General features: G+C 37.0%; 3 protein-coding genes, 3 long non-coding RNA genes and 1 pseudogene across 25 annotated transcripts; 4 read left to right on the top strand and 3 right to left on the bottom strand.

Annotated features, from left to right (window-relative positions):
- Positions 1-818: 818 nt before the first annotated feature.
- On the bottom strand, positions 819-4145 carry LOC139076620 (uncharacterized). The gene is made up of 2 exons (XR_011528383.1): positions 3931-4145; positions 819-1172 (listed from the first exon to the last, which is right to left on the bottom strand). It is a non-coding gene; the product is annotated as an uncharacterized lncRNA (long non-coding RNA).
- On the top strand, positions 4015-134172 carry LY75 (lymphocyte antigen 75). 3 transcript variants are annotated; one of them, XM_008513704.2, is made up of 39 exons: positions 4017-4635; positions 10493-10864; positions 15499-15669; positions 18738-18902; positions 24482-24592; positions 26020-26160; positions 28630-28821; positions 29764-29921; positions 31428-31538; positions 32099-32187; positions 32335-32504; positions 34563-34762; positions 36355-36497; positions 45513-45594; positions 46526-46594; positions 48937-49051; positions 52951-52986; positions 53394-53569; positions 54210-54274; positions 54541-54620; positions 55214-55353; positions 63236-63341; positions 63572-63732; positions 69773-69902; positions 71314-71540; positions 75791-75956; positions 77392-77559; positions 78766-78882; positions 82315-82509; positions 84760-84986; positions 86267-86435; positions 90506-90655; positions 93274-93396; positions 94867-95034; positions 116934-117044; positions 122450-122566; positions 123248-123421; positions 124709-124735; positions 131430-134172. In XM_008513704.2, the coding sequence occupies exons 1-39, from the start codon at positions 4542-4544 to the stop codon at positions 131630-131632; spliced, it is 5619 nt and encodes a 1872-aa protein (XP_008511926.1). In that variant the 5' UTR covers positions 4017-4541; the 3' UTR covers positions 131633-134172. The 3 variants fall into 3 exon arrangements, with proteins under 3 accessions (XP_008511925.1, XP_008511926.1, XP_070436122.1); XM_008513703.2 differs by lacking the exons at positions 116934-117044; positions 122450-122566; positions 123248-123421; positions 124709-124735; positions 131430-134172 and adding an exon at positions 96839-99256 and having other exon boundaries at positions 4015-4635; XM_070580021.1 differs by lacking the exons at positions 116934-117044; positions 122450-122566; positions 123248-123421; positions 124709-124735; positions 131430-134172 and adding an exon at positions 96839-99256 and having other exon boundaries at positions 4417-4688.
- LOC139076617 (centrosomal protein of 57 kDa pseudogene) lies at positions 88762-89957 on the top strand (annotated as a pseudogene).
- On the bottom strand, positions 108157-109254 carry LOC139076619 (uncharacterized). Its single transcript, XR_011528382.1, has 2 exons — positions 109095-109254; positions 108157-108367 (listed from the first exon to the last, which is right to left on the bottom strand). It is a non-coding gene; the product is annotated as an uncharacterized lncRNA (long non-coding RNA).
- A 318-nt stretch (positions 134173-134490) lies between the features above and the next one.
- Positions 134491-186491, bottom strand: MARCHF7 (membrane associated ring-CH-type finger 7). 18 transcript variants are annotated; one of them, XM_070580032.1, is made up of 12 exons: positions 186176-186312; positions 185059-185136; positions 168543-168707; positions 153888-154083; positions 152122-152274; positions 149454-150555; positions 148474-148643; positions 143204-143313; positions 140059-140172; positions 138427-138475; positions 136182-136206; positions 134491-135827 (listed from the first exon to the last, which is right to left on the bottom strand). In XM_070580032.1, the coding sequence occupies exons 3-12, from the start codon at positions 168693-168695 to the stop codon at positions 135815-135817; spliced, it is 2085 nt and encodes a 694-aa protein (XP_070436133.1). In that variant the 5' UTR covers positions 168696-168707; positions 185059-185136; positions 186176-186312; the 3' UTR covers positions 134491-135814. The 18 variants fall into 18 exon arrangements, 12 of the variants coding, with proteins under 12 accessions (XP_070436133.1, XP_070436131.1, XP_070436132.1 ...); XR_011528378.1 differs by lacking the exon at positions 136182-136206 and having other exon boundaries at positions 143181-143313; XM_070580030.1 differs by lacking the exon at positions 136182-136206 and having other exon boundaries at positions 186176-186405.
- LOC139076618 (uncharacterized) lies at positions 143277-150189 on the top strand. Its single transcript, XR_011528381.1, has 2 exons — positions 143277-143330; positions 143793-150189. It is a non-coding gene; the product is annotated as an uncharacterized lncRNA (long non-coding RNA).
- On the top strand, positions 176551-219004 carry LOC103546832 (uncharacterized). Its single transcript, XM_070579461.1, has 6 exons — positions 176551-176749; positions 177938-177990; positions 185831-186781; positions 187929-188113; positions 210451-210513; positions 216650-219004. Exons 1-4 carry the CDS (start codon positions 176551-176553, stop codon positions 187935-187937), a joined length of 1212 nt encoding a protein of 403 aa, XP_070435562.1. The 3' UTR covers positions 187938-188113; positions 210451-210513; positions 216650-219004.
- The last annotated feature ends 24789 nt before the right edge of the window (positions 219005-243793 follow it).

Raw genomic sequence — 243793 nt, 5'->3', positions numbered from 1 at the left:
AACATGAGAATGGATAAAGTGTGCGTTATTCTTCCAATGGAACACCACATAAAAATGAACGAACTATAGCTACACACACCAACAAAGATGAATGTCACAGGCGTAATTTTGAGCAAAAAAGATAGGTAGCCAAAAAACCTCTAAATGATTCCACTTACATAAAATTAAAAAACATGCAAAGTATATAGACTGTTCAAGGAATGAATCATATATGAGAAAACTGTAAAGAAAAGAATGATAAATAAACAATTCAGAGTAGTGGTTACCTCTGGGTAGGAATAAGATGGATATGATCAGGAGGAGGCCCACAAGCATAGCTACTCTTTTTTGGGTATAATATATTTTATAATTAAAAACATGACTTTAGAGGTCCAAAAAGCTCATGTTCCCTCTCCCTAATTGTAATTGGGAATAGAGCAATACTAACACTCTCACACTCATGAAAGTTCTATGTTTATCTTCACTTATGGCTATTGACCTTGGCCGAGTTACCTGTCTTGCCTATGTTGTCTCAGTTTCGACATTTGTAAAATGAGGATAATAGTAGTAACTTCATAGGATGATTATTAGATAAGACAGCACATGGGAAATGCTCAGCACAATGGCCTGGCACCCACCGGGTGCCAGATGTCTGTTATTTTGCTCACATCAATGTCTCAACTTGGAGTGTCCTCCCCACTGCCTCTATCTACTGAATATTACTCATCCAAGGACATTCAGCCCAGTGCCTGAAGACTCTCCTTCTCCCTGTAGCTTTCTCCCTCTTTTTTATTATTATTTTTTTTACTGAGGTTATGATAGTTTATGACACTGTGAAATTTCAGTTGTACGTTATTATTTGTCAGCCACCATATAGGTGCACTCCTTCACTCTTTGTGCCCACTGACCACCACCCTTCCCCCTGGTAACCACTAAACAGTTCTCTCCATCCATGTTTTTGTTTATCTTCCACATATGAGTGAAATCATATGGTGTTTGTCTTTGTCTGGCTTATTTTGCTTAACATGATATTCTCAAGGTCCACTCATGTTGTTGCGAATGGGACAATTTTGTCTTCTTTATGGCTGAGTAGTATTCCATTGTATATATATATATATACCACATCTTCTTTATCCAACCATCAGTTGCTGGGCACTTGGGTTGCTTCCATGTCTTGGCTATTGTGAATAATCCTGCAATGAACAGAGGGGTGCATAAGTCTCTTTGAATTGTTGATTTCATGTTCTTTGGAGAAATACCCAGTAGTGGTATAGCTGGTCATACGGTATTTCTATTTTTAAATTTTTGAGATTTCTCCCTCTTTTATTTTATTTATTTATTTATTTATTTTTGAGGAAGATTAGCCCTGAGCTAACTGCTGCCAATCCTTTTTTTGCTGAGGAAGGCTGGCCCTGAGCTAACATCCATGCCCACCTTCCTCTACTTTATACGTGGGATGCCTACCACAGCATGGCGTGCCAAGCGGTGCCACGTTCACACCCGGGATCCGAACCAGCGAACCCCGGGCTGCCGAAGTGGAACGTGGGCACTTAACCGTTGTGCCACCAGGCCAGCCCCTCTCCCTCTTTTAAATGCCTAGACCTCCTGTTGCCTGCACCAGGCATTTGCCATGTATTTATTTATTCATTCATCCTACATGAGGCATTTACTACAAATTTATTCATTCACTCATCCAGCAAATCATGGGCCAGGTACTGGGAACACAGAAGTGACTAAAGCAGACATAGTCACCGCCTTCCTGGGTTCTGCTGCCTGGGGAGGGAGACGGACATTCAACAAATGAGAAAGTGCATAATTATTTAATTCAGCTGTGCTAAGTGCTATCAGGACAAAGTGGGGGATGCATTGCGACGCCACCACAGAGGAAGCTCACCTAGACTGCAGAGTCAAGAAAGATTTGCTTGAGAAAGTGACATTTAAGGTGAGACTTGAAGGATACACTGCTTTCTGTTGTCACTATAGATAATAAATATTTATTGAGGTTCTATAACCTAGGTGGAGTATCAGTGCTCATGTACCTACAGAAAAAATAGCAGCAGGAGGTAGCCCGTGTTAAATGCCAAGTAAACAGAATGTACAACATTATCTAGATGTTTGGAATCCCCAACAGTCAGAGCTCTTCTTAGAAACATTTTATACAAAATGTGGGATTTGAGCAGAGCATTAACTGGAAGGCTGGAACTAAGACAAGGGAGGGGGAAAGAGGCATTCTGGATAGGGGGAAATATGCTATACGGGCAGAGACAGGAAAAGGCAAGACAGATTCAGACAGGTTGCCTGAACCAAGGAATGACAGAAGAAGGCAGTTAAAGATAAAGGTCAGATCATAGAGGGGATTGCTTATCATAGATGGAGTTTTCTTTTTGTATCATGGGCTTCTTTGAGACTCTCAGGAAAGCCTTGGGCCCGTCCTCCTACTCCAAAACAAGTGCATTCATAAAGCTGCATACAATTTCAGGGGTTCACAATCTTCCCAAACTCCCGTTAGGAACCCCTGCTATAAGCGAGTAGCGCTGAAAGGATTTGAGTAGAAGAAAGGTGGCATGTTCCAAACAGCGTTAGCACAATTCGTTTGCCTAAGAGGATAAGACTGTTGGCAGTAAGGTCAATTGAGAAACTATTGTAATATAACGCAAGCAGGAACTCATATAGCCCTAGGCTAAGGCCTAGGAGTTCTAGGAGTTCTAGGAGTTCTGAGGTTCTAGGAGTTCGTTAATTAAGTAAACTAATATTTATCGGGAGCATACTCTGGGATAGGCCTGGTGTTCAGTGTTAGGGATGCGTTAATGAAGAAGATAATGAAGGAGATAAGAGCACTGCCCTCAAGGAGCTCCAAGCTGGGCAGGATCAGAAAGGCAGGCAGCCACAGATGGCGGAGGGCTGAAGAGCAGCAGCAGATTGTCTTACTCAGAACTTTCCACTGCCCATTCCCTAGAGAATTAAGTCAAAGTCTTTAATATCATATTCAAGGCACTTCACAAAATAGCTACAACCCATCTTTCTGCTATCACTTCCTCTCAGGCCTCTTACCACAACTACTTTGAACACCCACCCACACACACACCCACACACACACACACACACACACACACACACGACCTACCCCGCAGGGTGGCCACACAGGACTCTTGACTGTCTTCTGACCCTGCTTTGCATTTTCCTGCCTCCATTTTGTCAGTATTTTCCTCCCCCCCCCCCCCCCCAGGGCTGTCAAATCCCAGCCTGGTCAAACTCCTACCCATGACCCATTCTTCAAGGCCCAGTTGAGGTTTTGCCTTCCTTGAAGCTTTGTCTGAGTCTCCATGCATTCTGCCCTGAGTTACTGTGTGTGCCTCAGTCTACCCCAGTACTCAGTAAGTTTGAGAGCATGAGGATGTTGCCTTTTATCTTATCCTGAGAGGTGCCCAGGCCTTCTGATGGCAAGTGCTCAACATATCTACTGAAGTGAAAGGCTAGAGCCCAGGGAGAGCACGGAGTCAAGGTAGACTTGTGAGTCAGTGAAGCCTTTGTGGTTGGAATCAGGAAAGGCAACCTAAATGTTCACCTCCTGGTGGAAGAATTCACTCTTACAGGACAGGGATGCAGGCCATCCCAGGTATACACCAAGTGCATAGTAAATATGGGGTTTAAAAATACAGGACATTCATATCTAGGCAACTTAGGTCACCCTATCTATAATGATAGCAGTTTCCATAGGAAGAGGATCAAGTCTACTCTCACAATTGGCAGTTTGGGGAGCAGACTTCCGCATTTCTACTGGATTATAATTATTATCGTTGTTATTATTTATCAGGAAAAGAGTTTACTTGCAAAGGTCAAATGGGTATAAAGCCTAAATCATCCTTGGAAGTATTATAGTGTCACTCGAACAGCTCTTGCTTTTAATTCTTTAACAATTGCGGGTGGGACTGCACCGTGTCGTTACCTCACCTTTGTTTGCGTTATCAAAATACGCAAGACGTTGCCCAGGACGACTGAATTCTTTGGCTCGACCGCAGCTGCAACACCACAGGTGCACACTTCCCCCTTTGGGATACGAGAGGATGTGGGTGCCTCTTCAGCCTAGCCGTGCATTGAAAAAGTCACGCCTGACTGCGGGGCGTTAGGCAGAGAACAGGGTCCCCAACTGACTGAACCCACCCACTAAGACGCTGCCAGGTCCCAGCCAGTGCTGCGCCTCCTCAACTCTACTGATGAAGAAGGGGGGCCAGGGCCCCCAAGCCGGGTAGTCTGGCGGCGCTCGGCTCTCTCGCTCCCCACGCACTTCCCGCCTCCTCGCGGGTCCCGCGCGTCGCAGGTGTGCAGAGCATCTCCCGTGTCGTCTTCCCGCCTCCTGTCCCCTCCTCCCCGCCCCGCCCTCTCCCCGGCCGGGGGAGGGGGGGAAGGATATGAAGATCTGAGTGGCCGAGGGCGGCCGGGGCGGGGCCGGGGCGGCCCTGGAGGCCCAAGGCAAAGTCGCCGGCAGGGCAGGCTGGGCGCACCAGGAGGGTTGGGTGCTGCGTGCGCCCGAGGACCCGGTGGGACCACTTGGCCGGTTCAGGATGAGGACGCGCTGGACGACCCCTTGCCGCGCGGCAGAGCTCCTCGTGCTGTTCCTCCGGTGCTTCGGACTGGCGGAGCCCTTTGGCCGGGCAGGTAACCGCGGGCGCGTCCGCCAGCCGGCCGGCTAGGGGCCTCGAGGCTGCCAGGTCTGCCGACTCTCCTCGCTTCGGGTTAGGGCTGCGCTCCGAGGTCACGTCACCTCTGCTTTCCTCAGGGGTCTGGAGCCGGGCAGGAGAGCCGAAGGGGAGGTCTGGGGACAGGGCGTTCTATTGCCCTTGGGGGCCGGGAGGAGGGCGGGGTGGGGCGTGGAGGGCAAAGTGTTTCTGGTGTTGAGGGCAAGGAGTCCACGGTAGGAGCGGCACAGAGTCTTTTCTGGAAAGGTTCCCCGCCCCCTCCTGGTCCTCTCCTCTAAAATCTTGCTTCCCTGAAGTATGGGGCCTCTCAACACCCTCTATGCCCCATCATACCCGTCTCGCCCCTCCTTCATCCCTTGGTCTCCTTGGCCACTCAGTGTCAAGTGCAGCTTTCCACCCACGTCGCCAAGGATAAGCAATGACTCTCCGACTTTAGTGCGCCCACAGTGTACGTCAAAAAAGAAGTCAAGTTAAGCCCTGTCTCCTAACGTGACCGAGATCTTGACTTTGTTATGATGCCCTCCCCCCGTGCCTCAAGCAGCGACCCTTACTTCTAATTGGCTTATCAGCTCCAAACGACCCCTGCGAGGCTGACAGTCACACGCTGGAGCGCAGTTCGCTTGCCGGGCGACCTCCTGAAGCAGAAGCACGACCAGGAACAGACGCCCTTTGCTGATGCCCTGGGTGGTGTGAGCCCCACCATCTCCCTTGGCAGGAAGCGGAGTTTGCTTTTACTTTCTCTTTTTGCCTTGGTAAAAGGTGTGCTCAGGACTTTGTTTCTTAGTCTGGCTGTGTAATGAGCAATCAGTGGGCTGTCCCCACCTACACTTCTGTCATCTTGTCTCTATGAGGAAGTAAAAGATGGTCAAGGTAGTTTTTTAAAAACTTCAGGTTGCTTGTAGCTATTTTCTTTGCAGCTAAACTAAGTGACTATCTGATTTAGACTTTCTTCAGAGACTGATAGGAAGAGGTTCCCCAGAGTATTGAGTGGCATCGCCCTATCTACATGAAGGACCTTTTGATGGACCCTGCTCAGATTCACGCTTCTCGGTTCTTCTTTGACCCTACGTGTTGGAAACTACCAAAAGCCCTTTATTGCTGTGACAATTTTATTCTGCCTGCCCCCCATCCAGGGAGAAAACTTTCACTGCAGCAACTAACTACAGTCAAAACACACTAACCTTTCAGTCACTAAACTCCTGGTTTCCGTCTACATCTGTTTTAGTCTTGTCTGTTTTGTCTCCCCCACAGAAATCAAAATTTCCTTAATTTTTGCAATCTCTACAATTCCTGGCCTTTCTCATCAACCCAAAGCAAAGAGCAACAGCTTAATTCCATTCTCCCTGCACCAGGTCCTCGCGGGTATTTGTTTTCCTACAACTTTCCTCATCCTTAGCAGCTGCTGTGGTTGGCTTACACGCACCCTCAGACCAGACTTGTGGCCCTATTTCAGGGAAGCACTGGAGTTTTGAAACCCCACTCATTTGGGTAGCTTGTTTGGCAGTGTGTCAGCTTGACGATGCTGGTAATGGTGTGCGCTTTGTCACATGTACGCAGCTGGGTTTCTGCAGGTGGTCTCAGTTGCTCAGATGCTGGAGAAGTACCTCTGTGTCCTTGGGGAAATGCCAATTGCTTAGTTTATTTATTTATTTATTTTTTGCCTCCTTGGAGAGCTAACAGATTGAAGTAAACAAAATCTTCAGGGACTCCTGAGGTTTTCACCAGCCCACACCACCCAATCTGAACAACATGGCTTTCTGACTCCTCATAGACCGCCACGGTCCCAACTGTCACTTCAGGACCTGTTTTTGAACTAGCAAGCCCAGACTTCTGATTCTTTCCTGTTGCACCTGTGCACTCCGCACACATGGCGTGGCTTCACAAAGTGCTTAACAGTAAGGGCTGTGGAAGTTCTCCTGAAACTAAAAATGCTGCCGTCTTCATCCTTCCTGCCTTCCCAAGCCATCTGCCTCTCCATTTGTCTGTGGTCATGAAATGTTGATGTCCAGCTTCTCTTTGGAATGTGCAAGGCTCTCTGGTTTAGGACAAGACAGGAGTTAGTTAATGATCAGACAATAAGAGAGAGTTTTCCTTTGATTGATGTGGAAATACTAAAAATTCATTTTCAATTTATGATTATGCTACTTAGCCATTTCCTCTCAAACACCACGAGAATGTTTATGTAAAATGAAGCACATAACAAGTGGTACTGGGGCTGATGAGGCTTCTTTTCATCAACGTCTGCTTTTCAGACTTGTCCCAATATTGTATGTGGAGGTAAACATTAAAATTCCATTTAGGACCAGTCTAAGGTTATAAAGTGAACAAGATGCAATATAAGGAATAAGTAAAGAATCTGTTTTACAAATTGCTCTGTAATTACCTTTTCAAAGTGTAATACATTTCTGAAATATTTTATGTACACTTATTTAACAGATTTTCTAAATAAGCAATTATTTTAGCACTTCCTCAGTCTTTCTTCCCACTCTTTTTTTATTTAAAGATTGGCACCTGAGCTAACATCTGTTGCCAATCTTTATTTCTTATCCCCCGAAACCCCAGTACATAGTTGCATATTCTAGTTGTAGGTCCTTCTGGTTGTGCTATGTGGGACGCTGCCTCAGCATGGCCTGATGAGCAGTGCGATGTCTGAGCCCAGGATCCAAACTGGCGAAACTCTGGGTTGCCAAAGTGGAGTGTGAGAACTTAACCACTCGGCCAAGGGCTGGCCCCCTTCTTCCCACTCTTCAACCTACTATCCCAATAGGGTTGTAAGACTGAGGCACACTGAACAGCTCCTGCTAAGGGTAAGGAAAGATATGGGGAAATATCATGAGAAGGCAAAACTTTCCCTAGCTTATGCATTATGTATGAGCGCTTTACACATACATTACGTATGAAGACCAATAACAAGTTTCCTTAAGTCATATCAATAATTAATGTCTGTGGTAAGTGACCACTATAGGTGCCAAATGTTGACATTACATACTTGGTTAAAATACAGATTTAGAATGAGGCAAGTATCTACAGTAAAAGATGCTGCTATTGGGTGAGAAGTTTGGCAACTCCCCTTTAACATAGCTACTCCATGCTGCTCCATGCCTCTCCTGTAGTCTTTCAGAGTTGCTACAACCTTGTTAAGTCCAGAGTGTCCCAGAAGTAAAACACATAGTAAATGGAAAAGGGTAAAATATTTTTCTCTTCCAAATAATATTTATAAAGCAGCACTGTCACCTAAGTGCACATGCCCAGTACAAATGGGATTAGAATAACCTAAAATGCTACTAGCATTTGCATGACATAATAAAGTTGCGGACATCTGTTCAAGAACAGTATGCGAGAACTTAGCAAAGACTAGTAAAACCTGCAAGGGTAGGAAAGTTGTTGGCCTTGTGTAAGCACAAGATGTTAGTACCGGAAGTGGCTTAAATATCTTATACTCCACTGCTTTCATCTTACATTGAAGATATGAAGACCCTGGGGAGACTAGATGACTTCCCCAACATCTCCCAGCTATCTGGTAGCAGACATAGGTCTTCAGTCTAGGACCCCTAATTCTATGTTCCACTGCTCTTTCCACTATGCTGAGAGCTGTAGCTACTCCATTGGATTCTGCAAAGGCAATTTGAAAAATCTAGAACTCCAAACTGCAGGGGTAGGCACAGCTGCTGCTTGTCCAGTTCACCTGTATGGGGTCAAGGGGCACACAGCAGAGTGCTCAGGAAAGAGAGCAATGAGACTACAGGGTGGGAAAGGCAAAGGTTCCAGCAAGGGTGGCGGCCACCCATTCTCCTGCAGGAGCAGGCTGCTTTTTTTTTCTGCAGTAATTCCTGATACTTTGGAACACAAGATTTATTTTGGAGAGGTGAGAGAGAATAGTTTGGAAAAGAGGTAAGTCACGGGCCTGAGTCACTATTGGATATGTGGGAGAAGGACATTAGAGAAAGTATAAGGAATAATCTTCTAAGATAGTGCATTTTCCATTTTTCTTAACTATCCTCCCAAACTGTGTCCATAAAGTAGAGAATAGCAGAATGATGTCAAAGAAGAAAGAGTGAGGGATGGAAACTGCTATAGCAGACATACCTAGTTGCAACCCTATGCAATATTTTAAAGTACAGATTTGAAAACAGAAATAACTTAAAGTTTTAAAGGATTTTGTTGTTCTTATTGTTTCTCTTGTTGCTGCTGCTTTACTTTCTTTTTTTTTTTTTTTTTTTTTGGGAGGAACATTGGCCCTGAGCTAACATCTTTGCCAATCTTCCTCAATTTTGTGTGGGATGCCACCCCAGGGTGGCTTGATAAGCAGTGCTATGTCCACGCCTGGGATCTGAACCCGCAAACGCTGCCAAAGCAGAGCACGTGAACTTAACCACTATGCCACTGGGCTGGCCCTGCTGCTGCTATTTAAATAAAAAAATTCTGTCCAAAGTTCAAACTAGAATTAGACTTTATTTTATGGTTATTATTTACATGGTGAAATTTCCCCTCAAGTCCTTGGTACGCGAAATTTTAACCCTGAAAGCCTGTGAATTATTATTAGAAAAGCTGTTTACTGTTGGTAAAAAGCAGTGATTGTGAAACTGGCATCAAAAAGAAAGTGCCTTTTGGGAACTAAAATTTAACAGGTCCTTCTGCTGAACCCTTGGTTCATTGACAATGATTATTTAAGTTTGTCTAAAATATTTCAGCTGTACTCTCATCAACGTAAAGTTCTGTGCTATAACTTCAAAAGATTTTGTTTGGAAAAGTACTGACCAAATTGTTCAATTGTAGTTTGCTGTAATAGATGTGAATCTTGCTCCGGAAACTCAGGTGCACAAGAAACAATGCGTTACTTTATTTTCATAAAACCAAATTAAATTTTATTCTGAGGTCCCATTCCACCAGGTTAACAGAACTTCCGTGCCTGTCATTCCTGAGATCTTCCCCAGCTCATGCAAAACTGCCAGGGGAACAGTCAGGGAGGGCGTTCCCTTTGGCCTTTAGCTCACCCTGGTTACTTCTGAGTTTCCCTTGTCCAAACCCACTGGGTCTTGAATCCTGTGGCTCAGGGGATTCCCGGGGCTCAGGTTTGGCCTCCCTAGGTGATCCCCACAGTCAGTCCCTCCAGTCCCTCCCAGGGGCTTCCCATCACCTTCCTGGAGGTGCTGCGACTGTTGGCAACAGGTCCCCTCTACCTTCAAAACCCAGACCTCCATTTCCTCTCCTCCCTTTACCCCACTCTTCTCCTTCTGCCCCCTCAGAAGTCTCCCCATCTCCTCTGAGACACATCAACGTCATGTAATAATTTCTCCTGCCACAGTAGCTGAAATGTAAGCAAGACAGAATTGCGGTCCTGAATAGGTTCAGGATATTTTCTGTTGACCGTAGACCACCTGTCCAAGGAAAAGGAAAACTAAAGATCATCTTCATCTCATTAAATAAGGGGTAAAAATATTTCATGGAATAACAATAACAAATATGCATACTATTCTAAGTGCTTTACATGTGTGAGCTCATTTTATCCTCACATCTACCATGGGAAGTACTATTTTACAAAGGAGGAAACTGAGGCACAGCGTTAAATAACTTGCACTGATCAGCTGGCTAACAAGTAGCAGAGGCAGACTATGAATCCAGGCAGATTGGCTCCAGAGCTCATCCCCTTATCCCACACTGTATTGCCTCTCTGGCTACCTCTGTCCTCCAACCTTGTGTGGTACATTAGAGTTTATACAGCTTGGTACCCAGACTCTGCTCAGCAGACAGGTCCAAGGCACATTGACCACATAATCCAGAATCCTGAAATGTCTTCTTTGACTGTCTTGCCTCAGGTAATGATCCCTTCACCATCGTCAATGAAAACACGGGCAAGTGCCTCAAGCCACTGAATGACTGGATAGTAGCAAAGGACTGTGATGAAAGCAGGGATCTGTTATGGAAGTGGGTATCCCAACATCGGCTCTTTCATTTGGAATCCCAGAAGTGTCTTGGCCTAAATATTACCAAATCCACTGATTCCTTGAGAATGTTCAGCTGTGACTCGAATGCCATGCTGTGGTGGAAATGTGAGCACCACTCTGTGTATGGAGCTGCCCAGTACAGGTTGACTCTGAAGAGTGGACATGCCATAGCAAGTACAAATTCATCTGATGTCTGGAAGAAAGGAGGCTCAGAGGAAAGCCTCTGTGAGCAGCCTTACCATGGTGAGTATTGGAGAGGAACTTTGACTCATCTGCTGCTGTGTTTGGTAGATGCGACATTGAACATGCACAACTGACCACAAATAAAGTCATACACTGGTAAGGGCAGTGGGCTTAGCATTCAGTTCCAGGCACTATGGAGTAACTTAGCTACCTTTGTTAAGTTGGTGCTATTTGCCCCCTTTTACACGTAAGGCTAGGAGAGGTTAGGTGTCTTGACAGAGGTCACACGGTCATTCTGTGGCGCCCTGGGATTTGAAATCTCTCTGATGCCTAAGTGTATGTACTTCCTACTATAACATTCTTAGCTCAATAGGAAAGGAAACTTGAGAGTAACAGGAAATCCTTCTGACAGGATAAAAGTCAAATGCCCTAGTAAAGTCAAACCTATTCTAAGTGAAAATAGAAGAAGGAAAGAAAAAGAAAAAAGGAAACGTACTTTTCCTTATCTTCAGATTTTTATTTAAAGGAAAAATTTGAAAAGCCTCATCTGAGGTTATTTCTTTTATTTTGGGTGTGGTACCAAACTTTGATGTTTGTGTTTATGAGTCAGCATTTTAAGAGTGGACTTTTTCTAGTTTGCTTCCAAAAATAAGTAGATGAATATTGCCTTTAGGAGAGCTGATCATAAACTTTGTTCTGAGTCTAGAAACTAGATTACAATGAATTTCCAAGTTTAAAAAGAATGAGTAGATTTTTTAAGCCACTAAATGTAATTAGCTATCACCCAAGCAAATCTTTTTTCATTATCTTGCTCTAAATTACATCAAATGTTGATATAGAGATATATATGATTATGTTGTCTAAGTCTTAACTGTTATCTCACCTTTGCTCTTCTTTGCAAATTTGCATAACTTTACAGAGATTTTCCTCTTCTCTTAAAGCTCGTTTAAGCTTAATTTGGCTTCCCATGCTTCCCGTTATCTGCACACATTTTTCTCCTGGGGGAAACTTTTTTGTTTCCTACTGAAGATGCAGCTGCTTCTGTGACGTCAGGTTCTACCGTTATGGGGAAATACCAGACAATTAGAGAAAGGGTTTTCCTTTTCTTCAATCCTCTACCCTTGAGTAGTTGAACAAGTCTGTTTCTGCTAGCCAGCTTCCTCCTGACCTTAAAAAGCAATTGCTTTCTGGATACCACTTAATGGCAAGTGTAAATTTTGTGCTATAAAAGCCTTTCTCTAACCTGGCAGCTAAGAAAAAACATCGAACCAAACAAAATGCCTTTTAAACTGGATTTGACTTGTTTCATTGTATTTGTTCAAGGATCAGAAAGGATAATTTTCTTGGCATGGCTTTTTCTGTCTCCTGCCTCTAATTTATTTTTTAAAGATTGGCACCTGAGCTAACATCTGTTGCCAATCTTCCCTTTTTTTTTCTCCCCAGAGTCCCCCAGCACACAGTCGTATACTCTAGTTGTAGGTCCTTCTGGCTCTGCTATGTGGGACGCCACCTCAGCATGGCTTGATGAGCGGTGCTAGGTCTGTGCCCAGGATCCAAACTGGCGAAACCCTGGGCCGCTGAAGCGGAGTGCAGAAACTTAACCACTCGGCCATGGGGCTGGCCCACCTATGTGTTTTATTTTATACGTTTATAATATTCTCCTGAGGAGGGAGCCCATGAGCTTCACACAGCTGCCGAAGTGATCAATGGCACAGAAAAGGTTAAGAACCCACCTAGGGTACCACCCCAGAGAGAGCAAAACAGTGCCACCAGCAAGAGCCTACCAGGATAAAGTGTGTCTTAGCCTTACCAAATACTGTATTTGCAACACTAAATTTACAAAAAAGAAATTTAGAAATTTCTAAGAAAAGGTACGTGTAGTTCTGACTCCTCAACACATACCTCAAGTCTTAATTTGCATAGAGGCCAGGGCCAAACCTGCCTCTTCTTCTCCATTCCTCTCCAGGGGACTGGTACCACCCAAGTTATATATGTCAGAAATCTACAAGTCACCCTAGAGTTGTCTTGCTTTCCTCTCCCACTGTTCAAATTTAATCAAATATTAAGTCCCAGCAATTTTACTCTTTTAAACTTATGTAGACCCTTCCCATTCTTAGGTTGAAGACTGCTGTCTTAAGTTAGGGACTTTCTCTAGGACTGCTCTCTCAGACTCCATCTATTGGCCCCTGCCACCCCTTCCTGTCCAGCTGCATAGAGATAAGAAAGATAAGATGCCTGAGTCCCAACAAAGTCAAGTCCAGGGTTGCCCAGCTTGTTATAGCAAAGCTACAGCTCAAAACGAGGATTGCATTCCCTCATACAGCTTCTTTATTTATCCCTTGGTTTTTGCTATATAATTTTTTTTGCTTCTAATACAAGAACATTTATTTGTCATTGTGTCCTGGGTTTGCCTGTCTTTCCAACTCCCATCCTGTGTGAGTCATGTTCATCTCAGAGAAAATTTTCGTTGTATAAATTTTATGAATAAACTGCTTTTGACTAGCATCCAGATATGCATTTATATCATTAAGGTATCTTGACCTCACTAGCACTCTTCAAATTTGAATGTTTGGTGAATCATGCAGAGGAAATAGACTTTTAGTGAAGGGATGGCTATAGAACTATCTTAGAAGCCTGCCAACCTCTTTAACCATTGAAGCTATTTTGTCTTCTGTTACCGAAGAAATTAATGTTAGTTTTTCATGTAAGCACCTCATCTCACAAATCTTTGCTTATTACAGAATAAGCTGTTGTTTTAAGGTTGCCGTCATCATAAATTCGAACATTCAAAGAAGATTCTTCTCAGCAAAGCATATTCTGGTCCACCAGAGGTCCAGCAGCAGAGAAGAATGTGTGAGAATAACACTCTTAGTGAATAGTTAGCATAATTTAGCTGTTATGGTGGTTTTTATACACTTATTCTTCAAAGCATATTGTGAACAGGAGAGCTTTTTAATTGAAGCCCAACTTTGAGCTATGAAACATAACTTGAAACCTGAGAAGGCAGCCAATGATGTCACAAGTTGTCCTTATGTCAAGGGCTCTAATCAGAGAGCCAGTTCTCATTGCTGTCACAATGGAGTGACTGAATGTTTCAGCTAACTACTCTGTGAAAATGAGGATTTCACAAAGAAGGATAATATTTGCCCTACTGATCTCAGGGGCTTATGGAAAAGAGAAAGTGAAAGAAATGTATGTGAAAGCACTTTGTATTATAGAAACACGAGGTTTTAGGGGGAAAAAATGATGATTCTACAAGTAATAGCCTTTGTGCTTAGGGACTTTCCTTTTACGTGTTGTAATATGGGAAGAAAAATTGGTGATGAGCTATTGGGAATTTTGGTATGGTTAAAAAAAGCATAGATGATAAGCATGATTCTTATAAAATATAATGTCAAATTGCTCTTTAACAGAAGTACCCTGTTCAAAACCATTTCTGTCAGTGGAAAACAAAACCAGCGTTCCTTAAAAGATTGTTTGCAAATAAAAGCATCTAGATTATTCTCACCTTTTGCTTACTGCTGCTTAATACATTATAAACTATTAAATTAAGTCTCACACTTCACTTAAGTGAACATTTGAGAATAATAAGGGATATGGAATCAAATACTCTCTTAAGCACACTTTTAGGCAAATCTATGAGACATTTTGAGGGACCCTAATAGCCTGGTAAAGGGTGATAAGATCTGATTACTGTGCATTACCTAATAGCCCTTATTCGATCTGGTAATGACCATTGTTTTAAACAAATTAAGGATATGGAAAAAGGTGACCGAAATAACTGCAGAGTTAGCTGTTCTATAAAAACGCTTTTCCAAGAGAACCGTTATCAACGTAAGTTTTGAGCACTTCCTCTAGCCTTTCCAGGCATGTTTGAGGTTAGAATGATTTTTCAGTTTTTCTTCGTGTACCAGGGAAAATTATTAAAATGAAAAGCTAGTTCTGCTATCTCGCTGGCCGCCAGCTGGTCCCATGACTGCCCAGTTGAGGCTGGTTCTTCTTTCATAACCTGAATTACCATGTCCTGCCCCTCTCTAAGAATCCACTCAAAGAGCCAGCAGCTCTTCCCCCCATGTCCTCAAAACCCACAGCCACAATCCTACCATCAGCTTATGAACAATAGGGCTATTTGTCCACCTCTCTAACTCCACAGTTGGTTCCAAAGTCCACTGCTGCTCTCAGTGATTCCAAGGTTTTTTTCTGGCCTCACTCTTACAAAAGAAAAGAAAATAGAGTGTAAATTTAATCTCAGGGAGGGCACCCCTTCTGCTGAAGTACTCTGCCAACCACTGTAGTCAGTTGATCCTTACTTGATCAAGCCAATATTACCTAGCTCTTCCTCATACCTCAATAAGTGAAGCTTTACATGGATTATCTCATTGAATCCTCATGAACAAACCCATGAGCTAGATACTATTTTCCTAATTTGCAAATGCAGAAACTAAGGCTAGTAGAGGTTGGAGAGCTTTCTCATAGCCACAGAGTTCATGATTAGGGGAGCTAGCATTCAACTCCAGACGTGAGCAGTCAGCATCCATGCTCTGAATTTCCACACTGTGTAGCCTGTCCAGATGCTATATTCTCATAATTGAAAACAACGATCTTTCTTTCAAAGCAGTTTTAGAAATTAGTTAACTGAAACCTAATATCTAGTTTTTAATTTTTCTTTTCTTTACTTCCTCCCCAACCCATAGAGATATACACCAGAGATGGGAACTCTTATGGAAAACCATGCGAATTTCCATTCTTTGTCAATGGGACCTGGCATCATGAGTGCATTGTTGATGAAAATCACGGTGGGCCATGGTGTGCAACCACCTTAAACTATGAGTATGAGCAAAAATGGGGCATCTGCTTAGAACCAGGTATGTATGGGTTAGTAAACTTTATGTATATGGAAAGAAAAGGATACCATTTCTGTGAGGCAAAAGGGAGGAGGAAGAGTCCAAGATGACTCAAAAGTGACTGCAACAAATATTATCCTAGATAATGGGTATATATTTGAAGAAAGAGGGAGAAGTAGTATGTAGCCATAAACTTGCTTTCAGAAATAGGCCAGGAAGAGAACCAAGACAGGATGGTGTCATGGAAGATTAAGGATGAAGGAGTGTTCTGTAGCACACATACCTCAGGGAGAGGGAATGGAAAAGGCATGAGCAGTTAGGAAATTGCTGCTCACCTCTAATAGAGCCACTTCAAAAGACTAGTAGTCGTAGAAGCTGGTTTATAGTGGACTGAAGCGTGGAAAAGAAAAAGAGAGCTAAGGTGGTGGTTTGAGGGTGAGATAGGTTGAAGAAAGACTATTAGGATAGTGGAGACTTAAGTATGTTTATGGCCTGAAGCAAAGAGTAGGGGACAAAAGAGACAAAGGCCCTCTCAAAATTGATGACATTGGTCCCTCTGTTTTTCCTGTATGTTGGTCAGAGCATTTTTCTAATTGCTTCTTACTTGAAGCGCCAAAGGATTCACTGTTCTTTAGAAGGAGAGAAACCAAACTAGCAGTTGCATCATTATCTGGTATATGACTGAGACATATTTTCTCACCGATCAGATGAGAGTTACAGGGGATCACAGTATCTGACCAGTGATAGGTGCTCAAAAAATATTTTTTAATGGGCAATTGGTTGGAAGCATCTATAGTAAAGAGAAAGGGAAAAGCTCCAGACTTAAGTAATAAGAGTTAATACCTATAGGGCCCTGCCAGGTGTCAGGTACTATTGTAAGCACTCAACATATATTAACTCATTCAATCCTCACACAACCCTGTAAGGTAGGGACCATTATTTATCCCATTATACAGATGAGCAAAGTGAGGCACAGGGGAGTTAAATTACTTGCCTAACGTCACACAGCTAGTAAATGTCAGAGCTACCCCAGGAAATCTGGCTCTAAAGTCCTTGCCCCAAACAATTACATTATCCTGCCTCATTCAGTAGCCAACCCCTGGCATTAGTAATGCTGCTCCCTCCTTAAGGGAGGCTGAGCTTCAAAATGCAGAATTCTAAGCAACTTGAAGAGGTTATACTAAGCCAGTGGTTCTCAAACTTCAGGGTGCAACAGACTCACTTGGAGAGTTTGTTAGAACACAGATTTCTGGAGCCTGCCTCCAGAAATGATGATTCGGCAGATTTGGGGTGGGGCCCAAGGATTCGAAGTTTACTGAGTTTCCAGGTGCTGCTGATGATGCTGATCTGAGGACCACACTTTGAGAATTATCTAGGTAGAGGCCCAGGCTTTCCAACATCTAGAAAGATAAAAAGCCAATATTTGCTTCAGCTATAATTGATAACAAGCAGAGTTTGGCCAACCAGGCACCAATTTCATTTAAATCTTACTGTGGTCTGGACCAGAAATTTTAGATGTGAAAGGGAACTTAGAGGTTATTGAGTGCAAACCCTCATTCCTCAGGTGAGGGACGGCAGGCCCGGATTGATGAAGTGGCCTGTCAGGGTCACCACGTTCATGTGGAGCCTCATGGAGATCCCAGGATTCCTGACCCTCATTCCCCAGCGTATTTATCCCACTCTACCTTGCTTCCTTGACTGGCATGTGTCTCAGTGTCTTTAGCCTCCTTTGGGTGGTCGGGGTGGGGGTGAGGGGGGGGGGCGGGCGGTGTGGATTACTAATGCATTCATATGCCTCCCAGAGCTATTTTTATGGAAGAAGTGAAACTGAGTTTCTCAAACATGAGGACTGCTAAACCATGGAGGTTGTATTTTATAGCAAACACACTGCCATCCCACTGGAAGCTTCTGGATTTACAAGCATGGGGCCTCAGTGGTAATAAGGAACCTTTAGGCAACTTTAGGTGCGAATCCATCTTATTTTGTTTTCACCAAATGTCACAACAACTTCTGTTACTATTTAGGCCATTTGAAAGTGGCTGAAGCAGGAGTGTATGCCATTCAGAATATCAACAAAACCAGACTTAGAGACCAGTGCTCTGATTATAGCTCTGCCACAAACACCCCTAGATCTTTGTTCCCATCTGTGAAATGAGGATGTTAAATATGATCTCTAAGAACCCTTCCAGCTTAAAGGTCCATGAGTCTAATGTGTGATATGTGACTGGTTATGGGAGATCCTTTGCAGAACCACCCATCCGGAGCTTGGGACACACTCAACAAAGCTCACATTGTGGTTTTCCTCTTGTAGGGAGTACATGGCTCTGAGTATATTTTTGAACCAGTTGTATCAAGACCTATATATCTTGTCCAGGAAACAGCTTGAAGTTTCTTTGTCTGGAATTATACGTGCTTTTTAGATATTTGTTAAAGAAAATAATATGCACATTATACAATGTACATATATGTTTATATACATATGCACACATATATCTATGTATACATGTATAATGTTAATTATATAAATTATATGTCATCTATTAAATCATCTATTAAAATATTAAGGAGAAATTTGGACTTAGTTTCTCAAATAAGGTAGTCACTTGGGCTCTAAATCTTGGGCATGCAGCATGTCTGCACACACACACACACACACACACACACACACACACACACAATGGTTTTACTTCAGGCCGTGGGCAAACCCCTTTGCAGTCTGCCACCATTTTCAGGTGAGCTTGTTTTCCATCAGTTCAGGGGTGTGACAGTGTGAGCACAGTTGAAGGCTCCTACCTTTAGGCAGAGGGAAGAAATGGGCTAAAACATGGCATTGTATTTGATAGGGGATAAAGGGAGAGTGGAAGATGGAGAGTGGAAGCTTTAACCAGACTGGGTCATTTGATGTCCTATAACTTCAGTATCTTTGTGTAACCAAAGAATCAATATATGGTCTAGTTGAGCAAATGGCAGCCTCAATTTTAGCACATCCTAAGAGTATGCAAATTGAATTGCAGTATTTGTAAGCATTCTAAGTAAAAGAAAACATTATGCCCTACTTTATGATCACTAATGTATCTTTTTATCAACAGAAATTGGCTGTGAAGGTAATTGGGAAAAGAACGAGCAGATTGGAAGTTGCTACCAGTTTAATACTCAAGCAGCTCTTTCTTGGAAAGAAGCTTATGTTTCATGTCACAATCAGGGAGCTGACTTACTGAGCATCAACAACGCTTCTGAATTAACTTATCTTAAAGGTAGGTTTAATTTGCATGTGGTAGAGCAAATTGCTGAAATTGTGATGCTGTCTGTCTTCTATTTTCGTATCCAGGTATGTTGTTTTGTGTATATATTTTTCTATCTACTCTTGGGATTTAAACTTCAACAGTGAAGCCCACAAGCAAGAAAACAGTGACTATAATCCTATTCCATCCATTGAAAATGCATCTCATGATGGAGACTAAAGAGAGGTTAATGTTCAGAAAATGGGTGGAGTAGCAAGATTAAACTGCTACCCTAAACTTAAGTGAAGGGATTTGAAAAAAGGTGAACATTTGCTCTTTGAACTTTGCTAAGTAGAGAACTCAGGAAGGTAAAGAAGATGGCTGAGTCATACTGGATGGCCTCAGTAAAACATCCTCACGTGAGTAAATGAGTCCAGTCCTCAGAAATCCTCAAGTGGATTTAAAGACGTGGACAGATGGAGTGGATAGCATTTTGTTTTGTTTGTGAAGTGGTGATGGTAATTTTTTAATTTTTAATTATGAAAACTTAAATCATGTAGGAAGGAATAGAAAATAACCTAAAAGAGACCTGTGTAACCACTACCTTGATTAAGTATATACTAACGTTTTGTCATATTGCCTTACATGGATTGATTCCCTCCCTTCCTCCTCTGCCCCAACTCCTTTCCTGCTTCCCTCCCTTTAAAGAAATGCAGTGTTAACAGAGTCAAAATAACCACCCCTTGAGTATTTTACAACATATATGTGTATAAATACTATATATGTTTTCATTATACTATTGTTCCATGTTTTAACATGACACAAATACTATCTTATTTACCCACGTGTAAGTTTATCCATTGTTAACTACTGCTGTACAGTATTACATTGTATGAATAAACCAGGTTATCCATTCCCCTATTGAGAAACAGGATGTTTTCAGCTTTTGCTATTACAAACACCTCTGTGAGGAGTATCCTTGTATGTGCCTCATCTGGCAGATGTGTATAATTGCAGAGTGATAGGGTGCATATCTCTTCACCTCTAACCAAAAATTCTAAATTGCTTTCCAAAATGGTTGTATTAGTTTGCTCCTCCACTAGCACTTGGCATTATCAGACTTATTAACTGACTAATATGTTGATGTGAAATGATACTTCATTTTTGTTTTACATTTCCCTGATAATAAATGTGGTTTTGCATCTGTGTTTATCAGGCATTCAGGTTTTCCCCTTGTAGTTTGCCAATTTGTATCCTTTGACCATTTCCTATTGATTTTTTTGCTTTCTTCATATTGATTTGTTATAGTTCTTTATATATTCTGGATACTAATCTTTTGTTGTGGGATTATAAATGTCTTTTCCTAGTCTTTGTTTTTTTCACTTTATTTTTGTTGCTTCTTATCATAAAAAATACGTTAATTTTAATTTGGTCAAACTTATCAATCTTTTCCTTAATGTTTTATGCTTGTTTATATTATTTAACAAATCCTTCCTTAGCCCTAATATGATAAAGATATCTTCTCATATTTTCTTCTGTTTATAGTTTTGCTTTTCATATGTACATCTTTAATCCAACTGTAATGTAATTTATAGAGGTGGGTATCTATCTTTTTCCACATGGATAGTCAGTTGACCAAGCACTATTTGTTTCATGTTTTCCTCTCTGATTTGTTATGCTGCCTCTAATAAATATAAACTCACCTATTATATGTGGGTTGTTTCTAGGCTCTGCATCCCATTCATGTCATCTATTTGCCTGTCTCTGAGTCTGTTCCACAGTTTTAATTACTCCAGCCTTACATAGTAAATCTTGTTTTCTGAGTGAGCAAATCCTCCTTCATTCTTTTTTTTTCTTGAATTGTCTCCGCCATTTTTTTTAACTATTTATGTTTTCATATGAATTTGAGAATTCACCTTGTTAATCTCCGTGAAAAACCCTGTTGGGACTTTGGAATTGCATTGAATTATAGTTAATTAGGGAAGCACTGCTGTCACTATATTATTAGGTCTTCTTATCCAGGAAAATGGTATGCTTTTCTACTTATCTAGGAATTTTTTTTTTGGTGAGGAAGATTGTCCCTGAGCTAACATCTGTTGCCAGTCTTCCTCTTTTGCTTGAGGAAGACTGTCCCTGAACTAACATCTGTGCCAGTCTTCCTCTATTTTAGATATGGGACACCATCACAGCATGGCTTGATGAGAGGTTTGTAGGTCCAAACCCGGGATACATATATTTCTATTCCTCTCCCTACAGTGAGAGACTACAGGGCCTCCACATGAACCTCCATTCACCTTTTATAAGACTATTAAGTTCTTTGCCTACAGAGATGAGTATCAAGGGTTGTTTTTTCCTTTTTCACAAAACTCTAGGCATTATTGCTGTATATTAAACAAACACTTATTCATTGATTCAGATAAATCCTGTCACACTGTTTCATAATTGTGAGTATTTGATAAATGCTAACTATGAGCAAAACCCTAATATCTCCAGATAAATTAAATAATTTAATCATCATTTCAACCTCATAAAAGAAGTATTTTTATCCCCCTTTACAGATGAGGAAATTGATGTTTAGAAATAATAGACCTGGGGCCAGCCTGGTAGCGCAGTGGTTAAGTGCGCACATTCCACTTTGGCAGCTAAGGGTTTGCTGGTTTGGAGCCCGGGTGCAGACATGGCACTGCTTGGCACACCATGCTGTGGTAGGCATCCCACATATAAAGTAGAGGAAGATGGGCACAGATGTTAGCTCAGGGCCAGTCTTCCTCAGCAAAAAGAGGAGGATTGGCAGCAGATGTTAGCTCAGGGCTAATCTTCCTCAAAAAAAAAAAAAAAAGAAAAGAAAAAGAAATAATAGACCCAACATTACACAGCTAAGAAGATCCAGAATTGAGATTTGAAATATCAACATGTATAACTCCAGAGCCCTTGCTTTTTACTATACTACCTACTCTTCTTACATATCTTTATTTCTTTTCATAGTTAAAAGCCTACTGGTCTTTTGTCATGGTTTTTGGCTAAAGCTTTATTCAGACCTTCTTTTTTACTTATAGCTTTAACCTTTTCCTGTGTTGTTTGGTGCTTGAATTGATTGACCTCCAGAATGCAAATCTGTCAAATAAACCTAATGGGCTAGTGTTTGGCAATGGAATTCTATTTCAGACCTTACTGTAACCTTACAAAAAATGCCATGGAGAGCAGAAAGTGCCAATAAATTTAAATCTCCCAGAATATAGACATTTTGGAATTGATGACTTCAGTGAAGGAGAAAAGTAGCAAAATGTGACTGTCAACACCCTACCCAACAATCTAATGATGCATTTGGAGGAATGAATGTTGCAGGATTTCTTTTTGCCTCAATTTCTTTAATAAGTCATAAAAGTGAGGTAATATATTAAAGGACCCAGTTGTCCTCTACCCCTAACCAGACACTCCATATTTTATGTTAATCAATGATTTTAGAGGTATATCCCTTTCTAATATTTCAAGCTCCTCTTTCACTGCGAATGCTGTTTAGGCATATCAGTATGCCTAATTGTGATTGCTGGTTTCCCAAGACCCAAAAAAAGCTATGCTTTAAATCTGAAACTCAGAGTATCCAAATCTTGAAAATTTCTTGAAGTTTCTATTCTGTGCTTGCACTGAAACTACTGTGTATAAACGTTGGACTTGGAGTAATGAGGCTAACAAAAGTGAATCAGAGATTTTGTGATCAAAGTGCTTGATTTAGTTGGGGAAATGAGAGTCGTACATGTGCAGAACATAACGGAGAATGTTATTGCCAAACGACCTCTGGTTTGGTAGCTAGAGGTTGGATGGGACCAGGGAATCTGCTGTCAATAGAAAAGCAGAAGCAGCCCCTTTGAAGATAAGTCCCATGCAGTCTGAAAGAGCATCCTTTTTCTCTTCTGCCTGCCCCATACCTCATTAGTTTCGTTTTGACTTTGTTTTGCTAACACAGGGCCACAGGGGTGAGGGATTTGGTTTCCTCATACTCACGGGATTTTGTTTAGGTGTCAAATGTCCCATGGCTCTGGACTTCCCAGGGCGCCTCTAACCGCAGATTCACCCCAGAGCTACAAAAGAGGACCTGACAGTCCCCAGAGCAGGAACACATTTCCATTCTTTCTAATTTGCCTCCACCCTGAGAGGCTGTTCACTATGAGCTACTTTGACAGGTGCCTGATGGCTAGGACACTTCTAAATCAGGGCCTCTGCTGGCTGTGGCCTTTCTTATGCCTTAGAAGAAGCTGTTCTCCGTCTCATCCCAAATGCATGACCATTATCAGGCCCTGTAGTCTCTCATTGTGGGGAGAGAAAGAGAAATATATATATCTAATATATAAGATAAGTATCTGTGTGATTTGCATATCCATACTTTAAGAACCATTCATATGTATATAACATAATGTACATATAAATTATATAAAATATAATTATATTTTATATGTATATAAAGAGATATATAGATTATATGTAATACAATAACACATAATTCCCTGGGAGGAATTAAGAAACTATTATCAAGAGTTTTACTGCTGAGAATATTTCAACAAATTTATAAAGATTCCAACCCATTAGCTCTTCCTGTTTGTCAACATCATCCTTGTCTCGTGTAGACCATTTTGTCAGTTGCTTTGTCTCTTGCACCTGGCCCTTGATATCTTCAAATTCTTCCTTCATGATGTTAATGAAGTCTTACCAGATTCTTCAGTAATTCTGTTGACTTCCTTGACAGTGGGATGAAAATCCTTAGAATCGTTCACACATTCTTTTCATTCTCTTTCCAATACATGTGGGTCCTATACAAGCATGATTGCTCCCATTGCTTGTGACCATATGCATACTGAGTGGCATATCTGCAATTGGCCTCACTATTTAAATTATTTCTGCTTCTCTATCTTTCTCTGTCTTTTTTGCTGATCTCATCTGGTTGTCAAATAATAAATTTGAATGATACATCTCCACCGTAGCATGTATATGTGTGTATCTGTGTCTCCCATTCTGTATCTCCAGCCTAAATCTCTCCTTTGGACTCTAGAACTGTATATTCCATTGCCTACCAAACAGCTCTTGTACATATTTCTGAAACAGTCCTGGTAACACTTTACCATTTTGGAGATCCGTATCTGTTTCTGTCTACTAGACTGAAATCTTCATGGTGGCCGCGACTTTATCGTTTTGGTTTTATATCCTTAGTACCTGCAAATAATATGGCCTTAATGAATTTAAGTCAGTCTGGTATGCAATCAGATCTTCAAAATCTAGATACAATGGAAACTTCCTTTTCTATATCAGTAGAAGAGAGTTAAAAATAGTGAAACAGTTATTCTGAGAAGATTCTGTTCTTACCTTAGAAGAAAAGGGATTGGACAAGCTAATGGGAAAGCAGAATTGAATTAACTTATCAGCCTTTGGGTTTCTCAATAGTCTGAAGTTTTGTTGTCTGTCAGGAGCGCCTGCCTTTTGTGGATAGACAGCCTCCTACAGGAATTCCTGCCTTACAATCAAGGCCTTCAGATATTTTTGCTATTAGTAGAAACTTAAGTCTAGCTTAGATAATAACTTAGCTAATTTTGTGGTTTGTTAAAATTATGTAATTTTTACAGAAAAAGAAGGCATTGCAAGAATTTTCTGGATTGGCTTAAATCAACTGTACTCTGCTAGAGGCTGGGAATGGTCAGACCACAAGCCCTTAAACTTTCTCAACTGGAACCCAGGTAACTGCTCCCTCCTCTACTTACTCTGCACAGAGCAGAAACTTCAAAAAAAATAAGAGCTTCCTACTCCCTGAGAGCTTATAAAATTTTCAAATCTTGACAACTCTTACTATGATTACCTCTCAGAAGAATTTTTTTTCCTAAGCTCTTCTTTATTATGATACCATTATAGCCAAGTTGAACCACACCATGGACAACTAAGCATTTATCTCTAACCTTTAGAGGAACCCTACATTTTTAGGTAAGAGCAGAATGAGCCCTATCTCATGGCCCAGGAGCCATTCTGCATCCCTTAGGGGACTTGATATATATGACTGACCTATGTTGTGTTTTATCTGCAGCTTAATTTTAATAGAGAAATATTCCCTTACTTTAAAGTTCTTGGAGTGAAATAAGTCAGAGGGAGAAAGTCAAATACCATGTGGTCTCACTCATAAGTAGAAGATAAAAACGACAAACACACACATAGCAACAGAGATTGGATTGGTGGTTACCATAGGGGAAGGGGGTACAGGGGAGGTCAAAAGGGGAGATTAGGCTCACATGTGAGGTGACAGACTATTATTAGTTTTTGGGTGGTGAACATGATGTAATCTGCACAGAATTTGAAATATATTATGATGTACATCTGAAAGCTATATAATGTTATAATCCAATGTTACTGCAATAAAACAAATAAACATTTAAAAAATTATTGGGATCTCCCACTGTGGCACCCCCATACTGACAACATAATGATTATATTTTATTACACAAATAAATACCTTAAAGAAAAATTTGTAGTGAATAAAACAAACAAAACCCTAGTTATCCAGGATTTTTCCCCCCAAAAAAAGTTCAAATACCTTTTTTAAAAAATGAAATCTTAGACTTCTGACCAAAGTAGAACCTAAAAGTTAACACCGACTTCAGTACAAAAGTATTCTGCACACATATCTAAAAAATGAGTTAAACACAATAAAATACCAATGAGTCATTTTAGTTTAATGAAATTTCATTATTAGGAAATCTCTATTATCTCAGTAAATAGAATCTTTAAAGATAATTTATTCTTTAATTCAATGCCTTAAAGGCATTATGGAATCATAAATTAGTATATTTATTGTACAGAGTATCAGATTACGAGCTACTGAGCACAGGATGTGACACGGAAGTTGTTTGGGGGCAGAGGTTTGGTTTTTGGTTTTTGATTTAAAATTAACTACAGTATGTCAGAGTGTTTCCCCCTGTGTCCTACATTTTAGAAGAAAAGCATATTTAAGCACATGATTGTCCATTAAGGCTTATACGTTTCAATTTAGTAGAAGGTTTTAACTATTTTATGAGTTCCCATAAAAGCAGAAAATTATGAATACAATTATTTTTTCTAACCACTACTCTGGCCCTAACCTTCTCCTTCTAACTCTTTGAAAATCCTTTCCTTTGAGATGTGCCGAGTGCACCTACAATAGGTGGGTCAAGCTGTGCAACAATGGATGCCGCGTCTGGTCTGTGGCAGAGTTTTTCCTGTGAAGCTCAACTGCCCTACGTCTGCAAGAAACCGTTAAATAACACAGTGGAGCTAACAGGTATCTTTCTCACCTCCTTGTACAAATAGATCTTAAAATTACAGTTTCATGAAGTCAAGTAATCCATTTCAAATACCTGTTTCCACCTTTCCTTCACCTAATCTTGCCAATGCCAAAAAGTGTTTGATTTTGACCCTGTGGTTAGATATTATCAACTATGTAGGAATAAAGCTTTGGTTTGATACATGCCCATAAGAAGGCAGAGATATTCTCAATAGGAAATATATTTCTGTTCACAAGTGGCTCTTATTTCTCTAGAGCAAAGCTTCTCAAAGTATGGTCCCAGGCCAAGAGCATCAGCATCATCTTTACCTGTTAGAAATGCAAATTCTCAGAACCTACTCCAGATTTGTTGAATCAGAAACTCTGAGGGTGGGACTCAGCAATCAGTGTTTTAAGAAGCCTTCCAGGTGATTCTGGTGTACATTCAAGTTTGAGAAGCACTGCTCTATGGCCAGGTCTTATGTGTTACCTGCGCCTGTGAGAGGTCAAAAATGATGGACACAGGAACGTTCCCAGGCTTTCCCACCTCCTGCCCCACCATGCCCACCCCTCCTCTCTCCTTCTTTGCCAGGCTGGTTCTTTAGATCTTTGTGTTGGTAAATCAGCTGGCAAAGGAGACAGAGGTGCAGAAGGACAAAATGTCTACAAGGAGGGACTTTTTTCTGGGGAGTTTGGGGATAAGTGAGACAGAACCGCTGAAGTTTGGGGAGCAGAGAAGTCTGAGGAGTCTTTGAAAGGATGGGGAAGAGGAGTGCCTTACTGTCTTGCACAGGGCCCACCATATAGCTGGTATTTGATTAAATCCTCACTGAACAAGAAAAACTAATACTCAGAACTAAGAGGAGGGCCCGCCTGGTGGCGCAGCGGTTAAGTTTGCATGTTCCGCTTTGGTGGCCTGGGGTTCGCTGGTTCAGATCCCGGGTGCAGACATGGCACTGCTTGGAAAGCCATGCTGTGGCAGGTGTCCCACATATAAAGTAGAGAAGATGGACATGGATGTTAGCTTAGGGCCAGTCTTCCTCACACACACACAAAAAAAACTGGGAGGAAAAAAGGAGGTTTTAAAATGTCTTGCTTTAAGGAATGTTGGTGGAAGAGAAGACAGCATAAAACTTTTTATCCACATAGGAGCATAAAGCTATTTTTTAAGATTAAAAAATAAGTATAGAGAGTAAAGAAAGTAGGGGGATGTTTTAAAATAATAGGAGAAAATGAGCGTTCATCTTCCAAGTTGATTCAAACTAAATTTAGCCCATACAACAGAAGGCATAAGAGAAAAGACAGTACAAATGAAAATAAATCAGAGTGGCTGAGATAGATCAAGTAAATATCCTGTAGAGCGATTATTAAGTAAATCATGATGTTTCCACATGATTAAATAGTATGAATTTATTAAAATAACTTTGCCAGCAGAAAAATACAAAGAGCAGAATAATATGCCTACTTATTTTAATCTTGTAAAAATATGTATTCATAGAAAGAGTAGAATAGGAAAATGATTGTTTTCAGTTCAATTATGGTTGATTTTGTTCCTCTCTTCCTTTATCGTAATTGTAAAATATAATAATAATAACAAGTGCTGTTTCAGAACCTTAAAGTTGATTGAGTTATCTTGCAAGGGTGAGAAGCTAGTTGAACCTGAATTTTATCCTTTAATAGAAAACAGACTGTCTACGTTTTTAAGATGCTGTGTTTTCATACAACAAATATTCCAAACAGTTCCAAATCCATGAAGTCTGAGTAACCAAACAGCTTTCTAGTTCTATTAATAGGGGTACAAGTATTTTGTGTGGTTTTGTATCTCACTCTTTGTCTCTAGTCATTCTTGACCATCATTTGAGTGAATTTTATCATGGTCAAAACAAAGCATCACTAATTCCATGAGGATTACAGGTCTAGCAGAGAGGAGGAAAGAAGAGATCCAGAGATGCCCTTTGCCCTTTCCCTCTGTTGCTGCCATGTCTTGGGTGTGGAGTGTACAAATGTCTTATTCTGTTCCTTAAATCTCTGCCTGTCCTTTGTTCAACAGCGAGCATTAATGAACATCCGCTTGCTAAGCTGACTGTACGTGAATAAGAGGCTCGAACTCATAATCTCTTAGAGGCAGAGACTGGAGGGGAACCTAACAAGTCCCATAACAAGGAAGAGATTTGTCAGCACCTGGCTTACCCCACCCCTTTCTTCTGTCTACTAGGACTAAGGGCAATCCCTCCTTAAATAATTTGAGCCCAGCCACGTAGCGTGTTTGTATCACATTAAAGTTATATCGTTATCTGAATCCCTGCAGTCACTCTTATGATGCTATGTATACATTAGGCACCACATAAATTCATGTCACTGTACTATCTGACATCACATTCTCCAGTTTTCCAGAAGCCTTATGATTCAAGAAAGAAGAATTTGCAATGTTATTGATTCTAAATAGATGTATCTTTACTGGAATACAAATAGCTGCTTTCTCCCCAGATGTCTGGACATATTCAGATACCCGCTGTGATGCAGACTGGCTGCCAAATAACGGATTTTGCTATCTACTGGTAAATGAAAGTAATTCCTGGGATAAGGCAAATATGCACTGCAAAGCCTTGAGCAGTGACCTCATCAGCATTCATTCTTTAGCGGATGTGGAGGTGGTTGTCACAAAACTCCATAATGGGGGTAAGTTTTTAAAATATCCTATTTTGGAAGTTTAAAACATTTTAAAGTATCTCTATTTTCAGACTCTTAGCAGGAATGAAAACTTACAGTTTGATCCTTTAGATCGGCGCTGCCCAACAGAATTTTCTGCAATGATACAACTATTCTATAATCTGTGCTGTCCAGTACAGTAGCCATCAACCGCTTGTGGCTTTTGAGCACTTGAAGTATATAGTGAGGGCAACTGAGGAACTGAATTTTTACTTTCATTTAATTTTAATTCATTTACAAATTTAAATAGCCACATGTAGCTAGTGGCTACCAATTTGACAGTACCACCCTTGTGAATAGTTTTCCTCTTCTCATAAGCTAAATGCTATTTAAGTTGCTCCGAACACTTAAGTGATGATTGTTTCACTTTTGAAATTCTTTGAAAGCTAAAGACTGAAGAACAAAAATACACTAAACTGCCAGTGTTCAAACCTACTCCTAGGATTCACCAATAATAATAGCTAATAGTAGAGTTCTATCGTGTGTGAGCATGATGCTAATTTTTTTACCTAGGAAGGCAGCATAATCATTCCAGGGCAGTGATGGACAATATTCTTATTCTAATTGGAAATCTATGATTGTATTTGTAGAATTTCATTATTTCCCAAAAACAAGGTTTATCTAACACGTATCAGAAACACAGCCTATAGGTCATAGTACAGCTGTTCCCCCTGTGTACTCTACCTGCATAAGTGACCTCAAACCCCTCATCACCCTGCCTGCCTGACTTGCCCACATTTTAACAGATTAATTAAGAATACAATCTTCTGCATTAAAATTTTAAAAGAAATAAAAAGAGAGAATACCATCAAGGCTCTTAAAACCCCGTATCAGAATGTAAAATCAGTAACATGTACATATTGAAGTATACAATTGAGTAAAACCAAGCCAACTAAAACATTTTTCTTTTAGGTGCCAAAGAAGAAACATGGACAGGCCTTAAGAACATAAATACGCCAACTTTATTTCAGTGGTCAGATGGTACTGAAGTTACTCTAACATATTGGGATGAGAATGAGCCAAATGTTTCCTTCAATCAGACTCCCAACTGTGTTTCCTATTTAGGAAAGGTACAAAACCTGTGGTTTATTTATATTCTTATTGTTATTCCTAATAATAATATTAAGATTACTTTGGTTGGGATATTTGTGTTTAAACTGGGAAAGAAAAGAAAAGGTACAAGCTCTGTAGATTGTCTTTCCAGTAGCTACTGAAAAATAAATAAAGCAATGACTAAATAATCCACTTCCTGTCTGAAAGTATCTGCTGGTCTGAAACAGATCAAGAGAATCCCTTTAGAACTCAGATGTTTGTGCCAGATTGGTTCTAAAAACCTGCTTTTTCTCAGGACCATCAGTGTGATATTTAGCATGCAGCCATAATTTAACCTGAAAAATCCCATCTTCTGAATTCATCTTCAGATTAAGTTTTATATTAATCCTACTTTGAGAAGTGAAAAAATATTTTTATTAAAAAATTAAGTCTAACTTTGCTCAGAGAACATCCTACTCCCATAGAATGCTTAAAAATGTATTGAATATGCTTTACTTAAGAGTACAAAGTGAGCTGTGTCTTGAGCAGGAAGGATATATGTACCTCTGCATTTTTGTTTGTATCCCTTTCCTGTGGACTTCTAATTGTTTAGGAGGCTGATTCTGTCACCCAAACTTCTGGAGACTTAAGTGGAAGCAATAAATGGGATGTGTATTTAGAAGTGTTTCAGGAGTAAAGATGTATTTAGAAAGGTGTCAAAGATGACTTTAGAAGGTTGTCACATTTGGTGCTCTATTTAAAAGGATATCCAAGATGTCTTTCAAAGAGTGTCAAAGATAGAGATGAGGTCCCATAGGCAAGAGTGAACTGATGGCTTACCTGGACAGCATTCCAGTGTTCAAAACTGACCCTTAACACAATTGACTTAGTAAAATTTAATTCAAAGAAAGCAGAGTGACTTAGTCAGTTAAGCAAAAGAAATGTTAAGTAGCCTATTTGAAAGAGAGAACTTTCAAGTCTAGGCTGAAGTAGAGTGGGAAGAGACTTTTGGTTCTAGAATTCTTGGAGAGTAGCTATTCTCACCACCATCATCATTTTACATATGAGGAAACTGAGACAGGGAGGTTAGCTGACATACCTCAAAGTTTTTAACCTGTGGATGAACTTTGGCCACGTCATGTGGAAGAAGACTGGAACATTGGCAACTGTTTGTGAGCTGAGTTCTTCTCTCTCCAACTTCTATACTGAGTGTCCTTTGATGGTTTTATTGTTACTTTTATAAGAAAACGAAATTCATCCCCACTGTGACCTTGAGGTGATGTTGAAATAACAGGCTGTGAGCCACAACCTTGCAGCCTTGTTGGGTAGCGTTTTACAGGAGTATGTTCTCAGATTTAATCATTCATTTATATTCGTTCCCTACCTCTCCTTTCTTCTTCCTCTTCCTCATCCACCTCCCCCTCTCCCTCCCTCATAGTTTTGTGAGAAGAAACTATCTTGGTTTAAAATAAGTTAGAGTTCAAGTCTAAATATATGATAATTAACTTCTCTTGTGGGAAAAATTTTTTTCTATTTTTTAAAAGCTAGGTCATTGGAAGGTCCAATCATGTGAAGAGAAACTTAAATATGTATGCAAGAAAAAGGGAGAAAACATGAATGATTCAAGATCTGATAAGATGTGTCCTCCAGATGAGGTATGTAAAACCCCCGTGTAAATTTTTCTAAGCAGTATTACACCTTCTTGGTTAGGGATGGTAGCTGAGACTTAAACAGTTGAGACTTGGAAAAATAGAAGAAATTACTAGCTTCCGTTCATTTGCGTTAGAGCAATCAAGAGGGCAGTGAATCATAATATGTTGGCATTCTTACAGAAAAAAAAAGAGTTATAGGAGAAAGAGTTACCTATTCGTGAATTTCTATAAACATGTATATGATTACTGTCCTCAATGCTGGTATCTTTACTTTCCCCACTTATATTATTCCTGTTCAAAAGTAATTCAACCAACAACTTTGATGAGCTAGGTGCCAGGGGTAAAGAGAATTAAGACACACCTTCTGTCTGACACAGGCTTACAGTCTTGTGGAGGTTATCCATGAAATTGTGTCCCACCCTCATCACGTGTATGAATTCACTGACCATGTCCTTAATTTCCATAAGTTGTGAGATGTTATCAATGTAACAGAACCTTGCTTGTCAGAGGGGGACATCATCAAATCTGGAAAACACTGTGATGATATTTCTCCTCTGATTTAGGGCTGGAAGAGACATGGAGAAACCTGTTACAAGATTTACCAGGATGAGGTCCCTTTTGGAACCAACTGCAATCTGACTATAACTAGCAGGTGTGACCATCAGTAAACATGTACTAGTGAGCTTTTAACTCTGGGTTCCTTTGCTAAATAATCTTCCTGAGAAAAAGATGCATCTTCAGTTTATACAGTAAGTCAGTCATTGTAAAAACTCTTGCTAATTTGACTCTTGTTTTGTAGATTTGAACAAGAATACCTGAATGATATGATTAAAAAGTATAGTAAATCTCCGGGAAAATACTTCTGGACTGGCCTGAGAGATACAGATTCACGTGGAGAGTATGGTTGGGCAAGTGTTAGCGGAGTAAAGCGGACTGTAACCTTTTCCAACTGGAACTTTCTTGAGCCTGGTGAGTGCATTAGCCGTTAAAATAGTAGAAAACAGTGACTTATGAAATGCAGCATTGCTCCCAAATGTATTCTTCTGACCTTTGAAATGGGAGGGAAGTGATGATCTTCAGGATTAGAGTCTATCTATGGAACCATAAAGAGAAGCAGTGACTATATCTTCCCTATTTAATCCTTGGGAATGACTCAATAAAAGAAGCTAGAAAACTCAGTTCTCAGAAACCACCACCTAATGGCACAAACCTAGAACCACAGTGTATTTTTTATCTTTTCCATGTAAGTCTCAAATAGAATCTAGAAAGCTTCATTGTGAAGCACTTTTCATTTTCATCTCTCTGCTTCTTAACTTCTTTCTCCAAAATTGAATGTGTTTATCTCTATGGTTGAGAATTAAGGAGGCAATATGTTGTAGGTATTATTTATTCTGAAAGTTAATTCATCCTTCTTTAACCAACTTGAAGCATTGACCATAATTAGCCATAGAATCAGAAGATTTGACTCACAAAGGACCTCAGAAGTCCCTTTTGATTTTAGAGTTGAGAAAACAGAGGCTTAGAAAGGTGATTTACTTGACAAAAGATACCTGGTTATTAAATTGCTAAAATCCAGATCTCCTTATGTCTAATGCAATACTTTTTAGATGATTTTGGCTTTGTATAGGACAGCAGTTATAAAGCATTTGACTTTTCTCCCTTTGAATTATTTATATTTTCTTGTGTTTGCATGATGTGATCATGAAGACCTTTTTTTATAACACGGAAATTAGAACATGTGTGTAATTAAACACAACATTTGAAATAGAGAATTCCCACAAAATTTGTAACACATGGTCGTCATCATAAATGTGAGTGGTATTGATAATAACAAAGTCATCTTTTTACTTGTAGAAGATGAAGGATATAGATGCTAATCCTGGTTAAATCTTGTCTTAAATTAGAATATTCTAACATATAAAACATGCGATTTCTTTTATAGACGCTCAGACATCTTAGAGTCAATGTCATGTTCTTCATGGATAAGCCTCAGTGGTTGGAGAGGTGCTCGGGAAGGAGTTACAATGGCTATTCTCTCAGTCCTATAGCCAGAAAGACTGCCATTAAGCTCTCTTTGCCATTATTACTCTCAGCCACAGCCAGTGTGGTCTATCATGGACAAGCCATGAGCAGCGGGCAGAACAGGGGAAAATAGCTCACCCATCCAGGGTAACACAGCGCTGTTTTTCCCAGTTCCTTGTTCCTCTTGCTGGCCATGTTTAAGTATGAGACATGAGACCACATGGCTTCCTGTCTGGTGGAATGAAAGTTGCCTTCATTACTTTCCAGTGTTTGCCCTTCTTGTCCTCTACCCAGTTCAGGCAGTGTGCTGTAATGGAAAAGGAGCATGGCATTTTGCCAGACAAATCTGGGTTCAAGTCCTGACTGTGCCACTCACTAAATATGTGGGCACGTCACTTATTCTTCATTTGGAAAATGGATCCAACAGTACAAACTATCCTTTAATGTTGCTATAAATAAATAAAATTCTGGCTACCATAAAATAAATAGTATGTTACCACATACCTCTTTCTATTTTTATTATACTGGCCCTTCCTTTGGATCTAATCTGGGGGAGTTTTGTTTTGAGGTTTACTAAATTGCTTAAAAATTGTTCAAAGTTGCTAAGCTAATACTAACCACTTGGGCTATCCTGAGCAGTGTAGTGTCTTAGGGTACGGCTCTGCACACAGACCACCTGGATTCCAATCCTCAATCAACCACTTACTAACATGTGACCTTGGACAAGTCACTAATCCTCACTGTACCTCCGTATGACAATAGAATCCACTCTCTAGGTTTGTTATGAGTATTATTTAATCCTTTTAGAATGGTACCTAGCAAATAGTAAGCCCCTCTGTATATTATCATCATCGTCATCATCATCATCATCATCATCATTATGAACAACATGGTTTTTTCCTATTGTCTCTTCCCATTTTGGCTCAAAGGGTAGAGACACTCAAAAACATTTGGACTTTACTTTTAAAAGGAGATTTTTAATTTAACTTTCCAATCCAACCCCAGCTTCTCCAGGTGGGTGTGTAGCTATGTCTACTGGAAAGTCTCTTGGAAAGTGGGAGGTAAAAGACTGCAAAAGCTTCAGAGCACTTTCGATTTGCAAGAAGATAAGTGGGCCCGCTGAGCCTGAAGAAGCAGCCCCCAAGCCTGGCGACTCCTGTCCTGAAGGCTGGCTTAGTTTGCCCTCAGGTCTTTCTTGTTATAAGGTAAAGTAACATTCTCATTCCATCCCTCAATGAAGTTATCTTTCTACTCTCCTAGTCCATGTCCTTGTACAAATTATGTTCCTCCCCAGACACATATGTTACCTACCAAAATGTGTGGAAGCACAGAGTCCTCATCAGGGCGTTGTTGAACCTCTGGTGTCAGACAGCTCATCCCCACATAAACTAATGTCCCACCTGAAAGAGTAGGACCAGAGCCAGAATTGGCTCTTCCTTAGGGTTCTTTTGTTGTGGGAAGAGGGTGAGTTGCATGCCGTGCTGACACTTTGCTGGTGATTCTCACATCCTTCTAATTTTTATTGTCAAATAAAGAGTTTTATCACTTCTTTCAATGTAAAAAAAGTTATTTTAGGGTTCTTTATACGTCTTACCACTCCAAAATTCAGTGGCTGTGACAACAAACATTTAGTCTCACGTTCACAAATCTCTGGGTTGGCTAAGGTTTGACTGATCAAGTGTGGGCTTGTATGGCCAGCTCTGCTTTCAACTGCTGGTCAGCTGTGCTGGGCTCCAGGGTATGAGTTGGGGTCTACTGCCCTTCCCTCTAGGGCTCAGGCTGAAGGGGCTTTTTCTTCTCCTAGTCAATCACTGGAGCCCGAGAAGCACATTTCAGGCCTCTGCTCACTTTACCCCACTAATGTCTCAGTGACCACAGCAAGTCACATGCCAGGCTCCAAGTCAAGGTATAGGGAAGTATGGTCCGCCCAGCAGGAGGCCATGGCAAGAGTGTATATCATGGGAAACTGAAGAATCGGGACCAGCAGTTCAATCTACCATTGTGTCATCTGCTCCTCCTCTTTTTATTTTGAAATGATTATGGTTCCTTTGGCATAAAATTAGTCATCACAAACTAAAGCAACAGTCCAAAGTGGCAAGTTTGGTTTTGCCACCTTTTGTCAATGTTCAGACACCAGTGCAGTCACCCCTCTGATTCTTCTTCATCAGAAAATAGTCCTGTACTGGGGCCAGCCCAGTGGCGCAGTGGTTAAGTTCACACATTCCACTTCGGCGGCCTGGGGTTCACCAGTTCAGATCCCAGGTGTGGACCTATGCACTGCTTGTCAAGCCATGCTGTAGCAGGTGTCCCACATATAAAGTAGAGGAAGATGGGCACGGATGTTAGCTCAGGGCCAATCTTCCACTAAAAAGAAAAGAAAAGAAAATAGTTCTGTACTTGCGCAGGTCTCAGTGTATTATGTTCAAAATTATGTTGCCAGCACATTTCTTTGCAGAAGTCCACTCCTAAACCATTCGTATGTATGCTTTACAGCTTTACCTGCTGGTTCAGTTTGTCTCTCAAGGTCCTAGGAATGCAGGAGGACATGGTATCTTGTTCTCCAGCCTGGCTGAGGAAGGTCATCCATTTGACAACAGTGGCTGGCACCTGTGGTGCTCTTTAGTTGACACTTTCAGCAGGACCTGACTGTGTCACAGTATATGTTCATTTACCTATGTCTTCATTCCACCTATAAGAATCCACTGCAGGGGTCCACACATTTGACTGTAATTGACTTTAAAATTAGGACTATTTTATGATTATACCAGAAGACAAAATAACATTATATTTTGTTAAGGTGTTTCATGTAGAAAGAATAGTAAGAAAGAGGAACTGGGAAGAAGCTGAGAGATTCTGCCAAGCGCTTGGGGGACACCTTCCTAGCTTCAGTCATGTGGATGAAATAAAGGAATTTCTTCACGTTTTAATGGACCAGTTCAGGTAATACGTTTAGAGTGAGATCTTCTATGATAAATTTGATGTCATTTAGTTATTCAGCATTGATATGTTTTATAAGCCATTGCAATTTTGGTGTGATGGTGGAAAGCGGATTCCTGGACAATTTCCTGATGTCCTTAAGGACAATGTGGAGAAATATGGGCCAAGTGATGCTATCATAGGGGGAAGATTTCTCTGAAGCTTTGGGGACAGTCGTTAGTATGAGGGCCTTCAACTCCACAAATTCATTTTCTTCTTCCATCACTTTTCTGAACCAAAAAGAAGACCCGAATCTGTAAATCAAGGATTCAGGGTATTCCAGACAAAATTATAGAAGAGAAATCAGCATTTGGATATATCCTAGTGAATTCTTTCCTGATCATTTTGACTCAGGCAAACAAAAACCTCAAAAAGAAACAGCAAGAAAATAAACAAAACACAAAGAAAATTCAACTAGGCTTCTTCTCTAGGACATTAAATGTAAGAAGAGATTTTTTAACTGGACATCTAAAGAGTTTTGAGGTGGAAAACGTTTGCAGTGTATTACTTTTAGTTCCCAATTACATTGCTTTTCATTTGTGAGGATAGTAATTGGTTTATATACCACCTGTGCTCCCTGCTTGAAAAGGAAATTTCAAAGACATATTCCAGCAGAGAGATGAATAAAAAATCAAGAACACATGAATAAGTAGTTTGTTTTAAAAGAATTGGAAGGAAGAATAACATAAAAACAAAGCCTCAAGTCTAGATAATGCAATATGTGTAAATTATAAAAATAGAATGAAATTATCCTAAATCCCAAAAGAGAAATATAAGAATATTTTCATAAAACTTGGTGTTTAACTCTGTTTACAAATGAATAGTGGGAGGTAAAATGAGAAAACAGTTGTGAAAAATCAAAGTACAAATTCCTCATTTTACCTGGGAATCATATTTAGAAACACAGAGTATGTACATTTTTAAAACCTTAAGATAATGTGTAGTAAAATGCAAAAGAGTGTGTTCATCTAGTAAATGGGTGAAAAAAAAGGCTCGCATGAAAAATTAAAGAAATGAAATGACGAAACATGAAGTCCAGCATAAAGCAAGATGGCGGAAGACCAAATTTTTTCATTATCAGTTATGTTTAGTCCAGGTCTGCAAATTTCTTCAATAATGGAATCCAACTATATGCTGTTGAAAGAGACCTAAAACAATCCAGCCCAAAGAGTATGATGTTGTTTTCCTGGAAGGAAGGGGCCACAAAGTGTTTCAAGATTGAGAACTTTTGGTAAAAATCCATATTTTTCACATCTCTTTAAAAATTAAAACAACTGGCAACATTTTCATATTGTGGCAATAATTAGTGAATCCTGAGTAGCCAGTGGTCCTCTGAGATGGGGCATCACTCTCCAATTTGCTCTGGTTCCTAATTTATTACTCCTTGACCCACTTCACTTTCTTATGTTAGGTGCTTGTCCCACATTAACCAAAATAGCAATTGAGTTCGTAATCACAGACTTCATGCAGCAGCTAAAATGGTAAAAGTAAAACAATGGGCAAAATATATTGTGCAAATGTGAACAAAAAAGCTAGAGTCACAGTTTTAATGTTAGATAAAATACAATTGAAGTAAAAATGCACTAAACAGGAAAATGAGATCTATTTCTTACTGACTAAAGATACAATCTAAAAGGAAGTTGTAATATTCAAGAACATTTATGTACTTAAATAAAATAGCATCAAAATATATAAGGCAAAAATATTTATTACATTAGTGAAATTTTCCAATAAATAACAGTAATGGGAAACTTTAACACTCGTCTCATTCATTGATAAATGAAACAGGCAAAAAAACAATATAGAGCATGTGAATAGTATAATTAAGGTTGATTTAATAGTATTCTCTGTAGTTTACAACGTCTGAACATACTTTCTCTTTAAGCTCTTTTCCTATATTACTTACAATAATTGATCTAGTAGGCTAAAAAGAAAATCTCAAATACCAAAGTGGTATAATTATACAGGTTATATAAGAAGTGAAATCACACCCTATCAACTTATAAATTCAGTGTTTTTAAGTAACACTTTTGGCAAATAAATCAAAACTGTACAGATGATGATAACAGCACTCACTCTGAAATTGATGAGCTATAGCCAAAGCTATAGTTGGAGGTACATTAATATCTTTAAGGGCTTTAATTATTTAACAAAAATAATGAAAATAAGCATTCAACCAAAACTGAAAATAAATATCAACATAAACATAAGGAAACCATAAGAAAGAACCTGATAAAGAGAAAAGTGAATGACTGAATTAGAAAAGCAGTAGAATTGACAAATCCTAGAGCTGTATCTCTGGAAATAAAACAACAAAACAGAAAAAAAAATTTACTGATGATTAAATTATGAAAATGAAAAAGAAAACACAGTTAAAATGAAACCTGAGTATGGGATTATAAAACCCATTTAATGGAGAAATTTTTTAATTGGTGAGAAAACTATGTATAATTATATGCTATTATACATGAAATTATTAAAATGAACAATTTGTAGGGAAATACAAATTAGTGTACAATTGATTTGATAAGTAGAAACCCAATAATTCAATAGCCATGGAAGAAATTGAAAACATTGACAAAGAATTTCTTCCAAGAAAGAGATGGGAACTATATGGTTCTGTATGTGAATTCTTTGACATTTTATAAAAAAAGATCATTACCACATATTTCAGTAGTGCAAGCAAGAGCTTGTATTCCATTACATAGAAACTGTTGCAAGCGTCTGGTTTATTTCTCAATTCTGATGTCAAAGCTTGTCAATAATAGCGCAGAGAACACTTACAGACCCACCTTGTGAGTAGACTTTAAAAAGTAAATACTAACAAGTGATATAATAACAAACACCTATATAGTAGTTATGTGCCAGATAATGTCCTAAATATTTTCTATCTATTAGCTCATTTAATCCTTACAACAGCCTATGACATAGATACTATTACTATGCTCATTTTATCTAAATGAAGAAACACAGACACAGAGAAGTAAAACAACTTGCCCAAGTTGTTTTTACAGCTAGTAAGTAAAAGATCCAGTAGTTGAACCCATTAGAGCCCACTTTCTTTTTTTTTTAATTAAGATTATGATAGTTAACAACCTTGTGAAATTACAGTTGTACATCATTATTAGTCATGTTGTGGGTACACCACTTCACCCCTAGTGCCCTCCCCCCACCCCCCTTTCCCCTGGTAACCACCGATCAGTTCTCTTTGTCTATGTGTTAACTACCACCTACGAGTGGAGTCATACAGAGTTCGTCTCTCTCTGTCTGAGAGCCCACTTTCTTAATCCACTACATTATAGTACCTCAAAATAACACACTTTGGCCATGTAGGATTTCTTCTAAGAATACAAATTTGGGTCAATACCAGGACTCTATGTATCAAGTCTAATATCATGCAATCATCTATTAATAGGTGCTGAAAATGCGTCTGGTACACTTCACCATTCCTGGGTTAATATACAAATATAAACTTAACATATTTAATTAATATTATTAACATGTAGATTCTTATTAAATTAAGAGTAGAACATAGCTCAACCAATAGCCATGTACTACTTAATGATTAAACATTAAATCCATTTCCATGAAAGTCAGAAAAAGGTCAAGATCCCTATTGTCATTATTGTCATTGATCTTTAGAATTTATCCCCTGTGCATTAAGATTTTTTTAAAAAGAATATTATAACATGTAAATATAATATATTAAGTGAGGGGAAGGCAAGTTATAAGAGAGTAAAAAATATACTATTTAAATTAAAAAGTAGACTGCAAAAATACATAAAAAATAATCATTGTTACCTCTGGGAGATAAAATTTTGAGTGACTTTTTTAAAAGTTTGAACATTCTTCCACATTTTCCTGATTTGCATTAACATACCCACTATTATATTTTTCTCATTAAAGAAAGTAACATCTCACTACAGTATACTGGGAACCTGATGTAAAATACAATACCTGTGTTCCATACGTATTCGTTTATTAGGCATCTATTGTAGAATTTAGGGTATTCTAGACTTCATTTTCTAGCATTAGAAATTAATGTACAAAATTTAATTGCACACTAGCCTAAGTTAATTTGGATATACTAACTGTTAGGTTCTTAGCTACTCCCCACAGCCTTGAGATTAGATTATAATGAATGCAAAACTGAGACCAAATCCTTCCACACTTACAGACATTTATTAAACGTTCATTGAAGCAGACACAAAACATTTCATACAACCTGTTTTGTAAGCTTGACAACATCCCAGCAGTCTGTCCTTTTAGTGTTCCAGCCACCATCTTGCATGGAAGGTTCATTTGAGGCAAACGTGACAATACTCCAGGGTCAGGATTCTGTTCCCGTTGTAGTCCGTGTCAGGCAGTCCCAATCACCTGACCCATTGACTGGACATGGGACCCTTTAGAGGTCAAGCGCCAGACTCGTTTCTAGTGGTACAGGCTACCAGCCTCACCAGATTCTAATACCCTTTCATGAAGGGTGAGAGTGTCTCTAAAAACTTTAGCTTTTCCCCATATCTTGAATAACTTCAGTTTCGCCAGAGAGAGCCCATTTCTACATCACATGATTAACAAGCTTCTAATTTCACTGATATAAACTCATTTCTGACATTCACTCTGCTAATGACCAAAGCCTCAGGTGGCCTTGGATCACAAACGTCCCTGTGGTAGCCCCCTCTGGAGCAAGGCCTTTCCCTTACCCTACTGGTTCTCCCTGAGGTGAAAATTTCAAGCAGGGCATCATCTTACTGTCCCCTAGATCTTAAATTTGACACACACAATATCATACTGTCTAGGCTAAAGTATTTTTAAGTAAAATACTGACGTAAACAATTGAATTTTTGAATGGCAGCAAACAAGAGGTTGGGAACCTCTAAGTAGACAGGGGACCATGGATTAGTACTGAGCAATGAGGTTGCAGATGTTTGTGGAAATCAATTGATGGAAAGTGGGCTATCATATATGATACCAATGATCATTAAGAACTGCTATGTACTGGGGCCGGCCCGGTGGCACAGCAGTTAAGTTCACTCGTTCTGCTTCTCGGCCGCCTGGGGTTCACTGGTTCGGGTCCTGGGTGCAGACATGGCACTGCTTGGCAAAAGCCGTGCTGTGGTAGGCGTCCCACATATGAAATAGAGGAAGATGGGTATGGATGTTAGCTCAGGGCCATTCTTCCTCAGCGAAAAGAGGAGGATTGGCAGTAGTTAGCTCAGGGCTAATCTTCCTCCAAAAAAAAAAAAAAAACTCCTATATAGCGTAGATTACACTAGGAAACAAAACTAAAGCCTGAGAGGTAATTAAGGAATTTTTCTTCATTTGTGTCTTTGGTTCTGTTCACATTTGCCAAGTTCCCCCCCCCCCAAGTAAAAAATAATGCAAGTTCATTATGTAAAATTTGGGAAATATAAAAAAGGATAATGAAGAAAATAAAAATCACCTCAAATCCTAGCTCCCAGTTGTAAACTTAGTTAACATTTAGTGTAAATCCTTTCCATTTTCTTCCATTCCTATACATGTTTATTTTCCATAGACTGTACAATGTTAAACTCTTTTCTAATCGTGAAAGTAATGCATATTGAATTTAGAAAACAGAAAACACAAAGAAAAAGAAATCACCATAATCCTTTCAGTCATCGGGACCGTATTTTATTTGTACTCTCATCCCAGCAGCTAACACAATGCCCTATTAAGCAGACTGTGTTGTCTGCTTGATACCTGCTCCGTGAATAAAGAGATCATTTGCCGACACTGTATTTAGAAAGACAACATATTCTAAAACCAATCTTGTGACCATGGCTTGAAGGGAAGAAAGGAAACAAACCCATTTCTATCAGAAAATGATTCTAAAGCCTACTCCTTGAACACCTTAGCTTTTTATCTCGCGAATTGACCTTTCTCAGCAAGATGTCCATGGCCCAAATTGTGTATTGCGTGCCAAAGAGTTAAGTCAGATTACTGCTACACTTCTCACAATCCAAGTTCCACATCTCTATTTGTATTTCAATGAAAAGGATTCATGGTGCACTGAGTCATTAAGGCTCTAAGATCTTTGCAATTCTTAATGGCAGCCCACCAGGGAAAGCCATTGTAGAACAGAAATAGCCATAGGATTAGAGAAGAAAGCCTTGTTTGCAATGCCATTGCTGCTGTGTGCACTACCTCCTGTGCTGTGGCATGAATGGATTTAGATATAAATCTGAGGCTTTGCAGACTAAGCACCCTCATCAAATAGTATTTATTGAGGGTTATGGCTGAGATACTGTTTTCCTTAGAAACAAGAGGCAACAGGAAATTTGACTGAGAGTAAGAATTTTAACACAAATACACATGGCAACCTTTCATGCAATGTCTTCTTAACCTAATAGCCTTAAAACCGTATACTTAGTTCTTGGAGTAGAAAAAATTTATAAAGAGAGAAAATTTCAGTTTGATTTGATTTCCCAGTTATGATCCATATTTTTCCCTCAAATTTTCTAAAATCCATGTTAGAAGCATGCAGTGATTAATGTGACTTTCAATTTCTTCTCCTCTTTATCTGCCTACAGATAAACCAGGTCAAACCAGGAATAAGTTACAATTGAAGAAATATTTTCCACATCTTACCACACACATACAAAAACACCAATTAGCTATTATTTTCTGTATTTATAACCCACTAATGAATCTCTTGAAATGGAGGCTGAAATCTGTAAATGTCTGGGCTGAAATGAAGTTCAATCTCAGAACGTAGTGAAGAAATTTTGGACAATTAGGCAAACTCTGCTCTCTAGAAAACTGTTCTCTGAGACACAGCAGAGGAGGAGGCAGAAATGGGATTGAAAGCAGGTTTCTTAGGGGGAAGAAGTGAAGCTGAGAGCACTGGGCAGACAGGTTGGGGACGTCTCTGGAGAGGCTTTCAGTAGAAGCTGACTTGAGATGAAATGCAGGTGACGAAAGATCTTTGATCATCTTCCTGGTTGTACTGAAGATTGTGTAAAAAAGATAAAATATCTAATGCTTACTTTAGAGAAACGCAAAATTCTAACCAAATTCCCCAGGTCCAAATATATAATGTGCAAAGATTTGAAAGAAATGAAGTTATATCCCCAAGTAAGTGTTAGGAAGCAAACTTAACCTCCTCTTTATTTTAGCCATCTGACTTTAATTGTACTGTGTGTGGCAATTATCTAGACTCTGTGGTTTAGAAATCCAGCAATTGGTAAGAGTGATAAATTTGGAAGCCCATAAGAAAGCTCTGATTAGATGAAAATGCAAACTGCAAATTTCTCTTACAGCCACTAAATTCAAAGTGGATTTAATTGTCTCCACTAGATTTATCTTAGGTCTACAAATTGATGATCTTTCTCTATGAAAGAAAACAGTATAACAGTAAAAACTGAAAGGGGACAGTCCTCATATTCCATTGCCATAAGTTGAAAAGCTTCAAGTTGAAAAGATGAAATAGTGTTTATTGGTATTAAAATAATGAAGGAATGTTGAACAAAGAGATAAAGAAAAGCAATTATTTTATTAAAAGGTGAGAAATTAATTTAAAATTAAGTTTGCTGTAGCCCTTGATTTACTAGCAAATTTTTTAAATGCAGACATTATATTTCCCAGTAGTCTTGTAGCTGCACATTCCTGTAGTCCATGTATTCTACTGAGCTTGAGAATGGGGATTAATTTTAGATGTGGATCCTGCCCATTCTCTAATATGTGTTATATTTCTATGCTATAACATTTATATATGTATTGTGTATGCATATATAATGTACACTCATATGTACTGATCAATACATACCACATGCCATCAGAAGGTTAAATTATACGGGAAGTGGTCTACCCATTAAGGCCTAAAAAGGAAAATACATTTTAGAGAATATTTTCAAGTGGGGTTAGAGGTGAAGAAATCTTTTTAATGGTTCTATCACTTTTGTTTAGACTAGCAATATCTCCCTAGCTAGAGCATAAGTTTAATTGAGGAGAAAAAATCAGTTCCAATGAATGTCCCTGCTTCTATATGTTGTTGGACATATTCTTCCTTGAAATGCCTGACGTTTCTCCTCTCAGCCAATCTGAACACTGGCACATGGTAAACTCTCAGATTATGGCTCAAAAGAACTTAGCCATCCTTTGAAGGCTGTCTTTTATCCTACTAACCTCACAGAATGTTTCCTGACTCCCTGCAGTCCACAGGGAACTCTCCTTTTTCTGAACTTTTGTAGCACTTAAAATGTAAACAATTTGAATATCATTTGTTGTCTTTCAAAAATGGTCTTATATTTTCTTTGCTCATGTATGCCCTGTCTTCCTGACTAGATTATATGCCATTTGAGGGTGGATATCAGTCTTGTACTTTGTGTCACCATTGCACCTAGCTCAATGCCTTGTACATAGAAGTAGAATAGTTATGAGTGTTAAATACATTCACTTAAGTGATTGCTTAATTATATTGGTCTAGTATAAGCCATGGAGTTTGGCATTTAGAAAATACTTGAATACCTGTTTACTTGAAACTAAATGAGCAGTGGGAATTAAATTATTTTTTTAAATCTTGTTTGATAAAAATTTAGCCAAATGGTTTGTTGTGCGTTTTAAAGAAAAGATATTTGATAGTGTTACAGACAAACGCTTTAAGGAAATGCCGTTGTTGCATCTGGCTGTATCTGAAAACTTTGTCTAATATTGAAGCTCTGCAGTAAGTTTGGGTTAATCGCACACGTTTTTTTCCTCAAGTTCAGTGCAGAATAGTTTTTGCCTTTTATATGAATAAAATAACTTAAAATTTAGTTTCAACAAGTATGATACTTTTTCAACAGCTACCCCATATTTAGCGTTTAGTTTCATTTCAGAAGACTTTTTTATAGAGCTTGAAACTGTGCTTTTCAGTTAGTGACAAGGTCTTCTGAATAAACTTAAGTATTTTAGACATGTGAATGCTAAATATTTTTGCCAAATTTTTTTTTTTTTTTTTTTGGCCTCCTTTCTACCTAGTGGCCAACGTTGGCTGTGGATAGGTTTGAATAAAAGGAGCCCTGATTTAGAAGGATCCTGGCAATGGAGTGATCGTACACCAGTAAGTTTGAACTTTCTTGTTTGGGGTAGTATGGAAAGAATATTTGTTTCAAGAACCAGAAGCTGATTGTTAAATAATACATCCACATTCCATAGAACCATTAAAATTATGTAGATATATCTTTATTGAAATGGAGATAGATTCACCTATATGAAGTAGGGGAAAAACAAGTTACCAATCTCATTTTTATTAAAAAAAATACCCATATGTATAGTCTCTCTATATATAGTCCAAAAAATATAAAAGTATAAATATATAGATATAGTGGTCATCTTTGGGTAGTACAAGTGGTTTTTTCTTTTTCTTTGTATTTTTTTCCTTTTTTTTCATAATGAGAAGCTTTTATCATCTAAAAATGTAAGAGTTATGTAAAAAAGAAAACATCTTTATTGGGGGGAATAATTTGTTTGGAGGGAACCTTAAAAATTATTTCAAATGTTTACATTATCCTAAAGAGAGATTTTAAGTAACACTTTTAAGAGCAAATTATTCTCAAATATTAAATATTCGCTCCACATTACCATTGTGTCAATTCATCGTGTATTCTTTCTAAATGTAAAATTCCTTGACTTTCATTTTCAAATTGGAACATATCTGAGAATACTTAATCGAGCAGCTAGCTTTTCAACACATGCAAAAAAAATATGTCTTTAGCAAGCTCCCGATACTCTGTGACTCCAACTGGGAACTTAATACACCGTTAACCTCCACTTCTGAAACTGTGGCTTCCTTTCTTTGGAAACTGATGACATTATGATGTTTTCTAAGTCCCCTCGTGATTTAGCATCCTGATATAAAAAAAAAGAGATGAAAAAGTTTTCCTTCCATGGCATATGAATGCGCTTGAGTTATTAAAGCTGCCCAAATTACATCTAAATTGCAAACATTTATACATCAGTCTTAAATTCTCAAGCCTCTCTTGTCTTTCAAGGTATCTACTATTATCATGGAAAATGAATTTCAGCAGGATTATGATATCAGAGACTGTGCTGCTGTGAAGGTCAGTACAATGCTGCAAAATCTGCATATTTAAAAAATAAATCTGGCATCGCGTACAGTCAGGCAACAGATCCATGGGTTGCCTTTTGTGTGTGGAGCATGATATTAGGTGCCGTGGGAGGCAAGAAGTAGACCGATGGCCCCACCCTCAAACAACCTAACTTACACTTAATTTGAGAAGATAAAATTCATATTCAAGAAAGATGGTTCTTATGACTACATAGTAATAAACTTCAAATGAATAGGCTGAAGAGGGCTAATGAAACTCAGAAGAGGAAGTGATTCCTGTGGACTATTTCCAGAAAGAGATGGGACTTGAATTGGACCTTAAGGATGGATAGAGTTTGTACAGATAGGATAGGGTAAGGCTTCCTAGTGGGGAATGGAGTGAGGAGGTGACATAAAATAAAAGGGAGTGGAAAGGAGGGGCTGAGGCAGAGAGGAGAACAGAATACAGATCAAGAAGTTTTAGTTGGCGCTGTGGTTGAAAACAAAGCTGGGAAATTAGACTACTGCCAGATTAATGAGTTTGTGCGTTTTTTGGTAGGTAACAGAGCATTGTTAAAGTTTTTTCACATGAACTAAAGAGGGTGTGAGATTCATCTTGAGACAGATTTCAAGGTGCAACGGATAGGACCGGAAGACATAAAAGACTAGTCAGGCAACTTTCTTTGCAGAATTCCTTTGTTTATTCATTCCATAAGTAATATATCCAAACAGTGTGCGACGCTCTGGGAGAACAACAATGACAAGGTATAAAACAGGTGTTGTCTTCACAGAACTTACAGCCTAGCAGGAGATAACGACAAGTAAGCAAGCAATTACAAAGGCTGTGACAGGCGAAGTATAAGCTTTATGCCAAAGCAAGAGTGTTATGGGAGAGTAATAATGCTGGTGATGGTGGCAATGATGATGATGACAGCAGCAGCTAATGCTTCTTGCTTCATGAGCTAGGCACGGTGCTAGGCATGTCACATATGTTATTCACTTAATACTTAAACAACCTCATGAGATAGGTTCTGTTCCCATATTCATCTCACGAGGAAGAAATTTGAGCTCTGAGTAACTTACGTGGTTATAGAACTAAAATTTAAACCCAAGTGTCTGGATCTACTATGCTGTATGACTACGCATTTATAGAAACAGTCAGAAGAGCTACTGGTTTATGGAGAAAATACTACATTTTAATTTAGATATTTTGACTCTAAGCTAGCAGTAAGAAATATCCTATATAGGAAGTTGAAATCAAGAGACTGGAGTTGAATGGAAATTGTATATTTAAAAAAGTACAAAGGGCCAATAAGTAGATTTGGGGGAATTGCCAATTGTAAAATGTAAGAAGATGTGGAAGGAAGAGACATATAGATAATATCTTTGCTCTGTAAGTCCAAGAAAGAGATTCAAGAAGGTGGTTGACCAGAAGTGTTACAGGAAGGTTGAGACAAAGAACTGAGAGGCCATTGGAAAGCACTGTTTACAAAGTAACTTCTAGTAATAAAGTGTATAGTATCATACCATTTTTGTAGAATTCCCAGTTTAACATATGGAAAGGCGAAAACTTCAGAGAAGCTTGTGAAGTTTCCAGAACATTGATGCAATAAACTATACTATGTCTATGTAAGTAGAGTCCCCATGTGTGAAGAGATTTGAAAATCTACGAAAAAACTAAATAGAGGAAACACTGGTGCAGCGTGCAACAGGAACTAGGCCAGCCAGGGCAGTGATCTGCAAGGAGAATCTTACCTCACCTGCCACAGTACCCACCAGAATCTTGGCCTTAAGAGAAAACAGTCCAAAAAGTGATGGATGCTCCTCCCAGATCGTGCCCTCCCCTCTCCTTTCTCTCTTCCTTGCTGATTGAAATTTTTAGAGAACCACCTTGGACCACGTGGAGGAGGATAACATCCTAACAATGCAGAGCCACACCAAAGAAGGAATGTGGGCTCCTGGTGCCAGACCTTTATATCACTTTTTTATGGATCTGCTTTAATAACAGCCTAGTGTTTGGAAACCACTGAAGTAAATATTCTTTTCTAGCTTGATCTTTCCCAAATTTAAAGGTGTGAGATCCTACAGTTTTGTATCAACAAAAACAAAAACAAAAAACCTGATAATTTTCATTTGGACGTAAACATGACCTTATATTCCCTTTATCAGCCCTTTGAAGGCTCTTTCTTAGGCTCTTCCTGTTTAAACACTGTGTTTATTCGTGTGTTCATTCAATAAACAAATATCTTAGGTGCTAGAGCTAAAATAGAGTTAAAGACCACAGGGCTTAAAGTTTAGTGTTTTATAAGGGCTGCATCAACATCAAAATATTTTGCAATCCTCTTCCTTCTTTAGGTCGTTCATAACCCATGGCGAAGAAGCTGGTTTTACCATGAGGACAGGGAATTTATTTATTTAAGGCCTTTTGCTTGTGATGCGAAACTTGAATGGCTGTGCCAGATTCCAAAAGGTAAGTGGCAGTTATTCCTTTTCACAGTCTTCTCATGTGAACACTGTGAATGCCGAACCAAAAGTACCTAAGAGAGCATTTTGTCTATAATTATAATTTTAAAAAGCCTAGGAAGGTGCAGTTAATGTATTAAGCTTTATCCTGCCTGACTCCTACCCCTAGCAGAAGGCTGGGTTATTGGAATAAGATGGTACCTTCCTCTTGGATCATGAAAGTGTTTGTATGGAAGATAAAATTTAAGGCTAATTTAGAGAGATTAGATTTTGGAATGAAAGATTATTTCAAGTAAAAGAAGACATATAGCAGATGAAATCATTTTAATTTTTATATTGATGCAAAATGAAGATAAGCTTGGGAAGCATGTGACAAGAGTCAAGAAATCAAAATTTGGCAGGTCCCTGTAAAATGTAGAAGCAATTTTCAATGAACTCCAAAACTGCTGATAGTTTATGGAATTCAAATTCCAATTCGGGAAACCAGTTAGCTTGATAGTAGAGGCTTTGGTGACAAAAAGGAGAGAAAATAAATAGATTTCCTTTTACTTAGCTTTTTACTAGGGAAATGTTAAAGAAATATTAAGGAAAATGTTGAGATTACTCCCAAATTGTTTTTAAATAATTTTTATTGAATATGTTAAATTAATTAGTGGTAAATGCACAGAAAACTCTAAAATGAATTTCTGAACTGAATGTAAACAGATCATGGAAACTAAAGGTATATCCTCCTACAAGTTCTCAAAGAACCTGAAGGTTACATCGTGGAACTAGTATTAGAAGATAGTTCTTCTAATTGTTCTTTTTCCTTAAAAAAGGCCTTTAAAAAAGCTTCAATGTGACATCTGATACAGTAACTGGCAAGTCTCTTGCGCAAAGGCAAATTGGCAGGCCATTAATAAAAAGGGGATTGTGTGTGTGTGTGTTGATGGGGTTTTCCAAAGGAGAAATTGTACTTGAATTATTCCTGATTATTTGATAAAACCTGAGGGAGAAACAAAGGAAAATCAGTTTGTATACCCTTCACACAGATGGAAAAGTAAATAATATATATAATTAATTTGGACAATGTCTCTGGTTTGAAGCATTAGTGGTGACGCTCCCATTAGTCTTTGGCATTTGTTAGCATGCCACAGAGAGTGTCATTGCTCCCTCCAATAATGCCCACATGGTAGCTGCTACCTGCTGCCTCCTGTTTGAGTGGTGGGGCAGATCCAAGAGTTTACACCAGAGCAACCTTAGAAATGACAAACCAGTAAACACAGGAAACATTACAAAGAGTATGTGGTTTCCTTTATTCTTTTCTTTTCTTTCTTTCTTTTTTTTTTTTTTTTTTTGGTATGGAAGATTGGCCCTGAGCAAACATCTGTTGCCAGTCTTCCTCTTTTTGCTTGAGGAAGACTGTTGCTGAGCTAACATCTGTGCCAATCTTCCTCTATTTTATGTGGGATGCTGCCAAAGCATGGCTTGACAAGTCCACACCCTGGACCCCAACCTGTGAACCCCAGGCTGCTGAAGCGGAGTGTGCAAACTTAACCACTATGTCATTGGGCTGGCCCACCTTTTTTCTTTTTTATATATTTTTATTTTAAACAAAAGAGAAGGGAATTAACTAACTTAGCAAATATAAATCAATTAACCAAATAAATAAATCTTCTAAATAATTGCATCCCTGCTTTCCCCATGCAGAAACAAAATTAAAAACTAAAGAACTTCCTGTCTCAGCCTATTCACGATCATTTGAAGCAATTAATGATTGTTTGATCCAGAGTTTAAAGGTTAACTCTTCTTTGATAGTGCCTGAATTTCTAAATTACATGTGTTACATTCACCTGCTTTGATCTTTTCTTGGGTGTTAGAGCAGCCAAACAAAGTCTGCTCAACTTGACACTCTATATTAATCTGTATTTTTGCATTTTCTTAAAGCAGTTTACCTCTTCAATAGCCTAAATTATCATACCTTTTCTCTACCTCTTGACTATTGATTACCTGATCCAGCTGGTTCTAATTAGACTCTGCTTCTCTAGAAGGGATATTCTGACAATGTAAAAATTTTAAATAGCCATAACCTCTATAGATCTATATCCTTTTTAAATACAGTCATGCACTGCATAACGATGTTTCGGTCAACAGTGGACCGCATATATGACAGGGGTCCCATAAGATTAGCACCATATAGCCTAGGTGTGTAGTAGGCTACACCATCTAGGTTTGTGTAAGTACACTCTATGATGTTCACACAATGAAATTGCCTAGTGACGCGTTTCTCAGATGTATCCTCATTGTTAAGCAAGGCATGACTGTGTTCTTGTTTTAATTGAGAAAACAGTATCAAAAATAGGGCTCATAAAAATGTTTTTAGGAAGATTACCTTTAATGCCACTACCCAAACAAAAAGTTTTTTATATTATATTTCTTGATACCTTGTACACACATATTTGTAATCTAGTGTAAAAAACACCTTGTGTTCTGCTTTTCTCACTAATTTAGAGAAATTTGAAGGTTAGACATAGCTTCCTCCAACACACAAATAGACAGAAGTCTTTGACAAGATTACAAATAAGAAACTATGTATATTTTTAACTGATTTGCAGGATTGTTTATGGACAGTATCCAATATGCAGAGAACTGCCTCAGACGGAGAAACCAAGGATACTGTATATGTACGCAGTTCTCTGAGTAGGGTCTTCCCATGCATCAGGCCCTGATTCAACAGTAAAATTAAAACCACCTGTTTTACATTCTAATTTCCAAGATTCGTCATATTACATCTTTGACTTGAAACCAGTGTAACCTACGGCCAGAATGAAAAGGAAAAGGAAAGCAACTAGTGTCCTGGGAAGAACTGCTCTGTGCCTGCACCTGTGCTGGGTGCTTCCATAGGGGCATCTTACCTGATCTTCAAACTGTCTTTGTGAGTTAGGTAGTAGAGTCTTGTTTTTACAGAATAGAAAGTTAAGGCTCAAGGAATTAAGCAACTATCCAAAGTACTGCAGCAGCAAAGTGTCTGAGGGCATTGGAACACTGACCCACCCAACCTCAAAGCCCATGATTCTTCTTAAGTGCTGTATTTCCTCTTTTTTTTTTTTTTTTTTTGAGTAGGATTAGCCCTGAGCCAACATCTGCCACCAATCCTCCTCTTTTTGCTGAGGAAGACTGGCCCTGAGCTAACATCTGTGCCCATCTTCCTCTACTTTATATGTGGGACGCCTACCACAGCATGACTTTATAAGCGTTTCATAGGTCCGCACCCAGGATCCGAACTGGCAAACCCCAGGCCACCGAACGAAGCAGAATGTGTGAACTTAACCACTACGCCACCGGGCGGGCCCCTGATTTTTATTCTTCTCTCAGTTGTGTCTCTCGCCTTCTCAAAAAGTTCGGTACTGGATCATTGTACATTGTTTCCAAGGATATCCTGGGACACAGTAAACTCTACCAACCTGGGTTTACAGAGCAATTACTCAAATTCCATTAGATGGAGATGTGATTCCTGAATAACCACATCCGACAATGATGATAATTCTGGTGCATATTCCTTAGTGCTTCTATGTAATGTATATATTATCATCATTTACTTATTTGTACTATTTAATTATTAGCTATATTTTATCCATCTGGTCTTCCTTTGTGACTTCCATGATACAAGGTAGAGAACTGCTAGTAATACTTTATTAATATTTAACAGATCTGCCTTTTTGGTTGCTGCTAAAACAACTTTAAGCATAGGCCCCACAAAATTCAAACTGAAGTGATTGTAACATGAAGGGAAATGATTTGGCCAGAAATGGACAAGCTTCAACAATGGTGCAAGTCTTCTGGGTTACGTAAAAGGCCCTACTTAGGATATGCCGTGATCTGTAATTGGATACTAAACTTAAGCCACTTATTTTCTTCCTTTTACAGGCCGTTCGCCAAAAACACCAGACTGGTACAATCCAGGTGAGTTAAGAAAACTAAAATTTAGCCAAAGCTGCTTTTGCCTTTTCAGGGATGTATTTTGTTAATTATTTAAGCCCAGGCCTAAGTGCCAGCTTCTTCTCTATCACATCTTCAAATGAGATGAAATGCCTCCAGGCGGGGAAGGTGATTGGCTGGTTTGGGATGAGGCTATGAGGCTGGGTTTGTCCTTCTCTGTGAGTTCAGGAGGATGTCAGAGTCACTCACTGGCTCAGGAATCCTTGGTTTCTTCCAGGCAGCACTGCCCTGACCAGAGAGAACTACTAATCTAAATGGATTACTATTACTATTAGTAAATTACTATTTATAAATAATTTGGAACGTTAGTCCGTGTTTAGAGGGTACAGTTTAGTTTGCATAGTCATAACTCTCATCTTCTTCCTCTTTAGAGCGTGCGGGAATTCATGGGCCACCAGTTATAGTAGAAGGGAGTGAATATTGGTTTGTTGCTGATCCTCATTTAAACTACGAAGAAGCCGTCCTGTATTGTGCTAGCAATCACAGTTCTCTGGCTACTGTGACATCTTTTGTAGGACTAAGAGCCGTCAAAAACAAAATAGCAAATGTAATGTAAAAGAATATATTTTTTAATGTTTTTCTTATATTTATTCCATTAAAAAATATTTTAAAAATCTACAAAAGTTAAATGGTCCTCTAAAGTAAAATTTGCTCACTGACATCCAAATTCGTTATTTCAAGTTAGAACAGTTAAATAGAGTTGCTTAATGTTTTAGAGTATTTACAATTAGTTATAAATGTCAATTTATAAGATGAGCATCAATAGATAATATAAATCATTTTAATTCCTTGTCATACTTTTTACTAGAAGTTAGCTTTATAGTTAACTTGAGTTTCTGTTTCTACTAATATCTAACTTTGCAAAATAGCTTTTTGGAGGAAAAATAACGTATCTTTTAAAATTTATACTTAGTTGCAATAGGACACTGTATGTCCCAAGAATGTATGCAGGGACATACATTATTGTGACCATATTTTCTGGACGTAAAATAGGGCCTGAGAATATACAAACAGTTTTCAAACTACTTTTCAAACTTCTTTACCTGGTTTGTATACTTTAGAGACCAAAGTAATGGAATGCCTGGAAATTGTGGTGGTTTGTGGTTATGGTAGGACAGGGTATTTAAATAAAACCCGTTCTAGAAAATTCAGCACATGTAAGGATGGGTGTTTGGTTTGTTTTTCAGATATCTGGTGATGAACAGAAGTGGTGGGTGAGAAGTGAGCAGCCAACAAATCGTCGTTTTTTATAGTATGTGACATCATTGACGCTGCCTTTGTAAAGTTATCATTTAAAAGAAGCAGTCCAAAATTCCCTTTTACCAAGTGGATTTCTATTTATAATTCGTTTTGAATGTTAAGCCATATACTGCCTAGACTAGCAAAACCAAGTCTTTTGCATGTTAGCGTCAAGAAAATGACATAACGTTAAATTTAGAATTCAAATTACTTACAGTAAAAAACAGACTGGGACATGTAAGTACATTACGAATTGTCGAATCTCTCATTTTCTTTCAGCTCACGATATCCATGGCGTCACATCCCTATAACCTTTGGGGAGGAATGCTTGTACTTGTCTGCCAGGAGTTGGTTTAGCGGTAAAGTAAATTCCGAATCCTTTCGTGTTGACTATGTAGTATATGAGCTTCAGGTTCAATTATAGCTTAATCTTGTTTTCCTTTGCGTTATATGTTCGGTAGCTTTATCTTATTCTGATTTATTGCTAATGACAATAGCTCAAATTCCAAATGCAAATAAAGGTGCTTTTCACTGTGAATATTTTGACTTCCTTTATCCTAAAGTGGTTACTTAAGAAATAAACTTGCCACTTTCGTAACTGATAAGCATACAGACAAATTTGCACAGATGAACAGGCAGAGTTCTAAATACAGTTTAGGTCCTTTTCCCCTCATTAGCCTTCTTCGGCTTTCTTCTTACTTCCTGCCATCAGGAACTATGGAAACAGTGGTCATTACATCACATGTGTGCATTTTTATACCCAATTTTGGTGTGCTATAACCTACTGATACGAATAATAATAGAAGACAAAAATGGCTAGGGAAGAAAAGGAATATATTTTAACCATTTGGGAAAGACTGACTTAACGAGACTTTCTTTACTAGGGGATTGTTTTTTAAAGTGTGCTGAATGGAAAATTCTCACCACAGTAATCCTGCTTTTCATTTCTCAGACTTAAATAAACCAGCAGACTGTAGTATCAAGTTGCCCTTCGTCTGTGAAAAATATAATGTATCTTCATTAGAGAAATATAGTCCAGACTCTGCAGCTAAAGTACAATGCTCTGGGGATTGGACTCCTTTTCAGAATAAGGTAAAAAGAGAATTGCTGCTTTATGCAAATAATGATTGCTTTTATGATGGTTGTATGGCCTGTGGCAGAAGGACAACCCATCAAATAACTTGACTAAGATAGCCTCTGCATATCTCAGCATCTCACCTGATTCTCTACACTGCCGGAAACCGAGTTATCTTTCAAGTTAGTCATGCCTACAGGTCTGTCCAAGTACTGCGTTCCTATTCTATCAGTACTAACACTTCTGTCGCTGAAGTTGATCTGTCAATGGATAGTGATACATTGAATGGTCAGGACTGTCTCTATGGCATGTAGGAAACTGACTTAATTTCTGCCTGATAAATTTTCCCCCGAAGGAAAACATCCAAGCAGCATCTACCAATCAAATTAGACCAGCATTTCCCAAACTACTTTTTGGGAACTACATGTATGCTAACAAAGTGTTAATCAGTGATCTTGCCTTCAAAGGGGGGTTTATGATTAAATAGGTTTGGGAAGTGCTGCTTTCTATGTCTGCCTCTTTGAGGGGCATAATCCATGGTGGTATATGTCTCTCTTAGGAAATGCATTTGGCTGCTAAAAAGAGAGAATGCTAGAGTATGTTAAAGCATTTATTCTCTCACATAAAAGAAGTTTGAAGGTAAGCAGGTTGTAGTTGGTGTGGAAGCTTCATGATGTCTTTGAAACCAGACTCCTTTTTTTTGAGGAAGACTCGCCCTGAGCTAACATCCACCGCATTCCTCCTCTTTCTGCTGAGGAAGATTGGCCCTGAGCTAGCATCTGTGCCCATCTCCCTCTATTTTATATGTGGGACACCTGACACAGCATGGCTTGACGGGCAATGCCAGGTCCATGCCTGGGATCCAAACTGGCAAACCCCAGGCCACTGAAGTGGAGCGCGTGAACTTAACGGCTACGCCATCAGGCTGGCCCTGAAACCAGGCTCCTTTTGTTTTTCTCTTCTGCATTTTTTTTTTAGTGAGGATGATTGTCCCTGAGCTAACATCTGTGCCAGTCTTCCTCTATTTTAAAGTATATGGGACGTTGCCACAGCATGGCTTGATGAGCGGTGTGTAGGTCCCTGCCTGGGGATCCTAACCTGCAAACTCTTGGCCGCTGAAGCAGAGTGCATGAACTCAACCACTATGCCACCAGGCCACCCATCTCTTCCACCATTTTTAACATAAGGCTGCCAAGGTCAAATTCAGAGTGTTCTCTCTAGAGTCTTTTCTAGAAGCCATCCAAAGGCATATATCATTGGCCATTCAAGTCTGTAAGTAGGCTGAAAAAAACATTTTATAGAATGTTTCAAGAAACACACTTTGGGACATACCACTCTACACTAACATGGTCATAATATCAAAAAGAAAAAGGAAGAGATGTGTCTGACAGCTGAAAGCAATCTGCAGTAAAGTTATAATATTCGGAGTATATTTTGGCTTTTTAAAATTAAGACAATCTTTTTTGTTCCCCAAAGTACTGGGACCAAAGTAATTTACATGGTTGATGTAAATTTGAATTAAAATATTCTGCCGAAAGACAAGGAGATAATTTCTTTAAAAATGTGGTTTTTAAAAAAAATTTATTTTTTTATTGAGTTTGTAATAGTTTACATCATTGTGAAGTTTCAGCTGTACATTATTTCTTGTCCGTTCCCATGAAAGTGCTCCTTTTCACCCCCTGTGCCCACTCCCCACCCCCCTTCCCCTGGTAACCACCGAACTGATCTCTTTGTCCATGTGCTTGTTTTTCTTCCACATATGGGTAAAATCATCTGGTGTTTGTCTTTCTCAGTCTGGTTTATTTCGCTTAACATCACACCCTCCGGGTCCATCCATGTTGTTGCAAATGGGATGGTTTTGTCTTTTTTTACGGCTGAGTAGTATTCTATTCTATATATATACCACATCTTCTTTATCCAATTGTCGGTCAATGGGCACTTGGATTGTTTCTGCATCTTGGCTATTGAGAATAGTGCTGCAACGAACATAGGGGTGCATATGTTACTTTGGATTGTTGACTTCAAGTTGTTTGGGTAGATACCCAGTAGTAGGATAGCTGGGTCATATGGTATTTCTATTTTTAGTTTTCTGAGGAATCTCCATGCTGTTTTCCATAATGGCTGCACCAGTTCGCATTCCCGCCAGCGGTTTATGAGGGTTCCTCCTTCTCTACAACCTCTCCAATATTTGTTATTTTTAGTCTTAGTGGTTATAGCCGTTTTAAGAGGCGTAAGGTGGTATCTTAGTGTAGTTTTGATTTGCATTTCCCTGATGGTTAGTGATGTTGAACATGTTTTCATTGGCCACCTGTATATATTCTTTGGAAAAATGTCTGTTCATGTCCTCTGCCCGTTTTTTGATCTGGCTGTTTGTTGTTTTGTTGTTCAGTTGTGTGAGTTCCTTATATATTATGGGGATTAACCCCTTGAAAGATATATGATTTGCAAATATTTTCTCCCAATTGGTGGGTTGTCTTTTTGTTTTGATCCTAGTTCCTTTTGCCATGCAGAAGCTCTTTAGTCTGATGAAGTCCCACTTGTTTATTTTTTCTTTTGTTTCCCTTGTCTGAGAAGACATTGTATTTGAAAAGATCCTTTAAGTTCAGAGTCACAGAGTGTACTACCTATATTATCTTCCAGAAGTTTTATGGTTTCAGGACTTATCTTCAAGTCTTTGATCCATTTTGAGTTTATTTTTGGATATGGTGTGAGATAATAGTCTACTTTCATTCTTTTGCATGTGGCTGTCCAGTTTTCCCAACACCATTTATTGAAGAGACTATCTTTTCTCCATTGCATGTTCTTGGCACCTTTGTCGAAGATTAGCTGTCTGTAGATGTGTGGTTTTATTTCTGGGCTTTCCGTTCTATTCCACTGTTCTTGATCTGTATGCCTGTTTTTGTACCAGTACCATGCTGTTTTGATTACTATGGCTTTGTAGTACATTTTGAAGTCAGAGATTTTGATGCCTCCAGCTTTGTTCTTTTTTTTTCTCAGGATTGCTTTAGCAATTCGGAGTCTTTGGTTGTCCCATATGAATTTTAGGATTCTTTGTTCTATTTCCGTGAAGAAGGTCATTGGGATTCTGATTGGGATTGCATTGAATCTGTAGATTGCTTTGGGTAGTATGGACATTTTAACTATGTTTATTCTTCTGATCCATGTGCATGGAATCTCTTTCCATCTCTTTATGTCATCATCTATTCCTTTCTATAATGTCTTATAGTTTTCATTGTCTAAGTCCTTCACCTCCTTGGTTAAATTTATTCCTAGATATTTTATTCTTTTTGTTGCAATTGTAAGTGGAATTGTATTCTTGAGTTCTCTTTCTATGAGTTCATTATTGGAGTATAGAAATGCAACTGATTTCTGTAAGTTGATTTTGTACCCTAAAACTTTACTCTAGTTGTTGATTATTTCTAGTAATTTTCCAATGGATTCTTTAGGGTTGTCAATATATAAGATCACATCATCTGCAAACAGTGAGAGTTTAATTTCTTCATTTCCTCTTTGGATTTCTTTTATTTCTTTTTCCTGCCTAATTGCTCTGGCCAAAATCTCCAGTACTATGTTGAATAAGAGTGGTGATAGTGGGCACCTGTGTCTTGTTCCTGTTTGGAGAAAGATGGCTTTCAGTTTTTCCCCATTGAGTATAATGTTGGCTGTGGGTTCGTCATATACAGCCTTTATTATGTTGAGGTAATTTCCTTCTATCCCCATTTTGTTAAGAGTTTGTATCATAAATGACTGTTGGATCTTGTCAAATGCTTTCTCTGCATCTATTGACATGATCTTGTGGTTTTTATTCCTCATTTTGTTAATGTGGTGTATCACATTGATTGATTTATGGATGTCAAACCATCCCTGAGTCCCTGCTATAAATTCCACTTGATCATGATGTATGATCTTTTTGATGTATTGCTGTATTTGGGTTGCCAATATTTTGTTGAGGATTTTTGCATCTATGTTCATCAGCAGTATAGGCCTGTAGTTTTCCTTTTTCATGTTGTCCTTGTCAGGCTTTGGTATCAGAGCAGAAAATGTTGGCTTCATAGAATGTGTTAGGAAGCATTCCATCTTCCCAAATTTTTTGGAATAGCTCGAGGATAGGTATTAAATCCTCTTTGAATGTTTGGTGGACTTCTCCAGGGAAACCGTCTGGTCCTGGGCTTTTATTTTTTGGAATGCTTTTGATTTTTATTGTTTTAATCTCTTTACTTGTGATTGGTCTATTCAGATTATCCATTTCTTCTTGATTCAGCTTTGGGAGGTTGTAAGAGGCTAAGAATTTATCCATTTCTTCTGGATTGTCCAGTTTGTTGGCATATAGCTTTTCATAGTATTCTCTTATAATCCTTTGTATTTCTGTGGTATCTGTTATAATGTCTTCTCTTTCATTTCTAATTTTATTTATCTGAGCTTTCTCTCTTCTTTGTAAGTCTGGCTAGGGATTTGTCAATTTTGTTTATCTTCTCAAAGAACCAGCTCTTTGTTTCATTGATCCTTTCTACTGCCTTTTTTGTTTCAATAGTGTTTATTTCTGCTCTGATTTTTTATTATTTCTCTCCCTCTGCTGACTTTGGGCTTTGTTTGTTCTTCTTTTTCTAATTCAGTTAGGTGTAGTTTGAGATTGCTTATTTGGGATTTTTCTTGTTTGTTAAGGTGAGCCTGTATTGTGATGAATTTCCCTCTTAGTACCACTTGTGCTACATCCTATATGAGTTGGTATGGTGTGTTTTCATTTTCATTCATCTCCAGATATTTTTTGATTTCTCCTTCAGTTTCTTCAATGATACATTGGTTGTTCAATAGCATGTTGTTTAGTCTCCCCATCTTTGTCCCTTTCTCAGCTTTTTTCTTGTAACTAATTTCTAGCTTCATAGTGTTGTGTTCAGAAAAGATGTTTGTTATTATTTCAATCTTCTTAAACTTATTGAGGCTTGCCTTGTTTCCCAACATACAGCCTATCCTTGAGTATGTTACATGCACACTTGAGAAGAATTCTGGATGGAATTCCACATGGAAGGTGTATTCTGCTGTTTTTGGATGGAGTGTTCTATATATATTGATTAAATCCAACTAGTCTAGCTTTTCATTTAATTCCACTGTGTCCCTGTTGACTTTCTGTCCAGATGATCTATCCATTGATGTGACTAGAGTGTTGAGGTCCCCTACTATTATTGTGTTATTATTAATATCTCCTTTTAGGTTTGTTAATAGTTGCTTTATGAACTTTGGTGCTCCAGTGTTGGGTGCATAGATATTTATAAGTGTTATGTCTTCTTGGTGGAGTGTCCCTTTGATCATTATATACTGTCCCTCTTTGTCTCTCTTTACATGCCTTATCATGAAGTCTACTTTGTCTGATATAAGTATTGCAACACCTGCTTTCTTTTGTTTGCCATTAGCTTGGAGTATCATCTTCCATCCCTTCAGTCTGGGCCTGTGTTTGTCATTGGAGCTAAGATGTGCTTCCTGGAGGCAGCATATTGTTGGGTCTTGCTCTTTAATCCATCTTGCCACTCTGTGCCTTTTTATTTGAAAATTCTACAATTTTCTGATTTTCATCTCTTTACTCCAGGCTTTGAAACCCCTTTCTCCCTTTTTTATTTCAGGTATGAGGGCCTTCTTTAGGATTTCATGGGGCGGGAGGGTCGGGAGGGTCTTGTGGGTATGAACTCCCTTAGCTTTTGTCTATCTGGGAAAGTTTATATTTCTCCATCATATCTGAGGGATATTTTCGCTAGGTAGAGTGTTCTTGGCTGAAATTTTTTGTCCTTCAAAGACTTGAATATGTCATTTCTGTCTCTCCTAGCCTGTAAGGCTTCTGCAGAGAAATCCTCTGAAAGCCTGATGGGGGTTCCTTTGTAGGTTATTTTCTTCTGCCTTGCTGCCCTTAGTATTTTTTCTTTATCATTCACTTTTGCCAGTTTCACTACTATATGCCTTGCAATCAGTCTTTTCACATTGACATATTTAGGAGATCTGATAGCGTCTTTCATGTGGATTTCCATCTTCTTCCCCAGGTTTGGAAAGTTCTCTGCTATTATTTCTTTGAACAGACTTTCTGCCCCATTTTCTTTCTCTTCTCCCTCTTGAATACCTATAATTCTTATGTTGCATTTCCTAACTGAGTCAGATATTTCTTTGAGACGTTCTTCATTTCTTTTTAGTCTCAGTTCTCTCTCCTCCTCTATCTGGAGCAATTCAGTCTGTCTATCTTCAATTATACTGGTTCACTCCTTGATGATATCCACTCAAGCATTCAGGGAATCCATATTTTGTTTTATTTCATCTGTTGTGTCTTTCGTCTCCAATATTTCTGATTGGTTCTTCTTTATAGTTTCAATCTCTTTTGTGAAGTAGCTCCTGAACTTGTTGAATTGTTTCTCTACATTCTTTTTTAACTCATTGAGTTTTTTGATGATAGCTGTTTTGAATTGTCATTTAGATTACGTATTTCTTTGTCTTCAGGATTGATTTCTTTTTTTTAAATTATTTTTTATTTATTTATCTATTTTTAATTAATTTTTTTTTTAAGGATTGGCACCTGGGCTAACAACTGTTGCCAATCTTTTCTTCTTTCTTCTTCTTTTTTTCCTGCTTTATCTCCCCAAACCCCACCCCCCCACGCCCCCCCCCCCCCCCCCCCCGTACACAGTTGTATATCTTAGCTGCTGGTCCTTCTAGTTGTAGGATGTGGGACGCCGCCTCAACATGGCCTGATGAGCGGTGCCATGTCCGCACCCAGGATCTGAACCCTGGGCTGCCACAGCGGAGGACACAAACTTAACCACTCGGCCACGGAGCTGGCCCCAGGATTGATTTCTGAGTCCTTGTCTTTTTCCTTTGGTCTGGAGATTTAATATAATTTTTGATACTGCTGGAGGGCGTGGCTTTATTCTTTTGCATTGTGGTATTATTTGGCTGCAGTTACCACTGGGTGGGGATCAAGAGCCGCATATTCTGAGCCCACTGTGTTCTGCCAGGATCCCTGGTGCTGGAGCCAGCACTGGGCGGGTGGGAGGGAGGAGCGCTTTCTTCTGCATGTTCTCAGGGTTTTCTCTCTTTGCCCTTGCTGTCTGCTCTCCTGGGGTGTTGACTTGATGAAGTCACCCCCTGCAATAGGTTTCACCCTGATGGGGGCTTTCCTCGAGGCTGGGAGGAACCTTGGGGATCTTTGATGTCCCGTGAATGGGTGCCCTCTCCCCCTTCCCTCCCTCCCGGAGGCCATGCACAATCCCCAAATTGCAGTCTTTTGGGGAGTGAGTAATGCTTTCTCTTACCCTGTTCCACCTTCTCCACAGGTAACTCCAGCACCTCCGCCTTCCGACATATGGTTGCATGGGTCTCTCAGACGTCTTTTGTATTGCAAGGATGTCCTCTGTTGGAATATGAATGTCTTTTTCATTATATTGTGGAGAGAGGAGTTCACTGGGAGAGCTCACTCTGCCATGATGCTGACATCACTCTAAAAATGTTTTTTTTTAATATGAGGAGGTGATGATTAAGAGTACAGACTTTGAAATCAGATGGAACAGAGTATAAATGCTGGCTATACCATTGTATGGCTATTTCACTTATGGGTAAAGTTACTTAACTTCTCTGTGCCTCAGTTTCCCCATTTGTTGTGAGAATTAAATGAGATAATACTATGTGAACTATTTAGCACATAGGAAGCACTCAACAAATGAGAGACTTAAAAAAAAATTATTTGAAGACCATTCTTCAATTGTTTAAATTGAGAGTGTAGATCTGCGTTCTTATGATACTCCTTTGTAGGTTTCCATGTCTCACAGACCAAAAATTAGCAGCCCTCTAAAAGATAAGGCATTTACTTCTTATGTGAGCTTTCCCATGTCTGGAATCTTATGCTTCACATATGTTCTTTATTTGCAGTGTTTTCTAAAGCTCAAAGGCAAGTCTCTCACATTTACTCAAGCAAATGACGTCTGTCACTCCTATGGTGGCACCCTTCCTTCAGTGTTGAGCCAGAGAGAACAAGGTAGCAGAACTGTTTTGGAAACGTGTTTTATTCTGATTTGGGGCCAAGTTAGTTTTGGGAGGCCGTGGGGAATTAACATATAAAAATAATCTTATTAAACTACTTTTTTACAGAGTAGGTAAAAGACTATATTCTGATAGTTAAATAAGCAAGAGATATTCATTGACATTTTTAGTATATCTTTAATTTGAATAAGTCAAATACTTTCTAAAAAAATGTCTTTCCAACAGATTTTATTACATCCTTGCTTCCGGGTATGGAAGCTACTTTATGGATTGGTTTGCGCTGGACTGCCTATGAAAGGATGAGCAAATGGACAGATGACAGAGAGCTGACATATGGTAACTTTCACCCATTATTGGTTGGTCGGAGGCTGAGAATACCAAAAGATGTAAGTTTTTTTAAATCAGTAATCTATGTAGCTCTGTGAAATACCTGAGTCTTTCATAAATTATTTGATTAAGAACAAGGGCCTATTAGGGCTGGCCCAGTGGTGGAGTAGTTAAGTTCAGTGTGCTCCACTTTGGCAGCCTGGGTTTATGGGTTCAGATCCTGGGCACAAACCTACACCACTTATCAAGCCATGCTGTGCCAGCGACCCACTTACAAAATAGAGGATGATGGGCACAGACGTTAGCTCAGGGCCAATCTTCCTCAAGCAAAAATAAGAAGATTGGCAACAGGTGTTAGCTCAGGGCCAATCTTCCTCACAAACAAAAAAAAAAACAGGAGCCTATTTTATGAGTCCATTTATATGAAACATCCAGAACAGGCAAATCTATAGAGATAGAAAGTCGATTAGTTGTTGCCAAAGACTAAGGAGGATGGAAGGATTGGAGGTGATGGCTAAATGACATGGGGTTTTCTTTTTGAGTAGTGAAAATGTCCTAATATTGATGGGGAGTGATGGTTGCACAACTCCATGAATATACTAAAAACTATGGAATGAGTGCTTTAACTGGGTGAGTTCTACTGTATATAAATTATACCTCAATAAAGCTGTCACAGGAAGAAGAACAGTTAGAACGGGAGCTCCACAGCCACAGGTGGATGCCCTAGTTTTCATACTAGCATCAGATTCCGTAGCACTTATTTCACAACCATGTAAAACCATCAAGTAGTGAGTTGGAAATAGAGGCAAATAGAAATGCTTTACTTAACATTTTGGGATTTGGGGCTGTCAACCTCAGTCTCCTGAGAAAAAGAGTACAAAATTGGTGATTAGTGATCATTTTTCCCCAAGAGCTAAATGTAAAGAAGCTATAGAAGGGAAGAAGGCACCATATTAGCAATAACTATCTATCCCAGGATACTGCTGCCCATTCCTTCTGTCCTCCCTATTTGCCAGATACAAACCACGTTTTTCACAAAGGGCAGAGATTAAGCAATTAACTTTTATGCCAAATTCCAAAAATATGTCCTAGACAGCAATCAGCTGATGTTCCTGATGCAATGTAACTTTGTTCAAGGTTGACATTGGTGGCAAAGGGAACTCTGAATCACGTGTAGCTATGTACAAAGTAAATGGCCAGCCCTAGTGGTCTAGTGGTTAAGATTTGGCGCTCTCACTGCTGCAGCCCGGGTTCATTTCCTGGTCCAGGAACCACACCGCCCATCTGTCGGTTGTGGTACTGTGGCAGCTACATGTTGTTGTAATGCTGAAAGCTATGCCGCTGGTATTTCACGTAAAAGCAGGGTCACCCATGGTGGACCATAGTAGACAGACAGCAGAGCTTCCAGACTAAGACAGACTAGGAAGAAGGACCTGGCCAACCACTTCTGAAAAAATTGGCTGTGAAAACCTTGTGGATAGCAGCAGAGCATTGTCTGATAGAGCGCTGGAAGATGAAAGGATGGCATACGGAGATAGAGCAGGGTTACACTCTGCTATACACAGGGTCACTAGGGGTCTGAGTCGACTCCATGGCACTAACAGCAAACAAAGTAGCTATCAAAATAATGTTTGGATATTATAGAAAACTTGAAAGTTATAGAAAAGTAAATACAGTAAAGAAAAATATCGACTCTTATCCTGCTTACACTTAGGCTGGTAGTTTTTAAACTTTTAACCATAACCCATAGTAAGAAATACATTTAAATCACCACCGAGCACATAGATATAAATAGAATATTGAATTGAAACAAAAGTTTCAGGAAAGAGTACTTACCCTTAGAGCTCAAGCACACTGATAGTTCTTTCTATTCTGTTCCACTCTAGTCTAGTCTAGTTTCTGTGTCCTATCCTGTCCTATCCATTTCATTATCACAAACGTGAGTCAAGATCCACTTAATTGATTTCATGACCTACTAAATGAGTCTCAAACCATATTTGAACCCTGATCTAGGAAAGCACAATGAGTATTTCAGTGTTTTTTTCTTGTAGGGCTTTTCTATACAGCATCTTCTTGACATAGATAAGATCATAGTATATGTACACTGTTGTATTCTACTTTTCTTAGTTTTATAAGTAGTTTCTTATGCCATTAAAAGATGAAGCTGATAAGCATTGTAATGGTTGCACAATATTTCTTAATAGATACCCCATCATTTACCTAAACAATGCTTCATATTTAGGTTGCTTCCAGTTTTGTGTAATCCTAAACAGTGCTTTAATCTTTGCTTATACTTCAAGTAACCTCCTTAAGATAGATTTTGGAAGTCATATAGCCAGATCAAAAGATATAAGTAGTTACAAAGCTCTGGTCGCCAAATTACTTTCCAGAAAGATTTATGAGTTTGTATTTTTGTCAGCAATTTATTGTGATTGCCCTTCTGTCCAGACTAGTATATTAATAATTTCTAACATTTGTTGAGCAACTAGTATGTGTCGATCAGTCTACCAATGCATCACATGCATTATTTCATTTAATCTGCACAAAAGATGTAAAAAAGTCTGTTACTCCTCCCCTATCTTAAAAATGTGGAGACATAGACAGTCGTATAACTTGCCAGCAGTCACACAGCCTATGTGTGCAGAGTAGACATTTAAATCCAGGTCCAAGAGGCTGCAGAGGCACCATTCTTAGCTTCTCTACTACATTGCTTCTGAAGTGCATTATCTTTTTAAGATTCTTGCTAATTTGGTAGTTTAAATGATATCATATTTTCATTTATATTTCTCTGATTTCTAGTGAAAACAAATTTCTGTAAATTCAATAATAATATGAATTTCATCAAGTGTGAATGTTGTTATTCTTTTCCAATTTATCAAAGCCTTAATGTATTTCTTATTGATTTTATGGTTATGTAAATATTAATATGCTGGCCTGTGTTTCTTACAAATATTTCTGTAGGTGTTTTCTTTAGGTCTGAATACCAAAACAATTACAGAAATAAGTTTTGATTTTTTTTGTTGTGTGTTCAAATGTGTTTATTTCCTTTTTTTCCTCCATTGATTTTAGGTTAGAAAGTCTACCACGTAAATGTTAGTTAAATGTATGCCTATATTTTCTTCGTTTTGTTTTATAGGTTGCCTTTTTTTTTTCTGACAGCATGATACATCTATGGTATAGGTGTATGTTATCAATAAATACTGAATCCTTTTCCCTAATCCTAGCCAATTGTCTACCGTCATTTATTTCATATGCACTTTCATTTGTTAAAAGCAATATAGGATGCCTCCTTCATCATATATGAAGTGTGTGTGTGTGTACGAGGTATACTCTTATACAGCTATTAGACTGATGTAAATATTATAACTTTGCCATGTTTTAAAAAATATAATAAGATTAGTTATCCTTTATTATATGCCTTTCAAAAACTACTTTTAGCTATTCTTGTCCATGCTTCCAGACACACTAGAATTATTTAGTCAATTTCCAGCTAAAACAATTTAATAAAAAACTTCTGATGAGAATTTGACAACAATCTAGGGAGAACTGGCATCTTTTTATTAATTTTCCAATTCAGGAATATGATATATAATACATCTCTCCATGTATTCAAGTCTTCCCTTAGAGCCCTCAGTGAAGTTTTTATAGGAGTTTTCTTTCTTGTCGTCATTGAGAATGGCAGCTTTTTCTTGATTTTCCTTTTCTTTTCTTTTTTTTTTTCTTGGTGAGGAAGACTGGCCCTGAGCTAACATCTGCTGCCAATCTTCCTCTTTTTGCTTGAGGAAGGTTGGCCCTAAGCTAACATCTGTGCCAGTCTTCTTCTATTTTATGTGGGATGCTGCCACAGCATGGCTTGATGATCGCTGCTAGACCTGTGCCTGGAATCCAAACCAGTGAACCCTGGGCCACCAAAGCAGAGCTCAGGAACTTAACCACTGCACCACCAGGCCAGCCCCTTGATTTTTTTTACTGATATGTAGGAAAGTGATTGGGGATTTTTATATATTTATTTCATAGGCATCTGTCTTACTAAAAGCTCTTATTTCTTCTCAAAGTTTTTCACTAAATTTTCTTGGGTTTCCTAATGAGATAGTCATAATTTGCAAATACCAGTTCATGCTTTATTACATATGGTGGGACTTCCAGGACCGTAGTCAATACCAGGAGTAATCAATACCATTCTAGACTTGATCTGGACTTTAATGGGACTGTCTCCAGCCTTTCATTGTTATATATGATGTTGACTCTTTAAGATATATCATTCTATAACTAGCTTATTTAGAATTTTTATTCAGGAATAAGTACTGGATTTCCTAAAACTTGTTTCCAGCATGTATTGAAATTGTCGTTTAGTTTTTCCCATTAGGCCTATTGATATATGGTATCATACATTAATAACTGGTATATTAAACTGTCTTTATCTTCTTGTCATAAAATCTAGCTGCTCAGAGTAGATTATTATTTTACTGTTCTACTGAGTTAGATTGTTAGAATTTTGTTTGGGAATGTTTTCATCTCTGTTCTTGAGAGTTAAATTTTTATGCCATATTGTCAGGTTTTTTTTCTGATCATGTCAGCTTCATAAGATGAACTGGGTAACTTTCTGCCTTTGTGTTGTGAAATTATGACTCAGCCTGGGGAATCATCTTTCCCTAAAGACAGGGAGTTTGAAGGAACTACCTGCAAACCATGTGATGTTAGAACCCTTTTCAGAGATGATTTTTTAATAATACAGGGATTTGGTGCATAGCTGAGGGCCTAAACTCTAGGGTCAGGCTGTCTGGGTTTGAATTCCATTCAGCCATTCAGTGTGCCTTTGGAAGTTCACTTAACTTTGCTTAAGCCTCAATTTTTCGTCTGTAATTTCTGATGCTTTTGTACCTGCAATACAATGTGGGGATTACATAAGATAATTCATTTAAAGCTTTTAGCACAGTACCTGACCTATAGTTTTAAAAATGAGATATTATTAATTTCAATTTTCTGTAAAGTTACTGGTACATTTTGGTGTTTCCACTTCTCCTTATAGCAGTTATGTTAATTTGTATTTTGCAAGAAAGTTGTCTGTTTCATTTAGATTTTCAAATGTATTAGAATAAATTTGTGTATGCTATTATCTTCTTAAATCTCCCTATCTTATTTCAGTTGTTTTTACCTTTTTCTTATTTAGATTTTTACAAACACTGCTCTATGTTATTGCTTTCTCCTCCCTCTTCTCCAACCTCTACTCCTATTGCTTGAGACATATCTACAAATACTACTATATTTTTCTATCCTGTTCTTCTTGGAGTTATATTTTTGCTGATTTTCTCATCTCCTACATTGAATTCTTAGTTCATCTTTCTTTAAAAAACAGAATACATTTAATAATACACATTTGCCTCCACATAAAGTTTTACTCATATCCCTTATAATAGTTCTCTTATTATTCTGTCCTGTAATTATTTTATTTTGTTTTTACTTTAATGTTTATTGAGTAGTGAATGTGTGTGTGTTTTAATTTGTAGCTCCTAGGATAAGCTTACTTTTCTTATTTTTCTAAGTGTGCTTTGTTTCAAACATACAGAAAAGTATAGGGACAATATACTTTGATAAATTTTCATGTCTAGTATTATTGATTTGTGGTCAGAGAATGAAATCTAGATAGATACTTTTATTTATGGAAGTTTTTATAGTGACTAGTATAGGATCAAAGCTTTAAGGTGAGTTCTCTGTTGGGTGGTACACAGTTTGTCATTATAAAAAGTTTATGAACATCTAATAAGTTGAATTAATAATCAACCTAAATGTCAAGAATGATAGCAGTGTATTAAATATTGCTATAATTGTGTTTTCATCTTATTTCTAACAGTTTTTCTTTATCTGTTTTGAAGATATATTATCAATATGGTGACTATTTTGTTTTATAATTTCTATAGTTAATTGCCCTTTTTCCATGCTTTGAAAGTTTATGAGGATTTTCTTAATGATTTCATGGTCAGCTCCTTAATGGAAGTTTCTTACAGGGGGAAAATCCAATTTGGAATATAAAGTTCTCTTGCTAGGATCTTCAGACTTTTCCTTTCCCGATTGCTTGTGCATATTTGCCTTTCTCTTTAGATTTTTGAAGAAGATTTCCCCTACTACTGTGCTCTCATGCTCAATCTCCAAAAGTCTCCTTATACTGGGACGTGGAATTTTACTTCCTGCAGTGAACACCACACTCTGGCTCTCTGTCAGAAATATTCAGGTATGGATTATTATCTAGATAACTATGCTACTTTGCGCTGTTGATGTGTACAATACTTTTTCACAAAAATCTTAGAAGCGAATTAATGTTAATTTATAATCATATTGCTTCCTTGAAATTTCAGTGTGGCTAAATCCATATTGGCTCAGTAAGTCACATTATGTCAAGTGGAATGTGATTTTTTTCAAATTTCATTGCCATACTTAAGTAAATATCGAAGTTACTATCAGATGGGATTTCTTAATCGGAGTTGTCTAAGGTAGTAAGTTACGGTTGAATTTTCTTTTCCTTTCCACTCTGACATTTTTCAGGTTTTACTTTCTGCCATGGGAAAAGGAGGAGAGAAAACTTAATGTTTTTAATTGAGCCTGGTGTAAACGTTCACAGTTAAATTTAGAACTGAAAAAAAAAGAACATGAAGCTTTAGTAAAGGATTACTGTCTATGCCTTCCTGTAATCCAAATAAAAATAAAGTGTGTACTTAAAAAGAGGAATCATCAACTTTCCAAAAAGATATTTTTAAAGGGTATTAAATTTGGGCTGGCCCTGTGGCATGGTGGTTAAGTTCAGCCCACTCCACTTCAGCAGCCCAGGTTCGCAGGTTCAGATCCCAGGTGTGGACCTACACCACTTGACAGCCATGCTATGGCAGCATCCCATATACAAAATAGAGGAAGATTGGCTAGATGCTAGCTCAGGGCCAGTTTTCTTCAAGCAAAAAAAAGAGGAAGATTGGCAACGGATGTTAGCTCAGGGTGAAACTTCCTCAGCAAAAACAAAAACAAAAAAAGGTATTAAATTGTTTTCATTGATCACAGTAAGTTTCTAACAAATGATTTTTTGTTGAAAAAACAACTTTGTCATGTAATGAGGAACCTCAAGTGATAATCCATGTACTTCTGAACTTGTTTTTGCTAAATTAATCTTTACTCATTTGTCTCATACTTTTTAGTAACTACCTTATTCAGAGAAGTTCTATAAAGCAATAATTCAAATATATCCTCTTTTGGGTGGTTTTGTACATTTTTTCATGGGAGCGCTCCCAGATGAAAACTTTGTAGGAGAATACATAACACCTTCCTGTGTTGAAACAGTTCAAACAAATGAGGTATTTGACACCAATCTGAAATAGTAATCCTATGGCAACTTCCTTTTTTTTTATAGCTTTTCTCCTTCCTGAAACATATCCGCTAAAACAGAATTTTGTTCTAATTTTAGAAAACAAATGTTGTGGCTCACACATATTACCTAAGGTGTTAGCAAGACATACCTAGTTCTCCCACGCCAAATCTAAAATAAATGAATAGATAAGTAATAGCTAAAATACAGTATTATGGGGAGAAGTTTGAAAAAATGTCCCATGACTTGCAGAGTCAGTGGTTTTTGTGGGCTTTTTTTCTTTTACACACAGAAATTGAAGACAGACAGACCATACAGAATACTTCAGAAACTGTGAAATATCTAGATAATCTGTACAAAATAATCCTGAAGACTATGACCTGGTCCGATGCTCTAAGGGAGTGTCAGAAAGATAACATGCGCCTGGTGAGCATCACAGACCCTTACCAGCAGGCGTTCCTAACTGTGCAGGCGGTCCGTCATAACTCTTCTTTATGGATTGGACTCTCCAGTCAAGACGTAAGTTTTCCGTCCCAACTGCCAGGATTGGGTGATGGAATGTGACATTTTTTATTTCTCACCGCCTCTCTCATATCAGACTAAAAGAAACCAGAGATCGTAAAATCTTACTCTAGTGAATGAATTTCGTGAAATATGTAATTTTTAGTGGCAGTCATCTTTCCACTATTGAAAGATCTGGTGCTTTATTGTTTAGATTAAGAAAAAGCTCTAGTGGACATTTGAAGCTGAGCACTTCTTTTTATTTATTCCAATCAAAGACTGTGCTGGAATCAGGAGCTGCCATGTCTCCTTAGCCAGTGAAAAGAAGAGAGGAAGGGAAGAATTAAAAAATCAGAAGAGGCTGGGTGTGTGGAAGCACTGTGGGTGGTGTTGAAGAGTCTTTCTTATCCCTTTCAGAATCAGCAGAGTGAAATTCAGCCAGTCTAAAAAGGGATTTGAATCGTGTTTCACCACTTCTTAAGCGCTGATCCTGGATAGATGTCTTGGGTACTTCTTATTCATTTCGCAGCCCAGCAAAGAATGCTAGTCTCCTGTTAATCCCAGCACTAAACTACGTACATGTAGCACAAACAGGAATATTTATGCTACTGAACCTTTTGGCTATAATTAATAGGGAATGTTTTTAATAAAGCTGTGGTGTTCCTCTCAGCATTTTTATCTCTTTTCTAGGCCTTGTATGTAATAATTTGATACTCTGCCCACTGAGAGGTATTGGAGGGTAAGACAGCGGGCTGGTGTATAAGGTTGCACACATCATGCACCACATAGGGGGTGCCGTTTACAAAGATTGTGATGGGAACTTTGCTCCCTGCATCTGTGCAAGGCATGACTGCTGAAGCCCTGGTTAGATAAACGTCACCTAGACCAGTATTCCTAATCCACTCTCAGAGAGAGAGCAATTGGCAGAGTGGAAGAGAAGAGTCCATTGCATTATGAAGCAAATCTAAGTTACGTATACCTTAGGATAACCCTCAATATATCAAGATGGTTTGAGGGCTGCCTGGAGAAAATGTGATTAAAGACAGTTTAGTTCTAGCACAAACCCAGGAGGAAAAAACTTAAAATAGATTTAGAGGTAAACATTATCTTTGACAAACTTTGGATTCATTACTACCAGCATTTGCCAGAAGCTCAACTGAAAGTAGTATTTAGGGGGCCGGCCCCACGGCCAAGTGATTAAGTTCACATGCTCCGCTTCAGCAGCTTGGGGTTCACCAGTTTGGATCCTGGCCGCGTACCTATGCACAGCTCATCAGGCCATGTTGTGGCGGCATCCCACATAGAAGAACTAGAATGACTTACAACTAGGATATATAACTACGTACTGGGACTTTGGGGAGGAAAAAAAAAGAAGGAAGATTGGCAACAGATGTTAGCTCAGGGTCAATCTTCCTTACCACCCCCGCCAAAAAAAGCATATCTTTTCCAAAAACAAAAAGTAGCATTTAGAAATTGCTTGAAGAATAGTTTCTCCAGGACTCTCAGTATTTTAAAATGTACCCTCAGGTCAAGCCACATCATCAGCTTCAACTGCTTCCCCAAACCTCCCAGTATCTATTCTTTCATAGCATTGCTTTTACGTACTTTCTCTTTGGTGTTTGGTATTATGTGAAACCCATCATTGTGTCTCTTGTGAGGGTGGTAATAAGTTATTACATTTCCTAATTTCAGTCATCTTAAACCTTTTGAAACAAAAGCAATATTGTCAATGTAGGAAATTTGTACAGTTATAGTAAATTAAAAGAAGGAAATTAAAATCACCTGCCTAGCGATAAATTTGGATTAATAATTTGGTAAATATCCTTCAAGTTATTTTTCTCTGTACACATTTATTTTTAAGACAAATCAGATCTTACTGTTTTGCAACTTCCCTCCCCCAACTTAATGATTTTGCTCTTGTTTCTTATCCTGTTTTCAATCTTCACCTATTTTTTTTTCCTTTCACTCTTTATTTTAACATATTCTACATAGCTGTTTATCATGCATTTTCATAAGCTACCTTAAATCTTTGGAACATAGCAGGGTATAAATAAATGAAACTTTACATTGAAAGTGATTGAAGGTATTGAAAGATTGTAAACATGATAGTAACAATATTGGATTTTTACTTCAGAAAAATTATACTGGGCAGAAGCTGGAGGAGGAAGTGAGCCATCTAGAGATAGGAAACCAGTTAGAGTCTTGTAGAAGTTCATGCAGGAAATGATGTTGGCCTGAACAAAGGCGTGTTTACAAGGTCTGCAGTGCAGCAGTCCTGGGTTATGGCAAGGCCAGAGTATGGCGGTAGCAGCGGGTCACTCAAGTACATACAAGTGAAAGTACTTAGAAGTAGAAGAAGTCAAGAAAGTTGGGAACTGGGTGAGTCATCCACATGAACATAGACATCCCTAAGTCAGTGGTAGGACCAGGACAGAGCAAGGCACAGGGCATCTCCTCAGTTAACGTCATGGACAGGCAAGAGGGCCGGGTCCTCCATGAATGTCAGAGAGAGGCAAGGAATCTGGGAGTTTGCTGCTATCAGAAGGGTGTAAACCTCAGAGGAAATGACTGAGGGAGAGAAAAATACCTACTACCCCATTCTCATAGCCCTGTGGTATCTGAGGATGGAAAAGCAAACAGCCTTCTTTGTGGGTGCTGAAAGGAAATTATTCCCTTGGAAAAGACAGGTTTTAATTAAGATCAATTAAGGTCAAGAATTTAGTAAAAAGATACTTATAGTCTTAATAAAGAGATTTCGTATTCAGCAAAGAGAGAGAGGGTGTGGGATGATTTACCTACCAGGAATAGAAGTTCCAGAGGCCCAGGGACCTGGGTTAGTTGCGAATGCGGCAAAGGGTAATACGCTGAGAGTACAGGCAACATCACATGGCCAAAGGGCCACATTTGAGGCCATGTGTGGCTTAGGGATTAACTGGCCACAAGGTTACAAGTGGAACTCTAGTGGAGAACAGTTCAGAATGAAACAGTTGGTGGTGTTGAGACTTGATGATTCTGCTGTTTGTAGTTCACTAAGAAGACTGTGTGTGGCCTTTGCCCAATATTCCACATAAACCAGTGATGCAAAATTGCCTTGAGCCTCAGGAAAGCTAGTTCAGTGGGTCAAAGTGTAAGGCCTGATGCTCTGGCAGCACCATGGGTAAGTTCAGACAGGCCTGTGCCCTGCAACCCATCTCCTAGACTTCTCTACCTAGCCTGTGAAGCCTCTATCAAGACAGGTGGGTGGTCAGGCCCTTATTAGGATGTAGAGATAGATGTTCACAGACTTCTAGCACACAACAGAATATAGTGAATGAGGAAACTTCTCCCCAAAGACAAGTGTGAAAACAGTGGTGTGAGAGCCACAAGGCCTGAGGGGTTAAGAGGAAGGGAGCTAACATTTATGTAGCTCTTGTGTACCAGCCAGCTGCTGAGTTATGTATTTTACCCCATTGATTCCAGTCCCATGAGGTTAAGGGTCATATCCATTTAATAGATGAGAGGATGGAAAGTTGGCGAGGTAAACTCACAATCAAAAACTAATAAGTGACTGAGCCAGAATTCAAAACTAGGTATCAGGGCCTGCCCAGTGGTGTAGTGGTTAAGTTCGTGCGTTCCACTTCAGCAGCCCAGGGTTTGCTGGTTCGGATCCCAGGTACAGACCTACACACCACTCATCAAGCCATGCTGTGACAGCAGCCCACATACAAAATGGAGGAATATTGGCAACAGATGTTAGCTCAGGGCCAATCAGCCTCACCGAAAAAAAACAAACAAAACTGGATGTAGTTAGCTTTGAAACCCAGGTTTTTTCCACTACGACATGTTGCCTCTAACTTAATCAGTGCTTACAGTGATCCTTACTCCATTCCAGCTTTCTGATTTCCAACAAACAATGGTTCCGAATATGTGTGAGGCGTTGTAGCATAATGATTCATACCATGGACTCTAGGGCCTGATGGCTTGGGTTAGAACCCCAGTACTGCAGTTTATATTGTATGACTTTGCACACGTTACATGCCTTCAGTGTCCTCATCTGTAAAATGGATATAATAATAATAACACCTATCTCCTATGGTTGTTGTGAGGATTAAATAAGTTAATACTTGTAAAGCACTTGGAACAGTGCTTGGCACATAGTAAGTGCTGCGTAAGTGTGTGTTAAATATAAGATAAAATTAAAAGTCATTAGATTGACCATGAGGGTCAAAATAATACCAAAGGGATAGCATGAAGTATTATCACTTGAAATGTACTTCTGCTCTTTACAGGATGAGCTCAACTTTCGGTGGTCGGATGGGAGACAGCTTCAATTTAGTCGCTGGGCTGAAAACAACATGCAACTTGAAGACTGTGTAATATTAGATACTGATGGATTCTGGAAAACATATGACTGCTATGATCAGCAACCGGGTGCTATCTGCTACTATCCAGGAAGTATGCTAAGTTCAAATAGTTTAATTCTTAAATTACTATCAGTCTCACGAATAGCGGAATTTTGGGGTAGTGGTTTTGTAAAATCTAGTTTTGAAATTGTAAGGGAATTATAATCATGTCCTTTTTACCACAAAATTTGTTGTGAAATTTGTATTCAAGTAGAATTATTATATGTTAAATATTTTGCCATTAATTTATTTTAGACATGTTTTATCTTTACTTTTTGTCAGCTGACAATGGTAAATGACCTTTTAGTTTTAAGTCCCTGTTAGCCTCATTTTGCATATATTTTATGTTTATATTCTGATAGAAAACTTATATTTGTGGGAATTCTTTTATAATTCTTATCATTGACAACTAACATTTCTTTCATGAGTCACTGTTAAGATTCATTTGGTTGTAAGTGACAGTAACCAGCTCAAGCCAGCAAAAGGGGAAGTTAGATCCTCAAAAATGGGGATGGAGCTGAGCCTCCTGAGGAAGGGGGATCAGGAACGCAGAGATACTGTTTTCCACCTGCGCTCTCTTTCTCCCTGTGGATCTGCACTCTTCTCTTTACATACATTGTGCTTCTCTCTGCTCGCGGTGAAACATGGCGGCTCTGCAGGTTCCAGTTATGACATAACTGGAGCTGAATTGACTGCCTCTGAATTCCATCTTTCAAATTCTTACAGAGAATCTGATGGACTTAGCTTGAGTCGGGTATGCAATCTCTAACCCAGTTAGAGGAAAGTGGTTTTACAGCTGCCAGGGGCCCACGTTTGTGGGTTTGTGGTAGAAACAAGACACCACTTCACAGAAAAAGGGAGTTGCTGTGAGCTGAGAGAGGTGCTGAATGAGTCTACTACATGTTAAATCAGTTTGACTGGCTTTAAGTAGAGCGTATCTATATTTGCATTGTCTTGAATGTATGGCCTTTTCATAAAACTTTAAAAAAAGCCGTATTTAGATTTTCTAGATATCAGATTTTAAACTATTTCTGTTTGCTTTGATTAAAGCAATAACTTATTTAGAACATCAAGTATTTCACTACAATGTTCCTTTAAAATTAGAGAAGATATCAGTAACCAGAAACTTGAAAATGACTTCTCAAAGTTACAGTTAAGTGCCTATTATTATTATGTTGTATAGAGGCGGCCCCTTGTATTTGAAGTTTGGTGATACAGGGAGACAGAAACTGCATTTAACCTAATAGCACCTTGTTTTTTACATTCTTCCACTCACTCCACAGCAGGGGAAGAAAATTGTGTTAGCTAATTTCCTTCCTACAGAAAGCAAGTTAAGAGGTCACATTTGAGTATAAACAGAGCAAGCATCAACAGGCTATTATTTCTTGGCTTCCTGAAAATTTTGTACAAATCAAGTCTAATTACCATGAACAGAATTTAATGTTTATATCTGAAATTAGAATTCTTACCATTAATTCTTTTCCTAGATGAGACTGAAAAAGAGGTCAAACCAGTTAGCAACGTTCAATGTCCATCTCCTGTTCTAAACACTCCTTGGATACCATTTCAGAACTGTTGCTACAATTTCATGATAACAAAGGATAGATACACAGCAAGAACACAAGACGAATCTCATTCTAAATGCCAGAAACTGAGTAAGTATATTATATGGCCATTATATATTGCATTATACTTATTAAAAAACAAATCTCACCTGAGTGTGTTATAAATATTCCTAATTAGCACTAGTAATTAGATCTCAAAGGAGTCATCTCCTAGTTTCTCCATTATCAAGGACAAAGGATTAAAATTTGCATTTCATTAAAATGGAAAGTACAGGAGTTACCTCTTTCTTCACTCAGCTATTAGAGAGCTAGTCTGTCTTCACGTGTATAAACAAGATAGGTTCTACTTAAAAAGGAAAAGAAATGACCCTAGAGAGCAGAGACCTGTAATGTTAAATCAAGCTAGGCTGTGGGAAAAGTGAAGATAGGTCAAAAGCTTAGATAAGCCACAAAGAAGCAGCTCTGCTTAGAAGAAATAAATATTTCACACTTTCAGCTCTCAAGACTCTTCAGATATTTCCTATGAGATCCACTGAGAATTTGCGTGTTCTAAACAATGGACCTATGAACTTGGTGGAAATTCCTATGGAAAATATCCAACCATTATTCCCCAAAGTGTGATCTGGAGAACTCTAGTCTTGAGATGTTCTGCAAAAAAGGATCCTTAGAAAAGAACGAAGTTGACAAACACTGCACACCTTTGCCTCCTGTTAGACACTATCAAATGTACATTAGCATATACTTTAAGAAATATTGGCATCAATAAACTAGTTTAACTTTGTTTAACCAGTGTTTGCAAAGTTTTTATCCAGGTAGCCCTTTTCTGAGGACTCCTGTTAATTTCCTGAGGAACACACTTTGAGAATTAGTAAACTTTTTTAACCCTAAAGTAAGAGTGACCTCTAAGAAAAAGGAAGATCTATCTTATAGCCTATCCAAGAGGTTTTATTCATTGTAGTCTTTGACAGTGTATCATTAATATAAGTGGATTTGTATCAGCTCAAAATAAGTTTTAAATGGGGAAAAGTGAAGTGAACCAATGTTTTAAATTCTCTACTCAGCTGCTAGTTTTCCACTATTCTTTAAGACCAAATTTGGCATCAAAATGTTTGAAAACTTCTTAACCTATTCATTTCAGTACAAGGTAGTTTTAAATTACGTCTTTCTTATTTTTCACTATTGTTTAAGTTTTGGAGTATATTAAACTGGGAAATAAAATTTTCTAAATCCATCAAACAAAATAAAGTGTTCTATATAAGTAATTATAAAAATTATTGACTATTTTTTATTTAACAGATCCAAAATCACATATTCTGAGTATTCGAGATGAAAAAGAGAATGACTTCGTTCTTGAGCAGCTTCTGCACTTCAAGGATATGGCTTCATGGGTCGTGTTAGGTGTAACTTATGAAAGTAAGTTGTAAATCTGCTGATTTTCTCTGTTTATATTCAAACTTCATTATAAACCACTTGTTTATGAAGCTACAGAAGTATAGTTATTCAAAGTATATGTTTATCCATAGACAAAATTATGATTATGTACTTAGTATAACTTATATAAAGCCCTAGACAGTTTTGAGTCTCTGCTCTGCCATTAAAATGCGTTTACCACCAAGCTTATAGTTAAATGGTAGGAAATAATTTCCTTTCTCCACTCTCCCTCCTAGCAATTCAAAACTAACTAAAAATGACCAAACTCCCATATAAATCTCCAATACTTTATATCTCACTGTGTCTGTGGGATGAGAGAGAACAGAATTACATTTATACTAATGTTGCACCCTTGGGTTTATAGCATTGGCTTGAGGTATACGTTAGAAAAATGAGACACATAATCTGACAGTAGGATGGAATATTTGAACTTGAGACTAAATACCACAAGTCCAAGATATAATTTCTATGGAAATTTTTAAAACACAGACTCTAATAATAGAAGAAACAAGACCAATTTAGAAAAATACTCAATTAGCGACGTCCTGAAAATCACAGAAGTTTTGGAATTAGGTAAAAGACAATCGCTCTGCGGGCATAAAGGATCAAAAGCATACATTTACCCAAAAAAGGGCTTATAAGGGGCACAAGACAATGATAGCCAGAGGTAGGGGAGGAAAAGATGCTAAATTACTCAATCTGACCATTTTAAAAATAGCCTTCTCTTTGCTATCTAACCTGTCTCTTTTTTAGAGTTGCTAAGGTTTTTCTTAAATGTTTATGGCTTGCAAATAGGTTAATGAAAATTAAGCTATCAAGTAATAGATAAGACTTGGGTTGCCAATTGAAGATGAGTTCATTGTAGTAGGACTTAGTTGCCCAAGTCTTTTCTCCAATGACTCTTGAATACCCTTAAATTTAGAAATGGGAAAAAAAAAATGGAGAGAAACGAGGTAGAAAGTTCCCAGACTGTACCTGAAAATGACTTGAGGAAACAGTGGTCCCATATGGAGCAGTGGAGATCACATCCAGGATATAGATAGAGGTTTCAGTTGTACCCTCTGATGTACTTTGTTAGTTATATTATCAGAAATCATTGAAAACGTATTCTGTATTCTGAAAAGCATTTTCAGGTCCGTAGACTTCCTTTTAATCATCTTAACTTCTTTCATAAAATGTATGAGTAGTAAAATTTCTATTAAAATATGTAGATATAGGAGCGACATATAGAAAGATGTTTCAAGCAAATACGAGATTTGGTTTAAAATTAATTCTCACTGGCTTAATTTACATCCATAGGCTTTTTTTTTAATTACTTCAGTAACTTAAATAATGTTTAATTGTATATACTACCTATATAAAGGATTTTGCTTTTTTAAAAGTTCTGACTTTTCAAAAGTAGGACCATGAATTGAAATTACTAAGTGAAGCCATATGTTAACTAAAAGACACTTCAACCCAGGTGAAAAAGTGACCCTTTCGTATAGCAACTTTAGAAATATACCCATTTCTAAGATCGCCCATTGTATTAGCCAGAAAATTGTAACTTTAACGTTTGGGGAGAGGGAAAGAGGGACTGGGAGACATGAGGTGACATAAAGGAGCAAGCCAAAACCAAATCGTGTGTCCAGTATTTCTAGTGTGTTGGTGCTGCAGGCAGATGTGTAGGCATAATGCCCTGGGAGATAGTAATCAATGAAAGGTAGACATAACCAGGACTACAAGGGATATGTGTGGGTGATAATGATATCATTCTTCATACTAATTCATAATTTTAATTGGCCTGGCTTTTTTAAATTTGTTTTCCCAAAAACTTTAATAAGATATATTCATATACCATACAATTCAGCCATTTAAGGTGTACAATTTAATGGCTTTTAATATAGTCACACAGTTGTGAAACTATTACTACTCCCGAAAGAAATACCATACTCATTAGCAGTATCTCCTCATTCTCTTCCCTCTCCCAACCCTCAGCAACTACCCATCTATCTTCTTTCTCTATAAATTGCCTGTTCTAGACATTTCATATAAATGAGATCATACAATTTGTGAGTTTTTTGTGACTGGCTTATTCCACTTAGCATAAGGGTTTCAAGGTTTATGCATGTAGCTCTGTAGCATGTATCAGTATATCATTCCTCTTTATGGCTGAATAATATTCCATTATATGGATATACCATAATTTATTTATCCATTCATCTGTTCATGGACATTTAAGTTGTTTTCACTTTTTTGGTTTTATGAATAATGCTGCTATGAACATTCATGTGCAAGTTTTTATGTGGATATATGTTTTCATGTCTCTTGCATATATACCCAGGAGTAGAATTGCTGGTTCTTTTCTTTAGCCCTTTGCAGAACTGCCAGACTGTTTTCCAAAGCTGCCGTACCATTTTCCATTGAGGTTTCCAATTCCTCCGTATCTACACCATCACTTATTTTTATCTTTTTGATTATAGCCATCTGAGTGGGTATGAAGTGGTATCTCATCGAGGTTTTTATTTCATTTCCTGATGATTAATACATTTCGTGTGCTTATTGGCTATTTGTATATCAACTTTGGGGACATCTCTATTCAGATCCTTGGCTTGTTTTTTAATTGTCTTTTTTATTATTGAGTTGTAAGCATTCTTTGTATATTCTGGATATAAGTCCCTTGTGAAATAAGTGATTTGCAAATATTTTCTCCCATCACTTTCTTGATAGTATAATTTGTAGCAGAAAACTTTCAGTTTTGATAAAGTCCAATTTATCTATTTTTTCCTTTATCACCTGTGCGTATCTAAGAGGGCTTTGCCTACCCCAGGGTCATAAAGACATACTCTTATGTTGTCTTCTAAGAGTTTTGTAGTTTTAGCTCTTACAGTTAGGTCTGTGATCTGTTTTGATTTAATTTTGTGTATGATGAAAGGAAAGAGTCCAACTTCATGTTTTTTGTATGTATCCTGTTATCACAGGAACTATTCTTTCCCCATTGAATTGTCTTGGCACCCTTTTTAAAAATCAGTTGACATAAATATGCACAACTGTGCATGGCTTAGGTCTAGAGAAGAGATTTCTATCACTAGTTTTATATATTAATTACTTTTTATAGAATAGTTATGTTCATTTCCATTTCAATTAAACATATATATAGGAGAAATGAATATTTGATGAAAAAATAACAAAATATAAAGTTATAGCAGGATGGTGGAATTATAAGTAAATTTCAGTTTTCATTTTTATAATTTGTACTTTCCAAATTAAAAGTAAGCATGATTTAATGTTATAATCAATAAATATTTTAGAGGGATACACATAATCATACAACCTTTTAGAAGAAAATTAGTTGAGTTTGAAATAGTAACCTCATAACTGTAATTCAAGTTTTGATTTAATCTCTAAGCATAGAAAAATATGTTTCTTCTCTAGATGGTTCTCTCATGTGGTCTGATAAGACCAAGCTGTCATATACACACTGGAGAGAGGGAAGACCAGATATAAAAAATGGCAAGTTTTTTGCTGGCTTGAATACTGATGGCTTCTGGGATATTCAGACTTTTAAAGTTATTGAAGAAATACTTTATTTTCAACAGCGCAGCATTCTTGCTTGTAAAATTGAAATGGGTAAGTATGCTAATGTAGAGTTTCCACTCTGGGGAAAGAGACTATAAAGCCGTTAGCTTCACTCGTGGGAATCATGCAGTTGTCTTTTGAGTGCCCCCTCTGCATTCAGTCCTATGAGATGTGCTGCAAAGGTTAGGGAGGAAGGACAAGATATGGTCTCTGGTGTCATGGCCTTGATCCCAAGGAGTGAAATGCATTTGAGGAGCCAACATTAAATTATTTATCATTGCTTTATGTAGGTTAGTCTTATGTTATTTGGTACAGGCTTAAATTTGGAGGAAGTCAAGAGATCAATGAAAACAGGAATAATGAAAACAAAGAATGCATTGAGAGGAGATAAAACTTGGTCAAGCCTTAAAGGATGGCTAAGATTCTTATAAATAAGAAAATGTTTTTGGGTAGAGTTTTGACATTCTAGGCTAAAAATGAATGTCTCTCAACTTTGCCTAATTCCTTAAATAAATCTAATTTTAAACATATGTCAGTTTTAAATTTTGCACAGCTTAAAAATTGTTATTACAGCCCCTCTGCTCTAAGCCCTCTGCTAGCCCGGAGCCTGTCACAGTCACATCCAGGCTGATCTCCTGCCTTCACTGTGCTGCAGAGTAACTTCCTGCAGCGGCGTTTCCGTCAGCAATCTCCAGGGAGTCCCTATTATCAATTCCTCTGAGTCCATGTAAGCTTTGAGACTCTTTAGAAACCAGGGTCTATTCTAAAATTCTAGGCTTTCTCCCAGCCCCCGTTTTTTCCTATTCTTAGCTCAGTAAAGATCTTTTTCTGTCAGACTGATCTCAATTGTCCCATCTACAGTATATGCCCATCCTCATCTGCACCTTTTTTTATGTTTTTTTCCTGCCAAGAAGTCTGCTACCTTCTTTCTTTTTTTTTTTTTACATTTTTAATAAACTTTTCATTTTAGAATAGTTTTAGATTTACAGAAAAATTGTAAAGATAGGACAGAGAGTTCTCATATTCACCGTAACCAGTTTCCCCTATTGTTGACATCTTACATTAAGGTAGTACATTTGTCACAACTAATAAACCAATATTGATAGATTATTATTAACTAAAGTCCGTACATGATTCAGATTTCCTTAGTTTTTACTTAATATTCTTTTTCCGTTCAGGATTCCATCCGGGTACCACATTACATTTAGTCATCATGTCACCTTAGGTTCCTCTTGGCTGTGATAGTTTCTCAGACTTTTCTTGCTTTTGATGACCTAAACAGTTTTGAGGAGCACTGGTCATGTATTTTGTAGTATGTCCCTCAATTTGGGTTCGCTAATGTTTTTCTCATTAAACTGGGGTTTGAGGTGTAGGGGAAAACCACAGACGTAAAGTGTCATTCTCGTCACATGATATGAAGGGTATATGCTGTCAACATGACTTATCACGGTGGATTTTGACTTGGTATTGTTTCTCATCTTTCTCCACCGCAAAGTCACTCTTTTTTCCCCCTTTCTGTACTGTACTCTTTGAAGGGAAGTCACTATCCTCGGTCTGCACTTACGGAGTGGAGAGTTACTCTCAACCTCCCCGAGCAGAGAGTATCTATGTACATATTTGGAATTCTACTGCCCAGGAGATTTGTCTATTCTCCCTCATTCTTAAATTTATTCAGCCGTTCATTTATATCAGTATGAGCTCATGGTTATTTGTTCTATACTTTGGGTTGTAATCTAAGATACTGCATTATTTAACATTTTGCTCACATTGTTGCAGCTTTGGCCATTGGGAGCTCTTTCACTGGGCTGCTGTGTCCCTTTGAAATACCCTCATGGTTGTGGTTTTGTTGTTTGCTTTTGTTTTTAGCTTACTTTCTGCTTACCTTATTTCTTTTTAGTCCTAAATTCACCTACCTAATCTCTGGAGACCTAGTTTATCAACAGGCTTTCTGACTCCCTTAACAGATGAATCTCTCCTTCTCTAGTTACTCACATGTATTCTAGTGGTTCATTGTTTTGACCTCATTTCAGGTGTTGTTTTCTGTCCCCAACTACTATGTGAGCTCCTTAAATGAAAGACAATGTTTGTGCCTTTTTTTAATCAGCCAGACAACTGTAATGTTTAAGAGCCTATTATATGTGCCATGGCAATAAGAAAAATAAAGTATGCATTTGACCTCCCTTATTAATAAGAAACCCAGTTTATTTAACTTTTAAAATGATTGCATTCCAGTCTTACCCAAAATATGTATTCTAAATAATTTAAATTTAATAACTAACACTTTTAATTTAAATATTATAGTTGAATACAAGGAAGAATATAATACTACTCTGCCACAGTTTATCCCATATGAAGATGGTATTTACAATGTTATTCAAAAAAAGATGACATGGTATGAAGCATTAAACACCTGTTCCCAGAGTGGAGGTCATTTGGCAAGTGTTCATGACCAAAATGGCCAGCTCTTTCTGGAAGATATCGTAAAGCGTGATGGATTTCCACTATGGGTTGGCCTCTCAAGTCATGATGTAAGTCTTGTTTTGTTTTCCAGAAACTTTCCAAATATGTTAGAGGATTGGAAATTTGAGCACAAAATATTAATTCAAAGTCTAATATCAGATTAATCCCGGGACTCAATTTGCGTAGCATAGTGCTTTCTTATCTTTTCACAGCATAGAACAAATAGAAAATTATATTTGTAGAGTGCACTTGGGCCAATGGATGGTACTGCAGCTACTCTAGACACTGCCAGGCCATCCCAAGGGCCCAGCAGATAAATATCTCAACAACACCTCTATAACCTATTTGAGGCAGACCAACTGGAAAGCTGGTGAAAAGGAAATAGCACAGAATCAGAAAAACCTGAGTTCTAGTACTACTGCTGGGCCTTCCATTCACATATTGGGTGATCGTGAGCAAGTTATCTAACCTTTGCAGTCTCATTTCCTCATCTGTAAAATGGGGATGATAATATTTTCCTTAATATAGGATGATAGTCAAAATTAACAAAAATTTATGTAAAATGCCAAGTAAAATTCTTAATGTTAGGACTAAAAGAACGTATATTTTCTTCCCACGTTCCCCCTAGAAATTAGCACTATTTGAGAATAATCTTTTGCTGGTAAACTTGTCTTTTGTGCCACTCTTTGAGTCCTATTAATTAGTATATTCATCTACCTGTAATAGTGTTTAATATACAGAAAATAGACATCTATTGAGATTAGAATTGAAGGCCTAATTTTAATAATCTTTAGAACAAAGTGGGGAAGATAAAAGAAAGGATGGAAAATTAGGATTATAAAATCAAGGAAAAATCAAAAATAATCTTCCCATATGACCTTCTTAATAAATATTTTCCTCTTCCAGCTCTTTGCTGCTTGATGGCTTCTGTAATGTGAAAAAATGTAGCCAGAGACACAAACCACAAAACTATAAAATATAAAAAACAATATTCAGAATAATATGAAGGTTGGGATCATAAATCTGTAATTGTGACAAATGGAAGCCATTTGCACATCATTTAATTTCAAGTGTTATATAAACTCATCCTTTAAAAAAATAAATCTAGAGACAAGGTACAGTAACTCTGTCTCTAAATTTAAAGTCCTACTTACATCGTGCCAGAGCGATGTCTCAAATCAAGGCATCAAAAGTAAATCCCTGATTTTACAAGTAGGTCCGGACCCACAACACTTGTAAGCAAGTAATTAACACTCCATTCCAATATTTCATAAAGTATGCATGTTCTTAATGTTCTTTTTGAAGTCACACATCTGGATTCAGGTTATCTCTATTATTGTTAAAACAGGGAAGTGAATCAAGTTTTGAATGGTCTGATGGCAGTGCATTTGACTACATCCCATGGAAAGAGAAAAAATCTGCTGGAAATTGTGTTATCTTGGATCCAAATGGAATTTGGAAACATGAAAAATGCAACTCTGTTACAGATGGTGCTATTTGTTATAAACCTAAGAAATGTAAGGCTTGATTTTGAATAACTATATATTTACTAAAATATGACACTTTGTTTTATGTACATGATAAATATGCAAAGGAATTTTAATAGATTTTTAAATAAGGTTTACTCAAAAGTCCTGTAAAAATAATTTTATACATTGTGAAGATAAACAAATTTGATATACCCATTCAGAGAACTTGTTCCCAAACACTTTCAGTTGTTCTATCACTGGGTAAGTTTACTCTAGATTTTTGAATTTTAATTTCACTTAGCAATGTTTTTCAAAAGCTGAGATGCTCCTTTTAAAAAAGGATTCCACAGCATAAATATTGGAAATACCTCAGGTGATTTACCATATTGATGGCTCTGAGAGTGTCTATAGTGAACAAGTCTATGTAACTTGGTGTAACTAAGCATTTTCCAAACTTACATGATCCTTAAAATTTAAAGAAAGAGCCCCTTCCATCAGAGGCTGGACTTGCGCTCATCCTCGGTGGGCGGAGCGTGAACCCTGGGGAAGAGCACAAGAAGCTGGGCTCCCAGGAGCTGCAGAGGCTGCTTGGGCAGGCCAGGAGATGGTAGCGGCCTTGGTCACTGAAGCTCTGGTTCTCAGTGCTTGCCATGTTTTCTGCTCTGAAGAATCCTCAAGGGGCCGGCCCCGTGGCCAAGTGGTTAAGTTCACGGGCTCCACTTCAGCAGCCCAGGGTTTTGCTGGTTCGGATCCTAGGCGCAGACATGGCACTACTTGTCAGGCCACGCTGAGGTGGCGTCCCTCCTGCCACAACGAGAAGGACCCACAACTAAAATATACAATTATGTACTGGGGGGATTTGGGGAGGAAAAGCAGGAAAAAAAAAAAAGAATCCTCAAGAGAAGATTCAACATTTAGCATCGAACAGACTCAGGCAGAAGAAAATGTGAAAACCTTATCTAGAGAAATGAGTGAATACAAGAAAGGGAGAATGATATAAAGAATGAGAAATAAAGGTACAATCAAGAACTGACATCTCAGTTGTTAGATACAGAAAATAAATGTAATCTTCTGGAAAATCAATTGGAATACATGAGAAATATGACAAAGCATGCAGAAATGGAGAGGACGGCTGTGTTAGAGAAACAGACTTTACAGGATGGAGGAGAATGACAACATGATCACACACAAATTCAGCGCTGCATTGGGTTGAATAGTGTCCCCCAAAATTCATGTCCACTTAGAAGCTCAGGAGGTGAGCTTTGTAGGTGTAATTAGTTAAGAGGAGGTGATACAAGTATGGGCCTTAAATCCAATGACTGGTGTCCTTACAAGAAGAGAGACACAGTCAAACAGAGGAAGAAGGGCATTTGACCAGAGAGGCAGAGATTCCAGTGATGCAGCTACAAGCCAAGGATTGCCAGCATCACCAGAAGGTGAGAGACAGGCACGAAACAGATTCTTCTCAGAGCCTTCAGAAAGAACCAACTCTGCTGCCGTGTTTTCAGACTTCTGGCCTCCAGAACTGTGAGCAAATAAACGTCTGTTGTTTTAAGCCACCAAGTTTGTGGTAATTTATTATGGAAGCCCTGGGAAACTAAGATAAGAACAAACTTCAAAAGCTGGATCTTCAAAAAAAGAAAATAACAAATATTGGTGAGCATGGGGAGAAATTGGAACCCTATGTATTGCTTGTGGGAATATAAAGTGGTATGTAGCCACTGTGAAAAATGGTATGGTGATTCCTCAAAATGCCTAACATGGAATTATCATATGATCCAGTAATTCCACTTCTGGATGTAAACCCAAAAGAAGTGAAAGCAGGAACTCGAATAGATATTTGTACAACCATGTTCATAGCAGCATTCTTCACAATAATCAAAAGGTGGAAGCAATCAAAGTGTCTATTGACAAGTCAGAAGTCTGAAAACACGGCAGCAGAGTTGGTTCTTTCTGAAGGCTCTGAGAAGAATCTGTTTCGTGCCTGTCTCTCACCTTCTGGTGATGCTGGCAATCCTTGGCTTGTAGCTGCATCACTGGAATCTCTGCCTCTCTGGTCAAATGCCCTTCTTCCTCTGTTTGACTGTGTCTCTCTTCTTGTAAGGACACCAGTCATTGGATTTAAGGCCCATACTTGTATCACCTCCTCTTAACTGGATAAGCAAAATGGGGTATATGCTATGGAATATTATTCAGCCTTAAAAGAGGAAGGAAATTCTGACATGTAATATAAATGGATGAACCTTGAAGACATCATGTTAAGTGAAATGTCAGTCAAAAAGGACAAATACTGTATGATTCCACTTATATGAGGTACCTAGAGTACTCAAATTCATAGAGACAGAAAGTATCCTGGTGGTTGCTGGCTGGGGGAGAGAGCAGTGGGAAGTTACTATTTAATGAGTACAGAGTTTCAGTTTTGTAAGACAAAAAAGTTCTGGAGATGGATGGTGGTGACGGTTGCAGAATAATGTGAATGTACTTAATGCCACAGAAGTGTAAACTTAAAAATAGTTATGATGGTAAATTTTATGTTATGTGTATTTCACCACAATAAAAAAAAATTGAGCCTTCTTGAACAGGAATATAACAAACTTGGCCCTTGCAGAAAAAATGCAAGAGTTGGAAGCAAAACTCCATGAAGAACAGTAAAGAAAGAAAGTGTGTGCAAGCATAAGACAGCCCAGTTGCGGACTGAATTAGAAACAAATAGACTTTGAAGATAAGGCATTTCCATATATCCCAAATAGAAGATGAATTTTAAAAAAAAATCCCAGCCATTCAGAAAAGTCCAGCAGTCCTAGCCATGCACTGGTAGCCAATGTTCAACATATTTTGCATCTAATGAAGTAACACACTTCATTGCCTTGTGCAATGCTGGAGTAGTCAGCAGTATATTTTTGGCAAAGCAGCCATTTTCACAAGGTAGTAAAAGCAAGAACTTACTAGTAATGTCTCCCTCCACCAGCAGTATTAATGAATAGTTGTCACAAGTCTTACAGACTTTACAGATGAATTTGGAAAATGAGTTTTGATCATCAGCAAGGGGGAAACCTACCTAGGAGTTGTTACCTGTCAAACTGAAGGAACGCTTAGAGCTCAAACTATTAGCATTAGTGGGAAGAATGGGGGCAAAAGCCAATCAGACAACTAAAGTTCAAAAAAGATCAAGCCCAACTGGAGACAAAGAAGATAGAGAAGCAGAGAAGGAATTAAGAGCCATCACAAAGTCCCTGGGTGAAGAAGGAGACAGCAGCAGCCATTCTTCTGGAATCACAGGGACAACAAGTAAGAAGAAATCTACTAAACTGAGACATGGAGAAAAAAGCCGGAGAAGCCTTCTATTACTGAAGGATGTGCAGAACATACATGACGTGTACAAAGCAATAGTTTGGGATGAGGTTACGGACCATACCGGGTCAGAGTTTTGATTCAGATAATCTGTACCTCATCAATGGGATGTGGATAATTTACTTTCCGGTTGTTATACTCTCTTCTTTTAGAATTGATAGGTGTTAAGGGATACAGGCTTCTTGTGTTACACAGCACAATTAAAAATCAAACAGTTTAAATGGAACAGTTAAATTCCAGGGGAATTTTTAAGAGCTGAGAAGCCACACCCAGTCTTTTTTTGTTCGAGACAGATTCTGCTGTGCTGATATACTGCCCTTTGTAAACCAATTACCAAATTTTCACTTGTGGGTGTGGTTTTTAAACGTTCTTTATGTGGCAAGGTAAAACTAGGTTTATATAATCAAAATGAAAAAGGACTCTAGAGAAAGAAAGAATTTCAATTATTATTTCAAAGTAGTTACAGGCCTGCCCAGCCTGTCTTTGTTTCTTTTCCTATTCTGTCTTTCCAATTGTTTTTACTTTAGTCTAAATCCATCTTAGAGGGCTAAGTACTTTCCTCTATCCTCTTAGGTTTTAAAAATGGTATTCCAAAAAGCTCATTAGAATGTATACTCTTAGGATTGGGCTGTGGCTTTCTCTGGTGTGTGTATTGAGTTGAATGTTCTTACCTACAGGAACCAGTTTCAAAAAGGAACATTTAATGAGGATTTAAAGCCAGTCATTTTTTCTGTGCATTTTTACAATTGTGTCTAACATTTTTATAGCTAAAGAGGCGTCCTCTCATACATCCTCATCAAGATGTCCAGCAGTAAAAGGGAATGCGTCACAGTGGATCCAGTACAGGGACCACTGTTATGCATCTGACCAGGCATTGCACAGTTTCTCAGAAGCCAAACAGTTTTGTTCAAAACTTGGTGAGTTAAAATTTGTTGATTTTCTTTGACTCAATAATTTAATCATTGGAATTTTTCTTAAGGAAGTAATTTGAAATAATGGTTATATCTTTGAAAATATTTTTGAGCACTCACTATTTATAATAACACTGTAACCTAATTGCCCAGTGGTGGGGAAATGGCTAAGATTTTATGATATATGAGCTCAATGGAATATTGGAATAGCCATTAAAAATGTTCAATGTAAGGGGCCAGCCCAGTGGTACAGCAGTTAAGTTTGCACATTCCGCTTTGGCGGCTTGGGGTTTGCTGGTTCAGATCCTGGGTGTGGACCTACCCACCACTTGTCAAGCCATGCTGTGGCAGGCATCCCACATATAAGTAGAGGAAGGTGGGCACGGATGTTAGCTCAGGGCCAGTCTTCCTCAAAAACAAAAAATGTTCAATGTAAGAATAAGTAAATGGAAAATAAAGGTATGTTGGAAGACATATGATAAAAAATTGCTGGGGGCTGGCCCCATGGCCTACTGGTTAAGTTCAGCACACTCCACTTCAGCAGCCTGTGTTCAGTTCCCAGGCATGGACCTACACTACTCGTTGGTGGCCTGCTGTGGTGGTGACCCACATACAAAATAGAGTAAGATGGGCACAGATGTTAGCTCAGGGTGAATCTTCCTCAAACAAAAAGAGGAAGATTGGCAACAGATGTTAGCTCAGGGCAAATCTTCCTCAGCAAAAAACAAGAAAAAAGAAAAGAAAAAATTGCTAAGTGAACTGTTATGTGAAAATAATGACAAATGAAACAGTTTTAAACATAGGTAGATATGCTTAGATGAAGAGATTAAAAGGTAAATTTTTGTAAAGTTGGTTAAGTAGTAAATACAAAATCGTATATTTTCCATTACTTAGTTATTAATATGTATGCTTAGCCTGACCAGGGTAACAAAATCAGAGAAGCATGGGTTGTTCATTCATTCTACGATAGCAATGGCCCACAGCCGCTGATCACCATAAGGAACAGAACTTTTCGTCTTCAGATTTATATATTTTAGAAAGAGCAGCAATGATTGACTCTCTCCCATGATAAATTTAGCCTTTAGTCAAACTGTGAAATGACTTCTAGGAAGACCACCTAGAGTATTTCAAAGACCTGCGTCCTTGGGTAGCAGTTTAGCCAGGCAGATGGCACTTATCTCATTTATTTTGCTAACTGTGTGGAGACACTAGACTGATTTAAAAATCTCCTTGTTACTGCTTGCTTACATGGTGGGAGCTTTTGTGTGGGAGCTGTTGTGTGTTATACATGTATATACATATACTCATGATGGGAACTACTGCGAGCTATACATAGATATGCTCTGAAAGTCAGAAGCCTTTTGCTCCTAAAGGAGAAAATAGAAGGGTTTCCTGTCATGATAGTGTTGGGGTTAAGCACTTAAGCCTTGGAGGCAGACAGGTCTGGGTTCAAATCCCAGCTGCTACACTTACAAGCGGAGTGATATTGTAGAAGTTACACAATTGTTTCTCTTTTCTCATCAGAACAGTGAGAATGAAAGGAGTCCTTACTTCAAAGGTTGAGTAAAGGTTGGGTTGTTGTAGGAATGAATGAAATGAGATAATGCATGCCAATATAGCACAGTGCCCTGCAGATAGTGAGCATTCAAAACTATTCTTATTACTAGAAAGACTGAGGTTGACTTGCTAATTCTCTACCTGGCTAGCTGTGTAAACCTGAACAATTTACTGAACCTCCTTGAGCCTCAGTTTCCTCATCTGTAAAATAGTGCTAATCCCTTCCTCCCCAGAGTTATGGAACATTAAACAAGGTAACACATTAACTACCTTCACCCTGTGGTGATCAATGAAGGAGTAAGGCTTTCCTTCGCCGTTCTGTAAATACCCTCCTCTGCGGAAGAAATGCGTTTAGTTCAAGTCTGGAGAAGCTTGTTGCCGTTGGAGACTATTCGATTCCATTGAGGATAGATTTCCCAGTCTAGTTATTATTTTATTTCTATCCCTTGCCTGATGCTGGTAATAACACTGTTTTCTCTGTGGGTTTGGGACGACCCACATGTGAATACGCAATTGAATACTCATTTATTCAATTCCATGCCATATTTAGGAACTTACAATGGGCATGACCAAGTACTCTTACGTATAAGATAATATTAAAAGGAAGGCTAATTCTCTCCCATATTGCAAGCCTATTTGCTTTTATTTTCATTTTAACAGTAGCAAATTTAAAGCTGAGGCATTATACAGAAATAGTTGTTGAAGAGAGAGTGCTTAAAATCTATCGGGGAGCCCGTATTTCCACCCTCACATACTCCGCTCCTTATGACTAGTTGTTCACTCACAGAGGTCTCATGGGATAGGCGGTTCCAAGATCAAAGATATCACTAGGTAAACATTTTGAAGAAACAGAATTTTTATGTACGAAGTTTCAATCTAGAAGTTATCAATGTTATACTTTTTAATGTGTGACATAAATACCAGATTTCAAAAACATTTCTGTGTCAAGTTTGAATTTCTCAATGATCTTGATCATGATAGGTTTTTTTCAAATGGCTGCTCGAAAATAAAACACTTCCCTAGTTTGCATAAAGCTGATTCATTTGGGGTTTGTTTTCCTTCAACAGATCATTCCGCAAATATTGTTACCATAGAAGATGAAGACGAGAATACCTTCGTGAGCAGACTGATGAGGGAAAATAATAATATTACCATGAGAGTTTGGCTTGGATTAGCTCAACATTCTGCTGGTAAGGGACATCCTGTGTGTACACTGTGGGAAGAGAGTTCTAACTTGTCCTAAATACCAAGGCAGCCTTTCTAAAGAATGTTGAGTGATGGCCAATTCAGATGCTTCTTGTTGATGAATAAGCTAGGTCTGCTAGCTCTTTGGGAGGCTTCTAATTCCTAATGAATAAGTGAGTGACTTATTAATAACGATGGAAACACTAATGAAATAAAAATCAAGTTAAATCAACTGGGATTGTTCTAGAGACTTAAGATGCTTGTATAAACAGGATATTTTTTTCTGCTGCAATAGTATCTGTATTTCCTGTGTCCCCACAAGGAAGCATCACTTACTTCCCTTAGAGTTCTAGTGTCTATCACCCTGTGTTTTTCAGGCTTATAACTCTGTTATTCAGAAAGTTCTCTTCTTGTCAGTCCCTTCCCTCTTGAAACATTTTTACCATAGAGCAAAATTAAGTCTTTATCGTGATTTTTTTTTCCAAACTAGCTAAGTAAAATTGCAGGGAATTGATTCAAAAAGATTTGTGGAAGAATTTTTCAATACAGAATAATAGATATAAGGTTTGAGTGAACTTGGAATTGATAAAGAATGAATTAGTACAAATTTGAGAGAAGGACAGGAAGTCTTTATCATATTTTATGCAAAGTTGAATTCTAAATAATTAAAATAAATTTGAATTCCAAAATATTAAGTACTTGTCAAAAAGTGAATGGATTCAAAGTTGGCCGTCTAATTGAATTGTAAATTCTGTTCACACTGTCACCACAAGGTGGTGCTGCATCAGCTGTAAAACAAAAATGGAGTCATAGTGGGGAAGACCCTCCGGGATCCTTCCTCCCCACCAGTACATCTTTAATGATATGAGTTTTTTAATTGGAGGACGGGAGGGAGGCGGAGAGCAGCCCTTAGAAATATATCCCTCACACAATAAATGTGCAAGCATTCTGCACTTGAATCCAAATGCCACATTCTATATCAGCGCTAATGGAACTTTCTGCAAAGATGAAATTATTCTATATCTGCACTGACCAATGTAGTAGTCATTAGCCACATATGGCTATTGAGGATTTGAAATGTGACAAGTGCCACATGGATAAAGAGAACAGATTCGTGGTTACCAGAGGAGAAGGGTATTGGGGGGTGGGCAGAAGGGGAAAAGGGGCACATATATATGGTGACAGATAAAAATTAGACTACTGGTGGTGGACACGATGCAGTCTATACAGAAATTGATAAGTAATAAGGTATAGTCGGAATTACACAATGCTATAAACCTTTATGATTTCAATAAAATAACTGAAAATAAATGTGACAGGTGCAACTGATGTTTGTTTTTTTTCACTTTTAATACATTTCATTTTAAATAGTGGCATAGCACAAGTCTAAGTAAATGAGTTGTATGAGCTACATGCCTTTTTATCTTAGTAATTCAGTTGCAATAAACATAGCTGTACTTAATTTCTTTCTTTAGATCAGTCTTGGAATTGGTTAGATGGATCAAAAGTGACATTTGTCAAATGGGCAAATAAAAATAAGAGTGGTGTTGGAAAATGTAGCATTTTGTTAGCTTCAAATGAAACTTGGATAAAAGTTGAATGTTTGAATGGCTACGGAAGAGTTGTCTGCAAAGCTCCTCTGGGTAAGTGTGTAACCTGTCTTTAAGGAATGTTTTTCAGAACAGGTCAGGAAATAAATGTATGACTCAATTATATGCAGAGTTTTGTACTTGGTTCTAAAGTATTTAATCCTTAAAGTATATCAAAAAAATCTTGATTAAGTCATAGAGATTCTTTCCCTCAGAAAAATAGATTACAAAAGACAGTAAATGCGCAAGATGTCTAGGACTCCCAGAGGAAATTACTGAAGAGTCTAAACTTTGTGTAATTCTTTCCTAAGAAAAATGGAAGCTGCCAGAGTATTAGGGAGTTCGTTTCCTTGAAAATGTTCTTAAGGTATATTTTATTCTACAGTTTGAATATGTAAAAGCTCAAAGTCTAATTCCTCAGTTAGTTTGTTTCCTTTCTCCTCATTCCTGTAAAACTCATGATTAACCTCACAACAATGCAAAACTGGATTTAATTACTTAAAATGTCGTGGGTATCTGTAGGAAATCATAATTTGAACTTGTTTATCATTGTGAATTGATACATAAAATAACTGTACAAATCTTATCTTACATAACTTCATTTCTACAGAAAGAGCCTAAATTTTTCACAGCAACATTTTTAAAGATCAAGCATAAACATGGCCATTTCCATGTACAAATTTTAAAGATAAAACCCCAATTCTAGGTGATTGGTATCTATATAATCACACATTGATTCGGCAAATATTTAGTGTGTCTCCTATATGTCATGCCCTTTTCTGTGTGCTGGGGTGCACCTGTGAACAAGACAAATAAGATACTTTTCTCACAGAGCTTACAATCTAGTAGAGGAAGACAGATAATAAGTAACCAAGCAGGTCCATTTTTTAAAGCGAGGAAAATATCTAATAGTTATAAACTCTGTGTGATCGAGACTAGGGGGGTGGCTGCTCAAGACTGGGTTATCATGGAAGACATCTAAGAGCGGACACAATGAAGCTGAGATCTGAAAGGCCAGTTAAGCAAAGACTAGGGAAGAGGCACCCCAGGCAGAGGTACCAGTTGGATCAAAGAGCCTAAGGCCGCACGAGCTTGATGAGCACTCAGGAAGACCAGGAAGGTGTGCAGGTGCCAGACACCTAGGCTCTGGAAGCAAGGGTCAAGAGTTCGGCTTCTATTCTGAGTGGAATGGAAAGCAATTGGGAGATTTTTGGGGGTGAGTGGGAGCAGGGTCAAGGTGGTATGAACCAAGAGTTCTGTTTTGGCATTTTGAGCTATCCATGTGATGAGATATCCATAGGGAATGTCTAGTATGCTGCCAGACATACGAGAGAGAACGGAGGTCAGCATAGAGATGGGGCCATCTGGACAGCAGGCAGAGAAGGAGCCTGGGACAGCATTTGAAATTGAATAACTAGAAACTAAATGAGGTCATCCTAAAGGCCTAAAGCATTTTAAAGCAAATAATACTTTATTTGGCCCTAGATAAGTCAAACACAGAAATTTACAGCTTTTAGCAATTTGCTATCAAAGTAAGGTAATATGTTGAGAGTTGTATTCTCAAAAGGGTGATGGGAAGGGAAAGTGAGGATCATGATAGTGCTGTAATTTCTTTGAAAGAAAATTGCCCTAGCAGTGAAGAGGATTTGAACAAAAAGGAAAACAGTTAAATATGAAAAGAAAGCACTTACGTGTTGGATGGTGAGTTTGAATTCTGTGTTAATGCTATGGAACAGTCAGGAACTTATTGTATCTAATTTGTACAGGGTTTATGTACATGACACACAGCCTAAAGAAGAAAATCAATAGTGATCCCTTCTATATTCTCTCCCCAATGTCGATGCTCTCCCTCTTCCAGGCCCCGATTACAGAGCAGTGGCTATCACAGTTGCCGTGCTGAGCATTTTAGCTCTCATCAGTGGACTGATCTGGTTCCTCCTGCAGAAGAACCGTTTGCACTGGGCTCGCTTCTCTTCAGTTCGATATGAACAAGGAGCGAATGAAGATGAGATTATGCTTCCTTCTTTCCAAGACTAAATTCTTCTGAAAGTTTGCTGATTTGCACTAAGGTGTTAGGAAAAGTGAGCCATTTAAAATTTTCCCAGTGTCAGTATTGACTCTGTTCCAAAGTAGAAGCCTTAAGGACACGTTCAGTTCTTATTGTTATTCTGGTATCCACAATGAATGCCCCTCGGAATGCCATGTGTATAACTCTGCTTAACAGAATGGAGAGGAAGCAAAGCTAGAAGAAAAGTCCAGTTGTTCGTAGGGTAGCAAATTTAACATGCATTGTCTCTGTAAGAATGTGGTTGGTAACTAGGATGTGTATATTTTAATGGCATTTTAACACAACTTCTTAGAAAATTAAAATTAGCATATTACTAGGTCACACATCTACCTTTTAATTTTTAAGAACATCCAGCCAAATGCAAAATGAGTACCTCAAGGTAAAAGCTATGAATAATATCAGCATTGTTTTAAAACAGTCATTTGTAGCATTTGGGGTAAATTATTAAACAATGAGCCATGCTTATTTTTTACACAGCAAAATGATGCCTCTTGGCAAGATGCTTCTTATATTATTCCAAAGATATTTCATACCAAAATTATTTAAATGCAAATGTTTTGTTCTGTTCATAGTTATTTATAAAACAAAGGCTTTTTTTTTTAAGGCATGTTTTTTTTTTTCCTCCCCAAAGTCCCAGTACACAGTTGTATATCCTAGTAGTAAGTTGTTCTAGTTCTTCTATGTGGGACGCCACCACAGCATGGCTTGATGAGCAGTGTGTAGGTCCGCACCCAGGATCCAAACCCACAAACCCTGGGCTGCCAAAGCAGAGCACATGAACATAACCTCTATGCCACAGGGCTGGCCCCAAAACAATGGCTTTTAAAGAAGATTTGGTACTTAACATTTTCTAAAGTTTGGGAACATTATTTTTAGATTGAGTAGATACCCTGTAGCAGTGTGTTTTTTGTCTTGTGTACAACATATGACTATTTCCTTTTGAAAAGGAATCAGCTAAAGATGAGTTTTTGAAAATTTTACCATTTATATATTTTACATGGCATGTCAACTTTTGACTAAGAAGTTTTTATTACTTTATCTTTTTACATGAGCTAAAGACAGGAGGGATCTCTGTAGGAAATTGTGTATCTTGCTTAAGTAAAAATGAAAATTTTATAATGAAACTCTAGACCTTATGATTACTACTATAACATATAAAATTATGAATGATTAATGAAACTGTTTTGTGGTTATCACTTTAAATTTTACCACCTAAAAATATATTCTTAATAATAACTGGACATGGTGAATGTTTTATTCAGTGTTTAATTTATATTTGTACTTTAGAATATTTTTGTATAAAATTCAGAGATTTATTTTAAAGTTGAGTGTTTATACTATGATGAAGTTGTAAATAATTTTCTAAGACAGTTTTAGTGTAGTCTAAAAATATAGATGTCCTGAAATATTTTTTACTGAATTTGATAGACTAGTTTTCTTGTCCTGTGATCTAAACAATTCTAGTCATTAAGACTTTCTTCAAAGAACTAAACCAGCTTGAGGTGAAAAGTACAGCTACACAGATCTTCCTGGACTTACGATGGGGTTACATCCTGATAAACCTTAAGTTGAAAATGCGTTTAATACACCTGACCTGCCGAACATCATAGCTTAGCCTAACCTACCTTAAACATGCTCAGAACACTTACATTAGCCTACAGTTGTGCAGAATCATCTAACACAGAGCCTATTTTCTACTAAAATGTTGGATATCTCATGTAATTTATTGAACACCGCACTGAAAGTGACAGACAGAATGGTCGTGTGGGTGCAGAATGGCTGTAAGAGCAGCAGTCATTCACCCTCATGGGCACTTGGCTGACTGGGAGCTGTGCTCGCTGCCGCTGCCCGGTATCACTGGAGAGTATTGTACCGCATATCACTAGCCCAGGAAAAGATCAAAATTCCAAGTTTTAAGTCCAGTTTCTATTGAGCGCATATTGCTTTCGCACCATCATAACATAGAAAAACCATAAGCCGAAACATCGTAAGTCTGGGACCGTCTGTATATAGCAGTGATGTCATAATAAAGTTTTATTTTTCTAAGAAGAGTGTTGTTGATCCTTGCTGAAAAAAATATCTCTATATGGGGCTTTATTATGTTAGGCATATAGTATGACAAGAAATAAAGGGTCCAGCTATTGTAAAGTGAAACATCCTTAACATTTTGTGTGCATTTTTTAAAGAATAAATATAATTATTCCTATATCTCTGAACGTTTGATTTTAGTCTCTTTTCAGATTCCTTTGACTTAGCATGTCTTGTAACTATCGGATCAGCAGAGATTCCATCTATGGCCCACTTACTTCTCATTCTTTGTGCCCCCCTCAGGAGATCCTGTCCACCACCTTCCACCCCAAGGCCTTCATCAGCCACTTCTCAGTCAGTAGTTCAAATACCTAGTTCTGGGTTCATATTTCCAACTCCCATTGGACAATCTACACAAAAGTCCTTCTCAACACAAACAGAACTGCCCATATTATGCTCCCCTCCCCATTTGCCCCTGTTCCAGTGTCTCAGAAGAACTGAAGACAGCCTTTGCCCATCTTCCTTAACTAACCCAACCCCCATATCTGGTCCGACATTATTGATCTTTCAAATCCAGGTACCTAAAAAAGCGAGCAAAAACACCTAACGATAACATACAGGGGACAAATATAGAAGTGATACCAATGATCCTTCTTTTTTCCCCCCTTACCCCCTGCACAGCATGTTCCCCTCCCTGATCCTGGGACAAGATACTTGCATTATCTGGGAGTTCTCACCTGCAAATGGCTGCTGCAGTGTTGGTAACCCCCAATCCTGACCCTACTGCCAGGGCAAGTCAGAGATTCAGGTTTCTTTATCTTTGGTTCATTTAATCCTAAAACCCTCTTGGAGAAACAAAGACCTAATTAGTTATCAGTTCAACAGCTTTATCTTGCTTAAGAAGACAAATTTTAGCTAGATCTCAAAGACTTTTTTTTAAAAAGACCTCATGATCTATACAAAGTTACCTCTAATCCCTATATATTCTAAATTAAAACATTCTCACACCATCTACTCTCAACAAATTTCATATACATGTCTCTTTTTTCTAAGCTAAATTAATCACAAGCAGAATTTTAGAAACTTTTTTCACCTTCTCAGAAGTTCTTTTTATATTCTCTTTCAATTAATATGAAGACACCATACCTTTGTCTTCTAGGCTAGAAACTCAGAAGTCATCCCCAAGACCTCTCTTTCTCATCTCCCTAATCCAACAATTCCATCAGTTTTACCTCAGACTTCTCACAGAGTGGCTCTCTCCATTGCCAACTGTCTTAGTTAAGGCCTTTATCCTTTTTTTTCTCCTTAGATTATTTGAACAAGCCTCTTCACTGGTCTTTCTCATCAGCCTTCCTCTTGATCCCAATTTCCCCATTCCTGGGCCTAGGGGAGCAGAAAAACACAGGGGAAGACTCACCAGTTGTTTTGGTCTAAAGTTGTCTCGACCTGACTATCTCAGGCCAAAAGGGGGCTCAGCAATGCCCAGCCCAGGGACCTTCCCCTGGGACCTTATATAGGTTGATGTTAGGCCTGAGAAGTCCTAGGGTTTTGGTTCCCTGGCCAAATACCCTTTTAACACAATGTAGTGTCAAGTCAATATTGCTCCAATTGCTAAACAACAAAGAGGCAAAGTTAGATAAAACTGGACTCCAGGAATTAGAAGACATTGGTGATCTTAGCCAATGGGAATGCAGCAGAGTGGTGGAGCCAGAATCCAGATGGGAGTGAGCTGAAAAGCGAAAGGGAAATTAGAAAATGGGAGACATGAAATTCTGAGAGAAGTATGGAAAGGAAAGGGGTCGGGCCATAGCTAGAGGGAGAAGGAGGGTTGAAGAAGGGTTTTTTCCAAAGGAGCAGGGAAAGAGATTCCTGGGTTTAGAAGCTGAGAGGAATGAAAAACAAACAAAAACCAAAAACAGTAGACAGAAGTTGATGATGCAGGTGGGAGAGGGGGAGTCATTAATGGCAGAAGATCTTGGAGAAGATGGGATGAGAGGGGCAGTTCTAAGCCCACAGAACAAGAAATGAGGTTTGGATGGGATGGGGGAAGCAAGCCTTCCTCTCTGGGGTCACAAGAGGAGGACCTGCATGAAAGAGAAAGGAAGAGCAGATTAGTATTTGAAGATGTTTGTCTACACCTGATGGCCCCCATTTTCCTGTTGAATAGAAGGTGAGGACTTCTGCTGAGAAACATGGGTAGCAACCTGGGTCCCAGACTGAAGAGAGTAATAAAAAATTGAAATACCTGATGAGGGCAATGGGAGAGGACAATAACCAAAACAAAATAAAAGGATCACAGAAGAGGTATACAGGGCCCAGATGAATTAAAAGCCATATATTTGTAGTGACAAACATCAGGAAGATTGATTGATCTCTTCTACCTGTCTCCAGTTACTTCAGTAAAGTTGAGGAAAAGGAGTCTGTGAAGAAGAAAGAAGAGACCTCAAAAAATTAAAAATAGAACTACTATATAATCCAGCAATCCCACTTTTGGGTGTATATCCAAAGGAAACAAAAACAGGATCTTGAAGAGATATCTGAACTCCCATGTTCATTGCAGCATTATTTACAATAGCCAAGACACGGACGCAACCTAAGTGTCCATCAATGGATGAATGGATAAAAAAAATGTGATATATATTTTTATATAGATAGATAGATATGTTTGTTTACTTATTAATAAATATATATTTATTTATAATGGATATATATCATGATATGTATATCCATTATAATACATATATTTATAATAGAATATTAGCCACGAGAAAGAAGAAAACTGCCATTTGCAACAATATGGATGAACCTCGAGGGTATTATGCTAAATGAAATGTCAGCATCACATGAAAAAAATTTTTCATAACTATATATGGTGATAGATGTTAACTAGACTTATTGTAGTGATCATTTTGCAATATATACAAATATTGAATCATGTTGTACACCTGAAACTAATATAATGTTATATGCCAATTATATCTCAATTTAAAAAAAAGAAATGTCAGACAGAGGAAGGCAAATACTGTATGATATCACCTACGTGTAGAATCTAAAAAAGCCAAACTCCTAGAAACAGGGAGTAAAGTGGTGGTTACCAGGAGCTAAGGAGTGGGGGGAATGGGGAGATGTTGGACAAAGGGTACAAACGTCCAATTATAAGATGAGTAAGTTCTGGGGATCTAATGTACAGCATGGTGATTATTGTTAGTAATACTGGATTGTATACTTGAAAGTTGCTAAAAGAGTAGATCTTAAATATTCTCACCACAAAAAGAGAAATAATTATGTGATGGGATGAAAGTATTAGCTAACACTATGGTGGTAATCATTTTGCAATATATAAGTGTATTAAATCAATGCGTTGTACGCCTTAAACTTACACAATGTTATATGTCAATTATATTTCAATAAAGCTATGGAAAAACTTTTAATTGTAAAAAAAAAAAAAAAGAAGAAGAGACCCCCATGTTCAGAGTTGGCCAGGTGGACGCAACAGAGGAAGAAGGGAGGGTAGGGTACCCAGGCTGGATGGAGAAGGGAGAAATAAAAGGCTGGGGAAGATGAAGTCAAGGGACTGGAATCTGGAATGAGGTCAAAGTGGAGGTAAACTGGAGTGAAAGAGATGGAGAAATAAAAGGTGTGAGGTGTGATTGGAAAGTAGAGCATTATAGTGAGAGATTTTAATAAAATATCACAGTGACCCACACAGAGGTAGTCAGTAGTCTGTTTTGTCATATTAGCATAAAAAAATGAGGAAGTGTGCGTCAAAGTTAACAGGGGAAAAAATATACTGTCCCTTAGTTCAATGACCTAGAAACAAAACACTGTTGAAATGGGTTACTTGCCTAAATTAAAATGATTTGTTAGGATGCCAACTCTATTGTAAATCTAACCATTATTTGAAAATTAGTTTAATGCAAAGTAATCCACAGTGATAAAATACACTTTGGTGCCTGAGCTGAACGTGGAGAGAACTTTCTCAATTCTGTGCATGACTGCACAGAACTGTGAACTTTACTTCTGTAGGTAGCAGGATAGAAGCATCCAGGAGCAGAATGTTTGAACATTTAAACATGGGGTAACTTGGAAATGAGTTGCTTAGAGTTTGGGTTTAGTATATAAATCCATTATTGACAGCCTGAGAAGAAGAACGAAAATAAGTTGAGCAAGACCTTGATACTTTGGCAAAGGAGCTGAACCTGGAATGGGTGGCAGCGTCCAGCAGAAGACCTGGGCTCGGGTTTGTGTTTTGGCCTTCACTGTGTACTCATGAGTATAGTCATGTCCCTTCTCAGTAAACGATGACGGCCCCTACTGCCTCGGACACTGTGACGCTCCTCACGGATTCTGCTCAGATTTCTTGGTGCAACCACTCCATTTCAGACTGGACTATTAAAGGCATAGAAAGGGTTAGAAAGGGTTGAGATCGTTAAAGAAAGAATGACAGAACTGTCCCACATTGAAGGAGACACATCTCAGTGCAATGTATGATCCTGGATTGGATTTTAGAAGAGAAAGAGAACATTAGAGTGACAATTGGCGAAACATGATAAGGCCTGTAGATTAGTTAATAGTATTCTGATCATTGTACTGGAGTCATAGATGATGTTAATATTTAGAGAAGCTGGTTGAAAGATTACGAAACTCTTTGTACTATTTTTGCAACATTTTTGAGAGTCTGAAACTATTTCAGTCCAAATGAAAAGTTTTAGAAATTACGGAGAGACGTTCCAGAAGGCTTCGGGCCAGCGGGATGTGGCTGCCCGGGTCAGCACCAGGGGGGCCCCCTCCCCGCGGCCCCTCCCCTCCCCGCGGGGCCAGCTCGGAGGGAGGGCTCGGGCGGCGCTCCGCACTTCCGAGAAGCGCCGCGCTCGGCGCCCGCACCCGCCGTCATGCCCCGGGCCGCGCTGGCCGCTCTCCTGCTGCCGCTGCTGGGCCTCGCCGCCGCCGCCGTCGCGGGTAAGCTGCCCCCTGCCGCGCCCCCTCCTCGGCCTGGAAGCCCGGACCCCGCGCGACCGCCTTCGGCCCCTGCCCGGCGGCGAAGACTCTCCACCCCTCCCTGCCCGAGGGCTGCCCCGAGGGGCTGCATCCCCACCTGGCATCTGGCCGTCACCCGCACGCCCGCCCCGTGCGCCCGCGTGGACCCTGGTGCCTGGTCATGCCCTACTCTCCTCCCTTTCAGTGGGTTCCGAGACAGCGCCCCAGGGAAGGGGGTCGCCGAGGATCCGAGAGAGCCCTCTCTCTTCCACGGTGTCCACATCCTCAGCGCAGCCCCCACTCCGCGGAGAGGGGCCCCAAACGGGGGCTAACTGACAGGGGGCAGAGGGCCCTAGAGTCCCACGACGAGCATAGTTTCAGGGCCATTGGGGGCTGAAATGAGACGCGAGTAAGTTGGCCGCGATGTCCCCAGCTCGTGCGCAGCGGGGCAGGGGGTGGGGGTGGGGGGAGCAGGCCCTCTTCTGCTCGCGGCGTTGTTTGTTCAATTGGTTGCTGTTCAAGTTATTGAAACAGGAAGAGTTCAGCCAGATAACCCCTGGATCGAAGTGGGACGTGAACAGGCCAAGCTTGGAGTCCACCTAAGTCGTATGATTTTAAAATCTTTAAGTTTAGAGTGCTCCTGTGCAAGTGACATCTGAAAAATTGCTCATGATTAGTCAGTCGCTTGCAAAATGACTCCTGAGGGAAATAGACAATTCTATTGAATATGTGTTTTTTTGTTTTTGTTTTTTTTTTAAAACAAGTGTCCCATACAATCATGTCAAAAATGTCGATGAGGAAACTCTGGGCAAAGACTTCCATCCCAAAACACTATTAATTGGACAATTCCAGGAATTCAAGAGCAAAATAAACAAGAACTAAGTGAATATTTGTTTGGGTTTAAATAAAATGATTATGCAAGAGTTTGGGGCCTCTTTTCCTGAATCTCACTGCCATTTTATGAGTTCCTGCTGGAAGCTGCTGACAGGCAGGCGTATTTTATGGGTTCTCGGTGTTGGAGCCAGCAGCAGAATAAGTAGCTCAGAACTTGCTTACAGACTCAAATCTTTCCTGAAAGCTTTGTGGGCCAGCATTTATAACCAGTTATGCTGTCTGTGGCCTCTGGAGGAGCAGAAACAAGACGTGCTGATTTTTCCACTATTCAAACTGAACACATCAGTTTTCTCTAAGACAGTCTGGTCTAGAGAGTCTGTGAAGGCTAATCGTTTTGAGCCCTCTGTGTGTACACCCTGGTGACTCTTGCCGGTGACATCGAAATGCCTGTTTAACCCACCCTCTGGATTGCCATGCCTTCATACTTCAGGCTAGTCAAAAACTACCTTTCTGTCAGATGTTTTTAAAAAATCAGTGTCTACATTTCGATGGTTCTTTTTTTTTTTGAAGATTTCAGAGAAGCTATTTTGACCAGCAGTAAAGGACAAGCTATCTTTGCACAGTTTTATTCTTTTTCCTTTTATAAGTCCAGTATGGTTAAATGGGCTTTTCAGGAGCTTTAGAAGAAGTGCATGCTGAATCCAATTAATGCTATTAATTAATCAGCTTCTCTCAGGAGGCTTTAAGGATTCATTTAGAAAGAGAGTGAGCTTCAGAGTTAGGTACAAACTGTGTGGCCTTGATCAAGTTGCCTAACTCATCGCACTTCAGTAAAATGACGATAACACCCCACAGGGCTGTGGTGAGCACTAAGTGAGAACTATCTGTCTAGTGCCTATTACAGGCACGGTAAATCTTGGATTCCTTCTCTTTATTCTCTTCACACAAAATGAAAGGTCATTATTGCAACCAGAAAACATCATGAGTGCCACTTTATGTGTGTTGGATGTTTATGGTTACTGAGTACATTCACCTACATGTTGATGATATAGGGCTGGAAAACTATGTTTTCATCATAATACTTCACAAATCTCTTCTCTAGACACGATCAGGAGTCATATTCGGCTTAGAACTGAGTCAAGAAAGAGCTTTTCAAGGTTATCACAGAATTAGCTGAAAGGCAAGATCTTATCAGAAAAGCTTCTACTGTATTGCATAAAGTATCAAGTTAATGTTGAAATGGAAATCACTGCTATCATTCTCCGTTATTTGGGGGTTTATTTGTGTAAGTAATCTTAAATTGTTAGTTGTTATCTTGAAGATCACAATGAACAAAACATTCTTTAAATTCCTGAGTAAGCTTCCATGGCATCTCTTTTAAAAAGTCCTTCTGTATTGGTGCTTTTTGCACATTGATGATCAGTCTGTGTTCCTTGAGTCAGTGAATTACCATGGGGGCATGAGACGAGTGAATATACGCATGTTCAGAGTAAATCGTCATTCTGTGGTCATCATGTGAATCAGAATCTGGTTACTAATTTTGAATTTCCATAGCCTTTAAGGCTAGGATGAGGTGCCCCTGCCTTCCTCCCCGACATTATCTCTTACCACCCTTCCTGCCATTCAATCTGTTTATCCATGCTGACCTCCTCGGGACTCGAAGACCTGCTGGTTCTTCTGCCCGGACCACCCTCCCCTTCCCTGGTCCGTGGCATGGCTGCCCCTACCCCCATCATTCAGATCTCTGTTCATATGTCACCTCCTCAGACCTGTGAACACCTCCACACTCTCTATCACATCCCTATGTTTCATCTTCAAAGCCCTTTCTTGTCGCTCCCCTTACCAGAAGGAAGCTTCAAAACAGCAGACTTGATTGTCTTGTGGATTTTTGTTTTGTTTTGATTTGCATTTCTGTACTTTATTCTAATTTTATATAATAAAACAACAAAAAAATTTAGATGAATGATTTTAAAAGTAGAGGAGATAATGGGATTGCAGTTTCTTTCAAATTGTTTTACCTCTGCTGCAAACTCACCTCATAATTGAATTCAAAGCATTAAATCATGTTAATCTACTGATGTGACTTTTTCTGACCTTTATGGATGACACAGTTATGTTTCAGGGGAAATTATCTCAGACATATTTTTGTAAATTTTGAAATGTGAAATATTTTTCTTCCAATGAAAAAGTGAAATTACAGTTAGGTATTGTTTCAGGACTTCTTTCATTGTTGAGAAGCTTTTAAAAATGTGCTTAAGTGTTGACAACAGAAACAGGGTGATTGCCCACAAATTTTTCTGATACATATCAAGTATTTCATTCCTTTTGTGGGTTATTTTAGATTTTAAAGGCAAATCTTGAGACTGAATTTCTAAGAAAATGGATCCTTGATGCCCAACGAGAAAGATGCAGAGTAACACTGGCACCCCTTCCTATGAGTAAATGTCATGACAGCTCTTCTGAGAAGGGACATGAGGGGAGAAGATGGAGGTGGACATCTTGGAAGCCAGGTCAGGAAGGGTGACGTGGAGAGGGGATGGAGTGTCAGAGCGCTCAATTTCCTTGCAATTCAGGGAGACTTTACAGCCCAGGGTCCAGCCACAGGCCCTCTGGGTTAGGCAGGGACTTGGACCACCACTCCCTTGTCTGTATGTAGGAAATGTAACAAACAGCGCCTTTTCTTCCTCTGTCTCTGCCACAGTTGCCCTTGTGGAAGGTAAGTGGCTGCAACTCATAGCTTAACAGGAGAGGGGCAAAGGTCTTATTACTGACGTGGAAAAAAATTACAATCTTTGCCTTTCCTTTATTAACACTCAGAACAATATGTCTCAAGGATCACTTCCTCTTATGCTGTGCCTGGTTGTTCAAAAAAGGAAATTATAAGGAAACAGAGAGTTCTATTAGAATTGACCAGTAATGCAAAGTATTCTTGTGGATATGCCATTTTATTCTTTTATCACATGGTAATTTTAGACAGAGGATCTGTATGGAAAATTTTGGAGCTATGTTAAGTGCAAGCTTTCAAAATTTTCATCAGGCTCCTAAATTTCTGTATAAATTAGCAGAATTATAAAACCCATAAAGAGTCATTTAGGTGCATTATTAATAAGAACCTATCTTTCAGGACTGCTGCGAAGTAAGAGTAACAGAGAACACTTCACAGAGAGCATTGTGGGCAGGGCTTTTTTCTCTTCGAGTGAAGTATATTTACTGAAATATATTTTTATAGAAAATGTAATTGAACCTGTAATTGAAAACTTACGGCAGTATTTTGGGGAGGCAGTTTTTTAATTATAACAGGATTATAGCAAAGACACAGCACTGAAGAAGACTTAGTTTAGCCTTCTGCTCATGAGGTGCATGAACCTCAACAACTTTCCTCTGGAGGTATCCAGCCTCTATTTGAACACTGTTCTTCTCGAAGTAAAAATCTCTCTCTTGAGTAGTGTTTAAAGCTTGTCTCCACACACACGCTCTGACCTGCAGCGTGAGAAGAAGAGTTCAGTGCTGAATTAACTGGAGTTACTGCTAAGGCTGAAATGAGCCTAAGGAGAAGGCAGTTGAAAGTTTTGAGGAAGTGAGTTAACAGTTTGTTTTCTGTTTTTCTGCCTATAGCTTTTCTGGTCGCATCACATATTGCTTATTTAATTATTCCACAGTGGTCTTTGAGTCACCACGATTATCATTATCATCATCATACTCCCATCTCAGGGGCCTTGTGTTTGCCCTTCCCTCTGTCTGACCTACATAGCCACATGGCTTTTTTCCTTCAGCTCATTCAGATCTTTTTTTATATGTCACATTTATAATGAGACCTTTCTTAGAGACCTTTCTAAAATTGCAACCCTAACCCCTACTCTACACTCAGGATCTTGCACTTTTCTCCTTAGTACTTATCACTGTCTGTGGTAGCTAGCCTCCAAGATGGCTCCAATGATTCTCACCTCCTGGTGTTCATACTCTTGTGTAGCTCACCTCCGTGCTGAATAGGGCTGACCCATATTACCAACAGGATATTGTGGAAATCATAGAGTGTGACTCCCAAGGCTGGATTATAAAAAACATTACACTTCTACCCTGTTCTCATCTGAATCAGTTGCTCTGAGGGAAGCCACCTGCTATGTCATAAGGACCCTCAATCAGCCCTGTGGAGAAGTCCACATGGTGAGGAACTGAGGCCTCCTACCCACAGCCAGCACCCACTCACCATGCAGAAGAGAGAGCCTTCTTAGAGGCTGATCATCCAGCCCCAGTTCAGTTTCTGATGGCTGCAGCCCTGGCCAGCATCTTGACTGCAACTTCATGGGAGACCCCAAACTGGAATCTCCCAGCTATGCAGCTGCGTCTGAATTTTCAACCCAGAGAAACTGTGAGATAATAAAGGTTTTTTGTTGTTTTAAGCCTCTAATTTGTTACACAGCAAGAGTTCACTAATATACCATCTAAATATAAAACACCATCTAACAAATATTTTACTTACCTATCTTGCCTTTGTCTATCTGCCTCAACTAGGACATACACTCCAGGATGGCAGGAATTCTTTTCCTTTTTGTTCCTGTGGAATCCCTAGCACCTAGAACAATCTTCCCACAACCACCCCCTGAGATACGTACTGTTATCATCCCCATTTTACAAATGAGGAAACTGGGACACGGTAAGGTTAAGTAACATACCCAAGATCATGTAGTCAGAGCCAGAGTTCTCCACAGCCTAATAAGCTTAATCAGAACCCTGCAGTGTCCTACTTCTCTGCATGCTATCTTGTGTTATGTACAAGACCTTATGATAGCTTTTATTCGGGGTACAGTTAGATTTAAGACATGGTCTCTGTTGTTATGCAGTTAACAGTCCAATTGAAAAAATGGCATAAGTATCAGATGACTCCATACGTAGCAGGATCTGATCCATGTGCATGTGAATGGGTGTAGGCCATCAAAGGGTAACACAGTCCCTTTTCGAAGAAGAATGGCTACCTGTGGTTCTTATTTATAGGTCCTCATGGTGTGTGCCACATTATGCTCACCACCCTAGCCACAGCTGATCGAAATAGGGATCGTTCCCAAATGAAAGGCTCACTACTCTTGGCTAGACAGCAGCTCAAGAGGGGACCTGGTATAAGAACCCTAAGAATCCTATTGGACTGCTGAGATACTATCCTCAGCTTTCTTACTACCCCATGTATCCTTACAATAGATCTCTGTCATTTGGGGTAAGCTTAGCAAGTCTTTAGTCCTTGTAACCAGAAAAGGCCTCTCACACATAGTGTAATGCAAAGTCCTGTAGAAGTTCAGAGGAGTCAGAGGTTAAGGCAGGTGAGGGAAGGACACTTCATGGAGAGTTGACACATGAACTGCCACTGAAATAAGAATTTCTTTAATCAATAGATGGTTTAGAGATCAGAGTTCAATGTAATGTATAAAGCATAAGAACTATAAGTGTACAAAGAAGTAATGTGAAATTTTACTTCACTTTATATTTTTTATACTTAATAGACATGCTTTATTCCATATAAACAGTACTTCAAAATTTTTTATATTTTTGAGTTATTATCAATAGAAAATACTATGTGTAGCTTTGACTAGAAATAATACAAGAGAGCATTTCTCAACCCATGGTTCAAGAACTTCCAATGATTATAAAGGTGTTTTAGGTGTCATTAAACATGGTAATGGAATCTGTTCCCATTTCAATTTTTTAAAAATTCCATAAGGCTAAAGAAAAAACAACAAAAGAGTCTGAAGAAAGTAGGAGGGAAAAAAGAAGAAAAAGAAAATCGAAGTTTGCAATTCAGAGTATCTGTCCATGCGACTTTCAGTTTGAGTTTCATTCTAGAAATGACTGCTTGTTTTTTCTGTCCTGTCTTAATACATGAGACGCTATCTGGCAGGAGGAGAAGGTTTGGGGGGACCTGCCTAGTTCACTCATTCAACCAATATTTGACTCCTTACTGCGTGCCTGTCATTGTAACTTTTTGTGGTATTCCTTCTGCCTGGAGTTTCTCTTCTTTTTCATTTTCCGCCTGGCAAATTCATTTATCCTGTGAGCTGTAGCTCAAATGTTGCCTCCTTTTTGAAATGTTCCCTGACTCTACAAGTTATGTACTCTTTCTTTTATAGTCCCATAGCATTTTACCTGTCATGCCTTTGTAATATCTGTTATATATGGGCATCTGACGCTCCCATCAGACTGAGCGCTTTAAGTATAGGACTCATTCCTCTTTATCCTTACCCCTTTGCACTCACCATTATATCCGACACAGAGGAGTAGCTCAGCAAATGTTTGTTGGATGGATGATGGATAGATGAACGAACAGTTGTTGATAACTTGTTCACAAGTGTGAAAGAGGGAATTGTGCTTCTGGCTATAATGGAGTTGGAGACTAACACTCCCATTAAGATCAACTAGAGGGGCTGGCCTGGTGGCGCAGTGGTTAAGTGCGCATGTTCTGCTTCAGCGGCCCAGGGTTCGCCGGCCTGGATCCCAGGTGTGGACATGGCACTGCTTGGCAAGCCATGCTGTGGCAGGCGGCCCACATATAAAGTAGAGGAAGATGGGCATGAGGTTAGCTCAGGGCCAGTCTTCCTCAGAAAAACGAGGAGGATTGGCGGATGTTAGCTCAGGGCTAATCTTCCTCGGAAAAAAACAAAAAACAACAACAACAACAAATAAAAGTAAATAATAAAACGTTATTTAAAATAAAAAGATCAACTAGAAAATCTAGATAAAATTCCCTAAGAACCATATTTGCAGGCAACAGAGGGGTGCTAAGCCAGTTTGTTGAGGTGAGCCCAACATTCTGTGTTACAGTATCTTTTGGGAGAGTTGCCAAAATTTTAAGCAGCTAAAAGCAGAGCAGAGTTTTTAGCAGTCTTGTGGTAAGGAGATACAAATCTGAATATTAACTTGCCAAAGAGAAAGAGCTCTAGGCCGATCTCCAGGCTTTCAGCTGGGATCCACGGTTAAGGGCCCTCACAAAGGATGTAAGCCCTCCTGAGGTCGACTCAATCCTGGCTGTACTAAGGTAATCTTCAGTACTCCAGCTGCTGAATAACATCAGCCAGACCCTCTGCAATTTTCCTACACAGTGTCCAGTATTTGATAAAAAACACCAAGGATAACAAGAAACAGGCTAAAGGGGGCAAAAAACCCCAAATAAAAACAGACCAACAAGTGACCCAGAAATTAGAATTATCGGAAATGGACTTTAAAATAACTGAGTAAGTTCAAGAATATAGATAATAAGATTGAGAACTTCACCAGAGACTCAGAATATATAAAAATATAAACAAATTGAAATTCTGTAACTGAAAAATCACTGACATTATGAACTTAATAGATGGGTTTAACAGCAGATTTGTTAAAACTGAAGGGTAGATTAGTAAATCAGAAAGACAAAATTATAGTACAGAGAGCCAAAACTATTAAAAGTATAGAAAAAAGCAAAGGGAACACAAGAGACATAATTTGTGAAAAGTCGAACACAGACATAATTTGAGTCCCAGAAGGGGAAGAGAGAGGAAATGGAGTAGAAGCATTATTTGAAATGATAATGGCAAAGAACTTTCCCAAAGTGACCAACGAAAATAAGCACAGATTCAACAAGTGCATTGAGTTATTAGCAGGATTAAAAAAAAGTACCAGGCATACCACTGTCAAATTGCTAACAACCCAAAATAAAGAAAATCTTGAAAGCAGCCAGAAAGAGCAGCAATCAGACTGACAGCTAATTTCTCAGTAGGGATGATGGAAGCCAAAACAGTAAAATGACATCTTTAATGAAAGATAAGCTGTCATTCTAGAATTCTGTATTTGCAAAAATATCCTTCAGGGGCCGGCCTGGTGGTGCAGCAGTTAAGTGCGCACGTTCCGCTTCGGCGGCCTGGGGTTCGCCGGTTCGGATCCTGGATGCGGACCTACACACTGCTTGTCAAGCCATGCTGTTGTAGGCGTTCTACGTATAAAGTAGAGGAAGATGGGCACAGATGTTAGCTCAGGGCTAATCTTCCTCAAAAAAAAAAAAAAAATCGTTCAAACATGAAGGCAATATAAAGACATTTACAGAAAATCAAGAGCTGAGGGAGTTTGTAGTAAACCTGCACTTAAAGAAACACCACAGGGATTTCTTGAGACAGGTGGAAAATTATCCGAGTTAGTAATACAGAAAGATAAGACGCAATGAAGAACATCAGAGATGGTAAGGATGTGTTTCACTCGAAAGGAGCATTAACCATGCAAAATAGCAATAAAACAACAGAGGAAGGAAAGTCAGTGAGGTTAAAATCTTGTAAGATCCTAATATTGTCCAGGAAGTGGTAAAAGTACTAATTTTTGGTACTATTAAGTCCTTTACATATTGTAATTTTCAAGGTACCCACTACAGAAATACAATTAAAGAATATACAATTAATAAGCTAAAAGAAAAAATGGAATATAAAGATGTTTAATAATCCAAAAAGAAGACAACAAAGGGGATAAAAAAGAAAAACAAATAGGACAAATAGAAAACAAATAGTAAGATAGTGGATATAAACTCAAATACATCAGTAACTACATTAAATATTAATGGAAATACTCTATTTAAAAGACAAAGATTATCCAAGTGGATTTTTTTTAAAAACCTGCTTGCTGCTTGTAAGAATTATAACCACTTTGGAAGAGTGTTTGACAGTATCTGCCAAAGCTAGACACATGGACACTCTATGATCCAGCAATCCACTTCTACATTGCCGGTATATTTCTATATTTCTAATACAATTGGGTATAGAAATTTTCTATATTTCTATATAGAAATATTTAGTGGGTATAGAAATATTTTTATACCCACAAGAAAGCATGCGTATGTGCACCAAAAGATATGCACAGGATGTTTATAGCAGCATTACTTGTAACGGCCACAAACTAGAAATTACCCAAATATTCATCAACAATAGGATGAATAAATTCATACAATACTATATAGCAAAGAGAAAGAACAACCTACAGCTACACACTACAATATGAATGAATCTCATAAAAGTAATGTTTATCAAAAGCAGCCAGACACAAAAGAGTACATACTGTATGACTTCATTACTATAAAGTTCAAAAACAGGCAGAACTAATCTCTGGTGTTAGTAGTGAGGAAAATGATTACCTTTGGAGGGGAGTGGTGACCAAAAGGGATTAATGTTCTGTTTCTTCATCTCACTGATGATTATATTGGGTATGATCATTTAATGAAAATCCACCAAGCTGTATATTTATGACTTGCACATTGTATGTATGTTTATTTCAATAAAAAGTTTACTTTTTAAAAAGTATACCAGTAAAGGTATTAGAATTGGCAGCAAGGTCAATCCAGTTATATTTTAGGATATAAGAAATGATTCCAGAAAGAAAAGATGAATACACTGGAAAGAGAGTGTTTGAAGATGTTGAAGAGATGATAAATTAAGCTATTTAAAGGATGAAGAAGAGACAGGATTCATTCAGCAAAATATTTTAGTATAAATATTTTTTAGAATAAATATTCATTTAGCAAAATATTTATTCCCTCTTATAGCCTAGGAGCTATCCAAGGTGTTGGGGATTTGGATCTTTGGGATTTATAAGGCTTAGTCCCTATTTTCAGAGAGGTCACTGTCTAGTAGGGAAGGGTACCAAGAATGATAATTAATAGAAGTTCCATGTTTTGAGCACCTTCCTTGTACTAAGCTCTATGTTGTGCAGCTTTGTAGATTTTTAGCTACTGTTCAAACAATCCAATGAGGTTTATATAATCCCTTTTTTCCTGAGGAAACACAGGAAATAAGTTGTCCAAATTCTCACCACCAAGATAAAAACCCAAGTCTGTGTGACTTGTTTCCTTCTGGTAATTTCCACGGCCATTGGATGATGGCTTAGAAGAGAGAAAACCATGTGATGAAATTGCAAATGGAAGTCAAAATAAAGTCCAGTAATGATGTTTTGGAGAGGGTGGTATACATAGATGGCCTAGATTTCATGTTCGATGGTCTGGATGTGGATATAGAGAAATCAGTCAGTCCTTTCCTCTGAGTAAGGGCCAGACTTTCGAAGAAAGCAGCAGATGTGTACAGTGAAACTGGATGGCTGAGGAATGTTTCCCAGGAAGAGGATCTCAGGGACTTTCAACCGAGCACTTTGTGTTCAGGTCCTCCCTTGCACCCTCCTCTTACAAAGGTGTCTGGTGTCTTCAATTCCTGAACCTTTCTGGACTTCCTTGCTTTTTAAATCTTCGGATCATACTACACACGTAGTTTTATAGCCAGATTTTAATTTTTACTTTCATTCATAATGAAACTCATGTTTCACTATGAGCATTTTCCCAAAGGAAAGTGGTTACTGCTAAAACATCCCCATCCAACTACCTTTAATCCACCATAATGGAAAAGTTCTAGATTCCTACCAGAGTTCAAGCCAAGGTAGTCGCAAGTGTAATGCAAGTACTTATAAAACAGCAGGAAGGAAAAAGCCTGTATACAAAAGAAATTGTATCTTGAGACACCTACTCCCATGCTAGTATATCTTTGGATGGTTTAACTAGTAAATGTAGCAGTATGAGGCCAGGGAAAAACTCCTATCTCACATATTGGGATAATTTTAAGTAGCCCATTGTATTAATTAGATTATTGATCCAGCTGCTAATACAGTGACCTGAATTAACAACAGCTTAACAAGATAGAAGTTTATTTTCTCTCTCATTACAATCTGAGTGTGATATGATGGTTCCACTTAGGACCCTTCTTGTTGCTCTGTTATTCCTAGGTTGTTTCCATTGTTTACATGATTAAGGTTGGCTAACTACATTTTAGCCAGGGGGAAAAAGGAAATATGGTCCAGGGAGCATACTCCTTCCTTTAAAAGGCACATTTTGCACATTTCACTTTTGTTCACACCTCATTATCCAGAAATTACCAGAAGACTGGGCAACAATCTAGCTTGGTGGCCACACACGCTGTGCTATATAAGAAGCTGAGGTCTATATGAGAAGCTGAGGTCAAGTACTGGGGACAGCTAATGGTCTCTGCCATAATATGAGTTTTTTACAGTAAAATCAAGGTTGTTGAATTTAGACTAACACAGCTGATTGTTAAGTTCTGATGTTTGTAGTAGGGCCTTTTTCTACTTGTTTATATTAAAATTCTAATACATACAGAACTTGAAAATAAAACTAGGTGAAATCCTAGGGATTTTCCCTATACAGATCTAAGAGAACACGGAAGATTAATGCCTTATGCTCCCTTAATCACTGGAATTCAGTAAAATCCTAGAATCCTTTTTCCATTCTGGCCAGTGAAATCAAGCTCTTACAGGTCTACTTTTGCTTCTAATGCTAACTAATGAAATTCCAGAGCTGAGGCTTAGAAACATACACCTTTATAATGAACAACAACAAAAGGAGACACAGAGATCAAGGAGATGCCCCTCTACCCTACAGCCATAGAAGAAGAGAGATGGTTCTGTTTCATAGAACTTGTTCAAAGAATCTGCTTTGATGAAGTGTTAAATTAAGAACATTCATAAGAACATCAATCTATTTTCCTGTGCAATAGGAAAACTTGTCTGAATATTCATAATCTAGCAACTTGTTTTCTTCTCTGTTCTTGGAATGTAATTTCAACAAAAAGATCTTGTAAAACTCTTAAGACTTTTGAAATTGTTACTGTCTACTGCAAAGATAACCTTCAAAGTGAGCTTGTAATTGTGATTGGTTGTATTCCTTGACAGTTTGTTTCCTTGGTAATAATGTTGTAACTTACATGTCTGAATTCTGAGACAACCTAGATACTTGTAGCTTTGCTCTGTCATATCAGAAGAGAATCACTGGCACGTTTCTCTTTTCCCACCTATACAATGGAGAAAAATAAATTCCTATCACACTAGCTGATTTCTTATTTTAACGAAGAGAGCCTTCCTGCTAAATTAACAAGAGAAATTGCCTTTCATTTTTTTCTGTGAAAATCTACTATCTAGTACCCTTGTCTTTAGGAATTCATGAAATTCTTATTCTCAAGTTATCTAACAATGTTTCTCTTTTTCCATATAGACTGTCCTTCATCTACCTGGGTTCAGTTCCAAGACAGTTGTTACATTTTTCTTCAAGAAGCCACCAAAGTAGAAAGCATAGAGGATGTTAGAAATCAGTGTACTGACCATGGTAAGGAGCTTATTCTTTTTTGCTTTTTCACAAATCAGTAAAAAGTGTTCACTAATTTCTTAAAAAATGGTTTTGTCATATCTTTACCTGAGTCCTTATAATAAATGGACAACTTTTATTCTACAAAACACAAGCCACAGGCAGTGGAATTGGGCATACATTTAACTCTTGAGTTGGAAGACAGACAAAGCAGAGCAACAGAACCTTAGCAACAGCAGTGTCTATTTAATGTGCGTCCTCTGTACCAGGCCCTGTGCTTACACACATCACTTTACCTGGCTTTAATTATCATAACAAACGTATCAGGTAATTTATTATTAGCTTCCTTTTATCAAGAGAAGAAATTAAGTTCAGTTATTTGTTCAAGGTCACACAGGCAGAGCCAGGATTCAAACCAGAGTCTGTCTGATTTTAGGACCAGAGTTTGTAATCACTCTGTCATTCTGCTCTGAAAGTGCTGTTTCAGGCATGCGGTGTGGGCAGATGTCAGATTACAAGGAACCGTGAAGTGAGGCTGTGGTAAAAAGCAGGGTACGTTAAAGAAAAATGAGAAAAAGGCTATTTGCTAGAGGATATGCTTAATTTCTCTGGGAAATATAACTTCACATTGTGAAATATTTTAAAATGTCATTTCTAAAAAGGTGTGCTTGGGTGCTCTTTATAGTTTGGCTGTTTGGCCCAAAGCACATCCTTATTGTTAAACCTCTAAGTTTTGTGATACTTGTCAGCACAAACTAAAACTATGATGTGAGCTAGGATCTTTTTCAACTGGAATATCTATGATGGCGAGGTGAGAGTCCTTGATTCTTTAAAGGTGCTTTTTATTACTGTGTGACTTCTAAAAATCTCTTGATCATTTCATTAAATTTTGTCTTAGGCATATTTATAACTCCAGCAGTTAGAACTCCTTTTATCTAAAAAAACCACGATTTCTGATAATCCACCAATATAACATTTTGGAAGAATATCAAATTGTATTAGGGATACTTTAATTAAAATCATGTTCACTTATTATAGAAGTAATAAATGTAGGCATAGAAGTTTTTAATCCTATTAAGTGCCATGTAGTACTCCATAGATATTTATTGTTTCCCTTTGAAAAACTCATACCTGCGAAATGGTGTTGAATATTGGCTCTGAAAACAAGACAAAATTTCCAACATGCCAATATGGTTTCATTGCAAGGAAATTGAATAATAGGACTTTTGCTGGTCTTACAAGATTCTTTAAATGGAGTTCCCCCTACAACTATTTTCTATTTTTTTAAAGCCATTTATATTAGGTATACTTAGAAATAAATACAGATTTCAATAACAGAAATTATATTGGAGGTTGAGAGCCAAGAAAAGACATGTTCCTATTCTCTGTTTGCTTGTATGAATCACAAGGTCAAAGTTCATTGTCCAGCTTTACTACTTATCTTAAGCAGTTAAGCAACTCCTTACTATAAAGAGGTGTAATAAATACTTGTTGACTGACTTCCTCTACAATTTAACTGTAGTTGTATTTGCTATTTTTCTTTAGTGAACAAGCAAAATAAAATTGAAAACACCAAGAAACTTTGTGGTCTGATTTTTGATTGCTTGTTTCAAAGTCCGTTGATTCCACTTGTTCAAGCAGGGTAGCCATTTAAGGATTTTAATTTGTTGTACACAAATTTGCTTATAAAATTTTTCCTATGTCTAAAGAAAAAATGTCTTTTTTCCCAGTAAAAATTTTATAAATTCAGTTTGTCTTATTGACTTGATTTTTAAAAATTTCTCATACATTTCTGATAATCCTCTGCATTTGCTTCCAGTCTGGAAATACCCATTTCATTGATGAGTCGGAACATTAGCTAAAATTAATTAATAATATTGTACTTATTTTTAGCTAGGGTAGTGTTTTGATTTGGAGCAGTATGTGGACATGAATTCAGTGTTTCCTATGTCTGAAGAAGAAAAAGCATAAGGAATACTAGAATATTTATATTTGGATTTATAACATCTTCACAGCTAACAAAATCTTACCGTAAACCATAGAAAATAAGTGACTTGTTACCTTTTGGGCTGCAAAGAGCTGTATATAGAAATATTCCCAGTGCTTGCTGCTAATTTAATTGATTTACCTCTCCTTATTTTTGGTACTATTATTCATTTAGGAAAATACTTGTGAGAGGCTAAAATTCTTCTTGTATTGCAATATTTACCTTTAATTTATATATTATCGTTATAGTAGAAAAAATATTTTTAATCTTTCCTTTTGTGACCTATGAGCTATGTCACTAGTCATAAAAAGAATTAAAGACCCAAATTACATCTCAGCAGGTACTGTCACTGATAATGCATTGTAAAAAAAATTTGCTTAAGCACATGCCTTCTTCAGGGACTTATTCTGTCATTTGTTAAAGAAAATGAAAGTATGTCTTATTTGCCTGACATAGTAATTTAAGTTTATACAGTATTTAATTAGATTACAATGTAAAAAATCATTAAAGTTCCATTGGCTGCCACAAGGTCAGAGAAAAGAATGAAAAACTCATCTCTGAACACTTAAACCTAAACTATAACCTAGTTAAATATTTCCCTTGAGGATTTTTCTAGAGTAGTATTTTGGTCACATTTCACAAGTAAGTACAAGTAAGTACACTAGGGTAAAACAGATTAAAAGTCTCTATGACATTTAACAGACAGGAGGTGATAGCAGCTAGAACTGATAAGAAAACCATCATAGACTTTTAAACATGGAGATATGACTCAGAGAGAGAAGCTTGCTGAATCCTGACATTGGATTAATTAAAAATATTGTTAAGTATTTTAAAGACCAGCCTTATTTTTTCTTTTCTTTTAAAAATTTTTTCTTAATTACACAATAATGCACAAATCACTATAGAAAACTTAGAAAAACACATAAATGAATATTTTAAAAATAAAACAAAGCCACCCTAAATTGTACCACCCTAAGGAAATGTAATGACTATTAACATCTTGGTAAGCATCCTTCTAGACCCCTCCCAGGCAAATATATTTTAATAAATGTTTGCATATATATATATATGGATCATATGAGGCAAACTGTTATGTCATCTGCATTTTCCTTTAAAAATGTCTTTCCATGGCAGTAAATATAGAATGCATATTTTCTAATAACTGTACATTATTCCACTATATAGATGTAATAATTGATTTAGTTAATCCTCTAATATTGGTTATTAAATTATTTCCAATCTTTCAGTGTCATAAACAACATGGGATGAGCATTAATGATTGTGCCTATTTGAGCACAGAGCCAATGATTGCCTTAGCATAAATTAAGGATTGTTGGGACAAAGAATATGTACTTCCTTTTAGGGCTTTTGATACATCTTGCCAAATTGTCTCCAAAAAGCTTGTACTAATTTTTACTCCAATCAGCCATTTATGAGTTCCTATTTTTCTATACACAAGGCCAACACTGTTTAATTTGCAAGTCTTAAAGTCTTGTTTTAATTTTCATTTCTTTACCAGTGAGATTGCATTTTTCACACATTTCTTGTGTTGTATTTCCTTTTGTGAGGGTGAATTGCCTTTTTAACAGTCTGAGACCAATTTTTTTCTTCTATTAAGGTGTTTGCCTTTTTATTTTTTAATTTACAATAGAGCTTTAGTCTGCCCACTTTGTGATTTTCTTAACAATATGGTATATTTTTGGGGAGATTTTTGGCCCTATAGTAGTTTGCTTTCCTCCTGTAGTTACATTGATTGTTTTTTTTAAAGCCTCTTCTAAAAGATGTAAAAGTACTCACCTAGTACAAATTTTTCTTACCATATCAGGACATAATAGGAGCTCTTTCTCTTCTCCATTTAACTGTTAACTTATTACAAAAAATTATCAATTTTAGCGTGATGTCATAATACATTCACCTATTATTTAAGCCTCCTGTAATTCTCAAAGTGTGGTCCCTGGATCAGCAGCATCAGCATCATCCGGGAACTTATTAGGAATGTAAATTCTCAGGCCTCATCTCACTCCTACTGAATCAGAAACTCTGGGTGGGGGGCCCAGCACTTCTGATGTAACAAGCCCATCAGGCTATTCTGATGCACACTAAAATTGGAGAACCACTGATCTAAGACAATATTCTGAAGTCTTCAGGAGCCTTGTTAAGTCAGAATGACTTTGGAAGAACATAATTTAATAGTAGGAAAGGCTTCTTCCTCATCTCTCCATATATTTGAATTAGTTGTGGTACACAAAGCCTCCAAGATAACTTTAAAATATGTGTAGGATCAACAACTTCTCCTTGGAGAATAATAGGAAAAGATTGTTATTTCTAAAATTACCGAGGTTGAAAGTCATGTTTCTTAGGAACATTTGGACGTTATATTCCTCATTTAGCTGAGTACAGCCAAAAGGATATCCTTGATACCCTTTTTGTTCCCCTGGGATTAGATGTCCCCTGCCCACCAGATTTCTGGTTGCTATGAATATAAGCTTTGATGTCATCATTCGTTCACTTGTTTTCACTTGCAAAAACATGTAATATCCTGAAGAAACGAATTCTACTAGCGTTTTCTAAGTATTGTCCAATTAAGACAGTGGAGTGACTTTTTAATTTGAAAGAGAATCTTTGGATGAAGAAACAAGGTTAAATCTCTCTTGGAAAAGTGAAGTTACTGCTAATATTTACAGGATGCTATGTAGCTTATGGATTGTGATTAAAAAAAAAAGTTAACGTATGTGAGGCATAAAATCTATGTGGCTGCTGCTCCTTACTCTTGAACCAGGTGAAAGAGTCCCAGGAAAAGTCAACCATCCAATGAGAACGAGGACCTCCTTTATCAGTCAGTTTCCCTAACCAGGACTTTTCTAAGGATGACCAGAAGAAAGAAAATATGGGAAGGCACAGGCTTCGGGCAGCAGGTACATGAAGGCCAGTTAATGAGTCTGAGTTAAAGGTCAGAGATGGCTTGTTGCTTGAGCATCACTAGGTCTTGAGACTACTCTGGCAAGTTGCTCTCATACTTTTCAGCTCTCCTGGGTGTGCTCAGAGGTATTCCTCCCTACACCTGTGAACTGACGGCAGGAGCAGCCATGGTAGCTAGAGGAGGGGAGTGGGAAAAATGGAAAAACATTGAGAGATGCAGAAAGTGTGTTTTACTGCGTAACCTTCCTAGGATGTTTTATTTCCCTGCTGTTTATAATTGAGATTATCAACTCTAGGTGAATGAATGAGTATAAAATGATTCTGTTCAATTTATCACATTATCATTTTACTTTGCTCATGAGTGACTATATATTGTCTCTTCAGAAAGGTACATTCTCAAGTTAAATTTAAAAAGATGTAAGTGTAATATACTGTATGTATTATAATAACTTTTATATATTTCACGAGATTTTCATTAATTTTTGGAACATGCTTTTTGTTCTCCCTAAAATAATTTCAGGAGCAGACATGATAAGCATACATAATGAAGAAGAAAATGCTTTTATACTGGATACTTTGAAAAAGCAATGGAAAGGCCCAGATGATATCCTACTAGGCATGTTTTTTGACACAGATGGTAAGTGATACTTACCTTGTGGAATCTCACTTTTTTTCCCCTTAATGTTAATAAAACTGATGACTTTCTTTTAGATTCCTCAATTCTCTCCTTCAAGTTGATGTTTCCTGTGGTCTCCAGGTAATTTTCAGTATGGATCGATGACTTGTACCACAGCTTCTGCCTGAGCAGCTCAATGTGTCTCTCACATGAGAGTCAAATTTGATTCTGTCTGGATTAAATGTGGTTCTAGGCTCAGTATTTTTGTAATACGATAGTCATAAAAATTAGTATTAATGCCAACAATAGGATAGACTGAACTCTCAAGGTTATAATATGTAAATGTATTTACTGTCACTTTAGAAAATAGAAAGTACAGATATAATTATTTTCAAAATGAAATGAAATTACTAAGATTACTCTTAATATTTTAACTATTTTCTTGGATATTTCTCCATTAGAATGTTATAATATATACTTTTTTTCTTTACAAAAATGGGATCACCTTCAGAACTTTCTTGAAACAATACCTTTGACTTGCCTGTAGACAGGATATATTCCTCCAATTTAAATTCTACAACCAAAAGTTTAGACCAGACATACCTTAGTAACTTTCTACCTTTAATCCTAGACCCTTTTCTTTGATTTCTTTTAACACCTTTTTATACTGTCATAATGTTGAAAATATTCCTTAACTGACAGATTCGAGTTTCAAGTGGTTTGATAAGTCAAATATGACATTTGATAAGTGGACAGACCAAGAAGATGGTGAGGACCTGGTTGACACCTGTGCCTTTTTGCACACCAAGACAGGTGAATGGAAAAAAGGAAACTGTGAAGTTTCTTCTGTGGAGGGAACCCTTTGTAAAGCAGCTAGTAAGTATAATTGAAGGCCTTTTTCCATTCTAAGATGGGTGGTGAAAGTAGGGCCGCTGTTAAAGTAATTTTCTTTGAGATAAGTGTGCCTCAGTAAAGAGGGAGTAAGACTTCAGAATATATTAGAAAGTCTTGGAAGTCAAATATGTAATTTTCTCACATTTCAGAGGTAGGGTCAGATCATGTGACCGAGGCATACTTTTATTTTATTTATTTATTCTTAGAGCTTGCAAGAGGTTAAGGATTTCTTCTATGTTGCTCAAAGGAATTATCATAGCCTCTCTGCATGTGATTTGATTAAACAGTGGAAATGGTGAAATAATCACATCTAATTCCTGAATTCTAATGATTCCAGAATTCTAGTGTTAGTTTACAAAGAATATGATTCTCTACAAGAACTAAAATCCTTTGTTTAGGCAAACAAAGAAAAATTGCATCATAGCCTATAATTTATTCTTCTGACCCATGAGAATGCTTTCTAATGAACAAAATTATCCTGTCCTACAACATTTTGATGATGTTAAACAAAAAGTTTGTTCTTCTAAGTTTTAGAGAGAATTGTTTTCTCATTAAAGACACTTAAAATTTCAAAATATGATTTGGGATTGCTTGAAACATGACACAGACAGCCATTTCCCCACTTTGCATCCTTAGTATTTCCCCCTTCTACTACAATGGTAAACCAAAACTTACATCTGCTTCTGATTATTTATTTACTTTACATCTGGAATTACATACATTTTTTACTTGCCACACCAGGGTTCTTGACTACGATCATTTTTATAGTGATTATATAAAATTTGTCATAGTTTTATGGTAGTAGCATCCAACTGCCAATATTTATTGGGTTTTTTAAAAATTGGTTCTTTTCATATATGGTGCCTCAGGGCACCGTTATATAAACCAAATTTTAAATTAAACTACAACTTCGAAACATCAGAAATAGTGAGCAAATCCATACTAATAAGGTAGGGTCACAGTTGTATACCTTAATTTTATCATGTTTGTTTTCTACAGACTCTCCAACCAAAATCCTCTTATTTCCCTCACCTCATCATTCTTTTTCTTGATGTCCATTATTCTTTTTCCACGAACCAAGTTAATGCATTTTATTAGAACCCTACATCTTTTTTTAAAAACTAACTTTAAAATAGACAATTGACCAAACAATAGAAATATGGATATTAAGCTGTTGAATTCTTTTTTTAACTTCTTTGAAAGTGTTTAAAGGCAATCTTAGAATACAACAAATTTAAATTTAAATTTTGATCTTCTTTTGTATTTTAGTCCCATATGAGAAGAAATATTTATCAGGTAAGTAATGATCTTTTGTTAAAACTTTTTCAACAAGTAAAAATATATTGATTCTAGCATGTTAAAATACTACTAAAGACCCCTTTTAAATTATTAACTATATAACATAATGTTAAATAGAACAACCTTTATAAGAATGTAGAAAGGTCTCTTAGCTTAGTAATAAGATCTGACATTTTAAATATTCTAATTCCATGTATGAAATGAACATTTTTTTAAAGACCAAATTATATGTTCCCATTGAATTACATTATGTTTTTGTGGGAAATGATTCCATCTTTTGTTAAAAGAAATTTCATCTCATAGTTGTAATTACAATTCACAAAGCTTCTGTCTTAAGGGCTTCCTAAATGCATTTTTTTTGGAAAGGAACAGGTAATATATTTACATTGTTCTAAAAGCAAAACTATGCAAGGCAAACACTGAAAAGTCTGTCTCTTACTGCCCTCACACCCCCATTCTGAAACCTTTACCCTTACTGGCCATCATTTCAGTTTCTTCTTTAACTGTCTAGTGTTTCTTTTGCCAATATAAGCAAATTGAGATATATGACTTATTGTGACCCTTTTATTCACTAATATACTCTAGATAGCACTCCATATCATTACCTATAGACTGCTTTTTGTTTTTTTACAACCGCATGCCCTTCCATTGTATGGATATACATAGTTATTAAACTAGCTCCAGACCCCCACTGGGTTGTTTCCAAACGTTTGCTATTATACACAATGCTGCATGAATCACCTTGCAAAAATACCGGTTTGTCTGTAGATAAGATTTCTTGAAATGTAATTGCTGGATTGAAAATGAATATATAACTTTGATCAATATTGATAGTGTTTCAGAGGAGTTACACCATTTTGCATTCCCAGACGCAATGTGTGAGTGCCTGTTTTGAAACTTCTGAATTCTTGCCAGTTGGATAGTATTTTTTAATCTCCATATTTCTGAGGTATAATAGACACAGGGTAAAATGCACAATCTTTAAACGTACAGCTTAATGGTTGCTTACGTATACACCTGTGTTAACTACCACTTAAATCAAGATATAGAACATCCATCACACCAAAGTTCCCTCATGCTCCTTCCCAATAAATGTCCACCCTACCACCATCTACTCCATAGCTAGCCACTACCATGATTTCTTTCACCATAGGTTAGTTTCTTGTTCTTGAACTTCACATAAATTTAACTCTACTGGCTTCCTTCACACAGGAATTTCTTTTAAGTTTCATCCATGTTATGCATATAATACGGTGCTTTTTCTGTTGGTGCATAGTATTCTATAAATATCCCACAATTTGTCCATTCTCTTGTTTATGGATATTTGGATCATTTCTAGTTTAGCACTAATATGATACAGCTGCCTTTGAACATTATACGTCTTTTTTTGGACCTATGTTCTCATTTTCCTTGAGTATACTCGAAAAAGTGGACTTGCATGGTCAGAGGGGAGTTAATATGTTTAGCTTTATTAGAAACCAACAAATAATTTTTTAAAGAGGTTGAACCATGTTACATTCCTTCTGGCAGTGTATGCGAGGTGAGTTCCATTTGCTCTACATCCATCTGATGATGGTATTGTCAATCTATTTAATTTTAGCCACTTGGATGTGTAGTGATCTCACTGGAATTTTAATTTCCTTGATGAATAATGATGCTGAGCACCTCTGCACGTTTATTACTTATTTGGATATCTTCTTTTGTGAAATGCCTGTTCAAGTTTTTTGCCCTTATTTTTTATTAGGTTGCCTTTCTTAATGATTCGCAGTTTTTCTGTTTTTAAAAATTCTGGATATGACTCCTTTGTCAGGTATGAGTATTATGAATATTTTGTCAGTGTGGGGCTTGCGGTGATACAACTATGATGGAAGAGGAGGAAAGGAGTGTTTAAGAGTGCACGTGTATATAGGAAAGTTAAATTCTCACTCTTCTCTAGGAGGAAAATATAACATCTTACAAAATCAAGGAAAGTACCACCTCACACCCATTAAGTTGACTATCAATAAAACAGAAAATAACAAGTGTTGACAAGAATGTAGAGAAAATGGAACCCTTGTGCACTACTGTTGGAAATTTACAATGGTGCACCTGCTGTGGAAAACAGTATGGTAGCTCCTCAAAAAATTAAAAATATGATTAGTATATGATCCAGCAATTCCACTTCTAAGTATATATCCAGAAAGGTGAAGAGGGATCAAAGAAATATCCGTACAGCCATGTTCACAGCAGCAGCATTTGCAATAGCCAAAAGGTGGAACCAACTCAAGTGACCATTTACAGATGAACAGAGAAACAAAATGTGGTATATACATACTATGGAATATTATTCAGTCTCACAAAGGAAGGTAGTTCTAATACATGCTACAACATGCATGAACCTGGAGGATATCAAGCTAAGTGAAATAAGCCAGTCACAAAAGGACAAATACAGTATAATTCCAATTATTTGAGGTACCTGGAGGAGTCAACCTCATAGAGGTAGAATGATGGTTGCCAGTGTTGGGAAAGGGAAGAATGGGGAGTTACTGTTTAATACATACAGAATTTCAGGTTTGCAAGATAACAGTTCTATGGAGGAATGGTGGTAACATGTTGAATGTACTTAATGCTACTGAACTGTAAATCTAACAATGGTTAAGATGGTAAATTTTATGTGTATTTTACCACAATTAAAACTTTTTAAAAGAAGATTGACAGCTGAGCTAACATCTGTTGCCAATCTTTTTTCTTCTTCTCCTCCCTAGTACATAGTTGTATATTTTAGTTGTAGGTCCTTCTGGTTGTGCTATGTGGGATGCTGCCTCAGCATGGCCTGATGAGTGGTGCCACGTCGGTGCCCAGGATCTGAACTGGCAAAATCGTGGGCTGCCAAAGCGGAGCATGTGAACTTAATCACTTGGCCACAAGGCTAGCCCCCATAATTAAATTTTTTTTGTTTTTAATCAAGAAAAGCAGTGTAAGCATGGTATTTAGAAGCATGGAGGCAAATAACAGAAGTAGCAGTGGTCAACTTCAAGGAATGGAAGTTAAGGGTGAGTAGTTGGGCAGGAGGAGCACAGTATTTTTCATTACATACCTTGTAGGACTATGAATTTTTAGCTAAGCACATGTATACTTTGGGAAAAGTAAAAGGATATATGCAAATTGAAACATGTTTAGAAAAGAGCAGGCAGGTCTATGATGGGTCTCAAAACCATGGCAGGAGTAGCTAAAAGATTGGGCAACATTTGGTCTTTAGACTCCACTTATCTTTGAATTCATTTAAAAAAATCTATGTAGCTCATAAATATGTATAACTACTATATGCCAGGCTTTCTTGATATTAGACATTGAAGACAGCATGAACAACAGAAAAAGCCTCTGCTTTCCAGCTTACATCTCAATGGGAAGAATAAATACATGCGAATACACAGTATGTCAGACTGACATGGACTATGAAGAAAAGGCAAGGTGAATGTATGTGCAGAAAGGCAGGTGGTGTTTTTGTTTAAGTAGGGTGGCCAGAAAAGGCCTCAGTGGTAAGATCATATTTGAGCAGAATGAAGACCTAAAGGAAGTGAAAGGATGTCTGAAAGCTTGTCATACAGAAAGAGATTAGATTTAGTCTATGACCTTAAGGAGTAACAAGAGGACCAGAGTTGAAGCAACCAGGAGACAAACAGTTAAATGGAGGGGCAATCTCAGCAAACAAGGATTTCCGTTTCATACAAGTGTAGGCTGGAAGACCCCCTTGGGAAGAATGCTGTCAAGAGAATTAAAGTGGCTGTACTAGGATGTGCATGGTGTAGTGAGCATACAGAAAAGGGGAAGTTAGCCCAAACTGGGTTCAGCAAAGGCTTACTGGAAGTAATGCATGAGTTAAATCTCAAAGGACAAGTAGATACTAGGCAGGAAAGAGGAAAGGTTATCCAAGAGGATGGATCAGCATAAACTGAAGTGAACGGTCTGAATTTTTCTTAGGCCACTTAACAAAAGGACTTGGGCAAGTCATTTAAACTTGTGCCTGTTTCTTATATAAGAAAGGGCTGAAACAAGGGGGTTATATGTATACAGTAGGCACTCAAACAAATTAATCTATAATGCTAACAGTCCAACAAAAAGTTTTATATTGTTTTTTAAAGGTGGATTATGTAGTTTGGGCCTCAGACGATCAGTGTTATAACTAGGGTACAAAGGTGATAGGAAGAGGAACTGTCAGACAGGAAAAAGGTTATAAAGACAGAATGTGTAGTCCTGATGATTAATGAAGGGAAAGTCTAGGTAATTCCTAGATTGGATGACTCAACAGTGGCTATTGGTGTCATCATTTAAGGGAATTCAAAGAAAAGTGGACTTGGGAATAAAGTGGGGAGAGGCATCAGCTGTACATAATTATCTGTAAATAGATTTACATAAAAGACTCAAATGGTTTAGATCAACCATTTGAATTCATGAAGATGATTAGGAGCAGTCTAAAAATTAAAAGGGAAAAGAGGAATGTCAGGGAAACCAGGTGAGGAGAATGTCTCAAGGCTGGGTGGCTAATGGTCCAGCTGTGGGAGATAAAGTTGAAACGTGTCTGTTTCTGCATTTACTTATACAGAGATCATTGGTGACCTTTGGTTAAGACACATTGTAGAGATCTGAGAAATGCTAGGGGAGTGAAAGCTTATGTTTCAATGTGTTTGCTATAGGTTTCCCCAACTTCCTTTTATTAGGATGAGGAAGATTTTTGAGCTTCCTAGCCACGAGTTTTCTGCTGTTTTTTTAAATTAGGACTAGGTATTACATAATAGCAATTATTTACTCAGTAAACTGAGCAGTGGGTTTTTCTTTCAGTTAATGAGTAGATAATAGATTTCCTAATGTAGAACTATCCTTTCCTCCACATATAAAACTTTACATATTGTTTTAACATACGACTCATTAATTGCCTCAAGACTGGCTTTCTTCCACATTTCAGTAGTATGCAGCTAGTCAACTAAAGGCCCCGGAGGCAGCCTGGCCACAGGTCATTTGCAGAATGTAAAAACACAAGGAGCATGTATACTGACTGCCCCACCAATGCTGGATGCTGTTTAGTTCTTGGGATACGAGAGGTCTTTTCATTTACTGTTAAGGTGTGTGATTATGTCTATAAATCAATGTCTCAATTACCACGCTCTTTCAGACTAAAATTTACTTTTCTTCTTTTTCCTTTATTGACCTACAATCATGTAAATCACTAAAGTAGATACCACTGATTATGATTGTATTATTGTACATTCATTAATAGACTGAAATAAAATTAGTATGTTCACATTGGTAAAGTTAGGGCACTATACTGCAAATAGGCTGTGTTAAGTTTAATAAAACAATTAACTATATAAAAGAACCCCATTTGAACTCAGTTTACAGAATTCTTGGCTGAACATTTGGCTTTTCATTTAAATGTTTCTAGTAACACACCCCCACAGCTTAACAAATTGTGACCACTATGAACTCTTATCTATTTTAGGAATAAAAAGAAGAGAATTCAGCTGTGGCCATTTCCTCACTTTTCCCAACTGTGTGTTTGTAAAGAAGCCTTATCAATATTTTAAAAGTATCAAGGGCTCACCCTCACCTTAACAAATAACTTCTGGCGAGATTTTTCGTGCTAAGTGTTAAATTTTCCAGGTCTCACTTTAACAAGCATCAGCTGAAGTGAGTACTAGGGTATATTCAAATAATCGTAATGCAAAGATACATCTGTAATGGGCCGGCCCTGTGGCCTAGTGGTTAAGTTTGGCGTGCTCTGCTTTGGTGGCCTGGGTCCGCAGGTTCAGATCCCAGGTGCAGAACCACACCACTAGTCAGCCATGCTGCAGTGGGAACCCACATCCAAAATAGAGGAAGATTGGCACAGATGTTAGCTCAGGGGTAATCTTCCTCAAGCAAAAAGAAGGGGGGGGGGGGCAAAGACTGGCAACAGACATCAGCTCTGGGCAAATATTCCTCAGCAAAAAAACAAAAAACAATCTGTAAAGAGAAAATAATTTGAGGATTTTTTTTTCCATATACTTTTGGGTCTTTTATTACTAAATATAATACAAATACCTTTCGCAAAGCATTTTCTTCCTCTGAACTTCAAAAACAAGTAATTTCCCTTGATTTATTAAACTAAATTCTTACAGAATGATTAAGAGAGTTGCAAATAGCCAAGAACTGGAGGTTGTACAGAATTACTTCAGGAATACACAAATATCTGGTTATTTGAATAAATTTAAAAAGAGGGAGATACTTAATTTACTGCCACGCTTGGTGTTTTTTCAGCAAAACAAATCTTAAATCCCCAAAGCCAGATGAACTATTAAGCCTCATTAATGTGATGAACATCTAAAGACCACTATGCTTGAAGAGAGCAGTGGGTCTGAATTTGAAGTCTTAGGTCAGGAAGGAAAAACCAAGGCAGGCAAATAGGACTGTGGTGTACCCTGGGTGTGGGTACAATTTCCATTTTAGGGTCTTAGAGAATTGCAAGATTTACTTGAAATTTTGAAGAATGGCAATTGTTTAAGCTAGGAAATATAAGTCTTGATAGTAATAAATGTATAATTCTTTTTTTCCCATGAGTGTGGGAAATTCTCAAAACAGGGAATGTTTATGTGATGAAACTATATTTGTGCTCCCTAAATGCAATACCAGCAACTTGCGTACCCTGATTTCCCCTATTTTGTCTTTTCCTTTTCAGATAACCACATTTTAATATCAGCTTTGGTGATTGCTAGCACAGTAATTTTGACAGTTTTGGGAGCAATCATTTGGTTCCTGTACAAAAGAAATTTGGATGCTGGTTTCACCACAGTCTTTTCAACTGCAACCCAATCTCCTTATAACGATGACTGTGTTTTGGTAGTTGCAGAAGAAAATGAATATGCTGTTCAGTTTGACTAAAATTTTGGAAATCTCAGATTAAGACATCAAATACCTTGACAATGATTCTTGTGCAAGATTTTAACATAAAACTTAATGAAAATTATAATTTATATGACATATTTCATTATTCTAGTAACATTATTCTCATGTAATCACTGTGACAAAAACTAATCTTTAGGATTATTATAAAAACAAAGTATTAAAAAAAGGAATGATCTTAGATATAAATGAGTGGTTTTAACCACCTCTCCAAACGCAACTTTCACTTGAATGCAGGAAAGCTTAAAGGTCAATAGTGAAACAGATAAAAATAAAAACCCTGTCTACTTGTCTTACCTGCTCTATCTTCCCTCCCACTTAGTTGAACCACCTTGGTTTATAGTTGAGTTAAAAAAGAAAAGATTCTACCTACCACTATAGTTTTAGCAAGCACTACTAGGTCTTCAGCAATTTCTAGGTCTTGCTCCTTTATTAATAAAATGTGGGGAATAATCCTGGCTTTTAAACAGATTCTATACGTTTAGGTAGCAATCAAAGTGGTTACTCTGGCAGAGCAATAGCATTTTTAATATTAGTTAAGTTAGAGGTAATATTTAATATTACCTCTAATATTTTCACCTTCCTTTATGATTTAGATGTAGAAAATATTACAGATATTAACACTCCATATCCCACATAATTTTACAATTTCATTATTTTTAGAACACCATTCTGGATTACAAACAGTATTTAGTACGGATCACAAATGGTTAGAATTTTAGTAAGATTTTATAAAATTTTTGAAACAAAAAAATTTACAGCTATACAAGGAAGGTGTGGAGAAGGCTGGGAATAAGGGAACAAACATTTGTATCACAGTGCCCCTTTAAGAATTTTTCTCCTACCACCATACCTGTTCCTATAAAGGGAACCCATGCTCCCCAAGCACTGATGAACTTTGTTACTCAATGACGTGAAAACTGTGTAAGCAAAAACTGCAGAAAAACACTATGTACTATTATAGTGATGATGCTCAAACTTTTCAGGACATGCATTGTACATTTTAAGACAAAGGTGAAAATAATCATTTTGGGGTTAAAAAATGAAAATGGAAGAAAGGTGAAACAAGAGCGGTTTTCTTTAGCATCCTTTACAGCTTAAAAACAATATGAGAAAAGATAATGTATAGACTTCACATAAAATTGTATTTACTATACTTAGAAACTTGAAAGCTCAAGGAAAGTAATCTCTGTCCCTAACCCACATCCCATCAATTATCTTATGGGGAATAATTTACTTATGGGGAAATATTCTCTCTCTCAAGCTTCAGCAATGGCAACAAAGTCCTAGCTTGTGCCATCTATTTCCATTGGCCACCATGAATCAAAAACATCCTCATCACAGCACTATTGTTAACGAGACAGGAATAACTACAAAGTGATGACAGAAGACTCTACAGTGTGGCTAATGTGGTATTTAAAGAGCAAATGTTACAATAGCTGTATGCTCTTTCAGAGTTTTAAATTTCTGAGATTTTATGTAGTGACTGACATGTCTACTTTATTATTGATAGGCTATTAATAATGCTAATAGTGACCATTAGACTGGAATTCCTTCCTGCTTTTCCTACTCAAATTCTACCAGTCCTTTAGGAACTAAGACTAATCTTATCTCCTTGTTAAAACTTTCTCTAATTGTCAGAAATCTCTACAATGTTCAATATTGTAGCTACTAGCCACATGTGACTATGTAAATAAGTTAAAATTAAATATAACTTAAAGTCCAGTTCTTCAACTGCAATAGCCATATTTCAAATGCTCAAACTAAATGCAGTTAGTATCTACCATACAGGGCAACACAAATTATAGAACATTTCCATCATCATAGAAAGTTTTATTGGACAGTGCTGCTCTACAATTTCCCCTTCAACACAACTCCCATGTAACTAATTTTCTTCTGTTCATTTTGGTAACTTCTACCTAACGACAGCTCTTCCAAAATGGCCATTTTAAACTGACTTAATTTCATTTCTCAATAAACAAGTCCTTAAAGGCCCCTGGTAACGAAGTGTTAAATTTAATATTCTTTATATATCCAAACATTTGTAACAGGCCTTGTATCTATTTAGTGGTCAACAGATAACCGGATTATTCAAGTCTATATTTATTTTTAGTATTAGTAATAACATAAGCATGCTTGTTTACATTCGAATGTATAAACTGCTTTCTTCAACATCTTGGTTCTAGCTAATGATGATATAACTCTTATGTTTGGCAGATATCTAGAGAGAATAACATTACTTTTAACACTTTTCTTAGGGATTTGCAGTTTTTGTAGTGAGTAATATATGGTCTCTCTATTTTTGTTTGAAGTTTAAAAGTGATAACCAATGAAAGACTTTTCTTATTCCCTCTGACTCTTCTAGTTCACATTTACAGGCTATCAGATGTAATACAATACCAAAATACTAAGTGGTACTAAGAACTATGAGAATACTGTAAAGCTCAAGCCTTGTCTGTCTATCTCTGTCACTTAGCATTAAATGTAACAAAACTATAAATAAATGGTATGCACATCAATGGAATGTTTTCTACCAATAAAATTTTTTACATAAAAATGTTGTGGATTACCGCAGAAGACATTTAAGTTCTATTAAAAGCATAAATGGTTCAAATTCAAAGCATCCTAAAGGGCCCATAGAATAGATATCAATACTAGCATCCTTAAATTTTGTATTTTTGCTTTAAGTAAGGCAATGCAAAGATAACAGGCAAAAGTTGAGCAAATGTTTTAGAAATATTTAGATTTTCGTATGAAATTCTAATAAAATTCTTGGCTATAAGGTTTGAAATCTTCTTTGAGCACGAGTTTAAAAGGAAACATTTCAAACTATAAAGTAAATCAATCAGTATGCACTTTATTTCAAGCCAAGGTTTTACATTAAGACCAAGAAACTAAGTGTGGGCAAACTGCTGATTTACATTTGAGAAATTACATGGTTTCTATTCTACTTAGGTTCTGAAAAAGTAGTTTGTTGCCATGACATCAAACTTTTTTAACCTGAAACCACCTGAAGGTATTTTTAAGTGTATCCTAAGGGTGTTGACAGAGGAAATGTACAGTGCTATGGAAGTATATGCAACTCAGGACCAGAGTATAGATCTATTCATGGTGCATAGGTAATGTTCATGTGTTTTCCAAGGTAGTGAAAAATATTAAGTCATAAAATAAATGCTCAGAATTACCAAGGAACAGTTAAAAACGACCAAGATCCAAACAGGTTATTTATATCATATTTATCTATAAAGAAGTGACAACACTAAAAAATACATTGAAAACCAGTGTTTTAAACTTTGGACGTGGGATTTTAAAAACATTCCATAAACTTGAGATTGCAATAATGTTTTTTTTCAACCAAATAGCTTCTGACTGGCAATTATGATATAATTTATAGCTGTAATATTCCTAAAAGGAATATCTACATACTATGGCCTATCAAATATAATCTGCATTTTGCAAATCAATATAAAACTTCATCCATCATTTATACATTTTATACTTATATACTTTTGTTAAAATTAGATTTTATTGCTAAGTGAATTTAGAATTCAAATTAAATTTGGAAACCTAATATAATGCTCTTATTACATTCTCTCCATCCTTTTTATTTTTTTAAACACTGGAAACAAATGATTATGAAAATGAGACTGCAACTTAAGGCATTTAAAAAGAAAAAATAATTAGGTGCCATTTGGCATTTTATTTCAAAAGCAAATTTTGTCCCACTTTTTTCACTAGCAAGAGACTATAACACAAACTTTTCCCATAAATATGACTACAGTAATCAGAACACAAAAAAGGGTTGTTGGCATTGCTTAGATATTTAAAACAAGGGTAACACTTTCCCATTCACCTAAAAGAAAAATACTTTTGATTACCAGTTTATAAACGTCAGATTCACTGGCCATGTTAAAAGGTCCAGCAGTAGAATGTTAATTCAGCAACATTTGAGAATGAATATATATATACATGCATACATGTGTATACATATATTCATTTTATATATATTTATAGTCAACGTATTCAATAGGCATTCCCCCACAAAATTCGTTCATACTTAATTGCCAGTTTTAATAAACACTTGTTCACAGATCATCCATTTGTCTCTTATGAAGTTAGGCAATATCAAATGTTCTGTTATGGTCTCCATCTTCTTCGGAATCATCCTCTGAAGCTGTTGAAAGAAAACAGGATGATCAAGAATGATTTTAAGGGGGATGAGAATGGAAGCGTAAATATGAAGCCAGAACGGCAATGACTTGTGAAATAAAAATCCCAATTTAGTATACTGTTTGGTCAAAATGATAAGTTATCATGACAAGGTTAGGGTGGTTTGTGGGTGATGCCCATCCACAACGCCCCCACCCCCACATCTTTTTGTTGTTAGTTTTTTTTTAAAAAATGGAAATGTTTAAAAATGTGTTCAAGAATGTCTTCTAAGAAGTTTCTGAGATCAATTTGTGTTCATAGTAGCTAATGATATATACACTAGAGAAAAAGTGAACTTAAGGTAAGTCCTCTCACACACCTGAGTAGAATCTGGCTTATTACCGCTGCATGTTTGATGCATCCGATGAGAATGAAAAAAAATGTACATAGAATAATAGGTTATGGGTGTTCTTGCAATTTACATCAAAGCTATGTCTATACAATGCCAAGAAAAAGTTCTATTTAGTTAGTCAAAAAAGCTTTATATAGACACAGCCTAAGTTAAAATAACTGGATTTAGTAAAAACCCTTTGTTGAGATTATTCCTATGCTTTCACACTGTCAGAAACTTATCAATTTTGCAACATTTCTGACCTCAATTTATTTTAGAGTCATTAGTGGCTCAAGAGTTTAATATAAAATATCCTGGAATGTCTTTAGAAAGGACAAAATAAGTATAAAGCTATGTATTCTCTAACTGCTCTGTGTGGGAAGGAAAATGGAAGTTCACTAAAATAAACATCTATCTAGCATCTCCCATATTATCAAGGGCAGAAAGGTTAAATGTATACTCTTCTTGTATTAATACTGGACAACTGAAGAGCACCAAGCAAAGAGAATCAACGAGAAAATTATGCTACATGTATTATAGATGAAACTTGAGTCTCCATATTTCAGTCTATTTATCTTGCAGAAATCTTAAATCCATTTTAAATAAATGATATCAAGCATATACTTAGCTGATGAATGGGTAAATCCCACAGTTAAGTTTTATGCTCTATCATGGAGAAATATCAAACTAAAAAATAAAATAGCTTTTTAGAGAATTTCTCATGTTTTCTATTGGATTTAACTCAACAAGAGAAGAAAATTCAGTCAGAACCAATTTTCAGCATATATTAATACCCTGGTACTTAGGAGTTAACTTGTAGCACCCATTTCATCTTTCACTCTCAGTTGAGTTTGGGTATATTTCTCCTCCATATTTTTCCATTTCTCTCACATGTTGGGAGTTTAGGAAACAAATTCTAAATAAGAATGTTAGTTGTAAAAAGACAAGCAATCTGGGGAAAATGTACACTGAAACAAATTACTATCATCACATCTGACAAAGCATACATTATAATTTACAAAAAAAGGGAAGAGGTCTTTGTATTAGCCCACATAAGGGATATGAACTACAAGCATAAAGGGAAAAAAGATTTATAACAAATGAATTCCGACTTTATAGACCTTTATGAGTCCTTTTATAATACCATTTTCACACATACTAACTAAAATTGTGAGAATGCATTATCTGGTTGTATCTCTAATCTTTTAAAACTTAAAAACAGTACAGGCTTAATGACAAAGCCCCATGTCTTAGAATGTTCAAGGAATTAAAAGGTTCTTATGAAGACTAAGTCCTTCTCAAACCTTACTTTAAAGGATACTGAGCTATCTCTAAAGGTACAAATGTTATGCACACTACAGATAACACTCCAAGTATTTTGAAGATGAGTACAGAAGGTAATCAATATTTAAAAACACTTCAAAGAGTGTTCTGGAATAAGACCATTGGGAGCCAGTTGCTTTGGGTAAAAAAGTACAATAGGTAGGTAATCTTGGATTCCCAGGAACTCTTCCAGAGCCACCAATATCTGTGCCCACCTGGTATGAAGCCCCCTGGAGGCTGTAGGACTTTGAGAAGAGGTAGCTGTGCAGATGCCTATAAAGATTTGGGCATTAAGTGCCTTCACATAAGAGCCCAGGCAGAAGTCCTAATGCTGGAACGTGATCTTAAGAGATTGGAGCTGCTGGCGGAGCTGGCTGCCTATCAAAGGTCTGTGAGGACCCAAACAAGGAGCAAAAACTAAACGAAACAAAAAAATCCATGGCTTCTGTTATGGACTCAGAATTAGGACTCTTTCATCTCTATTTTCCTAGACCTATATACAAACTAAGGGAAAACCTTTTACGATCTAACAAAGGTGAATAACAAGCAAAATTTTATATACACAAAAAATTAACAGATTAAGAAGTATGGTTTGATTAGTAAACAGGTCTTCTTTTTGATTAAAAGTGTTAAAATTAAGGTGATCAAAAATAAATTTTTACTTAAAAGAAAAATACTGGTGATTAAAATTACTTCCTTAGGTATCCAAAATTAATATAATTTTTTAAAAATATGCTTTTAAAAACTAATAGTTGTCCAACCCATTTTTCCCAAATCAATTATTTCAGTATTATTAAACCTATAAATGGAGCTCTAATTTGATAGAAAGAGCATATACTTAGGTTTTGCTCTGTAAGTTTAATTTGCAAAAGTAAATTTAACAAGTCTGGGGAGGGGAAATTCCACCTACTTTCGAGATCTTCCATATGTGCCTGAAGAGTTCTTGCAAGGTTAATAAACTAGAAACAATGCAGAAAGAAATACAGTAGTTTAAATGTTGCAAATGGATCTAAAGAGAGAATCAGTATAGGAGATTCATTTCTACTTAAAAAGTCAAACATCATTTTAGCCTTTAAATAGGGGTCTTTCTCCCCCACATTAAAAATCACAAGCTTAAGGATATTATCTTTTAAATGTCTTATATAATCATTATTAGTCATATAGAATTCATGTACAATCATGTAGAAACTGGGAGCAGATAGAATAAAATAATTTTATCCAATGGTATTCTGTCTTTTTGCATAAATATAACACTTTAAAAATTATGGAGAAAAAATTAACATATTTGCAATTTGGACCCAGATGAATTCAATTTTGGTGGTCAATTTAAAAAATAAAACGAAAACAAGAATCAATATTTTCCTGCTTCAGTTTGATATCTCTGGAAGTATTACATTTAATTTTGTACTTTTTAAACGATCAAAAAATGACTTCCACTTTAGTATTAACTTGTCTATACCTTTTAAATGGCAGGAATTCCAAAGATCTTATTATATGCTTTATATAGTTTATTCATTCTGAAGAGATACGTCACCCTTTTAGAAATCATTTTATGGCATTAACTAAATTTAAGTACTCTGATTTCTAAAGTACTTAGAAGGGAGCTTTGCTCAAATTCTGAACGCTCTTGATATTCTCTTTTCTCTCAATGATATAATCTCTCAATTGGCTCACAGGAATAATGTCCACATGATTACAGAAAAACATTTTACCAATTTAGAAGCAGTATTATATATACTGAATTGGTTATTTGATAATTTGCAAAATAAAATAGAAAAATTACACCTTATCATAAACTACTAAATTTTTATCACCAAAGCCAACATTTATATAAAAAATAGTTTGAAGGATATGTTTATGAACACATTTCAAAATATGAAGTGTTCAGAACTCTAGAGTGATGAGATGTAGACCCTAGACCCTGCTACACAAAATGGGCAAGGCAGCAAAGTATAAATTTCCTCTGGTATACTGAGGCAAACAGGATCATTTACTTATAAATACAATAAACAGCTAGCCTAAGTGTTAAGATAATCGTGTACAGAGTAAACACGAAATAGCCCAAGTCTTAAGTAGTTTATAACATGAACACTTAAAAATTAGTACACTGGTAATCTTTTCATGACAGCAACAAATAAACTGAAGTTAATTTCCTAAACTCTTTTGGTTTTTGGAGTGCAATTTCAGGTTTCTAAGTTATAACACCAAGTTTTTGTTTTTTTTTTTAATTAAGAAGAGCATTTTCCCTTTGTGTTTCTAATTCTGTCCCTGTTTTTCACTGAAATATATTCCAATTACCTTCAAGAGCTAGAAAATTACTTCTTTTTCTAAAACAGCTTTATGAGAAAATTAGGCTGCTTGATATAGAAGTAAGGAAGACAGTAATTTCTATGAAATCTATATCATCTTTATTTTTAAGAAACATTTTAATACAAGAACTCCCCAAAGGAAAGAGAATGTGAACACAGAAAACAATCTGCTTTCCAAAGCAAACACTTGCTGCATCACACCCTCCCTTCTCCCCGACTCGAATATTACTTACTCGGACACGTGTGCTTGGTTCATTTGTATTTCCCATCATATCAGAAAAGCTTTGTTCGCACAAGTGCAGTAACACAACTAGGTAGAGACCAGAGCTGATAAACTCATACTCAGCCTTCAATAGGGAAGCAAACAAGAGAAAAAGAAGAATAGGGAGAATGAAAAATTAGTAGACTTGAGACTGATATTCATAGTACACTGATTAAACTACAGGAAATGTATTCATATCCAGTTCCTAGGAAGAGATATGGTGCTATCTACTAAAACAAGATATAAAAAGGCTCCCCTTCATATTTCATAAAATTTCACTAATGCCATATAGAGTTGAAATAGGTGTGTAAATATCTTCTTTATTCTCATATAGTCTTCCTTTATGCAATGATTTATATAGAAGTGGGACTTTTAAATCATTTGATGGTAGAATGAATGCTCTGGTTCTCTATAAAGCTCAGAACAGATTTTATTACACAAATGGCTATAAATGTTTACTTAAAAAATTACTTCATCTACAGCTAAGTAAATATACTATGTAACTAAAACTTATTCTGGTAGGTCAAGTGTGTCTTATGCAATATGAGTAACTTAAAGGTAACAGTAAATATAAAAATGAACTAATAAAGGTAATAGAGTGACTGCTCCTCACATCATTCACATAGAAATTTGTAGTGGGTAAAAATAATTCTTTGGTTCAAAAGTGTTATGTTGTTTTGAAGCTAAGAATGCAAATCATGTATATAGTATTATTAAAAATCTAATCTGTCCTGTAATTTTTATACAGTAAACTATCTGTAAGTTGTAGCACTTTTTGGTAATTAACTCATCTGAAGTTGAGAACTGTACATTCTTAGTACCAACTTCAGCAAGTAACTGATTATCAAATTCTACAGAGTATTCAAGAAATTTGAAATTGACTTATTAAAAGTTTTTTTAAATGCTTCACTTACTTTGCTTATTTATAACTTAAAAGGAAATAATATAAGCTAGAAGATTAAAAAAAAATTTTAACGGTTGTCACCTTGAAAAAGATGAAGCCACTGGATGAGAAAATGAACTGTATTAAACTAATCATTTAAAATGAGGGTAGTTATCAGGCCACTAGAATCAATGATTCACATAGGACAAAGAAGTTAAGGCCAGGAAGCTTAATCACGACTGTGACTGTTTTTGTAATGACTCCACCTAATATTTCCTAACACTTCGAAATTATTTAAGATTTTGGGTCATTAAAATCCTTGGAGAATAATTAAAACATTCTTGTCTGAACTGAAAAGCCAAGGAACCTCCTTTAAGAAACATGATGGAGCACCCAGAGAAGGAAGAAGGGCAGGAGAAATCATCCTTTGAAACCTACTCTCATTTTGAGAAGACAAAAAAAAAAGTCTTGGCATGATTCCACCTTTCCATACTCTTTTTCCCCCGTTCTTTAAAATACCAATGCTCAGCTATCTAGAGAGATACCTTGGGGATTTAAGAGAATTCTTTTTTGAAAGTGGCATTCTTTTTGCACAAGTGGCTCATTAGAGAATAAATCAATAATTAGTATTATAGTAGCATCTGTCTACATCAACCGCGTAATGTTTCATTCATTAGATCAGTGATTCTTAACCTGGATCTAAGTAATTAGTTTCAAGGGATCTGGGAATCCCTTAAATCATATACAGATTTTGTCTATGCATATTTTGTAAGGAGTGCCCATAGTTTTAATCAGATTTCAAAGGGTATCTATTATTCTCACATTTTAAAAGTAAAGAGTGTGCACAAAAGATCATATACAACATGATTCCACTTACATGAAATATCCAGAATAGATAAATCCATTGAGACAGAACACAGACAAGTGGTTGTGAGGGAATGGAGGAAGCGGAGAATGGGGAGCAGCCACTGCTTAATGGGCACAAGATTTTCTTTTGGAGAGATGCAAATGTCTTGAAACTAGGTAGAGGTGGTGGTTGTACAACACTGCAAATGTACTAATACCATTGAACTGTTCACTTTAAAATGGTTTTTATGTTATGCGAACTTCATCTCAATGAAAAAAAAGGGGCGTATATCCATTACCCCTTCATTAAAAAAGTGTTTTTCAAGAATTCAGGTATTCTCTCACCACCATCTCTCTTTTTAGAAGAAATATGCTAGGGGCTGGCCCCGTGGCCAAGTGGTTAAGTTCGAGTGCTCCGCTTTGGCAGCCCAGGATTTCGCCAGTTTGAATCCTGGGTACGGATATGGCACCCGCTTGTCAATCCACACTGTGGTAGGCGTCCCACATATAAAGTAGAGGAAGATGGGCACAGATGTTAGCTCAGGGCCAGTCTTCCTCAGCAAAAAGAGGAGGATTGGTGGCAGATGTTAGCTCAGGGCTAATTTTCCTCCAAAAAAAAAAAAGAACTGTTTAAAAAATTTTTTTTTTAAATTTAAAGCTTCAAGAAACAATTAATGATCAAATCAATTATTGTGAGGGGAGTTAATACATACCCAAAAATCTGAGAAATGAAAATGTTTGAAAAAAAATTAGTATGATCAGAGAAACCTTGACATTACTCACTATATAAATAACAGCTCAACTGTAATGACACAAATATAAAGAAAAGAGAAACAATGTGAACAAGAAGGCAACCTGTTCAACATAAAGTTGGAGGCAGGAATGGGGAAGGTGGAGGGAACTAGGACAGTAGGAAGAACATGGGGTTAGACCAGAACATAAAAACTATTCCTAACATAAAAAATAGAGAAATAGGATGTAGATCCAGGGCTTGGTGTTTCAAATATGTTCTAGCACTCAGAGGTATTCACAACTGAGACAGTTCTGGTGAGATAAGGTTGGCATGGCTACTCTGGGACTATCTTCCTAAGTCTTTTTTATTTTCAGGTTTATTTAGGAAGCATATAATGAATTTTATCGTATTACATTTAAAACCTGAGACTTAGTTATTTGTTTTTCACCTACAAAAAGATATGGAGAAAATAAAGAAAAAAGTATAAAATTATAACAGCTAATGCAGTAACAGAATTATGTTAAAATATTATTACCATTATTATTATTATTATTATTTGAGTGCAGGTTTTCTGACCATGATTTAATCTTTTCTTCAAGAGTTGTCCTTTAAGCACAGAATAGACACTTACCAAATTAGGCAAAATATACTAACTTGTTCATTTGCATGAGCTCTATGTAGTTCATGAATATCAAAATCCTCCAGGTTAAGCTGCAACTTTTCTTTACAGAGTTCACAGGTGGTTACAGCCTCTAATGAAGAACCTGGTAAAAATGAAATTGTAAGTAAAGCTTAGACTTGCTATATCTCCACAAAACATTTTTTCATGTCAGTTTTAAGCTTACAATATAGAAAAACAAAAGGAAGGAAGGAAAGAGGGAGGGAGGGAGGGAGGAAGGAAGGGAGATTGCATTACTGCCATTAACCAGAATGTCTCCTAAAATAGTAACCAGTAACACCTAATGTGCAGGTCAGGCCCTACTCTATGGTATTTAAGCCTCCAGTCATTATTTAGATATCTGCTGGTTTTTACTCCCAGATACTCATATATCCCTGATCACAGGAATGGAATGTCATCTGTATTTCCTACTTCCTCCTTAAGTATCTTGGCAAGATGCCACGAAAACAATGTTTAATAATACATTATCTCGAACAACTAGTTACATTTACCTAGGCCACATCTTTGCTGTGACAACAGAGACCTAAGATCTTTCCTGGTCTAAGGAATGTGCCTTCCCTATAGACTAGGAGGGAAAAAAGGGATCCACCTCTGTCCAGATCAAAACAGCTCCTGTCAGCCATAAAAGGAATGAAGTCCTGATACATGCTACAACATGGATGAACCTTGAAAATGTTATGGTAAGTAAAATAAGGCAGATACAAAAAGGACAAATATTGTATGATTCTACTTATATGAAATACGTAGAATAGGCAAATTCAGAGAGAAAGAAGATCAGAAGTTACTGGGATTGGGGGGAGAATGGAGGGAGTTCTTGCTTAATGGGTACAGAGTTTCTCATTGGGGTAATGAAAAAGTTTTGGAAATAGATAGTGGTGACGGTGGCACAATATTCTGAATGTACTTAATGCCGCTGAACTGTACACTTAAAATGGTCAAAAGGGCACATTTTACATTATATATATCTTATTACAATTAAAAGAGAACAAAAAACTCTTTCCGTGCCATATGCATTCAACATTTGGTCACTCCTAAGCTTCTGGCTCCAATTAAGTAGGTAGTAGTCTTGTCTAATTAAATATATAACCATTTTCCTCCCCTGTGTATTTTTAGATAGGGCTTTAAATTGAAAAAATGTCCTAAAAATCAGAGTAAGTCATGTGAGTAAAAGGTTAGAGGTTTAGAGTCAATTGAGCTAACATTTGTTGAGCATCCTGTGCCAAGCAATTATTAGAGGTTCTGGAGAATCACAAAGAAAAGAGTAAATAGTAACCACTGTCTTCAAGGATTTCATAAAACTCTTAGAATTAGTGTTATTTAATAAGAAACAATTCTTTAAAAAGTAAAATTTAAAGCATTAAATTCAAGACAGCAATAGAACATATACATTTTCTAGAAAATAGCTGAAAGGAAAATGAGTGCTATTCTGAGGTAGTATGCTGTCTCAAAATGTGCTGTAGTCAGTTACGTAAGATACTCACTCTATTTCAAGTATATGAATAAAACCGAGTTGTTTTCTTTAGGAGTCTAGCATACATGAAGATGTTGAAATTAAAATGCATCTGCAATATTTTCTTAATTTTAAAAAAGTAATACTGTACCAATGAATTAAACACAGAGTAAGTCCATATTATGACCTGATGGAGAATATAAAGAATGTGAAAGACATTTGGAAGGCTTTCTCTTAGGGATTTTTAAGAACTATTCTCTGTTCAAAAGCAGGAAAAGTATGATGATCATAAAATAAGAACCTTGGAGGTCATTTAGTACAAATTCTTTTTCATCTTAGTGCTTCATTTTTCTCATCTAGGGATAAGTGACATACACAAGTTGTTCAAAAAGGCCATACAGAGCTGGGAGGAACCATTCTTTATTTCAGGGCTCTTTCCATCATACCCTACCTTCAATTCAGGAGGCCCTGACTGCATTTGCCTAAACTTGGACTAGACTTGTTTTACCCATTTTTGTACATCCCTACAGAGTTTAACAGTCCAAAACAGCTGCTTAATAAATGTTTAAATGAATCTCTACCAGAACAAATCTTCTACGAGGATGGGATCTTTATATAAGTATGAGAAAGGCTTGTGAAAATTTATCAGGAAGGTTCAGTTTTTGAGGTCTTTATATTCATTTAACCATATCTTAAAAAGTACTACTTATAACTTTATAAAACCCATTCAACTGAGTACCTACCACGTCCCCAGTACTGTGAGAGACTATTTATAAACATCATCTCATCTGACCTTCACAACCACCCTATGAGCTAAGTATTACTCAATTTTACTCATGATGGAACTGAGGCCCAACCCCAGATCTACTTAAGAATGCTCAGGAGAGATCTGAGACATCTCTATTTTAAAAACTCCAATGGTTAATTCTGACTAGCAGCCAGGGTTGAGAACCAATGTTAAGAAATTTACTCAAGATTCTATAGTTAGTGTCTGAGCCATTACTCCACTCTAGGCCTATCTAACTCCAAAAAGCCAGTATTCTTAAACAATACATTGTATTATCTGTTTTCCTACCTCCGCAACACTAACAATCCAACTGCAAATATATCAGAAGGTGAGTGAAGTTATTTTTCATTTTGGTAATAGCTAACATTTCTGGGCCCTTACTAAGTTTCAATAACCATGCTGAGTACTGATTTAACCTTAATAGCACACCAGGGCAGAGACTCATAAAGCCTATAAGGTTGTCATAATACCATGTAGCCAAGAAGAGACTGCTATAGGTGAGATGGCCCATCCCACAACTTTGGGATTAGGGTAGCCTAGAAAAGATAAGCCCCCTACCCCAAGGAGGCCTTTGCTACCTGGCTGCAGAAAAAAAGTTTCCTAGTAGCCTCATAATCTCCAGCTTGAACAGGTTGCCTAAGTCCTTCAATAGATTATTAAAATTAAAATGAACATCATTATACCTGACAATCTATTTGCCTGCATCACCAAGCTATTATTAGACCCTCAATCTCACACAATTATGTACAATTATTAATCTAATCTAATTTCCCATCTTTCTCACTCTACTAGTCATTTCACTATGTCCCCTGGTACTCATGGTCTAACATAAATAAATTCCTCTCCTAACCAATCTCTTTTTAAATGATCTCTTCAACTTCATGCCTGAACCACAATGCCCTCAGGAATGATACATAATCTTCTGCAGCCATTTTTTTCCACAACCCCTTGTACCTCAGGACCAAGAAGTGGGAAAGATGCCTCCTCATACCTATTGCTGTTTTGAAACTCCAAGTCCCTCCTTGTTCATTAAGGACTTTAGCACTTGGCACTCTATCTTCTTCACCAGCTTACTTCTTGGATATTTCAACATCCACATTGACCTTTCACTTTTGATTCTGACTTCCTCAACATCCTTGCTTCTAATATTACCCTTCCCCACCTCAGCCACCCAATCTGTTAGTCATATCCTTGACCCTGTCATCACAATTTACTGTTCTACCCCTAAATTTGTATTTTAAGCATCCCGCCTCCTGTATACCTACAATTTCCCATCATTCTAGCTCATCTACTCTGGCAATTCTCTTCAATGTCAATGAGACTCAAAGACACTGACCCTACCATTTTCTCACTATGCACTTCCTGATGTCTTTACTTCCCTCCTGACTTTGTTTAATTTCCATGATCATCACAATTATATCCTTACAGATACCCTTAACTCCCTTCATCATATTTGCCTGGCAAAAGTCCCAATCATTTCTTTGTTCTTATCTCCTTGTTCTGATCTCTTTCCAGTACTTGACAGGGCTGATCACACCTCCTTAAAACGCTTTCTTCTTCTGGCTTGCCCAACACTACATTTTCTTAGTTTTCATCTTACCAGACTGAGGCTGTTCTTCAAATCTCCTTCTCTGCTCCCACTGAATGCCTGGGTGCCCCAGGGCTCTGCCCTGGGCTCATTTCTTTGATATCTACTGTTGCTGTAGTACCTTTATTTAATCCCAAAGTTTAAAATATTATTTATGTGCTCATGATTCCCAACACTGTAAACTTTCAGTGCTAATAACTCCTGAAACACTAGGCTTGTCTAGCTAACTGCCTAGGTGACATTTGCATATGGTTATCTAATAAGCAGTTCATATATAATATCTCCAAAACAGAACTCTTGATTTCCTGTCCCAACCTTATTCCATTCCCAGGCTTCTTTATTTCAGGAAATGGCCCCACCATTTACTTATTTGCTCAAGGCAAAAACTAGCTTCACTAACTGTTCTTTCTCCTACACTCCACCACACCCAATCCACTGGCAAGTCTTATTAGAATCTACCTCCAAAACATACCAGAATCTAGCCATTTCTACCACCACCATCACCACCTCTTGTAAGACAGATTCCTGGTTGGTCACCACAATAGATTCCTGGTGGAATCCCTGTTCTACTCTTGTTCCCCTAAAATCCATTCTCCACAGAGCAGCCAAAATATAAAAAAGATCATTTTACTCCCCTGCCCTTCACTGGCTTCCCGTTACACTTAGATAAAAATCTAAGCTTCAAACGTTAGCTTTAAAAGTCTTGAATGTGCTAGCCTCTGCTAATCTCTCTTAACTCCACTGTATCACCCCTCTCCTTGCCCACTAATTATATACTCCAGCCACACTGGGTTTAATTCAGTTCTTCAAACACACCTAAGTCATTCCCACCTTAAAGTCTTTGCAATAGTTGTCCCCTCTGCTGGAATGTTCTTGCCCTCATTCTGGAAGTCATTCAGTTTAGATGTCCTCACTTCAACAAGGCATTCCTTTAACACCCAATACCACCACCATCACAAGAGCTAGCACCTTGTCTGTCTTGTTTACACTACTCTATACGCCACATCTAGAACTGTGCCTCGCTCCATAATAGGCATTCAATAAACAATGAATCACTAAAATAATTACTGTATAACAGCATTAGAAATAATAAATCTTTCTCAAGGACACGTAGCTGGTAAATGGTACATATATTTCCTCGATTCAAAGGATCTTACGTGATATAACGGTCACCATGAATAACAAATCACAGCTGTATTATATACATGTATGAAGAAGTAAATAGAACTTAAGAAATACTATAAATTTATAACGCAAGAGTAACGCTCTTTAATGCTTTTTCTCCAAAAAATGATTAAGACACTTCTGATAAGATGATAAACTTGACAGTCAATTATTACATTTGTTAACTACAAGGCATACATACATGCATCCCTTGGAAAAATTGTGAAAACAAAATACACAAAAGGGTGAATCTTACCAGAGTTAATTTTGGCCTGTAACCACTTTTTCATACACTCTTGGTGGACATACTGCAAACTTCCTGTGCACTTGCATGGCTCTATCAGCAAGTTAGATGATGATGCAGCTGCCATCTGACAAATTCTACATAAGTCACCTTCTTCTTCTTCAGAGTCCTCTAAAAGGAGGCTGGAAAAAAGGCACATTTCCTAAACATAGCTATCATAACTCATCCTGGTTAATCATTTCCAGTCATTCATAAACACAAACAATATTTTTTGGTATTTCTACTCACGCTCTCTCTGGGTAGAAAAAAAGCAAACAAGTACCTACATTAAGACGACAAAATTAATAATCAAGTTGGGACTAAAATCTCTGATCTTCCATCTTTTCATGCTTACCAGAGATGTTTAGGCAATCTTCAACTCTACAACTCTTCAACTCTACAAATTCATTTTGTATAAAAAGATTCTAAGTCCTGAATTTAAACTGGTATTTCTGTCAAATATTCACAATATATCAAGAATATTTAGTATATACTTGGGATTTCAAAAATGAAATAAAACATTTGTGCAAATAATTTCACTTCATTCCAAAAAAGATTTGAAGTGAGAAAACAGAAATAAACGACCTGAGCAAAGGCTAAGACAGATTATCTTGATAATCCATGACCACTTGGACCCTCTTAGCAATCCCATATGGCACTAGTCTACCAAGGAATACGATAAGAGAGTAAGATTTTTGTCTTTGTATGTAACTGTATCCAAAGCAGGTTAAAAATAATCTTTAGATTATTTCTTGATGTAATCTACAGTGCCTACCTCTATTATTAATTCTCATCCAGTTTACCTCTGAGTAAGCTGCTAACATCTTACTGGATGCAAATTTTAAGGGAAGAAATTTCAGATATCAATGTTATGAGAAGCCATTTTAGAAATAAAGAGTTCTTTCTCTAATTTCCTCTTGCTTTACAGGCTTAAGCCAAGTATTCAAATTTACCTTTCTTTTATTTTCTGCAGTCTTTCTGGGTCTCTTGAAGGTGCACTTTTAGTTTTATCACTTTTTCCATTAGATGAACTCCAACCTGAAGGAATAATATCCACAGTGATCATAACATTGTCGGTCAGATTATTTCCAAGTGCTGGGGGGACTGCAAATCGGAATAAGGAACCAGGAAGAATCCCTGTTATTCCTGTATTTCTTCCACTGTGAGCCGAATCTGATGTGGAGCCACCTGTGGCAGCGCTGCTAGATGCTGCAGATGCTTGTGGTCTGTTGGCAGCAGCTCCAATAGGATTACTCTGTGTTTCAAGGTGAACCACTTCATTTGATTCTCTTCTAAAAATATGAGATCTAGATGGTATATCAGAGGTAGGTATCCTTGAAGATTCATCTCGTCCCTCACGCCTCCTTCTAGAGAACAAGGGTGTGCATCTATTTCTAAGTGAGGAAGATAACCATGGTCCTGTATTTCTACCTTCAGATTCTTGGTTAAAATTTTCTGAATCTGGCTCAGAGCTATGATTTTGGCTAAGAGATGACAAACCCCATCTTCGCCTAAGAAATCTAAATCCCTGAGAAGCTTCAGATGCCCTATTATCAGAAACATCAGAAGTTGAGGCTGCATTACTACGAGACTGTGAAGCTGTCAAGATTCTTGGAGAAACGTAAGAATTTTCAGAACTTGATCTTGTATTCAAGGAATCCTGACTAGATCTTCGTGAAAAAAAAGTAGATGACATACTAGAAGCTATACGTGATAGCAATCTCCTAGTCGTACGTCTACCTTCATTGTCAGAAGAGTCTTGAAATGATCTTTGAGATGAACCAACCCTATCTGAACTGCTTATGGGTGAGGGTTCATCTCTATTTGAAATATAAGAAAATCCAGGCTGTGTACTACGTTGGGGAGATTCCAATTCTCTTGAAGAAAAATTCGATCTTAAAGAATTTCTACTAGAGTCCCTAGAACACGCTATGGTATGATGTTCAGAAGGCATTTGGTAGTTTGTGGATGATGTATTCAACTGCAAAGTGCTCACTGAGTTCTCTTTTGGTCTTGCTCCCTGTGAATACGAAGAAGGAACTCTGTCTTGAACATCTGTTTTTGAAAGAAAGATAACCGATTACATGAAATAATTTGAGTATTATTAAAACTACGAATTACTGCCAAAATGAAACATTGGATTCAAAATGAATACTGCTATAACATAACTACACAGCTTACTTATTATTACAGAAGAAGCAAATCTATCTCTCTTTCTATACCTTTGGTAAAATCCAGCACTGCCATATAAAGTCAACATTACAAATTCAGGAGAAAGAAATGTATCATAGCTTATGAGAGGCAAACATCAATCTACCAACTTGATGAAGGTAAAACAGTTGAATTTATTAACCAGAAATTGACATGACAGAAGAATATGTGATAACAAATAAGGAATTTTAAATGGGCGAAATAATTCAATGAAAATGACTCATAAATAAAGCAAAATAACCCTAGGGAGACAGTGATTTGGAGATTTTTCTTACTCTGCAATAAGTACAAAAGTTATTTCATGTAAGTATTATTAACCTTTGAGTTTTATGACAAACTTTGCTAACAGCTAAAAATTTCTTCCATCTTTTATCTTTTCTTTCAAGTTAACAGCAGAGGTTCTTATCCCTGGTTACTCATCAGACATACCTCTGCTTTTTAATACTGGCTGGGAAGCTAAGAGTCAGAATAGAGGCCTGGCGTCTCCAATTTTAAAAGTACACCACTGGTGGGTCTCATCTTCAAATGGGATGAGAAGTACTATAGCATTTGTTGATAAAGAATACTTAGCCATATGCCTAATTTAAGAGCTAGATTGCTACTGGGCTAATACATGGAACCTCATGAAAGGATAAACTGTTGGAATAAATTTATTCTATCCTGTGTTTTTATATCTCCAAACCTGGAAGCTATTGATACTGTCCACTAAAGCTCCTCCACCCAAAGCCAAATAAATAAAAACATATTTTCATTTGTCTTAAATAAAGCAAAGGCTTGCCCCAATAAGATTATTTAAAATTACCTAAACCTTTAAAAATAAATGTATTTTCTTCTATTTAAATCAAACTCCACTTTTGTCTGCTATATTTGTCAACTTCCATTAGCACCTTTTGTCTTCAATTACTTAGTATTATTATTTTATGGTACTTATTTCTGAGAAGTTTAAGCTTATGTACCCTGACAGAAACAGTGTGGGTATTTATTTCAACTGAATGAAAATAAAGGCACATGCATATTAAACTAAAGTAATTCTAAATTATGTCTTTAAATGGTGATTTCAATCTTTAGTTCAGAATTTAACTGTAAGTAATTATTATACTATATAAGGCAAATTATATTGGAGAATACAAGAATTATTTAGTATATTTTATGATATACATTCTTAAAAGGAAAAATGCAAGTAAAAAATTATAGGCAGACAGAATCTGGATACTCATGTACATCTATTTTAAATTGTTTACATTCTTTAAAGCAAAACAACAAATGAGGTAATAGGAAACATATTAAACTATCCTGAAACCTTCCTAAGATTCACTTTATTCCTTTCTACTGTGATTTTAATGATATCCATAAAGAGGAAAACATAACATTATTACATAAGTTACATATAACAATAGTGTTTATACATACACGATGAAGTTGTGAAATCACCACTTCGGTGACTATAGTCCACAAGATTACTAACGGAGGAATCAGCTCTCCTCTCTCTCATTAAGTCAGTTCCAAATGATCCAAGTACCATCGATGAAGATCTGGGAACCTGACCATGCCTCCAAGAAGAATCTCAAAATAATTGAAGAAGTTTTAATTCAGAGAAAGCTCAAGGTTTCTGATGATAACAAATCTTCAGTATTACACACAGAGATTATTGTGATTTATTATAGGAATCCCCAGTTACATAGTTGCAATCAGAAGCAAAATTCAGCACAGCAAAATTATTCACTCATCACTTACATTATTTCCTACTCAAACACGTTCTTCTCTAACACTAAAATCTACCCCCTCCACGATGCCAATGGCTCAGTCGCTCTCTAGAACATCTGACCACACAATGTAAACATGATATAAAATGACTACAGAACAAAAATGCAAAGCTTGCCAAAGATGCAGAATTTCATGAAAAGTCAATGAAAGTGACAGTGGAGAACAGCCAAAATCAAAATCAAAGGCATCTTGAAATGGAAGAGGTTGTATTGGAGGTTATAACACTATTTTACCAAATATTATCATTGCCACCATACTTGGTTCATTCTTATTCTAAGAAGTAATGTATCACTGCAATTATAATCTAAATTTTGTTAGATATGATTTCATTCAAGTCTCAAAACTTTTTTCCCCTCACTATTTACCTTGAAATTTTGGCTCTTCCTCTCCTACTCCCAAGAGCCTTAATAATTCCTCTTCATTAAGGGAAATGGCCCAAGGAATTTAATGCTATGCCTTCACACAGCAGAAGAGAACAAAGATATTTCTGCACAATGGTGTCTGTCTACAAAGTTAAGGTCAGTCTGCTCTTATCCATCACACTACTCTTAATATCCTTCAGATGGGCAGTCTTTCCCATGGTGGTCCTGCCTATCAAAATAGAAAAGAATCGCTGACACTGATTTGACTACTAATACATACACATTTCAAGAAATTTATCTCCAATTGTGTCATCACAAATTCTGTCTCACCTTAAAACTATTTCAGGCATTGGTTAGTGCTTCATTTGAAGAGCAGTATAAGCAAGAAGGGAGGCTTCTGCCCTCTCAATAAACGACCTTTCCAATTTGTCCAACAACTGTGTGTCCCTGAGTACAAAATCCCAAGCATGGAGTTTTATGTACAAAACCATCTAAATCTCAGAGAGGTTAAGTGATTTGGTCCAATGCCCCACAGCCAGTTAGAGGGCTAGAATCATGGCTTTCTAATTCCTTGTACAGAACTTTTACTAGAATACCACCAATGACTTTTTGTTTAAAGAATTTTGACATTTTCTGAAAATAAATATCAGATACTACAATATTTATCATTTACAAAAAATACGTTTAGAAAATATTTTTAACATTTATCAGTAAACTTGGCTTTCCTAGTAACAATTAAAAAATTTACTTCCTATAATAACTATCACAATACATGCCACTTTTACCAATTTGATTATCATACATATCAACTATTCCAATTAATTAAAATCTGCTAATATACTGTTTGTGTAGGACATGTGTACCAAATTTAGAAAAAAACGAAGAGTTAATTTCAGTTCTAGCTAACTTGAGGTAAGATTTTGGAAACTCTACTACATTTCTTACTCACTGTCTTAAGTGTACTCTACCTGCTTAATACACTATGTCTTGGGAAAAAGGCTTTAGTCCAAAATACATATATAATGACTCTTACACAAACTTAATTCTTACCTGATACTGAATTTAAACCATGTCCAACACTTCTCCCCGCTGAGGTAGATGTACAGTTTGTACAGGAAAGTTTAGGCCTTTTTGAATCATGATCCCGTTGCTGGTTTTGTGATCTTGAGCGTGCTCCCTGAGTTATCTCAGATTCACTATACCATGTAGACTGAAATGGTGATGCAGATGCTGATGCTGATGTAGACTGTAAGTTAAAAAAAATTTTTTTAAAGAACAAAAAAATGCTTGTATTCAGTATTAAATTTAAGCTGCAATGCTCTAATAAATTCCCAAGGACCATTCATTCCTCACAAGCAAAAATTTTTCTACCGTGAAGGTTTCTCAGAGTTTTTGTTCCCTTTTACCGATCTGTTCTTTTACACTGTAATTGTACTTTGCTGGGTAATCAATCTGATTTAGATTAATTTAACTTCTATGTAACTGTCTATAAACACTAGGTTAGGAAATACTGAAGAACAAAAACTTTATAATCACTGTGTTTTCCTGGTTTAATATTTCAACCTTCTGAGGAACCTATTCCTCTTCTCTTTTATTTTTGAGGAAGATTAGCCCTGAGCTAACATCCGTGCCCATCTTCTTCTACTTTCTATGTGGAACGTCCGCCATAGCAAGGTTTGACAAGCAGTGCATAGGTCCACACCCGTGAACCCCAGGCTGCCACAGTGGAAAGTGTGAACTTAACCACTGCACCACTGGGCTGGTCCCCATTTCCTCTTCTTAGAGGTGGATGGGATAAACAAAAAGGCACTAATACGTAAACTGACTGTGAATACACTACTAGGAAAATGAGATCTTTCAAGTAATAAAAAATTTAGCCCATTATCAGGAATACAATCATATAATACTATAAATATGTTTAAAAAAAATCCTAATATCTGGAATTTCTTCATTAATGAAGAAACAAACAACTAAAACAAGTACATATTTTAAAAATGTTAGCCCATGGTTTTCTCTTTTAACATATAAATGTATGTACACAAAATAAAACGACGCATAACACAAAGGTCACTCACAATGTACAAACTGCTTCTCCCTAACTCTTTAACTGGTTAAGCAGTTTACTCAATATAATGCATAAAAATAGTCTCCTTAAAAACTCAGTTGAAATAATAAGAACATAATATTTCAATCACAATTATTGAAACTGTCCTTTTATTTTACAATCATTTTTCCTTTATTGCAAAGTTCTTACCTGGAGATAGAGAGACAGACACACACACACAAAGAAACAGACGAAGACAGATTTGGCATACAATCTCTCAATAGCTTATTTAAGATTAAAATAAAAGTAATTTCTAGGGAATAAAAGAAAAAACAATTTTAAAACCATTTTAATATGTAAGCATGTGGTAAATGTTCATTTTATTAAACTATTAAAATGAAACAAAGTTCTTTTACGTGTTATATTTCTTGACAAAAGAATGCTAAAAATGGAATATATCATGGGACGTACATTCAGTCTACATTAATCTAATATTCACATGATAAACATGAGAGCCAAAATAATGTGCTCCATCAGAGTTCTAGAGTATAGACAACAAATAAATAAATAATTATAACATACATAAGTTACTATAATAGGAAGTATGTTGAAAGTTTTACAGAAAAGCAAAAGCCTAACTATCTAAGGAAAGTAAGGGAGGACTCATAGAAGGTGACAGAGTTCATTGGGCAGGCAAATGATAAAGGAGATTACAGACAGACAACACTCTACCATAGGAATTCTTCTAAGGCATTACTACTTACTTGATCTTCTAGTATGCTTTAATTATGAGAAGCATATTGCATCATTCAAGGAACCGTATTAGTTCATGGTAATTCTACAGAATAAACTTTGCACATATATAGAAAAGCAGAAGATGCAAAGCTGAAAAAGCCCATTCCTATGGGCTAGATCAAGATTTCATCCATCCCTTGCCCGGAGAGTATTTTGCTAACTGAATGTGGCTCTCTTCAGCCTAACACAAACTTGGTCTCACAAGCCTTCTGCACCAAGTACTCCACAAAGCCCCAATCAATGAACTGGAATAGTGTTAACAGATGAATTCATCACATATTTCCAAACCAAACCATTTTATATGTCATTATCAGGGTACTAGGAACCTTATCCTACAGGCCAGTGGCTCTAAGACTTTTGGGTTTCAGAGATGAAAATAAAAAGTGTTTTAACTAAAAACTTAGAAAGAAGTGCCACTTTTCACAACTAAAGAAATCTAAAATAGTAAATACCATCTAATCTTGTCACCAATTTTTTTTAAAAAGTGCATTTTATATGCTCCCCAGACATGAAGAAAACAAGAAAAACCGACTTTTTAATTCAATAAATTCTCCTTGTACAAAATCCAGAACTTCCCCTTATTGTGCTCATTTTGCATGGACTGGACAAATTGTTACTGAATAGTACTTCTGCAAATATGACTTTGGGAACTACTGAAGGAGGAAATACCATCAGATCAACTACTTCTTACAAAGATCCTTAGAGCATTGTAGAAGATGAAAAGGATGAAGTGGAGAGAAAGTAGAAAAATCAACTAGGAAGTCATTGGGATAGCAAGAAATAACTCCTTATGACAACAGTAATAGGAACAGAGAGCAAATTATAAAAGATAAAAATTCATCAAATTTAGGGGCCGACCTCATAGCCGAATGGTTAAGTTCGTGCGCTCTGCTTTGCAGCCCAAGATTTCACTAGTTCAAATCCTGGGCATGGACATGGCACTGCTTATGAAGCCATGCTGAGGTGGCATCCTACATGCCACAACTAGAAGGACCCACAACTAAAAATACACAACTGTGTACCAGGGAGCTTTGGGAGAAAAAGGAAAAATAAAAAAAAAAATTCATCAAATTTGGAGACAATGTGAGAAATGAACAATGTCTACAGCCACTCGAGAGTTTTCAGGCATTGGCTATTGGTAAAATAAAGACACACTCACTGTTTAGGAAACAATTTTCCTAACTCATAAAGCAGCCTATGCAGCCTATATGTCATCCCAGAAACCACAATGTTTGTTACTATCAGTATATGGAAAGGAGAAATAAAACTCTTACCAGTTATTCTGCTGGCTTAAATTCAAAATCAAACCTTTACTTGGTTCCTACCAATGCAATTTTGTCCACTGTTCAAACATCCTCAGTCTGAAGCAATGATGTTTTTCCCCTCTGAATTCTTTTAACAATTAAATAAAGTATGGGATTCATTTAACTATAAGCTATCTTATCTCTTCTGCTGTCTAGATACTGGTGGCCAAATGAAGTAATGAGTCTGTTTCCAAAGTATTCTGTCTTGTGGACAACGGATGCTTCAAAAAGTAGTTTTGGGATTGTTTCCATTTTTGGCTATTATGCATAACACTGCTATGAACATTTGTGTTCAAGTTTTGTGTAGACATATGCTTCTAATCTTCTTGGATGTAACGATGGGTCATATAGTAACTCGAAGTTTAACTTTTGGAAAAATTACTAAACTGTTTTCAAAAGTGGCTGTACCAGTTTACAACTCCACAAGCAATATTTGAGGGTTCCAATTCCTCCACAACCTGGTCAACTCTTGTTACTGTCTTTTTTTTTAAATTTTAGCCATTCTAGTGCGTATGAAGCGGTATCTCATTGTAGTCTAGATCTGCATTTCTGTAATGGCTGACGACATTGAGCATCTTTTCATGTGTTTATTGGCCATTTGTGTATCTTTTGACAAATGTCTATTCAGCTCCTTTGCCCATTTTAAATTGGTTTTTTTTTATTGTTAGGATATAAGAGTTCTTTATATAATCTGGCATACAAGCCCCTTGTCAGATTTATGATTTACAAATGTTTTCTCCCATTCTGTAAGCTTTTTTTTCACTCTCTTCATGGTGGCCTTTGATACATTGAAGTATTTAAAGTTGATAAGTCCCATTAATCTTTTTGCATTTGGTACCTCCAAGCTATGAACACTCATATGAAACTAATAAGTGGATAGAGAGTTATCAAATTTTTGTTTGATTTTCATGGAGTTATCTTTCATTTTCACTAAATTTCCAGTCTCTACCCAAAATAGGTAACAAATTTGGCTCCTGGAGTAAACATTTTTTGAGTTATTTTCAACTCAAAAGGCCATCTATGATAAAAAAGGCAAATTGTACAGTATGTGAGCTATAACTCAGTAAAAGGAGGGGGGCTATCTAGCCCAATCAAAGCAGAAATACTACATTGTATACTGAGAAATCATCTATCAAACAGTTTGAAAAGTTAATGGGTTATAGATATTGTAGGCACAATGGAGGGAAAGAAATTTTCCAAACTTTCTATAATGAGCAGGCATCCAATTATTTATTTGTTTATTTATTTCTGTCTGTCTTCATAATACTTATTTAGGTTGCCCTTCCAACAAGAGGTTTACTGAAAGAATAGTCAATAAAGTCATTATTCATTTACTATCAGTACTATATAAATCAATATTTGCATTCAGAAAATAATTTCGTTAAAAGTTTAAAAAATAGTCCCAACGTAAATACCTTTAAAACTGTACAGTAAAAAGAAATCTTAATGGGAAAATATTTGCAAATCATATATCTAATTAGGAACTCGTATCTGGAATGTATTAAAAAAACTCCTATAATTGTAAATTGAATCAACAATTAGTAACCTTTTAAAACAGAAAACACCAGGCCTGCGTGGGTTCACTGGTGAATTGTACCAAAAATTTAAGGAAGAAATTATACCAATTCTCTACAATCTCAAGAAGACAAAAGCAGAGGAAATACTTCCTAACTCATTCTATGAGGCCAGCAATACCCTAATACAAAACCAGACAAAGAAAACTATACACAAATATCTCTCATGAACACAGATGATGTAAAAATCCTCAACAAAATATTAGCAAATTGAAGCCAAGAGAGTATAAAGAAAATTACACACCATGACCAAGGGGAATTTATCCCAGGTGCATAAGACTGGTTCAACATTCAAAAAAACAATTAATGTAATTAATCATATCAACAGGCTAAAGAAACAAAATCACATGATCACATCAATAGATGAAGAAAATGCATTTGATAAAATTAAACACCCTTTTATCATAAAAACTCTCAGCAAACTAGAAATAGTGGGTAACTTCTTCAACTTGATAAAGAATAGCAACAAAATCATACAGCTGACATCATATTTAATAGAGATAAACTCAAAGCTTTCGCACTAAGATCAGGTACAAGGCAAGCACTGCCCATCTCATACTTCCTTTTCTTTTTTTCTCTTTATCTCATTCTTCCTTGTTTTTTTTCCTTTCTTTTTTTTAAATTGAGATATAACTGACCTAACAATATATTAGCTTCAGGTGTACAATACGATGACTCAATACAGGTTTGTATTGTGAAACGACCACCACAGCAACTCTAGTTAACATCTACAACCACAGTTATATTCTTTTGCATGTAATGAGAACTGTTAAGATCTACTCTTAGCAACTTTCAAATATACAATACAGTATTATTGACAACAGTAAACATGCTGTATATTACAGCCCCATCACTTACTTGTTTTACAGCTGTAAGTTTGTGCCTTTGGACCACCTTCACTCATTTTGCCCCACCACTTTCCTCGCCTCTGGAAACCACCAATCTGTTTCCCATATCTACGATTTCTGGTCTTGTCTTTTTTTTTGTTAAAAGATTTGGCACTTGAGCTAACATCTGTTGCCAATCTTCTTTTTTTCCCTCCTTCTCCCCAGAGTCACCCCCACCCCCACCCCCAGTACATAGTTGTATATTCTAGCTGTAGGTACTTCCGGTTGTCTTATGTGGGATGCTGCCTCAGAATGTCCTGAAGAGCAGTGCCATGTCCGTGCCGAGAATCTGAACCCGCAAAACCCCGGGCCACTGAAGCAGAGCGTTTGAACTTAACCACTCAGCCACAGGGGCTGGCCCCGATGACTGGGTTTTTTTAGATTCCACATATTAGTGAGATTATACAGTATTTGTTTTTCTCCTCAGTATGATGTCCTCAAGGTCCATCGGTCCACCCATGTTGTCACAAAAGTTAGGATTTCTTCCTTTTTTGTGATAGAATTATACTGCATTCCACAGACACACCCACGCCCCCTTCGTCATCCACTCATCCATCTATGAACACTTACGTTGTTCCCACATCTTGGCTATTGTAAAGAATGCTGCAATTAACATGGAGGTGCAGATATCTTTTCAAATTGTTATTGTCGTCTTCAAATAAATACCCAGAAGTAAAATTGCTAGATCATACGGTAGTTACATTTTTGAGGAGCATTCCTACTGTTTTCCATAGTAGCTGTACCAATTTACATTCTCACCAACAGTGCACAAGGGTTCCCTTTTCTCCACACCCTCATCAAGACTTGTTGTTTCTTATCTTTTTGGTAACAGCCATGCTAACAGGTGTGAAGTGATAGAGCTCACTGCTGTTTTGATTTGCATTTCCCTGACGATTAGTGATGTTGAGCTCCTTTTCACATACCTGTTGGCCCAGCTATATGTGTTCTTTGCAAAAATGCCTCTTCAGATCCTCTGCCCAGTTTTTTAAACAGACTGTTTAGCTTTTTGCTATTGAGTTATGAGTTCTTTATATTTGGATATTAACTCCTTTAAGATATATGATTTACAAATATTTTCTCCCACTCAAAAGGTTGCCTTTTCATCTTGTTGATGGTTTCCTTTGCTGTGCAGAAGCCTTTTAGTTGCATGGAGTCCCATTTGTTTATTTTTGCTTTTGTTGCCTTTACTTTTGGTGTCAAATCCAAAAAACTCACCACCAAGACCAAAGAGTTTTATGGTTTCAGGTCTTACGTGCAAGTCTTTAATCCATTTTTAGTTAATCTCTGTGTATGGTCTAAGTGAGTGGTCCAGTTTTATTCTTTCGCATGTGGCTATCCAGTTTTCCCAACACCATTTATTGAAGAGACTGCCCTTTCCCCATTGTATATTCTTGGCTCCTCTGTCATTAATTAATTGACCATATATAGTTGGGTTTATTTCTTGGCTCTCTATTCTATTCCACCGATCTATGTGTCTGTTTTATGCTAATACCATACTGTTTTGATTACTACAGCTTTGTAATATAGTTTGAAATCAGAAAGCGTGATGCTTCCAGCTTTGTTGTTCTTTCTTAAAACTGCTTTGTCTATTTGGGGTCTTCTGTGGTTCCAAACAAATTTTAGGACTGTTTTATTTCTATGAAAAACGTCACTGGCATTTTGATAGGGATTATACTGAATCTGTAGATTGCCTTGGGTAGTACAGACATTTTAACAGTAACTCTTCCAATCCATGATCATGCAATATCTTTTCATTTATTTGTGTCTTCTTCAATTTCTTTCATGAATAGTGTTAATAGTTTTTAGTGTACAGATCTTTCACTTCCTTAAGTGAAATTTATTCCTAGGTATTTTACTCTTTTTTATGGAACTGTAAATGGAACTGTTTATTTCTCTGATAGTTCATTAGTGTATAGAAACACAACTGATTTTGTACCCTGTAACTATACTGAATTCATTTATTAGTTCTAATAGTTTTTTGGTGGAGTCTTTAGGGTTTTCTATATATAATATCATGTCATCTACAGAGACAGTTTTATTTTTTCCTTTCTGATTTAGATACCGTATATCTCTTTCTTGCCTAACTGCTCCAGCTAGAGCCTCCAATACTACGTGGAATAAATGTAGTGAGAGTGGGCATCTTTGTCTCTTGTCTTGTTCCCGATCTTAGAGGAAAAGCTTTCAGCTTTTCACCATTGAGTACTATGTTAGCTGTGGGCTTCTCACATATGGCCTTTATTATGTTGAGGTACGTTCTGTCTATATTCGTTTTGTTGTGAGTTTTTTATCATAAATAGATGTTTTAAATTTTGTCAAATGCCTTTTCTGCATCTATTGAGATGATCATATGCTTTTTATCCTTCATTTTGTTAATGTGGTGTATCACATTAATTGACGTGTGGATGGTGAACCATCTTTGCATTCCAAGGATAAATCCCACTTGACCATGGTGTAGGATCCTTTTGCTATATTGTTGTATTTGGTTTGCTAAAATTTTGTTGAGGATTTTTGCATCTATCTTCATCAGGGATACTGGCCTGTAATTATCTTTTCTTGTAGTGTTCTTGTCTAGTGTTAGTATCAGTATAATGCTTACCTTGTAAAACGAGTTTGGGAGTGTTATCCCCTCTTCTGTTTTTTGGAAGAGTTTGAGAAGGATGGGTATCAATTCTTTTTCACATGTTTGGTAGAACTGATGACTAAAGTGATCTGGTCCTGGACTTTTTTTTTGTTGGGGGGATTTTGATTGCTGATTCAATCTCTTTACTTGTTATTGGTCTGTTCAGATTTTCTATTTCTTCATGATTCAGTCTTGGTAAATTGTGTGTTTCTTGGAATTCATTTCTTACAGGTCGTCCAGTTTTCTGCCATGTAATTGTTCATAGCAGTCCCTATGATCCTCTGTACTTTTTGTGGTACCATTTGTAATATCTCCTCATTTCTGATTTTTTTTTATTTGAGGGAGGAGGGCAAAAGGGACAAAAAGGGCACATGTGTAGTTTCAGATGGCAATTAGACTTTGGGTAGTGAACATGATGTAACCTTCAGAGAAATCGAAATATAATCATGTACACCTGAAATTTATATAATGTTATAAATCAACGTTACCTCAATAAGAACAAAATAAAATAAATAATAATTATGAACATAAAAAAAAATCAGCCCTAGGGCCCAGTCTGGTGGCATTCTGGTTATGTTCACATGCTCTGCTTCAGTGTCCTGGGGTTCGCAGGTTCAGATCCCCGGCATGTACCTACACACCACTCATCTAGCCATGCTGTGGCAGTGTCCCACATACAAAATAGAGGAAGACTGGCACAGACGATAGCTCAGGGACAATTTTTGTCACCAAAACAAAAATATCAGTTCTTAGTCTCATTTATCTTTTCTATTGTCTTTTTAGTCGCTATTTCATTTATTTACATTCTAATCTTTATTTTTTTCCTTCTACTAACTTTGGGCTGTCTTTGTTCTTGTTTTCACCACTCATTTCCAACACTGTACTTAAGTTCTAGCTAATACAGTAAGACAAGAAAAGGTATGCAGATTGAGAAGGAGGACATAAAACTGTCCTCAGAAGACATGATCACCTATGTATGAAATCTGAAATAACTGACAAAATATTCCTGGAACTAACAAATGACTATAGTAAGGTTGCAGGATATATGGTTAATATACAAAAGTCAACTGCTTTCCTATCTACCAGCAATGAAAAAGTGGAATTTGACATTAAAAACTCTTAAACTCAATAAAATGACAACTGAATTTATAAACGAGCAAAGGACCTGAACAAACATTTCTCCAAAGATATAAAAATAGCCCAATAGTACAAGAAAAGATGCTTAATACCATGAGTCACTAAAGAAATTCAAATCAAAAGTACAATGAGATACTTCTTAATACCCACAACAGGATGGCTAGAATCAAAATCTAAGATAAGTGTAGGCAAAGATGTGGAAAGATGAGAACCTTCATACATAACTGCTGGTGGGAATACAAAATAGTCCAGCCAGTTTGGAAAACAGTCTGGCAGTTCTTCAAACAACTGAACATAGAGTTCCCATATGACTCAGCAATTTCTACTCTTAGGTGTATACCTAAGATAATTGAAAACAAGTCCACACAGAACTTGCACATGAGTGTTTACAGCAGCATTACTCATAACAGCCAAAAGGTGGAAACAACTCAAAAGTCCATCAATGGATAAATGGATAAACAAATGTGGCATATCCATACAATGGAATAGTATTCATCCATAAAAAGGAAGTACTGATTTATGCTACAACACAGATAAACCTTAAAAACATGCTAAGTGAAAGAAGCTAGTTACAAAAGACCACATAGTATGCTTCCACTCATGTATATTAAAGTCCAAAATAGGGAAATCACAGGAAGTAAATTAGTGCTGCTTGGTGCTGGGGGGAGAAAGGGTAGACAGTGTAGCGACAGCTAAAAAAAGAACCTTCACGATTGCTACAAACACAAGCAATGTTATCCACTAGACAATGCTTAATCATGGGAAGTCATACAATGCACTGTAACGTAAGCAAGTCCACAATGAAATGCTCTTCCTTGGCTCATTTTCATGAATCAATGCCTTGACTATGATAATTCCTGCTTTGAAAATTTTCCAGACCAAAATTACCTTAGCCATAAGCAACTCAGAACTTTGACTTCTTGTTTTAAATATTCATGTGCTGTAGAATACTCATCTCCACACTAATGTGAAGTCTTATATTCTAGTTTCTATTCAGAATGAGTAGTCTTCTCGATTTTCATAAAAAAGACATTAGTTGATCTTAAGATCATGCCCAACTTTATAACAAATCCAGGTGAGAAACCTTACATTTATACAAAATCAAAGGACTTGGAGTTCATTTATCCCTCAAAACACACTAGGTTTACTAACTGGATCAAGACAGACTAGCAAAAACTTAGTATTCTGATCGCTCTACTGGCCTTTTACAGAACTGTTTCCACAGAGCTGTTCTTTGGCATCATGTCCTTTGCTTACAGTGAGGTTTACCAAGAAACAGTTTCACAAAACTAGGTATATACTCACAGTATGAACTACATTGAAGACACTGTCCACTATATCATTCAGAGTTCCCTTTCAGACCAAACTGGCAAGCACTGCTCCCTTTTCCTTATGAACAAATACCTTGTAGAACAAATTCCTTGTAGAGCTGGATGTGTTTCTGATCTTCCTGATACCCAAAACAAGAATCCAAGTTTAACTTTAAAACTGCAGGGCTTACAAATGCCTGTCAGTGCTACAACCTTGACCCACTCTAAGTACTTTATCAGTACTTTTCCTGATTCCATTTTAAAACTATTTTCATTTTCTTGTCCTATTGTGTATATACGTATGTATTTACTTCCTTGAAGCTACTCTTGTAGTAGATAAGCAAAAAAAATAAATAAATAAAGATAATGACCAGTGGTTCTTTTGATTCTTGAACACATACTATTCAAAACATGCAGTGGTAGGGAGCTCTGTAAGAGTTGATCTACAAAGTAGAGAAAGATGTAAATAACTGTAAAAAGCACATAGAACCATATAAAAAGCCTCATTTTTTATTATTTCATATTAAAAGTAATCAATCTCTCAACAAAGCACAAGTATAGTGGGATTAGTGGTTGCTTAAATTATGTTACAGAAAAATATATAAAAGTAACTTTATGTTTCTTTACATAGTCACAGAACATTCCCAAGTTTTTACTTTTAACAATATGAATTAAAGGAATTAAATTCTCTTTTAAAAAATATCTGAAATTCTACTTACTGTTATCAACGAGATAAAACGATCATACTTTTCAACCATTCAATTGTAACAAAAATTTAAAGGAGTAATAGAAACACCAGCAAGGTTAATAACAGAGGTAGCCCAGCTTACAAACGGCCGAGAACCAAAAAATACTCAGAAAATCAACTGTTCAAAACTTAGAACCTACATTTTCCCAAAGAAACAATGCTATCCAGAAGTCTCAAGAAACTTAAGCTTGGGTACATTAAACGCTAATCATGTGACTAGGGGGAACAACTTATCTTTCTAGATTTCAGATCCCTATCCATGAAATGACACAAGTATTTGTCCTATTTAACTAACATTAAAAGTGAAAAAGTTCCATACAATGTCAAGCACTGTATAAATATAAGGCGTTTCCATATTATTTAATCCATAACAACAGAAATTGATCTACTATGCCCTAGACCTGACCCTCTTTTCTGAAGCTTCAGCTTCACTAAGTGTCTGAGATAAGATGGGAGTGTTATATTGCAGACAACAGAGAGTGAGAAAGCATCAGCAATTTAAAAAAAATGTTCCCTTTGATATTTAAAGGTCTCTTCCATTCATTAAGTATACATTTTACTGAGTAATCTTAAGAATATTAAATAAAACTAAACATGCAATATGTAATTTAAATATTCTAATAACCTATTATACTACACCCTAAGGATATTAATTATCTATTTTAATCAATGTAAAACCAGGAAATGATGATAATATTAGCAATAACAATCGTCATAATTATAACTGTAACATTTGAACTCTTACTACGTTCCAGGCACTGCTGTTCTAAGTGCTTTACACGTATTATTTCTATCACTCTCAAAATAAGAGAAAATGGAAAAGTAAAATATCTAGCAAAGGAATTTCAGTTTCTGAATCAAAACTAAAAAGCAAAGCAGGCTAGGAATAGTTGATTTAAGATTGGAGGGGCTGGGCCGGCCTGGTGGTGCAGTGGTTAAGTGAGCACGTTCCACTTCTTGGCAGCCCGGGGTTTGCTGGTTTGGACCCCGGGTGTGGACATGGCACTGCTTGGCAAAAGCCATGCTGTGGTAGGTATCCCACGTATAAAGTAGAGGAAGATGGGCATGGATGTTAGCTCAGGGCCAGTCTTCCTCAGGAAAAAGAGGAGGATTGGCAGTAGTTAGCTCAGGGCTAATCGTCAAAAAAAAAAAAAAAACGATTGGAGGGGCCAGCCTTGTGGACAAGTGGTTAAGTTTGCGCACTCTGCTTTGGTGGCCCAGGGTTTCGCCAGTTCGGATCCTGGGCATGGACATGGCACCGCTCATCAGGCCATGCTGAGGCAGTGTCCCACACACCACAACTACAAGGACGCACAACTAAAAATACACAACTATGTAGCGGGGGGCTTTGGGGAGAAAAAGGAAAAATAAAATCTTTAAAAAAAAAAACAGATCAGAAAGGTTCCTATAATCAATCCTAAAAAAAGATTGGAAGCCATTTAAAGTAACTGAAGAACATTAAAGGAAAACCCCCAAATCTACCAAACTGATTAATCTTATTCATAATCAATAAAAGACAAATTTGTTTTTATGCTTGCATTTGTTCTTCCACAATAAAAACTTAGACTTTTGGAATAATCTATGACATTAAGAATAAGCTGGAAGGAATAGTCCTGAAAACAGTTACATTTTAAAGTGAACGCCAATAAATTTTCTAAATATATTCAAGACTTTCCGCATCTAAAATATTAGGATTACTATAACAATTATAATAAAACAAATGCAGTAGTTAACATTTATGTATTGTTTATCATGTGGCAGCACTAGTCTCACTCAATGTATTAATTCATTTAACTCTAACAACTCGATCAACCAAATGACATGGAAAATAAGAAAGAAAGATGTAAAGTAACTTGCCCAGGTTCACATAGCTAGCAAGTAGTGGAACAGGACTCCAATCCAGGCAGTATATGTATTGTGGTTTCAGAGCCTGTGGTCCTGACTAATAAGTTATATGAAAAGTTAGACAAAATAAGTAGGCAAAATTTTGTAAAGACAATATAGGAAAGAAACCAAATCTGTGCTTTTAATAAGTCACAGTCATTTAACCCACAACATTTCTATAGAATGTAAAATATATGATTCTGTACCTCTGGTAAACACACTCTTGTTTAACAACAGAATAAAAAAGTACATTATGAACCAACATTTAAAATGAGACCTAGTAAACTGTTCATACAAAGTCAAGAAGTGGGCAGTGGGCATTAGTAGAGAAATTATTTTTTTAATTTCAGTCTTGGAATATTTTGTAAAATGCTTATTACTGTACAGAAATATTTTTAAATGAGACTTTGTCATATAGTACATCACATGATATATAAATATGTAAATACTTAAGACTTAAACAGAAATATTTTTAAATGAGACTTTGTCATATAGTACATCACATGATATATAAATATGTAAATACTTAAGACTTAAACAGAAATTTTCACTAAAAGACTGAAATTACCTAAACATCAGACTTTAGAAAATCACATGTGGTTGAATTAGCTGTTCAATCAATAATGCAATAAACTTAAATTTGAAAGATGAGCAAGATAAATTGCATTAAACCTACAAGTCATGCCTTCCGAGATTTATACTGTTTTATACTACAGCTACCATGTTATAGCACTAATAAGCCATTTAAAAAACCACAGCACTGTTAGTCCTAAGGAAAATTAGCTCCATAAAAGTAGCTTATGTACTCCAAAATTCATTCGCCAAAATAAAACCCCAAAGTCCATCTAAAAGATTGTTAGTGATGTATCTTCACAAAAGGACAGCCTATTGATTTAATAATCATCAACATTAAAAGCAAAATATTTCCAAGTCATATTCTCAAAGAAAACACTTAACAATTATTATTCCACCATTGTTTTCTGTACATGTAGAGAAAACTCGAATGAGCATAATGTTAAAGAAAAGTAGGCAGTTTTCAGTCGTTTGACAAAGTCATTCACACTGACTAATTTAGTCAAATTTATACTTAAATCAAAACTTAAAATTTCAAGTAAAAAGGTTTCTAAGTGTTTGGAAAGTATGATGATTTTAAATAACAGCACAATCCCTTATTCATAATTCTTAAGTCCAAAAAGTTTGAAAAACATTAACTTTTTGCTACTTGATATGAACATTAATTCATTTTGCTGCAGATATATTAATGTGTTTTGATTACATGATGCCTCAGATCTAGCTGAGGGTGTTATAAACACTCTATTACTTTTCTAAAATCCAAAAAACATGTGGAGCCAAGGATTTTGAAAAAGAGACTGTGTACATATATTCCAAATTAAGATGTTACCTGATATTCAGAATCCAGTCTAAACGAAGAGTCTCTTGAGTGATAGGTATCATTTAAACTACTTCCTCTGCTTCCAGACATCATCCTAGCACTTAAAGAGCTAGAGGGTTGAACAGAAATTCTTCTTGGAATCCTTGAAGGTTTAGACTCCATTCTTAAGGTTTTCTGTGAAATGCAAATTTTGATTAATCACCTTTGGGAAGACATGCAAACCTCAACTTTTAATCCTCCTTAATCATCAGCTCAAATCAAGAATTAAACATGCAAATTAACTATATCTGGTAGGGTAAAATGCGAGACTATCATCACCCCTCTTCTACAAGGCAGAGGTCTCAAGTTCACCAAAGGTTTCCTACTGTCCATAACATGAAGCAAATATGATAAAAGTGGGATGAGGAACTGAGATTTGTTGTTTCCAAAGCCTGAGCTCTTTTCCTTACTCAATTTTGTCTCTATCTAAAATCCTACACAAATTTGTCCTTGATGCTCTTGCTATTCTTATCTATTACCAGCATTCAATACTCATACCACGTGCATTAGCTATACTGTACTATTTTTGCACAATCCTTAATATAATATGTTCTCATAGGCCTTTCTATGCGCCTGGGAAGTCTATACATTCCCCATTCAATTCCTGGTCATGGTCTTAAAACAAGCATTTTTCTTTGTGTGCTTCCATTTTGTAAATTCTTTTATTAAGACATCATACGATATAATGTAATTTGATTTCCTGTCTACTCTTCTCAAAAGAAAAAAAAAAAATCTAAGTTTTTTTCACTAAATAATCCTCAACCCACACTAAGAGTCATCATTAGCTATGCCTGATTTTTAACAACATATATAAAAATGGAATCATAAAATATATACTCTTTTATGTCTGGTTTCATTTGCTTAACATTATATTTGTGAGATTCATTAATGTTGCTGCATACAGTTGCAGTAAGTTCCCCCTACATGGTTTATATGGTATTCCATTGTATCAATCCACACAATTTATTTGCCCATTCTGTGGATGGACACTAGAATGTTTCCAGTTTTAGGCTATTAAAATAGTGCTGCTTGCAAAGACATTAATTTTTTTTTTTTGAGGAAGATTAGCCCCGAGCTAACATCTGCCTCCAATCCTCCTCTTTTTGCTGAGGAAGACTGACCCTGAGCTAACAACCGTGCCCATCTTCCTCTAGTTTTTTTATATGTGGGACACCTACCACAGCATGGCTTGACAAGTGGTGCCATGTCCACACCCAGGATCCGAAATCAGTGAACCCCGGGCCGCCAAAGCAGAAGGTGTGAACTTAAACACTGCACCACGGGGCGGGCCCCAAGACATTACTTTTATAAATTGAAAAAACAACTTTAAAAATTTTCTGAGGCAAGGATTTACAATGAGGCCTCTGGATAACTGAGATGCCACCAGTCTTGAGAGCAGAAAAAAGAGAAGGGCAAAACAAAGTAGTAAATAAAAAGGAATCACAATAATCTCTTCAACTTCTCCCAATCAACCACTTTCGAGGTCAAAAATTATTCTTGGGGCTGGCCCGGTGGCACAGCAGTTAAGTGCACACGTTCCACTGTGGCAGTCCGGGCTTCTCCAGTTCGGATCCTGGATGCGGACAGGGCACTGCTTGGTACGCCATGCTGTGGTAGGTGTCCTACATATAAAGTAGAGGAAGATGGGCACAGATGTTAGCTCAGGGCCAGTCTTCCTCAGAAAGAAAGAGGAGGATTGGCAGCAGTTAGCAGAGGGCTAATCTTCCTCAGGGAAAAAAAAAAAAATTATTCTCTTATTGTTCTGGTAGTGGACTGAAATTAAGGTAAGTAATAACAGAGGTACTCATCTCATATGCAGCTTGGATAAGGTATATTTGCTTTATGAAAATTTTCAAATTTAGGCATTTAAGTTAAAAATATCTAATTTATTTTCAGCATGTAACTTCATTAACTTCTCAACTAAGTTATGGATCAATTACATCTTTTCTACTTTAAAAGTTACTACAAAAGAATATTTATCTTAAAAACACGCTATCAGTCAATGACAAGAAAGGATGAAGAGAGCAAAAAACGTCAACAAACATATGGTGTATACTGCCGTAGGAGATACATAACAAACATAAAAAAGATATAACACAAGCCCAATGGCAATTAAAATTATTCAACTAAGAATATCTAGCTAATGCTGGAGCTGGCCCAGTGGTACAGCAGTTAAGTTCGCACCTTCCACTTCTCAGCAGTCTGGGGTTCGGTGGTTCGGATCACAGGTGCGGATGTGGCACTGCTTGGCAAAAAGGCATGCTTTGGTAGGTGTCCCATGTATAAAGCAGAGGAAGATGAGCATGGATGTTAGCTCAGGGCCAGTCTTCCTCAGCAAAAAGAGGAGGATTGGCAGTAGTTAGCTCAGGGCTAATCTTCAAAAAAAAAAAAGAATATCTAGCTAATGAGAAACTAGAGTAAAAGTCATACTGGGATATGATTAAATCAAAGAAAGCTCATCAAAAAGGGTCATGAAATAACAGTTCTGAACTTCAAATTAAACAAGACAGGTTACTCTTATGCGTTAATTTTGGGCCCTATTTCCGAAACTCCTATAAAATGACAGTAAATGAATCCAAAAGCTATAACTATGAAAAGGACAGGAAAGGCAACCACAGAAGGCAAGAGATTTCAATATATATTTGGAAAATCAAAAGTAGGAGGAGAGGTAGAGTAATTCAGCAGAGAGGATGAAGCTACACACCAAGAAAGAGGTAGGAACTATAAGCAAAGCATTTGGCCTTTGCCCCATAGAAAGAATCAAGACCCAGAAATGCAAGGTACCATAAAAAGGGATGATGACTGAAATTGAAAAGAAGTTGTTGAACTAAAATCTGTAGCTGAAGCAGTAAAACCCCAAATTTTTCCTCTAGCTTGACTCTTCCAAAAATAGGATATTTATTCTCCAGAGAATAAGGATCTCACAGGCAATTTTTCCCCCTTTCTTTGCAGGGTAAGCATAGCGAATAAGAAACAAATCTATATATTCAATGTTGAGACCCAAGGACTCTCCTGATATGTTTCTAAAATGCTATCAGGAGACAAAGGGATTTTACTCTTACGACACCAAACAAAACACCAGAGATAAGATTTCTGGATACCGACATTTGGAATGCTCCCAATTACAAAGCTAACTTGTCATCTGACCATCCTACCCAACAGCAAGGTCCACTAGTTACCAAGAGTTTCTAATTAGCTTTTTAGTCCTTCCCTCTAATAGACAAACATCAAGGATCACTTGGTACCCAAGGAAGGCCTCTAACATCAAAGTAAAAAACAAAAAAAGGAACTTAGAGAAAATGTGCGGAAAGAAGCTAACTACTATCCCAAAAGACATTCATTCATAAAATAAGAACAGGATGCTGGAGAAAGCAATCAGAGTATAACAAAGAGTTTGTGGAAATTTAAAACGATACACTTAAAAAATGTGATACACTGAAATAAATGCAACATAAGGATTGGGAGTAAACTGAGGAAACCTCCCAGATGTAGAAAATCTAACTTGAAAATAGAATTGTCTAAGGGAGTTATCATATGACTATAACTATGGTTACAGAGATAGAAAGAAGAAAATAGAGGAGAGAACATTTCCAAAGCAATAAAAGAAATTTTCTAGAATTGAAAGACACAAATCTCCACGTTGAAAGGGTTCAAAAGTACTTAGCAGGATCAGAGAAAAAAGATGACCACTCATCACAATTTATCATCCTGAAATTTCAGAACAGGAGAAATAAAGGGAAGATCTTATAGTTACAAGAGTGGAAAAGTGAGTCACACATAAAAGAACAGTAATCAGAATGGCTTCTTAATTATAACTTTAATAACTCTTAAAACAATAAAGCATTGCCTATAGTTCTGAGAAAACTGTTTAGACTTGAATTTCAATCTAACGACTGAGGTAGAGAATAGAACAAATTTTTAGACATGCAAGATCTTAAAAAAACAATCAATCAAAATCCCCCACAAAAATCATAGGAAGCTAAATGAAGAGCATGTCCTAGGAAAATGGGAATGTAAAGAATGAAAGAACCAGACATGGAATCTAGGAAACAATAACAAAAGAATGCAGAAAGCATAGGGAGCAAACGATCCAGATTGGAGTAAGATCACAGATAATGGAAGTAAAGTTCTAAGAAAAAAAATAACATCTTATGGAAACTATTTTGGCATGTGGCAGAGATGATGATACACTGGGAAAATATGTTGAGTACACAGAACAAATAGCAATTTATAAATTAATTTTCTAATCTGGGAAAATAGAGCTATTGTTCAAGAAAGGATGTACTGCTATGCTTGGGTGAACTCTAATATTTACATAATTATAATAATGTAAACAGACTACTAAATCAATAATTTTGCTACAAACATGCTGGGGGATGGAGGTGGGTAGGGGAAGTAAGGACAATGATGGATAATGAAATAGAAGTAATGTTGAAAAACATGAAATAACAGTATAAACACATCATTTAGAAATGTGAAGGTAAATTTTAGAACAGCTAAAAAGTTGAGGGTCACTGCCTTTGGAAAGTGGGACTGGGAATGAGGTAAAGGATGGGGCAAAGGATTTCTGTTTTCCTTTTAAGTAGGATGACCATATTTCCTCGTTTGCCTAGAACAGTCCTAGTTTATGGCCAGAAAAGTCCTAATTTGTGCTCATTATCCCGGGACAATTATTAATAGTGCTTCCGTTGTCTCTTAAAAGTGGCCTGGTTTGAATGATAAAAGCATATGGTTACCTAACATAAATCTTTCCAAAGCTTTTTATAAACTATATAACATACATCCATACAAAATTTATTAAAAAGAGGTGATTTATGAACTGGACATTTAAAGAAGGTATATATTAGTAGAAAGAATATTAATGTTTAAACACTGACATGCAAAAGCCCATAAATGATTTAGCAAGTAGCATATTTATTTTATCAAGAAGGTTATGAAAATACTAAACAGGGACCGTATATATGATCCGAGGATTTTAAACAGGATGACAAAATGCTTGTTAAGAGAACAGGCCTACAGATGGTTCTTTAACAATAATGCTTCTTAATCATACCTCTCGTAGTTTACTCTGACTACATTTAAACCCAATTCTTACCTGCAGAATGAAACTAACCTAGTATGAAATCTGCGCAAAACAAATCTCTTGGGAAAAGGCAAAGAGGCAGCGTCCTCTGAGAGATAATTTATACTGTATTCAACTATTTTTGGCAACTCCTCTACACAAATTGATTGAATTTTCACAATGTAGGTGTTACCAGAAAACTTATATAATTTGGTTGCATAAGTTGTAGGTCAAAAGCACAAAAAATAGTAAAAAAAATAAAATGTGCAGTCCTTGAAAAACTTCTACTAGACTATTTACAAGGTACTATGTGGCATCTTTTCAAGTTCATTCATTCATTTAACAAATACTTTTTTTTTTAGATGCTTAGTGTGCACATTAGTACTAAACAAGGGGATGAGGTGAGGGGACAACATTGAACATACTGAGATAGCGACTATGAAGAAGCTGTAGTCTAGTAGAAAACAAACTACACAAATAAATAGCTTAAACAGTTATAACTGCTGTAAAGGGAAAAGTATAAGCAAGAATAAGACTAGCAGAAAAAAGGTGTTTGAAGCCTAATACTTTTAACCAAGACTTAAAGAGCACAGCACAAAAAATGTTCATATGTATAATCTTTCCTCAATGGTCAACATAACGGTCTCCTGGTTTCCTTCTGTCACTATACAGTGTTTCTTTAAACCTAAATTTCTTTATGATTTGATTCCAGAGTTGTACAGTTGAGCCCTCTCTTTTTTTTTAAAGATTGGCACCTGAGCTAACAACTGTTGCCAATCTTTTTTTTCTTCTTCTCCCCAAAGCCCTCCAGTACATAGCGGCATATTCTAGTTGTTTAAGTGCCTCTGATTGTGCTCTGTGGAACGCCGCCTCAGCATGGCCTGATGAGTGCTGTCATGTCCACACCCAGGATCGGAACTGGGGAAACCCTGGGCTGCCAAAGCGGAATGCACGAACTTAACCACTGGGCCATGGGGCCAGCCCCTGAGCTCTCTTTCTGTTTGGTGATAAGACAGAAAGCTTATCACCAGGCTGGTCTCATAGGTGTGTGACCTATGAAGACACACAGGGCCCTGTGCTTGATTAACAGCTTTGCTGCCAACATCTCGAAACTATTACTAATTTCATCTTTGAACCTGTGTTTTATAAGTGAAGTCAGACAGGACAGAGAAGCTGGAGCAGAAGAGATATGCACCTGTCTGCCATGCCTTGCCACTCAATTTGCATACAGCACTCATCATTGCTATGAAGCTTCCATAACACTTAATGTGTACTCTCTGTGAGCCCGACTCAAGTCCTAGCCTTCATGGGTCCACCATAACTGTGTCCTCATGTTCCTTAACAACACATCTATGACTGAGTAAGCTGAGGCACTGACAGCTGCAAGAGGCCACACTTTCCATTCTCCAGAACTTGTTTCCAATTCAGAAAGAAGGTAATGAGCCACAAAACCACAAAAATCTTATGATCAATATGTGAGGAACTTTTCAACTTCTGAAATAAAGTCTGATGGGTGAAGATTCTCTGGAGCTGATATGTAACTGCTTGTTTACCTAATTAGTCATACTTTTACTATATTAAATGCGCCCCCCACCTTGAGGAATTTTAATAGTGACTGATATAAATAGGAGTGGAAAACAGGTATTTATACCAACTCCACAATTTACATAGTCTGTCCATCTCATAAACCCGTGGCCTATTAGCTACTAAAAAAACTGACTGTTCTTTTGTAGGTAATTTCGTTCCACTGGGCTTCCTAGGAAACTCTCTCAAGAGCTCTTTAAAGCAAGTTCATGTTTTTGGTGGCCTGCTGAACACTATTAAGGATCTTTAGACCAAAAAAGTTTTTCCTACCTATAAACAGCACAATTCAAATCTACTCTGTGGAAATAATCTTACCTTAAACTTTCTGTAAGCACAGGTAAAAAGCCAAAAGGAATTCTAAGTCATTACCTGACATGCACAATTCTGTAACTAATTCTGTGCCTGATGCGGCAAGTTACCAAAATTTCATAGTCATATGTTAAACACAACTGAAAAACTACCTCTGAACTTATAGTAAAATAGACAATTTTAAATGGAATTTTACAATGTTTTCCAGCAAGAATTTACTTGGATATCAGGCCTCCTCTGGGAAAACCAACAAAGTTTGTCTCTAATAATACTACGCAGAGCTTCGTCTAAAGGGAACTCATCATTAATCCACACATTTCTTCTTTTATTTTTCATTCTACTAGTGATGGCACTAATTCCCAATCAAACTTTCAATTATTTTTCTACCACCTTAAACAGGCAGTTTAAATTCTTTGGTCTAGCATCCAGAATTCTAACCTACCTTTTTCACTTCATTTCCAACTACGTACTACCTTAAAAAAATCCTAGTTCTAGTTCAACTTTTTTTGTTTTTTGAGGAAGATTAGCCCTGAGGTAACATCTGCCACCAATCTTCCTCTTTTTGCTGAGGAAGACTGGCCCTGAGCTAACATCCATGACCATCTTCCTCTACTTTATATGTGGGATGCCTACCACAGCATGGCTTGCCAAGCAGTGCCATAATTGCTGCACCACCAGGCCACCCCGTTCCAGTTCAACTTTTAAGTTAGTTACTCTTTCCCCACCGCCCCCCCCCCAATAAAGAAATTAAAGTTAGTTATTGAGTAATATACCAGGCAGGGTACTAAACTCTAGGAACATAATAATAAAACCTATCTCCTGAATCCATATTTCAGGGGTGGGGTTATGAATGAAAATAAAATAAATATAATACAAGTATAATAGCAGATACACAAAATACTGTGGGACAGAATATTCAGTTCTGCAGATTATTCAAACCAATTCTTCCCCCAAAACAATGAAAAACGTTAGATAAAATACAAATGAAGGGTGATAAGGTAATAAGGAATTACTAGGTCAATAATGATGGGAAAATGGGAATCCAAGAGATATGAGAGTGCAAAAGCCACTTCTGCCCTGATGGCATTTGTGAATTCCAGAAAATCTGAATTTTCATTTGCCTGTCTCATGCAAGAAAATCAAAGCCCAAGACATGTACAAGGTGAGGAATCTAACAAGCCACCTCATCACAATCAGCGGGACTCCAAAGGGCCACGACAGGGTAAGAATTAAAACAGAAGCAAATGAGTTATTGTGCAGATTTGCAGCTAAGACTGATGTTCCCTAGATGGTAATTATAAGTTCAAACAGTGAATTTGGTTTAAGACGGTGCCAGTCTAGTAAGCCACCAAGAACCTGGCAGAAGCAAACACAAATCTTGCTGGAGGAATGAGCCTTCATGCTAGGCTTCAGATAACTTCTACAAACAATTTCTCAAGTATAATAAGCAGGTTGATAACTAAGCATACAACGAAACAAGGCACCACAAACAAGGTCCTTGAGACACAAAAGACAAGAGAAAAGATAGACTAACAAAAACATCAAATCAAGTATTTCACAGAGAGATTATATAAAATAACTATGTTTAAAATGTTTAAATAAAGAGAAGCCTGAAAAATGTGTGCAGGTAAGAGGACACTGAAAAAAGGACAGCCCCTGAAAAAAGGACTAAACAGAAAAATACAATAAATATAATTAAATGTAAATGACACCATAAGAACAAGACACATCCAAAATGGAAGACATTCTGTAGGATAATTAGCCTGGACTCTTCTAAAAGTCAATGTCACAAAGAAAAAACATGGAAGTGCTTTTCTAGTTCTAGTTGGAGACTAAAGAAACAAAATCAAATCCAATGCATGAACTTTGGTTGAATCCTGATTCAAAAAACAACAGAAAGTCTGAATATGAACTGAATTTTAGTAAAGTGTCATGATGTCTGCAACTTAGTTTTAAACGGTTCTGAAATAAGAACACATATTTAAGGAAACAAATATATGTAAAGACATATAATCTATATAGATATAAAGCAAATATGGCAAATTAGCGACTACTAAATATATGTCAAGTTATACACATATTAATCTTACTGTTCTCCCAACTTTTCTCTGCTTGAATGTTTTAAAGCAAAATAAATCAAATAAAATTGGGGGGAAGTGTTCCATATCTGCTTAGTATATAGAAAGCCACAAGAGAACATCACTCCTACTCTAACATAACAAGAGTAAGCCAGATAATCTAAAATTCACTTTTCTTGAGTCCATCAGAGCTGAGGTTGCAAGGCAACCAGATGAAATGAACTGCAAAGAATAGCAAGCCCTTTCACAAGGAGAGATGGGACAAAGGTGGCCACCATGAAAGCTGATAAGAAGTAACAGCTAAAATGTACCAAATTCCTAAATTCCTAAAGGCCAAATATTTGCTAGTGTGACAGTTCAGAAACTCTGGGAGCCCCAACACAAGGTGAGTCTTTCCATGGGCCTCCACTGAGCGTGCCTAAGAAAAAAATGAGGACAGACAAGAGATTTGAAAGAATCTCACTCTCTGTAGTGTGACCAAGTAGGGCCTGCCTATGTCTAAAAGAGAAGGAGAACCTGAAACAGTTCATCCATGCTTCAGACCCTGCATGAGTATAAGGTGGGATCGGCTGTTTGAAGGGAATCCACTTTCAGCAAGGACTCTGCACTAATACAAGGCAGAGATCAGCTGCTGGGGTAGGGGGGAGGGTGAAGGGGACCGGCAGGGTATCTGCCTGCACTCTGGACTCTAGAAGACAGGGAGAAGGCAGGAAATCTTGGGTCAACCTCACCTCTGATGATCAGGCACACAGAGCCTGCCTAAGACTGGAGAAGGATGCACAGAACTAAGTACACCCCCCACCCCCCGCCCTCCCCCCACCCCCTGCACCATGTCTACTGCTGAGGGAGTTACAACAGCCTGAAAGACACCCCTCTGTGGTGAAGATGTGCTGGGCCTTCAGGAAATTTGAGGCTGGTGAAAGAATACTGAAAAAAATCCTCTGGCACCCCAGGCCTCATACTAAGCACTGTGCAGTGGCAGTCCACGACTGGAATACTTTGAAGGTAAATAAAGCAACAATAAAGCTCAAACCCAGCTCAACTACAGACTAAACCAATGCAACCCACCATACTAACAGTCTGACAGAAGTGGAATATGTCCATATCCAGGTAAAAATATTATTTATCTCAGTCTCTACTGTTATTTTATTTATAATCTTTGACATTCAATCAAAAATTACAAGATAAAAATACAAGAGGGAAAAAAAATCAACCCATTGCCAAGAGATAAAAGAGTCAACAAAACCAGATGAAGAGACGGCCCCAATGTTAGGAAACTGATGCATTTAACAGTAGACTAGGCAAAATTGAAAAACTAGGGAACTGCAAAACAGGCCAGAAGAAATTACCCAGAATGAAGTATGGAAAACCAGCTGATGGTAAATACAGAAGAGAGGATTTAAGAGACACTGAGGGAAGAGTAAGAAAGTTTATTGTACATTTAATTGACATTACAGAAGGAAAGAACTAGGACAGAGAAAAATTTGAAGAGATAGTGGTTGAAAGTTTTTCAAAACAGATGAAGGATCAGAGTCAAGAAGCCCAACAATTATCAACCAGAATAATTAGCAATTATACTAATTGCTACATTAGATACTCATACCAGATTGCTGAAAATCATTATACTTAAAAAAAAACAAAACCAAAAATGTTATGGGAGCATCGAATTGGGAGCCAAGATGAGAAAGACTTGGGAAGAGGGAACATTTGAATTGACCTCTGAAGAATAAAATCATGAAAAGAGGAAGACCTGGAAAATAGAAAATAATGTATGAGGCGTGAAATTGAAGGCATGGAAGGGGAAAGAGGAAACAAAAGGAATCTGAAGGAAATAAATACATAAAGTAGATTATACCCAGATTGTAAAGTCAATCTTGTGTCCTCTACTCAGGAGTTTTTTACTTTAATAAGGCAACAGTTTTGAAGCTTTTTACTACCAGTAATTTGTGTACTTTTGTTCTCCCTCAGGACCCCAGAAATTATGTTCCCGAAAACAATTAGAGCTTTCAAAGATGAAACAATTAGCAGTCCAAAAAAACCTTATCTAGTTTTGCCTAGCCTATAATAATAGATTCATATATAGCTTCCTGCATTTCTTACAATACTGAAAGTCACTATTAATTTTACTACCTTTGTGGAACCATGAGGAACAAACCACTGCTATAGACTCAGGCTTAGGAGCTGCTAGAGATTTTCAAACAACATCAGCTAAAAACAAACAAAAAACCCCCCAAACTAAATCAGTATTAAGGACAAGTTATTAGGAAGAGACAAGCTGGTTCCAAGACAAATTAGTGAAAGCCCAAAGTAAATGAACAGAAAGCAAATTCAATACATCTCAAGTGGAAAAGAATTTACCCAATAATTGGGGGGTGGCGGGAAGGGAGGGATTATTCAAACTACTGATGAAGAACAAACATTTTTCTTTTCTTTTTTTGCAGGGAGTCAGGAGTGGAGGACAAGGAAGCACACCAAGATAAACTGGTTGTAAAGAATGAGTAGTCTGAAGTGCCCAGAAGAGGTAAAGAAGCTTGCTGGAAATATATTTGAAAACACAGGAGAACTGTTTGGGCTGAGAGATTTTCAATCACTTACACTAATCTATTTACTTTTCCCCATATATGTGCTACCTCCATGCCTTCTGCTTGTACTGTACCTCCTATCTGGTCAGCCTTAGTGCCTCCCTCCACTGTTTATGTCTAATTAGTAGAATTTGGGGCACTATGAAAAAGTAAACTGAAAAACTTCAGGCAATATAGGAAAATGCCTGGAACAAAGCAGTTCTACCTATTACCTTATTTAAGAGTAAAGCTTTCTCTGAGCATTACCACAAGTTGCCTACCAAGTAGGGCTTAGATTTTTGGTTTACCAAATTTGGAAAGCTGTTAATTCTTAAGATCAGAGAAATACCAGTGTAATGCTCAAAGGTTTTTCGTTGATTCTGCTTATAAAGAGTCTTTCAAATAACATGCATCCTCTCCCACCACTCTGAAGATCACTATGTCCCATTACTGCAACAATCTTGTTAACAGGATCTGTTAAGAGTCACATAGTAGTCATAAACCAAATAACCAGACAAACAAAAAGGCCCCAGCTCCATCCATATTAACAAACAGTACAGCCCACAACTAAGACTGTTTGCTCATTTTCAATATATTCATTAATACAGGTAATCCTTGCAAAACAGGAAACTAAGGCTAGGCAAGATAAATTAAGCATTGCCCAATTTTTAGGATGAGCCAATTTCTCACCATCTGTAAAAATACGATAGTTAACAGTGCAAACAAGCTTTGAAGCCTGTCCCTTACTTGGTGTGACTCTAAGCTTAATCCCTCTAAGGCTTAATTTCTTCACTTAACAAAATGGGGATAATAACAGTACCAGGTATACTGTGGGCTTTGCTGGCACACAGTATGTATTCAGTAAATACTAGCTATTATTAAGCAATACCATCAGTGTTAAGAGATTTTGATACAAACAGCTTAGTAGACACTCTGGCTTTTCATTATTTGAAATTTGTCTTTAACATGTAATAAAAAAGACTTTTTTAAAAGTCATTCATATTTATGTACAGGAAAACAATTGCTGCAGGGTAAAGAAACTTATATACCTTACATATACAACTCTATATAAAAAACTGGAAAAAATAGCCACTATTAACATTTTACTATGTCTCTGTTTGGGTTTTGTTCTCTTCTTTAGACTCAGTTTTCTGAAATTTCTTTAATGTACTTTGTCTTACTTTGATAATCAAGGGAAACCGTTATCTGCAAATAAAAAGACGTTTTTATAACTCATATTACAATAAAATTTATAAGTAACTCCTAAAAATAATTCACTTCCTAAATTGCAGTACTGCTAGTTTACCCTTCTTAGTACCTACATACCAAAAGGAAGTAATAAATATTAAACAATTAGGTATTATTTTAGTAAATACTAAGTGGACGAGAAGGTTAAAATCACTTCACAAAACGGAATTTAGATTACCTGAGTATGCCTTAAAAATTTTTTTTACTATGAAAAATGTCAAACATACACAAAAAGTAGAGATAATAATGAATCTCTATGTATCAATCAAGTCTTCAACAATTATCAACATCTGACCTATCTTCTTGTTTGTTTTACCATCCTCTATTTTAAAGCAAACCCCAATCATGACATCTTTAAGGATGCCTGTTCTTATAATGCTCTTAAGCAACTTGTGGTAAATGACAAACTATGGCTACAAATCCCTCCCATTCAAGTAAGCACACACCTTCGCATTGTGATGTTGCTGGTGTGCACTAAAGAAGTGGAATCTGTTTTTTTTTTTTTTGGCTTTTTCTCCCCAAATTCCCCCAGTACATAGCTGTATATTTTAGTTGTGGGTCCTTCTACTTGCAGCATGTGGGATATTGCCTCAACATGGCCTGATGAGCGGTGCCATGTCCATACCCAGGATCTGAACCAGCGAAACCCTGGGCCGCTGAAGTGGAGCACACGAATTAACCACCCAGCCACAGGGCCGGCCACTAAAGAGGTGGAATCTTATTCTCCCATCCCTTGAATGTGGGCTAGCCTTGTGAGACTTTGACTAAGAGAATACAGTGTAAATGACATTATACGATTTGCAAGGCTGTAAGAAGTCTCATAGTTTCCACTTGCACGTTCTTGGAACGCTGTCTTGAGACTCCCATGTCATAAAGGACAATATGGAGCAAAGCCTAAATGTTGCTTAACACCAACTGCCAGACATGTGAGTGTTGTCATCTTAGACCTTCCAGCCTGAGAAATCCTTCAGCTGAATGCTGGTACATGAGTGAACCCAGGCAAAACCAGCAGAACTGTCCAAGAGGCACACAGAACTGTAAAATATTAGTAAACAGTTTCAATCCACTAGGTTTTCAGGCAGTTTGTATGCAGTAATACAGTAGGGCTTCATAACTTATCCTAACTTACTTTCTTACAATTATCATTATGTACCTGGTTTCTATGAAAAATTTGATTCTATTTCACGGTCTAACCTAGAATGTGTCTTAAACACCAGGGAAGTTGCAGTTACTGAATTAACAAAAGCACAACATTACCATGCAATAAATTCATGCAACGAAGGCCAAAGAGATCACACAAAATACCAATGTATTTCAATAGCCAATAGCCTTCCAGAAATACAAATGCAGTTACAATTCCATTATTTACGTCTATTTGGTTTATCTTTTTGTTTAAAAAAATCTGCTTCTGGGGGAAAATTTCTTTTCTTAATGGGAAATCCTAGTGTTTTAATAATCCTAGTGAACACAGAGACATGGAAACTAAGGGTGGTTACATGAGGAAAGTGCTTTAAAAACACAGAACTTTATGGGTCTTCTAAAAAAAAGCCTCTTGATTTTTAGCTGACAAATATTTAAGAAATAAAGATCTACCCAGGTCTTGAAAAATAATAACCAGAAAAAAGTTTAACATCTCCATGAGAAAACATGACTATGATATTAAGTCTACAATAGAGTACTTCATAAAATAATCTGTTCTCCTTTGAAGTTTCAATGTTCATTCAGTAAGTGGAGATCATTTTAGAGTTTTTTCTGGAAAGTGAGTTTCTCAAACACATTACACTAAAGTACAATAAGGAAAGGAAAGATGAGAACTAGCTTTGAAGGTTCAAAATCTGCCCTCTTCTAAAGCTGTTGACAAAAGTGGGTGTAGAGAGGTAAGTGATTTTAAAACCAGATGTTCAACTTATCTAGTCTAACCGGTAGAGCCACAGAGAAATATATTCGAGAGCAAGAAAAACCAGCTTGACTATATAACTTCAGAATAGAGTAGAAAAGTTAAAAATTAAGATCAATGAAAATTAAACCCCAGCCACTCTCAAATTATAATGTTATCCCCCTCTTTTGGGCTCATGTTATGATTAGCAACTGTATTACAGATAGAAGTTTTGCAAAATAATGAATAATGAGAAGATAAATTATTTTGCTGTAATAGAATTTTGCTTTAGTGAATTCAAGTAGATCTGAGGAATCCAAAACCTTACTTTAAATTGTAATTATCCTAATGTGATAAGTTGTTGATTCAGTTATTTAACAATTGAAAGGTTCATTAGTTCTGAAGTTTAATTTGTTGGTTAAAAATGAGGTTTGATGCAAGCCTGTGCATTTCACCAATGCATTTCCCACTGTTCTTTACTGGCATTTAATTACCCATAGTAACAGAAGGATGTATCAGCAAAGACAATCTAAAAATGATTTTTATTTCACTTAGGGACACAATAGCTCTCCATTCCCAACAGCACAGAGCACTAACTTTCCAAAACAGTACAAAAGGTCTTTCATGTCATGCTGTAACCTTCCATTCAACTGTTTCAGCTATGGGGAACAAATTGTCCATTCCTCAAACAAACCATGATACTATGACTTTGCAGTTTCCTTATCAAACTCCTAGTCATCCTTCACTTCTCAGCTTAAACAATACTTCCTGTAAAACTTCCCTCAAGATAAAACACTCCTCTGTGCGTCCATGGTACTACTATACACATGTATTAAGGTAACAGCAGTAGTTGTTTACACTAGTTGGACGGCTAAATTGTGAGTTGTGGAGGGCAGATGCTGTGTCAAGAATTCTTGCAATGTGAAGTCCTAATCTAGTAGCCAGAATACAACAAAAAATTACCAAATGATGTAAAACATTTTTGTAATGTACAATGTTCTACAATGTTTGATAATTTTGCACTATTAAAATTATTTTCCCAAAATATAAAATGTGGGTAACTCTTGAACACATACCAGATGAAGAGTTGTGTTAAATGGATATATGGAGCTGATTAAAAATTGGAGCGCCAAGGATGACTTTTTATGTCCAAGCTGATTATCTGACACCTGCACGTAGAATATATGTGTGTATCTATACAGGGGCATCTTTGTGCTTTATCTGGGAAAATAGGCTCTCCTGCCAATGTGGCAGAAAGAGAAATCACTTGTACTTAAATAAGTAGGAATTTTTAATCACACTTACTCAAGACATATGACCCAGCATGCAACTTTGGAAAAAACCCAAGACTTTGCATTCTGACCTTGCTAACATCCGTGGTATAATTTAGGGTAAAAGAAGAGCTGTAAAAAGTTCTTATCTAAAAATACTTGTAGTATAGAACTTATATACACTATTGTGTGTGAGAACCAGCAGTCAGCCACTGTGGGGGACATACTACAGGCTGAGTAAAATTTTAGGGTTATTCTGATCAGAATGCATGAATATAAACAATTGGAATGCGTGAATATAAACAATGGGACTTTACGCACCAATTCCAATTGTTTACATCCATTAAAAATTCATTCTGCAAGTATTATGTCCCCCAACGTGTTGACTGCTTCTCACAACCTCATCTAATTTAATCCTCACCTCAACCCTAGGAATTAACCTGTTTTTCTAAGGAAATCTGAAGAGGTTAAATAATTATGGCAAAATCCAGACTTACACCCAAATCTTCTGACTTTAATCTTCATACACCACTTGTTGCACAAAATGCTGTAGAACTGTGAATGAAAGTCCATTCCTGAAACAAAATTTTATCTCACGAAAAAAATCTGGTTACACTGTGTCTGCCTTAACAATATACTGTTCGATTTTTACACCAAAAATTTGTCTTTAACCTACCTCTTAGTTCTAAACAGAAATGGATAGATAGGAGTAAGAAAAGTGGAAAATGTAAAACAATGAAAAAAGAAAAATACCTAAAATACCTAAAAAGTCCTACAAGATCGAAAAGAAATGTTACTAAATTCAATTTCAGTTGGCACATTTACTCTTAAGTGCCAACGAGATTAGTCGCGACGAATTTATTACCAAGACAGAGACTGTCCCTATATATTAATATTTACATCCGTACGTAGGAAAAAAGTATTAATAGTGTAGGATTTTTTGGTGTGTGTACACGTTCATCTTTACTACGCAGTTTCATCAAAATGAGGGAGTATGCTACTACTGGTGCCTTCCGTATTTTTACTTCTTATGCCAACAGGTCCGTTTTTTATACATATCACCTATTTCAATTTGAAGAACAATTCACTACAATACAAAAGAACTCCCAAGTATCACGATATTCAAGAACCGGAAGGATCAATGAGCAAATCTTCACCCCATCTAAAGGGCTGGCCAAGTCTCTTCGATTCGAGGCCGGGTTGGCAGAGCCCTAACTCTCCCCGCCTTCAACACCGCGCTCTCTAAATACCACACTCGTGACCCTCCAGGCCCGCAGGGCTCCGGAGGACCCTCCTCACCCCGTCGAAGAGGAGGCCGCCAAAGGCCACACAGGGCTCAAGCCCCTTGCCCTCACCCATCCCCCCGTCTATAAGGAAGAAGCGCAATCCGTCCCCTCCACCCATCACAAACTCCGCCACGGGACGAAAGGCCACCGGCAGAGCGGGCCTGCCCCCGGCTGCCCCTTCGAAGCCGCGGTCCCGGATCAAGCTCCTCCACCCCAGCTAGAGAGGAAGGACCCAGGCGGGCGCTTCGTGTCCTCCCCTCCCCCACCCGCGGCCTTCACCAGAACCACCACCCCGAGAGGCAGAAACCCGAGCTTCGCAGCTTATTACCCCTGCTCCCGAGATGGCATTGAACAGGGCGCGTCCCGCTCGCAGCGACCACACCGCCGGCTACCTCCTCCGAGTTCTAGGCCTCTCAGTGAGGCAGAGCAGTCGGCAGCGAAGCACAATGGCGCCCACCCCTCTCCTGGATCCGGCGCAGAACCAGCCGCCAACGTTAAATGCCCCTCCCTTCTCCTCCTCCCCCAGTTTCGCAGACTCGGCCGGCTTCTCGCGAGAGTGGCGGCGCTGCGGCGACCCGAGAGCTGCGGGCGGGCTCGACGTACCCCGCCGCCGGGTGGTGCTCTGATTGCGGCAACCGTTGAAGGGCTGCCCTCGGGGAGGCTGCGAGGTGCCACCGGTAAGCGGCTGCGGCTGGTCGGCCGGCGGGCTGGCGGCTGGGCCGGCGAGCGTGCGGGCGCCGGGAGCCGGGCGCTAGAGGCCCGGCCCTGGTTGGCCGCCCTCGCCTCGGTGACGAGGGGCTCTGAGCCAGCCCTGCCGCTCCCCGGCACCCGAGTCCCCGCCACCTGCTCTTGCCCCCTCCGGCAAACCTGCGGGGCCCACTGCTCGAAATACTGCCTAGCTCTTTTTTTTTTTCTTTTCTTTTTTTGGCGCTTGGTAAGTGGCGCAGTGAATGTTTATTGACTTGAATCAAGCACTGCCTTTCCCGACCTCTCCTCTTCCCCCTCCCTGCCCGCCCTGTTTGATGTCTGCAAAGCCCTCTCTGAGGGTTGGAGCCAATTTGTCCGGGACCGTTCGTTTCTTGTAATTCGGTCTTGGTGATGGTGTACTTTTACAGTCATATCTTTCATAATCTTGATACTAATCTTTAATAGTGTAGCTACAGATTTTTGCTGTAAAAATTCATCCATTTAGAAAGAGGGAGGAAAACGGTCTGGTGAAAATTAGACGAAACTTTCAAAAACCTGTAAATGTGGTAAACTAAGCTGTAAATCAGTACTAATAAAAGGCAGTGGGTTAGAGGAAAAAGCCACAATTTATGTGGATTTAGGTGATATGTGGACTTTGAATAATATATCAAACATAAAAGTTCTTTAGCGGTAAAGATACGTAATTGAAACTTGGAAGCGTACTGATGGCACTTGATTTTTAAAGTGACGTATTTTATTAGGTTGTTTAAAGCAATTCGTTGGCTCCAAATAATTCCAATAAATGAAGTATGAGCTTTATATGTATCTCTTTGTCATCTCATTTGAAGGGAATGTGCTATCACTATCATCCTCATTTCACTGTCTTGGATACTAACAGACTGTGCTTCAGTTTTGTAAAACATTACAAATTTTAAGGATTTAAAGTTCGATTATTGTTATTTAAAGTTGGCACAAATGCCAGTCTAACTTTTTAGGATGTGAGTTGAAGATTAAGCATCTGGTATGGGATAAAGTGAACACAGACTACTTTTAAGGAAATTAATTTGTCCTTCTTATAAAAATAATTTTTTCCCAGCCTGTTTGTGTATACCTGTAGCATTGTGGCTATGGATAGACACACCCTGAAGCACCAGCCTGCATGGGTTCAAGTCCCAGCCCTACTTTTTACTACCTTTCTGGTCTTGAGTAATTCCTTAATCTTGCCAAGCCTAGGTTTCCTGTACAATGGGGTTAGTAACCTTAGCTGTCCCTGATAGTGTTGTGGAAAGGATTAAAGTTGCTGGAACATAGTAAGCATTCCATAATTGTTAGCTATTACATTCTATGTCTAAACCACTGCTAACATTGTTTTTCTGGGGCTTAATATTACATAGATCCCCTGAACATCCTGTTCTGAAGTGTATTCCACACTAAGAGGAATGACTACACCATTTTCCTGAGTTATGGCGGTCAGACTTGGTAGCGGTAACTTCTCTACAGAACTAAACCTGAAAGGGATGGTTCAGATTTTGGCAGATTGTGGCTTCATCTTCAGCCAGCACTGATGGTATCATCAGAGGTGAGTGTGGCACCAGTTTCCTATGTAAACAAACCTTCCAGACTCTAGTTTCTTATTGATGCTAGTAAACATGTAAAGACCACTGATAAGTATGTTTTTATTCTTTAAGAATGGTTATTGTTTTTTAATGTACTGTCTCTGATTTGAGTTTCTAGATAATTAACATTATCAATAAATAATTAGTGAGATTTTCCTACGTTAAAGACGACTTGTTAGGAATTGTAAGTACAAATAGGTACAATAGTGACTGTATTTTCTGAATGAAAAATCAGGACAAAATGATTTGACAGGCAACATATTTGAAATTGGAACTGTTCTGACCAATCTAGGTTCCATGGTTGCCTTTTTTGCACAGAGTTCCCCCACTTGACCTTCCTTTGCTGAACTTTTTATCTTTATGACCAACTCTGACACACCTTTTCTTATCCAAATATCTTAGTTCACCACTTGCCCACACCACTCACATTAATTTCCCTTTTTGAACTCAACTTCTCTCAATTAAGGTCTTAGTTACTATTATTATAATTTGTCTGTCATTTGACTCCGGTCATAAGAGCCCTTTACTCTTATGCTTAAGTATTTCTTCAACTACTTGATAGCTTAGAATTCTCTGTCAGATAGTGAATTTCAAAGTTTCTGTTTTCCCCACTTTTTATCATCCCACAACCTAACTTTCTAAGATGTTTCTCGATGGCAAGGACAATCTTACAGATGTTCTTTACTTTGCATTAAATGGTGTGATCTTGAAAAGGTGTGGTTATATTTGCTTTTTATAAATCAAATCATTTTCAAAAGTAGGTTATTTCTTAAACTTTGGAGGAACAGGAGGTAATACTTGGGATGAGATAAGTGTGCTTACAGGGAGGTCCCTGAGTTGAAAACAAAGGATGTCAGTTTCTTCTCAAATGGGAATCTAATTAATCCCCAGAGAAGGGGACCTCATAGCATCAACCAACTTGAGGATCTACTATTTAAACTTATGAGTGACTTTAGATATATAATATTTATTATTATTTAAAAATAGTCTATAGGTTGAGGACTCTTCCTTCTAAGGAATACATAGCTTAAAGATCCTTTATTTTAAATCTTTGATGTAAAGAATTCTTTTCATGTTAAAAATAATATATACCCTTGATTTAGTGATTTTGTGAATTTTAATTTTCCCCTCATCAAGTTTAATTGGAAGGTGCCACATTTAATAAATGAATATCCAGACATTCTGTTGGTTAGCTTCTGCTGGATTAGCAGCAATAATTTTCAGTCCCCAAAGTCAGTAGTTAAAAGGATATAAAAACAAGTAAAGAGAATACGATCTTGAAACCCTTCCTGAGAAACCCTTTTTTACAATTAAAGTTTTGGTCTAGATTTCACTGCTTCTAGGAACATCATTCCTCCTCATATAGTTACTCCAGAATGTCTGTCCTGGTTAGGAACAATTCCCAATTTTGGGGGCAGTTGGAATCCATATGTGAAGCACCTTTCACTCTCCGTGACGGAGACAGTATGGCCAACAAAGCCTAAAGTATTTACTATTTGATTCTTTACAGAAAGTTTCCTGATTTCTGGAGTAAACTGTAAAACCAGATTGAACTGACCCATGTTCCCTTAAAATAGTCAAGCTAAACGCGCACACACGTCTTTCAAATGAAAATAATCAAGGACTGTGCTCTGCCTGCATGGCCACTTCAGACTACATTTTATGAGACTGCAAGCCCAAGAGCATCCAAATACTGATATAAATTCCTTGGATATTCCTTCAGGAAGTTTGGTTGCAACCCCCTTTTTATCTTAATTTTTTTTCATGTCCACATATGTGTACAATTTTATAACAATGTATGTATGTGATTATATCATACATACTAGCAATTTTAGTATAGGTCTTTTCTTTTTTCTGCTTTTTCTTTTTTTTTCCCTTTTCTTTTCCTTTTTAATTTGGCTTTCCCGCCTCTATCTACTACTCTGCAATTATCCTTGTAAAATTAGTAAGTATCCTGCATTTTTTTTGTGTGTTTGTACAATATTAAAAGAATAGTTATTCAAGTGCCCAGCAACTGATTGGATAAAGAAGATATGGTATATATATGTACAATGGAATACTACTCAGCCATAAAAAGGGACAAAATTGTCCCATTCACAACAACATGGATGGACCTTGAGGGTATTATGTTAAGTGAAATAAGCCAGACAGAGAAAGACGATTACTGTATGACTCCACTCATAGGTGGAAGTTAACATATAGGCAAAGAGAACTGATTAGTGGTTACCAGGGGAAAGGGGGGGTGGGGGGAGGGCACGAAGGGTGAAGTGGTGTACCTACAACATGACTAACAATAATGTACAACTGAAATTTCACAAGGTTGTAAACTATCATAATCTTAATAAATAAAAAAAAAGAATAGTTATTGGGCTGGTCCAGTAGCATAGTGGTTAGGTTCACACGCTCCAGCGGCCCAGGGTTCACAGGTTCAGATCCCAGGCATGGCCTTACACACCACTTGTCGAGCCACGCTGTGGCTGCTTCCCACACAGAAGAACTAAAGAACTTACAACTAGGATATACAACTATGTACTGGGGCTTTGGGGAGAAAAAAAATAGAGGAAGATAGTCAATAAATGTTAGCTCAGGGTCGATTTTCCTCACCAAAAAAAAGAGGAAAAAAAAAAAGAGTTATATGTAACACACATACAGAAATACTCATATATAGAGAGATTTTTTTTTCTTCCTTTTTCTCCCCAAAGCTCCCCAGTACATAGTTGTATATTCTTAGTTATGGGTCCTTCTAGTTGTGTCATGTGGGATGCCACCTCAGCATGGCTTGATGAGTGGTGCCATGTCCTTGCCCAGGATTTGAACTGGCGAAACCCTGGGCCGCTGCAGTGGAGTGAGCGAACTTAACCACTCAGCCATGGGGCCGACCCCTATAGAGGGATTTTTTTTACCATTTATTTTATAAAACAGTATCAAATTTCAAAATGCATCTTCATCATACTTTTTTCGATCAAAAGTACCTTTTCTCTAAATCAATATTTCTATTGGTTGTTTATGCTTTCTTGTCTATTTGTGATAGATATTACCACTTTATCCTGCCTTCACAATATTCTTTCAACTCTATCATCTGTCTGTTGACTTGCTATTTAGTATCTTTTGCCATAGATACATTCATATAGTAAAACATGTCTTGGATTTCTTTTATAACTTTTGGATTTCTAGCTTAGCTTAAAAGGTTTTACCTATCCTCGGATTGTATCATGTAGTATCCTAGATTTTCTAGATTGTGTTTAATTAAATCTAATTAATTTTTGTAAATAGAGTAAGATGCTAGGATCCAATATTATTTTCTTCCCAATGGATAACCACTCGTGTCAGTAGTATTTCTTAAATAATCAGTTCTTTGTGATTAGAATGAATGTTTGTCATACACTGAATTTTCAAATTTATCCTGGATTTATTTCTGGATTTTCTATTTTGGAAACTAAACTATTCAGAACTATAAACTATTCAGAAAACTAAACATTGTTTAGCTCCTTTTTGAATCTTTTTCATGTATTAATACTATTCTGCATTTCTGTCACTTACCTATTCAATTATAAGGAATGGTAACTCTGTTTCCTCCAGAATCACCCAATACACTTAACTGGCTTTGCATCATATGGTACATGTTACATACACTACCAGCCTGCCTAGGAATTATCTTAATTTCTTTTTTCCACTATTCTTGTTTTCTTTACTCAACAGTTTGCTATGGCCTTTGAATATACTTCAGTTATTTAAAAACACCTCATCAATACTTTTGTACATCATAATAATTTTTAAAAAACTATACACATAGCATACTAATTTCTTTCTTTTTTATTGAGTTAACATTGGTTTATAACATTATATAAATTTCAAGTGTACATCATTACATTTTGATTTCTCTGTAGACTATGTCATGTTCACCTTAGTTTCTTAAGTAACCCTGTTCCCTATCTCAGAGTCCAATCTAAGTTTTTCACCATGGAAGTTTAGCCACTCTTGACAGCAATTCAGCCATTTGTATCATGGACAATATAGAAGAAATCTTACATTTTTCTCTATTATGTCATCATAAATGGTATGAGAATGGTGCCATGCTTTAAATATTTAGCTTATATTTGTTTGTAATTCTTAGCTTTTGCACAGCATATATAAATGTTAGTGGGGGCTGTTGATTTTGTAGTTGTAGTTTGAATATTCTCTTTAAAGCTAAGAACTCTGTACTTTAAAAATTATATTTTAATTTACTTTTTAGAAGATATTAATTTAGTACTTTTAAAATTTTTTGCATATGGTTTTGTCTAAATTTGTGGGAAGGCTTTTCTGGGGAAAGTGATTGTTTCATTGCTTTCAAGTCCATTAAGTTTTGTGGGGTTTTTTAGGGCTTAATTTTTTCAAATATTTTATTGAGGTCATATTGGCTTACAACATTGTGTAAATTTCAGGTATACATCACTGTATTTCAGTTTCTCTATAGACTGCATCGTGTTTATCACCAACAGTCCAGTTTTTTATTTTGTTTTGTTTTGCTGAGGAAGATTTGCCCTGAGCTAACATGTGTTGCCAATCTTCTTCTTTTTGCTTGAGGAAGATTCGCCCTAAGCTAAAAGCTGTGCCAGTCTTCCCCTGTTTTCTATGGATCACCACCGTAGCATGGCCACTGATGAGTGGTGTAGGTCTGTGCCCTGGAACTGAACCCAGGCCACCAAAGCGGAGCATGCTGAACTTAATCACTAGGCCACGAGGCCAGCCCCACCAACAGTCTAGTTTTCTTTTTTTTTTTTAACTTTTTATTAAAATTATGATAGTTTCTATTGGTTTATGCTTTCTTGTCTATTTGTGAAATTTCAGTTGTACATTATTGTTAGTCATGTTATAGGTGCACCACTTCACCCTTTGTGCCCTCCCTCCACTCCCCCTTTCCCGTGGTAACCACCAATCAGTTCTCTTTGTCTATATGTTTAACTTCCACCTATGAGTGGAGTCATACCGAGTTCATCTTTCTCTGTCTGGCTTATTTCACTTAACATAATTCCCTCAAGGTCCATCCATGTTGTTGTGAATGGGATGATTTTATCCTTTTTTTGTGGCTGAGTAGTATTCCATTGTATATATATACCATATCTTCTTTATCCAATCGTCAGTTGATGGGCACTTAGGTTGCTTACACGTCTTGGCTATTGTAAATAGTGCTGCGATGAACATAGGGGTGCACGGGACTTTTGGAATTGCTGATTTCAAGTTCTTTGGATAGATACCCAGTAGTGGGATGGCTGGGTCATATGGTATTTCTATTTTTAATTTTTTGAGAAATCTCCATAGTGGCTGCACCAGTTTGCATTCCTATCAACAGTGTTTCAGGGTTCCTTTTTCTCTATAACCTCTCCAACATTTGTCACTTTTTGTTTTGGTTATTTTTGCCATTCTAACAGGTGGAAGGTGATATCTTAGTGTACTTTTGATTTGCATTTCCCTGATGTTTGGTGATGATGAGCATCTTTTCATGTGTCTATTGGCCATCTGTATATCTTCTTTGGAGAAATGTCTGTTCATGTCCCTTGCCCATCTTTTGATCGGGTTGTTTTATTTTCTGTTGTTGAGCTGTGTGAGTTCTTTATATATTATGGAGATTAACCCTTTGTCGGATATATAACTTGTAAATATTTTTTCCCAACTAGTGGGTTGTTTTTTTTGTTTCAATCCTATTTTCCCTTGCCTTGAAGAAGCTCTTTAGTCTGATGAAGTCCCATTTGTTTATTCTTTCTATTGTTTCCCTCATCTGAGGAGTTATGGTGTCGGAAAAGATCCTTTTGATACTGATGTCAAAGAGTGTACTGCCTATATTCTCTTATAGAAGACTTACTGTTCAACATTCCAGTTTTTACGTGTTACCATACATATATGCCCTTTTACCCCTTTCGCCCTCATTTCACTCCCTTCTCCTCTGGTAACCACCAATCTGTTCTCCTTATCTACGTGTTTGTTTATCTTCCACATATGAGTGAAATCATACAATAGTTGTCTTTCTCTGTCTGACTTACTTCACCTAGCATAATACCCTCAAGGTCCACCCATGTTGTTGAAAATGGGATAATTTTGTCTTTTTTTATGACTGAGTAGTATTCCATTATATATATATACACCACATCTTTATCCATTGCTGGGTTGATGGGCACTTGGGTTGCTTCCATAACTTAGCTATTGTGAATAGTGCTGCAGTGAACATAGAGGTGAATATATCTTTTTGAATTATTGATTTCAAGTTCTATAGATAAATACCCAGTAGTGGAATAGCTGGGTCATTTGGTATTTCTATTTTTGATTTTTTGAGAAATCTCCATACTGTTTTCCATAGTGGCTGCACCGGTTTGCACTCCCACTAGCAGTGTATGAGGGTTTCCTTTTCTCCACATCCTCTCCAACACCTGTTATTTCTTCTCTTGTTAATTATAGCCGTTCTGACGGGTGTGAGGTGATATCTTCATTGGAGTTTTGATTTGCATTTCCCTAATAAATAGTGATGTTGAACATCTTTTCAAGTGCCTGTTGGACATCTGTAGATCTTCTTTGGAAAAATGTCTGTTCAGATCCTCTGCCTGTTTGTTGATTGGGTTGTTCATGTTTTTTTTGTTGAGTTGTACAAGTTCTTTATGTATTTTAGAAGTTAACCCTTTGTTGGATATATGATTTGTAATTATTTTCTCCCAGTTCGTGGGTTGTCTTTTTGTTTTCTTTCCTTTGCCGTGCAGAAGCTTTTTAACTAAAAAATCTAGACTAAAAAAAATATTCGTTTGCTTTTTGTTCCCATTGCCTGAATAGACATGGTATTCAAAAGGATACTGCTAAGACCAATGTCAAAGAGTGTACTGCTTGTATTGTCTTCTAAGAGTTTTATAGTTTCAGGTCTTATTCAAGTCTTTAGTCCATTTTAATTTTTTGTGTATGGAGTAAGATAATGGTTTACTTTTACTCTTTTGCATGTGACTGTCCAGTTTTCCCAACACCATTTTTTGAAGAGACTTTCCTTTATCCATTGTATGTTCTTGGTTCCTTTGTCAAAGGTTAGCTATCCATAGATGTGTGGTTTTATTTCTGGGCTCTCAATTCTGTTCTGTGTGTCTGTTTTTGTGCCAGTGCCATGCTGTTTTGATTACTATAGCTTTGGAGTGTATTTTGAATTCAGGGAGTATGGTAACTCCAACTTTGTTCTTTTTTCTCAGGATTGCTTTGCCTATTCAGAGTCTTTTGTTGTTCCATATAAATTTTAGGATTCTTCTGTTTCCTACAAATGTCATGGGGATTCTGATTGAGATTAGATTGCTTTAGATAACATGGACATTTTAACTATGTTTATTGTTACAATCCATGAGCATAGAATATCTTTCTATTTCTTTATGTCTTCTTCAGTTTCTTTCAGTAATGTAGTTTCAGTGTGTAAGTCTTTCAAAAATATGGAACTCTTCAATTTTAGTATACGTGCTGCCAAAATGAGCTCTAAGTATTTTTTTTTAAAGATTTTATTTTTTTCCTTTTTCTCCCCAAAGCCCCCCCATTACATAGTTGTATATTCTTCGTTGTGGGTCCTTCTAGCTGTGGTATGTGGGACGCTGCCCCAGCGTGGCTCGATGAGCAGTGCCATGTCCGCGCCCAGGATTCAAACCAACGAAACACTGGGCCACCTGCAGCGGAGCGTGTGAACCCGACCACTTGGCCACGGGGCCAGCCCCTATTAAGTATTTTTTTAATCTTATGATCTTTGTCTCAAATAGTTACTTGAATTGAAAGTTTTGAACATGTGTTTGCGTATTAGGGTCCTAGGATATGAATGAAATATGAAATATAATTTTATTTTAGTGAATATTTTGTTTCCTCTTATGTAAAGATATCACACATGTGATACTTACATATGTCAAAGAAAAAGGTACAGAAAGAACTGAAAAAAACCTACAATACTTTGCTTCTAAAACAACCGAAATGAGAGAAAAGCAACTCTTAGACATTGAATAGAAGGTTTTATGCCCTCTGTAGAAGACTTTTGTTTTTTTGCTAGCAGAACCAAATGTGGAATTTAAGCTTTGTTGACAGCAAAATTGGCATACACTATCTTTGCAATATTCCTAACTTATTTTATGCAGGAAAATAATGGAATAGAAAAGAAGTGAATGGAAAAGAAATGAACAGAAATTATTAATACAAGGTAGATGAAAAAAGGAAAAATGCTTTTAAGAAGGATAGCATGTAAAGTAGATTTTTAAAATACAGATACCACTATTAAAATTTACATTGTAATTTTTAAAGTAGTAATTAAAAGAACATTTCCTTTTTTTCCTAAATCTTTAAGAAAAATTTTGAATTTAGCATCCCATCAATTCATACAGATGAATGAGTAAATTACCTTTATTTATGGAAAAAAAATGATATAGGTCCTCAGTCCTTAAGAATGGGACCATATATTCCTGTTAAAAATCAAGTGATAATGCTTCCAGTTTCTGGTTCCACATGTAAGGAGCTTGGATGTCCCAACTTCATGCTGAAACAAGTAAAAAGCTGAACAGACTGAAAAATCACCAACTCTCCTTAGATCTGTAAGAGGTGGGAGGGCACAAGGCAAACCGCTACCCCCAAAATTTGAGAAACAGGCAAATACTGATGGTTGCAGCTTACGGGGGCAGAGACTCAGGAGCAGAAACTACCACAGGAACTAGTGCTTGGGTAGGAAAACCTAGAACTTAATTGATGAATGTCTGGAGGCTCACTGTGGACAAGTCTGAGAGTTAAAAACTCTAGGGAGACCTAGTCATAAGGGGGATCCCACAATATTGTGAGATTCACCTCCAGGAACTTGACCATATTACCACAGTAAATTTCAGAGAAAAATCCCCTCAGACTTCTGGCAAGGGGGAGAGGGGAGGAACCATTTTGAAATAAACCAGAGCACTCTATTCTTAGCAAAACCTGCCTTCAGGAGAAACTAGTTAACTAGAGCTTAACTGACCTCAGGAGGAAACCCAACTCCAGCCAGCTCTAGCTGTTCTGTCCCACCTCAGGGGGTGGAAAAATACTGAGAAACTTGTGAAGTTCACAGTCCAGAGGCATTGGCTCACTAAAAGACTGAGACCTAATCATGATCCTATAGAACACTTCCCTTTCTCTCGATCCTCACCACTACGTTACTAAAGGCCTATTTATAGCACTTCCTTTTACTCAGTCTGTTGTGTTTGGCTATCAAGAAAAAAGTACAAGGTACCAAAAGGCAAAAAACACAATTTGAAGAGACAGAGCAAGCCTCAAAACCAGTTGTGGCAGATGTTGGAATTATCAGAATAGGAATTTAAAACAACTATAATTAATATGCCAAGGGCTCTAATGGATGAAGTATACAGCATACAAAAACAGCTGGGCAATGTATGCAGAGACGATGGAAACGCTAATAAAGAATCAATATGAAAAGCTAGAGATAAAAAACACTGTAACAGAAATGAAGAATATGTTATTTTATTTTATTATTTTTTTTTAAAGATTGGCACCTGAGCTAACAACTGTTGCCAATCTTCTTTTTTTCCCCCTGCTTTTTTCCTCAAATCCCCGTAGTACATAGTTGTATATTTTAGTTGTGTGTCCTTCTAGTTGTGGCATGTGGGATGCCGCCTCAGCGTGGCCTGATGAGCGGGGCCATGTCCACGTCCAGGATCCGAACCAGCGAAAACCTGGGCCGCCGAAGCCGAGAGTGTGAACTTAACCACTCAGACACGGGGCCGGCCCAAGAATATGTTTGATGGGTTTATTAATAGACTAGTCCTGGCTGAGGAAAGAATCTCTGAGCTAGAGGATACATCAGTAGAACCCTTGAAAATGAAAAATCAAAGAGAATAAAGACTAAGAAAAAAAACCGGAACAGAATATCCGAGGACTGTGGAACAACTAGAAAAAGAGAAGAAAGAAAGGAACAGAAGAAATATTTGAAAGAATAACGATTGAGAATTTCCCCCAAATTAATGTCGGACACAAAACCACAGATCTGGGAAGCTCAGAGAACACCAAGGAAGATCAATGTCCAAAAAATTACACTTTGGTATATCACTTTCAAATTACAAAAAAATCAAAGATAAAGAAAAAATCCTGAAAGAAGCCAAAGTTAAAAATCACTTTACTTATAGGAAACAAAGGTAAGAATTATATCCAACTTCTCTTCAGAAGCTTATGCAAGCAAGAACAGAGTGGACTGAAATATTTAAAGTGTTGAGAGAAAAAACTCACCAACTTAGTATTCTGTAACATGTGAAATTACGTTCAGAACCAAAGGAGAAATCGACGTAGAAAAATTGAGGAAATTTGTTGCCAATAAACCTGGCTTGCAAAAAATGTAGAAAGAAGTTCTTTATAGAGAAGGAAAATCCCATGTTCAGAAAGTCAGATCTGTAGAAAGAAAGGAAGAGCATTTAACAAGGAAAAAGTGAAAGTAAAATAAGAATATTTTTCGTATTCTTAATTGATCCAACGGATAGCAGTTTGTTCAAAATAATAGTACCAAGAATATATTAGATTGTGTATACTTATTTAAATGTCTTATGTATGTGTATATATATGTTTATGTACGTTTATATATAAGTGAAATGAATAACAGCAATGACACAAGGGACTGGATGAAGGAATTAGGATTATTTTGTTATTATGAGATATACTTCCTGTGAAGTGGTGTAGTAATATTTGAAAGTGAATTTGGATTAGTTGTAAATGTATGTTGAAAACTCTGGGGAAACCAGTAAAAAAAAGCAAAAAAAAACAACCTATAAATGATATACTAAGAAGGAGGAGAAAATAGAATCATGTGAAATGCTTAATTAAAACCACAAGAATGCAGGAAAAGAGTAGAAGACCAAAATACTAACAAAGAACAAGGACAACAAATAGAAAACAGTAGTGAATATGGTAGATATTAATACAGCTATATCACTAACCACTTTGAATGTCAGTGGTCTATATGCACCAATTAAAAGATAGAGATCACCAGATGGATGAACAAACAAGACCCAACTATATGTTGTCTATAAAAAAAACCCGCTTTAAATATAAAGAAACATATAGATTAAAAGTAAGTGGATGGAGAAAAATATACTATGCTAACACTAATCAAAAGAAAGCAGGAGATAGCTGTTTTAATTTCAGACAAAGCAGACTTCAAAGTAAGGAAATTTATCAGAGTTGAAGAAGATTAGATAATGATAAAGGGGTCAATTCTCTAAGAAGATATAACATTCTTAATGTGTATGCATCTAACAACAAAGTATCAAACTACATGAGGCAAAAATTGATAGAACTGCGAGGAGAAATAGATGAATTTATACTGTCATAGTTGGAGACTTCCATACTCCTCTCTCAGGAATGAACAGATCAGATCCAGCTGGCAGAAAATCAGTGAGGACATATTTGAACTCAACACCTTCAATCAACTGGATGTAATTGGCATCTATCAACTGCTTCATCCAAAATAGCAGAATTCACATTTTTCTCAAGCTCACAGGGAACATGCACTAGAAAACACAACTTAATGAATTTAAAAGAGTGCAAATCATACAATGTCTGCTCTCAGACCATAATGGAATTAAACTAGGAATCAGTCACAGAAAGACAGCTAGAAAATCTCAGAATCCACAGAGATTAAACAACACACTTCTAAACAACATGGGTCAAGAAGAAATCTGAAGAGAAATTTAAAAATATTTTGAGAGGTTGACCCTGTGGCCTAGTGGTTAAGTTTGGCATCCTCCGCTTCAGCGGCCTGGATTCATTTCCTGGCCTTGGGCCTACACCACTTAGCAGCCATGCTGTGGCAGCAATCCACATATGAGGTGGAGGAAGGTGGGCACAGATGTTAGCTCAGGGCAAATCTTCCTTAAGCAGAAAGAGGAAGATTGGCAACAAATATTAGCTGAGGTGAATCTCCCTCAGCAGAAAAAAAAAAAAAATTGAGCTTAATGAAAAAGAAAACAACTTCGCAAAATTTGTGTGATGCAGTGAAAGCTGTGGTGTCAGGAAATTTATAGCATTGAATGCATATATTAGAAAAGAAGAAAAATCTAAAATCAGAAAATTTCCACCTTAGGAAATAAGAAAAAGGAAGAGCAAATGAAATCTAAAGTAAGCAAAATAAAAGAAATTATAAGAATTAGGACAAAAATCAATGAAATTGAAACCAGGAAATCAATTGAGAAAATCAATGAAACCAAAAGCTGGTTCTTTGAAAAGATCAATAGAATTGATAAGTCTCTAGCCAGGCTAACAAAGAAAAAAGAGAGGCCACAATTTACTAATATTAGAAATCAAAGATAGGACATCACTACAGATTCCCTTAAAATTGAGAGAATAATAAAGGACTTCTGTGAATAACTCTATGCCCATAAATTTGATTACCTAGATGAAATGGACCAATTCCTTTAAAGACACCCCATCTTTCAAAACTCACAAAGAAATACATCATCTCAATAGGCCTATATCTAGTAAAGAAATTGAATCAATAATTCATAACCTTCCAAAGAAGAAAGCACGAGGCACACATGGGTTCACTGGTGAATTCTACCAAACATTTGAGAAAGAAATCATACCAATTCTCTACAATCTCTTTCAGAGGATAGAAGTAGAAGGAATACTTTTTTAAAAAAATTTTTTTAATTGAGTTCATAATAGTTTACATCAATGTGAGATTTTAGTTGTACATAATTTCTTGACTGTCACACATAGTGCTCCCCTTCATCCCCTGTGCCCCACTGAACCCCCTTCCCCTGGTAGCCACTGAACTGTTTTCTTTGTCCATGTGTTTGTTCGTATTCCACATATGAGTGAAATCATCTGGTGTTTGTCTTTCTCAGGCCAGCTTATTTTGCCCAGCATAATTCCCTCTAGGTCCTTCCATGTTGTTGCAAAAGGGATGCATTTGTCTTTTTTATGACTGAGTAGTATTCCACTGTGTGTGTGTGTGTGTGTGTGTGTGTGTGTGTGTGTGTGTGTGTATGTATGTATCTTCTTTATCCCAATCATCATCAGTCACTGGGCACTTGGATTGTTTCCATGTCTTGGCTATTGTGAATAGTGCTGCAATGAACATAGGGGTGCATATGTTACTTTGGATTGTTGATTTGAAGTTGTTTGGGTAGATACCCAGTAGTGGGATAGCTGGGTCGTATGATAGTTCTATTTTTAGTTTTTTGTGGAATCTACATACTGTTTTCCATAGTGGGGTGGCTGCACCAGTTTTCGTTTCCATCAGCAGTGTATGAGGGTTCCCTTTTCTCCACACCCTTCCCAAAATTTGTTATTTTTAGTCTGAGTGATGATAGCCATTTTAACAGGCGTAAGGTGGCATCTTAGTGTAGTCTTGATTTGCATTTCCCTGATGCTTAGTGATGTTGAACATCTTGCAGAGGGAATGCTTCTTAACTCACTCTCACCACTATACACCTGTAAGAATGGCCAAAATCTGGAACACTGACAAACCAAATACTGATGAGGATGTGGAACCGCAGGAGCTCTCGTACGGTGCTGGTGGGAATACAAAGTCGTAAAGCCACATTGGAAGACAGTTTCTTACAAAACAAAAATGATTTCTTAGAAAATGAAACAGTCTGACCATATAATCCAGCAATCTCACTACTTGTTATTCACCTAGAGGAGTTGAAAACTCATGTCCATACAAATACCTGCACGTGAATGTTTATAGCAGCTTTATTCATAATTGCCAAATCTTGGAAGCAACCAAGATGTCCTTTAGTAGGTAAAAGGATAAGTACACTGTAGTACATCCAGGCAATGGAATATTACTCAGTAGTAAAAAGAAGTGAGCTATCAAACCATGACATGGAGGGAACTTAAATACATACTGCTAAGTGAAAGAAGCCAATCTGAAAAGCCTACATATTGTGTGATTGATTCCAAGTATATGACATTCTGGAAAAGGCAAAACCATGGAGACAATGAGAAGATTACTAGTTGCCACAATAGGAGCTGGGAGAGATGAAGAGGCATAGCAGAGAGGATTTTTAGGGCAGTGGAAATGTTCTTTATGATATTATAATGATGGATATATGTCATATACTTTTGTCCAAACCCATGGAATATACAACACTAAGAGTGAACCCTGAAGTAAACAGTGGACTTTGGGTGATAATTATTTGTCAATGTAGGTTCATCTTTGGTAAAAAAAAAAAAAAAGGTACCAATTTGGTGAGTGATGGTGACAATGGGAGAAGCTATTCATGTGTGGAGCTATTCCTGTGTGGTGGCAGGGGGAAATATTTGTACTGTCCTCTCAATTTCATTTGTAAAACTGCTCTTAAAACATAAAAAATCAAGAAATATATTAGAACAACCTTCATTATTACTAACAAAAAATTATTGTTTAGAGAAAAAATAAAAATTTAGCATATTCTATGTTTGCATCTGTAAATGAATGCATTCTTTTAATATATACACTGTAAAATGTATAGATACATTTTGTTTTATAATAAACATGTTTTTTGCTTGGTCACTGTTATTCTAACATTATTCACATTTAGATTTGATTTGTAGAAAACTTTATGATATTCTTTTTGATTGCCATTGATTAGAAATATTTTTTTGTAGTTTCTATTAAAAACTAAGCATTGCTTTATTTAGCACATCGAAATTGTTTTGTATTTTATTTTTTATTTTATTTATTTTTTTCTGCTTTTTCTCCCCAAATCCCCCCAGTACATAGCTGTATATTTTAGTTGTGGACCCTTCCAGTATGTGAGACACCGCCTCAACATGGCCTTGTGAGCGGTGCCATGTCCACGTTCAGTATCCTAACCAGCCGAACTCTGGGCCGCCAAAGTGGAGCATGCGAACTTAACCACTTGGCCACTGGGCTGGCCCCGAAGTTTTGTATTTTAATCAGAATTTGTTTGCCACTTCAATTTACTCTAACATTATTCATAATTAGTAGAGCACACGTTTAATTTAACCACAATATCTAAATAACATCTAGAATATATATAGGTATTATAAATTCTACTCCAACATCTTTTTCTAAGAAAAATTAGACAACACTTCTTTATGAGACTGAGAAATTTTTCGTCCTGTCCATTAGTGTTATGGACTGAATGTTTGTGTCCCCCCACACCAAAACTCATATATTGAAGCCCTAATCCCTAATGTGATGATACTAGGAAGTGAGACCTTTGGGAGAAATTAGGTTTGGATAATGTCATGATGATGAGACCCTCATAATGGGATAGTGCACTTATAAGAAGAGGAAGAGGGAAAGAGCCATATAAGCACACAGCAAGAAGGCAGCCGTCTACAAACCAGGAAGCAGAGCCTCACCAGACAACAAATTTATGAGCACCTTGATCTTGGACTTCTCAGCCTCCACAACTATGAGAAATACCTGTTGTTTAAGCCACCCAGTCTATGGTATTTTTGTTATAACAGCTCGAGCTAACTAAATAAAAGAGTATGAAATAAATAGGAATAAATAATGGTAGTAGTAAATAAATAGTATAAAAAGATTCTGTTAAATGGAGTTTACAATTAGAATTTATTTTTTTATAATTATTTTGCAAATTTTGAGTCTCATATTAGGAAAGCAAGTACAGGTAGTATCTTTGACTTGCTAGACTTTATAACTTAAATAATTAGTGTTTAGGGTAGAAATTGCCATCAACAAATAAATTGTTGGCTTCAATAGCAAGTAAAACAAAAATGATTCAAATATTTATCTTATATTCTAAATGTTTGAATAGCAACTTATTAACTTATAGAATCTTCATATGATTTAAAAGGAAGAAAATGACATTTAAAATTTTTATAGATGCCTGTTTTGAAAAAGGCATTTAAATGGTTAAGTTGAAGACATAGTTCATAGTCTAAATTTCTTAAAAATAGCCATTATTAGAGATTATTCTTTTTCAGATGCACTCTTGCTTCCTTTCCTTTCTTGGGAAAGCTGTACAGTATTTTTTACATCTTGTGTTTAAATATAAAACATAGACTTTTCAGAATATATGCATAAAACTTTCTGTACATCATTCACATTATCACAGATGTTAAAGATATGAGATAGAAATATACTATTAATACCAAATTCTTGAAGCTTTTTAAAAGAAACATTTATTGAAAAGGAGAGGGGCCGGACCCATGGCTGAGTGATTAAGTTTGCACACTCCGCTTTGGTGGCCCAGGGTTTCACCAGTTCGGATCCTGGGTGGGACATGGCACCGCTCATCAGGCTATGCTGAGGCGGAGTCCCATATGCCACAACTAGAAGGACCCACAACGAAAATATACAGCTATGTTCTGGGGGATTTAGGGAGAAAAAAGCGAAAAAAAAAAAAAATTGGCAACACTTGTTAGCTCAGCTGGCAATCTTTAAAAAATAAAGAAGGAAAAGGAAAACAACTGGCTGTCTAGCATTACTTACGTTTGTGATCTAATTAAAATAAATTTACAGATAAATAAAGTATAATAAGTTTATTATTTTAAGGCAGTTGATAACACACAGAATTTGAAAACTTCATGCCCATGTCCTTTACTGTATTATGTGGTTTCATAATTTAACACATGTATTCAGTATGCTTTTTGTTGACATTTTAAAAGTATCTTCGAATATTTTCCTGCTTTAAAAACTTAAAAAATTTTATTAGGATAACTTTACTAAGTGATTTACCCTAGTAATGATAGATAGTATTGCCAGCTCATATGTTTCAGACTCAAGGGAAATTTTTTTTTTTTGAGGAAGATTAGCCCTGAGCTAACATCTACCACCAATCCTCCTCTTTTTGCTGAGGAAGACTGGCTCTGAGCTGATATCTATGCCCATCTTCCTCTACTTTATATGTAGGACACCTGCCAGAGCATGGTTTGACAAGCGTGTGTAGGTCCACACCTGGGATCTACACTGGCGAACCATGGGCTACCAAAGCGGGCCGTGTGACCTTAACCCTGCAGCACCACCATGCCAGCTCTCAAGAGAAAATTTAATGTTAACCACATTTTCACTACTTGACATCTTTAATTTTTGAACAATTTCTAAGGGTCCTTACGTGTTTGACTTTTTCTACTAGTACGGAGTTTGCATTGTAGCGCCATATGAATAAAAGTCCCAGGGCTGTTGACTCCTGTAGTTGAGATGAGTAGCTAAGATCAATACGTAAGGTTCTAGGAATTCCAAGTTGATAGAATGCATTGAAATACCGGATGAATAAATTCCACTGTAGGCTTTGTGGGAGTCGCATTACCACTGGACCCAGAAGTAGGAGGGAGATTTAAGTAGGCAGAAAAAAAGTGAGAAGCAGCATTAGGGTGACTGATTAGTTAAAGGGCAGAAGTAAAATATTAAAGGACATTTTTCCACTGAAATTTATTCTAAGCTCCGTGAAGAATACAATTTGAAAATTCAAAATTTGTTTCTAACTGTGACTTTTTAATAATAGTGTTGATGTGCTTGAGCCAACGTAAATATTGATTTAATTTTAACCCAAAAATCTCCAGTAAAGGGCATGCACTACTTTACAAGGGGTACTTGAGACTGTTCCTCAGTTGTATGTCATCCCCTCTGAGGATACTGGGTATGTCTAACTCCATGCTATATTCCTTTCTCTGTCACCACATGCTACTTCTAATATCTGGGATAAGCAGAGGACAGTCCTTGTATGCTGTAGGCACTCAGTAAGTAAGAAACAAATGAGCGGACAAGGAGGTTTTGGGGTTTTATTTTTTACAAGTTGCTTAATGTAGTTAACTGGTAATTATCTGGTAGCAGTGTATATGCACTAAATATGTTTTGGACAGATAGAGTAAATATTGTCTTGTTGCTGAGAAGTCTTAAGTTCAAGATACTATTCAATTATATAAGAAATGTTACAGTATTAGAAATCTTGCATTATCATTAATGCTTTTGGATACAATTGTAAAATGAATAGACAGATTTTAACTCCCAAAAACTATTAAGAAAGCAAGTGTTAATTCAGGGTAGTATTAAAAGTCAACTTAGCATTATATAGAAATATGATAGGAAGGAGTAAATGTTTTATTACATGAAGTAGTAGTGGCTCATATTAAAATATTTTTATATTAAGGAGAAAAAGTAGACTTTGCAATACTATATAATGTATAGAATTTGAGGGGCGGGCCCCGTGGCCGAGTGGTTAAGTTTGCACACTCCGCTGCAGGTGGCCCAGTGTTTCATTGGTTCGAATCCTGGGCGCGGACATGGCACTGCTCATCAAACCACGCTGAGGCAGCGTCCCACATGCCACAACTAGAAGGACCCACAACGAAGAATATACAACTGTGTACCTGGGGGCTTTGGGGAGAAAAAGGAAAAAAATAAAATCTTTAAAAAAAAAGTGTAAAAGAAAAGAAAAGAATTTGATAGAAAGGGCTAATCTTATGTATATATCAGTACCTTTTAGTAAAATATTTTTGTGTTGAGAAGAGTTGATTGTTGGAGTTACTCTTAGTTCATAAGATACCACAATGAGTGCTCTGACATTGGTGGTTAGCATAGTAACGTGTACTAAGCAAAATTACTATTGGTAATTTGCCTTGAATCTTTTCATTCTAATATTTTTAAGTATTTTGCAAATGCTAGTTAAACCTTGAAAACTTCTCTTATAGGTATTATCAAATTAATTACATATTTCATATGAGAAAACAACAGCTGAGAGATGCAAAGTTACTTAAGATCACGTTGTATTTACCTGATATAAACTGAGTAGTTCCAAATTCTCAGTAATCAACTCTAAGTCCTATATAAAATAAAATTAGTGCAGTACCACCTAAGGAATGCTATTGTAGGTCTAAGACTGAAAATATTGTCACAACAATTTAAAAAGATACATCTTTAGTAAAATGAGTATCCCAAGTTAATCTCTGCCAAGTATAAACAGATTTTATAAGATATTTGTATTTAAGGAAATAATGACTTCATTTGCTATTTTATTTTTAATATCATGATCATTAAGTTTTTCACATGAGCTCTGTTCTGGTAAGCAAAGCTCAAGAAAAGCCAAAAGTAGTGTAGACTGTGACTCAAATACTCTTTCATATAAACAGTATGATAAATTACTAACTTACTAAACTTAACTGTTTAAAGAAAAATAATTTTCCTAGTGGAGAGTGAACTTTAAACAAAAGAACGTAGGGGTCAGCCTGGTGGCGCAGTGGTTAAATTCGCACATTCTGCTTCCATGGCCCGGGGTTCCCCAGTTTGGATCTCAGGGTGGACCTATGTGCTGCTTGTCAAGCCATGCTGTGGCAGGCGTCCCACATGTAAAGTAGATCAAGATGGGCACAGATGTTAGCTCAGGGCCAGTCTTCCTCAGCAAAAAAGAGGAGAATTGGCAGCAGATGTTAGCTCAGGGCTAATCTTCCTCAAAAAATAAATAAAAAATAATAAAATTAAAATAAACAAAAGAAAGTAACTCCTTTTGCATTTAAGACTTTTGCATTACTTTCTATTTTAGTTAATTTTTTTCTTCTACTGTTGTCATTACAGATTACATACCACAAGATCTATGAATGTTTGAATGTCATGGTAGGAGTACAGTATATTTAATAAGAATTCACCTTCTACTATATTGATCATTAAGTCAATGAAAATTAACCAGTTGCAGTATTGTCCTCAAGCAGTATTACCATTGCTATGCTAAAGTAGACATACCCCAGATCATTAAGAACTCAACACTCCTTCATTTAGAAAAGATGAACAGACAAAATATTTACTAAAACCTTAAAAGATTGATTGGATGACTGAAGTATTAGCAAATGCATTAATCAGAATCTCCCCACACATCCTCCAAAAAGCAATAAAGAAGAACAAATAAAACTACACATACCTCCTGACTTAACATAACTAGAATACAGAGAAAGTTCAAACTTCAAATTATATGTAAGTAGAAAAATGAATGCCAAGTCCTAGCAAGCCATCATTCACACCAAGGGGCAAACCTTGCTGGAGAGCAAGGGTCGTCTGGGAAAAATTGCAAAGGACAAGAGGGGAACTAGTGACTGGTGTAAGATTGATCTAAAATCACTTCTAGGAAAAGAAATTCCTCCCTAAATACTGAACTAGTGTCCTGATGGATCAGAGCAGGCTACAGAAGAAGGACTTAGAGAGAGGCACTTTTGGAAAGGTCACTCTTTTGGAGAGAAGAGGGCAAAAAAGGAAGGGATAAGTACCCTTTGGAAACCAAACAGTGAAAAAAAAAGAAGAAAGAAAAATTTCAAATCCTGCAAGACCAAATAATATTTTTAAAAATAGAAAGGCAAATCCAGGGGCCAGCCCTGTGGCTGAGTGGTTAAGTTCACACACTCCACTTTGGTGGCCCAGGGTTTTGCCAGTTGGGATCCTGGGCACGGACATGGCACCGCTCATCGAGCCATGCTGAAGCAGCATCCCACATGCGACAACTAGAGGGACTCACAACTAAAAATGCACAACTATGTTTCAGGGGGCTTTGGGGAGAAAAAGGAAAAATAAAATTTTCAAAAAAAAAATTAAAAAGAAAGGCAAATCACTCACACTGTCCTGTCCCCAAATCCAATCAGTGAAGGGACCATACTTTACTAAAAGCAGAAGACATTCTTGAACTAGGAATCTTGTAAACTGCCTCAGACAGCTAGTCCTGTTCAAGAAATGTGCAAGTGACAACAGTTTGAACTATCTAAAAGTAATTTAAAAAGAAAATGGAAAATGAAGATAAAGTTTAGTTGATGGGGCCAGCCCCATGGCCTAGTGGTTAAGTTTGGTGTGCTCCACTTTGATGGTCTGAGTTCAGTTCCTGGTTGCAGACCTACATCACTTGTCAACAGCTATGTTGGGGCTGTGACCCACATACAAAATAGAGGAAGATAGGCACAGATGTTAGCTTAGGGCAAATGTTCCTCTAGTAAAAAGAGGAAGATTCACAACAGATGTTAGCTCAGGCTAATCTTCCTCATCAAAGAAAAAATAAAAACTTTAGTTGATGAAAATATCCATTGCCTCCTGCCCCCCAAAAAACAGACATAAAGATAGACATATGAATGTTTGTAATACAGTTGAAAGTCTAGAAATGAGCACTTACCTATATGGTCATTTTATTTTGACCAAGGGTGCCAGGACAATTCAATGGAGAAAGAAAGCTATTTTCAACAAATGGTGCAGGGAAAAATGGATATCAAAGTGTGAAGAATGCAGTTGGACCCATATCTCACACCATACACAAAAATTAACTCAAAATAGATCAAAGATCTAAATACAAGAACTAAAGCTGTAAAATTCTCAGAAGGAAATAGGTATTAATCTTCCTGATCTTGTATTCAGCAGTAGGTTTTTGAGATATGACACTTTCAGCAGCTTAATAAAAAGTAGATAAATTAGACATCATCAAAATTAAAAATTTTTGTGCTTCAGAAGACACCATCAAGAAAAGGAAAAGGTGGGCTGGCCCAGTGGCATAGTGCTTAGGTTCACAAGATCTGCTGCAGTGGCCTGGGATGTGTGGTTCAGATCCTGGGCATGGACCTACATACTGTTCATCAGGCCATGCTCTGGTGACATCCCACATGCAGAGTAGAGGAAGATTGGCACAGATGTTAGTTCGAGGACAATGTTCCTCACCAGTAAATAAATAAGAAAGTGGAAAGACAACCTGCAGGAGAAAACTTTGTAAATTATATCTGAGGAAGGATTTGTTTCCAGAATATATAAAGAACTCTTACAAGATAACCTAATTTTAAAATGGGCAGAAGATTTAAATAGACATTTCTCCAAAGAGGACCTAAGAATGACCAATTAAAAGATGCTCAATGTCATCAGTTACTAGGGAAATCAAAAGCAAAATCACAGTGAGATACTACTTCACACACAATAAGATGGCTGGATCAAAAGACAGACAATAACTCGCATTGGTAAGGTTGTTGAAAATTAGAACACTCATCCATTGTTGGTGGGAATCTAAAATGGTACAGCTGCTTTGGAAAAGAGTTTAGCAGTTCCTCAGAAAGTTGAATATAGTTACCATATGACTCAGCAATTTCGTTTCTAGGTATATGCTAAAAAGAATGGTAGATGCATGTCACAACAAAAACCTATACATGAGTGTTCATAGCAGCATTGTTCATGATAGCCAAAATATGGAAACAATGTAAATGTCTATCAACAGATGAATGATTAAATAAAGTATACCATATCTGTACAATGGAATATTACTCAGCGATAAAAGGAATGAAGTTCAAGAACAACATAAGCATCATGGTGGTGTGAGTTGTTCCCTTTGTCTTTCCCCTCTATGTTACAACTATGTGGACATTCATTAACCAGCAGAGGATTCCCTGCACAGCATAACAGGACATCTGAGAGACCCATGCAGCTGTGCATCTGAAGGTGAGTGGCCTGGATCCCTGGGAGACAGTGGAACTAGATGAGCCTGCTCTTCCCACTACCTGGCAGTAGTGATCTAGGTTGTCGGTCCTCCCACAGCAGCAGAAAGAGGAGGAGGGGACAGCCTGGGCCACATGAACACTTTGGGTGTTGTAGCCCAGCCCATGGGACTGCCTACTGTGCCACAGTAGCCCCACCCATGGGAATACTCCCCAGTGAGTGGTGTGGCTCAGCTCCCATGAAAGGGCCCCCACCAAGTGCAGCAGCTCAACCAAGATGTCCATGAATGCAGAGCTAGCCCCTGCATGAAAGACATCTGCCCTTCCCTCCCACCTACTACACCGGCTTCACCAGTGCCCTGCCAGGCACAGTGGTCCCACATAAGAGCAACCTGCTGGCAGAGCACAGAGGCCTTCCCTGCACGTGAGTGCATGCCCTGCCAAGTGGCTTTGACCAGCACCCAAATGTAGAGAATCTCTAATGACACAACTTCCAGCACATGGTGCAGGATCAGAAAACACAGGTCCTCCCCCCCACCCAGCAATGGCAGGTGGAATTTGCAATGTGATACTACCACAAATGTGCTGACAAAGCATCACTTCATGAAACACCATAAAGAACTGCATTAACACTTCAGAGCAGAAGAAAAATGACAAGTTTCCATAAACCAATCCTGAACTCACAGAATTTACAATCTAAATGACAGAGAATTCAAAATTGTTATCAAAGGAAACAATGAGTTAGAAGAAAACTCAAAAAGACAGGTCGCTGAGCTCAGGAATAAAATTCATGAGCAGAAAGAATAATTCACCAAAGAGATTTAAATTCCAAAAAAACAAATTCTGGATATGGAGAGCATGATTAATGAGATAAAAAATAATCTAGAATCCATAAAAAATATAGCTGACATCATGGAGGACAGAATTAGTGATTTAGAGGATAGAAATACAGAAATGTTTCAGGTGGAAGAGGAAAGAAAACTAAGATTTTTAAAACACGAAGAAATTCTTTGAGAAATATCTGACTCAATTAGGAAAAGCAACATAAGGATCATAGGTATTCCATTGGGAGAAAGGAGGGAGAAAGGAGCAGAGAGCTTGTTCAAAGAAATAACAGCTGAGAACTTCCCAAGCCTGGGAAAGAAACAGGACTTACAAGTACATGAAGCCAATAGAACTCATAATTACATAAATGCAAAAAGACCTTCTCCAAGGCATATAATATTAAAACTGGCGAAAGTCAATAACAAAGAAAAAATATTAAGGGCAGCAAGGCAGAAGAAAATAACCTACAAAGGAACCCCTATTAGGCTTTCAGTGGATTTCTCACCAGAAACCTTACAGACTAGGAGAGAATGGAATGATATTCAAAATACTGAAAGACAAAAACTTTTAGCCAAGAGTGTTCTATCCAGCAAAAGTATCCTTCAGATATGATGTAGAAATAAAAGCTTTCCCAGATAAACAAAACCTGAAGGAGTTCATTGCCACTAGGCCTGCCTTACAAGACGCATTGAAAGGTGTCCTTCCATCTGAATCTAAAAAGGAAAGGTTTGTAAAACATTGAGCAAGGAGATAAATAGGCAGAATCAGAAAATTGCAGCTCTACATCAGGATAGGTTAGAAAGCACTTAATTGTAACCTAAAAGACAAAGGGAAGGAAAGCATCAAAAATAACTATAAACACTTCAATTTATTCACAAACTCACAATACAGAAAAGAAGAGTTTGTGAAAACAGTAACTGCTTAGGAGAAGAGGAATGGGATGGAACCTGCTTAGGCTAATGAAGATAAGGAGTGATTAGAAAATGGCCCAGTGGCATAGTGGTTAAGTTTGCATGCTCCACTTTGGAGGCTTGGGTTCACAGGTTAGGATCCAGGGCATGGACCTAGCACTGCTATTCAAGCCATGCTGAGGCATCATCCCACATAGAGTAGGGGAAGATTGGCACAGTTGTTAGTTCAGCAACAATCTTCCTCATCCAAAAAGAGGAAGATTGGCAAAAGATGTTAGCTCAGGGCCAATCTTCCTCACAATAAAAGAAAAAGAAAAAGAAAATGTACTATCTCATCTATGAAATGCTTTATGCAAACCTCATGGTAACCAATAAAAACGTTCAGAATGGAGCCACAAATCATAATTAAAGAGAAAACTGAGAAAACTTTCAAACTGAAATGGCACTCAGAAATACAAGGGAAGAGAAAGAAGGCAAATATAGAAGAACCATAAAACAAGAGACAAAATGGCAGTATTAAGGCTTCATATATCACTGGTCATTCTAAATGTAAATAGATTGAATTCTCCAATCAAAAGACACAGAGTGGTTGGATGGATTAAAAAAAAATATCCAACAATATGCTGCCTCCAAGAAACACATTTCAGCTCTAAAGACAAACAGGCTCAGAGTGAAGGCATGGAAGATGATACTCCAAGCAAAAGAAAGCAAGTGTTGCCATACATGTATCTGACAAAACAGACTTCAAGATAAAAAAGACAATGAGAGACGAAGAGGCACAGTATATACTTACCAAATGGACATTCCACCAAGAGGACATAACACTTGTAAATATATATGCACCCAACACAGGAGCACCAAAGTATATAAAGCAACTATTAACAGACCTAAAGGGAAAAAGTGACAACAACAAATAATGGTAGGGGACCTCAACACCCAGCTTACATCAATGGATAGATCATCTAGACAGAAACTCAATAAGGAAACAGTGACCTTAGATGAAACACTAGATCAGATGGACTTAATAAATATAGAACATTCTATCCAAAAAGAGCAGAATACACATTCTTCTCGAGTGCACATGGAACATTTTCAAACATAGGCCGTTTGTTGGGAAACAAGGTAAGCCTCAATAAATTTAAGAAGATTGAAATCATATCAAACATCTTTTCTAACCACAATGCTGTTAAACTAGAAATCAACTACAAGAAAAAGACTGGGAAAGTCACAAATATGTGGAGAGTAAACATCATGCTACTGAACAACCACTGGATCAATGAAGAAATCAAAAAAGAAATCAAGAAATATCTGGAGACAAATGAAAATGAAAACACAACATACCATCTCTATGAGATACAGCAAAAGTGATTTTAAGATGGAAATTTATAACAATACAGACCTACCTCAGGAAAGAAGAAAAATCTCAAATAAGTAATCTTAATCTACACCTAACAGAATTAGAAAAAGAAGAACAAACATAGCCCAAAGTCAGCAGAAGGAGGGAAATAATGAAAATTAGAGCAAAAATAAATGAAATAGAGACTAAAAAAACAGTAGAAAGGATCAGTGAAACTAAGAGCTGGTTCTTTGAAAAGATACACGAAATTTACAAACCCTTAGCCAGACTTACTAAGAAAAAAAGAGAGAAGGCTCAAATAGAGAAAATTAAAAGTGAAAGAGGAGAAATTACAATGGATACCACAGAAATACAAAGGATTATAAGAGAAATTTATGAAAAACTCTATGCCAGTAAATCGGACAACCTAGAAGAAGTCAATAAATTCTTAGACTCATACAACCTCCCAAAACTGAATCAAGAAGAAATAGAAAATCTGAATAGACCAATCACAAGTAAAGAGATGGAAACAGTAATCAAAACCTCCCAAAAAACAAAAGTCAAGGACCAGATGGCTTCTCTGGAGAATTCTACCAAACATTCAAAGAAGATTTATTACCTATGCTTCTCAAACTATTCCAAAAATTTGAAGAAGATGGAATGCTTCCTAACTCATTTTATGAGGCCAACATTACCCTGATACCAAAACCAGACAAGGACAATACAAAGAAGGAAAATTACACGCCAACATCACTAATGAGCATAGATGCAAAATCACTCACTGGAATTATGGCAAATCGAATACAGCAGTACACTAAAAGGATCCTACAACATGATCAAGTTGGATTTGTAGTAGGGACAGAAGGATGGTTTAACATCTGCTAATCAGTTAATGTGATACACCTCATTAACAGAAAGAGAAATAAAAAGCAGATAAACATCTCAGTTCATGTAGACACAGAGAAAGCATTTGACAAGATCCAGCATCCATTTATGATAAAAATTCTCTGTAAAATGGGTATAGAAGGAAAGTACCTCAACATAATAAAGGCCATATGACAAACTTACAGCCAATTTCACATACTTAACGGTTTCACATACTTAACCCTAAGTAAGTTCACATACTTAATGGTGAAAAACTGAAAGCCATCCCTCTAAGATCAGGAATAAGACAAGGGCGCCCACTTTTGCCACTCCTATTCAACATAGTACTGGAGGTTTTGGCTAGAGCAGTTAGGCGAGAAAAGAAAATAAAAGGTATCCAGATTGGAAAGAATGAAGTTCAAAACTCTCGTTATTTGTGGATGAAATGATTCTATATATAGAAAACCCTAAAGAATCTGCCAGAAAGCTATTAGAAATTATCAATAACTACAGCAAAGTGGCAGGGTACAAAATCAACTTATAAAAATCAGTTTCTATACACTAGAAAACAGTTTCTATTTCTATGCACTAATAATAAACTAGCAGAGAGAGAGAAGTCAAGAATACAATCCCCTTTAAAATCACAACAAAAAGAAAAAATACCTAGGAATAAATTTAACCAAAGAGCTGAAAGACCTATACACTGAAAACTATAAGACATTATTGAAAGAAATCAAAGATGACATAAACAAAGGACAGATATTCCATGCTCATGGATTGAAAGAATAAACATAGTTAAAATATCCAAACTACCTAAAGCAATCTACAGATTCAGTGCCATCCCCATCAGAATCTCCATGACAGTCTTCACAGAAATAGAACAAGGAATCCTAAAATTCATATAGGACAACAAAAGACTCCAAATATCCAAAACAGTCCTGAGAGAAAAGAACAAAGCTGGAGGCATCACAATCCCTGACTTCAAAATGTACTACAAAGCTATAGTAATCGAAACAGCATGGTCCTGGCCCAAAGATAGATACACAGATCAATGGAACAGAATTGAAAGCCCAGAAATAAAACCATACATCTATGGACAGCTAATCTTTGACAAGGGAGTCTAGAAGATACAATAAAGAAATGAAAGTCTCTTCAAAAAATGGTGTTGGGAAAACTGGACAGCCACATGCAAAAGAAGGAAGTAGAGTGTCGTCTTACACCGTACCAAAAATTAACTCAAAATGGATTAAAGACTTGAATGTAAAGCTTGAAACCATAAAACTAGAAGAAAATAGATAGTACACTCTTTGACATTGGTCTTAGCAGCATCTCTCAAATACCATGTCTACTCAGGCAAGGGAAACAAAAAACAAACAAGTGGGACTACATCAGACTAAAAATCTTCTGCAAGGCAAAGTAAACCATGAACAAAACGAAAAGACAACCCACCAACTGGGAGAAAATATTTACACATCGTATATCTGACAAGGGGTTAATTTCCAAAGTATATAAAGAACTCATGCAACTCAACAACAATAAGAAAAACGACCCAATCAAAAATGGGCAGAGGATATGAACAGAGATTTTTCCAAAGAAGATATGTAGATGCCCAACACGCACTTGAAAAGATGTTCAACATCACTAATTATTAGGGAAATGCAAATCAAAACTACAATGAGATAGGGGGCTGGCCCTGGGGCTGAGTGGTTAAGTTTGTGTGCTCGGGTTCAGTGGCCCAGGGTTTTGCTGGTTTGGATCCTGGGTGTGAACATGGCATCACTCATCAAGTCATGCTGAGGCAGCATCCCACATAGCACAACTAGAATACACAACTATGTACCTGGGGAGCTTTGGGGAGATGAAGAAGAAAAAAATAAAAGATTGGCAACAAGTGTTAGCTGAAGTGCCAATCTTCAAAAAGAAAAAAAAAACAGTTAGATATCACCTCACACCTGTCAGAATAGCTATAATTAAAAAGATGGCAAGTAATAAGTGTTGGAGAGGATGTGGAGAAGAGGGAACCCCCATACGCTGCTGATGGGAATTCAAACTGGTGCAGCCATTATGGAAAACAGTATGGAGATTTCTCAAAAAATTAAAAATAGAAATACCATATGATCCAGCTATCCCACTACTGGGTAGTTATCCGAAGAATGTGAAATCAATAATGCTAAGAGATTCATGCACTCCTATGTTCATTGCAGCATTATTCAAAATAGCCAAGATGTGGAAGCAACATCAACCCATGAATAGATAAAGAATATGTGAGAGAGATATGTATACACGATGGAATACTACTCAGCCATAAAAAAGACAATCGTCCCATTTGCAACCACATGGATGGACCTTGAGGGTATTATGTTAACTGAAATAAGCCAGACTGTGAAAGACAAACACCATATGATTTCACTCATATGTGGAAGATAAACAAATACATGGATAAAGAGAACAGATTAGTGGTTACCAGAGGGGAAGGGGGTTGGGGGTATGTGAAAGGGGTAAAGGGGCACATGTGTATGGTGATGGATAAAAACTGGATGCAGTTTTTACAGCACGATGCAGTCTTTACAGAAACTGATGTATAATAATGTACACCTGAAATTACACAGTTATAAACAAATGTGACCTCAATAAAATCAAATTAAAATTAAAAAAAAACTTTTTAAGTAATGAAGTTCTGTTACATACTACAACATGGATGAACCTTGAAAACATTATCCTAAGTGAAAGAAGTCAAAAAAAGTCACATATTACATGATTCCATTTACATGAAATGTCCAGTTTAAGCTGATTCATAGAGATAGAAAATAAATTAGTGGTTGCCAGGGACTGAGGAAAGCAGGAAGTGAGAGTGACAGCTAGTGGGTATAGGGTTTCTTTTTAGAATGATGAAAATGTTCTATGAATTAGATAGTAGTGATGGTTGTATAAACTTGTGAATATATTAAAAACCACCGAATTGTATATTTTCTGTGTTAGCTTGCTAGGACTGCCATAACAAATACCACTGACTGGGTGACTTAAACAGAATTTACTCACAGTTCCGGAGGCCAGAAGTCTGAGATCAAAGTGTCAGCAGATTGATTTCATTCTGAGGTCTCTCCTGTTGGCTTGTAGATGGCCGTCTTCTTGCCATGTCCTTAAATGGTCGCCACTTGGTCTGTATTGTCTGTGTCCTAATCTCTTCTGACAAGGACATCAGTTGTAATGGATTAGAGCCCATTCATGTATCCTCCTTTTACCTTAATTACTTCTTTAAAGAGCCTGTCTCCAACTGCAGTCAGATTTTGAGATACTGGGGGTTAGAACTTCAACACATGAATTTGGGAGGTGGGGGGGTGGGGGCACACAGTTCAGGTCATAACACTGTAAAAAGGTGAATTTTATGGTATGTGAATTATATCTCAATCTTTTAACAATATTACAAGAACCTACTTTGCAAACCTCTCTGCAAATACAATTGAAAACCTGGATGAAAAAGATAATTTCCAAGGTAAATATAGTTTATCAAAATTGACTACATTTGAGATAGTCCAATTTATGCAGAAGAAATATAGAAGGATATCAGAGAAGTACCTTATAAAGAAAAGTGCCAGGCCCAGATGGTTCCCAGGGATATTTTATGAAATATTCAAAGACCAGATAGTTTCAATGTCTACAAACTGTTACAGAACATTGAAAGTGGATAATATCAATTCCTAAAGACAGTACAAAAAAGTTACAGACCAATATCAATTATAAATACTGTTGCAAAGTACTAAATAAAATATTAGCTAACAAATTTCAGTACCATATTAAGAAAATAATACACCATGACCATGTAGGATTTATTCAAAGAACACAAGGTTGGTTCAATATTAGGAAACCCATTAATATAATACACCATATTAATGAATATAAGGAGCCAAATCATATACAGATGCTGAAATGATCTTCAACAAAAATCAACACCTATTAAAGACACTCAACAAAATAGGAATTGACGGATATTTCTTAACATCATCTTACTTCATGGGAAACACTAGGGACATTTTCACTGCTACCTTTAGGAACAAGGCAGAGATTTCCATTAACTCCACTACTATTCAACATTTTACTGGAGATATTAGCCAATGCAATTAAACGAGAACAATCAGTAGAGGCATAACAATTGGAAAATAAGAAATAAAACTATTTGCAGATGATACAATAGCATACCTGGAAAACCCTAGAGCAGGGATCAGCAGAGTAGCCCAAGAGCCAAATATGGTCACATCATTTTGTTTGTGTTGCCTGTGGCTGTTTTTGCCCTATACTGGCAGAGTTGAATAGTTGTGATAGAAATAGTTTGGCCCACAAGGCGGAAAATGTTCTATCTGAATTTTATAGAAAAAGTTTATGGACTCTTGCCCTAGAGAAGCAGTAATAGACAACTCAAACAATAAAATAATTCAGTATCTAGCAGGCAATAAAATTAGCATTCAGAACTCAATATTCTTTAATATACAAACATTTACCAGTTAGAGGATATAGTGGTAGAGAAAATCCCAATTAAATAACAACAACAAAAAAAGATAAAATACTTAGGAATCAATGTAGCAAGCAGTGTACAAAACTAAGAAAAACTTTGAAACACTTCTGACAGACACAAAACTAGATTTGAACCAATGAAAAGACAATTCTCCTTAATTTATAATTTTAACATAATCTTAATGAAAATACCAACATACTTTTTATAGAGATAGACAAGTTGATAAAGAATTCATATGGAAATACAAATATGTAAGAATAGCCAGTTGTTTCAGGCGGGAGTAATCAATGGGTCCTACAACTAATGCATGGACAGTTGATAAGAAGGAGGATAACAGTCTTGAAATACCTAATGGAAAGAAATAGCAACTTTACAGTGGAGATACCACATTTACCAGGTTGTCAAAGGTTACATTATCAGTAATGGGACAAACAGACATTATGCATCCTAATAGGATGCACTCAGAAGAACAACATCACTTCTGTGGTATTCCTACAAAAATATATAACTGGAATTTAAACATGAAGAAACATCAGTCAAACCCAAATTGAGGGACATTTCACAAAATAAATGGCCTGTACTCCTCAAAAAGGTCAAGGTCATGAAAAACAATGAATGAGAAACTTGTTCCAGATCAAAGAAGACTAAAGAGCTATGACAATTAAGTACAGTGTATGACCCTTGGATGGATCATAGGTCACGACAGAAGCAGTTATTTTATTTTTGTTTTATTATTTTATCCTATTTTGTTATAAAGGACATTAGTAGAACAATTGGCAAAATGGGAAGATCTGTAGATTGGGTAGTACTGTATTAATGGTAATTTCCTTATTTTGATTAATGTACTTTTTAAGGAAAAACACTGAAATATTTAGAAATGAAGGGGAATGATGTCTGCAGCTTGTCACATTCAGATAAAGCAAATGTGGTAAAATGTTAAGTTTAGGGAATCTGAATGAGGTATATATGGAAAGTCTTTGTACTTTAAAAAAACCTTTTTTTACTTTGGAATAATTTAAGATTTACAGAAAAGTTGGAAAGGTAGTATACCCCTCTTTCCATTTCACTTTCTTCTGATGTCATTTTAAATTACTGTAGTAATTTTTCAAAACTAAGAAACCTATTTGATATCTTACTATTAGCTAAACCTCAGACTTTACTCAGATTTCACCCATTTTCCATGAATGTTCTTCTAAATTCCAGGCTTTAATGACATTTCACTAATTGTTCCTTGAATGTTCTTTTTCTGCTCCAAGATCCAATCCAGGGTACCACATTGCATTTATTTGTTACATCTCTTCCAGTCTACTCTGGTCTGTGACAGTTCCTCAGTCTTTCCTTATTTTTGATGACTTTGACAGTTTTGTTTTTTTTTTTTCAGGAAGTTTAGCTCTGAGGCAACTTCCGTGTCCGTCTTCCTCTATTTTATATGTGGGACACCTGCCACAGCATGGCTTGATAAGCGGTACTAGGCCCATACCTGGGATCCAAACCAGTGAACCCCAGGCCACCAAAGCGGAATGTGTGAACTTAACCGCTATGCCAGCTTTGACAGTTTTGAGGAGTAGGGTGAAATATTTCGGAGATGTCCCTCAATTTTTGCTTGTCTTATGTATTTCTCATGATAAGACTGGGGTTATGATTTTTAGAAAAAATGCTACAGAGGTTAAATGCCCTTCTCATCACATCGTATCAGGGATTTGATGCTATCGTCAGGCTATCCCTGGTGATATAAACCTTAATATCTTGGTTAAGGTCACATCTGCCAGTATTCTCTTCTGTAAAGTTCCAATTTTTCCTACTTTCCTTGTAAGGGAGTCGCTAAATCTGCCCACTCTGAAAGGCAGTGTAGCGGGATGGGTTAAAATTTACCTCCTTGGGCTGGCCCGGTGGCGTAGTGGTTAAATTTGCAAACTCCTCTTCGGGGCCGGGGTTCACTGGTTCAGATCCTCAGCGCAGACCTATAAACAGCTCATCAAGCCATGCTGAGGCAGCATCCCACATAGAAGAACTAGAAGGACCTAAAACTAGTATATACAACTATGTACTGAGGCTTTGGGGACCAAAAAAAAAAAGGAAGATTGGCAACAGATGTTAGCTCAGGGCCAATCTTCATCACCAAAAAAAGCATACCTTAAAAAAAAAAATAATTAAAAAATTGTACCTCCTGGACTGGATAGTTTCTACATGTATTATTTGGATTCCTCTGTAAGAAAGGTTTGGCTTTTCTCCCCTGTTTATTTATCATTTATTTACATTTGTATGGACTCGTGTATTTATTTTATTCTTTGGGTTATAATCTAAATACATTATTTATATTGTCACTCAGAGTTCCAGCTTTGACCATTGGGAGTTCTGGTAGACTCCTGTGGCCCTTTGCCATGTCCCCATGCTTTTGTTTGTGAGCATTTTCTTGCTTTTTGGTACTAGAAAATGTTTGTACCTTGTCTTGTATTTTCCCTGTCCCAGCCCTGTAATCAGCTATTTCTCCAGAGCCTTTGTTCCTTTTATTGGAGAATGATATTTAGAAACCAAGATCTTGGCACTGAGTGGTTTGTACTAATTTGCAACTTTTCTGTACATATGAAATCATTTCAAAATAAAAAGTAAAAAAATTAAAAGCTAAAAGTTGTAAGATACGTATCCTATTTGTTTTTCTTAAGTGTTCTACCTTAGTTAAACTATTATGTTAGTTACCAATGTTACATTTTAAAGTTCATGGATACTTATTCTTTCAAATAAAAATTTTATTGATATTTTGTATCTGGAAATTATTAATAAAATTATATTACAACCTAAGTCAAATGTTTTTGTATATTTTATTTGCACCTTTTGAATAGAGTGGAAACACACTGTCATATTTGCCCTCTTCTGATGAAAAGCATAGTAGTCTGTGATAAAATTCATAAAACTTTACATAACAAAACTAATAAGTAAGCAGTCTACTTCAGCACGCATACATAAAGGGCATAGCAGGGGCATGAAGGAAGAGATATTGACATTACTCATAACTCTTTCAAGCTATGCTATCTCCACCCTCAAATTCCACTTTAGTGAATAAGTATGATGTGGACAGCTTGGCCTGTTTGACAGGAAATCCTGTATATGAAAATGTAGCATTTCTTAGGGAAGGTTTTAAAAATACCTCATTGTTCTGTGACATATAAAAAGGTTATTACTATACCAGATGATTCTATTCTATATCTTAGAAAGTCATTTTAGAAAATAAATTATTTCTTCCAGAATATAAGAATGAGTAAAGAAAATGTGCGAATGAGGATACTAGCTGTGTTTTAACTTAGTGACACTAAGAGTATATTAACAATATTAAAAGGAATATGAATAAAGACAGTTACAATGTAACAAAGATACAATTTGTGTGGTCTAATCCCATTTTTATATAAAAAGGACATATATACATATGTTTATACATGGATAGAAATTTTCTAGATCATTGTCAATCTTCAGGTTGATACCAGTTGGTGTGTCATGAAATCAGTTTGGTAAGTCACAACCAGCATTTTTTCAAGTTATATAAAAGAGAACAGAAAATATCAGTGTTTGACACATAGTGTAATTACTATTACTGAAACATTTCTATTTCGGGTGTTTGTGTGAGTGAGTGATTTCTGGGTTGTGATGTAAAATATATTTCTTATTTTGAGTCTGGGTCAAAAAAGTATTTGAAGAATATGGTTCTAGAATTGTAGACAAAAGACCCTTAATAGCGGACTTCTGGGGAGTAGGAGAGGGGTTTTTGCAGGAGAAGGTTTTGTGAGAAAAGATCTGGAAATTTTAACAACTTTATACTCTTTTTGCGCAAACAGTACAGAGAAACAAGGTAACAAAATCATGCCAAGGGACGATCATAATTTGCATCTTCCAAACAAAGTTAGCACAGTTCTTTCAGATCTTCTCTACCATGATGTCTCTATCTCTTCATATCTCTGTGGAAGCTTCTGGAGCCTAATGTTGACTCCCTTCCTCTCACCTTGCTACTTAAACCTTATTCCTCGGAGCTGGCTTAATGTGCTGCTAGGGGATGCTATGTAATATACAGTATATGGACTATATTAATTTTCCAGCATCCTGTTTCCTACCATAAAATCTGACTTAGGAAATATTTCTGGTCGCAATATTTCATATAAAAAATTGTAGATTTTTTTGTTACTTTATTACTGTCTGGCCTTTCTGCTATTGTTAGTGAACTGCCTGCTGTCAGTCTTAATTTTCATTCTTTTAATTAATCTGTTTATTCTTTCTGATAGATTTAAGATTTTCTTTTTATCCTTAACATCCCATATTTTCATCTTAATGTGTCTGAGTGTAACTCCATTTATTCTGCTTGTGCGTTATCAATCTGTGTATTTAGATATCTCCTCAATTCTGGAAAATTTTCAGCTATTTATTCAATATTGCTCCTCCATTATGCTCTGTGTAATTTCTAGAATTATTATTAGATTATATTGGAGGCTTTAGAACTATCTATTCTTTCTCTTAAATGTATTTTCCTATTTTTATTTCTATATCTTTCTCTATTGAGAATTCATTCTATCATTGTGGTCAACAGTGTTGTCCAACCAAAAGCTGTTTCTTCCACTTTTTCTTTACCAGCACTTTTCTTTGTTTAAGTAGTAGATAACTCTGTGCTTCAGAAAAGTCATAAGGGGTATAGACACATTGGAACATGGTTTGGCAGTTTCTTAGAAAGTTAAACATGTACTTACCATGTAACCCAGAGATCCTGTTTCTAGGTGTTTATATAAGAGAAGTGGAAACTATCTTCACACAAAAAACTGCACATGATAGGGCCGGCCCTGTGGGTGAGTGGTTGGGTTCACACGCGCCGCGTCAGTGGCCCGGGGTTTCGCTGGTTCAGATCCTGGGCGTAGATGGGGCACTGCTCATCAAGCTGTGCTGAGGCGGCATCCCACGTGCCACAACCAGAAGGACCCACAACTAAGAGTGTACAACAATGTACTGGGGGACTTTGGGGAGAAAAAGGAAAAATTAAAAAATCTTAAAAAAAAAACCCTACAAACTGCACATCAATGTTTATAGCAGCTTTATACATACTTGTCAAAAACTGGAAACAGCACAAATATCCTTCAACTTGTGAAAGGAAAGACAAACTGTGGTACATCCATGCAATGGAATACTTCTTAGCAATACAAAGGAATGAACTACCGATAAATGCAATAACATGTATGAATCTTATATACATTATGCTAAGTGAAAGAAGGCAGACTCCAAAGGCTACCTACTGTAACAATTGCATTCATATGACATTCTAGAAAAGGTAAAACTATAGGGACAGAACTAACAGAGCAGTGGTTGCCAGCAGTTTGGTGACAGGCGTTGACTACTGTGGTAGGCTGAATAGTGGCCCCCCCCAGAGATATCCAGATCCTAATTTCTAGAACTTAAAAATGTTACCTTATATGACAAAAGGGACTTGCAGATGTAATTAAAGATCTTGAGATGGGACAATTATCTAGGTGATCACTAAACATAATTGCAAGATTTCTTAGAAGAGGGAGGCAAAAGGGTTAATAGGGGAGGAGGTGGTAATGGGAAAACAAAGCAGAGATTGGAGTAATTAGGCGGGGACTCAAGGACTACAAGCAGCCTCTAGAAGCTGGAAGAAGCAAGAAACATTCTTCCTCAAACCAGATTCTTCAGAAGGAACCAGATCTGTGAACACCTTGATCTTGCATTATACAACTCATTTCAATTTTCTGACATGTGGAACTGTAAATTTATGTTTTTAAAGCACCAAATTGCCATATGTTGGCTACTGTGAATGTTGCTGCAATGAACATGGTGCTGCAGATGTCTCCTCAAGATCCTGTGTTCATTTCCTTTGGATGTATACCCAGAAATGAGATTCCTGGCTCATATGGTAGTTCTATTTTTAATTTTTTGAAGGAACCTCCATACTGATTTTTATAGTAGCTGTACCAATTTACATTCAAAGGTGCACAAAGGTTCCCTTTTCTCCACATACTGAGTTGGTCTAGCTAAAAGTTTGTCAATTTTATTTCTCTTTTCAAAAAATCACTTCTTGGGGGCTGGCCTGGTGGCCCAGCAGTTAAGTTTGCGCATTTCACTTCAGGGTTTGCTGATTTGTATCCTGGATGCACACCTATGCACTGCTTGTCAAGCCATGCTGTGGCAGGTGTCCCACATAAAATAAAAGAAGATGGGCACGGATGTTAGCTCACGCCTCAGCAAAAAGAGGAGGATTGGTGGCAGATGTTAGCTCAGGGATAATCTTCCTCCAAAAAAAAAAATCACCTCTTAGTTTTATTGATATTTTCTCTCTTTTTTTGCCTTTATTTCACTTATTTTTGCTCTGATCTTTCTTATTTTCTTCCTTCTGCTAACTTTGGGCTTACTTTGTTCTTTTTATAGTTCCTTGAGTTATAAAGAAAAGTTGTTTTTTTGAGATCTTTCTTGTTTCTTAATGTAGGCATTTATTGCTATAAACTTCCCTCTTAAAACTGCTTTTGCAGCATCCCGTAGGTTTTGATATGTTGTGCTTCCATTTCATTTGTTTCAGGATATTCTTTTAATTTCTCTTATGATTTATTCTTTAATCCATTGGTTGTTCAGGAGCATGTTGTTTAATCTCTACTTATTTATGAATTTTCCAGCTTTCCTCTTGTGATTTATTTCTAGTTTCATACTATTTTAGCCACAAAGACGCTTGGTATGATTTCAATTTTAAATTTGCTGAGACTTGTTTTGTAACCCATCATCTGATGTATCCTGGAAAATGTTCTTTGTACACTTGAGAAAAATATGTATTCTACTGCTATTTGGTGGAATTTTCTGTATATGTCTGTTAGTTCCATTTGGTCTAAGATGTGGTTCAAGTCCAATGTTTCTTTGTTGATTTTCTGTCTGGATAATCTATCTATTGTTGAAAATGGAATATTGAAGTCCCCTAGTATTATTGGATTATCCATTTCTCCCTTCTCCCTGTGGTTACCATGGTTATTATCTGCTTAATAAATTTAAGTGCTCCAATGTCAAGTGCATATATATTTATGATAATTATATCATCTTGATGAATTGGCCCCTTTATCATTATTAGAATGACTATCTTTGTCTCTCGTTAACATTTTTTGGCTTAAAGGTCTATTTTGTCTCATGTAAGTATAGCTGCTCTTGCTCTCTTTTGATTTCCAGTTGCATGGAATATCTTTGGCCATCCCTTCATGTTGAGCCTATCTGTGTCCTTAAAGCTGAAGTGAGTCTCTTATAGGCAGCATATAGTTGGCTTTCGTTTGTTTTCTCCATCCATCCACTCGATGCCTTTTGCTCAGAGGATCTACTTACATTTACATCAATCTGTTTACATTTAGAGTAATTATTGATAGATGAGAACTTACTAATGCCATCTTATTAATTATTTTCTGGCTGTTTGTAGTTTTAGTGTTCCTTTTTCCCTTCTTGTTCCCTCTTATGTGGATTGATGATTTTCTGTAGTGGTATGCTTTGACTCCCTTCTCTTCATCTTTTTGTGTAGCGACTGTAGATCTTTGCTTTGTGGTTACCATGAGGCTAACATAAAATGTCTTGTGTATATATGATAGTGTATTTTATGCTGATAACAATTTAACTATTATCACATACAATAACTCTATTCTTTTACTCCATCTCTTTTATATTTTTGATGTCACCGTTTACATCTGTTTATGTTATGTATTCCTTAAATTATTGAAGCTATAGCTGCTTTTAATACTTTTGTCTTTTAACCTTTATACTAGAGTTAAGTAGTTAACACATCTCTGTATTACAGTATTAGGGTATTCTGAGTCTGGCTATATGCTTATCTTTACCAGTGTGTTATATATGTTCATGTGTTTTCATGTTAATAATTACCATCCTTTTGTTTCAGGTTGAAGCACTCCTTTCAGCATTTCTTGCAAGGCATGTTTAGTGGTGATGAATTCCCTCAACTTTTGTTTGCTAGGGAAAGTATTTATTTCACCTTCAATTCTGAAGGATAGGTTTACTAGGTAAAGTATTCTTGTTTGGCAGTTTCTTTCTTTAGCACTTAAATATATCATCCCATTTTCTTCTGGCTTGCAAAGTCTCTGCTGAGAAATCCATTGACAGCTTTATGGAGGTTCCCTTGTCTGAGAGCATTTTTTTTTTCTCTTACAGCTTTTAAAATCCTTTCTGTTTTTGGTTTTAGACAGTTTTATTATCAAGTGTCTTGGAGAAGATCATTTTGGATTAAAATTCAGAGGTGACCTATTAGCATCATGAACTTGGATGTCTGAATCTCTCTTCAGATTTGGGAAATTCTCATCCGTTATTTCTTTAAATAAGCTTTTGACGCCTTTCTCCCTCTCTTCTCCTTCTAGAACTCTAGTGATGTGTACATTATTTCACTTGATGGTGTCCCATAAGTACCATAGGCTTTGTTCATTCCTTTACATTTTTTTTCCTTTTTGTTCCTTTGATTAGATAATCTCTATTAATCTGCCTTCTAGCTCACTGATTCTCTCTTCTGCTTGTTCAAGTCTACTCTTGAATCTCTCTACTGAATTCTTCAGTTCATTGTATTTTTCAGTTCCAGATTTTCTGTTTGGTTCTTTTTATGTTTTCTATCTCTTTGTTGAACTTATCATTTTGTTTTTGTATTGTTTTCCCCAATATTGTGAAACTGTTTTATCTGTGTTCTCTTGTAGCTCTCTGAGCATCTGTAGAACAATTATTTTAAATTCTTTGTTGGGCAATTCCTGGATCTCCATTTCTGTAGGGCTAGTTGCTAGAGGTTTACTTTATTTCTTTGGTGTAGGCATGTTTCCCTGATTCTTTACGATCCCTGTAGCCTTGCATAGGTATCTGCACATTTGAAGAAGCAGTTACCTCTTCCAGACTTCGTGGAGTTACTTCATTTGGTAAGGGAAGCCTTTCGTCTGTGGATGGGGGGCATGCTGGATTGTATTGTGACCTTGGTTCTAGTGGTGTCGGGCACCACGTGTGGGGGCACATGGCAGAACTGAGTCCAGGAAAGGCATGATATCTCTGGCACAGGCTGCTCAGTCTATAGCATCGACAACTATGTGGTCCTTGGTGAGCACTACACAGGGTCTGCTATGGCTGCAAGGGTTTTTGGCATCCTCAGTGCCACTTTCAGGTCCAGCAGTTAGGGACCAAGGCAGGCAGCAGTGAGGGCTAGAGCCAGTTATGTGCACATAGTCGGCTGAGGCATCTGCTGCAGGTGCCTATGTAGTGGCGGGGGCCAGTTGCAGACACTCACGTAGTGATACGGCCAGGGACAGGTAGCAGGAGCTGGGGCCATTTATGGGCTTACTGGCAGCTGCAGAGGCCCTGACTGTCACTGTGCTCTCTTGTGGCTGCCCACCCTTACCCTGAGCATGCACACTACAGTAGAGGCCAGTGACAGGGGTCAGGCTGGGGGCATGCAAGTACATAGCTAGATGGACTAGCTACAGGTGAGCACCGTGGTGCCCGCTAGTGACAGGAGGCAGACCTGATCTGGACCTGCTAATAGCTGCAGCGTCCTGGCTGTCCATGTGCTCACTTTTAGGCACACACACTCCCTCTGGGTGTGTGAGCTGCATTAGAGGCTGATGACAGGTGTCAGTCCAGAGGCAGGTGCACAGCTGTTACCTGACCAAGGCAGTGGGGGTCAGCCAGGTGACTCTAGGGTGATGTCTTGCACTTGCAGCTGCAGAGGCCCAAGCTGGCTACAGGTGTGGCTACCAGGCTCTGGCAGTGACAGGGAGGGACTCAGGCAGCTAGTGTCTTAAACTTGTATAGCTGCAGTGGGCTGTTGTTAGCAAATGCTAATTCATTTGGGGCAAAATCTGGTGAAATCTGCCAGGGGGTCCTTGGAGGCTGTGCTGGCCATTAGCCTTGTCCGTGGCAAAATTTGCTGAGTTTGTCTACAGAGCAAGTCTCTGTGAATCTAGATCACTCCTACTGCATGTCTGCTAGTAATAGCCTCTGCTTTTCTTTCTTGTACCTAGCTGTCTCTATATGTCTCAGCTTTGCTGGTCTGAGTGAGGGGAAACTGCAACTGGTACCTTCACACAGTGCCCCAAGAGGCTGGAGAAGCTGGTCACGTACCCTCATCTTCCTTTGCTAGTGAGAAGAACTCTATCTGGGAAGTTTCTTCTTGGTGCAGAACAATGGCAACTTGGGGGATGGAATGACGCAGGAAAAACAAGTTGTCTTCCTTCTCTTCTTGTACAAGTATTCTCAGTTTGTTTTATTCTACTCTGTCCCTAAAACTTCCTAAGTGGACTCTAGAGGTCTCCCAGAACTGTTTTTATTCATGGATAGCTGTCCAATCCTTGATCTTTCTGGGGGATGGGAAATTGGGTTCTCCTACTTTGCCATTTTTTCCACAACCTCTCTTTAAAATTTTATCTGCCATTTTCATGTGCTTGAAATACAGAAAGGGAGTCCAAGCATGTACTTAACTATTAGAATCTAACACTGATGTTTAATAAATACCTAAAAGCACAGGCTTATTATCAAATAAGTGCCAGACACAAAACTGGAAGAATTAGTCTAATAGAATGGGTGACAAATAAGATTTTAACTATTTCTCAGCAGACTGTAACCTTCTCTCCTGCCTTCTTCTTCCTGTAATTCCTCTTCCTCCTTCTCCTTTTTCCAAGATTAAGCTTTTTTCCCCCGTATACTTTGAATTTTATTCTGATACTAATGGCTGCCCAGAACTACCCCATCAGTCTTTCTTTTGCTCGGTCTTGTGAAAAATCACACATTTGTAAGATAATAGGCCTAGGATTAAGAATGCTCTTGTTGTCAGTGCCATGGCGTTCATTCTGACTCCTAGCAACCCTTTGTACAGCAGAGCAGAACGCTGCCTGGTCTTTTTGTGCCATCCTCTTACCTTCCAGCACTCTATCAGACAATGCTCCAATGCTATTTATAGCGTTTCATGGGCAATATTTTCAGAAGTGGCTGGTCAGGTCCTTTTTCCTAACCTGTTCTGGTCTGGAAGCTCCACTGAATCCTGTCCACCATGGATGACCCTGCTTGTATTTGAAATACTGGTGGCATAGCTTTCAGCATCACAGCAACATGCAGCTACCACAGTATGACAACCAACAGATGAGTTATGTGGTCCCCTGACCAGGAAATGAACCTGGGCCACGGTGGTAAGAGTGCTGAATCTTAACCGCTAGACCACCAGGGCTGGCTTAAGAATGTTACAGAACATTATTTTTTCCCTAAAGCTAAAATAATTTTATAGAGATTGCAGTTTGTTGAGAATAATTTCCCTTAAACAAGTGATGGAAAATTCATTGCAACTGGAGTCCCAACTCTGATTATGTAGTAGTGGCAGCCTAGAGGTGTGCATTGAGCATCTGAGGCCACATCATGGCTCTACAGGAAAGTGTGGTTTGATTGATTATTGATGTATGCCATGAGCAGAGGAAGAAGGAATTGTGACCCAGTTATTTGGCATTCTTTTCCTAGGTTTTTAAATAAATTATAATACATACCCATGTTTAAAAGAAGTTTGATTATTCAATCTTTCTATTTCACTTTTCCCATATATATGTAGAAATAATTGTCTTCTTAATGCTAACTCATGAATAATGATGAAGTAATTTAGGCATTGAAAGTATTTATTTAAATTCTTACCCTGATGGAAGTTGCATTTTTGTGTCAGTCTGAAGAAATATCAGACTTAGGAAAGGCTTCTCGTAGTAAATCACCTGCATTTAAAAGTTAGAGAAGAGCCCAGAAAGAAATGTTCATGGACTCTCTATTAACAATCACCCCAAACTGGAAACAACCGAAATGTTCTTCAATGGCTGAATGTGTAAACAAACTACGGTGTTACCCTTTATACTATACTGTAGTATACTATACTATCCACTATCCCGTATAATATATAAAATACTACAGAATACTATTCAACAATAAAAAAGAATGAGCTGTTGATACAGGAAGCAACTTGAATGAATCTCAAAGGCAGCATGCTGAAATTAAGAAGCTATTCTCAAGAGATTACATTCTGTTTGATTCCCTTTATAAACTATTCTTGAAAAGACAAACCTATATTGATAGAAAATGGACCAGAGGTTGCCAGGGGCTAGGGATTTGGGAATGTGTGACTACAAAGGTATAGTACAAGCGATTTGGGGAGGAGGGAGTGATAGTAGATTTCTGTGTTCTGATTGTGGTGGTAGTAACGTGAATCTGTTCATGTGTCAAAATTCATAGAACTCTCTACTCCCCCAAAAAGTCAACTTTATGTTATAATTTTAAACAAATTTTAGAAAATAATGTAGAATAGGATTTCAAGTTAGCTTCAGGTTGTAAGTGTCCTATGATCTGAAATGAAAGGAAAATTCTGAGGTTTAAAATAAAAGATCTAAGAAATTATATACACAAGAAAAACCAGTTTGTAGTAATTTGACAGTTGGCTTAATATTTAGTGTCTCATGAACTTGATTTGTATTTTGTAATGGAAAAGGTATAAAACATCTGCATTATGGACACCATTCTATCACCATCTGGTTGAATAAACTTGAGCTTCAATTGCTCGGATCATCAGGTTCTTTGTCTATAGAATGAATAGTTTGGACCCTGTGCTTTTCAAACTGAAATACTCCTAGTAAGCATTTACTCCAGAATATGTGTTTGCCTTAATATACAGCATTAAGTAAAATAGATGCTCTAGGAAAATGCTTCATGTTTTTTTCTGGTGGCTTCACATAGTTCCTGACGTAACGTTACATCCCCTCGTTAGAACAGCATGAGACTAGATAATCTATTCATATCTCTCCTAGCTGTAAAGTTTTGCTTTGTTTTAATTTTTGTCAGATAACTTTTTTGAGTTTCTTTTTAAAAATATTTATCTTTTAATACATGGGGAACGGGAATTTAAGACCACTAGGTGGAGATGTAAACAATACAGCATTTGTTGTTTCTCTTGTGCTCAGAACTAACTTGATATAGCCTTAAGCATAATTCCCTGAAAAGAGGGGAGAAAACAAAGAACAAATCCATAAAAGTACTTGTTTTTATCTTTCTAAATGTTGTGGTAATCTGGATTTGGGAAAAATTAAGTTTTTGAATTAAAAATAAAGTCATCTGTGCTCAAATAACATATTGTGAAACCATAATTTCTTTGAATGACTCTTCATCGTCATAATATGTGATATTCGTTGTTTTATGGGTTTATTTTGTCCTCCTACCTGTTTAATGATAGATATCAAATCAGAAATAAAATTTAACAATTCAGATATATTGTAATTTCTTCTTCTGGATTTTTCCATCCTCTTTTTGATACTATAAAAAAAAGTGAATGATCATTTGTCTCTTTTTAAAGATACATTTTAAAATTATGTTAATTTCATGGCTTAGTAGTCATTTTTAGTCTTCTACATATAATTAGCAAAAACATAGCTACACAAAACATTAAGAATATCTTTAAATAATTGCTTTATAACAAAATATCATTGTGCTGTGTTACAAACAGTATTTTAAAGAGTACTTAGAAAAAAATTAGGGAAGGACAAGGGTTTTTTTCTTATCTCTAAAATGAGAGGAGCTATATATACTCAGGAATTAACTTTTTTATTTCTTGAGAATTTTCTTATCCCATACTGTATATTTTTATTACTTTTCAGGCAAATGCACATGGTTATTGATGATTATATGAGCTTTGGTATCTGTATATCATATCACTATTGAAGATCCCCTTTCTGCACAGTACAAGGCTTCTATCCAGTAAGGGCTGACACCTTTTTTCTTTCAGGAATCTGTCTTAGGTTTTTAATTGTTCAGTGCTTCATCCCCAGTATTTTGACTCAGCTAAAATTTAAAGGCTTTAGCATATTTATTATGATTTATCCAGTAGGAAGAAACCATGCCAATTTCTAGATACTTGTGATGAATTATAGATTATTACATATCTGTGAAATTCTTAGTTAAAATCTAGCTCAGAAATAGAGGTCTGAGACTATGATATATTTAATATTTACATCTTAGTTAAGTAAATATAACAGTTTTCAAGGGAATAACCCTCCTTGTCAGTGAATGACCACTTTTTAAGACTGTGGTTAAAATATATATAACATAAAATTTACCATTTAAATAAATTGTGGTGACATATACATAACATAAATTCTACTACTTTTAAGTATACAATTCAGTGGTATTCATTACATCCACAGTGTTGTGCAACCTTTCCCTGTTTCCAAAACTTTTTCATCACCACAAACAGAAACTCTGTAACCGTTAAGCAATAACTCACCGTTCCCCTCAGCCACTGGAAACCTCTAATCTACTTTCTATCGCTATGAATTTGCCTAGAATGCTTGATTTGAATATGATTTTATATTTTAAATTTTTCCGTTTTGATGAAAAATATTTAGTATGGTAAAGGTCTATTATTGTCATTTAGAAGGAATAAAATATAACATTAAACAGTCCTGTGTACATATATACAGACACACAAATAGCTATGAGGCATCACAAAGAAATATGACACTAGAATCAGTAAGTTTACTAAACATCTATTCATTCTTAAGGTTTCCTTAGTATTTTTCAGGAAGAAGAGAGCTTGCAATTCTTTTATATTATAATGTGCATTATCTTATAACAAAAATTAGGAACATATATACCTATCTACCTACATACATACATAACTAAGGTCCCCATTTTATTCATACCAACATGACAAATGTAATAAAATTATATAACATAGAAGAAGATAAATAGAGGTATATGAATTAGAAGGAAAAAGGATTTTAAAACATCTTTCATTTTAAAGGTTGTTCTATTTGTTTAACGGTTTCAGTCATATACAAGACACATTAGTGAAAAAATAGCAGAAGCAGCAAGTAAATGGTATAAAAATATTTTACTGATCTTGAGAAACTACCTCTCAGATAAAACTATTTTTAAAGAAAAGGCTTGCACTTTATGCCAAACATAGCCACTGGAGTTTTTCTGAACAAGAGTAAATAGAGAATTTTAAAGACTGATGTCAACTATTAACTGTCCACACTTAGAATTTTCTGAAGAGGAAATTGTGACATAATTCATAATTTAATAAAAGGCTTAGGATTTTGGTGTTGCTAATTGGGAAGATACATAGTAAATCAACAAGTGAACAGAATCCTTGTAGAATTTTCTGTACTAAAATTAATAGTGTGATTCATATCCTAACTGGATATGTTGAACAACACTAGTAGATAAGAGGTAATTGAAGCCTTTCACTTAGGAAAGCTAAGGTTTTATTATATTCTCTAATAAGTTGATATATTGGAAATAAAAAAACTACAGTGGATTATAATCAAATCAGTTGGGGAAATCTGGAGAATCGATTTTCTGTACATTATTTTAGATAAAATTATACCTTAGTTATCCTAGAAAAATAATTCCTTGATTTGTTTTTTATTCTCTCTTGTGGTGGCCTTTCTTGGATTTCTTAATTCTATAACCAGAAAAGTTTTTCCTTCATAATGTTTTATTTATGTTGCAATCACATTCTTTACCTTGAACTTACTCCCTTATATCCTATCTTGAGTAGAAATGGAGACTAGTTAACTAATGCATACTAATTTTTCCTATCTCTGATTGAAGAATCAGAGAGATTTAGAGTTGTTTGGCCCATTCAACATCCACTAAATTACATTATTTTGTGCCTTTTTGAACTGAAGAGACTGGGAGGGTAAAAATTGCATTTTTCCAAATCCCTTGCTGCTAGGGTACTGGCTGCACATTATGTCCCTTCAATGAGATGTATTCCTGCAAAAGTTGGAAGGAAGAAGTGAAGTGGAGTCTACCTTTCTGCTCCTCTTGGCTGTTCCTGCTAGCCAGTGGGTTCAAGAAAATGTTCAGTGATTTTGTTCTGGGAGTCAGTTTTGAAGTCTTATTACAACCTGTTCCTCTAGCCGTTCCTGCAATTTTGTATCCATCTAATTCGCTGTGTTAAATGTCTTTGTTAATAGAGAAAGAATAGCTTTGCCACTAAGTGAGGAAAAGATAAGAATGCCTGATATTCTCATAGAAGTTTTAAATAAGACAAAGAATTTACAGCCATAAAAATTGGAAAGGAAGAGGTAAACTATTTCTCTTTGCAGATGGTATAATTCTACATCCAAATAACCCGAAAGGATTTAATGGAAAAACTAGTAAAACAATAAGAAAATTTAAATAGCAGCTATAAACTCAACATGAAAAAGTTATCACCTTCACATAGATGCGGAAATAAGCAGTTAGAAGATGTAATGAAAGAGAAGAATGAATTTTCAATAGCAAAACAAAAATAGTAGAAAACAAAAAAAGCTCTTAATAAGGCATAAACTTAATACAAAATGCCTAAAACCATATGAGAAAAAAAATATAACCCCCTCAGAAAGATCCCAAAGAGAACATGAACCAATAGAAAGGCATATTATGTTTTTGGATATAACACTCAACATCATCAAAAGGTCAGTTCTTCTTAAGTTAAATTATAAATTGACATTTAAACCTCAATACAAATACCATTTGGGTTTTTTTTTGTTTATAGCTAGAAAAGTTGATTTTAAAATTTATTAGGAAGAACAGAAAAGCAAGAATAACCATGAAAATCCTGAAAAAGAAGAGCACTGAGGGGAGGCTAGCTTTACTAGATATTAAAACATATAATACAGCTACTATAATTTAAACAATGGTTCCAGCCCACTGAAATACAATAGAAAACCCCAAAGTATACCCAAACATGTTTATAAAAAGAAGATTTAATATCAGGGAGGAAAAGGAGGACTTTTAAACAAGAACTGTTGAGATAAACTAGATAGACATATAGGAAAAGCTATAAATGAAATGTTTCTCACACTGTACACCAGAATAAACTCCAAATTGAACTGTAAAAAATGGAAATGTAAAAAATGAAACCATATAGGTACTAGAAGGAAATATGGATGAAGTCCTTTATTACCTAGGAGTGGGTAAAACTTTTCTAACCATGATAATAAAATAAACGATTGATACAATTGACTATAGAAAGACAAAAACAATTTTTTTTAAAAAATAATTTTTAAAAAAATCAGAAGTACAACTTTCAAATGTACAGAAGAATTTTCTCTTCTATACCTTTCACCACAATTCATAACTGTTAGCATTTTCCACATTTTTGTCTTTCTATATACAACAGATTAATACTATTATTTATTATTGTTATTGATTTTGCTGAACTATTTAAGAATAGTTGGGGGCCGGCCCGGTGGCTGAGTTGTTAAGTTCACGTGCTCTGCTTTGGTGGCCCAGGGTTTCACCAGTTTGGATCCTGGGTGCAGACATAGCACCACTCATCAGACCATGCTGAGGCGGCATCCCACATGCCACAACTAGAAGTACCCACAACTAAAAATATACAACTATGTACTGGGGGGATTTGGGGAGAAAAAGTAATTAAAAAGAAAAAGAATAGTTGCAGGCATCATGACCCCTTACCTTTATTTCAGTATGTGTCTCATAAAAACAAGGATATATTCTTATATTACTACAGTGTGATTATGCAAGTTAGAAAATTCACTATTGACATAATACTACTATCTAATAATATGCAGTCCTCTTTCACTATTTGTCACTTTTTTTCCCAATGGTTCTTTATAACAATTATTTTTCTCATGTATAGTCACACATTCCATTAATTGTCATATCTTGTTAGTCTTTTAAAATCTGGAATATTTCCTTAGACTGTGTCTTTTGTGAAAGTGACTTTTTTTTAAGTGTATAGTCCAATTGTTTTATAGAATTTCTTTAAAAGTAGATGTCTTGTTTTCTCATTAAATTCAGATTGTGCATTTTTTCATAGCTTAATTGAAATATATTTCACATACATAAAATAGACCCACTTAACACGTACTGTTTAGTGGTTTTTAGAGCTGTACACTATCACTACTATCTACTTTTAGAAGATTTTCAAACCCCCAAATTACATTAGCAGTCATTCCCTATTCCAACTCTTTCCCCACCCCCAGTATCCCAACCCTAGACCACCACTAATTTGTTTCTAACTCTATGAATTTGTGTATTATTCTCATTATTGCATATAAACGGAATCATAAACGTGGGTTTTTTTAAATTGTTTCTTTCACTTAACACAATATTTTCAAGATTCATTTTTGTTGAAGCGTATATTGGTATGTCATTCTATTACCAAATAATGTCTCAATGTACAGATACCCCACATTTTTTATTTATCACTTCATTAGTTGAGGGACATTTAGGTTGTTTCCACTTCTTGGCTATTGTGAATAGTGTTTCTGAGAACATTCATGCACAAGATTTTGTGTGAGCACATGTTTTTAATTCTCCTGGGTATACATCCAGGAGTCGAATTTCTGGGTCACTTGGTAACTCTATGTTTAGCATTTTGATTAACTGCCAAACAGTTTTCCAAAGCAGCTGAACCATTTTACCTTCCCACCAGCCATGTATGAGGGTTCCAATTTCTATACATCTTTACCAACACTTGTCTCTTGTTTATATTTTAGCCATTTTAATGGATATGAAGTGTTTTCTTATTGGTTTTGATTTGCATTTCCCTAAAAATGAATGATATTGAGCATCCTTTCATGTGCTTATTGGCCATTTTCATATCTTCTTTGGAGAAATGTCTATTAGATCCTTTTCCCATTTTTAATTTTTCTTTGGAGTGGTAAATTCTTTATATATTCTAGATAAAAGTCTGTTGTTAGATACATGATCTGCAAATGTTTTATCCCATTCTGTGAGTTGTTTTTTTCACTTTCTTATTTGTATCTTTTGAAGCACAAAAGTTTTTAATTTTAATGAAGTCAGATTCAACTATATTTTTCTTTATTTGCTTGTGCTTTTTTGATGTTATATCTAAGAATTCATTGCTTAATTCAAGGTCATGAATATTTACTGCTGTGTTTTTGTCTAGGAGTTTTATACTTTTAGCTATTATATTTAGGTCAGTGATCCATTTTGAGTTAATTTTTGCATATGATGCGGGGTACAGGTCCAACTAATTCTTTTGCATGTAGATATCCAGTTTTCTCAGCACCATTTGTTAAAAAATGCACTTCTTTCCTGACAGGATTCTTTTGGTACTCTTGTTGAAAATCAATTTACCATAAATCTAAGGGTTTATTTTTGGACTTTCAGTTCTATTCCATTGATCTATATGTCTGTCCTTTTGCCAGTATCACATTATCTTGATTCTTCTTGCTTTGTAGTAAGTTTTGAAACTGGGAAGCATGAGTCCTCCAACCTGTTCTTTCTTTACCAGATTCTTTTGGTTTCCTGGGTCCCTTGTGTTTCCATATGACTACTAGGATCAGCTTGTCAATTTCTGGGGGAAAAAAGCAGCTTGTATTTGGCATGTGAAATCTCTTCAATTTAGGGAATTAAGCCATCTTAACAATGTTAAATATTTCAATCCATGAGCATGGGATTTCTTTCCGTTTATTTACATCCTCTTTAATTTTTTCCAACAATGTTTTGTAGTTTCAAGTGAATAAGTCTTGTACTTCTTTTGTTAAATTTGTTTCTAGGTGTCTCATTTTTGAGCACTTCTTTTCTTTCTGTTACAAGATATTCTATGCCTGTCTTGTACATTTCCTGCCCCAGCCTTAGAATGAACCATTTCTCCAAGGAGCCCTGGTTCTTTTTAATGAGTAATGGTATTTAGAAAATATTATCTGAGGGCCAGCCTGGTGGACAGTGGTTAAGTTTGCACACTCCACTTCAGCAGCCCAGGGTTCACAGGTTCGGATTCCAGGTGTGTACCTACGCACCGTTCATCAAGCCATGCTATGGCAGCATCCCACATACAAAATAGAGGAAGATTGGCACAGATGTTAGCTCAGGGCGAATCTTCCTCAAGCAAAAAGAGAAAGACTGGCAACAGATGTTAGCTCAGGGCCACTCTCCCCATCCCCTCACACACAAAAAAGCATCATCTGGGTGCTCGATGTGTTCTAAATACTCATTGTAGAGAGGAAAGTAAGGCTCTCTAATTTTAAATATCTTGTTTGTTGGCCTTCTAAAAATAGTATTGTCCACTAAAATGAGCCAGAATTCTTTGGAGAATACTGCTTTCATGTTTGCAGTAGGAGAAAAATAAGACTGGTCTGTAATATATTATTGCTGTGAGAAAGCAAGAATAGTTTCCAAGATGTCTGCAAGTACTGACAAAGATGCCAGCTTCAACGACCTTTTATTGGCTAAATTTTGGTAATTCAAACATGACAAAGAAAACCATGATTATAATAACTGGAACCAGTTGAATCTGTAAAAAGCCTTAAGTCTATTATGATGCTCAAATGGAACAAATTGTGCTGTGTAAAATCATACATATATATATATATATGGGGATCTGTGATCTGCAACTACAAAAAATACAAAAGTATATACCTCATGGTTACTGCTAAATGGTACCTCACCAAGGATCAAGGAGTGTACTGTGGAGAAATGGGCTTGTGACTGTTGTCATTATACTGTGTTTAATGTAAGAACCTCTGTATTACAAGTGTGGTTGTAGGTATATTGAGGGAAATATCAAGGAAGTCTGGGGCCTAGTTCTGGACAAATGTCAGGGAACCTTAGGGTATAACCTATAACTCACCTGCTTCTCAGTAAACTCCCCAAATTTGCTATGTGTGTGTTGTATACGTATACCAGGTTACCTAGCAAACATTACCCAGAATCTCAAGCCATGGGAGGAGTCAGGAAGCTGTAACACTCCCCTTCCTCGAAAAGAATAAAGTAGGTGCTGCTATCCCTGGAAAAACCTTCATTCTGTTGGTTAGTATCACTGGCAACTGTGTATTTCCACAAGGATTCCAGCACCCAGGATGCTGTACAGGATGCAGTGTTGTCCGATTTATATCTTTCCTATTTTAATGAAAACTATACATTTCTAATGAAAAACATACATTTTATCTTTCCCAATTGAGAGGTTTGTAGGAAAGAAAAAGTAGACAATATTTGACAGTTTTTCAAGATTGTTTAGATAGAATGCAATCCTTTGGAACTGGTGATTAGAAGGTTACAATTTGTTTATTTATCTGGTAGGATAGTATAAATTAGCTAGATTATAATCCTTAAGGATATTGACGGTTACTATACCATTTCTTCTTCAACATTTTTGAAGTGTATACCATAAATCCTGATTTTCCATTGATTATGAGTAATTTTTAATCAAAATTACTATTACTATTTTCTTGTCACTAGAAAACTATTCTTATATGCAAAAGTTCAGGATATTTATTTTTATGGAAAATGAAATAGTAATGTAGACTATAACAATGATAACAATATATACAAAAAGGAAAAAAAGAGGCAAAGGGTTCCTGGGATAAAAATGAGGTGAAGAATTTTTAGGTCACTCAGAAGTCTGACAGCATGGATATTCCTTGGGCTGCAAGAGAACCATTGCAAGAGAACCATTCTAGAGTAGTTGAATAATATTACATACTATTAGGATTAGTAGTTTTGTAAAATAATTTATTGATATGGTTACAAACTATATATCCATGAGAAGTGACCATTTGCGAGGAAAATACATGCTGAAAGGCAGCTAGCATAAGCATCTCCAGTCTGATGTTGGTGACATAAATATATGAGATTATTTACTAAGACTATGTAAATTCTTTGTTCCTACTTGTTTGACCAATACCCTGATTATCTCTGAGCAGGAAGAACTCATGTTCACTGATTGAACAGGCCTCTCATGACTTCAGCAGAACTGGAGAATTCGCTCTTTTGTCTAATTGGTGAAATCAACCTTAAATTATAACTATCTTATCTGATCTGTTCTTTCCATTTAAAATTAGAACTTTTGTGTCGTTATTTCTTTAAAGATTGGCACCTGAGCCAACATCTGTCACCTGTCTTCTTTTTTTCCTCTCTTCTTCTTCTCCCCCACCCTCTCTACCCCGCCCCCCAGTACATAGTTGTATCTTCTAGTAGTAGGTCCTCCTGGGTGTGCTGTGTGGAACGTCACCTCAGCGTGGCCTGATGAGTGGTGCCATGTCCACACCCAGGATCTGAACTGGTGAAACGCTGAGCCACCAAAGTGGAGTGTGCGAGCTTAACCACTTGGCCAGGGAGCCAGTCCCCCTTTTATCTCTTAATATAAAGGATATTATATTACTCACTTTAAAGAGGATTTGATGTAGCACCTTTTAGGAATTAGTTTTTGATGGCCTGTGTAGCAACTAAGTATTTTCTGTCTTAATGTGTATCTCTCCTTCATGCATTTTTTATTTGGAATGGTCCTTTGGGAGAATTAAAGTTTTACCCCAGAGTGCTGATGGCTCAGTTGAATTATAAAACATCAACTTGTAAATAAGCAGTTCTGACTATTCCAATATTGATGGCTTATGATTGAAGAAAGAAGATAGTAAGGGAGGGCCAGATTTAGAGGAGCAATATATTGGATGTAGCAGAAAATCAACGGATGAGGCATGTTGAGGTGCAGTTTAGAACCATGAAGCCTATTCTAGGAAGACCATGTCTAGACACATTACAATATGAAACCCTAAGATAAAGGGAAATTCTTGAAGGCAGACAGAGAAAAGTTATGTTTTACATACAAAAGAACAATGATTCAAACACCAAAAAACTTTTCACCAGAAATCATAGCGACCAGAAGACTTTAAAGCTGAAATAAGAAATCAGCTTAAAATTCTGTGTCCAGTGAAAATATCCTTCAGGAATGATGGCAAAATTAAGACAATTTTATAAATGGAAAACTAAGAGGAATTTGTCTCCAGCGGACCTGTACTACAAGAAATGGTAGTTGAAGTTCTTCAAAGGGAAAAGGAATGATATGAACCAAAAACTTGGATCTTCAGGAGCAAATGAAGAGACTCAGAAGTGGTAAACATCTGGACAAAAATTAAAGACTATTTTTATCCTAAGTTCATTTAAAAAAGCCTATGGATGTTTAAAGCAAAATTATAACATTGTCCTTTGGGGTTTTCAGTGTAAGCATATGTAATACATAAATGTATAATAAAGTAAATATATAAAACTACTAGAAAATATATAAAACTGTAACAAATTATAGTGTGGGGGGAGGTCATTAAAGGGACCTATATGCTTGAGATGTATCTATATATTACATGAAAAAGTACAGTATTTGAGTTGAATTCTGAAAGATTAGAGATATATGTTGCATTTCTTACAGAAATCACTAAAAAAAATACAAAGAGGTATAGCTCAAAAACCAATAGAAATATTTCAGTGGAATACCAAAAAGTATTTAAATTGTACTTTAAAAAGGTAAGAACAAAGGAAGAGCAGCAAGATAAGATAACAGCAAAGAGGACAAAAAGAAAAATAATAAATTGGTTGGATAAAATTCAATGATATGAAGTATTAAAGGTCTAAACACTGCAGTTAAAAGGGAGAGATTGTCAGAGTGTTCGATAAAAGAGGAAGACCAAATTTTATTCTGATTACAAGAGATACATTTTAGGTATAAACACACACAGGGGGCTGGCCCAGTGGCACAACGGTTAAGTTCACACATTCCACTTTGGTGGCCCGGGGTTCGCCGGTTCAGATCCCATGTGCGGACATGGCACTGCTTGGCAAGCCATGCTGTGGTAGGCGTCCCACATATAAAGTGGAGGAAGATGAGCATGGATGTTAGCTCAGGGCCAGCCTTCCTCAGCAAAAAGAGGAGGATTGGCAGCAGATGTTAGCTCAAGGCTAATCTTCCTCAAAAAAAAAAAAAAAGACACATATGTTGAAAGTAAATAAATGAACAAAACTATACCAAGCAAACAATAAGCATAAAAAGCAAGGAATAGCTATATTAATATAAAATAAAATAGCTTTCAAGATAGAGGGTATCATCAGAGATAAACAAGGATATTTCATAATGATAAAAGGACATTTCAAGAAAACATAATTATAAATGTCTATGTAGTTTAATAGCATAAATGCATGAAACATGCTTAAAAATGCATGAAACAAAAATTGACAGAATTCAAGGGAGAAATAGTTATTTCTACAATGATAGTAGGAGATTTTAACATTCCCTTCTCAGTAATTAATTGAACTAGAAAAAATCAGCAAAGGTGTAGAAGATTTGAACAACACTATGAATTGCCTTGATTTAATTAATATTTTCAGAACACTAAACCCTAAAACTGCCACACACATATTCTTTTCATGTGCACATAATTTGTTCCCAAATATAGACCAAATGATGGACAATAAAACCAATCAACAAATTTAAAAGGAATGAAATTACACAGAATATGTTCTCTTAACCCAACAAAATTAAAATATAAATCAATAACAATAAGATAGGAAAATACCAAATATTTTGAAATTTAATAACACGCCTAAATAAATCATAGAACAAAAAAGAAATTACAAGGGAAATTAGAAAATACTTTGAAGAGAATGACAGTGAAAATACAGCATATCAAAATTTGGGGGAAGCAGATAAAGCAATATTTACAGGGCAACATGGATTTAATTACTTTAAGTAGAAAACAAGAAAACTCTAAAATCACTGACCTAAGATTCCACATTAAGAAGCTAGAAAAAGAAACGTATGCCCTCATTAAATAGAGGTAGGAAGGAATAAAGATAAAAACAGAAATCAACCACACAAGCACATCACAAAAAAGACAGAGAAAATTTACAAAAACAAAAGATGGATCAATTCCTTTGGAAAACAACTTGCCAAAATTGACACAAGAGAAATAGAAAATCTCAGAAATCTCAATGCCCAGTATTCATAACCTTTTCAGAAAATAGAAAAAGAGAGAACACTGCCCAACACAATGTATGAGTTGAGCGTAGCCCTAATACCAAA

This window comes from Equus przewalskii, chromosome 17, assembly GCF_037783145.1.
Source record: "Equus przewalskii isolate Varuska chromosome 17, EquPr2, whole genome shotgun sequence".
NCBI lineage: Eukaryota > Metazoa > Chordata > Mammalia > Perissodactyla > Equidae > Equus > Equus przewalskii.
The sequence above is the reverse complement of the archived record's forward strand: the minus strand, read 5'-3'. Positions and strand labels throughout refer to the sequence as shown.

Bases quoted from the DNA above. Each gene is read 5' to 3' on its own strand.
- LY75 (XM_008513704.2), top strand. From the start codon at position 4,542: ATGAGGACGCGCTGGACGACCCCTTGCCGCGCGGCAGAGCTCCTCGTG. The intron at 49,052-52,950 runs GTAAGTGGCAGT...TTCCTTTTACAG, and splicing joins GCTGTGCCAGATTCCAAAAG to GCCGTTCGCCAAAAACACCA. The intron at 75,957-77,391 runs GTATGCTAAGTT...TTCTTTTCCTAG, and splicing joins TATCTGCTACTATCCAGGAA to ATGAGACTGAAAAAGAGGTC.
- MARCHF7 (XM_070580023.1), bottom strand. From the start codon at position 170,852: ATGGGACACCTACCAAAGCATGCCTTTTTGCCAAGCAGTGCCACATCC. The intron at 168,708-170,756 runs GTGCGAACTTAA...TGCATTTCACAG, and splicing joins AGACTGCTGAGAAGTGGAAG to AAAACCTTAAGAATGGAGTC. The intron at 143,314-148,473 runs GTAAGATTCACC...CATTTTTACCAG, and splicing joins ACAGGCCAAAATTAACTCTG to GTTCTTCATTAGAGGCTGTA.
- LOC103546832 (XM_070579461.1), top strand. From the start codon at position 176,551: ATGATGGGAAAATGGGAATCCAAGAGATATGAGAGTGCAAAAGCCACT. The intron at 176,750-177,937 runs GTAAGAATTAAA...AAATTCCTAAAG, and splicing joins CTCCAAAGGGCCACGACAGG to GCCAAATATTTGCTAGTGTG. The intron at 177,991-185,830 runs GTGAGTCTTTCC...GTGACCCTCCAG, and splicing joins TCTGGGAGCCCCAACACAAG to GCCCGCAGGGCTCCGGAGGA.